At 37.9% G+C, this 284,646-nt stretch overlaps 23 protein-coding genes across 41 annotated transcripts in view; 10 read left to right on the forward strand and 13 right to left on the reverse strand.

Annotated features, from left to right (window-relative positions):
- Nucleotides 1-20,891: 20,891 nt before the first annotated feature.
- On the reverse strand, nt 20,892-24,884 carry LOC307174602 (growth arrest and DNA damage-inducible protein GADD45 gamma-like). 2 transcript variants are annotated; one of them, XM_079898555.1, is made up of 4 exons: nt 24,824-24,884; nt 21,939-22,097; nt 21,630-21,831; nt 20,892-21,526 (listed from the first exon to the last, which is right to left on the reverse strand). In XM_079898555.1, exons 2-4 carry the CDS (start codon nt 22,037-22,039, stop codon nt 21,413-21,415), a joined length of 417 nt encoding a protein of 138 aa, XP_079754681.1. In that variant the 5' UTR covers nt 22,040-22,097; nt 24,824-24,884; the 3' UTR covers nt 20,892-21,412. The 2 variants fall into 2 exon arrangements, with proteins under 2 accessions (XP_079754681.1, XP_079754682.1); XM_079898556.1 differs by lacking the exon at nt 24,824-24,884 and having other exon boundaries at nt 21,939-22,103.
- Nucleotides 24,885-24,919: 35 nt separating this feature from the next.
- LOC307174601 (growth arrest and DNA damage-inducible protein GADD45 gamma-like) lies at nt 24,920-26,195 on the forward strand. Its single transcript, XM_079898554.1, has 3 exons — nt 24,920-25,133; nt 25,243-25,450; nt 25,567-26,195. Exons 1-3 carry the CDS (start codon nt 24,991-24,993, stop codon nt 25,678-25,680), a joined length of 465 nt encoding a protein of 154 aa, XP_079754680.1. The 5' UTR covers nt 24,920-24,990; the 3' UTR covers nt 25,681-26,195.
- A 917-nt stretch (nt 26,196-27,112) lies between these two features.
- Nucleotides 27,113-31,492, reverse strand: nim1kb (NIM1 serine/threonine protein kinase). Its single transcript, XM_079898553.1, has 4 exons — nt 31,186-31,492; nt 30,510-30,803; nt 30,097-30,365; nt 27,113-29,431 (listed from the first exon to the last, which is right to left on the reverse strand). The coding sequence occupies exons 2-4, from the start codon at nt 30,784-30,786 to the stop codon at nt 28,676-28,678; spliced, it is 1,302 nt and encodes a 433-aa protein (XP_079754679.1). The 5' UTR covers nt 30,787-30,803; nt 31,186-31,492; the 3' UTR covers nt 27,113-28,675.
- Nucleotides 31,493-32,841: 1,349 nt separating this feature from the next.
- Nucleotides 32,842-35,259, reverse strand: ccdc152 (coiled-coil domain containing 152). Its single transcript, XM_079847872.1, has 8 exons — nt 34,999-35,259; nt 34,768-34,873; nt 34,439-34,507; nt 33,926-33,990; nt 33,734-33,836; nt 33,457-33,584; nt 33,245-33,340; nt 32,842-33,131 (listed from the first exon to the last, which is right to left on the reverse strand). Exons 1-8 carry the CDS (start codon nt 35,059-35,061, stop codon nt 33,006-33,008), a joined length of 756 nt encoding a protein of 251 aa, XP_079703998.1. The 5' UTR covers nt 35,062-35,259; the 3' UTR covers nt 32,842-33,005.
- Nucleotides 35,260-36,058: 799 nt separating this feature from the next.
- On the reverse strand, nt 36,059-48,853 carry ghrb (growth hormone receptor b). Its single transcript, XM_079846715.1, has 9 exons — nt 48,212-48,853; nt 46,761-46,851; nt 42,372-42,507; nt 41,997-42,172; nt 39,691-39,875; nt 39,284-39,425; nt 39,093-39,183; nt 37,938-38,007; nt 36,059-37,857 (listed from the first exon to the last, which is right to left on the reverse strand). The coding sequence occupies exons 2-9, from the start codon at nt 46,834-46,836 to the stop codon at nt 36,994-36,996; spliced, it is 1,740 nt and encodes a 579-aa protein (XP_079702841.1). The 5' UTR covers nt 46,837-46,851; nt 48,212-48,853; the 3' UTR covers nt 36,059-36,993.
- A 1,320-nt stretch (nt 48,854-50,173) lies between these two features.
- LOC307144809 (succinyl-CoA:3-ketoacid coenzyme A transferase 1, mitochondrial-like) lies at nt 50,174-57,384 on the forward strand. The gene is made up of 17 exons (XM_079847373.1): nt 50,174-50,437; nt 51,190-51,301; nt 51,521-51,611; nt 51,885-52,020; nt 52,405-52,554; nt 52,668-52,774; nt 52,953-53,013; nt 53,097-53,204; nt 53,316-53,430; nt 53,538-53,632; nt 53,717-53,765; nt 54,257-54,329; nt 54,489-54,564; nt 54,666-54,755; nt 54,850-54,930; nt 55,016-55,117; nt 56,513-57,384. Exons 1-17 carry the CDS (start codon nt 50,339-50,341, stop codon nt 56,546-56,548), a joined length of 1,581 nt encoding a protein of 526 aa, XP_079703499.1. The 5' UTR covers nt 50,174-50,338; the 3' UTR covers nt 56,549-57,384.
- Nucleotides 57,385-57,570: 186 nt separating this feature from the next.
- On the forward strand, nt 57,571-64,497 carry LOC307144808 (complement component C7-like). Its single transcript, XM_079847372.1, has 18 exons — nt 57,571-57,675; nt 58,058-58,107; nt 58,205-58,280; nt 58,365-58,506; nt 58,583-58,718; nt 59,463-59,601; nt 59,693-59,827; nt 59,921-60,164; nt 60,793-60,906; nt 61,026-61,192; nt 61,272-61,500; nt 62,230-62,401; nt 62,487-62,574; nt 62,698-62,830; nt 63,178-63,366; nt 63,441-63,534; nt 63,630-63,811; nt 63,932-64,497. The coding sequence occupies exons 1-18, from the start codon at nt 57,613-57,615 to the stop codon at nt 64,099-64,101; spliced, it is 2,523 nt and encodes an 840-aa protein (XP_079703498.1). The 5' UTR covers nt 57,571-57,612; the 3' UTR covers nt 64,102-64,497.
- Nucleotides 64,370-80,634, reverse strand: c6.2 (complement component 6, duplicate 2). 2 transcript variants are annotated; one of them, XM_079847369.1, is made up of 18 exons: nt 80,377-80,634; nt 79,703-79,884; nt 79,409-79,565; nt 69,942-70,086; nt 69,649-69,796; nt 69,366-69,498; nt 68,853-68,963; nt 68,495-68,735; nt 68,236-68,358; nt 67,979-68,145; nt 67,594-67,819; nt 67,167-67,335; nt 66,392-66,509; nt 66,156-66,288; nt 65,854-66,048; nt 65,632-65,719; nt 64,835-65,076; nt 64,370-64,740 (listed from the first exon to the last, which is right to left on the reverse strand). In XM_079847369.1, exons 2-18 carry the CDS (start codon nt 79,846-79,848, stop codon nt 64,559-64,561), a joined length of 2,724 nt encoding a protein of 907 aa, XP_079703495.1. In that variant the 5' UTR covers nt 79,849-79,884; nt 80,377-80,634; the 3' UTR covers nt 64,370-64,558. The 2 variants fall into 2 exon arrangements, with proteins under 2 accessions (XP_079703495.1, XP_079703496.1); XM_079847370.1 differs by having other exon boundaries at nt 79,703-79,877; nt 80,377-80,425.
- Nucleotides 80,635-81,678: 1,044 nt separating this feature from the next.
- On the reverse strand, nt 81,679-85,147 carry rgs7bpb (regulator of G protein signaling 7 binding protein b). Its single transcript, XM_079847911.1, has 6 exons — nt 84,813-85,147; nt 84,041-84,207; nt 83,804-83,934; nt 83,443-83,587; nt 82,591-82,661; nt 81,679-82,490 (listed from the first exon to the last, which is right to left on the reverse strand). Exons 1-6 carry the CDS (start codon nt 84,960-84,962, stop codon nt 82,399-82,401), a joined length of 756 nt encoding a protein of 251 aa, XP_079704037.1. The 5' UTR covers nt 84,963-85,147; the 3' UTR covers nt 81,679-82,398.
- Nucleotides 85,148-85,752: 605 nt separating this feature from the next.
- Nucleotides 85,753-90,221, reverse strand: rnf180b (ring finger protein 180b). The gene is made up of 7 exons (XM_079847255.1): nt 90,092-90,221; nt 89,554-89,652; nt 89,290-89,382; nt 88,547-89,185; nt 86,709-86,922; nt 86,496-86,621; nt 85,753-86,402 (listed from the first exon to the last, which is right to left on the reverse strand). Exons 1-7 carry the CDS (start codon nt 90,107-90,109, stop codon nt 86,209-86,211), a joined length of 1,383 nt encoding a protein of 460 aa, XP_079703381.1. The 5' UTR covers nt 90,110-90,221; the 3' UTR covers nt 85,753-86,208.
- A 2,131-nt stretch (nt 90,222-92,352) lies between these two features.
- Nucleotides 92,353-94,160, forward strand: htr1ab (5-hydroxytryptamine (serotonin) receptor 1A b). The gene has a single exon (XM_079847256.1). It carries the CDS (start codon nt 92,555-92,557, stop codon nt 93,794-93,796), a length of 1,242 nt encoding a protein of 413 aa, XP_079703382.1. The 5' UTR covers nt 92,353-92,554; the 3' UTR covers nt 93,797-94,160.
- Nucleotides 94,161-97,888: 3,728 nt separating this feature from the next.
- Nucleotides 97,889-99,569, reverse strand: LOC307174544 (uncharacterized protein). Of its 2 annotated transcripts, none has more exons than XM_079898423.1 (2): nt 99,507-99,569; nt 97,889-99,156 (listed from the first exon to the last, which is right to left on the reverse strand). In XM_079898423.1, the coding sequence occupies exon 2, from the start codon at nt 99,015-99,017 to the stop codon at nt 98,475-98,477; it is 543 nt and encodes a 180-aa protein (XP_079754549.1). In that variant the 5' UTR covers nt 99,018-99,156; nt 99,507-99,569; the 3' UTR covers nt 97,889-98,474. The 2 variants fall into 2 exon arrangements, with proteins under 2 accessions (XP_079754549.1, XP_079754550.1); XM_079898424.1 differs by having other exon boundaries at nt 97,889-99,162.
- A 17,290-nt stretch (nt 99,570-116,859) lies between these two features.
- ndr1 (nodal-related 1) lies at nt 116,860-119,453 on the forward strand. Its single transcript, XM_079898422.1, has 3 exons — nt 116,860-117,524; nt 118,244-118,992; nt 119,094-119,453. Exons 1-3 carry the CDS (start codon nt 117,248-117,250, stop codon nt 119,244-119,246), a joined length of 1,179 nt encoding a protein of 392 aa, XP_079754548.1. The 5' UTR covers nt 116,860-117,247; the 3' UTR covers nt 119,247-119,453.
- Nucleotides 119,454-119,554: 101 nt separating this feature from the next.
- eif4ebp1 (eukaryotic translation initiation factor 4E binding protein 1) lies at nt 119,555-123,301 on the reverse strand. 2 transcript variants are annotated; one of them, XM_079898425.1, is made up of 4 exons: nt 123,108-123,301; nt 122,801-122,997; nt 121,159-121,353; nt 119,555-120,273 (listed from the first exon to the last, which is right to left on the reverse strand). In XM_079898425.1, exons 2-4 carry the CDS (start codon nt 122,934-122,936, stop codon nt 120,242-120,244), a joined length of 363 nt encoding a protein of 120 aa, XP_079754551.1. In that variant the 5' UTR covers nt 122,937-122,997; nt 123,108-123,301; the 3' UTR covers nt 119,555-120,241. The 2 variants fall into 2 exon arrangements, with proteins under 2 accessions (XP_079754551.1, XP_079754552.1); XM_079898426.1 differs by having other exon boundaries at nt 123,196-123,277.
- A 1,301-nt stretch (nt 123,302-124,602) lies between these two features.
- ank1b (ankyrin 1, erythrocytic b) lies at nt 124,603-204,150 on the reverse strand. Of its 2 annotated transcripts, XM_079898551.1 has the most exons (45): nt 204,086-204,150; nt 201,741-201,845; nt 200,963-201,514; nt 170,416-170,517; nt 164,970-165,068; nt 163,893-163,991; nt 163,698-163,796; nt 163,436-163,621; nt 163,117-163,215; nt 162,924-163,022; nt 161,946-162,044; nt 161,644-161,841; nt 161,381-161,479; nt 160,666-160,764; nt 160,394-160,492; nt 160,112-160,309; nt 159,416-159,514; nt 159,210-159,308; nt 158,866-159,063; nt 158,597-158,695; nt 157,342-157,440; nt 157,136-157,234; nt 156,640-156,732; nt 156,386-156,458; nt 155,177-155,197; nt 153,903-154,026; nt 153,719-153,782; nt 148,303-148,415; nt 147,842-148,066; nt 146,372-146,526; nt 145,989-146,200; nt 145,460-145,664; nt 145,089-145,185; nt 144,406-144,634; nt 143,910-144,038; nt 140,407-140,526; nt 139,032-139,116; nt 137,990-138,064; nt 137,762-137,893; nt 136,486-136,644; nt 130,819-131,479; nt 129,351-129,636; nt 129,163-129,243; nt 127,836-127,927; nt 124,603-127,654 (listed from the first exon to the last, which is right to left on the reverse strand). In XM_079898551.1, exons 3-44 carry the CDS (start codon nt 201,086-201,088, stop codon nt 127,859-127,861), a joined length of 5,802 nt encoding a protein of 1,933 aa, XP_079754677.1. In that variant the 5' UTR covers nt 201,089-201,514; nt 201,741-201,845; nt 204,086-204,150; the 3' UTR covers nt 124,603-127,654; nt 127,836-127,858. The 2 variants fall into 2 exon arrangements, with proteins under 2 accessions (XP_079754677.1, XP_079754678.1); XM_079898552.1 differs by lacking the exon at nt 155,177-155,197.
- A 775-nt stretch (nt 204,151-204,925) lies between these two features.
- Nucleotides 204,926-206,640, reverse strand: LOC307144259 (uncharacterized protein). The gene is made up of 6 exons (XM_079846504.1): nt 206,534-206,640; nt 206,417-206,446; nt 205,824-206,078; nt 205,625-205,729; nt 205,375-205,436; nt 204,926-205,180 (listed from the first exon to the last, which is right to left on the reverse strand). Exons 1-6 carry the CDS (start codon nt 206,562-206,564, stop codon nt 205,064-205,066), a joined length of 600 nt encoding a protein of 199 aa, XP_079702630.1. The 5' UTR covers nt 206,565-206,640; the 3' UTR covers nt 204,926-205,063.
- A 935-nt stretch (nt 206,641-207,575) lies between these two features.
- ftsj1 (FtsJ RNA 2'-O-methyltransferase 1) lies at nt 207,576-212,249 on the reverse strand. Of its 11 annotated transcripts, none has more exons than XR_013818707.1 (12): nt 212,128-212,249; nt 211,678-211,818; nt 211,465-211,534; nt 211,266-211,365; nt 210,302-210,380; nt 209,924-209,976; nt 209,035-209,088; nt 208,831-208,933; nt 208,650-208,733; nt 208,404-208,507; nt 208,000-208,304; nt 207,576-207,831 (listed from the first exon to the last, which is right to left on the reverse strand). XR_013818707.1 is itself a non-coding variant. In XM_079846499.1 (12 exons), the coding sequence occupies exons 2-12, from the start codon at nt 211,796-211,798 to the stop codon at nt 207,645-207,647; spliced, it is 1,008 nt and encodes a 335-aa protein (XP_079702625.1). In that variant the 5' UTR covers nt 211,799-211,818; nt 212,145-212,232; the 3' UTR covers nt 207,576-207,644. The 11 variants fall into 11 exon arrangements, 5 of the variants coding, with proteins under 5 accessions (XP_079702625.1, XP_079702626.1, XP_079702627.1 ...); XR_013818708.1 differs by having other exon boundaries at nt 207,576-207,842; XR_013818709.1 differs by having other exon boundaries at nt 207,986-208,304.
- A 1,232-nt stretch (nt 212,250-213,481) lies between these two features.
- Nucleotides 213,482-239,001, forward strand: rictorb (RPTOR independent companion of MTOR, complex 2b). Of its 2 annotated transcripts, XM_079846593.1 has the most exons (39): nt 213,482-214,003; nt 214,130-214,177; nt 217,072-217,169; nt 218,651-218,715; nt 219,354-219,485; nt 219,901-219,964; nt 220,319-220,445; nt 220,539-220,708; nt 220,950-221,017; nt 221,127-221,194; nt 221,562-221,644; nt 222,092-222,179; nt 222,292-222,382; nt 222,504-222,570; nt 222,896-222,976; nt 223,069-223,169; nt 223,280-223,445; nt 223,520-223,621; nt 224,259-224,305; nt 224,393-224,528; nt 224,723-224,922; nt 225,040-225,166; nt 225,313-225,477; nt 225,807-225,883; nt 226,323-226,401; nt 226,561-226,670; nt 226,776-226,863; nt 226,953-227,045; nt 227,338-227,444; nt 228,172-228,437; nt 229,330-230,365; nt 230,818-230,889; nt 232,408-232,585; nt 232,876-232,960; nt 233,075-233,278; nt 233,514-233,666; nt 235,853-235,976; nt 236,211-236,349; nt 236,615-239,001. In XM_079846593.1, exons 1-39 carry the CDS (start codon nt 213,940-213,942, stop codon nt 236,687-236,689), a joined length of 5,244 nt encoding a protein of 1,747 aa, XP_079702719.1. In that variant the 5' UTR covers nt 213,482-213,939; the 3' UTR covers nt 236,690-239,001. The 2 variants fall into 2 exon arrangements, with proteins under 2 accessions (XP_079702719.1, XP_079702720.1); XM_079846594.1 differs by lacking the exon at nt 230,818-230,889.
- A 3,302-nt stretch (nt 239,002-242,303) lies between these two features.
- lifrb (LIF receptor subunit alpha b) lies at nt 242,304-249,827 on the forward strand. Its single transcript, XM_079846716.1, has 18 exons — nt 242,304-242,403; nt 243,423-243,446; nt 243,649-243,824; nt 243,909-244,059; nt 244,159-244,407; nt 245,080-245,212; nt 245,318-245,442; nt 245,532-245,677; nt 245,788-245,941; nt 246,282-246,343; nt 246,447-246,657; nt 246,750-246,944; nt 247,140-247,241; nt 247,484-247,657; nt 247,742-247,855; nt 247,956-248,049; nt 248,165-248,228; nt 248,850-249,827. The coding sequence occupies exons 3-18, from the start codon at nt 243,807-243,809 to the stop codon at nt 249,246-249,248; spliced, it is 2,391 nt and encodes a 796-aa protein (XP_079702842.1). The 5' UTR covers nt 242,304-242,403; nt 243,423-243,446; nt 243,649-243,806; the 3' UTR covers nt 249,249-249,827.
- A 380-nt stretch (nt 249,828-250,207) lies between these two features.
- ccdc61 (coiled-coil domain containing 61) lies at nt 250,208-257,195 on the forward strand. The gene is made up of 13 exons (XM_079848000.1): nt 250,208-250,429; nt 251,046-251,218; nt 251,303-251,385; nt 252,381-252,541; nt 252,621-252,773; nt 253,815-254,016; nt 254,132-254,214; nt 254,319-254,542; nt 254,635-254,713; nt 255,063-255,269; nt 255,971-256,004; nt 256,120-256,186; nt 256,277-257,195. Exons 2-13 carry the CDS (start codon nt 251,065-251,067, stop codon nt 256,369-256,371), a joined length of 1,542 nt encoding a protein of 513 aa, XP_079704126.1. The 5' UTR covers nt 250,208-250,429; nt 251,046-251,064; the 3' UTR covers nt 256,372-257,195.
- A 522-nt stretch (nt 257,196-257,717) lies between these two features.
- On the forward strand, nt 257,718-267,932 carry itpkca (inositol-trisphosphate 3-kinase Ca). The gene is made up of 7 exons (XM_079846967.1): nt 257,718-258,421; nt 261,404-261,503; nt 261,874-262,087; nt 265,511-265,715; nt 265,827-265,928; nt 266,445-266,516; nt 266,607-267,932. Exons 1-7 carry the CDS (start codon nt 258,062-258,064, stop codon nt 266,811-266,813), a joined length of 1,260 nt encoding a protein of 419 aa, XP_079703093.1. The 5' UTR covers nt 257,718-258,061; the 3' UTR covers nt 266,814-267,932.
- A 3,850-nt stretch (nt 267,933-271,782) lies between these two features.
- Nucleotides 271,783-279,100, forward strand: LOC307144287 (uncharacterized protein). Of its 2 annotated transcripts, none has more exons than XM_079846546.1 (11): nt 271,783-272,081; nt 272,153-272,253; nt 272,356-272,465; nt 273,135-273,430; nt 273,968-274,510; nt 275,867-276,029; nt 276,184-276,322; nt 276,454-276,594; nt 277,979-278,099; nt 278,219-278,300; nt 278,408-279,100. In XM_079846546.1, exons 1-11 carry the CDS (start codon nt 271,984-271,986, stop codon nt 278,552-278,554), a joined length of 1,941 nt encoding a protein of 646 aa, XP_079702672.1. In that variant the 5' UTR covers nt 271,783-271,983; the 3' UTR covers nt 278,555-279,100. The 2 variants fall into 2 exon arrangements, with proteins under 2 accessions (XP_079702672.1, XP_079702673.1); XM_079846547.1 differs by having other exon boundaries at nt 278,222-278,300.
- Nucleotides 279,101-280,772: 1,672 nt separating this feature from the next.
- meiosin (meiosis initiator) overlaps nt 280,773-284,646 on the reverse strand; it is a 4,940-nt gene continuing 1,066 nt past the window's right edge. For both annotated transcript variants that reach the window (XM_079898467.1, XM_079898466.1), the window contains exons 3-10: nt 284,461-284,556; nt 284,144-284,362; nt 283,951-284,050; nt 283,320-283,537; nt 282,566-282,648; nt 281,408-281,631; nt 281,234-281,323; nt 280,773-281,153 (exon numbers count right to left, since the gene is read on the reverse strand). In XM_079898467.1, coding sequence (XP_079754593.1) covers nt 281,009-281,153; nt 281,234-281,323; nt 281,408-281,631; nt 282,566-282,648; nt 283,320-283,537; nt 283,951-284,050; nt 284,144-284,362; nt 284,461-284,556 — 1,175 coding nt within the window. In that variant the 3' untranslated portion in view covers nt 280,773-281,008. The remainder of the gene's footprint in view (nt 281,154-281,233; nt 281,324-281,407; nt 281,632-282,565; nt 282,649-283,319; nt 283,538-283,950; nt 284,051-284,143; nt 284,363-284,460; nt 284,557-284,646) is intronic.

Below are 284,646 nucleotides of genomic sequence, written 5' to 3' on the forward strand. Positions count from 1 at the left end.
CACTTGCTCTATCGGAATCATTATTTTGCCCTTTTTCTGCGGCAGGATTTGTTTTTGATCTTCCCTCAAGTGTAATTATAGACTCTGCTTTAGCCTTGCCTTCTGTGATATCCAGACCAATAAAATTACTCTTCACTCAGTCCGTTTTTCATTCCACTGCCACTGTGCTGTTCTCTAAATTTAATCTTAGGTCTGGTGAAGTTGAGTTTCCCATGCCAACCACAATACAGTGGTCCCAGATAGAGCCACAGTTGCTTGATTATAGCATTGCCATTGACCTCAAGCATGTACAAAAACTGACAAAAATTGCTGCAAGTATTCCCGATGCGTCTGCTTGTTTTGATAAGATTTAGATGTTAAGCAGAATGACAGCAGTGCTCTAGAGGAACAACTCCAGAGATTCAGACTATAAGGCTCAGCAAGTATTTCTGAAGATGTCATTTCAGGCCCCATTTCCCACTAGATTTCATAGTTGGATGAGATACTTCTGATAGATGTACAAGATTTCATGCCAGACGTCTAATTTTAGCATAACGTCATTCGATTATTATTTTGGAACCATTGGCGGTCACTGAGAGTGTAATAGCATTAATATGTACTCTTAAATGGATTTTGCATTGGCCCCTAATATAATCTTGTATTCAGAGAGTAGGCCCTGCTTTGCTAGCGGTCTAATATTATCATATATATTGTTATTGCACAGCTCATTGAAATACTCTATTCTGATTGCACAGAAGTCTGATATTTCATAATATGCTGTCATCCATGGCAGTGCTGTCAGACCGTTCACCTGGGTTAAAGAAACTTGTGTACAAATGCTTGTTTAATACACATCTGGCGTCAGAGATCGATAATGAAAATGACCTCTGAGCATTTCAGTAATAATGGACTATTTTTTTCATTGAAGCTTTAAGATAATATACAGGTAAAATTATTTAATTTAAAATAAATCTATTGTGTCTGCGCGTATTTATTAGATGAGCTCCACATTGCTGTCGTTATCAACCTTTATTTTGCCCTAAGGACCTACTATCTGTAGATTATCTGTGTGCATTAGGTTTTATACCATGGTCTGTCTGAATACTTGATTCTGATTGGCTGGAAGGTGTGCGTTAAAACCGTTTAATGCACAGCAGGTATTTCCAAGTCAATTTAATCGCTCACACACACTACTTTATCTTAGAATGCTAAGTCTAATGAGCCGTAACTGACAAAAATAACCACCAATTTAACACTTTCAGTCAAATTTAGCATTGCAAACGTCAATAACAGCTTTAAGTTGTCAATGCTGGCAAATGACCATGGTATAAGCGGTATAATCCACGGCTAACCCCCGCTTTGCATCGGGTGGTTCTTTACCTCCACGTCGTGTATTAAAATCGTTTAATGCACAGCTAGCCATGGATTATCCCTTACATATTATTTATCTGTAGTTTATATTTTTTCTTACATTTTCTCACATGTAACCATTTCCCTATAGAAGCTCATTTCCGCCACATTAGAAAAAAAAATCATGCTTTGGTAAATCATATTTAGAACATGCTTACTCATATTTATGACATGAATTGTGAGATAAAAAGTCATAACTGTGGCTAAAAGTAAATTTTTACATCATATCAACTTTTTATCTCATAATCATGACTTAGTGTCTCATATATTCAACTGTTACAATTATTATTTTTTATCTCATAATTATGGCTTTGTGTCTCATTATTTTGACTTTTTTGGTTTACCAAAGCAATAAAAAAAATTCTAATGTGACAAAACTTCTGGAAGCCCATTTATTTTTCTTGTCATGAGCTCAATATTTCTTGTTATTGTTATAGAAATATTGTTTCTCTCCCACCATTGTTTGTTTAGAAATGTATTCAATATGAATAATTTATTCTTAGCTGAGCACAGAATCCTTTAAGAAAGCTGGCCTCCAAAATACTTTCACCGCCCTTATCATGTCCCTCTCGCAGGGGTCTGTAACCCGGCTTCCTACGGGGGGATTAGCCTAAAACATGTTTTGTGTGATGGCACCGAGCGGATCTGGCTGTGGGATTTCAATAAGGCACTATTTCACTCTCGGCCAGAGAGATAATGGCCCGTATGGAGATGGATCAAGTAACGCTTCCCTTTTGCCACAGCCGATCTGAAAAACTCCAGGTACAGAATGGAAAAGCGTGAAATAGAATAATAATACTGTCTGAAATGCACTTTGTTCGACACAGCTGCTGCCTCAAAGACCCATTTAGAGACTTATATTGTGCTTATAAACAGCCCAGCAGAAGCTAAAGAGGAGAATGAACGAAATGTGATATGTGAACGTCTGGTACACTCTAGGGTGCTGACTCCTCAGGATACATGTAGATGCAGATAGAACGAGTTTCTTTTTACCATATATTGTGAACAATGAAACTCCGAGCACAGTTAAGGGCTGTTATAGGAGTCATTGATGGGAGATTTTCACTGTGAATTGAAGGTTGTGTACATTCACAGTTGGTTGAGAGCTACTCTGAGAATGTATCTAAATTGGACCCCTGAGCACTGGAGCGTGAGGGTTTATGAGTGGCCCTTAAACATTGCAGTTAAGTGTGGACTGGCCTTCTAGTGGTTATTAACTGAATTCAGAAAAGGTTTGGGTTTCACAGTCCACTAGGTGATGCTTTTAAAGGTGACTTTCAGCATTTCAGCGACTGCTTGCACTTACTTTTTGTGCTTTAACTGTGACTGTTTTTTTGGGGGTGGGTGGGTGCCATGAATATGACAGGTAACATCCCGTTTCTGGTGTTCTGTCTTAACAAAAAATTATTTGCATGGCACTACTGCAAATAAACATTTCCCACTCTGACTTTCTGTATGTATGAGATCAGAATATTTCCCTTCTGTCTTTGATCTGCCTACCCTTTCCACAGTAAAAAAAGAGAAAAAAAAAAGGAAATGCTATCCACAAACTGGCTCTAAATGATGTCCACTTAGACACTAATGAAGCCCAGCTTTGTCTAAACATAGTAGAGGAGTACAAAGAAAGGACAGAAAACAGCGTTGGTGTGGAAGCAAAGGGAATAGTGTCTTTGTCTTCTGTTAGCATATCCTGTTAACAATAATACATTGTTTGCACATGAATCATTTCGGTTCATTTGGCACATCTGATGTTGTTCTTTGACAGAATCTTATCTATCTGAAGTTTTAACATGCCATTCCTTAGTCATAATGCTGTGCTCAGTTGCTTTGACATGTTACTGTTCAGCATGAGATTTTATCTATTTAATTGCACCACATTCTTTGAAAAATTTAGCATTGGGTATTTAATTAGTGAATGCATTGTTAGAACCCTGTATTACTGTGAGGTTTAAAGGGTTAAGGTATGCTTTTTATTTCGGACTCATATTTATATCTGACCTCATACGGACCTGAACAAGTAATATACAAAAGTTGCATCATGGAGGAATGTCTTCTTTTAATGCTGTAATAGTCTTTGTTGTGCCGAGGGACCGAAAATGCTGCCTGTTGTTTAGGAAAATTGTTCCAGAATTGTTTCAGGCGCTTGCGAGAATGAACTTGTTTTGTTTTCGCAAGCCTCTTATGACAAAAATACAAGATCTGCAGATGATAGTAATATAAAAATAAACACCATCTCTTTGGAAACCATAACATTTAGTCCATGTAGCTCATCTTTCATTAACATCTGCTGTTATGTCTACTAGTGCGGGAGATCAGAGGTCTGAATCAACTCGTTTTGACACAGCTATATATAATAGTGTTAGTTTATAAAAACAAAATCAGCCTACCCATAAATCCTATCAGCTCTCTTCTAAACACTGGTCAAGCTGCAGGATCATGCTTGATGCTAACCCGATCATGAGAAAAATGTGGCCATGCATACGTTTTTGCTAAGCATTTTGTTGCCCTGGGTACACATCTCCACCAGTTTCCAGTGAGTTTCACCAATAAAGATACATTATTTTCATCAGTACAGATGGCCAGAATCCTAATCCATAATTTTCAATTTCACCTTCAGAAACGATGACGGCATTTTCTGATTCATTTGAGCCACAAACTTGCAACAACATACAGTATATACAGTATGTATGTTATTTTGCAAACATATCATGCTCTACCCCGCAAAAAGTCCTAATTTTTCAGTTAAAACAATTGGTAAAAAGATTTACTTGACAAGCAACACTTAATTGGATATTAAGAATTGGATATTCTTTTTATAGAATGTATCTTGACACTATTTTTGGCAAATGTTAAGGTCCTTTACCACCAAAAGTGAAGTTAATATGTCTAGGCTAAAGGAAATGCAAATTGAAAATGCAAATGAAAATTTTTAGTTTGTTTCTGTGTGCCATGTCCTCTTCTGTCAGTCTTTAGTCCTGTCCCCGCCCCCCTCGTTACCTGCCTTTTTTCCTTCCCTTATTTAGGGTACGTTTACACGACAACGATATGCTTAAAACGGATACGTTTTTTCCTTTGAGTTTTCCATGTACAGACGAAACCATTGTCAAAACGATCCCCATTCACACGGATCCACGAAAACGACAAAAAACGCTGTATTCTGCTGCCAGGCCATTAGATGGCGATGAAACACTATAGATTCAACACGTAATACGCATGTGCATGTGCATGTGTTGTCGTGTAATGAACGGCCAAAACGCATAAAAAGTTTTTCGTTTTTATTTAAAAATGGTGTCGTGTAAACAGCCCCTGTTTTTTCTGTCCTGTGCTGGTTCATTGTGGTGGTTTTGGTTTTTACCCAGTTTAGGTGTGTTCCTGTCGGTCGGTTCTGCCGGTTCCAGCCCGGGTGATCCCTTTCTATTTGCCAGCACTGGACTGAGTTTTTTTCCGTACATGGTGGTTTATGTTCTGTTTTTTTTTTTTTTTATCCTAAATAATGAAAAGCTTCACTCTGCGTTCGAGTCCCTGCCATCTCTCTTCATCCGCACTTGACAGTAGCTAGTTACTTGTAATGCGTTACCCCAACATAGTGTTTGAAATTTTACTGTCTAATCTTGATTTGTTAATAGAAGTAAACATTGTCCAGGCTTTTATTGCCACTAGTAGTCATTTTACCTGGAAATATAATGCACTTCATGGTCTGCTAAACAAAAAAGTAATGTTTTTCCAATGAGGTATTTTCCCATATAGGTATTTTGTCCAGTGTGCACAAAATCAACCTACAATGTCTGTTTAACAAGGTAAGCTATACTCCTTTTTAAGTCTTATGTGCTTACCCTGGCATAGCCCTCATTTGTTTTGTTTTGTACCATAGCATAAAATAACGGTAGTCAACATTAAGTGTGTGTACACATTAAATAAAATGACCTAATAGATTAATAAGAAAATATCCAGAAAGAATAAAATAAACCCAGCAGAGAATATCACAGATTAGACCGAACCCCAGACAGCAGTACAGCTTGAGCTCTGGAAGTGTTTTTGGACAGAGCTTGACTGAAGGTATTATTGCCCTCATAACTGACTGACATGTAACAGAATCAGACCCTATCCAAACACATAGATGGATTTTAGACCTGGCCGCATACCATGTGGTCCTGCTGTTTAAACCCAATTCGAGGCATGTGGTTCTCAGTGCTGACCCGTGGAATGTGCACTCTGCATTTTCGCGCTCGTACACTTGGCAGGGAATGCGCTTCTCCTGTAGTAAGGTAGTAACGAGTGAAGCCGTCTGATTAGCCGGCTTTAGAAGCTGCCAAACACTGTCAGTTAGCTAAACACCCCACGTCTCTCCTGGATTAGGTCTTTTAATGCATGTACCTTGTACTGTCCCACTCACCCACACACGCCAGAATTCCAACTTTATTTATAGTGGAAGGTTTCTCAGATGTCATTCCTCGTTCCATAAATTATTTCACTCAGTCCATCAATTCTCCACCTCCAGTTCTGAGCCATACAAAGCCAAGGGAGGCCAAAAAAGAGGCCAAACCAATAAAAGCTGCCTGAAGGGAGAGCCTGCCTCACCTCATCTATTAGTGTACACAAATCCGTGTTGTTATTTCAGCCTTTGCAAAAGCCATATGTGCAGTGATGAGATTGACATTGTTTTTATTTCAGTAAATGCATCGCCCTTTCATTGCTCGCTTTTCTTACCAATTTAGGGAAAAGAAAAAGGAAGTAGCCTACGTAAAGAACGAGTTCAGACCTCAACATTTAAAGGTCCCATATTGTACACCTTTCTGAAGTTTAATTTTAGGTTTTGTTGTCCTTAAGAATACAAATTTGCGGTATAAGTACCAAAAACCATCTCAATATATTTTTACAGCTCCTTTCTCAGGAGCTCTGCCTGTCTACTTAATATTCATGAGCAGTTTTTCTGATTGGCCTGTTGTTTTCTGAGTGGCGCACGGCCAGGCCAAGCACAGCTACTACGTGCATGGTTTGGCATGACAGAAATAGCGCAAAGTGCGCTCCCTTAATAATCCCTAAAAAGCTTACATCTCAGTTCATTGCGATCTCACAAAGCTCCGTTATTATCAATGAAGCTGACTGCACAATAAATCTTTCAAAATGTCAACACTTCGTTTGTTATAATTTGAGGATTTGCCAGCATGCAGAATTCAGCACTGAACAAAAACTCAGTTTCGAGCGGTGAGTGGATTCTATCTTAAATAGAGCTGGTAAGTCCCGCCCCTTCCGCTAACCCCACTGGACCTCTAGGTTGAAAAATCGTCAATGCAAGTGAATGGGAGAAAATAATTAAGTTCTGGTCCCGTTTGAATTGTGCGAATGTGAACATATGTTGAATGTGAATTTTTAATATAGTTTTTCGAGTAAAGAATGCTACAATTTAGCGGGTAGAAGTTTGATACGGTTAGACTTTGTGTGAGAGCACTTTGTGGACTACAACTCTTCACTGCTTTCGACGCGTTTGAAACGTCACCACCACTCACTCACGGATCCCGCTAAACATGGCTGTGTCTTTGGTGCACTTCACCGCCTTATTTCAGGGAGAGGACAAAATCGTTGAGGTTGGCGAAAACCACGGGTAAGTCAACTTTATGGGGTGACGTCACATAGGCGACATGTAGTCTTTCTCGTTATGTCTTTTCCACAACTGCTAGCCGAAGAATCATACCATATACTGTCAAACTCGTAACATGAAAAATTATATTAAAAATTCACGGGAGTGCAGGTCTCCACATCCATCGATTGAACAGCATTTTCTCTACATGTTTCCGCGTAATTGTTGTTCGATCAGCAGCGATGTTGTCTGGGGTTGGGCAAAAGGAGTGAGGGATGGTGGGCAGTGCTCGGGGTGGGACTGAAGGCGGTGACTGAGTAGTTCTGACATCACATTTTTACGGAAGTCACAACGGCTCGTGAAAAGGCACAACTACTTTATGCAGGCTGTGTGCATTTGTCTCTGGATTGACTGTTTTGAAACTTATATGGTAGTTACATAGCCCCTAGACCTCTGCTATCATGAAAAAATCCAGGAAATTTCATTTGCAACATGACATCATGACTTTGCGTAAACATACACATCATGACTTTGCGTAAACATACACGCCACTTTCAAGTCAAGTGGCGTGTTATAATACGCATTTTGAGCTTTCCGCGTGTATGTCCACGCGCGTGTATGTGTACGCCGTTAAACGTCCGAGCGATTCCGCGTGCATGTGTACGCCGTTAAATGTCCGAGCGAAACGGAGGAAAATGTATATCTACATCTGGGGAGCAATATTTTTTTTCCTAGGATGGTAGGGGAACACTCATAAATGGTATTAACCCGAGTGATGGGTAGGTAGGGACGCGGTTGGGTAGGTCATATATATTTATATACAGTAATGTAACGTAAATCAACGGCGTTGATAAACACGCTGAAAAGCGATTATGCGTGTTGATAACACGCCAAAAATGGAAATACGAATTGGCGTGTCATACATAGGCCTACGCCATTTCATGAGATCAGTCTGTCATTTTTGACAATATGGGACCCTTAAGTCAAAATGCTTCTGTCCAAAATGGACATACATGTCCTGACTGCGGTAATAGGGGCTTTTGTACCGGGTATGAACTCCAGTTATAGGAACTAGCCACCAAGGCTTTTCCCCAAGAACAAAAGAACTGAAGTGATGTAGACTGGCAGACAGCGACGTCATTTAAGACGGCATTCAACAACTGATGGATGGAGGATGCGGTGATCGGTTGAGAAGTGCCTAGACTTCGGCGTCGGTCCATCTATCGCTGTTTTTCATGTTCATTGAGTTAGTTTGTACTTTTAAAGAATGGCAGGTGCCGGTGTTTCGTATGACATGCTTTTAGCAAATCAGCGTACACTTACGTCAATTCCTATTGTCACTTATTAGACGGCTCTCTGGAATATTTTATTCTAGTGGGTAAATTCGGTATTCAGCAATCAGACAATTTCTTGAGTGCAACACTTTCGCGCGGGTTCTGGATGTAAAAATCCCATGCATTTTTTTCCATAGAGAAATTGAATTTTAATGATAACAGCAGATTTCCTGGTTTAAAAAACTAGGTTACACTTTGTTTTAAGGTTTCCGTGTTACGGTGTAATTATACATTTAAGTACTGAGTAATAATAAATTATTACTGAGTAAAAGTTTACTTACTATAGGGTGTGATTAGGGTTAGTTGCATGTAATTATGCACAATTTATAGTTAATACTATAGTAACTTCATGTAACCAAAAATATACACATTCTGCAGAAAAATCTCCACTATTCAGAAAAATGAAATAAGCAAATTGCACCAAAAGAAGCCCACTCTTATGAAGGACTTATTAAGGATAGTGTTAACATGATTCTGATATAATAGAACTGCAGTCTGTGTAAAGTTACAGTATACACTCAAATCTCTTAACTCAAGTTACGACATGTAAACCAGGAAGAAACATCATTTGTATTTGCAGATCATTGTAAAGAACTTCTTATGAAGAACTTAAGGGTGTGTGTGTGTGTGTGTGTGTGTGCTCTTGTTTATGTGATTTGTGAGGACACAAATTTGTATAATGACATATTACACTGGTATTACAACTTGAACGTGATTTATGAGTCCTCATATTTCAAATGGCTTTAAAAACATACTAAGCAGTGTTTTATTAAACATGTAAAAATGCAGAATGTTTCCTGTGATGGGTAGGTTTAGGGATAGGGGCAGTGTAAGGGGATAGAATATACAGTTTGTCCAGTATAAAAAACATTACGTCTATGGAATGTCCTCACAAATCACATAAACAAAGCTAGTGTGTTTGTGCATATTTTGCAATAAACATAAAATGTTTCTTTATACTCAATTAAGTTTTTTATTTTGCTTGTCATTTGCAATGCTTCATGCGATTATTGTTCTTTCCCTGTCTTTTGTCGATTTTTGAATACTTTTGAACAAACTTAAAACTCTTCACTAAAGACTTTTTAAAAATCCCTACATTATCATTGTACATTATCATACATTATCCCTGTCATGTATAATTGTATCTCTGTACAGCTTTTCCATGTAATTTCACCTTTTGTATCATTAGCCTGTCAAAAAAATATCTAATTGCTTCACATTCTCTATTTTACAGATGTTCGCATGTACTTAATTTGAGCTGTAATAAATTTCACACTCAAACTTTATTGCCTAAAAGGGTCTCCAAAGAATTATGATGTAATTTAAGACTAAAAACTCTTATTTGGGATTTTATTACAGCCGTCCTGCATGTGCGTGTGAACGTGTGTAATTTATGATGCCCATGGTTTAAAAACATTCCTCACTGTAAATGAACGGCTCCATTTCAGCATGGTAATAATGGACCATCAGCATATCATTTATCGGAATATGAAATATGCAACAAGTTTGCATTTGTTTTGTTTCCATTTATCACCGACGACAAATTGTGGCACAGCTCTTGAATATATTAACAAAGCAAAAATGTTAGGAATAATGGAAATGCGTTTTTAATGCTTGACTCCTCAGGCAAACTGAGTGTTGAGTGCACACTGATGAATTAGGAGAAACAAGATGATAAAACAGAATTGTTACAATTCAGCTGGCAGTAGAATCGGTTTGATATGCAAGTTTGATAGAGAATCATTTTACCAAGCACATAAAAACAAATGAGGCTATTAAGTTTCTCTCTATTAGTTTCCTCCAATGCTGAATTTTAAAGCTACATAAAATATTTGAAGATTGTACAACAGGTCAAAGCGGTTTCTCTCTCTCTCTCTCTCTCTCTCTCTCTCTCTCTGCACTTCAAACGTCTCTTCTAAAACCCTCTTGTGAAAATCAAATTAACATTCATCAAAGTTTTCCTTGCAGTTCAGAACCATTGACTCTTAAATGTCTCTAATCAAGCTTCTAACCGCTGCCGTTTTGGCTGCCTCATTAGACAACCTGACCTCTGTGATGTCAGACGCTCGCTTCAGGACAGAAAGAACTCATCAGGGTTTATTTATTTCATCATTTAGGAAGTGGATGCTTTCCCAGCCCTCTCTTTGCATAATTTGCTGGTAACATTATTAGCTCACATTATGTGCATAATCATTCTCTGGCCATGAAACAATGGCCGTGACGTTCAAAGAGGTTTGCTCGTGGGCTAATTTGTTTGATTATGTGTAACATGGACTTGTATGGATGTAGATCACGGGATTTTATGATTTCAGATCAAATTTATCATTTAAACAACAGCAGTCTCAGGTGTTTTGTCACAGATGGCGATGCAAGTGGTGACATGCTTTGCTAAAGGCAAGTACTCTGTGTTACAGTTACAATTGACTTGGGGCATAACGTTGATTACCACATACATTCATTTCAGCTTGTTCCTCCTTTAAAAAAATAAGAAATCTGGGCAACAGTGATACTCGTGGTTTTAAACATGACATGATTTTAGTGTGAATCCGTTTTTACAATTTTATTGCCGCATGACCACAAAACATGTATATTATTTTAGCTGTTATAATTGTTTATATAAAATTATAAGCGCCACATTTCTGCTTTAAATCCTCCAAATATAGGCCCTATTCACTTACGCAGCACGGGACTTTTAGAAAATAGAAAACATTTAGTTTTGTTTTTTGGTCTTTTTTTATTGTGGTAATCAACTTTATGCCGCAAATGCTGTTGAGTTTAACTAGTATTGAAGCTGGAATGTTCCTTTAAGGCTTTACTTATTTAAGACTGCTTTTGTTATATTTGAGAAAAATAACCTTCAGTGATGCAACAGAGGCCCAATGTCTCATTGATGTAGGTGGTACTTTCAGCCTTAAGCTTTTGTTCAAAAGTAAATGTCATGAGACAAGACAACATGCAGAGGGAAACTGTATTTTTAATAACATGCTAAGATGAAAGCAAAAATCAATTCAGTGCAAGAAATGCATGAAACAAAATATTTACTCATGCAACATGCATGAAATACCAAGACCTTAATTTATGATGTCACACAAATCTGGACACGCATCATTGTTTCCTTCTGATCCACTGCCCTGCAAACATAGTTTTACCGCTAAATTTGATTTTTATATAGACTACGTCATCCAGAAATGAAAGATGATCATTTTCACCAGGCTGCAGTGGTACGATAGCTGTGGTCCATGTGTACTCCCACACTGAACTTCAATACCGCACGCCGCAAGAATTCATTTGATCTCCTGCTCCTCGGAGGGAGTCTGATCACGGCTGTCTGTGCTGGTAAGGGATTTTGGGTTGGATCAGGGCCAGTCCTGAGGGGATTCTTGAGTTAGTTGGTTAAAAAGAAGCAACCGTCGTTAACAAAAATCTTAGCAAATCAACTGCTTTTTCCCTCCACCACTGTACTGTTGAAACCACAAATCACAGATGCAAGAGCTAAGGTCCCGTTTATATCTTCTGCATGCTCTCCAAAGGACTGAACGTTCAGTTTTGATAGCTGTTGTCAAGACTGTTGAAATCACCATGAAATCTAAATGAACTGGTCTTACTTTTTTGCGGAATATTGCATTATTTATTATAGGCTAAATGATTTTGCACATCTTTTTTTTCAATTCATGTGTCATGATTTCATGCGTCAACGACATGATGATGTGTTTGCTGGCGCGAGGGCGGGACAACCTGTCACTAACATGAGATGACATCAATAGCAAACCACAATGATTTAATCAATTCCTGTAGGACAAAATCAAGTACCGCCCTACATTTTTTTCTTGTTCGAAAAGCCGTTTCACTAGGGCTGTGTCTGAAATCACCCATGGCATACCAAAACCTTAGTAGACTTTATCAAGTGCACTCATTCAATCCCAAAATGCATTGCAATAAGGAGTGCACAGCTGATGTACACTCAACGGCTAGAGAATACCCATAGCCTAAATGGTGCATTCACACAGGACGTCAACGCTTGACGGAGGGCGTGTCTGTCATAGTGACAACAGCCAATCACATTACATTCTGAAATTACATGAGCACAGTGTCTGCGCTAGGGTATTTGCATAAGGCGATCTGATTGGCTGACTCCTGCGTTGGCGCTTGAAATTTAAAAAAAAAACCTTTTGCCGCAAGCTACGCCAGTGACGCGCCACAATGGAACCATAGACTGTAAAAAAAATATGGACGTAGTGTCCGTGACGTCACCCGTAGGTTTCTGAAGACCGTTTTTGAAGCCTAAAGTGGGCGTAGCCGACCGTCGCCATCTTGGCAGCGCTTCTCTCCCGAATTTTTTTATTTTTACAGTCAGACAATGAGCTGAGGTAACGTGACGGCTAACAGACAGCAGACAAACGGCTAATGATGACTTATGACCACAGCAGCGGGAATCCACCTGTCACTCAAAAGTGGACACACCCTTAATTATGCAGAAATTTAAGGCTTAATATAATTTAAAACGGATGAGTTATTAAAAAAATCACCCCCCTCACAGTTGTCATGAAGGGCAAAATTAGCTGTATAGACCAAAGCCACTTTTTGCTCCAGGCTGTAAACATGTTTTTTTTCTGCTGTAAAATTGGGCATTTCAACATGGGGGAGATGAAGATTTGACTCACTTTTGCAGCCAGCCTCAAGCGGCCAGTTGATGAATTGCCGTTTAATTCACTTCCGTGTTGGTTTCAAGAGAGAGACAGGGAGGTTGCCGCTTGAATGGACCCCACTATTTAGTTTGCTGACGCATGATGTCACCCATTCAAAGTAGGCTAAATTAGAAGCATTAACACCAACGCCCCATGTGAATGCACCGTAATGCACTGTGAGAGTCGTGCCGAATGAGTTCCCGCATCTCACCAGAAGATGGTGCCCGGAGCAGAATCATCCATCCATTTTCCAAACCGCTGGTCCAATGTGGGTACAGTGCAATTTCATACAGGTATAAATTCCTTTTTAATTGATTATTAAATTGTTTAATTAAGGTTTATTCATGCTAGTTTCCATGACAGAGTTTAAGATAATCTTTTCATTACTACTGAAGCTGCTAGTTTGCAAAGTTTCAAGTGATTATTATATGGCAAGCACAAACTAAAAGTGGCAGCCCTTCCGGCACAATCAGTGTCCGAATTCACTCAATCGTTTTCATTCATTCCTTCAAGTGAATTATGAGTAATGTAGGGAATAGTGAATGTGTTTGTAGATCTTATTCACAGCAGCGCCATCTTTAATTTTTAATGGGAATGAAAGCGAGGCTGTGAGGGATACATGCATCTCTTCAGTGAGTTGTAGCCTACTGTTATTTAATGTGTTTTTGGATTGTTCGAAACACTGCAGAAATTACAGGCAACATGAGCTGTGTAAAATTATAAGTGATCTTGCAGCTTTTTACAGCGAGTGCCATTGAAAACATGTCAAGTCTATTTCTATCCCTCTCAGCCTCGCTTTCATAGCCGTCATGGCGCTGCTCTGAATAAGGTCTATAGGAGGCGATTTAGGATGTCACACTATCGCAACTTCCGTGTCATGTCGACTTAATAAAAGCAGATTTTTTTTTTTTTTTTAGGGATCAGATTAACTCTGTGGCATTAGCGTGAGAGATTTTATATCAAAGTATTAATAAAAAAAATAAAGACACAACAGGGTAGGCAACCGCTATGATCTCTATATTCACGCATGTTTCTAATATGGCAGTCATATAACAAGGGAACTGTGGTTAGCTGCAATGTGTTTTTAATATATATATATTTATATATATTGGCCTTTATTAAAGCATGTAGTTAAGTTTGACTACCATGCAATCATTCAGGCTAGCTCGACCACACAGCCTGTTTTGACCATAAGATAACCACGAGGTACTGCATTGACTTCATCTGTACGTGGCCTAAGGAACCACTAGGTGGAGACATCAACACATGCTGTAGACTGTCAACATCAAAACATCGAAAGCAAGAAATAAAAAATAAATTAATATTATTATTATTGTTGTTGTTGTTGTTGTTGTTGTATGAAACTCTAATAAAAGGGGTCCAAAGGAAAATTGTGATACATTGCATTGTTATTTAGATTTTAGAAATTTCGGCTACTAAACAATCAAATCTGATTATTAAAAGACCCATGTATACATTTTATATCTGGTATGTATATACGCAGTACAGAAAACCTTGAAGGAAACTTTGTGTGACAGTTGCTGATGTATACTGTATTAACAGACCTGTATTTTACAAAAGTAGCACAAGAGGGCGCCGTAATACATTAATTAGTTGTATTTCGAAGCACACCAGATCAGACGTGTTTCTTTAGAAAAGCTTAATATTAAGCAGATTAATTATTTGGGGCCTCTTGGAACTTTTTATTTATTATTTATTTAGATCCTTCTCACGTGCACTCTCCAAAACAAAGCAAACTGCTTGCATAATAAATGTACTGCAGACATTTCAGAATTTTTTTAAATGCTGCATGCCGTCATAAAGAAGTCTTTTAAAGCTTAACAGCTTCCACCCTTAAGAACATCAAAACTAACGTATTCACATTTGCACCCATTTTTATATTGCACATGACTTGCATTGAAGGGAAATAAACTCATATATGCCCCAAAGCTAAATATGAAGACTCTTGTTTGCTGAATTCTTAGTGGTTGTTTAAGCTGTGATAAAAGGCACCGGTGATTTCCAGACAAAAGACGAGGATCCTCTGCCCATATGGCTGCCCTGTGGGACTCTTTTGTGGAGTGATGGATATACTCACGTTAAAGGCTGTCATCTTTAAAAGTTTTTTTTTCAGCAGGTCAGACCACCGCACCTTCCCCCTTCCCTCCCCGCCTCCCTTTACTGCCACGAGATGGTCGTATCTCCAAAGTGTGCCTTTCGTTCTGAACACAAATCCTCAATGCCCCTTGTCCTCTACATACCCCCACCGGTTCCAGACTTTGTATTTATGAAAAGGGAGCATCTCAAATGTCCTGTGCAGGCGCAGCAGCTGCCACCGCGACCACGCCATTCTTTCAGAAGTTCAACAAAGGGAGGGGAGTGTTTTCTCCCCTTTTTCCTTTTGACGGGGCTCTGTGCACTTTTGTGTTTTAACACCACCCCTGACCCCCCCATACACTTTGGGTCTTTGAGTTTAGGAGCAGGAGAGGAGGCTGCAGCTTTTGTCTGCTCATGGACTGGGGGAGCCGCTCTGCAGCTACTCCTTTCAACCATCTGATACGGGTCCTCTGCAACCCTCGGGGCCCAAGCTGAGCCCGACAACAGAGCCACGGCACAGCTGGCCAATACAGACAAACCCCCTAGCATGCACGAAAAGACCACAACCAATCCGGCCTAGTCCAGCAACATTAAGAGAGACTGCAAAGGCTGGTAAGCCTCCAGCAATCTTCAAGAGCCATAACAATGTCTGGCTGATAGAGCTGCATTTTGTCAACAGTTGCCAGCATAGAACAGCTCTGCACACCCTTGATCTGGTGCTGATATGAGGCTGACACTTCTGTAATGAGACAATAGAGTGCGTACACATACACACATGCTTTCTTAGCAGTGCAAGTGTAGACGGAGACAGAAGTACACAATTTGAAATTAGAGATCAATACCTGGTAAAGGGACAGTTTCACCTAATAATGAAAATTCTGTGATCATTTAATTACCCTCATGACGTTTCACAGTCTCATGCAGAATACAAAAAAAAATTAAAGCTGCAAGCAGCATTTATCAGGGTTCGAGCAAGGCCTTTAAGCACAAAAGCAAAAGTTATAAACTTTTATTTAGCAAGCATGTAACCACTGACATTAAGTGGAAAAGACCATGTTCTAGCATGATTTACCATGATTTACCCTGTTCTAGCATAGTTTACCATGATTTTATCTTAGTTTATCTTGATTTACCATGTTCTAGCATTATTTACCAATCTGATCTCACGGGAAAACGTACAAATTCTACGAGGTGGCTAATTCGTACGAATTCATACGACCTCACTCGTACGAATTAGTATGATTTTTGCAAAATCGTACATATTTTACGAATTGCCCAAATCGTATGAATTCATACGAATGACCTACCCCTGACCCCGCCCCTAAACCTACCCATCACGTGGGTTTAGACAAATCGTACAAATTCGTACGAGTGAGGTCGTACGAATTAGCCAACTTTTTATCATTCGTACGAATTCGTACGAATTGGTCGTGAGATAGTGTTGGATTTACAATGATATTCCACATTCTAACAAAATGAAAAGGAAGGATGTTTTAGCTGTGCTTGCTTATACAATGAAAGTCATTGGAATTCAAAACCACATTGAACCGCACTGACATTCATTGTATGGACAAAACCAATATTTTTCAAATGATTGTAATATTGTAACGTAATACAGGTTTGGAACGACGTGGATAAATGATCACTGAACTGTCATTTTTTTCATTTGAGTAAACTAAACCTTTAACTGTAGCAATGTAGATTGATGCTTTAAACATTTCAATAAAAGGTTTATTTCACTAACTCCACTGTTTCTCAAATACTTGACCTTTTCTGCAAATAGCATATTACTTCTAATTATACTTTTGATGAACAGCCTCGATCACTCCTTGAACTTTGTCAACAAGATGCAGTGCAATATTTGCAATTCATACTTGGTGCAAACAGTATCTACCACTATTTACACTCAGTCTAATAATATCTACCTTTTTACACTTAAGGTCTGGGCACATTTACTGTTGTTCGGCAAATTTTCACGGGCGAAATCTAGTCATTTCAAGAGGAATCCATGCAATCGAATTTATATGATTTCGCTTATGTTTAATTTGGTCACTTAAATTCGCTATGTTGACCAACAGAAAGCTGCTTAGTTTGAAAGTAAGTTCTGTGTGAGCTGGGCTTCATTCATCTCTACACTATAGATAATGGAACTTTTTTGCCCACAAATTTTCACTAATGTGTCAGCGTCTTTAGTGTAAATAGCCATTCGGGCCCATCATAATTTGTTTTCAAATACTAAACTTTGATATTTGCATCATTTTTTCGCCAAGCTAAGACTTTTAAGTTGTCTGCTAAAACAAAATGAGCTTTATCGAGACTAAAGCTCCATGTTGAATGTTTGAGCAGGTGATGTGGAGGCCCTGGCGCTCGTGCAGGACTGTCAGCATTAGGCAGGAGGGCTGACCCTCTGACCCTGTTCATAAAGACAGCTGGCTCACATAATGAGTGATTACCATACACTGCAGACTGGAGCCTCTCTTACCACACACTATAATCTGCAGGCCTGCTTTACAACACACGACCAGAATGAATTTGCCAGAATGAACTGAAAACAATCTAGCCTATATTGTTGTTGAATTCTACTACTTCTTAAATTTTGAAAAATCTCATTTTATAATACTCAAAAGAGCATGCATGATACATTATTGGAGCACAATTCTGTTTAATTCAATAGTACTTGGTTTGTTTGTAATTTGTGAAATTACTAGCAAATTCTAAGTGAAAGTGTGTACTAGAAGTGCACTGTAGTGTTTACAAACATACAAAAAAAAAAAGTGCTTTTTGTTGGCATCACAATTCAAACATTCCTTCGTTGCTTGTTCCCTCATCGTTTTGTAACACCCGAGGGCTGGTTCTTGATAAGGTGTTTGTTGGGACAACAGAAATACCAATGGCGGTATCCTCGGCAACAGGAGAGCCCTTCCCAATTCACCCTTCACCACCATCTGCTGCTGTTCCTGGGGTGTCTCCACTTCGGGAGGAGGGGGTGAGGGCTGGCTGAAAAGGCTACTCGTAGCCATGTGATAGGACCACTGGGATAATGTAATATTATAATAAGGCAGTTAAAGTCCACTCGTCCACACAGACAGCATGCTCTTGTATCAATCAGTGTCTGGACGTGACAGCAGACCTCAACTCCTGGACATGTGTAGGCCCTCCCTCAGTCCTCGAAAGTGGCCCACCAGTAGAACACGCCCCTGTTGGGGGTCTTTGTGAGGGCCACTCAGTAGTGGGGGCCGAGTGGCAGATATCCCAGGGGGGAATGGTTGTATAGGGACAGGCTTGTGCCAGGCACAGGGCGGCCCTGTCCCGCTTCCTCTCCTCCCACTGCTAGGCACCTTCACTCCAGCTCATTATGCACAAGAGCAGATGGAGCCCGTTTTAGTGGCCTATAGTCTCTGGGTAGGTTTTAGGTTTTAGGGCTTGGCTTTATTTGTATTCTGCAGGCGCAGGCTGTCTGAGAGAGCACAATGGAGCTCGCCTGCATGCTGACGTATTGTTCTGCTGGGGATTATTTGATTGCTTCTTTATGCTTTTGGTAGTTTAAAACAACAAAGAGCGAGTCACAGGGGTAATGCAAGTTCAGCTGTTTCTGGACATAGCAACAAAGTTCTTTTTAAAATATTAAAAACGAATGAGATGAGTAGTTTAGTGAAAGAGTTGCTTGTAAGTTTTGTTTTATCTTACATAACTTCTGCAATCATGCACAGTATTTTAATGTGTAGAATAAGAGTAGATGTCTTTAAATACGTTTTAATAGTCATGCTATGCTCCATTTAAAACTATTTCAAACAGTTTTTTGCAAAAATTTCACATTATTATTATTATTATACATGCTGCAGCTTTTATTGCTTTACGTTAATTGAGATACTCCGTGGAATAATTTATTTTTGCTTTTAAACATTTGTCACAACGCAGGACCATTTTAAAGGTAAAAAGTTAAAATGGGAAAATATTTATAAGAATGGGAAAAAAATAAAGTTATAGGATATTTTCATTTACTTTTATATTTTAAAAAAAAATATATATATATATATATATATATATATATATATATATATATAATTTTTTCAAAGTCTGTGGACACTAAAAATAAATACTGAATTGTTTCCTTCTGTTTCAAAACATAATCAAAAGTTTGAGATTGTATGGGGGAAGTGTGGGAGGGTGACCAGATGGCACTTTCTAAACCAATCAGATGCTGTTGTTAGGAAGGTTCTGTCATCTAGGAGCCAAGCAGAGGAAATCACACTTCACAAATATAAACAGGAAGTTCAGTCAGTATTAGAGGTTTTATTGAACTGATGCTGATGCTATTTTTGTCATTAATCAGATCCATTTCATTAGAGGCTAGTCACAAAAATAGTCTAGATGTAGTTAGTCATTAATCTTCACCAAACATTCTTGATCTATCGCAATTGTGGAAAAGATTACATTTCTGTTGAAATTTTAACATTTTCTGTATCACAATGTGACTATTGTGTAATATACAATAAAATGGTAGGCTATGTATAATCAATTATATTTAATAATCTTGTAAATAGACAACACACTTTAAACCCATACTGAATGTAAAAAAAATAGTAGGATATGTGTAGCTTCAAAGCAATGAAAAACCTTTCTCAACACTTGTAAAGTTTTAATCAAATGCAGTCTTCAATGAGTGACTAGTTGCAAGTAGCCAACTCATATTTGCATAAAATTTTGTTCTTTTTACTTCGTAATCTAAACTGAATTGAAAAACTAAACTTTTTCTCTACAGGTCTAACGCAGAGAAATCTGCTGTTTACTCTTGTTGCAATTTTTCTTTCTTGCAGACTTTTACAACAAACATCAACGGCAGATAGAACTAACAAACACTTGCATGTCTCATGTTTTGGCCATCCATAAGAAGTCTGGGAGAGAGAGAGAGAGATGAAGTGGTCATTTTCAGTTAAGTCATGTAGCAGTGTTATTATTTAGGTATGTCCAACATTGGCCAGTAATCTGCTAAATAAACTAAATGTTGTTGTTGTTGTTGTTGTTGTTTTTTCTTTATTGCATGCATTCATATTTCTAAAATCTGAATGTTTTAGTGATGAGTTAATTAGGATTATACAATTATGTCTTTATTGGTGAGATAAGGTTTGTCCCCTATTGGTTGAGCCTCATGATTTTGGCCAGTGCTTCTGCTGAGCAAATTTCTAATAAAATAAGTATAGAAAAAAACTTTAATTTTAAGATCTAAATGTGATTGGTTTAGGTCATAACTTTATAGGAGATGTCAATTTCACTCATCATGAACTTGCATACCAATCAGTCTGATTTAGAGGTAAATGTACAGGCCTATATGAATAGAAAGTAACAATTTGCCATGCCTTTGTAGGAAGATGGCTCTGTCAAGTTTTAGTATGGAACTCATCTCACAAAAATTGAGAACAGTGAATACACATAATGCATTCAGTTTACAGCATCTAATGTTTGTGTTGATATGACAGAAATCTAATATTCAGGTTACCCAGGAATTCAGGTAAAAATGAGGGATAAAAGTCATTGTTTCCTGCTGATAAGTCAGTAGTAATATACAAACACAAATAAGCTGCTGCACAAACAAGATGAATTCAAACTATCTTTTATTTTTATACATTTTTTTGTCCCATACAAAGTATCTAAAGTGAAATCTTTAGGCAAATTTAATCACGTTCACAAAATGTTTCATTTTCCTTTGTCTACACAAATTAACAGCATATTTAAATATTTCGTTCTTCATTTTTTAAATCAAATGGTTCTAAAGTTAAACCTTTAGAAATGTTTTAAGTTATTTTTTTTCCCTTTTATGTCATATTAATATTTCTAAAGTGAAACCTTTAGAGAATAAGACGATTCTGGAAAGTGGAAAGCACATTGCCGACAATAAGGCACGTTATATTGTGCAGCAATTTCATTTTTAAAAACGTCCGAGATGTTAAAGTCCATTTTTAAAAACGTTGCTTCGACGCACCGCCGCGTCCCCTGCGTGTCCAACGCTTGCGATATTTGCTCTGTGCAACAGAGGCAAAACTCGCTTCTCCTTTCTCTCCAAACCTCATCCGCACAAAGAATGAGGGCCATTGTGTCGCTCTCGTGGCATACCTGACCTCATTCACATAAAGAATGAGGATCATCTTGGCATGGACGGGACGAGGAACGACGTAACCGCGAGGGCCACTCGGGCCTGCCTCGCGCTGCCTGGACGGTTCAGCCTCCTCAGGAGCATCCAGGGATGTGGAAACATCATCATCCTTGCTTCAAAGGATGAGCAGAGTATTCCTCAAGGTTTACAGCATCTCAACAGAGAAGAGTGGTCCAGATCAACGCTCGGGGAGAGTGATCTCAGGAACCCACTCGTTATAACTGCGACTTTCTTCACAGAACAGGTGAAGCTTCTCCAGAGCTGGATCCTCCCATGAGTCCTCAGCTGGGTTCTGTTAAAACAGAGAGGAAGAGTTTTAAAAACCACGTCTTGGGACAAATAATTAGCTTGATATTGCACTTAAATGTTACTTTTGAACATATTCTTAATCTCACCGTTATAAGGACACAATGAGCGTCCTCGAGTTGACCTTTGGCACCGACAAGAGCGTTGAGACGTTTCAGGTCGTTTACTCTGACGATGCTGATGTCGTTGTCAAAGCAAAACGCTTGGATCAGAGTGAAGTGAATCTGGAGAGCGACGTCACACTCAAAGTCATCAGTGGCCAAAAGGCAGAAAGACACACTATCAGGGTCCCTGTGAACACAAAAATGGGGTTGAAATGAGTTAATCCGCACAGTAGCATAATACGGATAAATATACAAGACATGGGTTATAGCATGGAAGAGTTCCTCCAAACTTACTCGTTCATTATTTTTGCGCACTCGTAGACGCCAACAGTGAGGCGACCCTCCGCCTTGGCAGACAGCAGGGCTTCGGACAGAGATTTTCCTTCTTTAACCATCTTGGTTTGGATTGAGGTATGCAGTAGCTGCTTGAAGTACAGTCAGTAGTGGGTCGAGCTGAGCGAGATAAGTTGGGAGTGAGTTTCCACCTGACACGCGACCCGTACTTATAGTGGATAGTGGCACGCGTTTTCACCGCGCGTTCTGATTGGCTGTTCAGAACAATAAAGAAACGGACACATCCAAGGCGCGTGCCTTTAGACATGCGTGACATCTATAGAACTGTAAGAAAGGATCAAACTCTGATCCTTTCACTTTTGTCCTTAATTAAACAGATCAACTTTTCAACTCAAAAGACATGGCATTCAACAAGCTGAAAAGTAATGCACGCATGGGGTGTTGATATGAGTGGCTAAAAAGTTCTGCGGTGTGACATAGGCTATGCTATTATTCCATCAAACAATTATTTTTAACAGCTTTTTGCTGTTGATATAATTATCATTCTGGAATATTTTAGAGTTTAAAATTAACTAGTGAATGCAAAAAGAGCTAATTAGTGGGAAAAACTTGACCAATTTCAGAACGATAAACTCCCTTTAGGCTACTACATGCGTGTAAAACACAACCTAGCCTGAAATTAACGTTAAACGTTAAACGAAACAATTAAAAAGTGAATTAATCAACATGTTGGCATATTTATTCCATCAGTTATAACATGAAAGTTATAAATGTGAAATATGTTAACTTATTACTAATTGGTGATTTTATCAGACTTTTGCTGCTGATTGGACATGTTGAAAGTTATTTAATACCTAGGCTATTTGGTGATCGCCTTCACATACGCGTGGCTAATTTGCATAGCCTGACTTACGGCGCGTGGCATCTGGACGTGCTTCTCTTTTGCTATGGAAACACTCCCCATCTGCTGATGGGGGAAGATAACGGATCAGCTGAGCAAAGTTCAGCTGTATTAGACTTATAGCCTATTTATGCCTGCAGACACAAACACTTTTTATGGTGCCTTTAAATAATAAACGTGATATAAATATTCTTAACTGCATTTAAAACAATTGGCTTGTTGACTGTGTAAGCTATAGCTTTGCGTGTTTGGAATTTTTATTAAAATCGTCTTGAACGCATTTGAACAAACTTTTGCCTGACTTTTATTATTTTAATGACCGCTAAATCATAGCCTATATAGAAAATGAAATGGCTTAGCAACAGATGACTGTGCTTATCTGACTGCAGCTGCAGGAGGGACTAAGTAAAAGCAATTGTTCGATTAGTCTGCTTTGCGCTCGAGCAGGTTTGTCTTGGAACACCTGTCACTCTCGCGCAGTAAGGGGGGTAGGAACGGGATGCCCGGACTGCAGATGTGATACTAGAACAATGCATCCGTTGCAAGTCTGAAACGAGTTATTTTCTTTTTACTTATTTGCTTTGTATATAAAGAACAAGCCTCTATGGGACGTAGTGTATTTTTGCAAGTGTTTAAAAAGATTTTTTAAGTTATCATTTATATTGTTTGCATGTATGAAACTCAACTTGTAAAATATCAGGAAAACATTACACTCCGTTCTGGGTTTTTTCTGCTAGCTTCACTATAACGAAAAGTTCAACTGAATTTGTTCATGCTCCATTTTGAAGTAGACACAAAAAACTTGCACACAATAGTCATATGTGCTGCTGTGATGCGAGGGGCCAGTGGGGGCATCCTAAATGAGGCCTCTCCATCTGCTCCTGTTCTGCAGGGTAACAATAGGCCTGCATCAGTCATCGTCAACCTGTTATCTTGAGCCTCTCAAATAACCAAAAAAAATTCGTTCGCTCCATATACGTTTGCATTCAGTAATGATCTGCGATTCTGAGGTTTTTCTTGACATTGGCATGATGCAGTATGTATCAGGATGTTTTTCTTTCTCTCTCTCTCTCTAATGATTTCTATGCAGCTTTAAAACCACCTGTGAACAAAATGATTAAAATGTCAGTGCATATAAAACGAGTGGTTTATTCACACATCATTAAATGCTTTAAAGCTGCGAAAATTTCTGCAAATGGAGAACAAGAATATAAACATTGCTGAATTTTCAGGGTGGCCTACATTTGGAAAGCTGCCTGTTATCACGTGGTCTGTGGTCGTAGCAGGCCAGATTGGGCAGCGGGGCGTCATGGCACGCGCATCCTATTTGCATTTGTAAAGGCGTCTAATAATAGAAGTTTCTGAACTAACAATAGGGCCGTTTCTGTGTGTCCACAGATGGCCACACACTCCACCTGTCTTTTGCGCTGAGGGAGGGGGATGCATGCGATCCCTTATCCACATTTGCCAACTTTCACCAATAAATTCTCAGCTAAAATATAGCCTACTAAAGTTCATAATATTCAAAAAAAATGTTGTATTAGTGTAATTTGATCCTCTGTAATATATCACTTTACTAAAACACATTGCTAAATACCTGATATATCATAGCTTATTTAATTATATAGAAGCTCTTAAAGAGAAAATGTATCCCAAGTATAACAAAGTTATTTGAATCTTTTGAAGAGAGTGAGGTGAGATATTACTTTTTTGTTCGTGTAAACAGTTGGTCCGGAGATAATAGAACACATTTTAATACATCTAAGACACTAAAACGCACAAAACCAAGCAAAATTAATAGGCCAAAATATGATTGATAATAAAACATAATACTGCTTTAACGCATTAGCCTAATGCATTTGATTTAATAAGATGCTAAAGTAGTCGAAATAATTAGTTGAAGTCTGCAGCAAGCCTCAAAAAGTGACATTATAGCTTTCATCAATCTGCCACGAGCCGGAGTGTGACAATAACATTAGCATACCAATGCACCATTCAGGCGAACCAATCAGAAGACGCTTCTTTCATAGCCACCACGAGCCGAAGAGTATAAAGGCAGCGAGCACACTCCGTTAGAGCACCAATCCTTTCGGATTACATCTAACTTCAGTTCTGCTGTCTGCTCCTTGTGGAATTACAACCAGCATCATCATGACTTTTGAAGAAGTGCTCATCCAGAAAACCAGCGAGAGAGCTCAGTGCACTGGACAAGCACTGGAAGAGGTTTTGCTTTCTGCCAAAGCGAACGATTACCTTACCATTGGCGTTTACGAATCTGCCAAAATTATGAATGTGTGAGTATGCTGTTCATTTTCTTCTTTCATGCTTCCTTTTTTAATAAAGCACTTCGACTGATTTAGTAGTACACGTGATGTTAATAATTTGCCTTTTCTTGTATTTCAGTGACCCGGACAGCGTGTCTTTCTGCGTCCTGGCAATGGATGAGGATTTTGAGTGTGACATCGCTCTCCAAATCCATTTCACTCTCATCCAAGCCTTCTGTTTTGACAACGACATCAGCATCGTCAGAGTGAATGACATGCAGCGTCTTGCTGAGATTGTTGGTGACAAGCCTGAACAATTTGAGGATGCTCACTGTGTGCTCATCACGGTATGTAGCCTATAGAAGTAAATATTTTACTCTCTTTGGCAAAAGCAGAAACTATATGTGTGTATTCGCAACGTTTTGGTGTCATGCTAAATTGCATTTTATTATCATCACAACAGAACCCAGCTGAGGACTCATGGGAGGATCCAGCTCTGGAGAAGCTTCACCTGTTCTGTGAAGAAAGTCGCAGTTATAACGAGTGGGTTCCTGAGATCACTCTCCCCGAGCGTTGATCTGGAACTTTGCTCTTCTCTGTTGAGATGCTGTAAACCTTGAGGAATACTCTGCTCATCCTTTGAAGCAAGGATGATGATGTTTCCACATCCCTGGATGCTCCTGAGGAGGCTGAACCGTCCAGGCAGCGCGAGGCAGGCCCGAGTGGCCCTCGCGGTTACGTCGTTCCTCGTCCCGTCCATGCCAAGATGATCCTCATTCTTTATGTGAATGAGGTCAGGTATGCCACGAGAGCGACACAATGGCCCTCATTCTTTGTGCGGATGAGGTTTGGAGAGAAAGGAGAAGCGAGTTTTGCCTCTGTTGCACAGAGCAAATATCGCAAGCGTTGGACACGCAGGGGACGCGGCGGTGCGTCGAAGCAACGTTTTTAAAAATGGACTTTAACATCTCGGACGTTTTTAAAAATGAAATTGCTGCACAATATAACGTGCCTTATTGTCGGCAATGTGCTTTCCACTTTCCAGAATTGTCTTATTCTCTAAAGGTTTCACTTTAGAAATATTAATGTGACAAAAAAAGAAGAAAAAAATAACTTAAAAATCCATAAAGGTTTATAAATATTTGATATAAAAGTGAAGACAAATATTTAAATATGCTGTTTCAAACTTTGCATTGTAGAAATAAATGAGTGCAAACAATAAATATGTTCAAATGAATAATTGTGTCATGTGTTCTCTTCCGCAAATGACTGCATTCTTAACACACTCAAACACCATTTAATATGTCCTAGATTAATATTTCGTAAATAAAAACGAGGCTGTGCGTTCAGTCCGTTCAGAAGTTGGACTGTAGTAGGCCTATATTAGGCCTACTAGTCTTGTTCAGCTGAGATGGTATTGAAAAACACATCAATTTCCTAGTGACAAAATACTCAGGCTGTGTTAATATGTGTTAAAATAATATATAGGCCTACATGAACCTCACTGCACGCGTATCCTTCAGGCTCATTTTTATTCGCGAAAAACAATGGCTTCTATAGTGAAAAAATGTCCGTTCACAAAGTTTTCTTTCTGAAGTAACTCTGGATTGGGGGCAGCATTTAGCGTCAGCTGCCATCTGCAGCCGCTGGTGATCTGCATGTGTAAAGCTACAGCACAATAGTAGCGCGCTGTCCCGTTAAATTGGGGGCCCCAGCACAAGGAACTCATTGTTACCTCGGCAGATGTCTGAGGCACGACGCTACTCCATCTGCCAAGCAGCGCAGATGGGAGGTGAAGGCGGTGTCGCGGGGTGAGTGTTGGGCTGCCAATCCTATGGCTCCCTGTCAGTTGCTGTATTGTTTACAAACCGCCCATGGCTTCTGCACGGATTGCTGGCTGCGGCTCTCAGCGCTGAAAGAGAGGCTTCAATGAAAGCACAGAGGAGCTGTAAACTGATTATGCAGGGCTATTTAGTGAAAGTTTGTACACAAAAATGGAGAAAAGCAGTAAGGGCTGACAGACGTTTTCATACATTTTTATTTGCAAAAATAGAAAACAGCTGGCTGACAAGACTGAAACATAACATAGGCCTATTTAAGCCTCTGATATAAACAGATTTCCTATGCTAATTGCAGAAAGCAAATGATTTTAAAAGCACTGTGATTGTGAACGTTTAACAATAAAGATATTCATTTTCTCATTGATTTGGTCTATTAAATATTTTGTGCTAAACGCCATGATAACTGAAAAACAGTAATTACACAACTCCCACAGTTTTAGGCTGAGGATTTTTCACCCAAGAATTAAAATTCTTTTATTTATTCACCCTCATGTAGTTCCACATTTGTATAACTTTCTTTATTCTGTGAAACAAGATATTTTGATAAATGTTACAGAGTTATTTTGTCCATACAATGAATGTCAATTGGCTCGGTATTGTTTTGGACCCAATTGACTTTCATTGTACTATGGATGAAAAAAACAAAAAAAAACACACAAAAAAACCCTATCCATTTAAAGGTGCAGTAAGCAATTTCTCATAAAGGCTGTTGATATTTGAGATCACCAAAAACAAACACGCCCCTACTCAAAAGGATCACACCCCAATCTTGATGCCTCCGTCCCCACATTCACATATAAGCTACTCTGTAAATAGTTATCAGTTTACTTAACTTAAAAAAGTGAGGAAACCTGTTGTCTTGAACATATTAGGTAAATAAACGTCATGCATAATTGAAACAATTAAGTTGTGTGGAATTGTCAATGTCACTTAACTAAAAAATGTTCAATTACACATGAAGTTTATTACTTTATAATAATCATTTTAAGGCAATGACGGGTTTCCTCGCTTTTTTTTAAGTCAACTGATCTCTTTTTGCAGTGTAACGACTATGGCGAAACCTGCTGTGCCTGCCGCCCAAGGGTATGATGTCATCAATAAGTTAAAGCAATTTGTATTACTAAGATAATTCAGGTTGAATGTCTCATTGTTATTTAGCTCCACTACTCCTTCGATAATGAATATTTTACAAATGTGACAAGATTAAGGGGTTATAGCAATCACTAAAAAGGGAACCAAAAGAAAAAACATATATTAGGAGTATGTTATGTCACTTTTCGGACTCACTTTGAGAGCCGATGCTTTAAACGGGCAGTGGAGGAGGTTTAGACATTCCTAGTCTCGTGTAGCCAGACCTGACTGACGGAGGAAGGTCTGGACTCCATTGCAGCTTTCATTGGCCAAGGACTGCCCAAGAGGCCGTCTGACTGATATGTAATGCAACCAATCACAGTTCGTTTTGTTACGTGCCATGTTTAGGTAACGCTAAATGTACCCAGCATTTAGTTGATCCTGGTAAGCGCTCATTGTCACAGTTGTAAACACAGCGGCTTTCTTCTTCCATGAGGGGGTTTGGCATCACGACGGCTTTGTTTCCAGGCGGACCGTTAAAGAACGTGACACACACACACTCTCCCGGACATCCTGTAGAATTCAAGCAATTAGATGACGACTTCAAAACTCCTGAGGTGTTTCCAGTGTGCCATATGCATTATATTGCTTACTGCACCTTTAAGAAAGAACGCACAGTTTTGAGGAGTGCCGTAGATTCCTGTAGGCACGAAGACTGTCTCTTTTAGGATCTTTGACGACTCCACTGATTGTAGGCACAAACTCGGCTCCCCTGTTTCTCTTAACTCTGTGCAAGAGTATGCGGTAAACCCCTGTAATGGGACTGCGAATGTGCTTTCCTTGGGTATTAAGAATATGTTCCTGAGTGACTCCCAGTTTCTCCAGGATACCTTTTACCTCCTCCTGGTCTCTGTCTAACTCCCCCGGATCAGCCTCGACCAGATGAATGGGGTTGAGCTGGTATAAGGGAGGAATAGGGCGGAAGAGTTCCACTGGCAACAGCCACTCGCAGCCCAACATCTGGTCCAGTGCGCATCGCTCTAATGGTTCTGGCTTCAGTATCCCCCGGATCAGCCGCTGACATGGAGCAGATACCCAGGTTGGCAGGACATAGGCCCCGTCCAGCACACTTTGGCGCAACTTGGCCACATTGTCAGCACGGAATGGCAAGGTGCCAGTCACCATGAAAAAGAGGAGGACGCCCATTGCCCACACATCCACAGGTGGCCCGATGTAAGACTCGTCTTTGAAGAGCTCCGGAGCTGCATACGGAGGAGAGCCGCAAAAGGTGTCTAGGGCTTGGTTGTGGTTCTTGACCCTCTTGCTGAAGCCAAAGTCAGCCACTTTAATGCAGGAGTTAGTTGTATAGAGAACATTTTCAGCCTTCAGATCTCGATGGATGATGTTGTTCTCGTGCTGAAATGAACACACGTGCAAATATATAAATTCAAGAAATTCAACATTCTCACGCAGTGATTAAAATGATTTGGTTCGATGACATACTGTACACAAAGAAATGGAAAAAATCATTAAAAAAAATCTAGTTTCAAAAACATTTTAGAAATGTAGTCTTTGTATTCATGTTAGTTTTCTATTATTTTGTATGTATATTTTGTATTTGTATATGATTACTTTTTAAAGAAAAAAAAAACTTTAATGCCATATTTTAAACATATTTTTGAAGGTTATATATATATATATATACACACACATATAATTAATTATTCATAAATGTCAATTCAATATTTGAAAAATCTAAATATTAACAAACAGGTTTTTTATTGTTTTTTTTAGACATAATAATAAAAGATCATGCTAAACTACTTAAGACTACTTTTTCAGAATTGAGTTTGTTTCCTTATGATTGTTTTGACATTAAAATAACTCAAATAATTTTAATGCAAAAATGTTAGACATGCTGTTCATGGATGAGGTGTACTTAAATCATTTTGTGTATGAACTGCATTTTAATCTGGACAAAAATGAGCATCATTGACCCATTTAACAGTTTTACTATACTTATTATGACTTACTATTGATGTGTTTTCTAAAATCTAGAGTACAATGTATTTGAGTCTAACCATGTATTTGACAGCTGACAGGACTTGGGCGAATACAATCTTGCTTTCTCGGTCAGGGAGTTTTCCTCCAGAGATGATTCTGGTGTGGAGTTCTCCTCCTCCAGCCAACTCAAGAACCAGGTACAACCGACTTGGCGTCTCCAGTACCTCATAGAGCTGCAATAAGTTGGGGTGATACAAGCTCTCCATGTTGGAGATCTCTCTGGACAGCATCCTCTGGGTCTGCAGATCGAGCCTCATCTTATCCATGATCTTAATGGCAACCTTGTCTAAGGAAATGCGTGCAGAGTCAAATCTGAATGACGTCATTACACATTAATCCTGTTACTTTCTTAATTCTGACCTACTACACCCTAGATTCAAAAAGTCGAAGTGTTTGTTTACAACCACTTTGATAATGAAAAATCTCATACCTTTGGTGAGGGCGTGGATGGCCAATTTGACCTTCGAAAAGTTCCCACAGCCGATCTGACCATGGACTTTGTAGAAGCCCACCCTTCTGCCCACCGTCAGCTCCTTTATGGTGTTTTCGTCTTTGCACATTTCCAGCTTTAATTTTTCCAGGGGTGTCAGGCGTTTGGAAGGGTCTTCCTCTTCCTCCTTCTCTGACCCACATTCTGAGCTGTCCGTCAGAGTGTAAAGATTGTGCCGATGCACCTGTGGCGACACCTGAATTGTGCTTGCAGGCATTTTGCAGCTGCTTAAGGCTAAAAAAACCCAGGAACCAACAGTAAACAAGAAGCAAATTAGTTACAGCGCACAATATTTGCTTGCATGCATGATGCATAAAAACATCTAATCTTCTTGTTCTGCAGTAAGAAAAAAACATATAAGCAGAACAGCAGTGAATTCTGTGAAATTGTTCTTTAACAAACAGAATCAAAATGTATAGCTGGCATGAACATATAACTGCAGCAATCACATAAATAGACTTACTTCACCTTGTTAATAATTTTATATTGTCTATTTAAACACTATATGCATTGAATACACTTCAACAACATTTTAAAAGTTAACAAGCATTTTGACAAGCTTTGTTGACTAAATTAGAACACTACACATTAGAAAATGTAAAATCATGTATCTTACCGTTGTGCTCTCGCAGTAGACTAATGCACGGCTGCTTTTCTTTTTTATAGGATCAGAAGTCAAAGAATATCTCCACATGTTTATATTTTAAGATCTGATCTAAATAAGTCAGAGTAATACTTCTTTTGCAGGGTAAAAAAATAGTCACATTAAGTTATTGTTAATTTCAAGTAAGACCAACATGTAGATGTTCACTTTAACTGCCCTGTTCTGTAACTGCATGAATAAAAATCACTGATGTGGTTTCCCGTCAATAGTCTTCCTGTCTCCAGGGAAGTCTTCAGCTCTCTCTGTCCATCACGTTGTCAAAGTGAAACAGAACATCCTGGTATCATGTTTCCTAATCTGCCAGCTTTATTTAGAGCTACCTTAATCCTCTCTGCTGTCTGAGACGATGCCTGTGATAAACAAAAGGCAAGAGCCACTGCGAAAGGAGGGTGAATAACTGGCAAACACTTGCATCGCTGATTCTTTTGAAGCACTCATGGGATATATTGTCATGTTTGTGCTGGTGGGATACACATAGAGGAGGTCAGGAGATCCTAGATGTGATCGTCAGTGATCTTAATGAGCCTGATCTTTGACTGTACCGACGTTATGTAACAGCATTACTAATGAGATTACTGCAGGCCCTCCTTGACACATCAAGGGCTTTGGCCTATACTATGATTATTACTAGTCCGCCAGCCTCTCAATGTGAATGATGAGGCTTCACATTCTCATTCTGGAGAGCACGTGTGCCGCTCGTGATGGGAAGAAAGCATCTGCGGGCTGATATGTGTTGTGTTTTCTTCGGTGTATAATATCTGTGCATATTATAATATTATTTTTATAATTTTTGGAAAAAAAATGTTAATTGAAATAAAACAATAGATTAAAGAACTAAACAAAAATGTAAAAATGTACTGAAATAAGTTGAAGTAATATAAGTTTCTGTAATGAAACTCTCGATGGCGCAGGCTGATTGCTTCCTGCTGTATCAGTGGCCAATGAGATCGCTGCTCAACCTTGCTTCTGCTCAGCATTGGCTATAGCAGTGTGGCGTGCTTCAGAAACCCTACACCATCCCCAGCTCCACCTGTATAGATCTGCTATGGGTAAATCATGTATGCCATATTGTGCAGCTGCTCACAGCAGCGTGTCGTGTATGTATTGGCAGTAGCAACTTAGTCCCGTACTTGCTCCACAGTATGACAATGACAAAACTAAAAATTAATTACTAAAAATTATTTAAAATTGCTACTATTAACTACAATTCCACTGATTATGTTGCATGTAATAATGTCTGCATTATTTTCAATGCATTAGATTTAAATGTCCGTCACAGTTGAGCTGCTGAGTGATTTAAACTGTACTTAAAAAGTCATTTATTTCAACAGTCTGATTCTTTGAATGAACCAGCATTTTCCTGGTATTTGACATCACAAGCCACTTCCTTTGTAATGTACAAAGTCTGTGTGCCTGAGGAAGTCACTTAATTGCCAACGTCTCTATTGATGAGATTACAAGCTTTATCTGGAACATGGCCGTTGTGTTTACAGGTGTGCGGGCAACATGCAAGAGCCCTCAGGCCGTAATCTCCCTGAAGTCCGTGTCACCTGCCACTGCACCCCTTTTGAATGACCTCTCACATAACAGTCTTCACAGCTATATGTTCATAAATGCTCATTTATTAAATTAAGAACATAACACAGGAAGTAAATGAAAAAGATTTAGCATATATTCCAGGGGAAATGCATTTTCAAATTAATACAACTGTCAAACACAAACAGGTGGATGAAGTTGGCCCTCACGTTACAATGGACAGATCAGAACAGGTCTCAGTTTTTCCTCCTCTTCAGGCGAGGGTCCATCAATCCGTAAAGGCTCTGCTGTTCCAGCTCTCTCACCCTCTGACGCAGAACCTCGATCTCTTTGTTTTTCTCATCCTGAATGAACTGGAGCTTCTGAAGTCACAAAAACAACGATACAAAAAAGAGGTCGAAATAAAGGTGTAATCATAAACCTTGCTTTCCACAATGCTTTGAGGTGTTTTGACGGACGCTGCAGTATGACTCACTCTTTTAAAGATGTTCTGTGGATGAGGAGCAGAGGCTTGTGTCTGTGGATGACTCTTTGCAGACATGCTCTGGGCCCTTGCAAGCTTAGCACCAAACTGCAAATGGATTAAACATTTTAACAGCCATAAAACTAAAACAAACATTAAATAGTGTATTAAAACTATTAAAGTTGAAATTATTCACAAAATTAGGTTACTGAATTAAATTCTACCTCCATTTGAAGTTTAATGGTTTGGCTTTGCTTTTCTTTCTCCTTCTCCCTCATCTGCCTTCTCATCTCCTCCAAAGCGCATTCATTTCTCTCATGAGCCACTTTCAGGTCAGTTTCTTTAGCATCCACTTAGAAAACAAGATATAAATGTTTCCTTTTTGAATGTATAATCTTGCAATTTTTTTTAACTGTATCTATACTGGACAGTAGCTACACTAGCTGTCTCATCTGTTTTATTGGATGGTAGATAAAAAAAAGTGTTGTGATTTACACTCACATTTCCTTTGTGCTTCTTTTTCACGGTCTTCCAACTCCCTCTGGTGTTGATCTTGCAGTGCTTTCATTTCAGCGGCCAGTCTTTGAAGCCGAGTCTTGCTTTCCTACAACCACACAGGGGGAGAATCAAGCTCAAACAACAAACACAATTTTATGCTTATGCCAGCAGTAATTGAATACAGCCCTGTCTTACCTCTATTTGAGCTTCATTTTCTTTCTTCATCTGAAGAGCTTCATTTTTCAGCCTTTCATTTTCAACTAGAAAGTGTTGTGATCATTCATGCACATTTTAATTTGGATTGGATTACACTGAAATGTAGTGTGTTATATTAAAGGGACAGTTCACCCCAAAATTAAAATTTAGTCATCATTTAGGCTACTCACCCTTAAGTTGTTCCAAATGAGTTTCTTTCTTCTGCTGAACACAAAAGAAGATATTTTGAACAATATGGGTCACCAAACAGTTAATGGACCCCCTTGACTTCCGTAGTATGGGGAAAAAATACTATAGAAGTCAATGGGGCCCACAAATGTTTGGTTACTGACATTTTTCAAATTATCTTCTTTTGTGTTCAGCAGAGTAAAGAAATACAGGTTTGAAAAACTTGAGGGTGAGTAAATGATGACAGAATTTTCAATTTCAATTTTTCAAATTCAATTTTCAAGAGAACAGTAGCTAGCCTACGAGTTAAGATTATTTCTCTACCTCTGAGGTCGCACTGTTGTTGTAAGGTGTGTTGTAGACCTTTGACAGTTTCCAAAAGTCCATCTCTCTCTGTAGAAGATAGTAAACCATGTCAAAGAAGGTGTCATACTGCATTAATTAACGGGATAACTTTACCTAGAAAGAGTACAAATTACTATATTGCAATTCAAGTATGGGGATAGAAATGTAAACCCTAAAATTCACATAACATTTTAAACAACTGAACAACTTCAAAATTTCTACAATTACACCGCCAGATGGCAGCAAAGATCAATTTTTCCCGATTCTTCGGCGAATGCCTTATTTTATATCCATATTTATTGTCTTACCTTCAGTTAAATGTTTCTCCTTGTTTTGTGCGAGTTTTAGAAATCTGCTAGTCTCGTCCAGTTGTATTTCAAGAGTACTATTTTCACCTTTCATCTCCGTAATTTTCTTAATCACAAAATACTTAACGTTAGGTAATTTTACCTCAGAACATTAGCGCATTCAGAGCTTTTATAACAACGTTCTTCACAAAGGTTATTTTTATATCTGAAATATACATTTAGAGATCTTACATTCTCCAGCTGGATGAAATCTTTCACAAGTTTAGTCAAGTCGACGGCAGTAAGCTTTTTCATCTTGGCCAGCGTTTAACAAGGCAGCAACAATGATAAATATTTGACGCTTTGTCGTCACTTTGAGTACAAATTATAGTAAATGGTGTATGGTAAACGACTTTCTCAACGTATATTACGGGTATGTTTCCAGGATAAACACATGGAAAGAAGCATGTGTGAAATGCAGTAATGCCTTCGAATTATTAACCACATGATCTCAGGGAGTAGTATACAGAAAAGTCTTAAAGGGATAGTTCACCCAAAAATGAAATTAGCCCATGATTTACTCACCCTGAAGCCATCCTAGGTGTATATGACATTCTTCTTTCAGATGAATACAATCAGAGTTATATTAAAAAATGTCCTGGCTCTTTCAAGCTTTATAATGGGAGTGAATGGGTGTATGTCTTTGGAAGTCCATCAAAGCACATCCATTCATGATTAACGAGTTTGTTTGCCCATAAAATCTTTAAGATATAGATATGATAAAGATAACTTATTTGGCTTGCTGTCCACTGAAGAGGGGCTCGAGGACAGCAAGACAGTGGACTGGGGAGGTGGAGGGATACTGGAACAGCTGATGCTAGAGAGAGGTAAGCGGCTGCTTATATACTCAGGCTGTTGATTGAAAGATTAGATGGGCTCACTCCTCCCTAACTTAAGTTTAGGAACTTCATTTAAAGTGCTCCACGGGTTAATAAAGGCCTTCTGAAGCGAAGCGATGCGTTTGTGTAAGAAAAATATCCATATTTAAAACTTTAGCGACTAAAATAACTAGCTTCAGGCAGACGGCCTACTCAAGTCGACTTACGTCAAAAGAGTAAACCCTTGAACTTGACGCACAACGTAATGACGAACGCGGTTGCCCAGCCCTGTTTGTTTGAACCACGAGAGGCGTCAAACCTTACACTACTCCAACATACATCGTCAAGTGTTACTCTTTTGGCGTAAGTCGACTTGCGTAGGCTGGGAGTATAACGGGAGTTGTAGGTCACAGAGTACAAAGCCAGTATTTCTTAGTTCATTGCTGTCATTTTATTTCAAGATACCGCTTGTATTACAAAGTTAAAAACATCCCTTTTGAAATGATGAACAATACTGAACCAAGGCCCAAATAGCATTGAGTAGACAACCATGCTAACAAAAAACACATCTTAAAGGGGTCATCGGATGCCCATTTTTCACAAGTTGGTATGATTCTTTAGGGTCTTCATGTAAAGTTTGTAACATACTTTGGTAAAAATTCCTCAATGGTTGTGCAAAACAACACCCTTTTTACCTCCTCAAAAACAGCTGTGTTCACAACGACCGTTTCGGTGCATGTCTCTTTAAATGATAATGAGCAACTGCTCACCCCTCTGTCACACAAGACAGTACTGCCTTGGTGGACAGTATACAAATATGCTAATACGGGACAGTCCGTCAGCGGTCGTGGGCGGAGCACTTTTTTTTTTTTTTTTTTTTTTTTTTTAGCAAAGTTGGCTTGTCATGAAACAAAATTGATCATATATACATTATTGTGGCACTGAGGACAAAAGCCTGTAACAGTTCACATAAACATAAGAATCCCTCTTGATATAAATGTGTCACATTGTTTTTTAACACTGATAAGTTTAGCAACATTTAAGTAGGCACATAGTGGTGGTTAGTTCTCTGAAAACAAACTATAAACATGCACAAAATAATACAGCAATATAACTGTTATACAACTGCATGTATACTTCTGCTCTATGTCTGCTCAAAATAACCTCTGAAGCTGTTAACCCTCCAAATTAGGAGAATAAAGAAAAGACTCCAGGCCTTATACAGCCCACTATTAGCTTGCCAAAAGATTTGTTTCATGACATACAGTACATTCCACTGGAGAAGGCTTGGATCATGGATCCACGTCTTGTTCGATGTTGGCTAACCATGTCAGACGCCACATGCACACAGAGCAAACGTACTCCACTTTTAGTTAGGTGTAATGTTGTCGAGTAGGTCAGGAGTCAAGTATCCTTCAGGAGTGGGCAAATTCTTCACCTCTGCCTTCTGTGGGGCGGTTGGTGTATTTGGTTTAAGGAAGAGACTGTTTTTCCAATCCACCCCATCTACCATAGTGTACTCTGGACTGGTGGGCTTTGCAAGGGTGGGAAATGCAGTGGATAGAGAGGACGTGTTCGTCTCAGTGCTCAGGTTTTGAATGTCACTGAATGCACTGTGTTGTTCTTGACTCTGTGATTGGTCTGTAATCGGTGGGTTTGGTTTATCGAGGTGGGCGCTGATTGCACTGGCAACAAGCTCGGAGGTGTAGCCTCTTTCGTCAGGGATCACCACCAACTGTTGGATTTCTTTTCTCTTATTGTTGTCTTTATTCTTCTGAGTTTCATTATGACAGGTGTTCATCCTTTCTTGCTCTTCCAGAGAAAGCACAGCTTCACCACGCTGGGTGACGTCACTCACTTGTGAGTAAAGACTGTTAGACCAGGTTGTGTCTTGTGGACAGACGGCTGCAGGTTGCGGTGGCCCAGAGTGTGTACACGACAACGGGTGGAAACCGTCGTGGCAACTGGTTGAAGGGTGATGAAGATCCGTTTGATCGTGATCTGACAGGTCCGGATCACAGCAGCTAGCCCGTCCCGAGTCATCATCCCTGAAACTACTGGACATTTGAGGCGAGTCAGAAACCGGAGAGTCGATAAGGAGCTCTTCTTCCCTCTCGTGTGGTTCGTCGATGTCCACCTCTATGAACTCTACCCAAGGATCATTGCTGTACAGTTCTGGCCGCAAGCCCGGGTGGGTGCTTAAGATTGATGTGAATTCACTCAGCTGACCTTTCTGTGGAGAAATGAACCAAACAGAAAAGCTTTAATGTGTAGCCCCTAAACGTTCTACAAAATGAATGTGAAGTCACATACCTGTAAAAGCACAGGGTCAATCCCTTTGATCTTTGGTCCGGGGACTGGCGGCAGGAAAATCACCATTAGCCTACAACAGAAATCAGGCAACACTTAAGATAAAGCTTTGCTTTGAGTAGCCAAATGGTTTGAATATTGAATGGCCAACTATGCAGTTTTCTATACTGTATATTCCATAAAAATAATCAGAAAGGATGCATAAACTGATCAAAAGTGACAATAAAGACTTTTACATTGGTAGAAAAGATTTCTATTTCAATGAAATGCTGTTCTTTTGAACTTTATATTCATCAAAAAATCCTTTAAAAAATGATCAAGGTTTCCACAAAAATATTAAGCAGCACAACATTTCATCATTGGTAATAAGAAATATTTATTGAGCAGCAATTTAGCATTTTAGAATGATTTCTGAAGGATCATGTGACACTGAAGACTGGAGTAATGATGCTGAAAATTTAGCTTTGCCATCACAAGAATAAATTACATTTTAAAATATATTAAAATAGAAAACAGTTATTTTAAATTGTAATAATATTTAAAAAAATATGTTTTACTGCTTTTTTGATCAAGTAAATGCAGCCTTAGCGGCCATTAACACAGAACGCGTTTTTGTTTGGGGGGAAAAACGCAAGGTCTCGAGATGCGTTTTTTAAAAGTTGGATTTGTTTTAACTTAAGCGCCACGTTTTTAGAATGCAGTGTCATGCGCAAGGCGCTACAAAAGAAGTGACTGTCGTACACCTCTGTCTAGCGCGTGTTTACATTGAAAAATAATGGAAAAGTAGCGCAGTGGAATGGAAAAACGTATTCTATGTGAACATAAGAGTGAGCATAAGAGATTTGTTTGAAAAACATCCAAGCTTTTGAACAGTAGTGAGAATATTAATATATTTTGAGAGAAAAACACATTCCTACCAGTTATAAATGAGAATCTGTCTTGCCTGACTTTGAATTTGCCTATTCAGTTGTAATCTATTTTGTGTTTTAGTTGTAATGCAATAAAAGAATAAACTAATAAATGCAGTAAAACATTAAAAGGCAATGCAGGAAAATGAAAGGACAGAGAAAACTAATAAGTGTTTAGATAGGAATGCCACAGTAAATCAGTCACTGTCAGATTTCTTTTACACTGTTATATAACAGAGCATGTACTCACTTATGTTGACGTGAAACTATAATCAGCATCAAGATAATTGCGACACCAACAGCAGAGAAGACAAGCACAGCTGTAATAGGAATTCTTGATTCTGAAAATAAAAGAAGACATTCAAAACATCACTGAAAAAAAAAGTCCTTCCTTCCTTCCTTCCTTTCAAAACCTACAAACCGGTAGATCTTTAAACTGACCTTTGTTAGAAATGAGTATGAATATGGAGTCACTGAAGACACCAAAATTGTAGCCTCTCATTTGTGACCTGACTCTGACTTCATATTCAGTGTTGCTGCAGAGACCATAGATATACGCCTGTGTGTCTTTGTCATTGTCCAGCTGTAGAGAGACAAAGAAAGCTAAGACACATCATAACACTCCAACCTTGAAGCCTTGAAGATATTGTGTTCCAAACATGGTCTAATTATGTCTGCAAAATCCAGGTCATAGTCTTCACCATGGTGAATCAAATGTAAATGCAAATTACTTTTAATAAAGCTTCAGAGGAACTCCTCAAGAAACACATTTGACTTCAAGTCTGTTTCTCATTAGGAGCAGATTAGAATCTGGATTTGATGATTGCACAGCGTTGCGTGAGACTCACTGAGATCCACTGGTCTGAACCCTTTTTTCTGTACTGTGTCTCGTATAGCAGCAACATCCATCCTGTCTTCACGTTCTCTGCAGCAGACGGAGGAGGATCCCAGCTCACAATCACATCACAGATTAAGCTAGTTGTGCTCATACTCAAAAGAGTCCAGTTTAGTCCTACAGGCGGATCTGGAAACACTGAGAAAATAATGAACAACTAAGAATGAATGGAACATGTTTGCAAGTATTTTGCCCTTTAATGCAATGAAAATGGGGGTTTAGTTATCTACAATGAGGAAAATAAGACTGGTGGGAATGTTTAGTTAAAAGAGCTCTCTTAAGAATGTATTATTGAAAATATATTTTGGACAATATAAATATATCTGCTAACACTTTAGTTTAGGGTCCAGTTCTCACTATTAACTAGTTGCTTATTAGCATGCATTTTACTAGGATATTGGCTGTTTATTAGTACTCATAAAGCACATATTAATGCCTTATTATGCATGACCATTTTCTACATCCCTTAATCCTAACCAATACCTACCTTAGGAACTACAAATAAGCCAGGCAAAAGTCAGAGTTAATAGTTAGTTAATAGTGAGAATTGGACCCTAATCTGAAGTGTGTCCATATATTTATATATAAAATGTATATATAAAAAATGAACAAATAAGTAACTAAAACTTATTGAAAATACATTTATAAAAACCTATATGTATGTATAAATATACGGTATCTCACGAAAGTGAGTACACCCCTCACATTTCAGCAAACATTTGAGTATATCTTCTCAAGGGACAATACTATAGAAAAGAAACACTAATATTTTAGTGTAGTCAATGTGCTGCTTGTATAGCAGTATATATTTACTGTATATATATTTTTTGTCTGCTTGACAGGACCATACAAATCTGTGTATCTTTTATTAGAGCAGTTAAAATTTGTGCTTTGAGTACAGTTCTCTCATACTGACCACTGGATGTTCAACATGGCACCTCATGGCAAAAAACTCTCGAAAGATTTGAGAATTAGAATTGTTGCTCTCCACAAAGATGGCCTAAGCTATAAGAAGATTTGTAACACCCTGAAACTGAGTTACAGTGCAGGCCAGGGTCATACAGAGGTTTTCCAAGACAGGTTCCACTCGGAACAGGCCTCGCAAGGATCAATCAAAGAAGCGGAGTCCTCATGCTGTGCGTCAGGTGCAGAAGCTGGCTTCAAAAAACAGACGCATGAGTCCTGCCAGCATTGCTTCAGAGGTTGCAGAAGCGGAAGGTCAGCTTGTCAGTGCTCAGACCATACGCCGCACAGTGCAACAAGTCGATTTGCATGGCCGTCGTCCCAGAAGGAAGCCTCTTCTGAAGCTGGCTCACAAGAAAGCCCGCAAACAGTTTGCTGAAAGCAACCTGTCCAAGAACATGAATTACTGGAACCATGTCCTGTGGTCTGATGAGACTAAGATAAACTTGTTTGGCTCAGATGGTGTCCAGCATGTGTGGCGATGCCCTGGTGAGGAGTACCAAGAAAATTGTGTCTCACCTACAGTCAACCATGGTGGTGATAGCTCCATGGTCTGGGGAGCTGCGCTTCATTGAGGGAAATATGTATTTCAACATGAACTGTGACATTCTGAAGCAGAACATGATGCCCTCCTTTCAGAAACTGGGCCGAACGGCATGATAACGACCCCAAACACACAGCCAAGATGATAACTGCCTTGCTGAGGAAGCTGAAGGTGATGGAGTGGCCAAGTATTTCTCCAGACCTGAACCCTATTGAGCACCTGTGGGGCGTCCTCAAGCGGAAGGTGGAGAAGCACCATGTGTCTAACATCCAGCAGCTCCATGATGTCATTATGAAGGAGTGGAAGAGGATCCCAGCAACAACCTGTGCAACTCTGGCGAATTCCATGCCCAGGCGGATTAAGGCAGTGCTAGATAACAATGGTGCTCGCACAAAATATTGACACTTTGGACACAGTTTTGACATGTTCACTTAGGGTGAACTCACTTTTGTTGCCAGTTATTTTAACAATAATGGCTGTATGTTGAGTTATTTTCAGAGGACAGTAAATCTATACTCCTATACAAGTAGCACATTGACTACTCTAAAATATATCCAAGTTTCATTTCTCTAGTATTGTCCCTTGAGAAGATATACTCAAATGTTTGCTGAAATATGAGGGGTGTACTTTTGTGAGATGTAAATATATGTGAAAAAATTCAGCAAATATTGTTTCCACAAGGGATTGTTTCCTTGAAAGCATGCCAAGACAGAAAAGACAAAGAGTGTATTTGTGTTTGCCACATGGCTTACCAATGTCCTCCACGTTGAAAGATATTTCATCATAAACAACATCAAGAGAGCGTGAACGCAGCTGGATCGCGTAAGGGTACCATATAACAGTATTCCTGGAATCAAAGTAGCATTCATTCCTCGAGGAGCTGTAACTTGGACATTCACTCCACTTTCTCTCACTTTTCTTAGAATCCCTGCAGACATGTGGGAAATCGGGGATCATTATTAGAAGAACAGTAATTTGTCTATCAACTGACTGCTATGTAACTTGCATTAGTTCTCTTTTACTTGTAGGTGCAAGAGAGTTATGTTACCAAATAATACCAATTATCATGCAGTTTTTTATATATTAATATGCATTTTATTCTAAGGTGTACTATGATTACTAATTACTTTTCTAAGATGTAGAAAAGTCTCAGATCCTCAAGTTCTTTGCCGTTCTGTAAGGATGCAGTCTCCCAATGACAATGGAAAGTCATCAGCTCTCGAGAAAAGCATCCAGTCAGATGAGGCAAAGTTGAAGTTTGACCTGCAAAGAGAGGAAAAAAATACTTAAACCCTTGCTGGTATTGAACATAGTTGCCTTAAGGCAACAAGAAGTCTAATGGACCAGAAAAAAATAACAGGAATGTCAAGTTTTTAATTAGTCTTAATTATGACATGTTTTACTGCATCAGCTTCCTATACAGAAAAATAATTATTTCAAAAGATATATAAACATGGCATCAATAATGAAGTTCTATATTCTAATCAATGCTTCTTTTTTGCAATTCATAAATTATAAGGAAAAAGGTTATTTTTTATGCGAAAGTTTAAAAATGCGTGCTATCAAGCACAGCTGTGAGTGATCAAATGTTTTCCTGCTAAAATAACATTCTGAAAAAGGGAAAATAATCTGTGAAGGTCCTTCAGTTTAAACCAGTTTTGGACTAACAGGATGTAACATAAATCCCAGTTGGGCTATAACTGTCAGCTGTGTTTTCCTGGAAATGTGTGCTGGCATGTTTCACATGTAGAAGAATATGAGTGGCAGAGCAGCAGTTATTGCCTGCAAGTTCTTTGAAAGGCTCTCCCCGACCTGGGGTGCGTTTCCCGTACAACTATATAGCTCGCTGCTTAACTACCATAGTACGATGCATTAGAGAAATCAACTAGCTAGTCACGACTGTTTCCCGAAACCGTATGTCGCAAAGTATCGTTCAACCACGTTGGTTTATGACGTCTCGCACGTGGTGGACTAATAACTTATTTTAATTAATCTGTTTGAGATCGAATTAACGCTAGATTTTGTCATATAAGTTACAGACATGGCATCTGAAGACCATTTCTAATTTTTCTCAGTTATTTTGCTTTATTACCAGACTCAATATTTGGCTCGTTCTTACATAGTAGAGCACGTTCGCACATGCGCAGTCTTCAAAAACGGTGCTTTAAATCTCTTGACAAACTAAAAGACGTAAATTACATTGGTATGTATTCTAAATAAATAACACAGGTTGTACTGAATGTCAGCTTGCTTATTTTGCTAAAGATAATGATTTATTCAGTCTACATCTCATGTAAACTAGAAACTATGCTTCTAACCACAGCTCGAGAGCTGTCGTTCCAACCACACAAGTTTGCGATGCTGTTTGCGAACGTTCGTTGGAACGATGGTTTCGGGAAACACCAAATCGTTGAACTGTGCCGATAACGACGGAACTTGCGACCATAGTTGGCTAACGATGCTTTCGGGGAACGCACCCCTGCTCAGCTGACAACATTTAGACAGCAATTCTGATAACACTTTAATTGACAATTTGAAGTAACAGCTAAATTTAAACATGGTTCCCAATGGTACGATTCATCTCAAAGTAGTGTGTAATGGAAGAATGACTGAGGATTTATGTCTAGGCCACAACATATTGTCTGGTTATTTACACTCCCAGTGCTTTTTCAGTCAATTCATTTACATTACATTTAATCATTTAGCAGACGCTTTTATCCAAAATATTATTCCTCATCATCTCTTATTATGTTGTTTTTCCCCCAGGAAAAACAGAGGAATTATTATTAAGAGCCATCATGCTAGCTTGGTTTGTGAACTGGACTTATTTGAGTTTGTCTGTTTAGGGAAGGGGTGGGCGATGTGACCAAAATCTTATTTCACGACAACAATATACATCACAATATAGTTATTTTTTATCATTATATTATATTATTTTTTTTATTATTAAAAAATATTAATTAAACTAATTAAGTTGTCAGGTACGATAGGTTTGTTTAACATGTAGCTAGAAATAGTACAGAAACTGAATAATCAAATGTAAAAATAAATGCTGCATAGTCTTCACTGTATGAATTAAATATAAATGTATTCTTATTAAAGCTGCAAAAGTTATTCAGTCCAGAGAATTATGTTTTTATTTCCTTTGTTTGCTAAACATGAATGAGACAGGGAGCAGCAGGTTTATTAAGTTGCTGTCACTTTATGACCGAATGCACGAATTCAATATACTGATACACACATCCGGTTTACACCCGACTGTTTACTTTCACTTGACATAACAACTGTGTTTACATGAATACTCCACGCGATGAGCATTTTGACATAATAGAGTGTGTATTCGACCATTCAAGCACAATAAGACATGAGAGAGAACTGAAATCGCGATCACATGCTGAGCTTTCAGTCTACTCGAGCACCGCACTTAGTAACTCTTTTTAACATCAAGCAAGTCCCGCTCTGTATTGTCTCATTCATGCTGTCACGATCCCTGCCTGTGTTTCCTGTGTTTGTTGTCATGGACTTTTATTTTGCAGTTCTATGCTTCCATTGTTGCTTTGTTTACCTCATGTTTGGAATCTCCTGTTTCGCCTGGATTTACTTTTGTTGTTTTGTTCTATTAAAATACTCATTGCATTTGGGTCATACTCTCGTTCCTCTGAAACTGCCATCGTAACAGAACACCAGACCACTAATGGGTCTCCGACAAGGAGAACGCAGCATTGAGGGCTATCAACTAATGAACTATTAATAATATAGCAAAATCTCTAACGATAGACATTTTATACCATCGCCACAATATATATTGTCATACCGTCAAAGCAAAATTACTTGCTTGATGCAAAAGATTTGCAACCATGTAGTCTCATGTTTGTGAGTTTGATTCAGGATTGCATCTTGTAATAATAACACTCTCAAAAAAAATTCAAATTACCATTTTTTCCTTGTGCAATAAATTAGCCTTGCAGCTTACTGTATATGCATTTTTTTAATTGAAATTCTTTGTAAACTAATTCTCTGCCTGATAAAGGATAAGAATTAATCAGAGCTGTCATTTCAGTAGAATATGTTCCCATAGAAACTAATGTATAACACAAATAGCACCTGCAGAGTGATGTTGTTAAGCTAACCATCTATTTCATATAGCAACATGCACTCCCTCCCACTTACCGCAGCCACTTTCACTCAGAAAACATTATATTTGATAGAAATAATAATGGGCAGACCTGTTCAAAGCACAGTACACTGTTTCAAAGCGAAAGCATTAAAGGAGAACTCCGGTCAATTTTAACATTGAGCTCATTTTTTTGTAAATTTGGAGTGCTGTCAGTACAGAGAACAACGACAAAAATCGGTGTTGCCTACACAGTGTTATCCTCTTTTTAAAATTTGCACCCTGTTAACTTAAATGGGGCAAGTTTTAAACCTGCTTTTAGCCTCTTAACATCCTTGATGTGTCATTACAAGTGCCCAGCCATGTGAGTGATTCCTTCAGAGTGAACACGGTGAATCTGACTGCAGTAGATGTGAAAGATATGAATAAAAATGAAGTTAATTCAGCCAGCGCACATACCTGTATTTATTTCCTGTTTTCGGTCGAAGTCCACAGTAGTCGATTGTCGAGTTTGCGCCGTTAGTTAGTTACCTATGATCACGCGCGTGAACTCGACAAACAACTACTGTGGACTTCGACCGAAAACAGGAAATAAATACAGGTATGTGCGCTGGCTGAATTAACATTTTTATTCATATCTTTCACATCTACTGCAGTCAGATTCACCGTGTTCACTCTGAAGGAATCACTCACATGACTGGGCACTTGTAATGACACATCAAGGATGTTAAGAGGCTAAAAGCAGGTTTAAAACTTGCCCCATTTAAGTCAACAGGGTGCAAATTTTAAAAAGAGGATAACACGGTGTAGGCAACACCGATTTTTGTCGTTGTTCTCTGTACTGACAGCACTCAATTTACAAAAAAATTAGCTCAATGTTAAAATTGACCGGAGTTCTCCTTTAAATGGGCTTGTGAAGAACAGAAGTGTGGCGGTAACAGCTGAAAGAAAACTGTGCAGTTCATTAATTTCATCTTAAGAGCCATGGAAAAATCCTGATTCCGGCTCAGAGTGGGTTCATTTTCTTAACTAAAGATACAGTTTCTCTGCAGCCAGCATTTGGAGTCCTGAAAATATGTTAAGGATTTGTTTTATTTCATATGTAAAATCCAATCAGTATGCAGAGGTCCTATTGAGTATTTGCAGAAAGCCAAACAGCTACCTCAGTGTTTCACAATCGTGCCCAACTAATAGGGTGGAGCAATGGGTGGGTTGCTAAAGAAAACATCCTGTTTTCTTGTTGTTCGGCTACACTGTTGAACAACAGGCTCTTTGAGGAAAAAAAGTTCCTGAAAGTGGCAATTATTTGTGTTGTTTTCTCTGAATGTTCCAAATTCAAACCCATCGAGCAAGACATGTCACAACGGGCTAGTCTAAAAGACTGTATCTAAAAACTGCTAACCTTGTATTGTAGGAGGCACACTTTGTGTTGCCAGAGCACCGGTGAACAAGATACAGATGAGAAGGGTGGTCTCCATGGTATAGTATAGTCCCTGTGAAAACCAAAATAAAGTCAAATATGAAATCTGTTAACAGCCTACATTGAGTAATGGAAGCTAGTACCATCCTAATTCTTCATTTTTCATCTTTACTTCAATTCAAACGCAGTTAGGTCCATTTATTAATTTATTTCATTGCGGAATTCAATCAGTTCATGACACTGACAGGATTACGAAATCACATTAACAGTCCTCTGCCATCCATTTTAAACCAAAGGCTCTAGCTAGCGGTTGTGAAATATATCCTCACGGCAACATGGCTTCGCTCCAATCTGCTTCTGGAAAACATCTTCTCAGAAATCCATGTATTGACTCTGCACTCAGCCGCATGTGGATCTCAGCCCTTCTCTTTGAGATTAAAATGGCCTTCACACTCAGTCCAGCAGTACAGAGATAACAAACTCTCACTTAGGGTGAAGGGCTTGGTCCTTGATAAAATAGGTACAGCCTGTTCTACAATGCCAAAGTGCATAATTGGGAAGTTGATAACAGAAGTGCTGTATGTTTGATATGGAGCTTCCTGAAAAAAGTCTGAGATAGTCTCTGCGCACTTTTCTTATTTAACATGACAATACCACAAGTGACTATTTATCAAAACAATGAACTACTGACATTGTAAAAAAGTAGTACAGAAATCTGTAGCCCTACTTGAGCATGTTCACGGCATTTAACACAAGAGTGTGTGAGGGGAGAGTGTAATTAGCCCTGAGCGAGAAATATGTGAATTAATGGTTTGTGTTTTACTCGCACAAATAAAGTGAATATACGTAACTCACTCCAGCAAGGAGTGAGTTTTTAAAAATCAAAGCTTCAGCAAGGAAATTGACATCACTGACGCTCCGCTCTACTCAAGTGTTCCAGTCCGGCTTTTAGTTTGCCAGTTGCTTTGGAGACACAAAAAGCTTGAGTTTTTGGCTCCTTTTGGAACTATTTTCTTAGTTTGAGATGAAATATTCAAATTACTGGCCAAAAAATACAGAAATACTATTCATGGAACTGTATAAAAGAAATATCACACTTGCAGTAATGCTAAAGACATAACTGATGCCATGCTGATATTTATTTTTACTCCAGTATATGCTTTATTAAAAACGTATTGTATACACTTTCATCCTCATCTGGACATAATATGACGTGCTATGACGTAAACCTAATCCGTATTAGTCCCCATATACACGTAAACATGATAAACATAGCCTAAACAAGTGCAGAAATACAGATAATGCAGTTAAAAACAACTTTACATGATACATTTTGCCTTAAAAAGTTACATTTCATTAAATTAATCTTCCACATCAGCATCCACAATGATAAAGAATGAATCCCACGTTTTTTCTCATTACATTGAACTCACCTTTTCCTAGAGTGCGATACAAATTTGTATCGTGAACTTCTATGAAAGTATTCCTCGGGGAAACTTGACTTCTTCGTATGACAGCTTGGTTAAATCAATCAATTTTTTTTAGAAAGGCATCATAAATTCGCCCAGTCTTCTCTTCTGCCGCTTTGCCTAACGCGTGTCCTGTGGTTCTGACAGACTGGACCTAGACTGCAACACTCTCTGGTCATCTGGCTCCAGCATCCGTAACGTACTCTAGTTTTTCGAAGAAAAGCGCCAGTTTTATTTGAAGCAGCCTGCGGGAGCTTGTAAAGTAAACCCTTATACACCAAGGCACTTAATCTGTTTACTGTCTGCATGTAGATTTTCGCATGCGAAAATGTACACGGGACTCCGCCCTAACAAGCGTCACACTGTTTTGAGTGTTTTCCCACAACTGCTGTAAAATGCCACGCGCGTTATTTATTTATCACTGTGTTGATTGTTATAAACGCTCGCTATTATAAGAATACATCGGAATAGCCTACATCAATCGAGCATTGTGGTCAGATATTAATTTCCTGAGCTTCCCTCTAAAGCTGCAAACATTGACAATCATTTTCAGAATGCTGTCTGTGTAATTAGGTTTTCACATAGGCATAGCCTACATATTCATCCCATAATGGCTATTAGTGGCAGGTTTTGTGGTGTTGTGCTCTCCATAGGCGCTTACACATGATAAACAATGCAGGGTTGAATGGGTACACGTGACTGGACTGGGACACGTGTTTAAGGGGTCTTGCAGGATTACCGTGTAACTTTAGACTTTACCAGAACAAACGCGTGTAGAAGAAAAGTTTGTGTGGCAAAGTGGAAGATTTAAAAGTTAGGCGTTCTGTCAAGGGCTTTAGTTGGCACACTTGTTCTGACAACAAAAAGCTAATGCTTATTTATTTATTTATTTATTTATTTATTTATTTATTCATCACAACATAATAATTAGGAAACACCAAACAAGTCACATTTTATAAAATGGCATCGTATAAAACGTGACTTAACTTATGAAAAATACTCTTTCAGTTAAAAACTACATTTATCATAATTGACCCTCAATTGTTTATCCAACAGCTTTTACAAAAAAATATATTTTCTTTACAGTATTGGAATTTTAAATTTGGAAGAAAAAATGTAATTCAACAGAAAATATTGTAATTTATATTTTATTGTATTTTATTGTTTGAAACCAACATACACATACAAGTGAGGTTTATGTAACATTCATATTTAGCCTATAGAAGCAAAGAAAACATATAAAAGGGTATTATAAATCTCATTCTGGCTTATCTCGAGTTTACCAAAACACACAAACCCATTCGTCATGTCTGTTGTTGAAAGTGTGGTTTCCTGGAGACATTCAAGCTCACTATTATTTATAAATCACAAAACAGGGTAATTTTAACAATCATTAACTGTATACATTTAAAGGAAAGTCTCTTGATCTGTAAACATTGAAGGAAATTCTCTTGTAAATCTCAGAATGACAGACACACAGCATATAGCTGATCAGCACTGAGGTAACCAACTCTGCAGTGTCCAGTGTCAGAACTGTTCCTGTGTGTTGTTATTGTGGTTGTCTGGACATTTCTCAACAGCTGTCAAACTTCTTAAAAGGGAATGACCTTTAACCCTGGTCTTCAGTGGTTTTGCATGGTGTGTAAATGTGATTAAGTGTGCTCTTATAGCACGTAGCTTCCTCCATGAGTAGTGGGGAACATAGGGAGACCTCATGTTGGGTATTGACAACATGGATACAGCCCAATGAAGAGGTTTAAATGTCTTTATTTTGGATGTGGATTTCATAAAGAATTAATAAGTTAATGGAAACAGCGGTTTATGATTTTGTCATTTATAATAGTTTCAGTTGGTGTATAGAAGCCAGCAACAGGGGTAGGGGTGGTGGTGGTGGTGGTGGGGTGTGGTGGGGTGGGGTGGGGGGGGTCATTGATCTACATTGACACAGTACAAAAGTACACTTTAAATAGTCCCTAAACCCCCTGAAAACCTTCCCTTTGCCCTATTTTAAAACTGTGCAGGATCGATCCAGGTCCTGTAGTAGACAGTGATTACTTTCCTGTAAAAAGTTTAAGTTAAGTTGTTCTGAAAATGTCATTTCAGAGATTCCTATCTAGGTCAGATTCTCTTCTCAGAGGAAGACTAATATCATTAAGAGCTCAGGGATGTATTTATATTCATCATGGTAAGGTAAGTAACAGAGGTTGAATTGCTGAGAACACTAATATTTGAAGAAAAGTAAATATTTGTTCAAATAATCATATAAATGCATGTTTCAGACATTCGTTTTAATAGATATTCTTTGATGTTTATTTATGTATTTATTGTAATGTTTTAAAGGACATATGGCAATCCCTGAATAATCTTTTTGTCTAAAGAGTTAAGCATATTTTTTCCCCTCTATAATCAGTTTGAGATATTGATGCAAATCAAACATCCAAACAATTCACTTTGTAAAGTTATATATTTTGCATATACGGAGGAACAGATTCAAATAAAGTTTAAAATAAACTAATTCTGCTGTATTGATTTACTGTTTGAACAGCATATTGATTTGATGTTTGCACAATATCAGCATGTCCATATGTCCATGTTGCGCTGTCAGGTTGTTTGTGACGCATGAAGCTTGGCACACTGCACATTTCATCTTGCCTAAATAAAATCACAAAATGTGTTGATGAGTAATATAGCCTAATTAACTTTTAATGCTACATTGTTATTTACTGTTAACTTCACTTCAAAGAGCTAAAGTTTTGCCTGATTCAAACAACCATTACAGTATATGAGCATCAACAGAGGTTCAAAGCAACAGCACACTCAGTGTTTTATAATTTTAGTAGCATTTTGCAAAAATACTTTCATTAATGAAGAGAATAAAATGCATTTTCACTTTAATTGTGCCTAAAAGTGTGCCGTGCTCTCCCTGTCATATTACCCCACAGGAATTCAACATCTCACGTTTCTCAACCTCTCAGTCATGGAGTGCATGTTTTTATTCGGACCCCACAGAGATCGTCAGAGACATTCCTCATGGCTCCACGCTTCTTGTCGGAGGTAAAAGGAGGAACTTAATGCCACATCCATACATGTACCCACTGCATGTGGCCTCTATACATGTATTTCTGCACAAGGATGCAGTCCTACTGTATCTGATAAGTTGTTTGTACGGCTAAGTGGTATTTCCTATACTGATATCCTTTGTTGTAGATAGAACATAATGCGTCCCCAAGCGTTATCATTGTTTGTGTTTAATTTCCCCCTTTTCTGTCCCAGGCTTTGGCTTGTGTGGGATCCCGGAGAATTTAATCAGCGGCCTGTTGAAAACAGGAGTAAAAGGCATCACGGCCGTAAGCAACAATGCCGGGTGAGAGAGATTTCTAATTAAAATGTCAGCAAAGGGACATGTTTGTTTCCAGAGAATTCCCTAACGTGACCGAACTCACTGGGATGTTTACAAGGGGTTCCTGTCATGTACTCTTAAACACAAGAAAGACTGGGAAATAATCTGATTGGATCAAGGGACAGGAAAGAGGGAAAAAGGGAAGTGGGCCCTCAGGAATCAAGGCTTTAAGCAACACCAGTGTATACTGTGATTTCATGTGTGACTAAATAACTAAGTGATTGTTTCTGATGATAGGGTGGATAACTTTGGCCTGGGCTTGCTTCTGAAAACCAAACAGATAAATCGCATGATATCTTCATACGTTGGGGAAAACGCAGAGTTTGAGAGACAATATCTATCAGGCGAGCTGGAATTAGAGCTTACCCCTCAGGTACCCCTTCTTTTTCAAAATGTGCTTTGCTTTAAATTCAACATCAAACCAAAATCAACCCTATACTTGGTTACTATACGCTACTGGTCTTATTGTAAGCAATTCATCAGTGTATGTTATTCCAGCAAAGAACAATTTCAATTTGTAATCTTGATTAGGCTAAATGTCAAGCAATAGCCAAATAGCTATTTAGGCACTGCTTTAGCAAACATGCTAACACCCTCGTGTGTGTGACACCCAGAATCCAAACAGTCTTCAAAATCCAACTTTTTTTCCCTTACTGAATATCCTTTTTTACTTAACGTTAGATAATATATCAAGGAAGTAAAATAGGTTGCAAATCACAATTAATTCATTGACCTTTGACCATTGATTCTATCCCAGGGCACACTAGCAGAGAGGATACGGGCTGGTGGTGCAGGTATCCCAGCGTTTTTTACTCCCACAGGCTACGGCACTCTCATCCAGGAGGGCGGCTCACCCATAAAATATAACAAAGATGGCAGCGTTGCCATTGCAAGCGAAAGCAGAGAGGTGTGGTGATGCATATCTCTTGTCAAAAATTGTCCCAATTTTGTTTTTTGTTTTTCACCTTCAGAAAAAAATACTTGTGCATCAAGTTCTTGTTCTTTGATTGTTTGGTCCAGGTTCGAGAGTTTAATGGCAGACATTATGTCATGGAAAAAGCCATCACTGGTGACTTCGCTTTGATAAAGGCCTGGAAATGTGACAAAGCAGGAAATCTTATTTTCAGGTTAAGATATTCCTGCATTATAATGATTTAATTCATGACGTTTTATTCCTAAAATACGTACCCTAGATTGTCCACTAGGTGTCAGACTTCATCTGTGTAAGCGGAACCTCTTTGTTTGTAGAATAATTGTATTCATATTATTACTAAACTTTGTTCCACAAGATAATTTTTTATACAGGAAAACAACCCGTAATTTCAACCAGCCTATGTGTAAAGCAGCCAAAGTGACCATAGTGGAGGTTTGTTTGTGATTATAATCTTTGTGGCTGGAATATAGTGTGTGAGGTCCTGTGTGCTGAAAATGTCTTACTTTGGTTCACAGGTTGAGGAGATTGTTGATATTGGAAGTTTTGGGGCAGAAGAGATTCACATCCCCGGCATCTATGTAGACCGGGTAGTGAAAGGAGCCAGCTATGAAAAACGAATTGAGGCGAGAAAGACAGATGAACATCACTGTTTATTTCATTCTATTGTTCATTTTAGTACACATTTACCTTTACAAGATTGTGTAAGTCATGTTCAGGACTTCTTTTACTTATAGAAAAGGATGGTTCAGTCTAGTAAGGAAGAGAAACCTAAAATCAAACAGGACTCAGATATAACCCGGGAGAGAATCATCCGGCGAGCTGCACTGGAGTTTCAGGACGGAATGTATGGTATCCTTCAGTAGCTTGACCACAGATATCACTGCCAACATGATAGATAACAAAAGTTACAATTGTTAACAGTCCTATTCCCAAATATACCTTGACATCCTTCCCAGCAAATCTTGGCATTGGAATACCTATGTTGGCCAGCAATTACATAAGTCCTGAAACCATTGTCCACTTGCAGAGTGAGAATGGAATTTTGGGACTGGTGAGTTTTTGTTATTTAATAACCTGAGTAATTTCCCAGCTATTTTTTCACTTCCAATCCACTGTTTTATTTTTGTCCATTTAGGGTCCCTATCCAACAGAGAGTGAAGTGGATCCTGATTTAATCAATGCTGGTGCAGTGACCTCTCTTATTTTTACTTAATCATAGTCTGTTAAATCAAATGACAACACTTAATTGTCACTACACCATATAAACAAGTGTAACAGTGAGTGAAAATCTTGGGTGCATATAATATAATATAATATAATATAATATAATATAATATAATATAATATAATATAATATAATATATCTGACGTAAAACCTGTGACAAAAAGATATGCGGATGGTCCGTTGTGTTAACCTGTAACAGGAGCAGCCGAAAGTATGTGCGTGTGTGAGAGATTAAAACATAACTTATAACTAAATATCAGACATAAAACCTGTGGCAAATAAATATGCGGATGTGCCACTGTGGCAGCCAGTTATATGAGCAGCCGAAAGTGTGTGTTTGAGAGAGATTGTATTATAATGTAATTAAATAAAATATAATGTAATATCAAAATTAAGTCCTTCTTTACCACTCTGATCATTGCCTGTGTGTGTGTGTGTGTGTGTGTTCAGGTAAGGAGACAGTAACAGTTTATCCAGGAGCTGCCTACTTCTCTAGCGATGAATCCTTTGCCATGATCAGAGGGTGAGTGTCTGACTGCATCAGTCATCTATGATTAAACTAAACTGCACTTGAAATGAGCAGGATTTCTAGGGTGTCGCAATTAAGAATTTGATTATTTTTATGTTGTTCCCCACATTTCTCTTTCACTTTAACTTCACCTTTTGTACCCTTTTCTTTTAGTGGTCACATTGATCTGACCATGCTGGGAGCAATGCAGGTTTCCAAGTATGGAGATCTGGCCAACTGGATGATTCCAGTATGATTTCCATGCTATATTTTATTGTATCATTCATTACTGATAAACATGACGTATGTTTTTACTTGCTTGGTTTGACATGTACCATGTGTTTCTCTCAGGGTAAAATGGTGAAGGGCATGGGTGGAGCGATGGACCTGGTGTCTAGTGATGCCACAAAAGTAGTGGTCACTATGGAACATTCTGCCAAGGTACAATACCCTGAATCCTTACTCTCTCATTTACAGTCATTACGCTTTAACATTTATTGTCACTCTTTGTAATATTCTTACCTTCAATTTAAAGGGTGGGAAACATAAAATCCTAGACAAGTGCACACTTCCTCTGACTGGAAAACAGTGTGTTGACCGTATAATCACTGAAAAGGTCAGTAAAGTAGAGACAGAATAGTCTTTTAACATATCTTGCATCCTTTGAAGGACAGTGTGATATGTGTTGTCACTTGTTTTAGGCAGTGTTTGATGTAGATAAGAGCAAGGGTTTAACTCTCATTGAGATTTGGGAAGGACTGACACCAGATGACATCAGAGCATGCACTGGGACAGAGTTTGAGGTAAGACTGACAGACAAACACCAATGCATTGACTGAACTGACGGAGTGTAACTGGGGATGTGTTAGTCATAATTGTTGAATTACTTCAGTAATGGCTGTCGTCAAAAATTATATGCAATTAAAAATGATTCATCCAGGCAAACAAGATTATGTGCTGTTGAAACATTGTGCTTTGTAACCCTCTTGGTCTCTTTGTAAAAACTGGTGTATTTTTAAATGTGTCTGCAACTATCTTGTTCGTGAAAAAGACATTTTGCACAAGTTTAGAAATCAACTAGTCTTGACTGACAGGATTAGATTAACATGATCCTCCCACACTTTCATTTAGATTTAGTATTTGGGGGGAAAGATTTAAAGGGATACTTCAGGATTTAGCATTAAGCTTTGTATTAGTAGAAAACCTGTAGTATTTTCGAATTACCGTGCTTTCCACCCTCATATCCCCCTTAGATGAGAGATTTATGTATTTTTTGTCTGGAAAAAAATCCTACGATGACGCAAAAATCATCATTTTGCGTCATCGGAGGATTTTTTGGCCAGAGACTAAAGACTACAGCCAGTAGGAGGAGCTGTCCTGCATGTTTTCAACCCGCCCATAGGAGGCGGGATCTCACTCACAGAATGTACACACAGTCAGCCGTCTTTCTTTGGAAGCTAAGCTAGCAGGCTCTTGTTCTGTGGAGAAAGATGAGTAGTAGGAGAAAGCTGAGTAGTAGGGGCTACCATCCTCTTTTTCCCGGACATGTCCGGCCGTCAAGATCGACGAAAATGTCCGGGATTTGGCTTTTGCTTTCTGCTGTCGCCATTCATTGTTTACATGCACAGCTTTTGTTTCAATCTAACTGAATTCATTCCGATTGGTGAATCTGAATGTAGTGTTTACATGAACGCTAAACAAGTGATCGGTTTGATGTGCGTTTTAACATTGCTAAGAAAATTCCCGCTCCTCCGTGAGAGATACGAGACCGGTGCGTAGTCATCACGCCACCGGCCTCGCGATGTTCTCCCGCGGCCCTCAGCCTCGTCCTGCTCGCCACAGTAAACATAATGAATGGCGACTGTAGAATGCAAAAGCCGAATCCCGGACATTTTGGGCGATCTCGAAATCCAGGGCAAACTCGTCACGGAGACTCACTAGCAGCCTAGCCTTGTTGTTTTCAACTGCGCTCTCTTACCGGTAGGCGTGGCCTTCTAGGGCAGCGAAGCAAGTGCATTCTGGGAGTTGTTGTCTTTCATCCACATGAGCCAAAAATACATTTTCTGGCTTTTCTCAGTCTAGAAAGCTCCAAATTCAAAAATAATTTCACATTTCTTCTACATAAATGACCTATTTTAAATACATATTCATCTTTCCAGAGGTGAAGTATCCCTTTAAGTCATTTTGGTATTTTTCAGGTGTCTCAACACTTAAAACCAATGCAGCAGATATGAGGTAATACCGAGGATTTATAGTGACGACGTCCTTCTGCCAGTATGCTGAGACACGACAAGAGCGAGAGAGAGGACTCCCTTCATTTCAATAGCTTTTTTTTTGGATGTGGAATAAATACAGATTTCAGTGTTAAATTTATGCATGTCTCTCCTTACAATGTTAATTAAGACTAGACTTGCTGTTAAAAATATAGAATACTAGAACACAGTAACTGTCCAAGAGTTTAAACATCATCTTTTAAGGTACGATTTAAGACAATGCCAAACTATGTGTCTGAAATTACATTGTCATGGAATCAATGGAATCCGAATAGATATAACATTGCATATTTTAGTATTAATATTGTTAAATTTTATTATGCACTGAAACTTATTTTAATTGTATTTTAATGTTTGTGGGTGGTAACACTAAATATCTCTAAATGTCAGTTTTAGCTAATCAGCACTAAATAATGAAGCTGTGCCACTGCCACTTTATACTGAATCATTTATTCTTGCCACAATTTGAAATAAATAATGTTGGCGTAACGTTTGTTTTAAAAATTTGTCAGCACTCATTTTATTACTTTAAGATGTAACTCAATATACTGTAAACAGGCATCCTGTTGACATTCTGTAAAAAGACCAAATTAATGAACAAAGCTGAGACATAGCAGACCACTGAGTAGATCTCAGCTCAGTGGAAGTTTTCGACCCTAGTGTCACTCTCTGATTGGTCATCGACCTGAACAACAAAGATTGCACAACTATCTGAAGACAGAGGTCTGTGTGTTCCGCAGTGTTTGGAACAGAACACTATTTCACCACCCTCCTCACAATGCTAAACGAACCCCATCCATTTTTTTCAAAATTAAAGACACAAAGACAACATGCACACACTGTTTACTGAAATTTGCAGATTTAAAGACTAGATTGTGAAATTGTGACATTAATCCCAGAGAGGGCACATAGACTGGCAAAGTGAGGGAAAACGAGCCAGCACTGAATGTCCGGCATGCTGAGTCATGCTGGGAATTCCTGACCAGGGCAGGATGATGTCATAATCCCTGTAAGAGCCCCTGTATATGAGCAGGGTCCATTTCTGTATCTGCCACAGCACCACCATCTGTCTAGTCTACAGCATTAAGGTAAGGAGTTGTTCATACAAAAAAAAAAAAAAAAGTATGGCGATGAATCGCAGATGTAAAGAATAGTAATTATGGTACTGTAATCATACCTGGATTATGTTTGTCCAATGTTATTATTGTTTACTAAAGCTAGTAAAAAGTAAAACTAAAACAATTTTTGGTAAGTATAAAATAAAGTAAATATCAGATGAAAAACTTAAAAAATAAATTATAAATATATCAGATGAAAAACTTTTAAAAGAATTAACTAAAATATAAGAATGTTGCAACTAACTAAAATAAAGAAAAATAAAATAAAAACTAATGGAAATTACAAAAAGAAAACTGAAAAATCTAAAAAATAAAAGCTATTTCAAAATATTAATAACACTGATGTTTTCAGATGTGCCCAGCTGTTTTATTAGTTCTGGTCACGTTTCTGCCTTATATTTGGTGAGTGCTGCATGACTACTATATTTTACGCAGTTGCTAAGAAGTAATGCTGGACATTTTGCATCTCTTAACTCGCCATTCGCGTTTGTTATGAAAGGTGTGAGCAGCCGGTAAACTGCAGGTGGGGACCGTATGGGGACTGGTCAGAGTGTGACGGCTGTACCAAGACACAGGTAACAGATCTTTAAAGCAGCTTTAAAAAATATTGCTACTGGCCACAACTGAATGACTTACCTCCTAATGGTGTTTTCTCTCAGGTTCGATTGCGTCATGTAGAGACATTCCCTCAGTTTGGAGGCAGCACTTGTACAGGCGATGCCATACAGAAACAATCCTGTTTTCCAAAGAAAACCTGCCCCCTTCAGACAGGGTGCGGAAACAGGTTTCGCTGCACATCTGGTAAGTCACGTCTGACTGTGGTATTGAATTTAAATGTCCAGGCAGTTTACAGTTTTCATTGTTGGTTTATTTATAGGCCAGTGCATCAACCCATCTCTGGTGTGCAATGGGGATCATGACTGTGAAGATGGTTTAGATGAGCAGCGCTGTACTGGCACTATAGTGTGTGATGAGCAAAAGCCTCCGCCCAACTCTGACCTCACAGGAAGAGGGTAAAATACACCTTTTACATTTAGCATAATGGTGCTTCTCGAACGAAATGCTGCATCCTAGTGAGGCCGTGTCCTTTCTTCCTAGCCTAATCCTATAGTCCAGGAGCTTTATAGGCTAGTCCTCCTGTGCATTAAACGGTCTAGTAAGTGCATGTTTCCGCCCCCGCGGTCATTACTCGAAAGTACAATTAACATTGAAATATGAAAAATAGAGTACTTTAGATTAAAAACCTTGATGTTAGCCTTTCTGTTTATGCAGTACATGTAATGACAACCATCTGTGGTCTCCCAGTGGTTTACATTACACACAGTTAAACATAATATAGTAGGCTAATTAATTTACAACAAAAACAATAATGCCTTTAATAATTTTTGGGAGATAAATGTAATTCTTGCATTACATAGTGAGATTGGTCAAGCTCAGTGCTGATTTATTTTCTGCTCATTCTTTTTGTGTGTGTGTGTGAATTGGAATGTGTGCAAATGATTGTGAGTAATTGGTGGATGCAAAGGATATACTTGATGCATCCTTCAAAACAGGCCAAATGAAAGACACGAAATGAAGGCTGCTTTCAGAGGATCCTATAAATTGAGACGTCCTTTGACAGAGCTTGATGACGTGGCTGCCGAGATATGCAGCCTTACTAGGATGCAGCCTTCCGATTGAGAAGCACCCCTAGTAAAATTATAATATTAGTGGAATAATGCAATACAGCAAACTAATATTTGCTTCGCATCCAATAGGTTTGATGTGTTGACGGGTGAGCTGAGAGCCAGTGTCATTAACACTCGTAGCTTTGGTGGGCAGTGCAGGAAAGTCTTCAGTGGAGACCATAGAGATTTCTACAGACTTCCGCAAAGTCTACTCAGATATAGTTTTCAAGTAAAATTTTAATTGTTTGCCACTGTCTAATGTTATAATGATATATAAACTGTTATAATATAAACTAACAGTTCCTATCATTTCCTTTCAGGTCAGGGTAGAAAATGATTTCAGTGATGAGTACTATGACAGTTCCTGGTCCTACATGAGGCATGAAGAGGAAAGAAAGAGCATTAGAGGAGGTCACGATCATAAAACCTTTCATAACAAACTTAAACAAGACAAGGTAACGATAGATTCAGTACATCATGTAAAAAAGGTGTCTGCTAAAAATATTTGATTATATTATATTTTAAATGCTATTATTTTTGTCTCACAGACCTATCACCTGCTGATAATAAGAAATGAGGTAGAGGTGGCTCAGTTCCAGAACAATGCTCCTGAGTACCTCCCTCTTTCTGAAGACTTCTGGAAGGATCTGTTGGCCCTGCCCAGCACATATGACCCATCAGCCTATCAATTCTTTATACAGCGTTATGGTACCCACTACATGGAAGAGGGCTCTCTGGGTGGCCAGTATCGGGCCCTGCTGGAGCTGGATGCAGATTATATGATGCAGATGAGTATGTTAATTTCCCCTTTTCTCTGTTAATATTTAATCGTGATATTTTATAAGGGCATATAAACTATATGGGCAGGGGTTAAATTGTGCCAGAATGATATTTAACAGTCTACACTGTCTTTTTGCTGTGCAATGTTTAATGACTTTTATGAAGTAAACATAAGAATAAAACTTTTATATTGTTAGTAATATTTCAAGATCCCATTTTCTACATCGTCGTCATGTTAAAATCATGTTAAAATGTATCAAAGGATACAACAGGCTTTTGAGGAATGTTTATTTGTACATTTCTGTCATCATTGTGCATTGCATGATATGTTTGCCCCCCCAACTCTCTCTCACACACACACACACACACACACACCCTAACCCTACCTAACCCTAACCCTAGTCTTACTAATATCATCTTACTAACATATTATTGGTAGATAAAGAGTGACAACTGATATTTATATGCCGTACATGTAATTAGTCTTCTATACTGTTGCTAAACCATTGTCAGAAGGTTTAATAAATGATTCCATTTAAAAAATCTGGCTTTATAGGGTTATGGTTATGCCCCTTATATATGGGGCATTTGTGTATGTTGCATTGTTTCATTTAGTTTAATATTTTTTTTTTTAACGCAGGTAAAACAGACATTGATTTCCACCAGTGTATTACACGTGTGAAGCGACGTCTCTTCTATAAAAAGAAAACAACCAAGTGTGTGAAACTGATGAATACAATTGAGAGTTTCAATGGTTAGTCTAAATGACTGGTTCTTTGACCAGGTCTTTGTCACTAAATGCATATTTAAGTATCAGGTTTGATTCTTATGACCTGATAGACTTTGCTGTACACCCTTTTAAATGTTTTACAGAGAACAAAAATCATAAGATGCCAGTAAAAACAGACATTATTGGAGGACATACCGCTTATATCGCTGGCCTTAGTCTCTTAGACTTGGAAAACCCTGACAGTAACAAACAGATGTATTCCAAATGGGCTGGATCAGTGAAGGAGTTCCCTAAAGTAATAAAACAGAAGGTATGTCAGAATTAAGACATCAGAAGCATTATGTGCAGAAACAGAGATGTACATTTACAGCATGGTGTCCTATTCCTAGTTGAGGCCACAGTATGAACTGGTCAAAGAGGTGCCATGTGCCGGGCTGAAGAAACTCCACCTAAGGAGGGCACTGGAGGCCTATCTGGAGAAGCAGAGCCCCTGTCACTGCAGTCCGTGTCAGAACAACGGTATGGCTGTGCTCTCTGAAGGTCTGTGCACCTGTGTTTGCAGGCCAGGCACCAGTGGTAACGCCTGCCAGAACGGCCATGTCCTTGGAGAACAACCAGGTAGGAATTTGTTCATTTATTACAAATAAACATTCAAATGTGTATCGTTGTAATACGAAAGATCAGTCAGTAATGCAGCGGGCAAAAAATTCTTTGAAAACTCTGAAAATATTAAGATTCAAACTTGAAGTTCAAGTCAAAGCGAGTCAAATGTTAATTCAGAAACCACACTGATTGATCCAGGTCAGTGAAGTATTCAGGTGTGTTCGACTTGCTGCGCACACCAAACGGTCTACCACGTTAAAAAATACAGCGAGAGTGATTCAAAAGCATATGGAGTGTGTTTTTGATTCACTATCAAAAACCAGCTCATAAAAGTAATTTGTTAGGGTATCTTGTCGTGTACACAATATAATTATTCACAACCTTGGAAGCTAGGGAGCTGATTAAGATGCACACACTGCTCACTCACATTGTATGTTTTTGGTTCACTAAAAAGAACCAGCCCATGAGAATCATTCCTTTACCTGTATCAGACTACGCCAGTCATGCTGTGTGTTTTTTTATTCACTACAAGAACCAGACCAAAAGTCATTCTTTAATATATCAGACTACACTGTTTGTATGTTCACTAAAAAGAACTGGTTCATAAGAGTCATTCAGCGAGAGAATGCATTTTCTGCACAATTTTAAATGAGTAAAAATGTTAAAGTCGGCGCACCTTAAAGTTAATTTGTAACAAGCTTGTTCATCTTGTCTCAAATATGTCGAACTGATCATGCTTTATAGGAGTGATTGAAGGAGGCTGGAGCTGTTGGTCTGCCTGGAGTAGCTGCTCTCAAGGTCAGAAGTCAAGGACTCGTTCATGTAATAATCCTGCTCCGAGAAACCGAGGCAGGAATTGCATAGGAGAGACCATAGAGCGCAAAAGCTGTGAAGAGCCTGATTTTGAACATCTCAAGTGAGAATGAGAGTTTGTGGACTTATCCCTTTTTTCATTTATATTTTGTGCACACCTAGACTCATAGGATTTTTTCATACTCTAGAATGATGGAGCCCCAATGCTTTGATCCCTCATTGACACCAGTTAAGACATGTAAAACTCCACCGCCTTTGGTAAATGGATTTGTTTTGGTAAGTATCTCCCTAATCAGGGGAAATCGTTGGGCGTGGGAATACGCACATTAATGAAAACTCTTTCAATACACAAAACTTGCACCAGGCATGTATTTTAAATCAAATCCATTGTGTATTCAGGACCCAAAAGACATCTATCCAGTGGGCAGAAAGATTGAGTACACCTGTGCAGATGGACATGATCACATTGGTGATCCAATTGCTGAATGTACAGAGAACCTGACCTGGAGGAAGTCACCCATGGAGTGCAAAAGTAATTCATTAAACTATACATAAAAGAAAATGTGCAAAATTATAATAATTATAAAGTGTACTGGTTGCCATAACATTGCAATGTTGTTGTTAAGGTCCCAGAGAGCAACATAGTGTCGGCCCAGATCCGGCCCACATCTGGTTTGTGTTGATTCCACGTGTACCAGGTGTGGGCCGGATCTGGGCCAACACTATGTTGCTGTCTGTGGTGGTGCTTGGAGATTACTAGCTATCTAAATAGCTTGAGTTTCCTCGTTTAATATGCGTCTGGGTTATTTTTTCATCTGTTTTAGCATTAAAATAGAGGATTACAATAAAGTATTTTTCTTATCATTGTGTATTCACCAGAAACAGCATGTGATCCTCCAGCTGTTCTGAGTAATGTCATTGCCACACCCTCAAAACAAGCTTATCTGATCGGGGAGAGTGTGACCCTGTCATGCCCAAGTGGGATGCAGAAAGAAGGCGAAGCAGAAATCATGTGCCGTCTTGGCCTCAGCTGGCATCCAGCACCTGAGACTGTCCGATGCAACCCGGGTATGCCGTAAGTTCCTATTAAACACCAATCAGTACTTGGTTTCAATTACTGCTTACATTATTTTTCTGAATAGTGGAAGCAGTGCCCACCCAACCAAGCCTACTCTGCAAACCATGGGAAAAACAGGCAAAGGATCAGTGTGTTTGCAAAATGCCATATGAATGCAAGTAAGTTAATTAGTTATGGTATTAAATACAGAAAGTAATAATGAAAATACAAAGCACCCTTCATTAATGTCAAATCTCTGTGTGACGTTGACCAGGGCGTCACTCCACATTTGTGCCTCTGTTCGTCCCGGCCGGGTGAACAGAATGAGTATCTGCCAGCTTGGGGCCTTGCAGTGTCTGGGGCAAACGTTTTCTTTAAAACAGGATAGTGCATGCAGTTGGCCAGAAACCAACTTCACATCCTGTCAGGACTGCCATCAGTGGGAGACGTGTGACGGTAGGCTCTTTATAAAACTTTAAAACCTTTTTAAACATGGGTCAATGACATGAGACATGAGATATATTCCAGGTCTGTGTAAATGTAAATGTAAAACTGTATGTGTAAATGTATCCCCAGGTTTTAAATGTGAATGCATAGATCCTGAGGACTGCTCAGATGACTCCGCCCACCTGTGTGTGTCTCTAAAGGGAGGGACTCCTGAGAAGATTTCAGAGTGTGAGGCGGGAGCTTGGAGATGCCAAGGGAAAGAGATCACAGTACTCAGCATTGGAGACTGTCAGGCATAAACAACTTTTTTTTTTTCAATTGTTTTTTCCCACTGTATGATGTTTTTTACTGTAATGTGTAATATATAAAAGTCATGTTTTCAGTTTGCAAATAAATATTGTAAATAAGTGGTCTTAAATTGTGGGCAATGTGACAAACAGAGCAAAGCCACAGTGACAGGTTTTCAGTGTAATCAGCATACAAATGGCATGCTGAGATGGAAGAAAGTATTTTAATGTTTGAAAAATATATACACTTCAGATGAAAGAGCATTTAAATACGAACATCTGAATGCGTGATATACCATTTTATTGTGCGGTTCCACATCAATATACAGATTGCTCTAATGCACAACATATTACTGCATAGCATGCTGTGAGTGACTATAAAACATCAATGCGTTTTCTGTACAAATCAATAATGGGTGCAAATCTGTGAGCATTTCAACTGTGAACATTTCTACAGATTTGTGCACAATTAAGAACTTGCACAAGGACCTTCATACAGAAGTTCAAACTCAATCTTGCTGCACTTCATGGCAGCCATGAAGCACAGATTCATGCTCCGTGTGCTTTGCGTTCTCACAATTTTCAGGCAGTACATTTGCTTCCCATCCTTTGAACAATCTCTGGGGATTTTGCACTCACATGTAGTTGACACTAAGAAGAAAAAGCATTGAAAAAGTGTTATTTCAAGAAAATGCTTTGCTGCTGAAAGGATATATAACATAAGGGTTCGTAATAAAATCAGCACCTGAGCAGGTCTCCCACTCGTAACAGGTGTCTGAACCGCAGGGCTCCTGCACTGAGCTCCGCTCGGATACACTGGCCCTGAATTTGGCCCAGTCCAGACTGCCTGCGTCATTTTTGCACGGTCCATTATTCATAAAGTATAATCTGTCTCCATGACAACGGTCAGCATGAAAAGCACAGAAGGACATCATAATGGCACTCTCCTTGTCTGCGTCGAAAATGCACAAGTCTGCTCTATAATTTCTGCAGGATACACAAATACATGGTACTTAATGGTCAAATTTCCCAACAGGCCGCAGCATTAATATATACAAATAATTATTGTTCATCCTCAAAACTTGTGCATTTGTCCTCTGGAGTGGTAAACTCTTAAGCCACCGAAATTACCCGGAACAATTTGTCCCAGGAACTTATTTCGACTTTAGTTCCCAGTAGGAACTTTTAACTGTCTGGAACTCTCCCTCAAGTCGGAGGAAGAGCAACAACCCTGAATTCATAATCCAATATGCTCAGCGCATCTACTGTACTGAAATAGTTGTAATATATTGTTTATTAACATTTCTGTTTGCCTATGTCTCAAAAAACTCAGTGGTGCATGTAGTACTATCCAACCTCTATTCGTGGGCATGATACTCCGGCATTATCTGTGCAAAAAACCCCCGCTTTTTTATGTTTTTATGTCCATCTTAGATTTCCTGGGATGAAATGCAGGCAACTCGGGTGTGACGTCATTCCCAACTTTGACATCCCTCCTCTGGGTTCACTGAAACACCGTCACAAATAGGGACACGTTCATACCTGCATCTCTCTTTGGACATGCAGATGCATTTAGTCCCATCATGCATCTCTCCAAGTTTACAGCTGCTGTCTGGTACAAAGGGTTTATCTGTGGAAAAATATGTTTAACCAAGGAGCTAAAGTTGTTAACATAAATGAATGTCACTTTATACTCAAAGTAAGCGGCTAGATTTGTGAATCGTATTAATTATTGCAAAAAGCATATTTGTTCTGTGAAAGTACCAATCTTGCAGTGTATGTCCTGTGGAATGCTTGGCTCCCAGACAAGACTCTTCCCACACGAGTAAGACTGACGCCCTGAAGGACTCATGCCACTTTCTGAGCAGGCCAGCATGATGTCACTTCCTACTTTATACTCCATTTTGTCAGGGTATATCTTCATGCCATCAGGCACTGTGGGTTTGAAGCAAACGTTTTCTGGAATGATAGGAGAACATATGGAGTGAAAACTGTAAGGGTCAAAATCAGCTTTCAGATCATAAATTGTTTTGTTTTGATATGATATCAACATTTCTATGGCTTACTAATGCACTGTCCTTTGGGTTTCTCCCAAGTGCCATCCTGCAAACAATGAATGAGCTGGTATCCGTCCAGCTCAAAACCAGTGAAGCAAACAAACTCCTCGTGATCTCCATAATCGTATTGACGTTTGTTGATCTGGAATTAGAAGGAAAGAGTTGGACGTTATTGGAAGGAAGCAGGAATAAACAGCAACAGGAGAAGATGTGATGTAAAAGTTTCAGCTCTTGTGTCCCCTCACTCTCAGGTGGCTGTTGGCAGGTGGACGGGGTTTTGGACAGCCAGAAGCTCCAGGGGGCAGCTGGCTCTCACGGGACCCTTCAGTCACAAAGTCATCATCATTAATGCACACATTTTGCCTGTGAAAAACAGACAAACAAGAATGTCTCACGTGTCATATTAATTAACCATGCATATTGAAAATGTATTCATGCATAAATTGTTTCATCAGTAAGTTAAAAAGCATTCAAATTCATACATGAGAATGGCTGGACACCATATTGATATTACATTCTTGTTTTTAGATTGTTTGTTTTTAAGCACCGAGATAAATGTCATCTAATTTCGTTGTACCCTGTACAATGAGAATAAAGAATTCTATTCTCTATTCTATTCTGATAAAAAAAAAAATTATAATTAAACAAAACCTGTCTATGCATAAGCACAGCTGGCAAATGAGAAGTTTGAAACATGATCACATGTAGTCTTGGTCTATATAAAAACTGCACATTTTACTCTTTGATCTTGCTATGCAATAAGCGTTTGCTCTCAGGTGAGAGTGTGTGCAAGAGAGCGCAAATGAGAAGAGGTGAGAGTGAGAGAGAGAGGTGAGATTGTATGCAAATTGTTAGATGTAGGCGCACGCTCCTTAATTTAAAACAATACAAACATTAAGGTAAGAACAAATTTATTTGCATAAGCACAATAATATGAGAACTTGTATGAGCATGCCAATGACCGCATTCTGACCCCACAGATACCTCTTCTGTAGTCTACAGATAAGAAAGGGCACTTACTCCTGGAAAATAGAGATGGTACACTCCTCCACCTGCTTCTCAAGTCCTTGGCAGGGTGTGCCGCCCCGCTGGGGTGCAGGGTTGTTACAGGTCCGCGAACGATGCTTCTTCAAGGTGGCATCACAAGTACTCCAAGAGCTCCAGCAGCTCCAGCGCCCATCAACTTTGTCTGTGGGATGTAGACAGAATTTTATTACTGGCACGTTATTATTATTGTCATTTTTATATATATATATATATATATAAATAATACTATGAATAATTAGGAATTATATTATATATAATTACTATATAATTATAATTTTATTTTATTTATATTATATATTAATATTATATTTTGTATATTCTTAGAAATATCTGTATGTCTATATACATTTATTTTTTTCTCCATTAGTGCATACATATATTTATAGGAATGCATGTGAACCTGCAGTGTAGTCTGGAGCTCGTTTCTCGCAGTTTGGTCCATAGGTCCCGGTCTGGCAAATACAAATGCACTCTGTTCCAGAAAGAGCTGGCCGGGCATTGTTGGGGCAGGGGGCACATTTACAGGAGTCAAATTCAGTCTGGTACTCCATCAGCGCCCTATGGAGATGCCGTCTCTTTGTCACAGCACAAGGGAAGCCCCGCACCAAATTCACATAAGGCAAAAGCTAGATAAAATATTGACAAATATACATTAATCTGGTGTTCCTGTTTTCAGTTAATTTGCATTTCTTTTGAATACCTTTTTTTTTCTATACCCCAGAATATTTGACAGGTTAATATATGACCATTTTCAAATGACATAAAAGTTTGTTTCTCCTCCTAACCTCAAAATCTATAACAGTTGGATTGTCTATTGTAGATTTGATCCAGTTCTGGTATGTAGAGCTGTCTGGCGATACACCCCTCTTCTCCCAGGCCAGGGCTGCTGTGAATTCAGCTCTACCTCCTTGCACAGATGTGATACACTTCTCTGATGCTTTTACAATCGACCCTGAAATGGACAACAGAATTTCAAATTAAGTTTATATAAAATGAAACATAAGCCTTTAGTCATTTAATAGCACATTTGTGTATGTATTACCTTCATATTCGGTTTTTAATGTATTTTTCCCACAGGTGGAGCTATGCGAGATTCTATTATAGAATATAGCAATGATGGTGGAATCCTGACTAATGCAACTGTTCATTTCTACTTCTGTCAATCCTGGGAATTGTAAGGAGACACCACTGATCAGAGAGCACATTTGCAATGTATTTCATAAATGAGAGATAAAGTTACGTGAGCTCCACATGACCAAGGTCTCTAATGTTCTTACAATCAGATGATAATGTCTGCTTACCGTAGGTTTTCAGTTCTTCTCGATCATATTGGAAAAGGAGATCATACTTTCCCCCTAATGTCCCAGAGCTGAAATAATGTGTCCCAAACAGCTGGAAGATCTGTCTATAAAGGGCATAGTTGTATTCCAGTGGTAGACTGTTTAGAAACTGAAGGAAAGGGTCTGATAAGTAGAGGTCAGAGGATTTCATTTTGAATGTTGATGTGGCAACAACCTGATGCACCCTGAAAAACTCAGAGTCCTGCATAAAAAGAACAAAAACAGATCTTTGTGAACAACGTGTTCAAATTAGATATAAAGACACATTTGTGTACTGTTAGGGATAGAAAAAATGAAATAAGAGTTTGAAATCCCTTACCTTTTGTTGAGATGTTTTCACTGCCTCTTTAATAAAAAGATGTGATTCTTTGGCCAAGTTGACTTTTTGGGGTTTGACTTCTTTCACTTGAAAATCTTCAAGATTTTCTAGCTGGGATGAAATCAAATAATATTAAAATGTCAAAATATAATCTTTGATCCATTTCATGTGTTTTGTGTGATTGGAAGATAAAACAATAAATTGCACCTCATATTATGAGTAATTTGATATTTTAGTGATACACCAATGTTGAAATTCTGGCCAATACTGATAAGTCAATAATTATTGTTTTGCCCAATAATGGAAGAATATATATATATATATATATACACACACTTCTGAACACACACACACACACACACATACACACACACATATATATATACATGTATGATGCCAGTGTATTGTGCATCTGTTCTTTGGATGTTATTTGGATATATATATTTTTTTATTATTCCATCTAGCAAGTAAAGTATTATAAGCACAAACAGACAGAAATTAGATTTTTCCCACCTTGATTTCATATCTCTCAATGTTAGCAGGGATTCGGTAGTAGTTCCTCTTCAGTTTTTCTAGAGTGCATTCACCCCCCATGAATGAGTTGTCCAGAACAGCGCCTCTCATCTGCTCTGCCGCAGCATCAAATCTAATTTAAAAAATAACCTTTATCAGTTTTAAGAAAAGCTCAAGCTCAGATTTAGTTAGCTGACAACATGATAACATCTCTAGAAGCTTACCATGTCCATGAAGTTGTTTTGCAATCTCAGAAAGCAAATGATCTTTATCTGTAACTCACCCATAACCAATCAGGTCTGCTCCAGGAATGAAAGCAAATCTCCGTTCACTTGCACACACTTTTTTGGTTTGCGCACAGTCTCTCTCGTCAGAGTTGTCCCCACAGTCGTTCTGATTGTTGCACTGCAGAGCAGCATTTATACATCTTCCTTTGAAGGCAATAAAGCAAGTTGGTGATCATGCACTTGCTTTCTAGAGCAAGCATTTAAAAACTGTACATATTTGCTAGATTATAAAATTAATAGACCATGTATCATTAAATCTAATATGATGTGTTGTTGTGAAGATATCTACCACTGTCACAGGTGAACTTCTCTTTACAGTTGACAGGCTCAATCCTACATTCCTTGGAGGGATGACAGGGTCTTTCCTCTGTAAGCGATGGACTACACTCTTCCCCCCCAAACTGAGCCGGCCTCAAAACAGACCTGATTCTGAACTAAACCACACACAATATACACACACTTACTACAGCAGTATGTTTGAGCAATATCACACTAGCAAGAATGTTGTTGTTCTCGGCTGTAGAATAGTCCCAGCCATGCTGATATTTGGAAAAACTACATTTTGTGCATGTGATATTGCTTTTATTTAGTTAATATTCAGTAACACACATTTTAGATATATTATTGCCATTTAATTTCGAACATTTAATCAAACCCATTTTTAACAAATCAATTGAATGAGTGAGAGAGTCAATGACTCGCTCAAAAAAAATTGCAGCAACACGTTAGAACATTAGGATAACCTTAGAATAACGTTCTGGGAACAATAGAATAATATTAGAATAACGACAGGGGAACGTTCTGGGAATATTAGAATTATGTTAGAATAACGTTGGGGAACATTCTGGGATTGTTAGAATTATGTTAGAATAACGTTGGGGAACATTCTGGGATTGTTAGAATAACGTTAGAATACCCTTAGCCTACAATAACGTTAGAGCAATGTTAGGGTAACGTTATACAAACCAAAAATTAACGTCCTATTTCTGATAAGAAAATTTTCCATGGCTAACGAAAAAAAACATTAAAAAAGAATGTTCTGGGAACCAAAAACTAACGTTCTGGGAACCAAAAATTGTACGCTGTTTTGATTACGAGAAGAAGATATGAATTACCACCAATATTCCATAAAAATTAAAAATTGTCCATTATGATTTCATTGTGACTTCTAATACTATGATAATAGGTAAGGCCACACCACAACTATAATGATAATGGCACAGATGAACGAAATCGTTTGAATGATTTTCTGAACAATTTATTGGTGTGTATAAATGCATAGATAGTCTTTCTGGAATGCAAAAACAAGGACAATCAGTGAAAAGTAGAGCTTAGATTCTCTGCCCGAGCCCGAGCCCTTTATCGGGCCCTTGATAAAGCACGTCACGTGTCATGCGCAGGCAGCGTCTCGTCCACTCGCACTCGCAGTCTCGCACGCGTGATACATCACTCCTGCTGTGCGTGCTGTACTATTCTGTAGCTTAAGTGCTTGAAGAAGCAAAGAAAAAAATTAAAACAGGAGAATTAACTTTGAGCAAGTTTGGAGTAAAATCGGAGGTATGGAAACATTTTAAACTAGTCGTGGGGAGTGACAACATATGTGTTGGCTTTGTCTCGTGCATTAAATGCGGCACGCTGCTCGCCTATGACAGCAAAAAAACGGGGACTTCGACGATTAACAGACACATGAAGCAGTCTTGCCATGACAGAAATTATGATAGTAGTCAGCCTCAGCCCTCGATGTCCTCTTTTGTTACTTTTCCGACCCATTCAATTATTTCTGAATAAACAAACAATGCAGTTTACATGTGTAGCGGGTGATATCAAGGCAGTAAAGTATGAATCAAGGGGGTGTGGTTAGCCAAGTATAAATATCAGGGGTAGGAACGAAAAAGAGTAGGTGCGTTTGTTTCTGGCCGGCGGAAATAAATCAACACTCGTGGTGTTCGTATGCGAGAGGTTCGCATGTGAATTTGTTTGGATCTTGGAGACAGGTATGAGCTGATTTAAAGTATTAATTTGTCTTAACATGGGGTGATTGTTTTAATACGAATAATAAAGGTATTTTAATGTTTGTATTTTCAGCTCTACGGAGCCCATTTGTTGCTCTTGTTGTATTTGATTTTTTTTGGTTTCGTTTGTTTGTTTGTTTTGGGTATATTGTCTAGTCCGCCCAGGCGCTTGAGCTGGTAATCGGGCCCAAAAGAAATGGGAAAGGCCCTTGGGGCGGACTAGTTTTCTTTTCCTTTTTTTGTTGTTTGTATATTGTTTGTTCCCCCACTATTTATTATTGCAGCATGAGGATGCTACTGGTCTAGTGTTTGAACAGAGGAGCTATTTTTGCATGTATTTTATTTTGAGTTAACTGAGTGATTCACAAGTTTTTGTTTAATGAATTTAACTTATGGGTTTGTTTTGATTCTTTGATTTCCTTTTGCTTTGTGGTGTAAAGGCTCCTTCTGTTCAGGTAGTTTGTGATGAAAGCATCCTCGTGTGTGAGATATATCTTTGTGTAAGCCAAAAATAAATCTTGGGTATTTTTCTATATAATGAACCTGAGTCGTGCTTTGTTTACTTTAGGGTGGGGTCCTGTAACATTCTGGCGTAGTCGGAGTTTTTTTCTCCCAAGATAATTGGTGGCAAAGCATTATAATTGTAAGTGGGGGAATATTTTTTTTCTTTTACTTTTTTTGGAGTGTCAACAAGAGCAACATTGGGCTGTTGTGCTTATACAGCAGACAAGTTCCAGGGTCATGTCGTTGGAAGGAGCTGTAGGAGGCACCATGGATCCTGAACAACATGCACAAGGATTTTATTCACCAACTGCTCCATCTGGGCCTTCAAGCAGTAGTGTGGATAGTGTGGGTCCAGCTGCAATTGAACTGGAGAGAGGGAGACAAGTGGTGTTTATTCAACAAACTGAGAAGGTACCCAAGTTTTCAGGAAATTTGGATAGATCTGATTCTCTTACCATAGAAGAATGGATTGAATTGGTGGAGACCCATATTCAAACAAAACCAACTGAGAAAGAAAAAGCTCTGTGGGTATATAATCATTTAGAGGGTACTGCTCGAATAGAGATAAAATATCTCCCAAGGGTGGAAAAAGAATGTGTGGATGATATATTCAGAGTGTTAAGAGAAATTTATGGGTGTTTACATTCTCATATTTCATTGCAGCGTCGTTTTTTTAATCGTAAACAACAAGAGGGAGAGTCTCTTTTGGATTACTCCCATGCATTGATGACTTTAATGGATCAAATTGTGAAGTCAAATGAATTGGCTCATGTTAAATCTCAAAGAGATCTCCGTGATCAGTTTTGTGATGGGGTTAGAGATCAAAACTTGGGTGTGAGATTAAGAGACCAAGTGCGTGCACATCCTAACTGGACAATTCGTGATGTACGTAGGGAAGCTGTCCAGTGGATGGCTCAATGTGAAGGACAGTCTTTTAAACAAAAACAAAATGACCCCTTGTACTTTTCTAATGAGGCCCAAGTTAGGGTGTTTAGCGAGCCCAAAAGTGCAAATCAGGGTGAATATTCAGAGCTTAGAGCTCTTATTGAGGCACAACAGAGTCAGTTGGACTCACTAATGAAGGCACTGAGCCCCTTAAAAATTGGAGCAAATGTTTCTACTACTTTCTCTACTCCTAGAGGTAGAAGAAAGGCTGAAAGTGATTTAAGATGTTTTCGCTGTGATCAGTTGGGGCATATTGCACGCTATTGTTTAGCCCCCCCACAGCCTAGACCTGCACAGATAGAAAAAGAGAATGTAACTCAGTCGGAAAACTAGAACCCGCCAGTGTACAGAGCCACACACTGGTAGGGGTATCATTAGGCTCTGATGTACATACCACATCCACACTTGTGAGTAATTGTCCAGTGATGGAAGTTAAGTTTGGGGATGTAGTGATTTCTTCATTATTGGATACAGGTTCAATGGTTACCACCATAACTGAGAGTTGTTATAATAAACACTTTGCTCACCTTGAGAATGTCCCACTTCATGATTGTTCATGGTTAGATCTTAGAGCGGGAAATGGCTTAAAATTGCCTTATTTGGGCTATTTAGAGTTGGACATCACGGTTCTTGGAAATTGCATGCCATCTATGGGTATTCTTGTAGTGAAAGATCCCAGAGACCCTCAAATGCAGTCTAAAAAATTGAAAACCCCTGCTGTGTTAGGCATGAATATCATTAAAGGGTTTTATCAAGAGTTATTTCAACAGCATGGTGCCAGTCTTTTTGACATCCCTTCTGTGCAGGATTATGCCCCAGGATGGAGGCAAGCCCTGAGGCATTGCCAAGTTGAGGAAGCTATATTGAATTCATTGGAGACCCATAAGGTAAAAGTGCGGAGTGGGTCTTCAGTGTGTGTTGCTGCAGGTGCTTTAACATTTGTTCCAGTTACGTGTCCTAAGGTTCCCTCACAAGAACAAATTCAATTTTTAGTTGAATCACTAGACTTTGATGAGGGTGTCTTGCCAGAAGGGCTGTTGGTATCTACGGCTTTTATTTCATCTGAGAGGGGAATTGCTTATGTACCTGTAACCAATGTCAGTTATTCTGATGTTTGGTTGACCCCACGTAGGGTTATAGCAACTGTTTCTGTGGCTAATGTGGTGGCTGAGCAGGATCCACAAGCTAAGTTCTCTGAGAAGGTTGATGGTAATGAATCCATGGCTTATGTTACCTCTCAGCAAGTTGAGCACTTGGAGGAAGAGTGGATGGATTTTCCATCTTTTGATGGTTTAGATGAGACGGAGCAACTGAAAGCTAAAGCTTTATTAATTAAATATCGTTCCTTGTTTGCTAAGACTGATATGGATGTTGGGTGTACTAATCTGATAACTCACGAAATTCCTCTTTTAGATGAAACTCCAGTTCGCCAGCCCTATCGCCGGATTCACCCTTCACAATATGAGGCGGTGAGAGCTCACATTAAACAACTGTTAGATAGCCAAATAATAAGGGAAAGTAGTAGCCCCTATTCATCTCCAATTGTACTAGTACAGAAGAAGGATGGAGGTCTTCGAATGTGCGTAGATTATCGGCAGTTAAATGTAAAAACCAGGAAAGATGCTTTTCCGTTGCCGAGGATTGAAGAGTCATTGGACGGTCTTACTGGTGCAAAATGGTTTTCGACACTGGACTTAGCCAGTGGTTATAGTCAGGTCGAGGTTGCTGAAAAAGATAGGGCTAAGACAGCTTTTTGCACCCCATTTGGATTATTTGAATTCAATAGGATGCCATTTGGGTTGTGCAATGCTCCTAGTACTTTTCAGCGCCTCATGGAGCGTATGTTTGGTGACTGCCGGTATCAATCAGTTTTGTTATACTTGGACGATTTAATTGTGTTTTCTTCCTCTGTTCAACAGCATTTGGAGAGGTTGGAGGAGGTGTTCTTGCGTCTTCAGAAACAGAGTTTGAAGGTTAAATTGTCCAAGTGTCATTTTTTTCAGACTAGGGTTAGGTACCTTGGTCATGTGGTTTCAGCGGAAGGAGTTACTACAGACCCAGATAAGGTGGCAGCAGTACGGGATTGGAAAACTCCAAGTAATTTGGTAGAACTGCGATCTTTCCTTGGTTTTGCCAGTTACTATCGTAGGTTTGTCGCAGGTTTTGCAAAGATGGCAGCACCATTGCATCGAGTGGTGGCCCAGTTAAGTGTAACAGGAAAAAGAGGTAAGACTCCAAGGAAGCCACTTGGCTTACATTGGAATATAGAGTGTGATGATTCTTTCCATCAGTTGAAACAAGCTCTGATATCTGCTCCAGTTCTGGCTTATGCCGATTTTCAGAAGCCGTTTGTTTTAGAAATAGATGCTAGCCATTCGGGTCTTGGAGCTGTATTGTCACAGGAGCATGATGGCAAGTTACGACCAGTTGCTTTTGCTAGTAGGGGGCTTAGACCATCTGAAAAAAACATGCAGAACTATAGCTCCATGAAGCTAGAGTTCCTTGCCCTTAAGTGGGCAGTCTCCGAAAAATTCAGGGAGTACTTGCTGGGTACATCTTGCACAGTATATACTGACAATAATCCATTGCGATATCTGGATACTGCCAAACTTGGTGCGGTAGAGCAGAGATGGGCTGCTCAGTTAGCTGCATTTAATTTGACTTTGCAGTATCGTCCAGGGTCTCGAAATGGGAACGCAGATGCATTATCTCGTCAGTATATGGAGCCGAAGTTGTCTGAAGTTCATAGTGGAGGGAATACCGTGGAGAGAATACCTTGGTGTGTTCAGTCTGAGATCGTTACTCTTCCAGGTTGTTCAGGGGAAGATCTTGCTTTGCTGCAGAAGCAGGATCCAGTTATTGGACCTTTTTTGGTTCATTGGATGGAAGATAGATTTCCGGGTCCAAAGGAGCGAGCTACATTTGGGCCAGGTACTAAGGAGCTTGTTCGACAGTGGGAGCGGCTTAAGGAGAAAGATTCAGTGCTGTATCGGTGCATTTATGCTCCAGACGGAGGTAAGGAGGTCTTTCAGCTGGTTCTGCCTCAGTGTTTGCAGCAGAATGTGCTTTCCAGTCTTCATGATAACCATGGACATCAAGGCGTGGAACGCACTTTACAGTTGGTGCGATCGCGCTGTTATTGGCCTTGTATGGCGAAAGACATCGAGAAATGGTGTCATGAGTGTGGAAGGTGCATTCTTGCTAAGGCTGTGCAACCTAAAGTTAGGCCCTTCATGGGGAGTATTCAGGCCAGTCGTCCACACGAGGTAGTGGCAATAGATTTTACCGTTTTGGAGCCAGCATCGGATGGCAGGGAAAATATATTGGTATTAACAGATGTTTTCTCCAAATATACTCAGGCTATTCCCACAAAGGACCAGCGAGCTAGTACCGTGGCTGATGTGTTGGTGAAGCATTGGTTTAATTTGTTTGGCCCCCCTAGTAGGATACATTCAGATCAGGGCAGAAGTTTTGAAAGTACTCTGATACAGCAGCTCTGTAAGGTTTATAATGTTCAAAAAAGCCGTACAACACCATATCATCCACAGGGCAACGGTCAGTGTGAACGGTTTAACCGTACACTGCATGATCTGTTGCGTACTTTACCCCCTGACCAGAAGAGGCGTTGGCCACGGTACCTCTCCCAGTTAGTTTATGCCTATAATACTACAGTTCATCAGTCAACTGGTAGGTCTCCATACTATCTGATGTTTGGTCGAGAGCCTCGGCTACCTATTGATTTTGTATTGGGTGCTGAGGCAGAAGAGGTAGGAGAATGTTCGGTGGAAGAATGGGTGAAAGAGCACCAGGAGCTATTGGAAGGGGCCTATGATCATGTGAGGCGGCGGCTGGAGTCTAGGAGGCAGCTAAGAGATCAAAGTTATGAGTCCAAAGTAACAGATACGGGTATTGGAGAAGGTGCTCTTGTTTATACACGTAATCATGCAGTGAGGGGTCGTAACAAGATTCAGGACATGTGGGACTCTATTTTGTATAGGGTTGTGCGACAGCCTAAAGAATGGGGGGCTCCTTACTCGATTATTCCAGTAGATCAAGATGGCCCAATGAGACAGGTATATAGAACTGAGCTTAGAAGTGTGCCAATGGCCACAGTTGGAGTTGATGAGATTCCTAGGGTTGGTATGCAGAAACAAGGGAAAGTTGCAACAGATGACGATGGGGTAGAATTTTATCCTTTGGGGATGGTGCAATTTGAGTCTCCTGAAGATGTTGGCCCTCCCTCTGAACAGTTGGGCCCTCCCTTTGAACATTTAGGGTCGTCAGTAGTGGAGGATCAAGGTCACGTGATTGAAATGGACAGGGGCCCTCAGTTAATAGAGGGAGGTCCTCGGAGATCCTCTAGAAGGACAGCAGGTCAACATTCTAATCCCTATCATTTGCCAAGATCGGTAGTGGAAGAAGAAGATTGAATTGTAGTCTGTTTTTTTACATCGTCGGGTCGTCGATGCATTTTGAGGGGGTGGAATGTAGCGGGTGATATCAAGGCAGTAAAGTATGAATCAAGGGGGTGTGGTTAGCCAAGTATAAATATCAGGGGTAGGAACGAAAAAGAGTAGGTGCGTTTGTTTCTGGCCGGCGGAAATAAATCAACACTCGTGGTGTTCGTATGCGAGAGGTTCGCATGTGAATTTGTTTGGATCTTGGAGACAGGTATGAGCTGATTTAAAGTATTAATTTGTCTTAACATGGGGTGATTGTTTTAATACGAATAATAAAGGTATTTTAATGTTTGTATTTTCAGCTCTACGGAGCCCATTTGTTGCTCTTGTTGTATTTGATTTTTTTTGGTTTCGTTTGTTTGTTTGTTTTGGGTATATTGTCTAGTCCGCCCAGGCGCTTGAGCTGGTAATCGGGCCCAAAAGAAATGGGAAAGGCCCTTGGGGCGGACTAGTTTTCTTTTCCTTTTTTTGTTGTTTGTATATTGTTTGTTCCCCCACTATTTATTATTGCAGCATGAGGATGCTACTGGTCTAGTGTTTGAACAGAGGAGCTATTTTTGCATGTATTTTATTTTGAGTTAACTGAGTGATTCACAAGTTTTTGTTTAATGAATTTAACTTATGGGTTTGTTTTGATTCTTTGATTTCCTTTTGCTTTGTGGTGTAAAGGCTCCTTCTGTTCAGGTAGTTTGTGATGAAAGCATCCTCGTGTGTGAGATATATCTTTGTGTAAGCCAAAAATAAATCTTGGGTATTTTTCTATATAATGAACCTGAGTCGTGCTTTGTTTACTTTAGGGTGGGGTCCTGTAACACATGCTTCTTCCTTGTCGCATTATTCATTGAGATAATTAATAAATGCACGCACACTTATGAACGTGATAAATGTTACAGATAGCATATGTTTTACTATGCACAAACAAATGCCTTTCAACTTACATGTGCAAAATTCAGAATTAAATGAATGTGCTACAATTTGTTCAAAAAGAAAGTCTAGCCTACGTGTTTTAGCCATTGAATAAGCACATTTAGTTTCAAGTTTGTTAAGTTTGTTTTGAAGAAAGCTTTTCTTTAAAGTGAATTTCGTTTAGTATAAATTGTATTTTAATTTTAATACATTTTTCATCAACCAATTGCCTAGATTTAATACATAAAAAGCAATTTAGCAGACAAATAATCATGACATGGAGTCGCCGGCGCGCCGCGGTCACTTACACCATTTGAAACTCGCGCTGTCACCGAATTTACAAATGCACATCTTGCTTGTTGCAGTTGCTCACACACATATTATGCTGAAATAACAATATGTTGAAGTAACATTATTAATAATAATTAATCTTTAAGAATATTTGATTGAATGCTGAATGTTGTGCTTGTTCAATTTAATCAAATTAAAACTTTAATTGTGATAATTAAAATAATTGAATATTTAATATTGAGTGGCCAATTTTTGCTCATTTATTAATAGTATTTTTATAATAATATATATAACTGCGCAGCTCCCCCCTGTAGCCTAAATGATCTAGCACGTTAAAAAAAATTATTATTCTGGCGCCGCCCCTGGTTATAACGGCCCACATATTAAAAATGGTCGGGTTTAAATCGGGCTCGGGCTCATAATTACAGTGAACGTGTCGGGCCGGGCCGGGCTCGGACACAACGGGCTCGGGCTCGGGCTCGGGTAGGGTCGGGCTTGATTTGTTGGGCCCGATCTAAGCTCTAGTGAAAAGTCCCAATGCTGTTGTGCTGCTGCTGCATTACATTTGCTAGACCAGTCAGATTCAAGGACCCTAACTTTTGCTTAAATATCCAAATAGCTGTGTGTGTTTTACTTACAGATTTTTTGGCACATGGTGAGCACTCTGACCAGGGTCCAAACTCAGTCAGCTGGCAATGTATAGGACAGGCCTCAACATTACACGCTCTAGTCTCATGTATCTGACACAGCTGGAAACAATTGTTTTTGGTCCAGTGCTCATCATAGCGCACAGCCCTGCAACAACAAATGCACAGTCCACATATTACCATAATAAACTTTAATAAACTTTATCAGAAATATCATGTTAGGTTCAACCTTCCAAAAGAAGCAAGAAAAAAAGAAAGAAAGAAAAAGTAATCATTTTAGATTACCTTGTACGTGCTTGGGTTCCAGAGTCACAGGTTTTGGTGCAAAAGGACCATGAACTCCATGGGTAGTGGTCACAGAAACATCCTGTAATGGTGGTAAATGAAGCCAGGCTGCAGAGTAGGACAAGGGGAATGGAAGTACGATCCATAAAGAAGAAGGCCTGTCGGAACTTTATAGCTTAAGCCTTAAGGTAAGGGAGAAGGCTAGTAGGTTATACCACCAATGACATTACACATGCACAACTGATTTGTTTATTTCCATAATGATTTTTCATTTGCACAGATGAACACAAATGAGGTATTCTGAAAGAACGTTATCTTTAGTTTATGTAAGCAGATCAGAGGGTTTGAAGTGGAATACTATATATGGACCATATATATTGAGTAAAAGTGCTCAAAAATAGTGATAAAAGTGGTTTATAATGGTTTATGATTTAAACAACCAAACAGACAATGAAAAGCCATTATGTCTTTCTTTTTTTTTTAATACTGAATTAATATAAAACTTTCAATATTAAATATATATCATGGTGCCAAACCTAAACCTAATCTGACAAATTTGGATATTAAAAACTGATTTAAAATAAATCCAATAATAAAATCAAGACCTCGCCACAGACAGTTTCTTGAGAAGTTGAAGAAACCTAATAGTACCTGAGCTTGTGGGTAATACTCACATCAATTTCAGACTCCTCCAAAAAGCATGTAAGCACACTATCACGTCTAATTTTATTCTCTGTGTCTGTTCGCAATATGAGTAAACATCAATATCAGCAAAACAGTGGCACAATCCGCTGCACTGGAAAAGTTACTCTTGTGACCTGGTTGAATTTTCTTTCAGCGTTCTCTCCCAACGCTCTTCAGAACTTGTCCATCCCCCTTTGCTTCCAGTAAACCCTTGCAGCTGCAAGTTTTCACTTTGACACTTGGCTTCTGCTTTAGACCATGGGAATGTGGACAGAGAGTACAACATGTTATTACAGGAGAGTTATTGCCTTTCTCCATGCCAAAATAGAGGTTGCTTTTGTACTTTATCTTATTTTTTCATAATTTATAATAAGCATAACTTTTTTAACCATCATTTAGGTCTCTAAGAATTTCTTAAAGACCTGTGGTGAAAATCAAGTTTTTAATGTTGTCTATGTGGGGTTTTTAATATGTTTTAAGACACACCATTTGCTACTGATTCTCTTTTAAACTGCGTGAACCAAAGACAGTCTCAAAAACGCGGTTTGAAATCGCTGGTGTTTCTGACGTCACAAACTACCTTGTAACCAATCACGTCAACGTGCCAGCCAGGCTTTAGCATATCATTAACAGCGAACTAGCAGGGGAGTCTCGAGAGATTCCAGGTTATCCTGGTATTTTGGGGTACCCTGGAACTGGGGTCTCCCAGTTTTTGTTGATATGAAAAATAGTGTAAATATAGCAATATAGTGGGTGTATGATGTATATTACGATGTTATGATGAACTATGCCTTTCTCCACTGACGTTCTGAGTTGTTCAAAGCGTTTCTGATGATTGTTAGAGGCCGGGCAGCTTCCTGACTGAGATGGCGAACGGGAACATGGTTTGTGTAACATTAGCAACACATTATTAGCTGTTAGTTTGAAAACATAGTCAAGCAAAAGGCTATCATATTAATTAACGTTATGTGTCTGCTGTTGTAATAGCGATACCATTGTGCAGCAGTGTTTACCTTAGTAAGCTGGCTGAGTGAATCTGTGAGCTGGCGTGAGTGGAGGCGGGTCTAATTAGCATTTTCATTGATCCGCATTTACTAAATTAAGCAAGGATGTAGTTACATTCAAGCTATTTTAAAGCATGGGGGAAAAAAACGTTTAAATATGCCATTTTGGTGATCAAACATGAGTTTTAAGGAATACAATTATTGACTACAAGGGGACTTTAAAAGGTTTCATTTTAAAGCCAAAAAACTGGATGTGAATTACTGAAGGCTACAATAAAACAAACAATTACAGTAAAAAAAACTTTATTATCATTATAAAATGATGTATAGCTTATAAGAGCTGTAACTATGAATACTTTATACACCTGACATAAAGAGAAAAAATCATAATGCAAATTCTCATAAAACTGGGATATGCATTCACACAAACCTGATGTCTTTAATTGATAAATGAAAAATAAATCATTAAAATCATTTATAATAAATACAATGTTTTATTTACAATTATATGTATTATGTACATTGTGATTTTTTACTGTGTTATATTTGTTTCAAGCTTAGAATGAAATAGCAATGGCTTTAGTGCAGAGCATTCTTGTGCCCTTACAATGACTGATATAATTTTTTACAACATTATCCCTTTATGGAAGACTAAATTAAAAGCATTGCACAGTGGCTAAATTTATATAAAATAAGAAAAAGCAAGTAGATGAAAAACACCAATCCTATACTTCTTTCACTTACTTTTTTTATACAATCATATGGTTTCACAACACATGACAAAGAATGAACCTTTCGGTAACTAAAAATTGACAATTGATTTTGCTTATGAACTCAACAGGCAGGGTTTTGAGTCAAGGGAATTCTGTCCTCCAACAAGTGATTAAGTAGTTTTGACACTGTCCAGGGACAAGTTACATCAGCGAAACAGTTCCAGAGACACGAAGGAGACGAGTGAAGCACTAATTGACCAATGATCAGAAAAGAAGACTTGAGAGTATTGAAGGTTTAGCCAGACACAAGGCAACAAAGCCCGGAGAATCGCCTCTTCCTCTGCCTCACCAGTGGATAAGGAGTCAGATTTAGCAGACTGCTGTCATCTACACGCAGGAAAATAAATACATAAATACATTTCTAGCTATTTGAGATTAGAGGGTATAAAGAATCCATTACAGTACTAGAATAAATCTGTTGGCTCACCTTGATTTTTCAGCGGCAAAGGCATTGTCTCCCTGAGTTTGCTTAGAAGGTTTCTCATTTCTCGCATATCACTGGAAGAAATTTCACAACACAGGACATTAACTATCACAGTCAAATGGATATTTAGTACAGTATTTAAAGACCTCTTTTTCGCTTTAACCCCATTTTACACCAATAATACCACAAATTGGTTGACAAGCATTTTATATACACTACTATTTAAAAGTTTGGGGTCACAAATTTATTCTTGTGATGGCAAAGCTGAATATGCTGACTTGGTGCTGCAAAAGAAACATTTCTTCTTACTATCAATATTGAAAACAATATGCTGCTTAATATTTTGGTGAAACCTGTTTCATTATTACATTATTAATGCCTGTAAAACTTTTTTTTCCATTTAATGCATCCTCAATGAATAAAAGTAAAAAAAAAAAAAAAATCTTACTGACCCTAAACCTTTGAACAGTGTATGTACTGTATATATATAAATATATATATATATATATATATATATATGTGCTACACATTTTAAGTGATTTTTTAAATATTGTTATTTCACCTTAAATTAATAAATCAGTAGTTTTAAATTGGATCATTATTCTTTTTCTTATTTGAGTACATATTGGGATTATAGCTCATTCCCTTCATAGGTTTACAGTCTTGCACCTTTGTCTTTTTCTCAGATTTTCAAATACTTTTTGCTTAAAATCAAAGTTTGTCATGTGATTCATATCCGATCTGGTTGGTTTGCTTCATTGCTTACAACTCCTTACTGAAAAATTGTTTGAAATCCCAATGGAGAAAATGAATAGGAAAAATGATTTCATTCTGTCATTCCCAAGTTTTTCCTACCTCTCTATGTTCTCAATGTCTGTGCACACGACCCAAGATTCCTGTGGAAAATCTACAGGTGATGATGAACGATCTTCCAGCATCGGCACATCAGAGCTTTCGTCTACCCTGTAGTCCATATTTGCTTCAGGACACACATCATTTCCTAAAGTGAGTGAAACAAAACAGCGCAAGATAGTTATACTTTGTTTTGCTAATAGAAAAAACAGATGAATTGTCAAAGAAGCTGTTCTATGTATTTATTGTGCCATCCCCGCCATCTTCAGACTGTATTTCGTCATGCAGTATATTAGCTTTATGTACTCATGTCTGCTAATGTAAAGAATCTGCTGTCCTCTGCTGGCTGTCATTGACACAACACCTTTCCTATGGAGCTGCAGAACACCCAACAGACACATAGACTTGAGCATCTCTGTAATGTACATCTCCAGGCAGCACTGAAGCTGGATGAACAACCTGCATATTTCTGGGTGGATTTCACCATCCTCTGGCCTAAGACAAGCATAGAGTGAAAAACAGAATCCATATCAGCTGAGCTTCATGACATCCTACAGCCACATCTTCAAAACTACATAGCTATTCTAACATAAATGCTTACCCATAGATTGCAACGAGGTTTTGATAGGCAGCCTGGGCTACGGCGCATCCTTTAATTCGAGTCCTGTGCATCTGTGCCCTTAAAGAAGGACAGTCGACTGTATTCTCCCCTATGGAGATGACCTGCTCACGATGGAGGGCCACAAGAGTGTTGAACTCCTGAACGGTCTAAAAATGGAGACAAATCCTTCTCAGTCTATTTTTAGAAAGTGAATATGTATATTCCTTCTGGAAAACTCTGATTAAGCAGCCGGCTGTGTTTTGGAACATAGCTGGTTTGGTTGGTAGACCATCTTGGACCATTTTAAGATGTCAACCTGGCATTTGAAACATGGTAGCTGGTTGATCATTTTTGACTAGAAAGAATCCAAAGCACAGCTAGCAGCTTAAACTGGATTTACCAGCAGGGTATAAACACGAGTTTAGCTGCATTATCTATATGCCACATAGCAACACATGGGATTGTGAGGATGTGAATTCTAAATAATGGTGCAATATGAAAACACAAACGGCGAGTGATAAACATTATAAAACCAATCATCTTATAATCAATTCACAGAGACCCAATAATTATTCATGTTTCAATACATTACATCCGTACAGGCTTTAGTAAATATAGTATGGGCTACATACTGTAATTATTCGTAGCCTACTGGTAAATAGCCTGTTAAATTGCATATAATTGACAATAATTTTAATGTGTAGACACAAATAAAGCCTATCCAAAAATAGCACCCGCAAAAGTGACAGCGGTTGTTCTACCGTACGCTCACCGTTCTACAGTCATCCATCGCCCGCTGAGCTCTCCGCGAGCTCTCAGTGCTCTCCCGGCGCTCCGGATCCCTCATCGAAGACTTGCCGATTTGAAAAATGTTGGTTGCGGATCTGGGGCGGTTCTTTCGCCCGTTCGGTGCAGAACACATGCATACGCATCCACGAATAAAAGCACCTCACTGAGAAAATGTGTTTAATCAGCCTGTCCTCGATTCAAGGGTGAGGTCGATCCTTGAATGAGGGTTGTTGTTTCTCTGCCGTCGATGATTAGAGTGATGTGACAAAGGCGAGCGAGCGTCCGCGACGCTTCCTCTGCATCTCCGCACCAACAGGCGAGTCACCTTCACCTCTGTGGAGGGCCGACAGCGGCTTAACTCCACACAGCTGCGGGCTTCGATGAGGGAAAGGAGATATTCACGATTTTATTTGTAAGCGCCGTCTCAAACATACGGAATCTTTGCTTATTTATATTCATTGTTGTCAAAAGAACGACTGTCCATCAAAAAACTATCTGAAACGTTCTGGGGACGTTAGTATTTGGTTAAAAAACTAGACGGATATTAGAAAACGTTATGTAGGTAAATTCTTATGTCGTTGCAAAAAACATCTTGAAATGTTAATAATAATTAATAATAATTAAATTAATGGAATTATTAATTAATGGACAGAAAACACTCTACCTGTTGTAACACAAAAACTTCCCTGTAACTTTCTGGAAACGGAGTTTATGGTAAAGAAAAAAAAAGAATGAATGTTTCTACAATGTTATGAGTTGGTTCCAAAATGGGGAAAAGCATGTTGTTCTCCCTTAGGAATGAAGAGAAACAAAAAAATACATTCCCAAACTTTGCTTTGAGATACAGGAATGTGCTGTCATTCTAAACCATTGCCAAATTAAATTATAATCTCATTCCCATAGATTGAATTGACACAACAACTAATGTTCTCAAACCTTTTACTGTGTAAAAGAAGCAATTAAATATATTGTACAACATTTTTTTAGTGGAAGAAACCTGGGTTCTCGCTTTAGACAAGCAACTAAATGGCTCTAACTAATAGCAACATAAATAAAGGTAACTTATAAAACTGTACAAAGAGACTAAGCATTATGCCCTCCCTGAATTATTGCTTTTTTTGTTTTCTAATGCATTATAATACTGTTTACAGGTCAAGTAGGCAGATGATATTAGGCAACAGCTAAACGTGATATCTATGAATTGCACAAACCCTGAAAGACCTAAGCTATAAATAAGCACACAGTAAGAAAAACACCTTAATCATTTTTCATCAATTTTGTAGCTACATTGAAATAAAAGTATGAGGCACTTGATGAGATGTCCACTGTCAACATTCATTTGTCCAGCAACAGCAAAGTGAGATCTAATCCTCCATTCATTAGATGAGGAGGAAGTAGCAGAGGCCACATAAGATGATGAACGCCATCAACCAGTGCAGAGAGTAGATAGAGATGATCACAAAGTCAATGTCAAACGGCCAACCCCACATGTCTCCCAGATCCAACGCATCCAGGCCAAATGCTCTGTGGGGAAACTGCCAGCGACTGGCAGGGCCTCCGTGTCTCGGAAACCCTGAAATAACAAAGACAAAGGAAATAAGTGGCAACTGTCATTTAAAATCCTTGGGTCTTGAAGAGATGCTTATGCAAATGACATATAACCAACCCCAAAAGATGCGAAAACGCTTTGGACAGTTGGGCAGGGGCCATTTCGAATAATTGATTTTCTGAAAGGTCTCATGTCTTGAGCGATATACTTTTGGGAAGCACGACTTTGTAGTTTGATTAAGCTCTGAAACAAACAAACAAAAAGTATTAGGTGGTTAGATAAAGTTTAGATGCACTGAGAGAGAAAATGGACTTTATCTGTTCCACGCACCTTCCTGAAAGAGAACATGGGATATAAGGGTCCTACAGAGGGGACACGGGGTATTGCTTGGCCGATTCTTGGCCAGAGTTCTCAAACAGGGCTCACAGAACACATGACTGCAAGGATGGCACTTGTAGGGGCTGTAATATACGTCTAAACACACGGCACATGTGTATCCCTCTCTCTCTTCATCATCGCTGCCTGTTAGGTCCCACTTTATAGCCTGATAGGTAGAAGTAACACAAGAAGACACAAATGAAACATCACTGAAGAACAGATGAATTATGTTTATAATAAAAAAACAGACATTCAATTCATTCTCTGTGTAAAAGATGTGACCCACCGGTTATCAAAAGAAGAAAAATTCTCCAATAAAATGACACCTGCTGCAAGAGCCATGTGCAGCTGTGAATGGCTTATTAAGATCCTCAGGATTCTTGCAGCAGCCTATTATGTGGATTTATGCCCGTCTTGATCCACGGATGTATTATTGACATTTTGCCAGAACTCGTCAGTACAACACAGCTCCTCGTTCAATAGCCCACATTCATTTCTTGCTTATCTGACACTTATCATACATTAAACAAACTAGAGCTGTGTACAATTCAGAATAAAGGAAGCAAACAGGATGCATACTTGTGATTCAAATGTTACAAGAACAAAAAAAAATTAAGTGGATTAAAGGACTGCTCACACCAAGGACCATAACTATGAGATGTTACTGTAGCTCATACAGTAGAGCATGGTGCTAGCAATGCCAAGGTCATGGGTTTGATTTCCAAGGAATGCATGAACTGATGAAATGTATACATTAAATGCAATGTTTGCACTTTGGATAAACACATCTGACAAATGCATAAATGCAAATAGAACTATAAAGTTTTAATGAGAATGAGAATAGGGAAGTCCACAACACATTATAATGATAACGTCACAGTTAACTATAATTGGAATCACTTTCAGGACGTTTTTCCAATTGGAATCCACCTGACTGAAAGATCTCGAGAGTTTAAAAAAGCAGACAACATAACTGCAGCATTAGCTTATAATAAACAGAACATTATTGGGCATTGGTGTGGATGCTAATGTAGTTATAATTAAAGTTATTTTACATTTATCGTTCTTGGTGTAAATGGGCCTTTAAAATGGAACAAAACGTATACCATCTGTGTCATTTTTAATAACACATTTTCAGTTAATTACCCATAAAATTGTGGTTTATATATGTTATGTTTAGTTCTGTATGCTAAAAATGTCTTCTTTCAAAAAAGAATAATAGTTATGTCTGTTTTCAGAGAAACATGCCTAATCATTTGAGAAGAAATGTATATCAGGGAACAAATAAATTAATTATTTATGTTTTGTCACAAAACTTGTTTTGGACAATGAAATATTTGTATGACTATAATGTCTGTGTAGAGAGAATGGTGTCGTCTTAGCGGCCTCTAATTTAATAACAAATGATCTGTGCGACGGAAGCAAATCAATCAAAACTAACTTTAGCTGGAAAATAACTTTATTAAAGAACCGCTATAAAGCCAAAACAATCTCTGTTACCTTAAATTATACGCTTATCTCTGTAAAGCTGCTTTGAAACAATCTACATTGTTAAAAGCGCTATATAAATGAAGATGACTTGACTTGACTATATATTGAATTTCTTTGAATGCAATAAAATAATTTCAATACAACACCTGTCGGGGGAGCCATATTGATTTAAATGAATTTAATAAAGCCAATTCTTAAACTCTGAATATTGCCCAGCCTTGCTAGATAGTTATTAAATTCACAAATAGGAACAAAGCAAGTCAGACTTTGGCACTCGCCATGACTTTAAAACATCTCACCAGATCTTTTGCCTCCTGCTGTCTCTGAATCCAGCGTTCCTTCTTCCTCTGCTTCCTTCTTAGGCTTTTCAGGCGGTTTTTTTCTCTCTTGTTAAGCTTTGTCTCTACATTGGGTAAGATGTTTCTGAATGGCTCTTCCATCAGTCTGACGCCCTCTGGATCATCTGCTCTGTCCAGAGAAGTTCTACTCTGGGAAGCAGAACCCATATGCTGTTCCTCTAAACTCTCCCGATAATCATACAGCTGTAGTGACAATTCAGGAGGTAAAGGAACATCTGTGCCTCTCTCAACATTCTCAAGAATTTGTGGCTCTTCACTTGACCCAACCTCAAGTTGAGTTTCAGCAGAGCCTACATGAGATACAGGACAGGAGAAGCTGAGGGTTGAGGAAGGAGAGGGAGCTAAGCTCATTGTCTGAGGGAGAGACTCCACCTCAATGTTCCTCCTTCTAGTATGTTCTCTAGTCCTTCCTGGTCTTGTTAAAAGAACTAGAGGTTTTAGATCCTGATCAACACGACTTTTACTGAGATGCACAGTTGTTTCATGTCCACAGGTGCATTTGGAACAATTTACAAAATTAAAGCCTCCTAAGCGAGCTCCACAGTACTGGCAGTTTAATTTCCCGACAGTCCAATTGACCTGTGAGAAGGGTACATTTTATCAGAATAGATCATTCCTTTTCCAGGTGATTGTCAATAGTCCAAATTGCATAAGTTAAAAACAAATACATGCAAATTCTCTACCTGACCAACACTTGACAAAATCCAATCTGGCAAAGATTCAACATTTAAATGCCACACATTGCATGTGGCTGCAGCCTCTCTTGATGTTACCACCTGTAACAACAATAAATATCACTTATATTTAACTATATATAAATGTCACTTCAAAAAAATGTAATCAATGATTTTTACATAAATGAAGATCTTTAACCATTCCCAAATTGAGATATTTTACATGTACCTCCTTTAAAAAAAATAGATAGTTTTAGATCATAATTTACCCACCTTGAGGAGACTGGTTGAGTCTATTAGACATCTACGGCACTTTCTGCAGCGAAGGTTTGTTGGATCTTCTAGTGTCCTTGACTTATCCTGTTCTTCATACTGTTTGAAATGTGCAGTGGAAAAAAAAAATGTTTATACCTCTACAAATCCTTAGATGAGGACCGCACACAACACAATACATGCATAAAGAGTTGATTGTTGTAATGTAATATCCTTGGTTGTCATCACTGTATGGCTTTATAATATGCCTTTTTCTACATATTAGAAAACTTTTGCTTGACCATAAAACAGGCAAATACAATCTCGTTGCCAGAAACAACACCAAAATTCGTACAACATAAATAATATGTGCTGCATTTAGTAATTAACCTCACACTTAATTTTACGTCCAGTTTGTACAGACGTAAACAGTGTAGTTTTCTCAATAAACAGTGATAGTTCCTGTCCTAGCCGGTGTTTTGTAGTCATTATTGTGCAAATACTTTCTGTTTGACTAATTTAAACATTTGGTTCACGTACGTACAAAAACATGACATACCACGAAAGACGTAGCCATTTTCTTCGACGGAATTTCTGAAGAGTTCCTCAAGATGTTTGGCTAAAAGGCTAAAAACAACAGACTGGCTCTGTACTGCTCGGAGTACAGCTGCCTTCACTACGGAAGCCGCAGAGGGACAAAACCGTCTCGGATAAAGACACGGGCCTGTTATTGTACGTTCATACTTTTTACAGTCTATGGTTCATACACAATATAATTAAATGAGTTCTCATTCATAAAGTCATTCGCTTATTTATTAAATCATTCAAGATCTCCAAACCTAGACCAAATTCACAGTACCGGTCAAAAGTTTGGAAACATTACTATTTTTAATGTTTTTGAAAAAAAGTCTCTTATGCTCATCAAACCTGCATTTATTTGATCAAAAATATAGGGGGAAAAAAAACCCGTAATATTGTGAGGTTATTACAATTTAAAATAATGATTTTCTATTTTAAAATACTAAGGCGAGACACCCCAGGTGAATATGGTAAAGAAAATAACTGATAAATATCACCATACTTTACCAGTTGATTAATAATTGCATTAATAATTGCAAACATTTTTTGTATTACAAGTTTTCTGAAACGTTGTTTAGAAATGCAAATATCTAATTAAATATGCACTAATTTGCATAAATGTATAGAGCAAAAAAATCTGATCATTTGAAGTCAGGTTAAAAAAATCATTTTGGATATCTCTATTTATCACTCCACAAATCAGAAAATACTGTCAACAGCCAAAAATAAATACATTTTCACCATTTTTTTATAATAAAATGTATAAAATCAGGAAAATGATACCCCTCTGAAAAAACGTTCAGATTATAGATATGAATAAAACTGTAAAGTTTGGTGTAAGTGTTATTGAAGTGGAGATTTCTGGCTCAATGTAGGAGGAAAAACTCATTTGAGAAAACAGCCTTTAAAGACATATACTGTAATTGAAGACACAAATAGATAAAGTGCTCTAAAAGATACAAGTGTATTTTGGATGTTTTCTGTCCACTAGTCTAAAAACACTTAAAGAAAAGCCCAAAATCTCAAAATTGACAGATGCATGAAAAAAACACTGTTTTTGCCTGTATGTCTCACCTTAAATATAATTTATTTCTGTGATGCAAAGCTGAATCATCATTACTCCAGTTTTCAGTGTCACATAATCCTTGATACAGTTATTATAATAACAGTTGTGCTGCTTAATATTTTTGGGAAACTGTGATACTTTTTTTAAGGATTCATTGATGAATGAAAAGTTAAAAAGAACATTTATTCAAAGTTGAAATCTTTTCTAACAATATAAATATTTAGGATACTATCACTTAATGTCTTTAATACTTTTTATTCATCAAAGAATCCGGAAAAAAAGTAGGCCTATCACAGGTTCTAAAAAAAAAAAAAGTAGGCTAAAGCAGCACTAACTGTTTCCAACATTGATAAAAAATCAGCATATCAGAATGATTTCTGAAAGATCATGTGACACTGAAGACTGGAGTGATGACTCTGAAAATTCAGCATTACCATCACATAAATAAAACATATTTTAAAGTATATTCAAATAGAAAACAGTTTTAAGTTATGATCATTTTTCACAATATTACTGTTTTTTATGTATTTTTATTAAATAAATGCAGGCTTGATGAGCATAAGAGTCAAGACTTCTTTCAAAAACATTAATAATAGTAGGTTGTTTCCAAACTTTTGACCGGTAGGCTAATGCTATATGCACAAATAATGCAGAGGAAACTTGTTTAAACAACATAGAAAATGAGATCGAAAGTGTTTTGAACTATTTTAAAGACGTGTTAAACACAATCTAAAGTTTGGTGGTATGCTATCTGATGTGTAAATAGCCTACATAGGATAATAAAGTGATTAATAACGACAGCAACCTGTTCCTGGAACCATTAGCGCGTGGGGATAGGCTAATTACTCTATACATGAGGGATGGAGGAATGAGAGATGTTTGGGCCAAAATGTTCAGTTTTCTCAGCAGCAGACGAGCTACAGCAGATGGCAGCAGCAGCAATACAATTTTCAGCTCTGCGGGTGTCGAAAACACAAGCTACAGAAGAAAAAAGTTCTACTTTAATCCTTTAAAGTTTTAGGGAAACGAACAGCGTTCTGACAAGTTTTGTCAAGTCATCACCTGTTGGAATATTACTCGCTTCAGTAGTTTTTTTTTTTACAAATCAGGTAGGCCTATGATGAGGATGGTTTGATCTCACTGGAAGAAATTCTGGAAAAGTGCATGTTGTTGCGATGTGGAGAGAGCCCACCCGACACGGTCTGCGTAGGTAACTGACGCGTCTGTGGACCACTGCTGCTGATATAAATGGAGCCGCGTCGTCACAAGTCGTCAGTAATAATGTTGATGGTTGGCATCGCCTTCAAGTGTACGAGCTCCTCTGAATGGAGTAGTGCTGTCTTCTGAAGCTTTTGCGAGTTTTATGCTCTACACGACATGGAAGAATACAACGCCACGTCCTTATCATTTCAGAACGACAGTGGTTTCGATCACCAAATCGACAATGTGACTTTACCTGTGAAGGTTCCTCTGAGTTATCAGATCTCCGCGTCTTTGCTGATCGGCGCGCTCATTCTATGTTCCATATTTGGAAACGCGTGTGTCGTGGCGGCTATTGCTTTGGAAAGATCCCTGCAAAATGTTGCAAACTACCTGATCGGATCACTTGCCGTGACGGATCTCATGGTGTCGGTGCTTGTGTTGCCCATGGCGGCTCTTTATCAAGTTTTAGACAAGTGGACACTTGGACAGGTAACTTGTGATATTTTTATTTCTTTAGACATTTTATGTTGCACATCTTCCATTCTGCACCTGTGCGCTATAGCTTTGGATAGATACTGGGCGATCACCGACCCTATAGACTACATGAAGAAAAGGACATTAAAGCGTGCAGCCCTTTTAATAACCGTTACCTGGTTTGTCGGCTTTTCGATTTCAATTCCACCCATGCTGATCATGAAATCTCAGCCCAAGAGTAAAGCAGAAGACATGGCCAATCCTGAAGCTTGCATGATCAGCCACGACCCGTGGTACACTATTTATTCCACCTTTTGCGCATTTTACATCCCTCTGATTCTCATGCTGGTCTTGTATGGACGCATATTCAAAGCGGCAAGATTTCGCATTCGCAAAACCGTTCGAAAACCTGAGAAAAAGAGGGTGAAATGTTTGACTGTGTCGCCTGCGCTTTTTAAGCGAACGAACGGAGAGTTGGGCAAAAACTGGAAAAGCGCAGTCGAACCCAAGCCCGCCGCGTGCGTAAACGGCGCGATTAAGCACGCGGAGGACGGCGATTCTCTGGAGATCATCGAGGTTCACAGCAATTCCAAAAACAACTTGCCGTTGCCCAACACGCCAAACTCTGTCCCTCTGCTTGAGAACAAACACGAGAAGAACACCGAGGCGAAGAGGAAGCTCGCCATGGCGCGCGAGCGCAAGACAGTGAAGACTCTGGGCATTATAATGGGCACTTTCATTCTGTGTTGGCTCCCATTCTTCATTAAAGCGCTCGTGATGCCTTTTTGTCCATCTTGTCATATGCCTTTGTGGCTCAAAGATGTTATTGATTGGCTCGGGTATTCCAACTCCCTTTTGAATCCCATAATTTACGCTTATTTTAATAAAGACTTTCAGAGCGCGTTCAAGAAAATCATTAAATGCCATTTTTGCAGACCATAAACAGACTGCATTTTCAGTTGTAACTGTCAGAAACACGCGTTTAACCAGTATTGATTGCTCAGAAAAAGAATGGTGTATTTTAACAGCCCTGAAAACTTTCTTTTTAGTACGAGCTTAAATATAAATTATTTACTCTGATTGATTTTATATATCATATGCTATAATTATGATATCAGGTTACATAATGTGTACTGAAAATGTTTATTTCATGTCCATGATGTGAAAATAAAAAAGTCCTACGTGGTTTTGTCCTTGTTTTTTGAATGTAAATAATAGCATAGACCAAAAATCATAAATATTGGCTTCTTGTTTGTGAATGAGATCACATGATAATACATGACATTGTGCAATGCTCAAAATAATTGAATTGAATAAAAAAAAGGAATATTATATTCTAACAATGCCTGACAAATTAAATCAGGAATAGAACAAATAAAACAAACAAAACCTTGCTTTTAACATTTGACTTGAAGATATTAACGTGTTCATTTCTTGGATGGAGAGAAGTGCATATCTGTATATAAAAGAATAAACCTGTTTTTTTCCATTGTGTCTGTCTGCCACATGACAGCATTTATTATTTCACAGATCAAGGATTTCAACAAGCTAACTGCAGGAGGTGTCTCATGCTGACACTTACTCAAAGTGCATTATCTGTATTTGCTACATAAACATGAATGGTTTCTCTCTCTCTAGAGACAGGTATATAGTTATTGATGTGTCACTCTCAGTCCATCATTTAAATGCGTCTTTTTACTTTTCCTCTTTGCCAGGCACTTTAAAACCCATTAATCTTGACTTGCGCCTTCATCACCTGTGGAACAGAGTGTAAACCTTGAGTGGAACAATGGATACAAAGGAGCAATAGAGAGGCCAAAAGATCCTCTTAACAATTCCCTTCATAAAAGAATGTTTTCACAACAAGATGCTCCACCGCACATATCTCTTTTTACTTCTATGATGACAGAAATCTCAAGGCTTTTACACGATCAGGAATGTGCCAGTGAAATTTGTGCCAATGAATTATATTATCAGGTCTCCAGCAGGCGCTTTTTATGTCAACTAATTCATTCTTGTGGAAACAAAATTGTCAGTTTGTTCCATAAGTGCTGTAAATATGAAAAAAGGTGCAACTTTTTTTAAACTTATACTTAAAATCATTTGTTTCTCATTAAAGCAGCCAATCTACCGGATCATTTGTTTTATTTATTTTTTTGGAGGATTGCAGTAGAATCGTAGTCTCAAAAGTTGCTAACAACCCTGCCATCCAGTTTGAATCACTAAAAGCCACTCAACAGAGCAGACACAGGGGTGCTGGTCACCATAGCGACACTCAGATGTCTCAAACTCTGGTTCTGAGGTGCAATTATCTGATCAAAGGCCTAGGACAATAGACAGAGCCCACGTGCACACCCACAGCTGGCATGATTTAGCGACCTGAGGATCCACAGCTATTTATTACCAATGAGAAACCTCCAGAACCCTGCAGAGAAACATTGCTGATCACTCAACAAACACTGTTGAGGTCCGTGATTGTCTATTTTGAGTTAGAGCTCTGGCAGAACAGCTTGAGAGCTTAACTATAGCAAATATATAGTAAAAACGGTTTGAAATTGGATTACAAATAAACTTTTTTAGCCATTACTGGGTCTGTCGAGCTCTGCAAGTGATAAAAAAAAGTCTTTAGGAAATCAGTTTTTCCACAATGCTATTCCAAATCATGTCAACCCATTCATTAGTTTTGTGTGAGGAAAAGGCCAAAGTTGAAGTCCGTATCCAATGAATGTTGATGGTAGCAATACTGTTGAGCCAAGGTATATAAAAGTATAATAAATATGGTGGGCTCAAGATTAAGCACATGCTTGTATCTTAATAATTTGGTATATTGACATCATGCAGTCAAATTAAATGTCAGGAACTAGGAACTATAAATGGAGAAAAACGTATTGTGTTTATCGTGCAATTTATTCGCCAAAATGAGTTTTTACGTGCATATGATATGCATGGGTAGGTTTAGTAGTGGTAGGGTACGTGCATATTATACGCATGGGTAGGATTAGTCGTGTGTGGGGTGCGTGTGTATAACACGCAATAAAGTGCGTATCAAATGCACGCGAAAACTGCGTATCATATGCACGTAAAAACTCATTTTCGCGTATAAATTGCACGATAAACACAATGCGTGCAATAGAGACGTATTTTCATGAGATCAGGCTGAGAAAATTCATAAACAGGCTTTCAGTGAGATCCGTAAATTCATAATATTTCTCAATCTTTCAACCAAGAATAATCAGAGGCAGATGCAACGTCAAAAGAAGAGATTCTGGAAAGTCCAATGTAATCCAGCCGGCTGAACACTTGATTCTCAAGTGGCCGTTCTTCACAGTGGGCAAGATACAAACAAACTTCCTTTTTGGGTGGTTTGCACAATAACACTTGTAAAAAAATAAAAAAAAATAAAACAATATAAAAAAACCCAAAACAATATTTCTGTGGTTCACAAGTAGCTTGAGTGTGTGTCAATGAAAGCTTTCCCAAAGGTGGCAGGTGCTAGTATTCAACTTAAAGGACATGTGAAAGCTAATATTTCCAAACCACTTCATTCAAAATCAGCACAGAAGAACAAGTGCCCACTATATGGAAAAGAAAACACTAGCAGTTTTTTTTGACTAGCAGTATTCCACAAAATTGTGATTCATTGTTCTTTGTCATTTTAGTTTTGGGCTTTTTGCCATTTTTAATGAAAGAGACGGTTGAGAGAAGACAGGAAATGAAGGCGAGGGAAAGTGGGACGACACTAGAATCAAAGTCACGTTTTTGCATCTGGAGCATTTACTACATGGCTATGGCTCTGATAATGCACTATATTTTCACTACTACAAAATATATTGTTCATTTCATTCTCTTGTCTCCTGTTATCAATGTGGCATGTTCTACAGGACAAACATGCAGCCTGGCGTAAAAGACACTCACATCAAAGACACACACGCAGTCAGGCGCATCAAATATTTGCAAGGTACTGGTTCTTGCTTGTTTCCTAAATAGAAGAATTACTTCACAATTCAAAGTCACAATTCAGAACAACATTAATTTGACAGACTCCTTAATGTGATATCATCCATAAAAAATTCTCAGTTTTGAAAAATATTAGCTTTATTTCAGCAAACATCCAAACTATAGGGATATATTATATATATCTCAATGTATATATAAAATCAAAAAGACAGCTTTATTTCATCATATACACAGGCAGACCTACAGCGATTAAACTGGGAGAATAAAGCTCATACATCTGACCACAAAGTGCTTTGAGCATCAATAGTAGCCGAATACAATGTTTTTGTTACAATCATTGATTTGAATACATCAAATGTTATGGAAAATGTGATTTAGACAAGTTATATTAAAGTTCTGAGTAAAATATAAAATCCATGGCAAGTTTTCAGTTCATTAAAAAGGTTGTGAACTTTTGCTCCACAATTATCATATTCCTCATGCAGCTATTTGAAAATGCTAAATTATACATTATCAGAAAGGGAAGTGGTATAGAGTTATCAATTATTCAGAGACACTCTGTGGCCTTAGAATGTATGTACATGAATGAGATATGCATTCTAGATAGAAACAAAGGTTCTGTAATTCACACAACTGCCACTCAGAGGCAAGTATTCACTCAGTCCACAGTTTTACACTATATACAAATAATTATGTATAGGCCTAATATAAAATGTAAAAAATAAAATTCAATTTATATACATATATTTATTTTCAAAATGTATACACTACCATCAAAAGTATGGGGTAAGTAGTTTTTTTTAATAGAAATTAATAATTTTATTCAGTAATGAAGGATGCATTAAATTGATCAAAAGTGACAGTAAAGACATTTCTATTAAAAAAAAGCTGTTCTTTTGATATTTTACCATGATACCCCCCCCCCCCCCCCCCCCACCATTTGATGAATAGAAATATGAAAAGGAATATCATGGTTTCCAGATAAATATTAAGCAGCTGTTTTTAATTCAGCAAATTTGAATGATTTCATATCATGTGACACTGAAGACTGGAGTAATAATGCTGAAACATCTTCTTATATATATATATAATAATAAATAAAACATCTATTTTAAATTATAATAATATCACAGTTTACAGTATTTATGATCAAATAAATGCAGCATTTGTGAGGCAATTGGTGAGCAGCAGAGACATTTTACCAACCCCTAACTTTTGAATAGTAGTATATATTTATTTATATTTACTTTATAATTTGTTTTTATAATACATCATTATTTTCATACTTATTTATTTGACATTTACTTAGACAGTGAGAGAGAAGGAACTCTGAAATCCGAAGAGGACAGAGAGAAACAAAGCAATGGAAAGTCTCCTCAGGAAATCCCACCCTTTAAAGGAAATTACAAAGGCAGATTCAGGAAAAAGACAAACAGGCTTTGTTTGTTTCAAAACAAACCTATTTTCCTGTTACATTTCCTAACGTAGGATTTGAAAGCATTTAAATGCATTAAAACATTTAAATAATGATACAAAAAATGATTCAAAAAATTGCCCAATGTAAATTCAAACAAAAATGTACTTAGAAACTGGGTGATTGTCTGAACAGCCCAAAAATAAGCACACAAAGTGAAAACAGCTGTGCTTGTACTTGAAAGCATTGTCAAAGAGCAGAGTGTTCAAACAGGATCACCTGTGTCTGACTCACACTGGAGAGTCTGGAGGGTCGCAGGACTCCGATCCGCGAGTACACCTCTGCATCCGAGCCGGCTCCACATGATGGGTGAGGGCTGGGTGGGGTGGTGTGGATGATGGGGGGAGGCACGTACAACACTGGCGGTGGAGGTGGAGGAGTGAGGTGGAGAACAGGTGGAGGTGGGGAGGGAAGAGAGGGGGTCACTACAGGCAGACTGGGCTCTTTTAGATCATACTGAGCCATGTGGTAGAAACCGAAGTATTCCAGAGCGTTCCCGGCCTGAGCGACGCGGAGCCTGTGGCGCAGCAGGAGCACCCAATACAATAATGCCAAGATCAAAAGTCCAGCCAAGACCACCCACAGCACAGCCAAACCGAGCTCAAAGTCCCAGCAAACACGGGGCAGAGTCGAGTTCCCACAGACCACGCCGGATTGATTCACAGAAGATGGCTTCCTGAGAGGGACATCAGCCAAAACAGTCGGGTTTCTGTCGGTACTTTCAGTGGGCATAGCTCCCGTCACTCCAGACACATACGTTTCTCAACCACACCTTTGAGAAGTGTCTGGGCAGTGGCGAATGCAGTCGACCGCTGCTGAACATCTGTTCTGGAGAACTCCCAGGAATTGGATCAGGGCTTGGCGGCGACTCCTGGTGCTCAATTAAAACAGCAAAGGAACAGAATGAACCTTGGTGTGACTGACTGAAATATATACGTGGTTAACCTGCTGAGATCAGTCTAGAGAGCTGGCCATCCTGTGGAGATCTCAGGTCTAATATAGAATTTAATCAAAGGCTTCAATGAGTCTTGCACACTTGAGAGCTGATGAGGCTGAGCCAATATTGAAACCATTTGTGAGGCAGTTGAGCTGTTACTGTTATATCTACAGACTTTGCAACACAGTGTAATCATTCAGTCTTCTGACGTTTGCATAACTTATAACACTGTGGAAATTAAATATTTGTGCAGAAATGAAAGTTTAAATGGATTAAAAACTTACTTTTTTACAGCATTCCATAGAAGTATTCCTGACAAGTTTAATGACTGAGAGTTGCGCTCTGAAAATGCTAGAGAGAGCATGTGTCATGGAAGGAAATTCAAAGAGAGTTCAGGAAAACATTCCACGTAGGCCTGACTGGGGATTGGCTGGATTCATTATCTCTATGGTTACAGGAAACAGGCAAAGGATGTTGGTCTGTATAGCAGAGGAATTCTCATGTGAGAGGAAAGACTTATAAAAAAAAAATCAAAAAACCTTGCTCTTGCCCGAGCCATTGTAAAATCGAGTCACATATACATGTAAAACACATTAAAGGTTGTTGACAGCTTTACAGTGCTGTTTTGTGACTTCAACTCAAGTATAATTTTAAAGTCGAATAAAAACAATGAGGTTCAAATGTGTCAGATCTAAAAGTTAAAGGGGTCATGAAATTAAGAAATTAAAAATCTTTTGATTTGACATATAACATGTAAAAAAAAATCTATTTCAAATAAATGTTGTTTTGAACTTAGACTATTAAATGGTTAGTTAGTCTTTCGGGTTTGGGTCGACATGAGGGTGATGACAAGTTTTTCATTTTTGTGTGAACTAACCCTTTAAAGCAGCACAACTGCTTTCAGCATTGATAATAATGAGAAATGTTTCTTCTCATGCAACAAATCAGCATATTAGAATGATTTCTGAAGGATCATGTGACACGTGAATGATGCTGAAAATCCAGCTTTCAGGAATGAATTACATTGAAAAAAACAGAAAACAGCTATTTTAAATTGTAATAATATTTCACAACATTACTGTTTTTACTGTATTTTTGATTGAATAAATGAAGGTGAGCATAAGAGACTTTTTTCTCAAAGCATTTCCTTTCAACTCACAGGCAAATGTATTATTCAAGAAATCATAAATGAAAAAATCCTATTAAAAAAATAGATTAATCAATGATATTTTAATTATCCCTTGCCCGCTTTTCTTTTCATGTGCGGATGAAAAGTCTTGTGAGAGACATCTCTGATGAAAATCAATATTTGTTTGTGTACAGAAATTTGAAGGCACAGACCATACAGAAAATCAAAGTTAATCAAAGGACTCTTATGCAATTCAGCTATTGAAAAATGCACAGTTCGACTGAGGATGTGGTGCAGCTCTAAAGGCTTTGTGTATTAGGAAGCACTGTGCTGATGGCATTGGCTCCGCTGTGGTCTCAGCCACCTGCAGTCCTCCTCAGGCACAGCACTGCGAGACAGATTAAAGCCAGTTTACAATCACTCATGTGTGTTCCCCAATGGACAGGTGGGTTAGCGTGAACCCAACAATAATACAAAAGAAAGCTCTCAGAGGCCACTGCGGGTTACCAGAGTTAGGTGCTGCAGGACTCAGTAAGTGCATGTCAGTCTCACACCGAGATGTCTCAGCAGAGTCTAAAAACTTGCAATTGGGAGAAATAAAGTCCATTCGGAGATATGAAAGAGATTTTTTATCCATTAGCAGAACTGGCTTCCTTCCACAGATAAATCTGTTTTATTTCAATACATCTATGACAGTGTGCTCAATCTAATCTTGTCTCTTCACATTATATAACCTGAAAATTTTCATTTAGCCACAAGAGGTATTTAGGGGACAAAAACAGGTCCTTGTGTGAAACCATTTAGATGTTGCCCAGAAGAATAATTGTCTTTTCCTGCTATGAAAGTGAAACAAGATTGAGTTGTTTGTCTAAATGGCTGTGGAGAAGATGCCTGGTAGCTCTTGACACAGAATCCAATCTTTCAGATAAATAAAGCTTGTAATAGACAAACAAAAAGAGGAACATTTAATGGTCACTTGTGTTTCACAGCTTGTAAGTTGAAAATAAATAAACCTGTAAATAAACAAAGTTTTAGAATTTGAAAACAGTTAAAACAAAGAAACATTATGAAATAAAAAATATTTCTAGGTCAGTAATAAGCAAATTTGTCACAATGACCATGAACATTTCATACATTCAGGTGATCCTAACTCAAATACTATTATTACTTTATACATCAAATCAGTGTTTGTCATATAAACAATCAATCGGTTAATAGACTGATGTAATTCTAATATAGATTTTGAAACGGACATAACAGTGAGGGAATTCAGTTGTGCGTTGATTCACTCATTGTGAGGTTGAATGAACGTTGCTAATTTGTGAATATTTTCGACTGACATAAAAAGGAACCTGTTCACAAGAGTCATTTTGTGCGAATTGGACATCGTGACTCGTGCTGTTTATTGATGCCTGCAGATAACACTGGTACATGGTCTAACGAGATCGCACAACTTTTCAACTGGATTTTAAATTATCGCACATTTAATTGTTTGATATGGAGCCCTGAAAAGTGGAACATACTAAGACAATAAAATAGACATACGTGAAATAATAAAGGTTCTTTATTGGCATTTGATGGTTCAATGAAGAAGCTTTAACATCCATGGAACAGTTCAATTGCACAAAAGCTTCTTTATAGTGGACAACTGTTCTTCAGATTATTAAAAAAGTTATTCACACTAAGAAAAACATAGCTCTTTAAAAAAAAAAAAAAAAGTTCACTGAAAGGTTCTTTAAGAACCAAAAATGGTTCATCTATGGCATCGCTGTGAAACCCCCCTTTTGGAACCTTTATTTTTAAAAGTGTAAAATGTTATACTGGAAATTTAATTGGACTTGTAATCAGAAAAATGCTTAAATAGAAGCGTTTTCACTTGTGGTATCAGACCTTTGGACCCCAGTGTATCTTATAGTGAAGCATGTGATGCATGAACATTGAAGATATAGGGATGTTGTGAATGTCGTGATTGGTGCTTGAGCTGATGGCTGCTATAGGCTCTCTGCTCTGATTGACGCACATTATGACTCTTATCACAGACTGACGCTGTTTTCAAGCTCTCCGTCCTTCTTCAGAAAGTGAGGAACATTACAATGAGGAACCCTATGAGGAACATTACAATGTGTGTATCATCATTATGGTAGTGTAGGTTTACAAGTGAACTTTTCACACATCAGAGTTTTTAAGCGTTGTTGTTGTTGGACATCATGAATCCATTAGAATCACTGCAAGTGTGTGTGTAAAGAATAAAAAAAGTTTTGATCAGCAGTGGTGGTTGCAGTATTGAGATGTCACTTCACATTCAACTCCTCATGCATTTTTAATAGTTCAACTGAGCAAGACTGCATCCCATGGAGAAGATGGATATACTCAGAACAACATGCTGCTGTCAGGGTTGGAGTGCTATGAAGCAGCATATGTCCAGGGGCTCATGGGAGTTATCTGTCAGATCATCTTATCACACAGAGATGGACAGGACAAATGTCATCCAGATATCACCTAGACACAGGCTAACCCGTCGGCACAGGCTGTTTGAAAAAAAATGCCTGCCTTTTCCCACCAACTCAAACCACATGAACAATTCACAACCTTTACAATACAGAGTGGGAAAAGACTGGAAAACTTTGCAGAGATGCTGTATGCTCAAGTCAGCACACATTGTAAAAAAAAGAGGCGTTTGTAATACTTTACAAAGGCAACAGTTTGCATGACTTTTAGATTTAGATTAAATATTATGCATCATATGTTTTAGTAAATTTATTGACTGAGTTTAAGAATGCCATATTGCCTACTTAAAATCTATCTTTAACTTTTACATTTTTCACCCAGAACCTTTTTAATAGGAATTTTGGTTTAAATTAAACTAGAAAACATTATCTGTGGGACTTAAAAAGTTTTTACATCATGCTGTAAAACCATTTAGGCTTTATTTTGAAATTATTTTCAAGAGTATATGAAATGTTTCAATATTGGTGCTTCTCATCTCATCACAGATAGAAGTGTTTCTTGTTTTAAAGGCACAGTATGTAATTTTTGCCGCTAGAGGTCGCTTATTCAAAAAAGCGTAGCTTGATGACCCTGTGAGCGGGGAATCATGGGATTTGTCGTCTTTACCTCCACAGCTGGAAAGCAATCTGACAGGACTAGGCAGAAATCGTATTCATGGATGAGCTAATGCATTAAAGTTTTATTAACGTTACTGTGGTATGAAGCAGGGCGGGCCCGAGAGCCTGGGATATTTTTCTGTTGCGTTTTTTATTATGCTTAAATGTCGCATGTTGCCCGCTGATGCTCCTTTCATTTAGTTGTTTGTTTATTTTACTATTAAAGTTATTTTTAACGTCTTTCTTCCCTGAACTTGAGTGCACAGTCTTTGTATATCTAAAGTCTTTGGCCCTAATAATAATAATACTAAAAAAACATTATAATGCACCATTATAGGCTGACACACATACCTCAATCCAACACGGGTAAAATCAACTAAACTGATCAACTATCCTGACATCACAAGACTAAAATTGACAACAAAATCATCAATAAATGTAAACAAGTGGTCAAAGAATGCAACCGTACATTTTCATGCCCCAGTGCATCCTGGGAACAGTCTGAATGGGACTGAACCACAAAAACATGACTTCAATGTATGCCTTTTTAAATAATAATAATAAAAAAATCATTAATCCTGCTCACCTGCTGTGCTTGTTGTTCAACTTTACAATTTATACTGTAAATAAGTATACTGTAAATAAAAATAAAGAAAAAAAATGAAAGAAAAAAAACTTGTTCCTGAAAGTTGGAGGTGTTAGAACTTTTAAATAGTAAATAAGAAACAACAAACTACTATAATCAAGTAAATCTTTTTTCAGCATTATTTATTTGACTCATTTTTTACAGTCCACCAAATGTCATTTTACCAACACTGCAAAGAACCAACAGATGTGTTCTTCATTTCATGCAATTCATCGTACGTTCTTGAGGCCCCCGGACACGGACTTGTCAGTGAAGAATAAGAGAAAAGAGGCCGCTATGGGATTGAAGGGACTCTTGATGCTGAAGAGGGAAAGAGGGAAGTGCAATTTGAAATATTTGGTGGTAATCAGCTAGCTCTCTTTGATATGAAGATACCAGCATGTGGAGATTTTTTTTGACATGTCTACATAGCAGCCCACTGATGGGCACTTCAGAGAGCCCACGCCGTGAACTGCAGACGTGGATCTCACTCAGTCGCATGACCTCAGTGATTTGCCCTGGCGTTTAATGAAGCCCCTGGTCCAAAGAAAGCCGGTTCAATCGCCTCCACGCCCGCTCATAAATATTTATCTCATCAGTGACAAAAGGATTTGCTCACTATCATTATGTCCTTTGTAAGTCAAATAGAAGTGGTGTGTGTGTGTGTGTGAGAGAGAGAGAGAGAGAGAGAAAGAGAGAGAGAGGGAGAGAGAGATAAAAAGAGAGCAGTTCTCAACTTTTGTCATTTAAAAATTGAGCAGAGAAGCAATTTCTGACCCCCAAACAAATGGCATCAAAATGTATGCGTGAAATGTATTATTGCAATTACAACTTAGGTGCTGAGAATATTACAAAACTATATTCATCAATTACATATACAGTGGAGTCCAAAAATCTAAAACCACCAGTGAAAATTTGTCTATTTAGCATTTTCCTAATTTAATATATTTAGTCAATGTCACAAAAAAAATGTATACATCTATATATCTCTATCTGCAGTTGTAATCGAAATTATTCAACCCCCATTGCAAATCAGAACAGAATTTAAGCCCATGAACAAATCAAACAAAAGTAACTGAAATGGCTCAGCATAACAAATGTTTCCCCAAATTCAACTGAAAATGCAACTTTTAATGACTTCTGCAGTCTAAAAATGATTAAACTCCCTGAATAGAATCCCTCACAACAGCTCCAATCTGCAAAACAGGTGTTGTCTCAAGCACACCTGAAGCAATTAATCAAGGGCTTCATTAGTTGCACCAGTTGTGCTTGAGCTAGAACACATGAAATATCTGAACTGGCTAGGTTTATTGAGTGTCATATTTTACTGAATGTTAGAAATATGGCTAAGTCAAAAGAATGGACCAAAAAGTTAAGAGAAGATAACATCGCCCTTTACAAACAAGGAACTGGATACAATTTTGCCAATAAACCTGATTTGCAATGGGGGTTGAATAATTTTGATTGCAACTGTATCTCTCTCTCTCTCTCTCTCTCTCTCTATATATATATATACATACTGTTTATGTGCTGTCAAATTGATTAATAGCATCTAACTAACATAAAAGTGTGTTTATACACACACACACACACACACACACACACACACACACACACACACACACACACATATATATATACACATATATATATATATATATATATATATATATTTACATATGCATACATTTTTTCTATATATACAAAAAAAATTCCATACTTCCACTGGAAATCGACTCGCGTCCGGCCGTTACCGGAAGCCAGTGATTATAGTTTATAAAGATATAAATACCGGTATGATTATTTTTCTTACAAAAACACATTGCTTCACTTCAGATGGCCTTTATTAACGGACTGGAGACATATGGATATATTTTATGATGGATGGATGTGCTTTTTTGGGCAAAATCTAGGTACACAATTAGGTACCAATTGTTCAGTCTATGGTGTAAAAAGGTTGCATTAGTAATTTAAAAAAAAAAAAAAACACTTAACCCTCTGGGGTCTGGGCTGTTTTTGGGGCCCTTGAGATGTTCTGTCATGCCCTGACATTTGTGCTTTTTTCAGTTGCTTATAAACATATTAATGGCAAAGGTGTAAATTCACTCTATAAAGCACAAACAGGGCTACCATAATATGTGAGCAAAACATGGTCAGGTCAAAGTGTTTTGAATAATTTTTGGTCCCAAATTTTTTATAAATGTTACTGGTAGTCCTGGTAGTAATTTTGGTATCCTCACTTACACAAATTAATTATAGTGTTCTGCACCCACTAGTAAAAAAAATGCCCTTAGATGTGATGCACCAAACAAATCCACTGCATTTAAATCCTTCACACAAAGTCCAAAATCCATTGAATTTGCCTAACTTATTCACAGGTCAGTTCCTCTAACCACAGCTGAACATGTAATGGACGATAATCAGACATTAGAGTAAATGGCTTATTTTCGCAGAAGCTCATGGACACCATCTAAAATTCATTATGAGGTTTCAGAACTCATCAGAGGTATTTAATAAGAGCATTAATTAAACAGACATTAAATACTTAATAGGCATAGAATGCTGTGTGCAAGGCCACTTAATCCAGGCCTAAAAAGGAAAGCAATTTCCATATTCAGAACTTATGCCCCAAGGTCACGCTCTAAACCTATCCGGAGATGTCCTGTGGCAACTGTCACAGAGGCAAGAGTTCACACAATGAAATGTCATCCAGCAGTGATAAAAGAGAGGATACCTTTAAAATGAGACACATGGGCTGCATCTACAAACACATATTTTTAAGAAAAGAGCATACTTTAGAAGATAAAAAGGGCAAAATAGTCCATTAAATTATATTTATAATGCACTTTTGTTGGAGATAATAAGAATATTTGACCTGTTAAAACGCATGTGCCAATTACTCATACCAAAACGCTCACACCAATTATAGCTCATAGCTCAACAGATTCACGAGAATACAAATTTTGTTAATCGGCATGACAGCTTGACATTTAGCCTGCCCAACACACACAACCCCACGCCCCGCTTTAGCACAAACACTGTAATGATTAGCAAGTGGAAAACAATTCTGAAATTATTTCACAGCCTAAAGAAACTTAATGGAGCCGAGCCACATATGGATAGGCCAATCTGTCTAAGCGTATTTGACAATGAAAGTTCACAAATGTGATGTTTGGCATGCTTGCACGTTGTGATCAGCAATTATATGTCAAGGTGAAAGACTTGCAATACTAAAATCCTTCTTCCCATTAAGCAAATGACAATTCTTCTTGATTGGCGGCTTATTATGCACCTAATTTGCAACTCTCCTAATTGGCTGCCCAAAGAAACGCCATGAAAAATGTAAATGGAATGACTAACAGGGTAACTGCTCATCACCAAATCACTTTCAAGATAATTAGAACACTTCTATCAGCCTGTTCATTGGCCCTGAAGAAAGTGTAGCTAAATTTGATATCCACTCACAGAAGAGATGATCCAGTCCAACACACATTTCACTTACGCTGAACTCTTCTTCTATTAAAAATGATAAAAAAATAAATAAAATGAAAACTATAAACAGAACAATATAGATTGGCATTTAAAAGAAAATAATGTTGTAATCATTTTGAAATAGTTATTATAACATGGATGATTCCGACTCTAAATTCTGAGCCGTGTTCAAAGCAGTAAAATGCAGATACATTCACACCTGTGACCATATTCATTAATGCACCAAGTTGATGCTTAGCAACCATAAACTCCCACAGTTAGGATAATGATTAGGCTATACTTGGCAGTAAAATGATGTATTTATCATTGAGTTCTCAGCTCCTAACTTCAATCTGTAAGTAAATCTAGAAGGCTAATTTCCCTCAGAAATGTCCAATGGTTTTTATTTTATTTACTTTCATGTTTTGTTCTACAGCATAAATGATCAAATGTGAATTTTAAAGCAGTTTGTTTTAAATGCAAGTTTTTTGCTGTAGTCTTCATGTACTTGTTAGCAACAGCTGCAAAAATCATGATTTGACTGTGATCATTTATATTGTAGAACAAAATGTTAAAGTATTTTCAAGTAATGTTCAGTTATAAATCTAAACATATTCTATAACGCCATTAGAAATTCTAAAATTCTATTTTTTGCCCCCAATTATAGGGCTACAAAGTGAACAGTTCTATTAATAATAAATATAAATGTTTACCTCTGTGGTAAAATAGCTGAATAGACAGCATCACATGCTTATTGCTTTATAGAAATGAACAAAATTAGAAATAATTTAGAATGTTTTAGAGTCTATCAACTATCAAGGGTATTTATGTTTAGTATTATTAGTATTATATTTATAACACAAACAGCTGTCAAAATATTGTATTCACTTTTCCTGCACATGCATTATGCTCTTTTGATATTGGTGCCTGAAAGGTTCAGAGAGAAACAGAGGCGAGCCATTAAACAAAATAAGGGCCCAAAACACATTTCTGAGAGAAGTAGCCCTGCCTCTAACAAAACCAATTCATCGTGACACATTGAAAGATGAAATGAAAGTAGTTCAGTAAAAGAAGTTCATACATCACGAGAGGATTTTGTCAGATTTGTTTACCAAACCATACTTTCAATATCACTTAAAGTCAAGCTTGAGTAACCTAATTCTTGAAATGTTTTGATATACTCACAATATAAAGAGCTATTGTGTTGGTGTTTGTACCAGCAAACCCCAACAAACTGTTAAAGTCACTGGGATAAATATACTCACAAACCATGTAATTGTTGTTTTGCTCTGGGGAATGGGACTATATTTAAGGTGCAACAGTCAGTGGGCTTGCAGAGAATTTGAGTGATCAGGGGACCATAAACTAGCTCACACAGCTACGCTGAGATTGACCAGCACCATCAATGTCTTGCCAGATCAAGCGTAAACCCAGAAAACCCCATGAGGTTGAAAGAAGACAGGATTCAGTTGCTGTCTTTTGACTCGAGCCTAAGTCAAAAGACAGCAAGTTTGTTGTGTTGACCAGATATATTGCACTGAAACAGCTTAAACACGTTAGTAAAACCCATTTGATATACAAACATTCATTTTCTTGAGAATTTCTGTTTTTAGTTAAAGGTAGGGTATGCAATTAGTTTTATAAACACTTATTGTTATACTGGTTAAAACTCTCTTCACACCCTGATAGCATTCATTAATAGAAGTGCATGGTCTAAATATTAAAACATGTAGCCTATATATATCTTATGTGGAAGTCTGGGACCAAAAAATGTTTTGTCCAATCATTGCATTCAGTCCGATGTCCTACCTGTCTGTCAACATATGTATTTCCCATAGACTGTACAAAAATAGGTATTTCCATTCCTCCTCGCACCCTACTCGCGCAGACATCACACCTCATCAGCGTATTTAAACGTTTTGAAGAGCGCGTTTTTGAAAACTATACTGTTATTGTCTCTGTGTAAACTACAAAAACGCTAATTTGTGAAAACGGTGATGCCAGCATACTTTGTGCTCAGTAGGCGCATAGTGCTTCATTACAAAGTGACATCGCCAACTACTGGCCTGGCGTGCATAATACAGCGTTTTTAATCATTTTTGCAGGTCTGTGTGAATGAGGATCGTTTTGACTGTCGTCTGTATGCCAAAATCGCAAATCATTTTTTTTCCATTTTTAGTATATCGTTGTCGTGTACCCTTAAGGCCTCATTATACTTCTGCGTCGGACCTACGCCGGAGCCTATACGCCGTAGGCAACGTGTTGGTTTTTTATTTATACTTCTGCCCTCGTTGTCCGCGTTGACACACCTAGGGAGCATGTGAAACCCCGAGGGAGGGGTTCTGGCAGACCAATCACAGCGCTTGCGTCCGCGTAGAATTGACACGTTGTTACATTTTTGGAGAGGTGCACGTCAGGGTACGCCGTAGGGTACGCGCGCTACACACAGCCTACGACGTAGCTACGGCGGCAGTTCGACGCTGAAGTATAAATAGGCCTTTAGTCACTCCTGGTTGGTTCTCATTTGCATTTTTCCTGTGTTTATTACTATTTATTCCCCAGCAATCTCGTGTAAGTTTAGTTTATTTAAATGAAGACTATGTGTTGTCTTTATAGGTGTGTTGACTACCACACCGTAACACGTGTTCCTTCAGAAATCATTGTAATATCCTTATTGGTGCTCAAGAAACATTTCTTATCATTATGTTAAAAACAATCGCTCTGCTTAATGTTTTTTTTTGTGGAAACCATGGATATTTTTTCAGGATTCTTTGATGAATAGAAAGTTCAAAAGAACCGTATTTATTTGAAATAGGAGTCTCTTGTTACATTTAGGGATGCACCGAAATTACGGCTGCCGAAAAAGGCATTTTTGGTTTTTGGCCGAAGGAGAACGCTCCACTCATGTACAACTCACGCTCATCAGTAAACCAAAATCTGCTCAGATAATGTGCTGACATAAAATTTCTCTGTAGACTTGTTTCTGTTTGCAATAGCCCTATACTTAGAGCCCTACACTATACTAACATACTATACAGCATACTATTTCACTATATGTTGAAATTGCATTTGCTCTATGCCTGTATGCAAGCTACATATCTATAGCATATACAGACCTATCTATAAAACAAATCAGCTCCATAGCCAATTCCAAGCGATTAAGAGCAGACGTGGGCAACGTAAGCAATGACGTACATCCGAGTGAAAGTTATGACATGACAGATAACAGAGATCATTTTCTCAGTGACAGACGTGGCGCACACAGCTGTTATTAGGGAGGTATGAGATGACTGCAATCAAACCGAGAGAAGATCTGTCATTTCCAACAGCTGAGGATGCTCTTACCTTGCCCCTCGGCTGATTGATGTCATCACAGACGATGATAATGAATGCCAACTAAATAACTTCAGACAAGCTCTGAAAATTCACATTATCCATTACCATCGGCCGCAGCAATGTGATTTGTGTATCGGAAGAAAACAGATAGGAATATGAAAATGCAATTTTTCTATTGCCTTTACTGACAAGACACTTTTCTCAATTGCAATATGTAATCACGTAGTCATAAGGACCTTTTTAAAGTAAAACATTTTCAAATGACCTAGTATTAAAATAAGTTAAAATTCTCAGAAAAAAAGCATAATTTTTCCTGCGAGAAAAAAAAAAATTGCTGGTGTATTACAACAAAGTCACATTGTATTTCTTTTTTGATTATTTCTCAATTGCTGTTCCACAGTCTCCTCCACAACTTATAGGAGTAAAATAGACAGAGGACACCGTTGGGAAACAATACACCAAACTACAGATTGTTAAAAAAATCTTAAATGAAGATTTCTGTGTCATTTCTCAGCAGGCTTTTCAAACATGTTGTATTTTCAGCGTTTGACGTAAGCATTGCCCCATAACTTGAGGACAAGAGGCTTTGTTGGATTTAACTCTAAATTTAAGACTGTCACCGCCAATCAGAACAAAATTTGTTGACAAGCAGAAATGGATACAGCTCTGTAGCATGATAAACCAGACTGACAGTTTATCCAAGAAAGCCTAATTCATCTCTCCTAAGCCTCGTCCGCTCAAAGGAGTGTTTATTTCTTTATTTATTCCCACATTCAACAGTAGAAATATTTGTATCCAAAGCTGCGGTGTGGTGGTGCAAAATAAGAGATAAGGCACTGTGCTGATGTATCACCCACTTCTGTGGCACACACACATCGCAAACACACTTCAACCTTCAGAAAGTAAACCCTGTTATCTGTCGAACATTCATGCCGCTTTTGAGTACAGAAAAGTAACCCCAATTTACGCACTGGGCCTAAAGATATTTGTCTGGATGTGACATAAGGGTTCTTGAAATCTTTGATTTAAAACATCATAGGAAGGTTGGTAGGATAAGAGTTCCAATTTGTGGAGATGTACACCTTTTAAATGAAAGGAAATGCCTTTGATCTTAAAAATAAGCCAAACACTTTCATCTACGGGATGTAACTTTTGTTTACACGCGTCACCAATTTCTGTAACTCAAAGCTAAATGTTACGAAATTACCAATCAGCTTTAGATTGCGGGATCTTTTGAGAAAGCTGACAATTCTAGAACAGGGGTTTTCAAACCTTTTAATGCCACCGGTCCCCATTTAGGACGAGCCCTTTTGCAAGGGACCCCCTTCCTAAAATATAAAGATAGATATACATTTTCATCTATATTTTCATCATACATACTGGCCAAATGTTTGGGGTCAGTTTGTTTTTTTAAATACTTTAATACTTTTAATCCACTAAGATGCATTAAATAAATCAAAAGTAACAGTAAAGGCTTTTACACAGTAACAAAACAATTCTATTTCAAATAAAATTCTGTTCTTTTGAACTTTCTATTCATCAAAAAAACAATTTATCACTGTTTTCGCAAAAATATGAAGCATGTTTTCAATGATAATACTACGAAATGTTTCTTGAGAAGCAAATCGGCATATTAGAATGATTTCTGAAGGATCGTGTGACACTGAAGACTGAAGTAATGGTGCTGAAAATTCAGCTTTGACGTCAAATAGAAAACCAATATTTTAAATTGTAAAAATATTTGACAATATTACTGTTTTTACTGTATCAGCCTTGGTGAGCATAATAGATGTCTTTTAAAAAAAGCATTAAAATATTCTACTGCCCGCACAAATTTAAACAGTAAAAAAAAAAAAAAAAGAGAGAAAAGATTATAAACGGGCTTAAAATAATATCTGTAAAATATTTACTTTGTATTAAGTTGGCATTAAATCTTTCTTTGCCCTCCACGGGAGTACCGTTAGATGTATAAACCTGAGGAGAGAAAACTAACAAAACTATGGCTGTCAATGTTATAAATATTTATAATTAATACATTATTGGCAATGACAATGACCATGACCATTTTAGTAATTTATATTTTGACATTATATTTAGAACATTTCCACTGGCATCCCCTCATTTGAAAACCTCCACAGAAGGTTTTTCAACAGAATTTATTTCTGATCCTCACAACCATGGCTATTTTTCCAAAAACAGTGTAACAGCCAAATTCTGACATTTACATCTATGATACTCCTTTTGAGCCTCTGAATCAAGGGACAGCACTGAAATGCAGCAGCAGAATTTAGAAGTGAGCATTTTGGCCAAATTTATCAAATAAACTCAAATAAATAAACAAATACTCATTATCCTGTCCCGGAGGCGAATGCTCTATTTCTGTCAATTCCAGCTGCCCTGAAAATCTTGATGTTTACCGTGGCAGATTCAGAGTGGCACATGGCTGGCTGTACACTGTAAAAAAAATCCCGTAGTTTTTACGGAAAAAAACTGGCAGCTGGGGTTACCAGAACAATTCCGTAAAATATACAACAAAACAGTAATTGCTTTTACCGAATAACATGTACATTTTACAGTTTAAACCAGCATATAACACACTGGAGTTCTGTTATATTTACTGGTTTAAACTGTAAAATGTACGTGTTATTCTGAACAACATGTCAATTTTACAGTATAATCCAGTAAATATAACAGTAAATTTCAGTAATATGATATAATGTTAATTTACCGTCCTATTGAAGTATTAATATCTGTTTTGTACACTGATAACCACCAATCACAGCAGTGATGAGAGTCACATGATCAATCAAAGCTCAACACAAGCAGTTCTTCCACAAGAAAGTTAATACTAATATATATAGAAGCTGCACAGTGTCATTCACACAAACATTAAACACCATCATGGTAACACATGAAATTTTAAAAATGCAATAAACATTAATTTAACAACATTAAATGTAACATAAACCCCTAATGTACATAACTGATTAGAAAAAACGAAGAAAACTATGAAGAAACAAACATAGTTATTTCAACAAAAATACATCAAATGTGAAGTGTCACAGGGAATTGTGGGAATGTCAATTTACGGTTTTTCACTGTAAATTATACAATGAGTTGTTTTTCACTTTCAAAAACTGTAAATTTAACGGTATGTTACAGTAAAATTACATTAAATGTACCGTTAGATCTATCACAGTTATTTACCGTATATAGTACGGAAACTTTCTGTTAACCAATTAACAGTTTTTCACTGTAGCATTTTTACAGTCTTTTACCGTTAAAATTACGATCATTTTTTACAGTGTAATAGAGAGAAAAGGATAAGATTCCTGACCATAATAGTGCACACTGAAGAAAAGATTTTACTCAGCTTTCCAATAAAAGCATTGATAAAGGATCATCTATGGCCCACACCAACATTAAAGATGCATGAAAGTGGATTCCGGCATGAAAGTGGATAAATGAGCTATCATTTAGCTAATAATAATAAAAGAAAACTTAAATATTTATTGTGCTTTCTCAGCAAGAGTTAAAGGTACGGTACATGGATCCATGTAACATCATTTTGGATTCTGAACCTAAAGCCATATTGACCTGTCCATGGTTAAAATGAAATCAATGTGTCCGTATTGGAGCACATTGTGGTGTGGGATTCAAGCCCCTAACAACAATGATCTTTGTCAGCATACAGTCCTGCCTCCAATGCTGCTAGGACAAAAAGGAAAAAAAAAAACGTACTTTCAGAGCTATTTCATTGCCTTCGTGTCCCTGCAATTTCTGCTATCAGACTGATAGCTGAAAAAAAGCCATTCCTAGCGAACAATGTCAGGACTGAGGTTTAATGAGAGACGCTGATTCATCTATGGATTCCTGGCAGTGCAACCAAATTAAAAAGAGATAGCTTTGAAGGTGCTTAAAGACTATCTGTTTATCTCCTATACTGAGATATGTGTAGACGCATGACATCCAGCCAGCTTTGAAAGTGTCAGGTCTGGCTAGAATTAGTAAATAATAATAATAAAGACTCATATTATCTGCTCTTTGATAATGAGGTGTTTATTAAACCACAACAATATTGTTTGCAGCAAAGCATAAGTTACACCAACCATCACCATGCTGTTTTTGTGATGCATATCTATTTATCATGGTATATGCATTCAAAGGTGTGCAGTCAGTCTGTTGACAGAGTGATCTCTCCAGCTGCTGTAAAGACAGAGACAGCATCTGCCTGAATCTTAATCAAATAGCACCATCTCACTGGATTTAAGTTGGTATCAAAGGCTTATTTCAAATGCAGGTGCTTCGCTGGACAGAGGGTAATTATCCCCATTATTCAAATGACACAAAGGCAGGCCCTTTCATATTTCATGGCCTTTTTGTTTTTTGTTGTCATCCCTAACGCAAGTGTGCACTTTTCTTCCAGCGCCACACAAAGGGCTTGATTCTGTTTTCTTTCTCGATGCTCCCTTTTTTCCCCTACCGGAGAGTCCTGAGGTCTCTGTTTTGCAAACCGATTCACAGCAATCAGGGTCTCTGGCGATTAATTAGGCTGTCTGCCCAAAGCAAGGCATGTCTGTCACAACAGGTCAGCATCACTTAGTTCTACCATATCATACCACACGTACACAAGCAATCAATAGCAAACACACTCTGATCTTGATATATGGCAAAAATGAGCAATAGACCACTAAATAGCTATCTTAGACAGACAGACAGACAGACAGACAGACAGATAGACAGATAGGCTAGATAGATAGATAGATAGATAGATAGATAGATAGATAGATAGATGGCAGAAAAGAGCGATAGTCAGCTAGAAAGCTAGACAGATATGGATGGATGGATGGATTCTCTTAAAAATGCATGGCAGAAAAGGAGCAATAGACAGCTAGAAAGCTATAGACAGACAGACGAGTATATTAAGACACATGAATATACACAAAAAATTAACCGAGATTGCACAAAATTTATAATGCTATGGACAAAGAGTTTATAAGATATGACACTTATTAGCATCAAATGCCTGAGTAGGCTATGTGGGAGAAAGGCTCAGAGCCAATTTCTGTCTTGCTTATCAGTGTTACTATGTGTGAGATTGCCACTGACATTCACAGCTGGTCTGCTTCAATTCTGTGACCAGAAATAATGTGTGTGTGTGTGTGTGTGTGTGTGTGTGTGCGCGCGCGCGGGCGCGCGAGCGCGCCGTCGTATGAATATCACCTGAGCACTCAGAATCCGCACACAGCTTGTCAACACATCACACGGGCAGTGTCAGTATAAATAAGTGACGCAAAGATTAACAGTCGATATTTTAGTTGCCTACAGAGAGAATCGTTGAGCTTTATCGCTTTGTTAACGATTTGGCAAATCATTTTCGAAAGTCAAGGAAGGTAGCAAAAGGTGAAAGTTTGAAGGCAGCGCCCCCTGTTGTGAAAGATGCTTCAATACATGTGGAAAGAAAGAAAGAAAGAAAGAAAGAAAGAAAGAAAGAAAGAAACTGTCTATGGGGTTCTATTGGTGCTTCTCAAATCTATGCATAAAAATCGGACCTTACCAAACCATGGCTGGAAATATTCGGTTCAGAATCAGATTAAGTTGCTTCTTTTCGATCGGGAGGTAAAGCATTTAACATTTTATTGGTCATATGGTATGTATGGCTACCATAAAAATACAAATTTTATATAAAGCTTTAGGTTATATAAAAAGATAGCCTAGGCTATAAAAGATTGTATTTTGGCCACACTGCTAGCTGGAGTCGGTAACAAACATCTGCAAGAATGCTGTGTTATAACATGCTGTAGGTAAAGTCAAGCAGCCAATAGATGCGGTAACATGAATATAAAAAATGTTATAATGTGGAGATTTCCAATGACACGCTGCCTAGGCTACTATTTCTTCTGATAGCCTATGGAAATACATAGAAACGACATTACTTCCTCTATTTTCATTCAAACTAAGAAATAGTCCAGCATTCGGGGTGTTTTTCTCCTTTTAATCAAAGGGACATTGATGAACAAATGTAGTCCACTAATATTATTGTTTAAGTACACTTTCAAAAGGACCTTCAATACACAGCGCTCGAGGACAAGAATTAATGTTTTCACACCCTTTGACGCACAAAAGACTGCTGGTTTCGATACACGACGACCCAGGGACATGTATCCCTTTATGGATCACAAGGACACTTCAAAGACCCAAAGGACCTCACAGACCATCAAAAGACTTCAAGTTTCTATAAGTGAATTAAGATGGCCTGGCAGCACTCATTACACTCACTTTCCAGGGGACGGTGTAGGAGCAGGATCTCAGAGACAGTTGGCTATTCCTTTGCGTGGTGGATCTTAACCAGTATTTGACATGAGGTGGTTTATCTGCGGGGTCCTGAGCGCAGTTCTCGCGCTGGTGAACTCCACGGTGTCCTTTCCTGGATTTCACGATGCGTTGAGGAATAGGATGCGAGCACCTGGGAAGAGCGGCGGAGGTCAGGCGGCGGGTCAGAGCCGACACACCAGCAGGTATCCGCTCTACATGATGCACCTCTACCGGACCTTTCTGACCGGAGACGACAAACAAACCAGCCACGAAAACCCAACTCTTTACGAGTCCGATTCGGTCTTGAGTCTCTTCGCCAAAAGTGAGTAGGTCTATTATACATTTTTTTAAATCTTTAAATTAATTTTAAACACATTATTTGTACATTATACAACGTTTTACAATAGTATGCCGATATTTTTCCTAATTTTTGGATGTTTCCGATGATAATATATAGGCCTATAGCCTACATATAATAAATTGAAAAAATTATTTTCTATAAACAAAGATGAAATATAGCGACAGGGATTTTATTGCACGATCAATCGCTGCATTCGGCGGTCAAACGAAAATGTTTCCTACAGAACAAGTGTTCTAGGCTAGCCTACCAGTAAAAAAAATAAAATATTAATTAAAGTTTAAAATGATATGCACATTTATTTCGTAAGTAGCCGTGTATGCGGCAATAAAGTCGGCCGCCGGTCATTATCGCAAAACAAATCTCTTCAGGTTGATACAAGACCCCCGGGGAAAATAATTTGATAGTAGTAGTTTAGCTGGTTCTAAGCTATTAGCCAAGTCACGTATTATGTTTATTAGTTAGCGTGTGTATTAGCTGCAAGACGTCTGTTTCAAAGTGGCTTGGGCATGCAATACACATCTCAACAATAAGAACATTCTACTTTATTAATTGCTTGTCCCGAATATACCCATGTGTGAAAACATCCTTTAAGATAATTAAGCACCACACTTATCCTTTCTAGACTGTTTAACTAACTGTCCCTTGACCGGTAACTAATTTCTTGTCCAAATATTTTTCAGGTTGCCATCAGGTTGGTGACAAATTAGCTGTGACATTTGACATGTCCTCCATATCAACAAGCGATGACGTCCAGCGGTCTGAACTTCGCATTCGCCTTCCAGAATTCATCTCTGAGATTGCGGTGGATATCTATCATGAATCCAAACGAGAGTGCGACCGAAGCCCCTGTGACGAAGTACGCCTGCACCTGGGCAGCGTAAAAGCCAACCCAAGTGACCCAACCTCCCATTCCTCCTGGAGGATCTTCAACATCACAGTGCTGCTCAAGTACTGGTTGCACCAGGGTGAGAGCGTTTCCTCGGAGGAACCCGTCCAGATGTCTTCAAGTGCTGAGAAAGAGAGGCATGAGAGTTTCCAGCATCTTACAGCCAACAGGGTCATGATGGTGGTTTACTCCAAGCAGAACCAGGCAAAGACGTCCACCCTCATCCAGACTGCGGAGCACTCCAAGTATGTCGCTCTGGACCGGGCCGGTGGTGGAAGTGAACCTGTGCCTCGGCGTCACAGGAGGAACCACAGGACTGACGACAGAGTGCGAGACGCAGCAGCTAGCATGATTCCAGGTGTTTCGCAAGAAGGGGAGAAGAAACCTCTCTGCAAGAAGGTAGATATGTGGGTGGACTTCGATCAGATAGGCTGGAGCGACTGGATCGTTTATCCAAAGCGCTACAATGCCTTTCGATGTGAGGGTAACTGCCCTACACCTGTTGATGAGACCTTTACTCCAACCAACCACGCCTACATGCAGGTAAGAATCTTTTTAAATCTTTGATATAGTTGTGATTATTACTTTAAAATGTTTTCTGTTTGCTAGACCGACTCTAATGTTTGTTGTCTTGTCATTTGCAGAGTCTTTTGAAGCTGCACCACTCAGACCGCGTCCCATGCTTGTCCTGCGTACCCACCCGTCTGGCTCCTCTCTCCATGCTCTACTACGAGAACGGCAAGATGGTCATGAGACACCATGAAGGGATGGTTGTAGGAGAATGTGGCTGCCACTGAGTCTCCAAACCCCAAATGAACTTAACACTAGCACTTTGGATATGCTCCTCAAACCAGGAAAAACATATTTAAGCACGAATTAATCTAAATTGTTTTCATTTGTACAGTATTTTCACTTGAAATAATTGAGGTACCCTGCACTGAGGCACCTGGATTACTTGATACTATTTTTGAAAGCCTTATGTGTGCACCTAATTTGTAAATAGTAGAGTATGTAAATTACCAAATGTAATAAAATGTTTTCATAATGGTTATGCATTGTCTTATGAGTTTGAAAATCATCAGCAGCAAATAAATAAGCCAAACACTTGTAAATTCTCTGGTGTTTATTGATTTTTTTTTTATGCTTAAATGTCTCTTCAGTTATATCAGGGAAGTTAAGAGAACTTCACAGCAAAAAAAAAGGCATTTTACATTCTGTTGAATGACACTTTAGGTGAGAATACTCTTCAGGTTAAACAAAAATTAGATTTTACCATTACAAAAAGTATCAATGCCAGATGGAAAGTGGTCAAATTCAGGTATTATGGTATGCTAAATTTATAGGAGTTGGCATCTGGATTTTCCTCCACATGACTCTTGTTGAGACAACCACCAAAAATAGGTGTCGCTCCACCTACTGATCATTCTGCAAAACTACACAAACAAATCTGTATCAAATAAACAATGACACATGGTGGCCTGTTGGATGTCCCCCATGTCTTGTATAGCGCTTGGGATGCACTATCTGACATCTGAGATAGTGGCTCTTTCAGGCACAACAGTGTTAGCTGATGTTGAGAATCTAAAGTAATGGCTTTGTGCGCATCTTGAGCGACAGCATCCGTACAGAAAAGGAAAATATCTTTTGGACAGTAGATAAATGAAAAAAAGAAAGAAAGACAGATGACATGGAAGGAGAAGTCTTCTGTGCATTTATCCTCTCAGGGAACAGTTGTCATCACAGTAATATTCATTACAGTCGTCGCCTCCGTGTGGCAGGTCCTCTATTGTAGTTAGATATCCATTTCAAACTGGGCATCCTCCCCTTGAAATCACAGAACAAAATTAATATTTATTGAACATACGTAATCCTATGAAGCCTACTGTATCATATTTGATAGACAATTTCACAAGTCCTCTAAATTATCAACAATCTACTACATGATTTCTTTCGTCTGATAGTTTATACTTTAGAAAGCAAAATGACTTTTAGTACAATAATAAAACTTTTGCTGTGAAATCTTTAATGATTTTTATGAAGTAAACAAGAATAACTTTTATATTGTTCGCAATATTTCAAAATGAACACTTACTGGACTAAAGAAACTTTTTTTTTTATTATAAAAGTCATGTTAAAATGAGAGTGAGATACATTAGGCTTTTGAGGAATGTTTAACTTAATTTCTGTATTATCATTGTATAGCTTGGTAAGGCATTGTATGTTTTAACCCATAAAAAAAATACAAACTACAGCTTTGATCATAAAGCCAAGCATTTAAATATAATTTTACAAAATCATATTATTGGAAGATATTTTTATACACTTTATGTAATCAGTCTGCTATACTATTATAAAGAGCGCATTGATTTACATTACAAGCTATCAGAATTTCATCTCACTTTTATAGCATACAAACATCAGCAAATGCACAAAATAGCATTTTGCTCACTTTGGGCTTCTGAGCGAAATTTGAATATGAGCTCCACATTTTCATTTATCACACTATACGAGCCATAAAAGCCTGATGCATCAATTACGAAACTCAAAAAGCAAGTACGCAAAACATTTTTTTTTTTAAATGTCTAAAGGTTCAATAAAATGCTTCATTTCAAATAATTTGTTTTTTTTCTTCAGATTATTATTTAATATGTCAGTCTTTACAGGGTTAATAGCTTTTAGCTTCAGAGCACGTCTGAAAGTTGCTTTTACCTGCGCTCTTGTCCGCTAGGGGGCTGATGTTGTTGTTATTGACCGTCTGTTTAGGATGGGCCTTGTCATTTTTAATGGTGACCGAAGGAGGACTGGTCACCCCCGGAATGTCAGGGAGGCAGCAGGGCGGTGTGCGGGCCAACGGGGAGCTGCGACAGTCCAGCAGGAACTTTCGATCATAGATGATCCGGGTGCCTATATATAATTTAGTAATCAAATAAAATACAGCTGAGGTTAAGCTATGTTAAGGAAACGATGGTCCTATATCAAGATCGGCTCTATAACAAGAGCAGAGTTGACCGACAACCCTGTGAAAACATGGAGGCCAGCCAGGTGCGTTTGGGCTGTGCCATGTTAATGTTGCGAGCAGCATTCAATCCCAGCATGTGTAAACATGTCCCTATGACGGTGCATTTTACAACATTCAACAGTTGCATCATTAAAGGGTTGAGCTTTGCAAAGCGTCAATGTTTGACAAACTGCTTTCTCACATTTTATCCTAATCAGAATACTGTTAAGAGAAAAGCACAAGCCAACAGGCTGAAATGGAGCAGTGAGAACACACTATCAGCTCTACTCATATCAGCCCTGTTGAACCTACTTTGAACCTTCACAACATCCTTGAACTACATTCACTCAGTGAGGTAATGCTAATGAGTGCATTACAGCAGCACCCGTAAACATAACACATAGGTTTATGCATAGAAATCAAGCTTGTACACCAATGAAAACACAAGTGATAAAAATGACACACTATTTAACCAATAAAAAGTCACATGACAAAAATTCCCCAGGGCAATATAACACACCTAACTTGTCCCACGATATATATTGGGTGTTACATCATGGCTGAAATGATGATCTGGACTAACAAACAGCTATTGATACACTGTTTACAATAACAAGAACAGTTGCCCTTATGAGCTAGAAAAGCAGAAGTGTGGTGTACACTGGGAAACCAACAAAGTCACATGATTCGGGTGCTGTCACATCCTCTTTTGTGGACTGTTTACAATCTCGGTCAACTAAAAAAAAACATATAGACATTATAGTATATGCATTTAAATTTTCAGTTTTTTACAATTGTTCAAGAGCCTTAAAAACCATGTCAGCATATCCAAAATCCACTTGAAGGTCGTTCAAGGCCATGATGTTTACTCATAAATGAAACGGTTTAATTTTACACAATTTCAAATAGGGAGGTTATTTTATTACGGTCTCTTTCAACAATTTATAGTTATTTAAATTAATATTTAAAATCAACTAACCCCTGTTTCTACGTTCATAATTTTATATTTAAACATTTTAATAACAATATTTCTGCAATTGTAATGTCTGAGCAGACCTGCAGAACATTGTTTCAATGCAAGATGCAGTCGTGTCAATAAAACAATGTTTTTCTTATCGTGACGATAACATTCCTGCATTTATTACCTGTTCACGGCTACAGTTTAAAGGCAAACAATACAAGACAAACAGGCTGAAGCATTTTGAGCACGCGCACCGCAGTCTGTCAAGCACAAAGACAATGCGAGCGGTGCGCGAGCTCTGAGATGCATCGCTATGTCGCGATCAAAACAAAAACAATGCCTGCACTGCGACAGCTGCGAACGCTTCCAAACTGCAAGTTCGTGACATTTACCTCCAGGAGTCGTGCTAAAAAGGGTCCCTCCGGGAGTTGTAGAGTAATCATGAGGCATATGGGCCGCATCGTTGATTATGACTCGTCTGGTGGTCGGAATTGCCTGACTGGTGGTCTTCTGACTGCTCATGGACATTTTCAACACTATAGCAACCACAAACTCAGCCAGCTGCCTTTATCAAATAGTGTCTTTGCACCTTAAAGTAAAAGAATAAAACAATTAAGTTAGAACAAATTTTACTGGGATTTTTATATATATATATGTTAGCAGCAGTTTAACGTCAAGTTACTTTCTCTAATTATTTACCTTGTCCGTTTGTGGCAAACTTGACTACATACAAAAATAAATACTACTAAATATTTGAGCCTGTATTACACTTCATTCACACACTCACACTCGCAAACTAGCTAAATGCTAGGCTTCTCCGCGACCACGTTTTCTCTCTCACTCCCTCATGCACACAACACCACGCACTCAACAAAACATGAGCAGGAAAGGGCTATTTAAAACGGAGAATTGATGCAACGGCGCCCCCGCTGGTGTGCGTTAGTATTGCAAGAGAGCGATGGGAAATGTAGTTTTTCCGATGTTTACAGGGGTTGTTTCCGTTACACCGAAAAAACTATTTGTCAATTGTTGTTTTTTAAATTGCAACATTTCCACTGAAATCAATCAGATTCATAGATTATCACTAGAATGCGACTGATTGTCTAGACATTCGCTAGACATTTGATTGATTTTATCTTTATCAAAAAAGGCTATCCTGGTTCTTTATTTTAAGAAGACAATATCAGAAAAACAAATTGGGGTAACGTTACCCGCAGACTTTTTGTCATCATTTACTCACTCTCATGTTGTTCCAAACCTATTAGACATTTTGATGTTGGTAACCAGACAGGGCATCCATTGACTTCCATTGTTTTGTTTTGTTTTTCCTACTATGGAATGGTTACCGCCAACTGTTTGACTACAAACATTCTTCAAAATATATTCTTTTGTGTTTAACAGAACAAAGAAACTCATGCAGGTTTGGAACAATATGAGGGTGTGTAAATGTTGACAATTTTTTCATTTTGGAGTGAACGTTATCCGTTTAAATTCATGTGCACCAAATTTAAAGCCATAATGTCTTAATTATCTTAAAGGGTATAAGAAAAGTCTTAATTATCATTTCAAGAGGTCTTAAATTTGGGGACAGAAAAAAAGGATTCGCGATATGGCTTAAAGCGATGATTAAACATCAAAAGGTAATGATTAAACTGAGAGCACGACTACAGGCTCACGGTTTCAGAGCAATTCACAATGAATACCGCACATTATGCCAAGCGATTGCTTTGATCTACCCTAATTAATTTAGTCAATGGCTACTTAAAATGTTTTAAAGGCTGAAATGAGGTTTAGTAGTTTATGGAACTTTTTGTTTTTGTCAGAACTTATTTAAATGATAGTTTTTTACAGTCATTTTATGGTTAGTGTGTGATCGACATTGTCCTATACCTCGTTCATATGGTAGGCTAGTAGTTTTATTAGTGCAGGTTTTAAATTTGATTTTAAAAACCCTGCAGATACCCTGAGCTACTGCATTCATATTCAGTATGTGTTATGTGTATTTAGTATTTTGTCAACAATAAGATTTTCTGTGTGACTGTGGTAACAATTCAGTAGATGGAGCTGAAAATAGGTTTAAACCCATCCTTTACATGTTCTATTCATTCATCCTTTGAAGTTAAAACTACATTTATGAATACATGACAATAATATTTGGCAAATTCTCTTACACACGCACACAGTGTCACAATATGTCACATCTTTCTTTATTAACTTTTGTAAATGATCTGAGCTGGTGTGCAGGATAAATGGTCTATACATTTCTTCATATTAGAATGATTCTGAATAAAAGGCTTGTGTACATATTCAATGTTCGTATTTCCTCTCTCCGTTACAATAATAATAATAAAAAATAAAAAAAGGGAAATGAAAACATGTTTAAATAGCAACAAAGCCTCTACATTCCCCATGACATGGGTATGTTCGTATTACTGGATTCTAACTAATTTACTTAAAGTACAGCCATAACAACTCTAATAAGGGTGCATAGCATTCTAATTAAATATAGTTTGTCATATATTTATACATATATTCTTTATTAAAAACATCTTTTTCTGTGCATGTGCGCAGTTGCATTCCTTAGTACAGAGTAATATGATATTGCGTTTATAATGTCATTAATCCATTCTAAAGGAGTATAGGTGAAGTCTAGATTTTTGCAACAGTTAAACATTGTACATAAACTCTTTTTTTTAATACATAATGATTGCAATGTCAAATCGTTTTGTTCCTTAAACCAAAAATAAATGAATGAAACATTCTCCTCCTTTACCCCCTTTGTTTTCAGGAATTTTGTCTCGATCAACAATTACAGCAGCGACAAGATATTGAACATGTAGGCCATCTATGTCCTTCATCACTTCCCAACACCCATGATTGAGTGGACATAGGATTTACCGTTAAGTATGTATTAACTAGAATCATGGAAGAGAAATCATCCGTCAACACAAACCTGAGTGAACTGTAGAAAACAATATACAGTGAGGCAGAACTCATAAGTGTTTTAATGCGTTGGTGAGAAGGGAAGTGTGCAGTCTCACAAAGCACACTCATTTCATTGACTGAACAAAAACACTAGGATCTGATTAAACACTTTTCTTAAATATGAAAGTACAATCATTGTCATTCGTCCAATTGTCCATGCATTCCATAAATATTTGTTTGTAGTTTGGAGGATAAGTTCATTCACTCACTCACTCACTCACTCATTGACATCCATCGAATTAAACTACACGAGTCAGTATATCACGGTGTGCTCGTGACTATGTAAGCTACTGTGCTGTGATTAAATGCTGAGCACCATACCTGATTTCATTATGCTTGCCAGCCGTTCAAAAAAACCTTGTCCATTAAAGTGAAACAGCTACCGTTCAGTGAACTCGAGTTGGCATGTAGATCACGTAATTGCATACGGTGTGAGATACTCATGCATGCTGTTATATCTCTTGAATCGTATACGTCTTACAAATGCTACTAAAATGTCGGGTTAATAGAGTATACACTGAACACACAGGCGCTCGTAGACCGAAAAACACACGCACGCACACCGACAACAACGCAGTATTCCAACTGTTGCAGCACGTTTGATATTATTGCTTTGGTAGACTATACTTCAAGAGTTTTTGTGTATGTTTGGGCTCTTTCATAGTAAAATAAAAAAGAATAACGGTGAAAATGCACATGCGAATGACGTTAATAGGGAACCGGTAACATGAAGTTGCAGTTTAAGCTTCCCGTTGTTGCCATAAAACCTTGTTGGTATGTGTTGTGAGACATCAGAAGCCAAAAAGTGAGACAGACAGTTGTGAGTTCACAGTTCAGGGGTCAATTTTAAGGTGGACTTTCACAGTGCTGTCTGTATATTTATCGGTCTATTATTAACTGTACATCTAAATGAAAAAAAAAGAAAAGAAGAAAAAAAAAAAACGAAGAAATCCAAGAGCATCATCAAAGTTTAAAACGCTTCCTTGTCACATAACTCAATCTGAAATCCCAAACATTACAAAGGCAGTTACTCAGAGATAGTCCCCAAGCCCCACACGTCACAGCTACAATCGATTATTTTATTTTTTCTTCACCAGCACAGCTTGATTAATAATATAAAATCAATAAAAATGTCCGGGCCGAGTGCAGGCCCAAGAGAACAGCATGAAAAGCGGTGTTAGCCTGCATGCAATGCTACATTAGTCTCTGGAAATGGTCTGACATGACGGTTTTAGTTGAGCAGCTGCGCTACATATGAGGGTGAATGGATGGTCGGTAGGTCGGAGGTTAAGGTTGTGAACTGTCAGACAGAGAAAGCACGTGCCCTCCATAGGTTGCCATTTGGGTGTTCGGATTTGAAAGGAGGGGGCCTATGAATTCAAAACAAGAGATATAAAAGTAAAAGGTGGCTGACAGTTCAAAGGAACACGGATACGCTTAACAAAGTGGGGAAAAACGCACGCGGACGCTCACGAGCAGGAGAGCACAGTGGCTTGTTGTCATTCCCATGGCAAACACCAAATGAGTTCTGACCGATCCGGAAATAAAAGCTCAGTACCAAGCCAGAAGCGAGTACACATGCGTTAGATACCGACACACACGCACACACCGACGCACATTCACATAGCATTAGAGTGCATATATCACATTGAAGAACAGGATAAAGGGCCTGTGGGAAATGACGTGACGGGCTTAGCATCCACTATGCTGCTGTGTAATGACAATCTGTTTGACAAAATAAAGACCTGTTGCTTTTTTTCTTTTTTTTTTTGGGGCTGTTGTGTTCCCAAGACCCCTTGTTTCAAGAGTCTCTCATTTTCAAGATCAAAGGTCCAAAGGTTTCCCCCTTCCCACTGCCAGTCCTGGAACGGCCCTTTACCTTGTACCCCTTCAGTTTTTTAGATAATGACAGCTCATAGGTCATGCACCAGCAGTCAGTCATGCGTTTACAGTTGACAGGAAGCACTTTTTGTTGCTTTTTTTGGTGGTTTTCTTCATGTTTTTGTATAAAAAGTTCATGCCCTATGCTAGTTGTATGTTTTTATCTTCTTCTGTTAAAAATGTTACAAAACTACAGGTAGAGAACGCCTCGTCCTTGTTTTCCAGTGACACTCCGTGGTTGCTTGACTGTAGGACTTGGGTGCGATGTGTTGTTCTTTCGCTGCGTGTTTTTTTTTTTTTTTTTTTTTCATCGCTCCATGTATCGTTCTGTCTCCCAGTCGTGCGTAGGTGAAGGATGGTTTGGCAGTGGATGTTCGACCCTGGAAGAGCAATCCTTCATGAACAAATAGCTCCTTCAAAGAGACATTGTCTGAAGCAAAGTCACTCTAGCTAAAACATAAAACTGATGGCTGTATCGTTCAAGTTTAGAAAAGCTAGCTCGCCCCATGGGTTTTAAGTTGTTCCTTATGTAATGCACCAATCATTTTTCCTGTCCCGTACCTTCAGGACAGTTTGTGTTTATTTCAGTGCTTTAATCTCCGCAGACTGGAGCGCTTCACAGTCTGGACATCCCTCTTCACATCCACACCCAACTGGAGAAAAGAGAGAAAAAAAGATGACCAAATCGAATTTGAACAAATTTCATGACCTGAGATATCCTCACAAATAAACTGTTTCTTATTTTCCATGGCATGTCTCATTGTTTTGAGGACTAGTGCATCTTTGAGCCTACATTCAGTACAAGTAAAATACTTGTGTTCTGTTAAAATCAGATACTCTCTAAGACTTACTCGAGTCGTATTGTAACTTTTAACAGAGACATTTTTGCTGTAAGGTATCTCTACTTTTACTCAAGTATGGTTTTCTGGTACTCTTTACACCTTTGTTAAAATATTTGTAGAAAATCTTAATAAAGGCTAAACATACACCTACTGGCGTAACAATGTAACCTTACACAAGGGGCAACTAAACAAAACATTGAATGAATCTGATCTTTTTGGTGAATGGGTTCAAAAGAAGACACCACTACAGGACAGCCAACAGCCAATAAAAATATAGACATACTGTAAGAAATGTCTCATAAAATAACCTAAAAATGTACATTGTGTGCTATCAAAATTTACCGTAAATTTTGTAAATAAATATAGATCCATCATTCTTCATCATAAGTGTAAGTAGTGTAGTGTAAGTGAAAGTAGACATTTATAATGTTATAAAAAAAATTATATTTCAAATAATGCTGTTTTTTAAACTTTATATTCATCAAAGAATCCTGGTAAAATTTACCAGTTTCCACCAAAAATATTAAGCAGCACGACATTAATGTTTTCAACATTGATAGTAACAACAAGAAATGTTTCTTGAGCAGCAAATCAGCATATTAGAATGATTTCTGACAGATCATGTGACTCTGAAGACTGAAGCTTTGCCAACACAGGAATAAATTACACTTGAAAATAAATTCAAATTCTATTAATAGATCAGTTATTTTAAATTGTTATAATATTCCACAATAGTATTGATTTTTCTGTGTTTTTGATTAAATAAATGCAGCCTTATTTCAAAAACATTACAAAATATAACAGTCCCAAACTTTTGAAAGGTAGTGTATATAGAATAAGTGTAGTTTAACAAAAACAAATAGACAAAAAAAAAGGAACAAGTTAAACAATTATTAAAATAATATTTATGAAATATTAGAAAACAGAAGCGACATTACCCATCAAAATTGATGAGGATAATCTCAAAAAGGTAAAATATAATCAGCCAGATCAATCAATATATTGGTTCAATACATTATAAACTTGAAAGAAAACTGAGGACCCACCTTGGTCACGACATTCCCATGCTCATCAGTGAACTGCTCTTCGTGTAGATGATCACTGGTGAGATCTATCGGATCATCCTTCTGCAAGGAGGGAATAATAGTTCAAATATCATTATTGACTAATTGAAGTCAAGACTGTGTCCAACAACATGCTCTTTGCTCAGACTGGACAGGCCCAGGGGACACACCTGTGCCTTCCGCCTGTCCTGGTCCCATGCCCGTAAATCCCCCTCCTGACGGGAGAAGCCCAGCCCTTTATCAAAGGGCTGAGTGCCCAGCAGACGCCCCCGCAGGACCTCCGAATGGCCTGTATCACATACCGGTGTAAGCAGGGCCTCCTGTGCTACACGGGACTGATTGTGGTCCTGGGACGATGACATCATGGCCTCCATGGTCGGCCTGGCTTTGGGTTGAGACCAGCTTTGGAGGGGGTCTTTCTCCTGCGAGTAAGGCTGGAAGGCGCCGCCCCCGAGCCTGCGGAGGAGGGATGGATAAAGATGGAGTAAATGCTATCTGTCTAAAGGGCCATTCACACCAAGAACTATAATGATATCTATAACGGAATAGCTGAATGAAATCCAATGCTTGTTTCTAACTAATTTTGGGGTGCTGATCCCAAAACAGTGCCTGCTTTGCTCTAGCACCTCACACCTTCTCACAAAATATAAATTGCATTTCGTGGCATGTTTGCTTTCAACAATCATTCCTTGTATTATTCCTTAATCACCAGAAAACTGCCAGAAAGACACGGTTCTCAACTTCTCTATCTTTCTCTGAGGCAAGTAAGAACTATTTGTTCAATTCTCAGCCGATTTTCACACGTATGACATTATTTAATGCCTAATCATGATTTCAAGGTTCAAATTATGGCCAGTGATAGAAGAAAATGCAAACATGACCCTGAGGTTTTCTGCTACATCTGTGGGTGTTTTACCACAACCAAACAGCAACAGAAAAAATACAGATTTTGTGAAATAAATTGTGTTTATGAAAAGTTCCTTGACATTAACTGGAGTATTTACTAAAATGTTTGTCCACTCCTTTGAAGACTGTAAGTTAAATTAAACATTTAAAGAAACTTTTGACGTTAAGTGTAGGACAAAGCTCATGGAGATGAAGAATACCTAGAAATAACATTTAATAACCAAACTCTCATGGGAAACACCAAACACTCACGCTTACATTGACAATAACAGACAAAGACTGAAGGAGAACACAAGGTATAAATACACAGGGACTAACAAGATAACTAATGAGGTGATTGACAATGCACAGGTGATAGACATGACTAATTAGAACAATCATGGAACACTAGGTCACAGGACTGAACCAAAAACACAATGAAGGGGGAAAACACAGATCATACATGTAACACATGGCTGATATCGTGTAATTCTATGAGAATAAGGAAGTCCACATCACAACTATAACGATAATGACATTGTTGGAATCACTTTCAGAAGGATTTTTTTTGGATGGATCCTGCTGATCAAAGATAAAAACACTGACAGCCAATCAGAATCCACCTGAGTTTAAAGAGCTTGAGCATTTAAAGCGTTGTTGTGTGTTTTTGTGGATGTCAACACAGTTAGCGTTCTTGGTGTGAACAGACCTTAATGCTTGTGGAGTAACATGGGATACTAAAGTAATCCATACCTGTCCCCGTTGTGTTCTAGCGCTCGGGTCAGTCCAGTTCTCTCGCATAACTGAGCGTAGAGCTGTTGCCCTGTAAGAACAGAAAACTTTTCCTCTGAACTTGCCCCTTTTCCACCCTTTCCTCCTCCTCTAGTTACACCCATCACACTGCCGCCCACCGCCGCCGCCGCCAACTCTGTCCTCTTGCCCTCCGACCTCTGACCTCCAGCCTGCCCATTGTAGTTTGCCTTTGGGACGGCGCCGCTAGCCCATGCCTTTTCCGCACTTGCGGACACTGCCTCGTGCTGTATGTTGTCTTCCTCAAGCTCCTCTTCCTCCTCCTCCTCTTCCAGCTCCATGATGGAGCCGCTGGCCCCGCTGGCTCCGCTGCTGGGCCTCCCCAAACTACTGCAGGGCAGGCTCAACGTGTTGGCCTCGGAGTCGTCTGCGCGGCTGCTGCCATCCAGGGATGAGTCCTCCACGGTCACCAGGGACGGACTGACCCCCGCCGGCCACACCTGTACATCCGACATCTCCATCATGGTGTCCTCCTCAGTGGTGGCGATGGGCGCGCACTCCAGGCTCGACACCTCCTGCCAGTAGGGCTCCGTGCCGAGCGGGGAGGGAAGGCTGTACTGCATAGAAGCGGGGGAGAGCAGCTCCTCCTGCACCAGCCCGTAACCTGAGGGATGGCCAGACAAGAAAGGCAACGCTAACACCACACAGACACAGTGGGGGTACGTGGGGAGTCCTGACCCTCTCAGAAAGGTCATGCAGAACACAGTGCTCGGAGTGCACTCAAAGTCTGTAAATATACGTGAACGGATGTGCTTAAATGCAGGGAGTTGTGATTTTAGCATTAGCATTATAACAAGGCCACAGAAAGGTCATCCTGCAGGGCATTCTTGTTCACTCACAACAAGCAATCCACTTTCAAAGTAACCTTTAAAAGAATATTCTGGGGTTTTCAACCTGGGGGCATTTGAAAAATGACACTTTAAATGAAGGCTTTAGCATGGTTCATCCTCGTATTATATACTGCCCTGTTTTTCCTAAGTAGACTTTTCGGACTATAAAGGTAAGAATAAAACTGTCGTTTCTTCACTTCAATTCACCTGTTTACCATCACCATTTGACATTGTTCCCCTCAAACGCTGAAACAATGCGCTGTTGCCGTGATTGACCAACGCAGGCGAATATGACGCACACAATTGGGTGTATGTTGCCGTAACATTCTAACTTCACATCGTTTCATACTACTCCAGAGCAGGGTTTAATAACCACAGTTAAAAAGCGGTGCTAACCCCAGGGTTAAAAGCAGGGTTCAGAACGCTAGGGTCTGGGTCTTGGTTCAAGCCATCAGTTGTTGACTGGATGGAGCTTGCGGTCGATTGTAAGAAAGGGGTGGGGCTTATGCTGATGAAATGATTGGAGAAGATTAGGTTATGACATGTTAATTAAACATTACATGGTCAAAATAAATTAAAATTAATAATCAAAGCCAAAGCCGTGTGGGCAAGTGCTCTGACATATGGTGCGGTTGCACTTCGGCGACCCGAGTTTGATTCCAGACTCAAGGTTCTTTCCTGGTCCAATTCCTCTCTCTCCTCTCCCATGATTTCCTGTCTCTCCTCCTAATGTCCTATCTAAATAAAGGTTAAAAGCCCCCACAAAATATAACTTAAAAAAAAAAAAAAATTGCATGGATAAGACAGATAATATAATATAAGATAATAACATGAATTTACAAAATATATAGGGTTAATTTTTATTTCATGCCAACTTTAATGTTTTATTCATACGCTACAGCAATAAAACATTTAAAAAATGTTCATTTAAAGTAAACTGAAATGTTCCCAAAACATTTGCAAACAATGAGGGACATTTAAAATATATCAATTTGTTGAAAACCCAGAATATTCCTTTAATATACCTTCCCCCTCCCACATACACACTAATACGCTCGGATTCAGGATTGACTCATGTCAGATCTTTCTTTTTCAAATATGAAAGTTGTGTACATGACCAGCTTAATGAGTATGCAACAATGGCTTTTCTCTTTTATGTATGGTCATGTAATGTAGGATATACATTCCTGGTAGTGTTCAAATGAACATGGAATTGCAATATATATATATATATATATATATATATATATATATATATGATTTGCATTTGCATGATGTGTGCAATAGTATGCATGATTAATAAGAACACACAAGAGTATTAAAGAGGCATTCTGCATCTTCAGGGTTATTGCAGGTTTTATGAAGGTAAATTTAAGACCTTTTAAGACCAATTAAGGAAAATCAATATGTTCTCTAAATGTAAATGTCTAGGAAGCACACCATGAGTTGTATTAGCAACACTTCAAAGTTTGAAAATACAATTTCCAACATATTTTCATACCCATTGACAGATACTTGTTCTTGTTCAATGTCTCTGGTTTAAGCTAAATTAAAAATTACATGACTGCGTACTTCAATCTTTTTTTAGCTTCACAATGTAAGCATGTAAACAAAGTATGCAGATACGTAAAAAAAATATATGATGATATGACGTGATAGATAACTGATTCCTCGTCAAGTGTTTTCTTGTAGCATTAAGCTATTATTAATTGTATTAATTTATCAAAGAACTGGCATCATATGAACAAATGTTGTAGCTGTATATGTAGGTAAATGGATGCAAGGATGGTTTCATTATTGGATGGATGATGTTTCACTGTTGTAAGGAAATGATAATGAAAAGAAGAAATGAAGAAATATTGAAGAAGAGAATGAGGATGATTTATAGTGATGACTTAGTGGAGACCTTCACTGTGCCCCCAGTAATGAGAAAACACACACGTGAGTCAGACACACACAGTGCACACCGTGAGACACAATTAATCTACTGTCACTCAAATACAAAAAAGCAACACAACATGTGGCAAATGTGTAAAAGCTTGATCGTTATGTACAAAAGCAACATTTGAAGACATACACCTAAACACACACACACACACACACACACACACACACACACACAGGTACGCGTGCAAATAAATGTAAACACACTCAAACACACATCACATTACAGCACAACACAAAATTATGGTTCTGAAACATCTTGATTTCAAACACAACATCACTCTGAGTGATCTGATTATCTTATATGGCCTGACAGGCAGGTTAGATATTTCCTAAACACACACACACACACACACACACACACGCGCACACGCTTAGGACTGCATTCACATCTTTATATTTTAATAATATTTTGCATATTTCGCAAATGTTGTTTCTATTGTTTGATTGTTCTATGCAACCATTTTAGCCAGATCTCTCTTGGAAAAGAGATTCTAATCTAAAGTGATTAACCAGGTAAAATAAAGGTTATACAAGTGAAATGTTATACATGATCAATTCAGTTTTTAGCCACTAGGAGGCCCTAATGGCTACACAATTTCCTTTTTTTGTGAATACAGTCCATGACATCAGCAACATCACAGAGCCCTGCAGTTGAAAATGGTGTCACACAATCATTGCGTGACACACACACACACACACACTGGAAAAACACCAACAACAGCAATATATCAGTTAACACATAACATTCCAAAAATGCTTCTGCAACATGATATGGTCACAGATCCATTTTCCAGAGCATTATGTAAACTGTTGACAACAGAACTGCAGGGCCTAAAACAACAACATCAATATATTCACCAAAGATGAGAAGAAGAGTTACTGAAGTTACTGAAATTCAGGAGTTCAAGCGCAACTCAGTGAAAATATACACAGGAAGAAACCCACACGCTGAAAGCATGCCATGCATTCACAAGTCTGTTAAAGAGCAACATAAACAAAGGCCTTGTTTTACTTGAAGGCCCCACAAATACATTTTTCCCCAGAAAAGACAAAAGAGAGCACGTCAAGCAGCATGCGCATGCATACAGACACATCACAGGTCCCACACAAAAATAGGAATTAGAAAACGAAACAAAACAAAAAGTAGAATGACAGGAAAAGAGGAGGCCCAGAGGAGGTCATTATGAGGTCGGAGGTCGAAGAGGAGAGCTGTGAGGAGGAAGAGTAGGGCGGCTGGGCTGCAGATGACATGTTTGGAGAAAGAGAGGAGGAGGAAAAGAGAGAAGGAGAGGTGCAGACACAAGTATGGAGGCCTGTTGTCTTCTCTTTAAGTAATCATCATACGAGCCTACATACTCCTATCTGTGCCTCACTGGTATATTTGAAAAAAACACACCCCAAAACACATTCGATTTGTTTTCTGGAGCATAACTGCTACAATATCACTCTCGCTATTTACTTGCACTACTGCTCCATCCTATGTCATATTTGCATGCTTTTAAATATAAATATTTGGGCCTGGTTTCACAGACAGGGTTTAGGTTAAGCCATGATTAGGTCTTAGTTTAATTAGGATATTTAGGTTGCTTTTACAAACATGCCTTAGAAAAAACATTTCTGGTGTGCATCTTGAGACATTGACACTGACATGTTTTAAGATTAGTTAAGATAAGTTAAAACAGCTCAAACGTGCAGTTTAGTCTGGGACTAGGCTTGAGTCTTGTCTGTGAAACCAGGGAATGATTTGTTTTCCCAATATAATGTTTGCCCAATGTCATTTTTCTATATAAAATACAATTTTATTGGAATTTACACAGTATTTTCCAACTGAATTTCACCATTATTATACTGTGCGTATTACAATCGCATAGGACCTTTTTGTAAGTTTGGACGAGAAAATATGAGAAAGAAATATATACAGTATATAAATGTTATGGTAATGGGAACATTTTTAATAAAGGATATAAACTGTAACATACTGAGGAAAGCATGCGAAGGCGAGGATCTAAATGCCGGATTTTTAATAAAGTAACCCATAAACAGATAAAACATAACTCAAGGAACAAAACCACGAGGATCACAGAAACAAAATGAACCATTACATGTACAACAACTGACAAAGTAACAAATGAAACACAAGGGATATAAATACACAGGGGCAAACAACTTAACTAGATAATGAGGAAACAAGATACAGCTGGGGAGACTAATCAACATAAACTACAAAGGACTACAAAACATGGCACAGACCAGGAAATAACAAAAGTCCACACAAGACAGGAATCATGACACACACACACACACACACACACACACACACACACACACACACACACACACACACACACACACACACACACACACACACACACACACACACACACACACACTCCAATGTTCCCATTATCATAATTACTTTGAATTATTTATATTGCTATACAAATTTGTATTTGCATTTGTTATATATACCTGTTGCACTGAAGCAAATCTCATATTTGTCAAGTAATGCCGTCACGTGATAACATTTTTTCCCTACCGAGAGGTTTGTTTTGTAATAATGAATGGAAAAGGCTGAAAATGGAGGCATTGCCATGGCATGCCTGATTAATCAGTGGAAAAAAACAGAGATAAATAGAAAAAAATTCTCATTAAATCCTGTCTCGTACCCAAATTTCATGCTCTAGATTTTGGGAGACTAGAGCTAGTATGCAATTAGTGGCCAACCCATGCAGCTTCAAACATCTAAGCCTTGGTTTACATGGAGTCTAATGTCAGTTCATTGATGAACGCACAGAGGATTAGAAGATCAGTGCAAGCTGCAGTCTGTTCTTACCATTGATGACACTAGGGGAAAGAAGAGTGGAGTCCCGATCAGCCAGCCTGCAGGCTCCTTCCTCCACCGCCTCGGGAAGACCCTGTGGAGCCTGAGCCTCCAGAGACTTCACAATATCTGCCCGGTCAATGTTCTTCAACGCTCCATAAAGGTTCTCCACTGAACATATGATGATGGAGGAAGTGTTATAGTAGCATGCAGAGACAAGGAAACTGTCATAAAGAGTAAAATTAGTTTCTGAAAATGAAATAATTCTATGTACGTTATAGTTTTGTGCTTTTAATTTCATTTTCAAATGAACATTTCAGTTTAGTTTTAGTTCATTTCAGCAGTACTTTTCATGGTTGCAGTTCAATTTTCTGTTTCTGGCTATGAAAACTTTTTTTATGGCAATAGTGTTTGCTTAGTTTATAATCATAATACTGAAGTATCCACCTTATTTTTAACGTAAGCACGGGTGTGGGCATATGTAACTTAAAAGGCTTCCGGTCTCATCCGCTTCGTTATTTTAACTGAATAAAAACCGTCCATTATGACACGCTGTAAGTAGCGCAAATAGTTTTACCGTTTACTGCACTCATCTGGTTACTTCCCTATAGCGGCTAATGAATCGGAAGTCTCGCACGTTCACACAAAGTAGCTTACAGACATGTTGCAAAATAACCCTAGTGAAAAAACCCTACACCAAAATGTATTTAAAATACATTTATTTCATACTAAGTATACTACAAATTCATTAACATATTTACTGACATATCGCTTGAGACTATATATTATAATTAAACTTTATTTGGAGTACTTCTTTTAATGCACAATGCACATCTCTTAATATTAAACCTAAAATGTGTTTTAATATAACTATTAGTAAGGATAGTATGATCTCTGTATAATATCATTCTTTAAATGCAAGACATTTAAAGTGTACCTAAAGTATATTTGCAATAGTTCAATTTTAGCACAATCAAATATACTTAAGTATATATTTAGTTGGACCACTATTTCTTGATATCTAAAGTGCATTAAGTACAAAATTATTTGTTCCAATTTAGCAGACTTTAAGCATGCCAATTTAGTATACTAACAGTACAATTGCAGGATATTTATGTTACATTTATGTTACATAAGTACATAAATACATGTACATGTACAAAGTACATGTAAATGTATTTGTAGCATAAAATAAATGTATTTCAATTACATTTTAGTATATTAATTTTTCACTAGGGAAAGTGGATAAAGCCACAAAGTGGTAGAGTGTTTTATTACGGATCCTCACTCTTGGCTTTCTTGCCCTCTCGGCTAACCCACAGGTTGAGCAGAGCCAAACTCTGGTCCAGGAGAGAGTTGGGATTCTCCACTCTCATCCGGTTAATGTCATCCACACTGAACTGTAGTTCCCTCCCAAGTTCTACAACGAAAGCAGACGGAAGCAATTATAGAATGTGAGTTGAGAGGAAAAAGACTGAGAGGTAATGAAAAGAGATACGAGAGGCAAAGCTCTTACCGGTCCAGCTCAGTCCCAGCTGTTCTGCTATTACTGTGATCTTTAGCTCGGTTCTCTCCATGACATTTACAGTGGCTGAATCAAAGACAAAATATACCAGAGTTTTCACAGACGGTCCAATGATGAAACACTTTAAAAACATACCCAGCTTACAACTTTACGCTATTGGATATATTTCACTGTGGCTGATCCTGACAAACCCAGGAGACTTAATATAATAAACACTATAGATCACATTAACAATATAACCATATCCTTGAGTTAGTTGATATATGGTCTTATCTGTCATATATAAATATATACATCTATATATTTATATATATATATATATGAATAATGAACATGTTCAGTAAAGATCTTGTCAATTAAGACATGAAAAACAGGAATGTAATGAAAACGGCCTCTTCTTGATAGATTTTATTGAGGACTATATATGAAATCAATGTAATGACATTAAAGCCACTATACTGTATGGTAAAACATCCTGTAAAAATGGCCAGATCCAGTGAAATGACTAAGATTAGTTATAACTGATGACTGAAACTATAACGTTGATTGATACTTACCAAGAACTGGTACATACTACATACATTAGTTGGCTTCATCTGCTTCGAGAACAATGAAGATGTGATGCGTTTCGGACGGCAAAGCCGCCTTGAACCTCCCTCTATAATCACTCCTCCACCTTCTACATGTCTAAACAGGCAGCTTTTACCAAGTCCTTCCACTTTAAAGCTCATTCTCAAAGCTAAAGTTTGCCATGCTATGAGTATTTACTCTGGAATCAAACCAGCACCATGCGTTTCATTACTGCTCATTCGCTCAGTAAATGTAAGGGCCACCCGTTTCTCTGAATTGTTTGTGTTAGATGTGGCCCCAGTGAGTGCAATCCCAGCATCACCCTCATAAAAGAGGGCAGTGCTCAGCATCCAATGCCCAGTCACAGCCATGCATGAGAGATTGGGCAGGTATAGAAGCAAGGATATGGGTACAGCATTCAGAAGCCCCCCTCCTCCACAGCTAAGGGGACGTTATGTCTTACCCAGGCTGGACTCGTTCAGGGCGCTGTACCTCTCCCTCAGGGCGAGAGGGGTCAACGTTCTCCGCCGCTCATCGCTACCCACCACCTAAGAGAAATAAATGAATTATGTACAGTGCTTTGTCTTTCATACAGTGTTTTTTGGAGCATGTAGCCCTATACACATCAAGGCAAAGTACTCATGTCTAAAAATAACTTGAAGGTGTTGGAAGAGAATCTGAAGACAATATTACATCTGAAACACCAACTGCATCAACTCCTTTTATTTCCCTTTTTTCATTTTTCAAACTTTTTATATTCACATTTGACGAGCATTTGATATGAGAATAGGATGAAATCAAGATGAATTGTGCAATACACTATATACTTTTTTAATGTCTTTCTTTTTTTTCATCTTATCTTTGGTCTGAGTTTTTTCCTGCATTTTTTCTGAAATATAGTGTGGTCACAGAAACACATTGAGGACAGTGGGAATGAGAATAAGCCAAGCTCAAACCTTCATCACCCATCAAAGTATTAGGAGCAAATGCGCTGACTGCTGTGGCACGGCCCCAACTTCTCATGCAATTTTAATCAATTTAAGTAGATTTTTATCAGTTTAACTGGAATGACAACTATTTATGTAGCCTGAACAATATATGTACGTTTAAGAAATATCTTGAGATATCTCTAGATATATCCTAAATGCCATGTTCCCAAAAAAAGAACGACAATTTATTTAATCATGTATTTTAATTGAACCTTAGGGTTAAATGGTCTAGACAACAATGGACTAGAGTAACTCCATTATGAGCTGGTGATTAGTTACTTATAACAAATACATTTGAATGTCATTTCAGTTTGGAAGGTCAAAAAAAAAAAAAACTTTTTAGACAGGATTAGTTAATAAATTTTTTAATTACAAAAATGCTTTTATTTTAAACAAAATTGACAGATTTTTAAATTAAATGTATTTATAAATAACATATATTTAGAATAATATATGTATTTATTTATATGGTTTACATTTTATTTATTTATTTATTATTTCTGATCTTATTTTAATCTTGTTTTAATGTTGGATGTGATTCCAGCAGGTAGTCTATGAACCATCAACTGCTATTTACCAAGAAAGTAGATTTTAAATTCACACTGAATAGCTCAAGAACAGCAATCACAGACATTCGTATGCACATGGAATTAGATTTCTCAGAGGCCACCCAAGTTAGTCCAAAAATCAGTAGGTAATTTGCTTTTTTTTTTTTTTTTCTTGAGGTTGAGTGACAAAACACAGCTGTGATCAATTTGTTTCTGTGAAACACAAAACCGTCTCGTTAGAACAGAGTTCATGAGAGGTTAAGGTGTAAGTGATCAGAGAGGAAATGAACAGCGACAGCACCTTGACACAGGGAGGCATGGTGATGTTGAGGTTGCACAGCACGTGTTGCGTGTCCTCGTACTTGGTGGACTTGCGCAAGAAGGACAGGAACCCGGTGGCTTCCTTATTGCCGTCTCTCACCTGATGAGCCAGGGGAAATGGAGAGGGAGGGAGAAACAGATGGAGAGAGGAGAACAGGATGAAAGAGAGGGGGGAAAATGGGTGAGGCGAGGGTCATATAAGAACAAAAGAGAGGGGGAAGATGAATTAAGGGAGAGAAAGAGGAGAGAGAGATAGAGAAAGAGAGAGATTAAAGGGTGTTAGAAAGAGCAGCTGCCCGGCTGTGACTCATACAGGTTGACGGGAGGTGGGGAAGGGGATGGAGGCAGTCCATAGGCAGGCGAGAGACAGAGAGAGATTTACCTTTACTTTTACCTGGCCGTCTGTGAGATCAGACAGTAAGTGAGTGACCGTGAGAGAGAGAGAGAGAGACAGTGAGACAGACATACAGACAGGCAGGCAGGCAGGCTAGAAGGTGAAAGAGTTAAGGGCATGCTCACGTGACTAATACAACAGTTACGAGGTGAACCACTACGCCACAAAATACAACACAGAGCAGCTCGTCTGTGGCTGACCAATCACAGAAAGAGGTGCAGAGTGTAAGCCACAATGACAGACACCAAAATGAAGGGAGGGAAACAATGAAGAGAGAAAGACAGCACTGGGAAAAAATAGAGACACTGAAGACAAGGGCTGCACGATTTAGACCAAAAATATTGACAAATGTTGCGACTGTGATTCCAGCTGCGATATGATAAAGATGTAACATCTCATATGGCTTACTTAAAGAACCTAATAGCATAACATTACATGGAAACAGCAGCTCTCAAAAACTGGGCAAACAATGCCCTTTGGTTCAAAATCCAGTCGTTTTATCCACGCTCTTAGCGAAAAAAAAAAAAAGTGTTACTATTTAAGGGTGTTCACTCTTGAGTCCTCTTAAAAAGAAAGTGATCCAAAAGTGAACTGAGTTTAAAAAAGTACCCAGTTCTGTTTGTATTCACACTGGAAGTGGACTTGAAAGAGGACACGCATATCTTTATATCTTTTGTCCAGTCTTTTGACCACTTTATCTCTTTTGTCAACTTTCCACTCACACATTTAAAAAACTAAACAAAAAAACACCAATTCAACATTAGTAATAATAAAAATACTATTACTAATAATTTAATATTATAATACTAGTTATTAATATTACATATAATATTAATATAACAATTTATTATAAAATAGTACAATTGGACATAAATAATAATACTTAGAATGTTATTTATTAATATTATCTATTATCTATAAAATAGTATAATAACTTGACATAATAAATTATAAATAATAATAATAATTTGATATTAGAATATCATTTACTAATATTACTAACATTTATCTAGAATATTAATGTCACATCCGCCAGCTGGAGTGCCCATGATCGCCACCAGAGGGCACTCCTTCAGTCTCTTGTGCAATCTCATCATGAACTCCATTTCCCAGTATCCATTGCCTGTTCTCATTATGTGAATTGGTGTTGAATTATGTGTGATTACATTCAGCTGTGTGTCATTATCTGGTTAGCTTTGCCTATACAGTAAAAGCCCAGTGTTTTCAGTCAATCGCTGCAAAGTCTTGTATTTGTGTTACACTGCCATTCTGAGCGATATACTGGTTTTCCGTAACTTGATTTTTGATTCTCTGTTCCCTGTTGTTCTAGATTACCCTGTTTGCCTGTGTTTCTTGGACCTTGTTTTATGTTTGAATTGTTTGACCCTTGGCCTGTTATATGGATTACGATTCTGTGCCCGGTTGCATAAAGCACCTTAAGTTTTTCCCTTAAGTGTGATACTTAAGGGGCGATTTCCCCTTACCTAAGAGAATAACTTAAGGGTGTTGCATATAATCTCTTAAACGGTTCTCTTAGGTAAGGGAAACATTTAAGTGTTTCACGACAGCGATCCTGGATTCACGTTATAAAAGTCTGTTGTTGCCATAGATACGCAAAACACTAACACGCCGCGTCGCGTCTAGGACAACTGTATCACATACCGGACGCGCACTTTCTCAGTGTATGGCCAGCAATATTGTTATGTTTAAGGACATTATGGAATTAAGATAATGTCTGTACGTTATGTTATGTTATGACTGTACTGTACAATTAAATATAATCGTTGCTATAAGTCTGCAGTCTGAACACTTTACCTCAGAGCGTCCGTTAACTGAATGAATTGAGAATGTCACCTGAAAATCCGATACACACTAATTGTAGCCTACATTTATTGAATGGTAGCCGATTTATGCACATGTATCATATCATATCATATGTAAAACATATCCCACTACTGAAAACTCCCAGTTGCAAAAAAACGCAGTGCTATATGCAGTTGTAACACCGCAGGTAAAGAGTGGTTGCGATGTGTGACATGGTCAAGGTCGCTCTCTAGTTTGTTAGCGATGTAGGCTATTGCGCAAATATTGCGCGTCGATCAAATCGGTATTCTTGCAACAATTTTTCATCGCTAAAATGGTCCAAAGGGTTCTCCCTATCTCTAAAAATTCTTCTAGGCACATAATGATCTTCAGCTGGTTCCATAAATTCAGCCATGTCGTCTTATTTTTGTCCGCGTTACTCTTAAGGTTACGATTTCCAAACCTTAACTTATACTTAGGGAAATGACCGTTAAGGGGTTTTATGCAACACTTAACGCTTTTTAAGGGATTATTTAAGTGAAAAAACAGCATTTAAGGGAAATTCTAAGTGTTTATGACGTTTCACTTAAAGAAACCCTTAAGTAAGAATTAAGGGTTTTTTTCTGCAACACCCTTAGGTTTAAGGGAAACATAAGGGCGAACTTAAGGGAAAATTACACTTAAGGTGCTTTATGCAACCGGGCACTGGACTGTCCCAATAACACTGCATTTGGATCTCCAACCCTAGTCTCGGAGCAGTTTGCAACAATTAAAATAATAATATATTATAAAATAGCTATAAAAGCATCTGTAATATTCCTGTTATAATTTCTAGCCTTGACCCAGTGTCACATTATTAGATTTTAGAACTTAGATTAAATTAGAACTTCTATAGTGACAAAATGTATGAAATTGCATTCTTGTAAAACATTTAGTTAACAAGAAGCACTTTACGCTCACAATGGACGCTATACAGAAAGTGCAGTGCAAGCTTTAATTGAACGCTCTGGGGTCACACTAGGCCATTTTAATGTGAATACATGTGCAGCCCTACTGAAGACATTAGGGAGTACATAAAATTGACAAGATGATCAGACAACACACACACACACAAACACACACACACATACACACAAGATGACACTCAATGACACAAATATGTGTAGGTTGACTGAAAAAATTATATTTTTAAAACAAGGGAAGTCGACATGAACTTATCAGCCTATATTTCCTAAGACACTCTCACGGATAGACAGAAATAGATAGGGAAAGACAGATGTACAGACCTTTACAGAGACAGGTAGCCGGTTGTCTCTAAAGGCCTGGAAACTGAAGCTACGAGGCTGCTGGGTTGCTTTCCTCACGGGCACCAGGTTTCCAGAACATTCTAAGTGCAGCGGCATCCCCTCCATCACCTGTGGGAGGAAAAGGAAGGAGAAACACAAGGAGAGCAGTGATTCAGAATGAGTCAGAGACTTAGCGCTAATGTAGCGAGTCGACGTCATTGTGTACAGTAGACAGCTGCATCATAAACTTAAAAAAAATGAGTTAAAAATGAGATCTAAACTGCATTGTAAAAACAGAATCCTAGAAATTAAAACTTTAAGAACAATTCAAATGAGGCAAGACACATCATGCATTGCAAAATGCACATTCAGAAAAGACACTGGTGTTAAAAACAATGCTAAAAGAAAATTGATCCTATTTTTCTGATTTTTTTTTTTTTGTGTGTACATCAGAAAAATATATATGACATATACATATGCTTTTATGTCAGCTAACCTCAATGTCCCTGCTGCGGGCCACCTCGGAGAAGTTCTCGTGCAACTCAAGGGTTTTGTCTATTTTGTCATCAGTCATGCAGTAACAGCGCAGGCGGCCCTCTCTGGCATCGTTCATCTTAGCAAATACAACAAATTTGGCCATGTATGGAACTGACATCAGCTCACGGTACAGCAGGTTGGCGAAGGTCACGGCCTCTGCCGTTCGTGGACAGTCCGCCAGCCAGAACCTGCAGCGAAACAGAGGACAGACACATGTACAATAGAGGGGGAAAAAAAGGGTCACAAGAGACAATGTTTACTTGTAAATGTGTATAAATATAAATGGCGGTATGTAATAAATATAAATGTAATGGCGGCTGGAATTCACCAAGAATGAATTGTTTTCAGAGATGGTAAAAGCACAATGTTAATTGTGCAAGGAAAATAGTGCTGAGGTTTTTGAATAAAGCACAATTTATAATGAGCCTAATTTACAGTAAAATGAGGTATTTTAGCAATGAAAAGAATGGCAAGGACTTTGTATTATTTATTTTAACACATTTAGTGACTGCTTAAAACAGATTATAGGTGTTAAATAAATAAGATGCATCTTTTTGTGCTGAAATACAACGCACAATGTAGTGCAACCGTTCAGTAAATTCGCTCCTAGATGCTTTATCCTTGAATGTTTTTGTGTCTCACCTTGCAGACACATTGGTAGTGAAGTTGGCACAGTTGTGGGAATACATGAGCTTGGTAGTGCCAGTGATGTCTTCCCACTGAGCGGGAGCGGTGCCACCTGCAGAAGGTTTACATTTTTTTATAAAATCCTTTTTTTTTTTCAACCAACACCATCTGGAATGAACTTGCTGAGTCTATCTTTATCCCAGTGTCCCTCTCCAGGCAGGACACCAGTCTGTTTCAGCCTTTTCCAAGCAGCCTGGCAGGACAGCTACATCAAATCTGGCCGAGGCTGGAAAAGACTGGCGTTCAAGACCATCTTCCTTTCTCCAAAACACAAATATCAATTTCAGACAATGTTTTCTTTGAAATAGATCAGAACCGGACTGTACCAATAACACTGCAGAGGAGGCGGAGGCTAGTAGTGTCTCCTTCGCCGGCATCACGTGCACTCTCCCTCCAAGATGGAGGTAAAGGGATACGCAGCCCAATTGGTCGATGGAATTTGCGCCGACGAGGCTCCACTGTCACAACAGGACTGAATGTGGCCTGATTTCCTAATTGCCGAGTCAGCAGCTCATCAGGGATTGGCTGGGCCTGGGTAGAGACAAGAGAAGAAGAAAAAGACACAAAGATTCATAAATCAGTTATTCCTTAGGTCATTTTCAGTCATTCTCCTCTGAATTTATGCATTATTATTATGCTTATTTTTTAACAATGTGTACAGCATTTTAGATAAAGGTTTTCCCCTACAATACATAATTGTCAACTTCATTATCAAAGGTTAAAAAAAATTAAGTTGCACTCATAATCAAGTCAAGTTTGAATGGCCAAGCCACTTCTGAATCTAATCATATATTTTGTATAAAATGTGTGATTATATTGCTTCACTGTCATTCTCTCTACATTCTGAAAACTCACCTGTAAGCCAAGTCGGACCCTCTTAGTGACCGCCGTGTCGGGGAAAATGGCCTGGACCTGGGGCACCAGCTTACTCATCAGCTGACCTCCCTCTGGGCCAATAAGATCGCTCTCCTGTTGGACACGTGACACCACAGCAAAGTAAAGAGGGAAGTCTGTGGAGATTATGCGCCGGATTCTTTTCTTCTCCAGCTCCTCCTGACTTTCCAGATCTGATGAAGGCACCCAGAGAAAACAAGGTCATAAGGTCAGTCTTACAGAAATAATTGTGGGGGAAATGTAAAGTGATATGTAATTTCTCCTGCTACATAACTGAAAGAGACAATAAAACTCTTTTCTCTTTGGGTTTATGGAAATTCCTCTTAGTGAAACATAAGACCTACCTTCATCCATTCCATTGAGGATGGTCTCCAGAACATCATCGCCATAGCGATTCCGATGCTCTTTCCATACGGAGCCATTCTCACTTCGCAGAACCACTAGTTCCCGATCACCTCGGCTCAAGGAAGCAAAATGAGGGATCTCCACTATCACTGGCCTGAAGGGAATGATGGGAAACATAATACAAAGGCATTAGTTGAAAATTTCTTTATTTGACAACAAGACTCTGAGTGAATACAATAAGAATGATTCATTCAGAATGAAGAATGAACTTTCTCCATTCTGTCTTTCTCAGGCTATATCTACATGAGTCCAGATACATTTGAAAATGGGGTTTTAGTTTTAAAACGCTCTCTGCACACAAAAGTTGTTCATCCACACTGAAACATCAGAAACTACTTAAATCATCTTAATGCACGTGTAAAATGTGTTAAAAGCTTATTGAGATGATACGAGACATAATAAAGTTGCGTTATTCTACTAGCATGATTGTATTAGCAAAATATCCCACCACTTACTGGTGCATCCAGGTCACACTCAAAATCTCTGCCATCAAAGTTGCCCTCAAGTTTTGCCATAGGACAGCAATTGCAAGTAAATTTTTATGTCATTTTGTTTTAGGAATGTAATATGAAGATTGTAATGTAATGATTGTATTGTAATGATATCACAACTAGAATCGCAAGCAATTGCCATCCTTATTGCACATTCACACTAGCCTGGGAAAACCCAGACAACCTCCGGCAAATTTAGATTTGCTCTGCAAGTAGTCTGGCAAAGAGCTCATTCAAGCCCATTTCCATGGCCTCGAAATCGCGGCACCAATCAGAAACGTTGAGGCGGGCTTTACAAGATGACGATTGCTCTGATTGGTTTTAGGTCTAACCTATCCAATTGCGCCCAGAGGCATTTGAGCGACGTCCACTCCGTTGGTGAAGCGCACCAACTTTTAAATAAATTATTATATTCAAATTGCAAACACATGAGGACAGTCTCCATGAAAGACCCACTGGCAGATGAACAATGCTACTACATTTCTCTCCGAAACGGTAGGAAATTAAATTAGATTTAATAGAGGATTTTAACTGTGACACGATGATTGACAGGGCAGTTTACGTGACAGGATGCACGCGACAGATCCGTCCGATAAAGATGACGAAGTAGTATGTCCCAAAGCTTGCCTACTTTTTTGCTACACATTCAAAAGTAAATACATTTTCTTCACAAAAAGAGTACATACTTTTATGGCGTAGTGTAACTTTGGGACACCGCTTATGGCTTTACCAGATGCCGATCGCTCTGATTGGTTTTAGGAGTTTTAGGTCTATCCAATTACGCCCAGAGGCATTTGAGCGACGTCCGTTGGTGATGCCCCTTTGGAAATGAGTTATTAAAGGAGCTTTGCCAGACCATAACTCAGTTACTACTGAGAATGGTCTGGTTTTAACCAGGCTACATGCACACACACTTACCCTAGAAACTGCATACTGGAAGGCCCTAGAGAGATAATACGAGATGCCAGTCCCTCTCCCTCCACTAGAGGAGGTGGGGTGGTGAGTTTCTGCGGTTTGACCAGACGGCAGGTGATGCGTGTTGGGGCAGCGCAGGTGCGTGGCGGGATGATCACACGCAGACCATTATGCCTGCTCCCCCGCATGGACCCGCCTCTCGCATCCACCATGAAGCTGACCAGAAACCTGTCAAACAACCAGCCGGTGAGCAAATCAGGCACACTGAATTTATCCGGAAGCCCAGTACAAATCTAAAACCTCTTCAAAAGAGCCTACTCCTAGACACAAGATGACAGTGAAGACAGGTATAAAAATAAGCATTTATGACCAACAGATAAATACGGAGAAAAAAGCGGTGAGAAGTGTCCATAACGTCCGTTTACTGGATTTGTTTAGGCTGAATGTGAATTATGTGCACTGACCCAGTGTGGATGGGGCTGGCCACTGGGCTAACGTTGTCTGAGGTCTCTGTGGCTGGACTACTGGGGATTAGAGAGTCCTCGTCATACTCCTTTGGCAAAGGGACAGGTGTGTGCTGCAGACACACAGGAGTAGCACAGACCACACAGACACAAAGACACACACAAACAGAGGTACAATGACAGCTTTATGAGCGTAAAAGAGAGAAAAGGTCATCTCTGCTCGGTTCACCAGGTCATAGCAGCTGGTCAAGCTGTTTAGAAATAAGGTTAATTAACTCTAGCTTCTTCCAGCTTAGCCAAGCTGGTTTACCAGTCCTAACCAGCTTTAAAAAAAGTGAACTGTATATATCTATAACTGAAGCAGCCAACTGTATTGGATCTGACAGCAGCTGCATCACAAACCATAAGTAAATGATTTCATGAAGCTTTGTCTGTAAATGACGGTTTTATACGGATAATGTTTTCAAAGCACTTACACGCGTGCAATTTCCTATGCAATGACGTTAGCCAATCATAACAGTGATCATTTACTAACAAGCCTTAAAGGAGCAGCCCTTTAAAACAGATATTTTTTTTTTTTTTTTTGTAAACAGGGTAAGAATAAAGGTTGAAAATAACAAATAATAAAAAAAAAATATATATATAAATGTTTCTAGTTATGCAAAGCTCTAAAATATTGAATTAGGTCTTAAAAAAAAAAAAAAAAAAAAAATCCTTATCCTTAATTTTTATCCAGTAAACCCTGAATCAATGAATAAAAAAGTCATGTAAATTCATTGGTTAAAAGACTAGGAACCCTGCATAACATTCAGTACTTAAAACTGAATTTTAATTTACAGAAACAAGAAGTGCCAATAGATTAAAATAAGTTTTGAAAAACACATTGAGGGCAAAGGGGGCCTTCAAATATTGTTGTGGACTATATAGTCTAGTAGCCAACTAGGTGAACCCGGAAATGTTGAGTACACCAAAGTTTTTTTGTAGAAATGTGAAGTATGGGTCCCCAGCATACAGAAACTGCCGGATGCTAATTCGCATATGTTGAGCAATTTGCATAATTAGCATAATTAGCATTATTAGCTTAATCGTCCATTTTTAGCAGATATTTTACACTGTATGGCCAATTTCTACAATATGTGAGTGGTTTTAGAGGTTTTAGAGGATGCTGATTTCATTTTTGGCATTTTCAGATTTCAAAGAGCTAATTTTATTACATATTTTGATTTATTTAGGCAAATTCTGATTACTTTCAGTTATAATTTTAGGTTATTTTTATGGTATACAAAATAACTTACATTTCAGAATCTTGAGTGCTCTTGTGAATATTGATGCATTGTTTAGGGTGTGGTGAGGCTGAATCCCCTCTTGACACTTTTGAAGATTCAAAATTGCTTTTTGGACAAACAATGAATCTTTGTTAGGCTGAATGTTATACATTTCTGGAGGGAAAAGCAATGCGGGTATTTGACATAACTTGGATCCTGCAACTGTACGATACATATTAATGGGGTAGCTCTTTAAGACACCCAATGAGATGACATCACCTAAGCCCATCACCATGTGTGATCAACAAACTATGTACAAATATACACTATATACATGCCATTCAAGACAGGCCACGCAAGTCGCTAGGGCAACTCCCGAATGGCAGAAGGGCTGTCCAGGTTGGTCCACAAGTCGCAAGATCCAACGGGGACCCAGTTAAAACTCCGCCAGATGCAAGAGTTAAAACTGAGTCTGGCCAACCCGGGTCAGTCCGCCACACCAAAGGCTAACCAAGAGGGCCTCACCTCCGCACCACACAAAGCACACACTGGCTACCACCTTCAGGCAAACTGCTATGCCTCACAATTAATTAACAAAAGGCAGCCTCATCATCTCATCATCATCATCATCGAGCAATGGTCTAAAGACACTTATATTCTTCATTTTAGACACACCTTCATTACTGTGACGATCTTGCACAACATTGTAGGCTGACCAGTCCAGGGGAAGAGGAGTAGAATGGAAGCATCATCCCTCCTCTGTGCTCTAGAAGCCCTCTCTCGGATGCTCTCTTGGACAGTAGCTGTTCTTGGCACTTCTTTCAGAGCGGGTGGAGTCAGCTTCTTAGGGCCTGTATAATGTTCAATGGCAAGACTGCTGTTAGCTACCGGACAGAATTTCTCAGCTTGGAGCTTTGTCAGATGGGGAACTTTTAGTGACGTAATCCCACCGTCTGGAGTCGCCACTCCAGGGAACAGGATCCCTGCAGGATTTTGCACAAACTGAGTGGCCATGGCATGTCTTGTGCGGCAACCATTGGGTGTGAAGTCTACAAGATCAAAGTTATCACCCCAACTGTGAATAGGGCCAATGCACCTCTTCAGTCCATACCCACAGGTACTTACACTGAAAAAAATTATTCATTGAACTTAATCAATTTTAGTTCAACTTAATGCATTTGTTTAAATGTAGGTAAAATAAATTGAATGCAACCACTTACGATAAAAAAAAAAAGATTAAATTGAACGAATCATTTATTTCAGTGTATCTGCATCATCTGAGGCGTATTTGGCAGCTGATTTCCGGAATCCGGAGGACCTCATCATATGTTACAACAAGACCATGCTCATTTAGGTTCCGAACCAGTTCTGAACTACCATGCTTATGATGCAGTTTTACAGCTAGCCCCAAAGTTGTGTAATTCCAGCTTTTACGGATGTGCTGCTGGATGCATTGAGCAAGTGTGAGTGCTGGTTTGGTCACCGTTTCTACCCTGGACACAAGACTGGAGACAAGTCTTAGGAGAGTTGGACTTGTATATTGAATGACCCTTTCAAGCCTAAAGCTGCCAAAGTCGTATTCACGAGGCAATGGAATATTCTGGACCTCTCCCCGCACTTTTCTGACAAACTTGTCGACATCATCATCGTCATCATTGAAGAGGCCAGTTTGTCCTACTAATTTGAGTTATTTAGCAATGTACAGCCTAAAGCCAACAATCGTCTGACATCCTTCAACTCTCAGTACAATAACGGCATCACCATAATAATCACACAGGTGTGCTAGCATTTGTTTCCGGCACAAACTCCCAGAATTAGCTACAAAAACATCATGTAATTTGGAGACAGTCCAAGTCACTGACTTGTTTGCACTCATGTGGTCTATGACCGAAGCTAGGCAGCTGTCAATTGGTTTACTAGCAGTTGCATTAGAGTCAATAGGTACCTTCCTGAAAGCATTGTAACACTTGGAGTGATACTGAGCATCAGCTGCAGGTAGGTCCATGATGCCATTCACCCGTAGCTTCACAACTTCTGCCCAATTATCCTGCCGTTCATTAGCCTGGAAAGCCAGACCTACATCAAGATGTTAGGTCTGGCAACTCACCACTGGCACGACTCAATCCGAGGGGCGGGATAAATGGTTGTCTTTCAAATTCCCTCTTCATGCAATAGGATAGCGCTACAACCAACCAGAGCGTTTGCCCACCAGCGGAGCTAGTTGATAGATTAAACTTTTGCTGTATCTGGTCGGCAAAACTACAAACACATCTTCCTTTTTTAAGAATGACTTAAGTGCCGTTCTTTGTTCTTTTCTCAAAGAAAAGCTTAACTCCAAGTCCTCCAGAGTCGCGGCCAAAGCCGTTTGGAAAGACCGCTGTTCGCCAGCAGCAGCCGCCATTCTTTGTTTTCCATGTAGCAGGGAATTCACGCAGAACCATCACAACTCTGCCGTCATTGTTAAGCCCGCCCACCGACTCTATACATGATTTGATTGGCCTGACTAGAGTTTGTTTTTTCCAGCTCGAAAGTCAACGGAGAGTTGCTAGACTACACTGGCTGCAAAATAAATTTTGCTGCCGCTAGGGTGCATCTAGATTTCTAGGCTAGCCGTTCATCACATTTAGACAAAATCACATCTTTCAAGGGTGGAAGGCCTGGCCTATCTAAAGTCTGAAATTTTTTAACTGGATTCCACCTGTTAGGATTTTTAGAGTCTTTTTCTTCACAAATAAGACCACAGAACAAGCACTGTTTTGAATACTCAAAGGCAGAGAGTTGTGAACGAATGATTCGCTTTCCTAGCTGACTCTGACATGAGTCTGACTTGCATTTGCTCACGTTTCTAGAGCTAGTAGTATATGAGCTGTAGCAAGATTTGTGACATAGCACAGAAGCTGATGAAGCACCATCAGTAGCAATAATGGTTGACAAAGTCTCATGTATGGCTGTGTCTCCGAGCTCTTAATTAGCATAGTAGCGATTCCTTTGGACCCAGATATTTTAAAGTTGCCAACTTTTCCACTGCATGGAGCAAACAGACACTTCTTTCCCGACATTTCGTCCTGATCAAACCATCTCTCTTTGTTTTGAAAGTACTTAACCCTAGAGTTGAATAGTTAAATAATCCCCCACAACAACTTGAGAAAGCAGCAATAACACTGAATATCGACTGTTTTTAATCCTTTCCTTATCAAACCACAAGAAGTCTGAATTTAAAAAAAAGAAGAATCCGAAATTTTTAAATAATGGTAACTAATTTTAGAACACCAGATTCACCCACAAAATGGATCTGACTAGAAATTCACAATGTTTCGAACAATACTGTCACTATAACTCTGTCCACCTTTTATCTTAATGTGAAAACATAAGTAATATCAACATTAAAATGTCAACATTAAATCCCTTGACTGAATTTTTACGAATATTAAGGTGATATAAGAAAAATTTCGACTTTAAAACTAGACTATGCTCCCTTGCTTTACAACATACTTATTACAACTACACCAGCTAGCTACAACAGCTTATTTGCATAAAAACATAACTGGACCTCAAGAAATGTAAACAAATTTAGGTTAGCAACATTCACATCAAAGAGCAAGAGCTCTTGTGATTCTGAAATGTGAGATTATTGTGTTTACCATGAAAATAACCTAAAATTTTGGCCGAAATTAATAAAAAATGTCTAAATTTATCCAAATTTGTTATAGAATTACCATTTTGAATTCTGAAAGTGCCAGAAATGAAATCAGCATCCTCTAAAACCTCTAAAACCACTCACATATTGTAGAAATTGCCCATACAGTGCAAATTATGTGGTCAAAATGGATGATTAAGCTAATAATGCTAATTATGCTAATTATGCAAATTGCTCAACATATGTAAATTAGCATCCGGCAGTTTCTGTATGCTGGGGACCCATACTTCACATTTCTGCAATAAAACTTTGGTGTACTCAACATTTCCGGGTTCACAATGGGGCTCTATGGGCTGGCTACTAGACTAATAGGGGGCCGTGGAGTCAAAAAGTTTGAGAACTGCTGGCTTAGACTATCAAATGAAAATCTTTGACCATTTAGATAACACCGGACCTGGATTTTTCAGCAAGGAACATTTCTTATTTCAGCACATGAAGCAGAAAAGTACAATACCTGGTCCAACATGACAGTTTCAGGTGACACACATGGAATTCTGGGAATTGCGGGCGAGTAAGGTCTGGAGAGAATGAAGGAAATAGTTGTAATCTGACTACTTTATTTTAAAGTAAAAAAATGTATTCTGTTCTAGCATCTTAGCCAAAGGACAAAATCGTTGCATTGTGCTCTTGTGACCTACGTCGTGCCCATCCCGCTCTCAAAATCTCTCAGGGTTTTCTTGGGGGACAGAAAATCATCATCCTGGTCTTTTAGGTCATCCAGCTTCAAATAGCGAGCCCCATCCATCCCGAGAAGTTCATCACCTACATACAGCACAAAATATGTCACAGACACTGATGTAGGAGGTTTGCAGGAAAAAGGATGATTAAGAGAAAGGAAGGAACGCTCAGAAGTCATTTCAGCATTCACAATCCATCATTCCCGGTCGAGCACAAACAAGAACCTTCACTCATTCACCAAGTCCAAGCAATGAAGTCATACACACAGAGAGCCAATGGAAAACATGAAGAAATCAAGAAATTCTGTAAGATTTCATGGTATTGGTTTCTGAAGTGGGCATGCCCGGTAGTGCAGAGAAGATCACACTTAATCTGCATGGGAGAGGTTGTTTGATGTTATTGTAGGGGCTTAATCACAGGTGTTCAGAGACACGTAAAACATACACTGTCATTTTGGAGCCCTCTGCTGAGTCAAATAATCATCATCAATTAGTAAAATTATTCACTCCCAGTGTGAATCCCTTAGTGTTTGGATAAAGAGAACCTCATCTATGGGTGTTTCTTTAACTATGGGCGCTACGGGTCCCAGCAGTTGATTTTTATCAACATTTCAAAGTTTTTTCATGTCTTCATTATTTATTTTTGATAGTTTCCCAATACCTTTTATCAAAAAATTTAAATTATGTATATATATATATGTATATATATATACACACAAAATATAAACATTTTAATAATTATTTAATAAAATAATAATACAATATTAATATGAGACCGGTCTCTCAAAATATGAAAATCTATTAAAAAATTTGTATAAAAAAACAACTAAATACACAAATAAACACGTTAAATAATATAAATTAATCTAATCTATAATATAATAAAATAATGTGATGGAAACTAACAAAAAGTCTGTTTATTTATTGCACAAAGCCAAAAATACCCATAGTTGAAGAAACACCCTGGCACAAACAGTGTATAAGTAATTTCAGATGCAGTCCTGTTAATGATGAATCCACAAACACGTTACTGTCAGTAAAGGAAAAGAAACATCATGACCACACGATAATGAGGGGCCAACGCCGTAGTAAGACAAAGCGACATGTTAAAAATAGAGAGCAGTTAGAGACACTTGAGGGTCAGAGACAAGATGATAGTGCTTGAAATGGAGGCACATGTTTCATGAACCACTGAGAACCGGACAACCAAGCCAGAAAGTGGGAGACGCTCCTACCTAATGTTAGCTGAGCAACTCCTACAGCAGGAAGGAAGAAGGAACATTTCAGGCTGGCGATGCTACCGTAGTAGATTTACAGTAGGTTTAGAATATCATGAAATACTTGCTTTTGCTTTTTCATTCCATTAAAGTCCTAAATAAATGGAAATTTATCAATCATCTTTCAGAAGAAACAAACACATAATGATAAGAGCCAATGAAGCTTAAGGGGATAGATCCATGAAAAATGGAAGTTCTGTCATCTTTTAATCATTCTTTCCCAACTTTATTTCTTTCGTATCCTTAAAACACATAAAGAAATGTTCAGGAGAATGTCCAAGCTGTTCTTTTTCTTACACTGAAATTGGATAGAGACCAATGGCTGTCAAGCATCAGACATTAAAGCACCATAAAAGTGGTCCATTCGAATCAGAGCATGTGAGCAGAGCAGTAATATTTAAACAGTAAACAGAGAAGAACAACAAAAAAAACAGTAAACTTTCTGAAGATTCCGCTCCGCTCGCTCACTCAACCCAGAATGCTCTTTGTGATATGCTGGTTCGAGAATATGGTCTAAGGTTATAGAGTTCAAATATTGTTTTATATCAGTTGCGAACCTTATACATAGCCTAAATGCACAGTAAATATCAGTTAATAACGAAGAAGGATCTTTATTGTTTTTTTCTTATGGATAAAAAGAAGTTTGAAATACCTTTGCAGCCTTAACAAACAGTCCACACTGATGAGAGCGCCGTTTAAACAAATATGTAAATATGTGTTTTTTAAAGGTTTTAATTTTAGTTTAAGTTCATAATAATAACCCTGGTCACCATTCCCTTTCATTGTATGGAAAAGAGCAGCTTTCAGGATCCTGCTAAATAACTGCTTAATAAGTCATACGGGCCTCGAAAGACATGGGGTGTGCAAATGATGACATTTAATTTAATTTACACAACTGATCCTACATGTGTAAATCACATTGTGCAGTCAAGTAAGTAGTCTTTGAGTGTGATATCATCTCTAATCTCTAGTTCACTTCAGACTGTAACTTTTGGGATATGACCCAGCAACCCATCTGCCAACTGGCTCATGTTTTTAATTGAGAGTCTAGCACCAACCTCATGATACTGAGACCTTGTCACAGCAGCTGAGAATCAGTGTTTTAATGTGGTATTTACTGCAGTATGATCCTTCAGGCTACATTCAATATGTGCCACACGTACGCACCTTCATCTTCCGACACATCTAGTATTTCATCCACCGTCTCTGGGAAACTCATGCGATGCTTCTCAGTGGTGATCTGAGGGATAGAGAGGGAATATATGAACAAGTCAAGATGGCAAATGTTGCACAATTCACAGAAGACGACCAGATTAATAAGAGACGAAAGATGACGTAATAAAAGCCACAAATCAAGCTATGAAGATTGAAATCTTATACTGAGATAAGATAAAGTTCATGAGAATGCAAACGACTCTCACCACAGATACAGATTCCTCTGTCACCAGTTTGAGCACATCAATGACAGAGATGTAGCCTAGCCGCTTAGCGATACCCAGGGGTGACGTCCCATTCTGTCACAGATAACACAGTCAGATCACCAAATCTCACATCTGTATCTGATAATATTCTATCTGTCTGATGTGGTGGGAAAGGAATATATATATATATATATATATATATATATATATATATATATATATATACGTTATGCAATGTAAATAATCATTATAGAAAATATTAAATAAACAATATATAATATAATACTAAATATAGGGCCACTGTATTCTAGCCATGCTGCTTTATTCAGCAGGATAATTCCTAAATAACAGCTTATGTTTACTGCAGAGGACTGGCAGCATGACAGCAGAAATTACCCACACCAAATGCTCTTCATCAGACATTTAAGCAGTGAATAATATTTTTTGGTGAGAAGAACTGTCATATTTCAAGTATGCGGGAAGGGGGTCTGCTCACAGTGGTGATCTCATTAGGTAGTGCTCCATGTTTCAACAGCAGGGTGACGATGTCTGTATGACCCTGCTGGGCTGCTTGATGTAAAGGAGTGTATCCCAACTGGAAAAGAAAGATGAGGGAGAATGAGAGTGCAAAGGTACATATTAACAGTGAAAAGTGTACAAAAAGAGGCCTGTGTACAGTATATCCAAATGTGTAGCACTTACCCTGGTCTTGCTGTTAACGTGTGCTTGCAGCTGGAGTAAGAACTTCACCATCTTTATGTTCCCATAGTGGCACGCCACATGTAAGGGTGTGTAGCCCATCTGAGAGAGGGATAGAGATTAAAAACGGTGAGAAAGAAAAGAAAAAGCAAGTGAACAGCTAAATGGGTAGGTTCCAGTGCACATAGACGATCAATGCCAGCTAACATTACAACGCTTCAGACCCTTAGATTCAGAGCCAGAATGATTTAATGGGGTGAAGAATGGATTATGAAAAGGTTAAAGTCACTCACTGTGAATTTCAGCACATATCACAAGATCCCTTTAGTAGCTGTGTTTGCTAAACAAGCATTATTATTACTATTGCTGATATGGTTAGGGGTTTCATTTTTTTAGACAAACCACAAATATTAACGCTACATATACAAATGACTCCTAAAGCCAAGCAGCTTACATTGAACCCTACCCTTGAGGCTGCATAGTCGGTGTATGAATGAGTGAGTGAATGGGTGAATGTGAGGCTATGTAAAGCGCTTTGGTGGCCATAGGTCTATGAAAGCGCTATATAAATGCAGTCCATTTACCATTTACCATTGAAGGAGGAATCTGAGCCATATTTAGGTATCAGAATATCAAAAAGACTTGAGGGTGGGCTTATCTGACCTGCTCTGGTAACAAAACTCTCTGAGCATCTTAGCAACTATATAGCAACATTAAAAAAACTCAGTAAAAAAAAAACTCCTTAGTGACTGCATAACAACACCTTAGTGACTGCAATACAACACCTTAGTGACTACATAACAACACCTTAGTGACTGCAATACAACACCTTAGTGACTGCATAACAGAAAATCAGGACACTTTAGTAACCGCACAGCAACACCCTAAAACTCTCATAACACTTCTGCAATTGCATATTAACAACCTTTAAAAAACAATCAGAAAACCTTGGCAACTGCTTAACCATGTCAAAAACACTCAGAACACCTTAGCAAATCTATAGAAGCAGCCCTAAAACATCTTAGCCTCCACATAGCATGGCCCTAAAAACTACCCAAATCATAGCATAGGGGTGACAAGATTTGTACTGGCCAAACCCACTCATATTTTCTTCAGATAATGTGAAGATTTGGTTCTGTTTGTCGATTTAGCACTAGCATAGACTACATTACACAGGGCTTTGGGGTCTAAATTCTAGGACATTCTACAGATGGCACTACTGTGTGTGTGTGTGTGTGTGTGCATTGAAGTGTCTTACCCTTGAGGCTGCATAGACTGAAGCACCCTGCTTCACCAGCATGTCTGCAATGCCCACATGCCCTTCCTGAGCAACCAGGTGCAGAGGTGTCAGTCCATTCTGTACACACACACACGCACAAAGGATGTCAGAGAGAAATTAAATGCATTTTTTACCATTCCTCTCGTTTCATTCTTCCAACACGTCTCAATCTTTTATAGCTTTCTATTTATTTTCTCTCAATAAATTAAACCAAATACCTATTAATCAAAGCTTAAACACTGTATCACCTTGTTGCCCAGGTTCACATTGGCCTGCTTGGAAATGAGAAGAGCCACCATGTCAGGTTGCCCCTCCTGTGACGCCAGGTGAAGCGGGGTGATGCCCTGTAGTGACTCTGAGTTGGCATTAGCTCCATACTGCAGCAGACTGCTCGCCACTTCTAGTTGGTTCTGTTTAGCTGCAATATGCAGGGCCGTGTAGCCGTTCTGTCAAACGGAGGAAAAGTAAAAGTGACCGTTTGTTTCTTAAACTGCTTTTAAAATACTGAAATAGACTGCTACCCATAACGTCACAGCTCAGAATAGTCACCCGCCAAGATCTTCTAAGAGTAAGGTGTATATGTGTATCTTACTCTCGCCGTGCTGTGTGGAGAGCCGCCCTTGCTGACCAGCAGCTTGACAACATCAAGGTTGTTGTGATGGACGGCCACGTGCAGAGGGGTCAAGCCATTCTGAGAGGGGAGAGAGGAAGCACATGGCCTCAGTCAGCTACCGCTGACTGTCATCTGATATTAGAAGACGAGTACTGAGATGTCAGATGTTCGTCTTGATGAATTACCTTTCCGGCTGCATTGGGATTGGCCCCTCTTTCCAAAAGCAGCTCCGCCACATCCACTTTCCCATATTTACATGCTACATGAAGAGGGGTAAATCCTTTCTGTAAGAAAACGCAGATAAACATACTGAGAATGCAGGTGCAGATGTGCATATTTTATTGTCATAAATTATCCTTTGTTAGGCTCCACCCAGTGTTACTGTTGCTACCATATTTTTGAATAATTTCTATAAAACACACAAGACTTCAACGGACACCAAGAGTTTCTAATGTATGATTGGTCGGTAGCATTTTAAAGTCGCCGTGAAATCAAAATGAACAATTATTTTTTGCATTATTTTGCTAACAATTTTTCCGTCCACATCATTATTTTATTTTATTTTAATTCACGTGCCCTCGGAATCTTTAATCAAAATAACTTCCCCTCACTCTTGCAACGAAATCTCACCTCTTCTCTAATAACTTTAGAGGGCGGGACAACCTGTCACTCACATGAGACTACATCAATAGCAAACCATAACGATCCAGCAATCCAATCAATACATAAAATGAAGTCCCGCCCTACATTTTACATGTCTTGTTTGAGAAGCTGTTTCACACAGATATACATCACAATAGGGAAGAAAAGACTATTGCAACTTCCGTTTCATGCCGACTTTAAGGCGGGGTTTAGCAAAGGGTTAATTGAGAGGAGAGAACCTTGGTCATTTTGGTTTGTTGGGCATTCCCGTCGAGCAGGATGCGTGTGGTTTGGGCGTGTCCCTCGCGGGCAGCGATGTGCAAAGGGGTGTGGCCTGCCGTGGTGGCCGAGTCTGGATTGGCCTTATGTTCCAAGAGCAGCTTCACCAACTCCTTATGTCCCATTCGAGCAGCACAGTGCAAGGGGGTTTGATCATCCTGTGAAAGGAAAGAGGGAGATAGAGGCAACGTGAGATTTTTTAAAACAAAAAGAAGATAAAACAGCTTGTATGATTGGCATACCTTCGCTTTGGCATCCACCTGTGCATTGTTCTGTAACAGGAACTGAGCCACCTCACAGTGCCCCGCTCTGGCAGCCATGTGCAAAGGGGTCTCCACTTTCTACAATGGCACATTTTAATACAGTCACAAACACTTAGTTCTGAAAAGAAAACTGTGTTTACTGCCACTATTGCTGCTAAAGACATTAGCCAGTTTGTAAAGCAGAATAGCCGTGCCTTGGGGATTCGATTTCTCAGTATATCTGAGGTACTAAACAAATACACCGTTCTTACCACATTAGAAGCGTTGGGTGAAGCTCCTCTCTGAAGAAGACTCTTCACTATGTTGAGATGCCCCATGAATGCAGCCACATGAAGTGGGGTCAGACCCGACTAAGAGACAAGAACATGCATTTTGCAAAGACTTTAAATGTGTTTAAGGGTTCTGTCATTCAATTGAAAGTTTTTTTTTAAATTTAAAATAACTGTTTCTTATTTTACTATATTTCAAAATGTAATTTATTCCTGTGATGGCAAAGCAAAATTTTCAGTAGCCATTGCTCCAGTCTTCAGTGTCACATGATCCTTCAGAAATCATTCTAATATGCTGATTTTGTGCTCAAGAAACATTTTTATTTATTTAAATGTTGAAAACAGCTGCTCAATATTTCAGGATTCTTTGATAAACAGAGAGCTTATAAACAGCATTTATTTGAAATACAAATGTTTTGTAACATTATTAATGTTTTAACTGCCACTTTTCAATTTAATATGCCCTTGCTGAATACAGTTCTATTAATTTCTAAATTCTAAAATGTACATTTACCCCAAACTTTTGAACTTTAGTGTATAATGTTAATATACTCTTGTCCCACAGTGATCGTGGATCGTGAATATTGCTCATTCCTTCATAGTCTTTCTATTTTCTACAAGGGTCAAGATAAAGGAGTAGATGGTGCAAAGCGAATAGAGGTTATCCATCAAAGTGACAGCCGGAGAGTAATCTGACCTCAGTCACGGCCTCCAGAGATGCTGAGTGCTTCAGCAGAAGGTCCATGGACCGCATGTGGTTCTTCTTGCAGGCAATGTGCAATGGAGTGAATCCATTCTAAAAAGATACACCAAAAAAATCAACTAATATATTCACAGTGTACAGCTGTACACTTTTAAAGTCCCCCTGCGGTGAAAATCAAGTTTTGAATGTTTTTTATGTCTATGAGGTGCTTTTAATGTGAAAAAGCAGAAAGAAGAGAAAAAGACAGATGCACTTACCAGCGCGCGTGCATTAGCTTTTGCCCCCTTGTCCAACAGCACCTTGACCATGCGGTGGTGCCCACAGTGTGCTGCAACATGCAGCGGGGTCAGGTGGTCGAGGGTGATGTCATCGATCTCTGCGTTGTATTGCAGCAGCTGCCTCACGCAGTCCATGTGATCGCCCTGCGCTGCCATGTGGATGGGAGATAGACCATTCTGCAAGGGGGAACACATTATTATCAACTGATCAGCATGATTACACCATCAATAAAGCTACGTATGATACAGTATGGCGCATCTTAGTAATATAGTTTGGCCACCTTGGTCTTGGCCTGAATGGGAGCGCCCTGGTCTAGCAGAATCTCCACCACACGTACATGACCGTTCCTGGCTGCACAATGCAGTGGCGTCAGCTCATCCTGCAGATAACGCAAAGAATAAGCATTTCTGGAAATTTACCAGCCATGTTTTAATGTATCCTACATGGGCTGCATTTTCTGTCCTTATTCATGATAAAAATTAAAGTATACCATTAAAAAAGCAAGTTGTCACAAAGAGAAAATACCTGTTTTTCCCATGAGGAAGTAAACTAGGTCATTCTCCATGAGCTAGAATTAAATAAGTCGGATTCAGCAGTCTCAGCAGTGTGATTCTTCATCTCAGCCAGTAAATAATGTCACTGTGAGATGTGATTACGGCTGGATATAGGAGGATCGACTAGTCAGTTAGTCATCAAACCAACCGACTAGTCTATTTAGATTATACCAAATCTAACTGTGCAATGTTTAATCCATCTCATTTTGTTTTTTTGTAAAGAAAGAAATCCAGGTCTATATTCTGACCTGTTAAGCACTGCTGCATTTTATGAATAAAAGGTATATCCTTTATTATTATTATTATTACAAACACATATTGAGACGCTCTGTTTTATTCTTGCCTCTCTCTCTCTCTCTCTCTCTCTCTCTCTATATATATAGTATTAAAACTATTTTTATATTTGAATTAGCTTTTATTTTTGTTTCATTTAAATCTTTTCTATATCTCAAAAATCTATATCTTTTTCTATTAAATCTCGTCAATAAATTTCTATTTATATATTCATTAATATTTATTAATTTCTATTTAACTTTCACTTTTAGCTTTTTGTAATTTTAGTACTTCAACTTCAACTTAAGCTTCATTTCAATTAATGAAAATGACATTAAAATATTTTAAGTTTTAGTTAACAATAACAACACTGCAAACTGCAGACTATACGATTATGAAAATATTTTGCACATCCCCGATGGATACTGTACCTTTGTCTTGGCATCTATCTGAGCTCCTCTGTCCAACAGAAGTCGCACCATAATCACATTCCCCCTCCTGGAAGCTATATGTATTGGTGTAATGCCATTCTTCAAGAGAAAATGTGTAAAAATTCAAATTCAAATTAAAATAAAATTATTTTATGTAGCAGGAACCGGCATTTAACGTGAGAGTTGAACTGACCTTCGGCGTGAAGTTCACATTGGCTCCTCTGTTTAACAAAAGCTGTGCGACACTTAGATTCTCATAATGGGCTGCGATGTGGAGGGGAGTAAAGCCGGTCTACGGGAAAAGAGTGTAACATTTCATTGATTCAGTATATGTATAAAACAGTAACACCTACGCTGACAGATTTTTAAACAAACTCAGTACTGTTTATCTTGTCACATAGTCATCTCTGCAATTACAAGCCAAGAGCGGCTGCACTGAGCTCAGTGAGTCATGATGCGTAATCCCGCTCGTGGTGAGATAAAACCTTTCAGATGTGTACAAACACACATACTTTGCTGAGGACGTCTGGGTTTGGGTCGTTCTGCAGCAGTACGGCAGCAGTGCGCGTGTCGTCGTTGCGTGCCGCGATGTGCAGGGCCGGCAGACGCACTTTGCCCTTGGTGCCGTAGTTTATAAGGAGGGCCACCACGTTCTCGTGACCCTGCTGAAGAGCTACCGCCAAAGGAGTAAAGCCATCCTGGGGGATGAAATCGAAAGTTGTAGGTTCATTTGGGTTTTATTTCTGCTGAGTTTGATTTCAAAGTGTCGCTCACCTCGGTTGGAAGACTCTGATTGGCTCCATGTTCAAGTAGATATTTCACCACTTCCAAGTGGTTCTCCTGTGCTGCCATGTACAGGGGACTGAAGCCTTTCTGCAAAACACAAAATAACAACAAAGAACAAATAAATGAGCTTTTCATCAACACAATTCTATGTTTGTTGATTCATGTCTTGAGGCTCAGACCAACCTGAGACTGGGCATTGACGTTGGCACCATAATTTATCAGTTCTGCAACCACTTTCTCTTGACCGGCCAGAGCAGCAATATGAAGGGCGGTATTCCCTTTCTGCAAAAATAATAGTCATGTAAATATAATAAAGAGAAAGACTTTTCAGACAAATAAAAAATATATATATTTTGCTTATATTTTTGCCCATGTTGCACGTTATTGTTTTTATCTTAAAATTTATTTATTTTAATGCTGTCTTTTTTCATCTAAAATGTCTTATATAGAATTTTGACCTGTGAAGCACTTTTACCCACATTTTATGTGAAAGGTGCTATAGAAATAAACTGCATTATGATTTATTATAAATATTTATTTAATAAAAGTATTATTATTTGCTACTTGCTATTGTTAGTCGGTTAGTCAGTGGGAGGGACTTTCTCATTCTCCAGAATATTTTATTGAACAAAACAAATATGAAAGAAAGTTGAGACATCAATATTTTTGAAACTGCTACAGAAACTACAGAAACTGCTCATTTTAAATGCACAAATTTGTAAAATGCTACAAATAAGTACTTGTCTTTATTAAATATACAATATGATAAATGTCAATGTTCAATAAGTAGTTATTTATTAAAAGAAATATTCAGAATAAATATTTATTCCACCAGGTAAGAGTTCATTAGCCTTAATTGTAGGCTAATGACTGTTTTTTAATGACTTACTGTAGCAACTCAGCCAATCAGAATGTACAGTAAGGTGCGTCCCAATTTGCATACTTAATTTGCACTATTCTATAACATTTTGTAGTATAAATAATGTAAGTAGTGTGTTGACACTGAAAATTAGAAAAGTACACTTTACATACCCGGATGATGCACTTAATTAACCAAAAAAAAAAAAAAAACGAAGTGTGGAAAATTGGACACTTCATGCACTCAAACTGTCACAGCTTTAATTACATAACAAAGGGGGAGGGGCTATCAGACTGAAAGAATATAAATATAAAATTGATACACTGCACGGGGTTGAGTACATAGTGGACAGTGTGTCATTTGCCAGAGGAAGCCTGACTGACTGAAGAAAGTAGATTTACCTTTGTGTTAGTCTCCAGGTCAATGCCATTGTGCAGCAGCTCCAGCACCATCTTAACATGACCTTCTTTGGAGGCCAAATGCAACCCGTTAAGCCCATTCTGTGAATACAAGAGAAAACATTAGGTGCTGAAAAAGTCAGTCTAAAAAAAACAACAACAAAAAAAAAACCACCCTGACACATCTCAAGTCTATCTCTTTATCTCTCCCCGTCTACCTGTCAAATTACTCACTGAGAGGAGGGCAGCCTAAAAATAACACAGTGAAGCACTGACTGAGAAATCTACAGATCTGTGAAGCTAAACAGGGCTTGGAAATAGAACGGTGGAGGAAACCGACAAAAAGGCCGGGCGAGGTAAAGGCTGATCGGAGAACAGCAAATGGTACAGTGTGTGCTTTTGAAGGGACGCTAGGTGTGTAGCCAGATTTGGCCATAGGGGGGCTCTGCTCTGCTAGTCTGACTGGAATCCCCTTCATACTGCAGTGTCACTCATCTCTAATGAGCTCCTACTGCAGCTGCACAGTGCATGCGCAGAGGAGAGGAAGACAGAATGGAGAAGGAGGGGTGCTTGCAGACGGTGGGGAGGAGCGCTGATGAAAACTGCCACACGTGCCCACTTGGCATTAATATTCTCTAGACGTGCTTCATGATGTTTTAGGGAATATCACAGTGTTTGTGTGACCTCAACAGTATTGTTATACGTGCATAGATCGGCAACACTGGATCTTTCATTTTTCTACATATAAATTACATTTTAAAATGTATTAAAATAGAAAAGAGTTATTTTTTACATTATAATAGTAGTTCACAATATTTCTGTTTTATAAATGTCAAATAAATGCAGTCTTGGTGGGAATAAGAGACGAGATCTCAAACTCTCTTACTGATCTCAAACTTTAGAACATTACAACTTAAATTTATGCATTTGGTAGACACTTTTATTCCACAAGATTAGTGCACAAGAATAGATGTCAAGATTGTAAGTGAATAATGGCTTAATTTTCACTGTTTTTTTTTATTTTTTACAAACTATTGTATAAGAAAATGTATTGTGCTTCAGTTCTTGAACGTCCTATCTGGCTATGTAGCTAGAATTCAAATGGCTTTTCAAAAATAAATAAAATAAAAGAATGAAATGAAAATAAAATAAAATAAAATAAAATAAAATACATAAAACTTTGGTCCATATGGACAATTTTTTCTGATTCTTAGATTATTTTTGGCTATATAATCATTAGATGTTAATAGATAAAATGGTTAATAACATTAAGGCTATTTACAGCCGTTAGTTTATCACCTATAAAATAAAGACAAATTACACTATGACAAGATCATCAATTGACAATACTCAATCTCTTTAAGCTGAGGTGGAAATTAATCACACGCTCTGAGCTTTAAAGGGGTCATGAACTGGATTGTTTTATTATTTTATAATGTTTCCTGTGGTGCCCTTATAATGTTAGTATGATTTTTACATCAAAAATTGTCATAATTTATAAATAAAAACCATTTTTCCAAGCCTGATTTCAGCTTCAGATTTGAACGCTCAGTTTTAAGGGGCGTGTCTGCTGTGAGACTGCAGTCCAAACGCCCACTGCTGTGATTGGCTGACATGCTTGCATATGAAATAGCAGCCCGTTCTCATCCCAAGTCGTCATATACTGACGCTTTCAAAATTTCTTCAATATCTGACGCACAAAGCACCCTTTAGCGTCCATATGAGACGCATAACCCTACCACAGACCTAAACCTACCCATAACCGAAGCGTCTCATATGGACGCTAAAGGGTGCTTTGTGCGTCGGATATTGAAGAATGTTTGAAAGTGACGATTTGGGGATGAGAATGCGTTGGAAATAGCTAGTATTACGACTCTCTCGAAAACTTTTACTACGTTTTTACTATTACAGCTATCGAGATTAACAAATCCTGAAAAGTATCGTTTAAAGCATTATATTTAAATTTATTCCATCACATGAAAGGTTGCAGCATGATGAGCACTGAGCAGATGACAGACAGTCTGTTGATCGCGTGAATAAAGATCTTATCATTGCAAAGCAATTTTTGCACTCTCACAAATGCTTACTCCAAATCACAATGTAAACACGATGTGAATACACAGTAAGAGCTTCGTTGTGTAGTGTAACAGTGTCATTATTTCATCACGAGTTTAGTAAGTGTCCAGATAAGCTCTCGCGGCTCGCGCTGTGCTGTTTGATTGACAGCTTGGGCGAAAGGGATCGTTCTTTGATCGCTTTCTGTATATAATTTAATAACAGTTTAAAGAAGATTATTTTCATAATACTACGAGAAATTATGTGAAGTTGATCGTTTAGTCACTGATGCATAAACAGTAGCCTATTGAACGATTTTAAGAGAAATATCTGAACTTGAATAATTACACCGAAATCACTGATCGCAGATCAGGCATTAGAATACACATGGTTACTTGCATGTTGCTGACAGATCCGTGTCGGGAAATTGTGATTGATTGATTTAATAAAGTTTAACCATGCTGGAATCCGAAGGAAGCTTATGCAGACTGTCTTCTTCCACAAACAGGCACAATATTTAGTAAACAGCATGTTTATTGCTTGGAAGTAGCTTGATCCGGTTTAGCAATTATCATGTCGTCCTATATTTAGCATGTTTGGGCGAATCGGTGGGCGGGGCTAAACAGGCCGTGTTGAAGTAGGCGTTGATCTTCTTTTGTGGAGGCGGTGTTTTATCCTCTTTGACGTCATAGTTCCCCACTTTGAAAAACGAGTCGTTTGCTGAGCCTGATGTCTATAAAAGCTTTTATTGGACTAACAAGGAAGTTTTCAGTTCTGAAACTTACAGGATATTATTATAGTATGATGATCTCTTATATGTCAAAAGCTCAAGGAAATTTTGATTTCTCAGTTCATCACCCCTTTAAAATACGGTTTCGCTGATTTTCAGAATTTTCTCAAGTCCCAAAGCATTAGCCGCCTCACTGTCAAAAACAGTCTAAGCTCCTCACAGAATGTGTTGCGACAGGATAGAGACATTCACGCTCTGATATCAGCATCACAAACGGGAAGTGTACTTCAGTTTATCCAAACACGTAACTATAAAATTCTCCAAGACGCATTGAAATTTAGTCTAGGTTGCATATTGTAGGCCGTGACAGGTTCCCGAAGGAATCCTGTCGGTGAATGATGTTATAAGGTGGTGTAGTAGTCAACGTGTGTGTGTGTGTGTGCGAGAGAGAAAGAGAGAGAGAGAGAGTTCAGGATGCAGGCATACAGAGTGGGCGTTCGTTTTCAGAGCTTTTCAATGCGGGAAGCCAGCCAACTACTCAGGTCCATTCACTAACCCGTCTCTGAGAACCAAACATAGCTCTTCTGCAAATATCACAATATGCTATTTAAAGCAGGTAAGCAAGTGTTATGATGCAAGTGCTTGCAAAAGCATGACCGGTGAGGGGGTTAGAGGAGGAAGACATGCTGGCATGATTAATTATGGCAATTTACTGATTAGGGCATTGAACACAGTTCTGCATTGACACTGTAAACACAGCTGTACTGTCCGACCACAGGAGCATTGGGGGGTTAATACAGACTCCAAAACACAAACTGGCACAAGCAAACACAAACACGCACACACAGATGTGGATCCTAATCTACAATATGATGAATTTATAGCTCTAAATAGCCATTTCTGAATTTAGCCAGTACTATTAATGGGCTTCAAAGTTACTTTGGGCTTTCAAGGCGTGGATGTGAGACTGCTGTTGTCATGCAGTTGCTAAACTGCTCTTATATATTTCAAGCATGTTGCTATGGAGTTGCTAGGGTGTTTTGTGTGGTTGTTAGGTGGTTTTTACTCCAAAATAAATCTAAAGGATTCTTTTAAGTGTTTTATAGATCACAGAATTGAAAATTTAAAAATTTTCTTAACAAATTCCATGATTGGAAATACCATTCATATCTGTAATAATAGTAACACTTTACAATAAGGTCTCATTTGTTATGAGACCCACTGTATTGAAAATCTTTTAAAAAGTCTTTTGAAAGGCTATGTGGTGTTTTTAATATGCTTTAAGACAAACCTTGTGAAAATGTATCAGTCAACACCATTGCTGAATATTTTCTTCTTAAAACTGCAGTGAACCAAAGACAGTCTCAAAAACGCGTTTTGAAACCGCTCCTTATTTCTACGTCACAAACTTGTGACCAATCCCGTAAATGTGTGGGCGGGGCTTTTCCTATCATTATTTCTAATGCAGATTTTTAGAAGGCAGCTGTCTGACTCTGAGATGGCGAACGGGAACATGATTTGTGTAACATTAGCAACACATTATTAGCTGATTGATAACGTAGTCAAGCCAAAGGCTAATCATATCAATTACCTTTATGTGTCAACTTTTATTCAAATTTTGAATGAATTATATATAGCATAGAAAGTGTGCAAAGAGCACACCCTTTACAATCACTAAAAGCTGTCACTCATCTTAGTTTGCAATCTCACTAAAAGTTCCATTATAATCAATAAAGTTGTCTATGCACAATGAATATCTTACAACAATGTGTCTACCCTTTGTTAATGACAGTATTTGCGAGCGTGCAGAACTCAGCGTGAACAAAAACTCTGGCGTTTTGACTAGTGAGTGGATTCTGACTAATTTAAACACCTCTGATTGGCCACTACGTTCAAGAGATCAACAAACATGTCAGTGAATTGGATACATTGCTCACCGCTGCAAAACTATATTGTAAATATAAACATTTGACGCTCTCCAGAACACAAATATGCACCGGAGTGTTTACCAAATCTGTTTTATGATACTATTACAGTATAAACTGAGGGTGCTTAGAGGGCAATTTGAGGGTGTTTAGCATCCATACTAGAACTGGGCCTGATAATTCACTCTTTTTCTTCTTCTTCTGAATCACTTTCTGGTTCAAACATATATGGCTGATTTAAACCAATATTTCCACTTGCCATTGTGTAGTGTATACTACAGTTGAACAAGTGGATTGGGAAACTGGTGTGAGTGAGTTGAGGAGTGGATTAATTTGCATATTCATGGACCTACATATGCTAAATGTAGCAAGGGTGTAGAGTTGCATTCAAACTATTTTAAGGCATGAAGAAATTATTTTCACAGGGAAAAAAAAACATTTAAATATGTCATTGTGATTATCAAAGATGAGTTTAAAAGATAAAATGATTGACTGCAGGGGGGCTTTAACATTAGTTATCATGAACAATGAACAATACTTCTACTGCATTTGTAAACATGCACTGTAAACTAACATGAACATTTTTATTAACTAATGTTACCAAATGATACCTTAATTGTACAGTGTTACCAATCATTTTAAACATTTAAACCCTAAGGGTAATACTTACACATACTGTACACATACACTCACGCACATGCTTGAAAGCTTGATATTGCAGGATGGATTTTTCTCTCACCTGATTGGCTATGTTGATGTCTATTCCATTTTTGATATGGTCCAGAGCTTTTTCCAGATTACCTGAGCGTGCAGCACGGAGAAAACTAGTTGTTGTATCCGCCTGAGGGAGAGAGAGGAGATAAGAGAGAGAAGAAAGGAAAAATAAATGCAATTCTGAATAGGAAAAGGGATTGTTAAATTGTTATAACAATTATTTTGCACAAGGGTTCTGGATATTTAGCACTTAATAAAACATCAGTGATACAGTCTGACGTACAGCACTAATTAGAGATTCATTCTGAGTTGTGTTGAGTATCTGGTTTCAACTGGCTCAAGGGCCACATAACAGCGACCCAACAGGAACGGAATTAGTTTTTTAAATCATCAAATTTTCCAAAGTTATCAAGTGTGATGTTATATTCAGGGATGGTTTTGCTCCTAAAGACATATCAGAAGCTTATTTTGTAGAAACAAAGTAAGCAATTTGTTTTTTCCTTGGCAAAGTGTGCTGTGAGCAATCAAAACATTTCAACATCTCGACCATCCCATCATAGTAACATTAAATCAACAGCCATATCACCCAGTAGCCCAAGACTGCTTGCCCACTGAAGCTAAGCAGGACTGAGCCTGGTCAGTATCTGGATGGGATACCTCCTGGGAAAACCAATTTACTGCTGGAAGAGGTGTTAGTGAGGCCAGCATGGGTCTCACCCTGTGGTCTGTATGGGTCCAAACGCCCCAGATAGAGGGTATGCTTTGACGTCACTTTCCCGCTGGAACACGTCCCCTTGCCAGACTAAGTGGCAAAAGAGCCTGCTGCGTTACTGGATTTGATAGGGGAAACTGCGAAAACGCAAGTAAAACAAACGATTATCAGTTTAAACTAAAGGTTGGACTCTATAAAGTGTTCCTTACAACTCACCAAAGATCCAATGATCCATGGATATTGACATGCAACCAGGAATCATGTTTCCTGACATTTATATGTGCCTGATTTCGACGCATAAAGCAAATTTGCCTATGAACGCTTTATATAAAAACAATATATATAGGTCTAAATCCGGGTGCTCACTTATATCAATGTTATATATATCATCATATCGTCCAGCCCTAAAATTTGTATAGTTTTTTGTCAGTGTTTATTTAAAAACATCCAATTATGCAAAATATATGATGGTAAATATGTAATTGATGAATTGTCAATACAATATATAACAATACAATATATAGGATATGATTTTACCCCTAAATTCAGCATATTGACACTGACAATGCTAACTGCAAATCCACCTTTCTCTGCCTGGAGTCCAGTTGTTTCTATGAATTGCAGCGATTCATTTGCTTCTCTGTTCTGTAGCTTTCGGCAGTCTGTAAAAATATACCTCATATTTCTTGCCAAATCTAGTTGTAGAATCAATCGCAAAGCTCTTTCCCATTTTAGATGTGTTTGTGTGTTTTTCAAGGCATTCACGCTGAAAACAAATGCTGACGCTCAGTCTTTTTGCCACTCGGTGGGCGTAACTGCAGTCACTCCGGCTGATGGTGACGTCATGCACATACCCTCTATAGTGATGGGGACACTATACTGTCAAAGAGCACCGTCCTTCGGATGAGACGTTAAACCGAGGTCTTGACTCTCTGTGGTCATTAAAAATCCCAGGATGTCCTTCGCAAATAGAGTAGGGGTGTAACCCCGGCATCCTGGGCAAAATTGCCCATTGGCCTCTGTCCATCATCGTGGCCTCCTAATAATCCCTATACTGATTGGCTTCATCACTCCGTCTCCTCTCCACCAATAAGCTGGTGTGTGGTGGGCGTTCTGGTGCAATTTGGCTTCCGTCGCATCATCTAGGTGGATGCTGCACATTGGTGGTGGTTTTGGAGATTCCCCCGTTCTATGTAAAATGTTTTGAGTGCCGAGAAAAGCACTATATAAATGTAACAAATTATTATTATTATTATTATTTTTAAATCAACCAGGGCAGAACTAACCAAGAACAAATGTGAAAACAGCCATAATTTTTGTAATTCCATTTGGTGATGCTAGTGGCCCAGAAATCAGCTTTAAATATCACTAAATAATAATAATAAATTATTTTTAAAAAGTGTCTGTCTGTCTATGGCTGTACTTTTCTCAGTGGAATAGCTGACAGCCTTCATACCTGTATCCAACCCTTCCTTTCGTCTTTCTCTCTCCCTCCTGTAGTGTTGCTAACGGGTCCAGAACAGACAGCTTTTCAGATTCCCATCTGCACTGCAATATTTCAAGAACATGACTTTATCCTGCTGCTCTATATAAAAATCCATGAGTGATATTTTGTGGTTTTCCATGCGATGACTAATGCAATTTGCTCTGATGTGGTCACAGTTTTATTGAGTCCTTGAATTGATTTGTCAGATACTCTGCAGTCTAGATACTGTAGATCGTCTCTGCTCTGTTATTTAGTAGGGATGATTGACAGGCCAGTCCCCCCTCCCATCCCAATCAAATTGTGGATGGAATACTGAGTCACTGAGGTGGAAGACGTCATTTTAAAGTCTTCACGTGACAGCATAGCAAAAACGTATCCGTCAACATGACTGTGCAGTAATAGTGTGAGTGTGCTCCATCATATCTTACTGAAAACAATTGCTGAATCACTTCAGAATCTAATTTCATTTTGGGACAAAAATGTATTTCCTTCTTCTTGAAAAGCCATTCTTTAGCGATCATTATCCACAATCAGCCTGCAGAATGTGATTCGCATATTCTTTAACCCATCCATACTGATACTCATATGGATGTTTTCTTCGGTTTCACACAAATACAAACAAACAGGTTTTTTGGTTCATATTTTTCAACAGCATTCGGTTAACATATTTGAGCTGGAAACTGTCTGTATGGCCTTTCTGATCCTGTAGCAATTCCCAGAGCACTTGCTCACACATTAGCCGCTTTTTCACCGTCGGGACAAACCGGTCTTATTGCTTAACCTTTCCATTCTGTGCCGATCTGGCCCAGCCAATACTGATATGGTTTCATTTTCCACTGTGGGGCTGATAACAGAGCTCTTTGAAATGTAATACAAATGCGTCAGTCGTTGCCTTGGTAAAGCAAGAGTTTACATACAATATGAGATGTAAATAGTGACTGGGCTAAAGAGAAATTGGCAGCTATAACAAATATAACTGGAACCGTTCCTAACCGTTCTTAGAACTTAGACGTTGGAAAAGCAGCTATTGTTTTATGGTATAGAGTTGATTCTTATTCACCTTACTTATTTGATAGTTCTTGAACAACTTTGAGATGTGTTTTGGGTCATTTTCTTCCTGAAAAATGAATATTCACTTCAAACATAATTTTGATGGATTGACTTGTCTTTAAGGTATATTGAAAAGGACATGCTGGTTGATCTTGTCATTGACTTGGCACCAAATTGTCATTAGCATGAAACTGGCACCCATGATCATGACACAGCCTTCTTCAAGCTTGACAATGTGAATATATTTTTATAGTTTTATATTTAGAATATATTTTAGTACCTGGTAAACGAGTTAACAAAGCAATTACTTAGAGAATGGCCAGTGTTTATATGTGATACACACACACACACACACACACACACACACACACACACACACTCCCGTTCAAAAGTCTGGGGGCAGTGCGATTTTTTAAAAATGTTTTTGAATGTCTCTTATGCTCACCAAGGCTGCATTTATTTGAAATACAGTAGAAACAGCAATATTGTGAACTATTATTAAAATTACTATTTTATTTTAAAATGCAATTCATTCATGTGATGGAAAAGCAATTACTCCAGTCTTCAGTGTCACATTATCTAATATGCTGATTTGATGCTCAAGAGACATTTCTTTTTATTATTAATGTTAAACAGTTGTGTTGCAAAAAAATAATAATTTGGAAACCGCGATCAATTCTTTTTTTCATTATTATTTGATGAATGGAAAGTTCAAAAGAACAGTATTTATATGACATAGAAATCTTTTGAATGTTTTAAATGTCTTTAATTTAACTTTTGATCAATTTAATGCATCCTTGCTGAATAAAAGTATTAATTTCTTTAAAAAAAATCTTTCTGACCACAAAGTTTTCAATGGTAATGTATATACACAAACACACATTAATTTGATATTATATTACATTTAATATTTTTATAACAAAATCTTTGTCCTTAAAAAATTAAGGCAGCAATTAAACTTAAGGTTTCAATTTTAGCGGGTTGATTTTTTTTTTTTTTTTTTTTACACAGTTGCCACAGCTTGGTGAATTTACATAATATGTTTGAATAAAAATGTATATATCAGTTTGCATGCTTTCATGTATTTGTGTAATGGCTCATTGTTATTGACAAGTCTACATTAGTCCACATTATCCCACTGTAATCTCTATAGTACATCTGTTGATAGCGTAAGTGACATTCTGACAGATATCAGCAATCAGAAGAAACAGCAGGAGGGCAATCTCTGTGCAAGCTTTTACCGCAAAAACCATCTGATACACAAAACACACAAAAAAAAAACACACACCTAAAGAAACAATCAACCACTTAATCACACCCACAGAATCTCATGTTAGCAATATGAATAGTCATACACAAAACACAATAAGAGCCATTTAGAATAAGAGAAGGTAAAGAGACACTACAGGAACACCAGCGGAGCTAACTAAAGTTATTAGCCACGTCACGACATTCAAACACAGGAACTTCCACCAGCAACACAACCACAAGAGAACCACAGACAGAAACGTTAAAGAAGCCACACCAACACACAAAATCTTCCAGAAAGAGGGAAGTGTTGAGAGGCAGTACTAAGATATTTACTCTTCCATCAAAGTGCCATTTTCCACCTTGAGTCTCCGACGAACCCTCTCCACTCAAACTACTGTCCTGATGCATAAGCCAGCGCTGAACCACATGAGCCTAGAAGACACCAACACCACAAAGACAGAGCATGTTAATACACAGACACACACATGGACACATATGGGCAGGTGAAAACACTGAAACTGTGGAAGCAATGGTAACACAAATAGATCATGAAGCGGTGCTCCATTAAGCGAGTAATGTTAAAGGGATAGTTTGGCCAAAAAGGATATTTAACCCATGATTTACTCACCCTCAAGCCGTTCGAGATGCATATGTCAATCTTTTTTCAGACGAACACATTTTCAGTTATTTTAGAAAATGTCTTAGATCTTTCAGTGGTTATAATGTGAAGTTATGGGGTCCACCTCCTTCAAGTCCCAAAATGTGCATGCATCCTTCACAAAAGTAATCCATCCGGCTCCAGGGGGATAAACTAAGGCCTTCTGAGGGTAATCCGTGCGGTTTTGTCGTAAAAAACGCGCGTTCACGGGAGATGGATGCCGGCGTATGACGTAGGACGTAGCGTTTGATTTAGCTATACTTCGTTCTACGTCATGACGCTTCCTACGCTACGTCCTACGTCATACACCGGCATCCATCTCCCGTGAACGCGCGTCGACCGTTGCCGGAAGCAAGATATTTTCATTTATAAAGTTTTAAATATGTATATTTTTACGACAAAACCGCACGGATTACCCTCAGAAGGCCTTCGTTTATCCCCCCGGAGCCGGATGGATTACTTTTGTGAAGGATGCATGCACATTTTGGGACTTGAAGGAGGTGGACCCCATATCTTCACATTATAACCACTGAAAGATCTAAGACATTTTCTAAAATAACTGAAAATGTGTTCGTCTGAAAAATGATTGACATATGCATCTCGAACGGCTTGAGGGTGAGTAAATCATGGGTTAAATATCATTTTTGGCCGAATTATCCCTTTAAACTTCAAGTATGACTATCAGCATCTGAAAATGTTTATATTTTTCTTAAATGCTTTCAGTCTTTTTGAATGCAACACAAAACTGTGCTATAACAAGAAACTGGCTATTGACCTTTGCAAAGGCCCAGGGATAAAAGAGGGAGAATTACACAACAACGTCACATTTTCGTTTCAGTCTTGAGAGGATGAATGCAGAAACCCAGTCGCATTAAAGGGATTCCAGCTCTTGGCGCACTCCAAGACTGGTTGCTTAGCAATTGCTAGGAGAACGATGACATCATTTTCAACATTCTCAAAAGCATACGACTACGAGTGTGACAACTACTGATGCAGGGACCACGTTGACTCTGAGCATATGAAGGCACAAAGAGCAAGACAAATTATGTGACCTAAATAACAAAATTCAATAACAAATATCCAGTAAAAAACAAATATATGATGCCTGGGTGGTTATTCCAATGCAGTAAACTATATTATATATATATATCAATATCAATATACCAATCATTTCAATAGGAATCCATGAGAATGGGAATTTTGCAAAAGATTTCGCCATGCAGATTTCACAACAGGTGGTTCAAGTTGGTCAGGTGGATTCATCGAGTTCACCAACATAAAGCTGCTTGGTCTGAAAGTGACTTCTGCATGAGGAATACTTTATACATCGCTTCAATATTACCAAATAGACTAATGGTCGTTTGAAGGTGTTTACCACCCAGAGCTAACTTTTCCGTTAAGTACGCTTTGGTTAGCTGTTTCGAACTCCTGAAACAAACACCAAATGAACTTGTGAGATTTCCTTATTCACTAATGACAAAGCAATTAAGCGCTAGGCCTAGCTAAAGCCTCAGAGGACAAAATCCAGACGACTCTATTGTGAAGGAGAGGCGAGCAAAACCCAGACACACACACACAGAATTGAGTTCCTCTTGGCAACTGTCAGTGTAACGTCACATTTCCCATCTATGTGAAGTACAAGATCAGTTAATTAATTAATTTTGCATAATCCCTCATGTATCACGAGGGCAGATTCAGATTAACATGCAGTTCGGAAAGTTAAGTGATGACATCATCTGCCAGTGTAATTATGAGGGATATATAACCAATGAATAGAAAAGGGTCACGGTCACATTCTACAACCTGTCTGGCTTCTCACATACACACCTTTACATTCTCACACACTCGCTAAAAATAGTGACAAAGACGTCATTTGGAGCTCGACACCAGTGGGCTGAGAATGATGAATCGCAGTAAAGAACCCTCCAGGGTTTGCTTTGAGACCCACTTCTACAGAAAGAGAAACCTACATAGTGGTGCTAGGGTAGCCATTTATAACACACACTCAACACATGCAACTGTGACTTTTACGCACAGTTGCACACTTAAATAAACACACAAAATGTTAGATCTCAATACCTTTGGTTTGATCGAATGGTCAGGCAGTGCCAGTGTAGCAGCCACTTTATACACGCAACGTCAGGAAGCAGAAATATAAAGCCTAGTAAAACAATCCTAGAAGGTCACAGCGTTCTGCAGATCTATAAATAAAGATCTATAATTACTGCACACTATTATTATCGGCTAGCATGACTATGACAATGCTAAAATCCATAACAGGCCAAGTAGAGCAGATTCTAAATAAATAGTTGGAATTACAGTTTTATAATTTTACAGTTTTTAACGCTGTTCATCTCTTAAAGGGGCAGTTCACCCAAAAATTAAAATGATGTTATCATTTACTCACTTTCACTCCTCTGTGGGTGGGAAAAGGTGAAAAATAAACTAGAATAAACTATTTAAAAAACTATATACCTGTAACTATAAAAACTATATAAAAAATAGATTACTAAAATATAATATTTTAAATATTAATTAACGGTATCAAAAATTAAAAAGGTGAATTGAGATTGTGTATTGTAAATTAAAAAGATGAATTTTTGAAGACTATTCTGATTGCTTTTTTCAATATAATGGAAGTGAATTGGGGCCCTCAAGCTCAAAAAAAAAAAAAAAAAAAGTCTTCTGACAGTTTTGCGTGGTGAACAAACTGAATTTTAAGTTGTTATTAGTTGTTTCAAAGTTTAAAAGTCTGTACCATAGATAGTTTTTGCTATGGAATCAAGAAATATTATTTATTTTGGTATAGACTACTGAAATTTTGGTATTGTGGCAATAATACTTACTTTACATAACAGACTGTACACATTAACAGGGGCATGTTGCCTGTTTATCACAAAACAGCTTTTGGAAAACATGGCCGTGTTTCTTGTTCTTCATTCACAACAATCTCCCTGAAAACACTTGCAGCCAAACAGATCCAGTCGTGACCTAGAGAATGCAAAATCAATAAACAGACCAAAGGCTACGCTTAAGTGGGAGTTGATCAAATATTGATAGACACTCAGTGTTCATAATTGTGTGTATTCTTGTTTCGTGTGCTTGTATTATTTCTTGGAACTCATACTCTTGTGTAGCCTCAGCATCTTGTATAAATTACTCCATCAAGAGCCGCTTTCATGTCTCTAAAACAAGACAATCATTTGTGGATTCATTCTTGAATTATTTAAGAATCACAATGATTCTTAAATGAAACAATTCAGCCATTGAAATCAAGACTGGTATTTCTCATACTCTCATTTAGGATGTAAGAAAATTAAACCCTTTAGGAGCTAATGATAACCTGCATCAGTATAAGCAACTTCCTGTTTCCTTTTACCCTGCTAAAATGGAACCACTGAAATATTGATGTGTATGTCAGGCTGCTGTGTCTGCAATCCATTAAAAACAAAACAGACTTTCTCTTAGATTTATCCCCAGACATAAATTACTAAAACACAGAGATACAGACAAAAACCAACACAAAGAAACTTGGACACAGATCTCAGTTCCAGGTAATGACTACACTATTGCTCACACTGAAAGATGATCTGGATGTCCATTTCTAAATTTGGTGAAAGCAATCGCACATCCAAATGTCAGAAAGTTGACAGTCAGACCACAATGATAAATTATTTTAATACAGGGTCAGTTATTCATGTTTTCATTTTAAAATCACCAATTTGTTCAGTTTAGTAAATTAATAGTTGCTTATTGCTTTTTATTTATTAAAAAAAAGTGGCAACAGCAATATGATACCAATATTTAATAAATGATTACATTTATAACAATAATATTGTTGGTATCATTATTACCATTAATATTAATAATGACCATAATAACAATGTATATATATATAATAGCAATATGATAAGAAATCAATGTTCAATAAATGTTTATAATAATAACAATACTGCACTTATTGAACATTGGTGTCTTATATTTTTGCTGCAACTATATATATATATATATTACTTTAGTAAACATAGGAAATATTGGGGACTTCGTTAAAATAATGAATGACTGTTTTCAAATATTGCACAATAATGTAATAACCATTAGCTTGTTGATATTTGGATGTGTTTAATAATAATAGGCTTTTATGGATGACAACCAATTCCAGTCAGAATTGAGAGTTGTAAGTATCTGTTTAGTAACACAATAATAAAAAACACCAATTGTATTCAGATCCCATCCCTCCATTCAACAGATCACTCCTTTTTATTTCTATCATCCTCTACTCTCAGTGCACTCCCTCTTCTGTCAAGCATCTCCATTTCATTCTCTCTTTCCCTCTGTCCTCTTACAGGAGCTGCAGATCTTCTCAGTCACAACACATTGCAGCGCCCAGCGCTTCTTCTTCAATATTCATGAGGACTGCAGAAGGCCTGACTGCAAAGCACGCTGGGTAGAGCCCCTCAGAGTCTCCTAATTACATCACCGTTATTGTGCTGACGTCCACCTCTGTTTTATTCCAGATTATTAGTTCTGGCTATGAACGTACATCTCATCACTCACGCGAAATCCTTATGCACATAATCACACTATTAATGCCTAATTTCCCATGCAGCATTCTCATTATAATCTTGTCATCTCTTTGTGTGTGTGTGTTTTGCTTCTCATGCACATTGACGCAGGAGAGAAAATGAGTGATTAAAAGAGAATGAGGGAGAAAGGAAAATAGGGAGCTAAAACTAGACTGAGTGAGAACAAGAGAAGGAGAGATGTAGAGTCTAAGTGTCAGCGAATCGCATGTAAGACACATGGCCAGTGACTCCGCCTCCTTCCCCCGGGGCCAATCCCTCTCCACAGGACCAGGAAGGCAGCGACACACACACCTGCACAAACTAAAGCAGACAATAAAAGCATACTAGACAATAGTATGCAGAATGGATGGAGATTATAGGGGTGATGCTTAGAGACCAGACTCCGGTTTATAGATGAACTACTATACAAATGGGTGACATTTCCAATATTAAAGATGAAAGAAAGAACCCTCATGACCAAAAGTTTGGGATCAGCAAGATTTGTTTTGAAAGAAATTCACACTTTTATTCAGCAACGATGCATTAAATTGATCAAAAGTGACATTAAAGGCATTTATAATGTAACAGAAGGATAAATATCTTTTATACTTTCTATTCATCAAAGAATCCTGAAAATAAAATGTATCACAGTTTTCCACAAAAACATTAAGCAGCACAACCATTTTCATCGCTGATAATAAGAAATGTTTCTTTAGCACCAAATCAGCAAATTAGAATGTTTTCTGAAGGGTCATATGACACTGAAGACTGAAGTAATTACTGTACCATCACAGGAAAAAATGACATTTCAAAATAAATTAAAATTGAAAATAGTTATTCTAAATTGTAATAACATTTTACAATATCACTGTTTTTAGTTTACTTTGTTTTTGATCAAATAAGTGAGCATAAGAAACATTTAAAAATCTTACCAACCTCAAACTTTTGAACTGTTCTACTGTGTTCACCAAACAGCTTTCACAAAAATGTGATATTGTACTTTTAGTCACAAATCAGTTATTTGAAACCAACAAAGCCACTGCTAGAGCAAACACACAATTTGTGTAATTGTAGTTTTGGCTCAAAACCTTATTCACTCGACACAGATCTTGTGTCAACATCCCCAAGTGAACACTCAACCTGCTCTCCCCAATATGTAAAACTCTATGCGATAAATATGTTGATAAATATCTAAATAAACATAAATCCTGTTAAATAACTCTCTCAGGACTGCTGCACTTGTCTACATAGCACAAAAGACACAACATGGCTCAAGGTAGTCCTGAAAAACACTTTCAGAATAAATGATTCATGAAAATTCATCTAAATTATTTTAAACCAAAAATTCAGTTTTTTAGATCAGTAGACCTTTGTACCACATCCTGTTCAGAGCACAAATAGGCTCAGTTGCAAACAGTTTCTCCATTTCAAAGCATGAAGTATTTGCCTTTTTTGTCACTCTCTTTGGAGCTCCTTTATGCCCTGAAAGGCCATTTCACCACAGAGAGTCTCTGAGTGGCACGAATTCATGAAAATAAAAACATCCAGAGGACATATGAGCCGTTCTAAGAGTCTAATGGCAGCAACATCTCAAGGCAATGTCAATTTTATCTTTCTTTTGTGCAAGTCATTTCTGCGGCCTTGTTTGACGTTTATGGTGAGGGGAAAGGATGAGTGTGTGAACGTATGGGTTGGGATGTGCCTCACACTGGCACATAAATAAGGGACGAACGAGTGAAGCATCTCATCACAAAAATCCACCATATTGTCATGTATGACATTGTTTTACAATTTTACTGGCTTCTGTTTTCTTTTACAGGTGACTATTTATGATCCCCTATATTGAATACTGGGACATTCAGTCCCATCAAAAACTAGACAACATAGGCCCACTTGAATAATGGCATAAAAAGATCAATCTTCTTAGAAAAAAAAAAAAAAAAGTTATTTGTGTCTTGTTTCATTAAATATTATATTTATTTGATAAAACATTTATTGAAAATGACTAATTTGTTTTTAAAATAAATTAAAATAATTAAAATAATATATATTTAAAAAATCATATAAAAATTATATTTATGATAAATCAATAAAATACCTCACTAAATTTAGTCAAATTTATGCTTAAAAGTAGAAGATTTAAATATTACATGCAAAGTTAAAGGTACAGTAGGTAGGGTAGGAGATCTAAGGGTAGGAGACCGGGGAAAATGGCCATGAAAAAAATTTTTTTACTAGCATAACAAGTGCTCTTCGGGGAAACAAAATTGCTATAAAAGTATATGATTGCTTTAAATGATGCTTAACACATATTGAATGTCTTGATGTTGTTTCCCTGCAAGTACATAAACCTGCAACCACACCAGCTATATCTAGTTACCAGATATAGCTGCTACATTACCTAAGAAATATGATACATTTTAAATACTAATATGTTTCAATGCATAGGGCGTTGCAAGGAATATTAGTTAAACCGGCAAGAATGTGCTGAAATTGCAGAATCCACTTCTAGTATGAGTCATAATATGTGTTGCAGAGATGAGGAAAAATTGTGGACACTGTCCTGTTCTGTCTTGACATTGAATGACTGACTCCCAAATGTGCCCTGTCATGAATCAGGACTGTAGGAGCTATTAAACTGTCACACACGTAACAAATGCACTACCACACACACACACACACACGTTGGGTTTTTGGGTTTTATGGGGACAAGGATTTTGGATATTGTCATCTTTGTGGGGGCATTTTGTCTGCATAACGTAGGGTATAACTGAACCACCCACCCACCCACACACACACACACACACACACACACACACACACACAAACAAACACAACTAGAAAGCACAAATGTTCCAGTTAATTGTTTCAGATAAACTATCACAGCAACCATAAATGCAACCATTGCATTATTATCAAGAGCAGAGGCTCTCACACAACACAAGCACACATACAGAAATGTGCTTGCATCATTCCTAGTCCCTCTGTCAGCATGCAGAGTGAGTGTATGACATATGTCTCACACGGCATGACTGTTTTCCCAACAGAATGTAGAAATGTAGACTTTACACTCACACATACCCACACATACAAAGAGAAGCGAGTTTGTACTGGATCATTTAACTCCGCTACAAAGACGCCACGCCACCTACACACACTACAGAGATCAGAAGTGTGTGAAGACCTGCTAAAAAGACTAGCATAATCCAAACCAGAATTTTGAATGGTGTATATGAATTTCTTTGAAATTCAATTTATTGTAATTCTACATTCTAACATTTAAACTGCAATACTGCATCCTGTTGGCTACAATTCAAATTCAATGCAAATTCAGGAGTCAAATTGGAATTCTGTATGGTTCACAAGCCTGTAACCAGCACAATGACATTCAAAACAAAACATTTAGTGGGTCAACTGTCAAGTGTGAAAAACACAAAATATCCTTGTTGGTCTAGGCTGGTCTATGCTAGTTAGAGCTGGTATTGTGCTTACCATGCTGGTGACCTATAAACCAGTATCCCATGCTAGTCCCAGCATACAACACATACCTAATGCAGGTGAGCAGCAATGATGGATTTTATTTGGGATTTTCAAGTCTGTCCACGTATTTTTATTGCATGGTCCTCTCAGCCTCTGCTTGGAGAATGATAGCCTTGTTAGAGCCTTCAGAAATGAGCTAGCAGCACTAGATGAAGGTGCAGCTCGGCCTGATGGATGGAGACAGGGTGTGCGTGTGTGGCTTATTTATACTTTCCTTGTATTTTAACGCTACACACTTCACTTTTAGATTAAATAACACAACTGCCCATGCCCAGAAGTCAAAAATTAAGAGCAGTGATCTGACTCAGTTTGATTCACAAGCCATGATGCAGTTGTCAAGTGTTCGGCACGGTACTATGTGAGAGATGAAAGGACAGGATTAGTGGAGAAACACAGGATCGCTCACTGTCTGTATATGAGGTAATGCCAGCGGGTCACCACTAAAACCTCAGTGGGATTCGGATGCTGCTTGCAGGGGATCGTGTCACTCCAGTCAGAGGTCACAGTCACACAGAGCAACACAGGTCACACAAATGCCACATTCACACTCTGAATCAGGCTTGTGCATGACATAAATGACATATTTTAAGAGTTTACACATCAAAAACTATGGCTCAGATGCATAACAGCATTGAGAATTTGTTCATTTTCAGTGAATCAGTTCGTTAAGAAACCAAAATTAGCAACAGATCATAAATGTCTTTGATGAATGAAGAGATATAAAAATAATTAAGTAACCTTGCAGACGTGCAGAGTATATTTTAGTGTAAATATTATATGTTGTGTTATTTAACATTTAAAAAAAATTGGGTTTTAAATTCAAGTTTTAGGATTTTGACCATTTTAAAACAAAATAAACATTATAGTATAATATTTAACTTTTTAAAGGTCATTAATCATTTAGCAAATATGTGACATTGATCATGTGACCACTTGTACAAAAGGTCAAAATTTCTTCCACTGAAACTCAAGATGCTCTTTGGAATGGATCGTCTCAAATTGTGCTGGAGAACATCATCATAAGGTGTTACACAAGAGTAAATTTTAATTTTAAGTAAAAATGCTAATCATATACATGGACCTTTTTTCACCAAGCTGCTTGGCAATTTCCCCGTAGCCCTTTCCAGCCTTGTGGAGGTGTACAATTTTGTCTCTAGTGTCTTTGGACAGCTCTTTGGTCTTGGCCATGTTAGTAGTTGGATTCTTACTGATTGTATGGGGTGGACAGGTGTCTTTATGCAGCTAACGACCTCAAACAGGTGCATCTAATTTAGGATAATAAATGGAGTGGAGGTGGACATTTTAAAGGCAGACTAACAGGTCTTTGAGGGTCAGAATTCTAGCTGATAGACAGGTGTTCAAAAATTATTTGCAGCTGTATCATACAAATAAATAGTTAAAAAATCATACATTGTGATTTCTGGATTTTTTTTTTAGATTATGTCTCTCACAGTGGACATGCACCTACGATGACAATTTCAGACCCCTCCATGATTTCCAAGTGGGAGAACTTCCAAAATAGCAGGGTGTTCAAATACTTATTTTCCTCACTGTAATTTGTGATGAGTTTTTGTGAAGCATTTAAAAAAAAAAATTCATTTCACTTCTGGATGCCACTATATGAGTAGTTAACAAGCCATGTTACATTAGCTGACATGGTCATAATCTGACCCAGACACACTATCAGCGCCATATAAACATCCTCTGCAATATCTCACTCCTTCAGGCCCTAGCGCTGGAATGAGTCACCCCCTCTGGTTACTCTATTTTCCTTCATTACACTCTTCTCGTGAGGAGCCTTCCCCCCAGGCTACCATGGTCAAGGGCTAAATTAGATAAAAGCATAAGTTTAATATGGAAGAAAATTTGAGGGAATTAGTGGCTCGCTGAAGGCAGGGAGCTCAATGAAAAGGCCATCGGATCCGCGAAGAAGCTCTGGTTGAGTCAGAGCACGAGAGGAATGCTGAGTGAGACCTGAGCCAGATACACAATCATTATCCTACAACAGGACTCACAACAACTGCCAAACACCCCAGGCCTACTGTGCCAGCAACATTCGTGCATGGGAATGAGAGCTCTGACAGATAAGAGTTTAGTGAGACACTAAGCTGAAATGATCCACTAAGGAATGGATCCACATGAAAACCACATAGATGTCATGAATGCTGGAAAGCAAGTGTACAGTGACTCCCTCAAGCTAAAAAGAACACATTTGCTGATCACAAGCATATGTTGTGTTTTAGATGGTGCTGGTTTCCCCCTCCAAGTTGCTTAAACAGCAAGACTTCCTTGCTGTTTAACCAGAATCACAATTAACTTTACCAGCTAATGTGTGCTGGTGAACCCTATGGTTATATCAGTCCACCAGCTAAACCAGCACTAGCCACCAAACAAGCCTAGAAGTTCATAATGATCTGCACTGGTGCTTTTTAAGGAGAGTTTAGTCTTAATTTACAGAACATTCAAAATACATCATGTGTTTGAAAAATAAAAAGGTTACCTGTTAATTATCAGACCTAATGGAGGCCTGTTTCCACCTCAACACAAAAAAATAAACCAGATAATTGTGAGATAAAGTTTATACTGCGATATATATGATAAATAAAGATCAAATTGTAAGATATAAAATCACAAAAATGAAGTTGCAATTGTAAGATATTAAGTATCAAATGTGAAATATAAAGCCAAATTTGATGAGAAATAAAGTGGAAAGTGTGATATATAAAGTATCAATAGTGAGATATAAAGTTATAATTATGGAAAAAGAAAATGTGAGACATAAATTTGCAATTGTGAGATATAAAGTCAAAATTATGAGGGATAAAATATAAACTGTAATTATATATATATATATATATATAAGCAACAATTCTGAAATGTAAATGTAATGTCACAATTCCAGAAAAATATAAAAGTCGTAATAATATAAGATATAAAGTCGCAATTATAAGACATAAAGATGTAATTATAAGACAAAATCACAATTAGGAAAAAAATAACTATCTCTCAAAATAGTTTTAACATGTTATTGAATATGGCAATGTTTATGTATTTGGTCTTGGCGGACTAGATCTGCTATGCTGCTGCTGTTGAGCATGGACTTGCCACTGCTAATACACAGGGATATAAATCCCGTAGCAGATCTAGGCAGGTGGAGCTGGGGAAGCTGGAGGGTTTCAGAGGAACCCTGATGTTGGACTAGCAGCAAACACTGAACCAGAATATTTCAATGTTGAGCAAGCAATCTAACTGGCTACAGGATCAGCAGAGGCCAATCAGCTTGTGCAATGAGGTAATAGAGTGATTGCTTGTAGATTCTGAAACTCTCAGAAAGGTTATTTTTGTGCCCACAGAAAAATAACTCTTTCTTACAGGGTACAGTACTACTGTAGTACTGTAGTGCAGCATGTAGCTGTGATTGCATTGTTAAAGGGACTTTGTTTTGCAAGCAGTGAACGTGAATGTGCTTAAAAGTTTTATTTAACTAAATCATGAACACATAACTGCATGAAAGCGAAACAGAATGAAGCTATGGAAACATAAGAGTCAGCCACCTGAAAAAAACCTCCCCATCAGTTTCTTAATTTAAAGCACCTTGGCAACAGGGCTTGACATTAACTTTTTTGCTCATCAGCCACTGTGGCTAGTGGTTTTCCAAAGTTACTAGCCACTCAGCAATTGCACTGGCTACTATTTCGACATCGATACCATGGGGGAAAACTTTATTTTATTTTGACATTATTTTGTGTGTATTTGACTGTTTAAGCGCAATAAGCAGTGTAAAAGAACTCGATTTAGTACTGAGAGGTGGCTTCATGTGCGCACACTTTGGGTGCGAGTACGAAATCTGCTGGAATGAGTAAAATTATGTGCAATATACGTAATCCCACAATGAAATTCAAGCCCTGAAACACCAACAATATTCATCTGGGGCAAATGAAAGGAGTGAGTGAGGGGAGGCAGGTTTGAGTGTAAACTCGCTGTCGGAGAGATGAGAGATTAAGAAAGCGTAGCTGGTATCGTGTATCTATTCTGCGGAAAAAGAGTATTGGAAGTGTTTCAGATATTTCAGTATCGATATGTATCGAAAATCAATTTTTTTGACAACACCACATTGCACTTAGTTTATTATTTCAGATGCCTTTTTAAAGGACTACAACTGAATAATATACATTTTACATAAAATTTAAGTAGGAATAACTGCGTTACACGCCACTACTGAAATCCACCTGCATTTGGCGGATGTTAATCTTATCTTATACTAAACCTCTGTTTAGTTAGTTAAATGAACAATACTTGCAATGCCTTAGCCGTTAAACTAGCATCCGGATCCAGTCTTGGATAAAAAGTCTTGATGGCTTTTCTCTCTCCCAGGTGGAAAGTTGCAACATGGCTTGTTGGGGAGGTCCTGCGGTCGGACCGGATGTCTCCTGTCTTTTCCACACAAACAGCAACAAGAAGCGAGGAGGTAGAGGCACTTCTGTGAAGATTGCACCTCTCAAGTTTGGCTTTGCCAATGAAAAGGGTGTAATTTCAAGTGGGAGAAGTTCTTTTGTTTGGAAGCTGGCTCATTTGCATGATCAAAGTGAGCTTGCAAATTTTTGTGCCATTAAACTCTGATTAGTGTACGAGTCTCATTGAAGTTATAAAGACGTGGTATAGCCCAATTTTTGTGATACTAAGAAAGGATAATTTTATATCAATCACGAAGCATGCATAAAAAAGTATACAATACAAAAGACAATATACAAAACAGTAACAATACACACAACGTCCTGGGAATATACCTGATCATTCATAGAAAGGTTTGTCTGTGAATTAATGGAAAGAAGTCCTTTTTATGGGGGTCTTTCATTAAAAAAATTCACAAAAATCTAACCTTTCATTGAAGTAAAATAATTAAAAGGGGAGGGGAAATCACATTATGAAAATAAATGTTTTTCTCCAAAACATGTTTCAAATGTCACAATTATTGGCAGTGCCAATTTGGCACCCCTCGAATTTAAAATATATCTGAAGTACAGTATATTCCCATTAATATTTAAAAAAATTTAAGGGTGACTAGGAACATGAAATTCGTCCAGCCATGACTTCTTGTTTTGAAGGAGTATAAATAGGAGTATAAACACAAAGGCCAAATTCCCTTAATCATTAATCACAATGAATAAAACCAAAGAATATAGTTCTGATGTGCAACTAAAGATTGTTGAGCTACACAAAATAGAAAGTGGCTGTAAGAAAATAGCTAAAGCATTGAAAATTTCCATTTCCACCATCAGGGCAATAATTAAGAAGTTCCAATCAACTAAAGATGTTACGAATCTGCCTGGAAGAGGACATGTGTCTATATCGTCCTAATGCACGGTAAGGAGGAGAGTTTCAGGATCACAGATGGAGAATTGCAGAGATTAGTTAAGTCTTGGGGGTCAGAAAGCCTCATTTTTTTTTCAAACAACCCCTACATCACCACATGTTGTTTGGGAGGGTTTCAAGATAAATCATCCTCGCTCATCCAAATACAAACTCCAGCATATTCAGTTGTCAGACACGACTGGAACTTCAAACAGGACTGGGTTCTATGGTCAGATGAAACTAAAAAAAGAGCTTTTTGCTCTCAATACTCAATGAGTGTTGTCTCGAGTCGCTCTCTTGCAGATATACCCAATGACTTTGCAGATAATTGTTTAAAATGCAATTCATCATCGTGCAAAAATTCAAGCCGCTTTCATTTTCTTCTCAACTTCATTTGTTGACTCCACGAGCCAAATTCCGGGACCCGCGCTGTTTTTTGACCGGCCACTCCCACCCGCCGCAAAGGTAAAACTGCTTGCTCGCAAGATTTTCGTGAAATACAGTATGTAGCCACAATGATGAAAAAAATAAGGAAATTATGAGATATAAATTTGCAATTGTGAGATATAAAGTTGCAATTATGTGAAATAAAATCACAATTAACTCTTTTTTTATAAGGGCGGAAATGCACTTCCATACAGACCAGACGCCCTGCTAGAAAAACACAAACCAGCTAATCCAAATCCAGACAAAGAAACCAATGAAAAGGCATCACGACAGTAAACTTCTAGTTCCTAAGTCGATTTTTAGATTCTGGATATTGCCTTATTCATTTCATGCACTACGTGTGTTTCCTGCCTCACCCGAGAAAGGGTAGTGAGGAGGTTTCTGAAGTATTGGAACACCTGAGGGTAGTGTTTGTCACTTTAACCTTCCTGTTTTTCCTCAAGGGCCCACTGTACCCTCTGTACTCCCCTCACTGCCAAAAACAGCTGAGTCAGAGATGCGAAGATGGATTGTGTAAGCATGTGCGTGCATCCATGTGTGCATAAAAGTGTGTTTGGGTGTGTGTGTGTGTGTGTGTGTTTTTGCCTTGACACCATAAGAAATACTACAGGGGCAGTCTGGTGCTGGTGCAATTGCCTGCAGCTCTGCACTGCATCCTTGTGCATGAAGCTCTCGGCCAGATGACACCAATGCTGGGGCAAATGAGACGGCCCATAAAGTAAGAGCTCTGTAAGTCACACTGCACAATACTGTCAACTGGGAGCATCAATAATCTCTAATAGATGCAATGTCAGGAGATTGATGGGAGGGTGGAAGGCCAGTGGGAGGGAGGGAACAAGAGAGCCAAAGGAACATGCAGATGCACCCAGAAGGTCATTCAGAGGAAGATCTACCAACCCTGACAACAGGAATTGAACAAAAAAATGCTTAACAACACTGATATATCAGGTTATGTTTCTGATGTTCATTATGTAACTGCAAGTTTCTTTAAGGTAAGAAATAATTGACAGATCATTGGATTTTCACAACAACAACATTCAAGCTTTGATTTGAAGCTAAAAGCATCTGAAAATATGAGAAAGAGATTATGTAGGTCTACATCTTTTATACTGTAAGTTGTAAAAAACTCATCAAACTCCCACTCTCATGAATCATTGTGAAAGACATAATTGAATAAATATTATGGTACAATATAAATGTAATATATGATATATTTGATTTTTTTGCAAAAGTCAATTATATACACTACCGTTCAAAAGTATGAAGTCGGTAAGACGCTCACCAATGCTGCATTTATTTGATCAACAATACAGTAAAAGTTGTATAATATTATTATTATAATTTAAAGGTGCTGTATGTAGTTTTCAGCGACCTCTAGCGGTGATGTTTCAGATTGCAACCAATAAATTTACAAGCGCGTGCTCGAATTTATGAGTGAGCACTGTGGGTACCTTCAGACTGAGACGCAACACACCGGAGAAAGCATCACACAACATGCTGGAAATTCAGGTAAACTCTCACTGCAACGTTACAATAATAGGCTACTTTTATCAGCTTGACGTTGAACTAATGCTCCATGCTCGTACCATGATAAGTATGGAACCCTAGCAACCGTGCCGAATTTTGCCACTGCAAGCACCACTTCACATTTTCTTCAGGAAATGTACATTCTAGGTTTGTAGATAAGGTTTGTCCATGATTCAAATGCCCTGCCGATGTTGAGCCGTGTTTTTTCACCCGAAGTTCATGCGATTCACGTCTGGCCTTACGAGCTTCAGCAGAATTTAATTTTTTTAGTTTTTTTTAGTTTTTTATCAATATGTGGAGTTTGTGTTGGTGTCTGTGTTGTGCTGGGATCAGGTCGTTTCTTAGTGTTATCAGACATGTCATAAGTTGCATAAGTCATAAGTCCATGTCATAAATCGCAGTGTCATTGCTGTTGAGTGCAAAGTCAGTAGACGAGGCGAGAGGCTCGGGAGCGCGCGTGCAGGTCACGTCACTGGATTTCACGGTAAATCCGACCCGGCACCTTCACATAAAAATAAGAATACTTGCTTTCCGAGGTAATAGCAAAACCCGCAAAGTGGATCATTTTAATGTGTGATTACAACCCCTTCACACACAGGCAATAAAAAAAGGATTCATTTTAGTAGAAAAGTTACATACAGCACCTTTAAAATAACTGTATATTTACTTATTTATATATATATATAATTACTGACGATTGCATTTTTCCCAATGCTCACAAAGTGGGAGTTTGCTACTGAGTTCTTGGTGCAGTTCTTGTTTTCATGTTAATCCAAGATTATGGTAGTTTCCCAATAGGAATTCTGAAATTAAACTTTTAACATAAGTTTAAAAAAAAAAAATGAAGAAAGAAGATGAAACTAGTGGCTTTTATAGAAGCATATATCATTGCTTGCTTAACAACCTCAGAGCTCACGTTAGGTATGTCTGAAAGAGTTATGGTTAAAAATCCATTATGAAGAAAACAAATGGGATTTTTACTTTCAGAACCCGCTGGCTACACTCTTATGTAGTTACGCTATATTTTAAATCACAACTTCCCTCTTACAATCTCATTCTCTAGCAATGCGTTTCTCTCTCTTTCTGTCTGTCTCCCATAAAAAATAAAAAACATGAGACATGAAATTGTCTCTCAATGCTTTACTAAGATCTCTCTCTTTTAGTGTTTTTGGTTGCTAAACTTCAGCATGGGGTGCTGGTTTTTCAACACTGATTAGATTAATAGGCAAGACTTACATGGTCAACCAACTTCACCAGTAGTGTGACTAGCACTGTCATTCAAGTTTTGCTGGAGGACATCACAGTTATATCAAACCATCACTAACCAGCTTAAACCAGTCTGGATCAGCATGGGATTCATACTTATCGAAACTGGTCAGCAGCGATGATATGCACATTACTGCACTAACCATTTTTACATTTCAAATGGCAAACTCCTTGTTGGACCTGGAACAACAACAATGATCAACCAATCAGATTTATTGAGAGATATATGAGGATTAAGGATGAGGATTATAGTGAGATTTACCTGACAGAAATGCTCATCCTACTTTAATATGGCTGATATTGAAGGAATTCACAGTACATTTAATCACACAGTAAAACATACAAAAAGAGGAGTCAATATCCAACAAAGACCTCATAACATCACACCACAAGCGAACACATGCAGAACAGACACAGATAAGACATCATTACAGGCAGTGAAGGTGAATTCATCATCAGAACCCAAGACACACATGACGCTGCCCTCCATCTCTCCCATAAGACTTGCTTATTGCTTGTAATCAACTACTACTGTCAGGTTGTGCTCTTGTTATTATATTTGCGGCCTATAAACACACAGGCATATCGGAAACACAACAGCATAACAGCAACAGCACTGGCAATATTACAGATCTTTTCTCTCTCTCCCTCCACGCTCCACTGAGGCACTGGACTGGAAAAGCCAAACCATGCTCATATAAATACTTCATCGCTGATTCAATTTTAAACCGAGGATGGGAAGAAAGGAAAAAAGATTGCTATTTGAACTTCACTTTCCCTCCATTAGTGATTACCTTCTTCCTCTTTTTTTTACTCTGCATCTCCCTCTCTCATATGTACACACTCATGCACGAATGCTGCCTTTGGTAATGGAGTTACACAAACACTCATACATACACATCAGATATCGACATACACACACACACACACACGAGACATTTCCAGTCTTTGATAATGGAACAGAGAGAGGACGGAGGGAATTTAAGCCATTGTATCTATTCATCAAGTATGACAACTATGTATTTACAATGGATTTAAGTTTTAGTTGTATACTACACCTATTTAGTATTCAAACTTCACATATTTGCAGTTAACTATGAATGCAAGAAAAGCCTAAACGCTGTGTGACTGTGTATAAATTGCACACTTTAATAAGGTTCAAGCTGAAGTATGTACATTCATGTTAAAATACTTTTAACATACTTTAAGTATAGATACACTACCATTCAAAAATTTGAGGTCGGTAAGATTTTTAGAATGTTTTTGAATTAATTATCTTATCAAGGCTGCATTTACTTGAACCAAAACTACAGTAAAAAAAAAAAAAAACAGTGATATTGTGAAATATTATTAGAATTTAAAAGAGCTGTTTTCTATATTAACATTTTTAATGTTTATTAGAAAAGCATTCAAATATAATGTTTTGTGTTAATTATTCAGGGTTATTTGATGAATAGAACATTCAAAAGAAAATCATTTATTTGAAAAATTATATATTTTACAAAAAAGAAACTGACTGACCCTATACTTGTACTCAAATGGAAGTGTAACTGTAAATTGTATGAAAGAAAAGTTGTATAAATCTGTTGTATAAGTCAATGTACTAAGTCATGCACTGTATATGAACTTAGAATGCATACTACTTTTGAGTTAACATGGATACTACAAGTTTTAAAAGGATTTAGCTGAATACTACGATAACGTAGTCATACTACATAGCTTATGTTTGATAATGAATACAAGAAATACAAGGTGGTTGCGTATAAACGCTTTGAAAATGTTAAAGAAGTATTACAGTTGTTACAGATACAGAGAGTTACTGAAACAATAACAATATTAACTTGTGAAATGTCAATTATGCGAATTATTCGGGTAAACTATTAAAGAAAGTTCTGCTTTTACTGAAATTAATTTTCATTTATTACCTCATAAAATGATTGCTGGGACTACTGAGGGCTGAGAACATGTGAATTACTCTTAACATTAATCTTTAAATATTGCATCAATATTAAATTGCATCAAAGAATACAAGTTTGCAGCATTTGAATGACAGAATGATCCAATAAGCGATAACATGCATTGCGCAAAGTGCAAGAAGGAAATCGCATCTGGGGAGACTCTGAGCATGATAAATAGGTTAGGAGCAGAGTAACGGAGCAGCTTGAGTTGTTTCATCTTCAAGCGCAAGACAGACGAGAATTGCCCCACCCACATCTGTCGATAACACTGCTACAAAGCCGAGATGCTGAGTATGCATGCATGCAAGCAGGTAGCACATGTAGGGAACACATCTCATGCTGTCTTCTTCTCCGTTGTCCCTGCAAGGACATTATTGGTAAGCTATTTCATCCATTTTGTCCATAAGGGACAATATGTGAGGAGCATTTTATAGCATAATATAGACCAGCGGCCATTACATATATCCAGAACCTGTGTCAATTTAATCAGGGTTGTGTAATCATAGCTTATGGGCTGCTAGCCTTTAATGTGTGAGACAAAGCACTTCGAGTCTAATGGATGCTGCTCTGACATGTGCAAGGAATGTCAATATTTCTGCGCATTATGACTGGAACTGGGACCAGCAAGCTCAGGGACATATCACTCAAGAATTAAGAGCATGCATGCAATAGAAAAAAAAGCAAGGAAGAAGTTTGAACTAAAGGAGATTTCATGCAGTGAAGTGAATATAAAATCACTGAGGAAATATAATTGGTTCTTGTGTTTAACAGTTGAAATGGTGGCCATGTAATTCATATTAGTGTGTCTACTACTTGATGCTGGGATCAGAAAAAATGTCAAACACAGATATATAGAAACAATCCTTCTGAACTGTCAAAGGTTTAAAAAAGAAAACTTACTCATGCATCTCATCAAACTGAATCTGCAATGTCTATGTAAGAGACAGTGGTTCAAAAAAAGGAAACAAGCTGCTCCTTGTACTATACTGTGAGTGCCAGCATGATGTAGTATCAAATAGAGGTTGAACGATATATTGAAAGCCAATAAATATGTTCATGCAACCGAGAGAAACGTATAAACAAATCAGGAACACATCTGATTTCATTTGAAAAATACAATTTATCCTCACTTTAATACATATTTAGTTATTTTGACTAGGTAATCATAATGTTCTCTAAAAGAGAGCAAGAAAAGCTATATATACACATACAATTCAACGCTATCGGTCCTAGTCAGGTTCAGTTCTACGGGGGTGCTAAGCACCCTCAAATGACAGCAAGAGCACCCTCAGTTGATACTATAATAATATCATATTGGCAAAACAGATTTGTCAAAAGTGCATATTTGTGTTTGCGCTCTGAAGAGCCTCAAAGGTTTCTATTTACAAACTGTTTTTGCAGTGTTGAGCAATGTAGCCAATCACAGACATGTCTGTTGATCTTTGGAACGCAATGGCCAATCAGAAATGTTTAAGGTTACCCAGAATCCACTAACCGCTAAAAACGCTGGAGTTTTTGTTCAGTGCTGATTCTGAGTTCTGCACGCTCGCGAATCCTCTCATTATAACAAATGAAGTGTAGACACGTTGTACATAAATAACAGATTTATTGTGCAGTATTCATCGATTGTAATGGAATTTCAACTTTGTGAAATTAATTGTAAAATGAATGGCTTGAAAATAATCTTGTAAATCTGTGAATGGCTACTCTTGTTATGGTGGTGCTTCTGGTATATATTTTTTATCTATTGCATAACAGGACCTGTTAAATGTCACCTGTTTCACACAAGTTCAAATTTTGTTGTGTTTTTGATACATCTATTTTTATTTGTTCTTTGGAGTGTTACTTTTTGTTTCAGTTTGGATATCTTTTATTAACTTTAATTATTAATTTAGTTCATATATTTTATTTAAAAGTACAATGCATTTTTATGGTTAAGTCAATACTATTTATTTTTGTAATAAAGTTCAGCACTATTTTCTTTGAGTGTTATGTTGATTCAGTATCGGTTTTTAAAAACTATTGGTTAATTTAAAGGAAGTGGATGGCCCAAAGAATACAGAGAGGTACCCCCTTCCCTCATAAATAATTGTATATCTTGCTTCATACTTACGAATGTAGTAAAAGGAGACAGGTATGAACATATTACACCAATCTTTAACAACTGGAAATGTTCAAATATCAAAGGCGAAACATGTTCCTTCATCTAATTATACAAAGCAGTGTAAGATTAACATAACAAACCATTGCTGAATCACAACACTTCTCACTATTATATCCCTGTGCATCTAAGCATACAAAGAATGAAAAATGGCATTTTCTTTCACTTGAGTCAAATTTTAATTGTTAAATACTACATTTAGCCTACTTCCATAAAACCTGCAAAGCCAAGAAATTAACTGCAGTCCCTACAAGAATTAATATACAGTACATTCAATCAAAAACTAGATGCAAATGATGCTGACAAAATCTGAGCTTTTAGGTCAATCATTTTATCAAACTTTGTGCATTTACATTCATGGGAGACACTGTTATTGTAAGTTTGAGACAAAAACCTAGTCTCAAAGTTCATTATTCAATGAGCAAAAATGAATAAAAACAATCTAGCAGTCCTAATTATCGAACAGTTTAGCACTTTAGATGGAGAAAATGTGAAATACAGCCATTTTAAGTCAGGACAAAAATGATTCAGCTTTAGCTTTAATATTTAATTTTTTAGGAGATCTATTTCAAAGTAATTATGCCTGCAGCCAAAAAATAATAATAACTGAGAAGCTTCAAGGACAAATAACTATTTGAGTGCCTTGACTGTACCAAATCATTTGAGAATACAAACGAAAAATGTTTCTATAGAGCATCATAGGTCTTTTTAAAAACTGAATTTCCAGTGTATTATAACTTTTAAAGGGTTGTGAAACACTACAATGTGTTTTCATCAATGTTAACAGTGCACATTACTGATATCTTGATGAAAGAGAATGATAATAAATTTTATATTTCTGGGTCTGAAATCATGGAACAGAGACATGTTTGTGACGTATTATTTGTCAAAGAAATCATTCTGATATTTTTGTGTAAAATGTTCTTAACATTAACATTCTAATAATGCTAAAGCGAAAATGTAGCAAGGACAAAGAAATTTGACTTTTGAAGTCCAAATCAATTGGATTACTCGGTCCTGACTTCTAAAAAAGACCCGTCCGGTAATATTCAATTACACACAGGTATATGGGTGTTAGTCATGGTATTCTATTTTTTTTGTCTAGGTAGGCATCCTGAGACATTTAAGTCTTTATCAGCAATAGAGATATTAAAGATAAGCAGTGCGGCTTTAATGGTAAACGTGGTCATATCATATTACGTCCACAGAAGGTACTTAATTATAATGCACTTGGGCTAACCCTGATCTCTGACATTATGCTGCTATATTTCACCTGTCTCTCCCAGTCTGCTGTCTCTAGTGGTGTAAACATGGCATTACAAAAGCATCTCCCCATATATCACAACTGAACCTTCCAGAATCCTGGGCAACGCATCCCTTCAAGTTGGCAGGATCACGGACAGATTGGTAGGGACTCAGGCATGGAATAAATATAGCCTGTGACTGAAGGTACCTACTGATACTTGAGACTTCACCTTCTCCTGCCTTTTCCTATTAGGTAACAAGACAAAATGCATGCTCTCTGTTGTATGGGAATCTGGGCCAGGCCGTGTGTAAGACATATGAATGTGATACATAAGATCTTATACACAAAGCAAGATCAGCTAAGAGACATAAATGCACTGCTATGTTGTTAACAGCAGCTCTCTACTTTAGATACCATCTTTTATAAGTAAAAAGGATACAAAGGAGCAATGCAGCTACTAAATTATCCACTATAGACCATTAAGAGTCAAAGAACCAATATTAGGTGTTTGATCCATCTGTTTCTGCCTTTATCAAATGATATGTTAAGAGTAGCATACTACTGTACTACTGTTACTTTTCTGCAATATGCATACTGTGTACAGAAAACAAAATGTATGCATGGTATACCAACATGAGTCATGACCTATGCTAAAATGTGTAGTATACAGACACTGAGCTAGATACTAGGCTATATTGCGCAATGCACTTAACTTGACCTTATAGTACACTTCCAGTGTGATGAATGAACAGCAAGTTAAAATTAAAATGTAACATAAAATCTAAATATAAGGATAAATGGACGCCTCTCGCCAAAATATAGCGTGTGTTTAATGTTGCAGTGATCGCTGATATTCCATTTGAGACACAGCCAGTTTATCTGTGTATCACACTGTGGGCGCTTGACAACATTTTTCTCTGGACCTCCACCTCAGGGAGGTGTAAAAATCACAACACAACTGTTTGTCCACCAACAGCTGAAATCTCACAAGGCCACGAGCCGTCCAAAACACTTTTAGGCCTCAGCGAAACTGACACGTTTTCAGGAGCATAATGACACCAAATAGAGCAGGGGTCTGCAATCCTTGTGACACGATTCATGAAGTGCCATTTTTAATAGCAATCACTGCGCCACATTGACTTCTAGAGGGTGAACAAGCAAACCAATCTACTTTGTAAATGCATGTTATACATTTTATTGTGAATAAATTCATCTTGCATGTATACGTTTTTTTTTTTTCTTCTTCTTACATAATCTCATAATGTTTAATCAAAATCTCTTAACTCAAACTTCCAGTGAAAACGACAAACTTCTCTGTGGTGATATGCTGTATCCATTTAGTTCACTTAAAGGGACAGTTCACCCAAAAATGAAAATTCTGTCATCATTTACTCACCTTCAATTGTTCCAAACCTGTATGAGTTTCTTTCTTCTGCTGAACACAAAAGAAGATATTTTGAAGAATGTCAGTAACCAAACAGTTCATGGTCCCATGACTATGGAAGTCAATGGGGTCCAGCAACTGTTTGGTTACCCATATTCTTCAAAATATTCTTTTGTGTTCAGCAGAAGAAATAAATTCATACATTTGGAACAACTTGAGGGTGAGTAAATGATGATAGAATTTTCATTTTTGGGTGAACTGTCCCTTTAAACCCCACCCTTCCACAATCAACAGCAAGCTAACATAAATCTTTAAAATCTAAAATCTAATCAACAACCGATCCCAGGACCCAAAGTCCAAAGTCCCTGCCCAGTATTAATTTTTTTTTTTTTTTAAATAATCCATTACACTCAGATGTTTATCTCAATATGGAAGAAAAGATCGGTCGCTACTTCAGCTAAATCGCAAAATTGTTAGAAGATATCGCAATTTGAATAGCAAGACAGAGTATAATTCTATTCTTAAAACTTGACTCACATCTTGTAATGTTTTATTTAGTTCCTCTATTATTTTAATAATAGAATTCTGAACATTTCTAAAATAAACAGCTAAAATTCTAATCATATAATATTCCTCTCTCTGTTTTTATGTGTGCCAATTGTTTACCCTTCTGCATGCCAATAGTTGCACACATATGCATTGGTTTATGCCAGCAAGCTGCACAATTTTCAGTAAAGCTCATACAAACATTTGCATCACGCTTTAGCTTTACTGTAAAGTCACACGATATTAGGCCCTAGCAAACAAATATTAACATCTGCATTTTGAGTTTTTGATTTATCACCCCTACAAAACACAATTATGTCTAAATACATGATAATGAAAGAAGTTCAAGACTTGTATAAGAATAAATACTCAAGAGTGAGTTCTAAACTGCTTATTAAACACAACGCTATTTCAATCAAATCAAATAAGCAACAGTATCATCAAATACGTCCCGACTTTAATTTCCCAGACCCCTTGTAATCTCAAGAGGTCACTGACAGCCTTGACAAATGCTTCATCAGACGTCCCACTGAAGATTAAACAGCCAACCTCAAGGACAGCCCTCAGAGTGATCTTTAGACTCCGGTATCTTTTTTTCCCCCGGTCTCAGTGTCACTGCTCGCGCCTCAGCATCTCGGTTCTGTTAATTGGCGCTACGCTGACATTCTACCACCGCCGGCCACATATCTCTGCCCGATCGCGTAGTTACGCGAGCACGCTGATAAATGCTAAGCTGACAGGTTTTATGAGCCTTGGTGAGCAGACGGGAGTGGAGTCATCACCCCGGTCTCTGCTGATCTTCGGTCACGTGTACCCCTGCTCTCGTGTAAACCCAAAATCTGCATGCATGCGACCATACATCATCGCATGCACATTTGTGGAAGGTAAGGTAAGTAAGTTGGCAGCCAGAGGGCTCAAAGCAGCAGAGCTCCCATAATGCACTTCAGCTCCCTCATAAAAACTGTAATGAGAATGGGCGGCACAGGCAGGTGCAGACATTACGCTCACGTTCTGCCAAAGTTCACGCTTACGGCATCGATATGTGCATTCACTAGGTGGTGTAATACGCTGATGACAGATGGAGGGAACGCGGTAAACAATGGAGCGGCATCTGAATAAATAAAGCAATCAGGTCTGCTTTGATGCAGCATCATTTCAAAAACGACATTCTAAATCGATCAAACAGGATGTTCCCTGAGGACCGAGGGGCTACTTAACCAATCATCTCAGTCATGACCCCCCCCCCCCCCCCCCCTCGTCCACCCCACCAGACGAGCATCTTCCTTAAACATAATCTGTGAACGACCAGTTCTAGCTGACTGGTTAACACAATGAGTCAGTGATATGTGTGAAGGTGTGAGCGTATTCCCTTCACTAGGGAAAAAAGAGGAAGGAGCAAGCAGGATAGGGTTTTTTTTTTTACCTTGCGTCTGCGGTCTCTCGATCGGTTCCTCTTCTTGTTCTTCTCCTCCTCCTTCTCTCGCAGCTCTTGGGCTGCGAGCTCCTGTAGGTCCTTGTTCTTGCGGAGCTGCTTAGCGGCTTGCGCCATGGTGCCGCTGCAACAAGCGGTGCTACGCCTGTGAAGGAGGCTGTCCCTGCGGCGGCCAGTGCGGGAGAGGCGGTGGCGCTGTGCGCGCCTGCGAGGAGTAAGCGCCCTACACGGCTCTGGGCGGCCAGTTCCCTTAGCAGCACGCCACAAAAGAGATGATGCTGCTGCTTGCCTGACTGCTTGCTCCTCATCCAAGCCAGATCCTTCCCATCCCCCCTCCCTTCTTCTCTCTCTCTATCTCTCTCTCTCGCGCCACACACCAGTCAGTCACGCAGTCCAAGGCTCAACAGTGTAGGGATACTGCAGCAGCTCGATTTTTCTCCCTCCGTTTCTCTTTCTCACTCACAGTCTCCCATTTTTCTCAGCCATGATACTGCCAACTGTTTACCGCACGTCTGTTGGTATTGTTGTCTTCTTTGTGCAGATCTGCAGTATGTAGAGGGGAAAAAAATCAGTGCACAAGTTTACATATTCATTATTTCTTTCCACACAGACTGAAAGGAGAAACCCATCTTTGTTTGATCATTGACTGTATTTGCCTCTCGCACCACCTACTACAGCATTAAGTTAGATGCATTTTCTGGTTCTAGTCGAAGGCAGGTTCCCCTCTGATTGCTAAGAATGAAAATGGTTTTGAGCTATAACAGCTTACCTTATAAAAACTGCATGTATGGTCTCTCTCTCTCATCAGACTGTGGTTTTCCATGAGAATGGGTTCGTGCATTGTTGTTTATGCAGTAACTCACTCCATTTACATCTGCATAGTATGGGAGAAAGACAATGTGAGGGTGTGTAAATGACAAAGAGAGAGAGAGAGGCTGAACAGTCACTTGTTTATTGCACTGAGGTACATACCAGTCGCTTTATGTCAGGGAATACCTTATGGAATAATCTGGATGCCTCCTAGAGCTCACATGTTGTTCTTCTCTTGTATATTGTAATTCATACAATAATGACAAATTATATGTTACTAACATGATATGTTGCATGTTACTAGTGAACAAGTGGGATACAGTGTGCTATTTATTGTGTGCTATTTATTTCTGTTTATGTTACAATACTGTGCAAAATGTGGGATTGCGGTATAACAGTTACATAAAAAGGAGCCAGTGCATTACAATTCAGAGCCCATCTGAAGTGAAATGCAGGCGCAAGCGTTCGCCTTTGAGAATGATGGCTGAGTCATGTGACCTCAGACGGATCAGTCATATTTATTTATGCTTGTCATGACACAAGGCTGTACATTATCCTTCATCTGCTTGATTTCCATTCCTCTAATCAATATGATCCACTGACTTCCTTCGGGAAGGGGGACAATTTTGTGATTACAGTGACAGTCTTATTAATTGTTTGCATTACATATATATGATAAAAAAAATACCATATGTGACCCTGGACCACAAAACCAGTCATAAGTCGCACAGGTATAATTGTGGCAATAGCCAACAAAACAGTGTATGGGTCAAAATTATAGATTTTTCTTTTATGCCAAAAATCATTAGGATATTAAGTAAATATTATGATCCATGAAGATATTTTGTAAATGTAGGCTACTACCTTAAATATATCAAAAATGTATTTTTGTGAGTGGATGCAGCAAAATCGCCAACAGAAATGGACAACTTTAAAGGCGATTTTCTGAATATTTAGATTTTTTGCACCCTCAGTATCTCGGCCAAATATTGTCCTATCCTGACAAACAATACATCAAAGCTGAATCTTATTTAATCAGCTTTCAGATGATGTATAAATCTCAATTTAAAGAAATTTACCCATAAGACTGGTTTTGTGGTCATTGGAAATCTGGTAATTAGGTTAATTGTAGATGATTAAGACACACTTTTGAGTTGAAATAACATACAAATCAACATATTAATCCTAAATAGATAGTATAATAGAATATTTTGCCAGGTTTGGTGCTTTAAAAAGCATAATTTGGTCTTCATTTAAAAGGAACCAATCAGTGTTGTCCTGGATTCGGAATGATTAGTGACATGGCATTTACAGCTCAGATAATTGGCTCATAAACAACTACAACCAGAAATATGTGCATTAGCAAAGTTGGCAGATTTTAAAGCGCCGCTCGCACTGATGAATTGGAAAGCAAACCGATAGCTTTCTTAAGGGTTTATACACCTCATGGGTTTCTGTTGCGCTGGACAATATAGAAGTTGTATTTTGACTTATACAGACACCTAAAGGTGAGAATGTCATTTCTCACAAAAGCAAAAGTTTTCAGTTATCAACTACACTATAGAGTTATTCTATTTGCAATCATCTGTAATTAGGTTTATTCCATAAAGCAGGGCCACTGTCCTGCAGAGTTCAGCTCCAACCCCAACTAAACACACCTGAACCAACTCAAGGTCTTACTAAGCATTCTAGAAACTTCCAGGCAGGTGTGTTGATGCAAGCTGGAGCTAAACAATGCAGGACAGTGGCCCTTCAGGAGCGAGTTTGGACCATAGACTGTAAAAAATAGGTTTGGACACACCTGCATTAAAGCGAGTATACCTAACATGGCTGCCCCCATGAGGCCACATGCTGCATGTAAAATAAATATTATTTTCGAGGCCACTGATATGATTGGTATCTTCATACGAGTGATCACCAAACTATTAATTTATTTACGTGTAAAACTTAAAAATACTGCGTGCACATTTAAGCATAATAGGACTTAGTTCAAAGTTTGAAAAGTGCAGCGTGATCTTTGTAACGTCTACTAACCGCTCTTTTCTGCACAATCTGGATGCTCATGTTCAGGCTCAAGTCAATTCACAATTAGACATATACTGTACTACTACAGAGTCTACGTAAGGATTTAAAATATAAACCTATTCAACGGTCAATTAAGGTGTGATAATGTACAAAGAAACTCGCAAAAATGTATCTCTAATACACTCATTTCACATTTTGGCGTTTAACAATGAATAACAGGCCTACCGGACTACAAACTTGGCCTATTTTATATAATTTAGTTTTAATAGTAATACTCACAAAACGCATTCACCACCGCAAAGCCTACTGTTTTTTCCACATTTAGTACTTTGCATTTCGTCAGTGAAGCTCAATCATGGTTTGCTAACGGCAGATCTCGCCATCTAGTGGACTCTCGGCAACACTGCACGGTTTCAGTTACCACAACTAGAGTCATACAATCGATCGACGAGGACATGATGAGAAAATTTCCACACACGCTTGTAACACACATTTTAATTGTTTAGGCTTAAATGAACTGATAGAGCATCAACATAATGTGTGTGTATGTGCATGCGTGTCTGTTTTTTTTTTTACATTTACATGTGAAATAAATTAAGTGAAATATGGCTGTTTTCCTGAAAGGCATATAGCCTATATTTAAATGATATGAACTGGTTTCACAGACAGGGTTTAGATTAAGCCAGGATTAGGGTTTAGTTCAATTAGGGCATTCAAGTAGCTTTTATAAACGTGCCTTAGAAAAAAAAAAAAAAAAAAAACATTACTGGTGCATCTTGAGACAAAACAATAGGACTAACTAACATGTGCTATTTTTGAGTGGGTGAAAGCAAGTTGCTTTCAGTTAAAACAGCTCAAACATGCATTTTAGTCTGGGACTAGGCTTAAGCCTTGTCTGTGAAACCGGGGTATAAGTACTATATTTTTTGTATCCTATGTTAACCTATCCTATAACCTACAGTATGATTTTTGCGGGGATTCAATCTAGTTTAAAATGGTAAGAGTTTCAAGTAAAACACGTTCCCTGCTGGAAAGAGTGGAGTTGTAGCAAACATTTCAAGTCCACTGCTAATTCTTTCACTTGATTTGTATTAAACATTCGGAATGAACATTTTCTTTCATGCAAGTTTATTTAACATCTTACATCTAAAATCATGTTGTGGGAAATTTGGTCAAAACCCGACATGCTGTTTTTTAATGTCCTCTTTGGTGATTTAAATCCACAAAAAAGCTTTTTCATCCAGTGTTGAAGGTTATTCAGTGTATGACCACTGTGGCGTAGTCAGTTCCCGATTCATACTTCACTGCAGGAGCAAGCTTTTCACCAGCACCTGAATGATTCACTGTGGCATACAATAGCTCATCCTCTACTATCTGTGAAAAAAAAGTTGTTGTTGAAATACAGCATCACAAATTTGTATTTTTACAAAATTATGGCCATAAAAGCTCTTTTTTGACAGATTTGACATGAAGACATGAAATCATTCAAAGTAAAAGTATATTTTTATGACTTCCTGCAGTGTTTTAATGCATCTTTCAAAAATAATACAATGAAATGAATTACATACCTCTGTTTTCTTTGCCTGCACTTCATCAGTACCAGAATTTGCACTTTGGTTTTGTCTATACCCTAAAAAAAGAAAAAGAAAAACTTTACTGAAGACACTGGGCAGTAATAAAATGGTATTTTGATTGGCCCACCGTCTGTTGTTGGCTATATAAAACACCTATGCATCTAAAATATTTGGTGTAAAGTCATTTTTAGATAGCCTACATAACCAGAAGTAAACATAGAACATGATGTTTGTGGTTTCTTACCTTGTTTTTTGGTCATGTAGAGAATACATATGAATATGATGATGAAGATGAGCAAAGAGAGCAGAATCAGTGTCCCCAGAACCAGACAAACAAAGCGAAAAAGAGCTAAAGATGGAAACAAAAGGAAAGGCAGTTTAAGTTGTTTAAAATGTTCCCTGTGTCCACAAAGACTTTTTAAAAGTGTTTAAATGCAATTTACATAGCGTCCACACTGTAATGGCGACATTTTGGCTCATTTTGTCTTCAGGTTTGCTTTTACAGTGGATGATGATTTTCGCTTTTCCCTGTAACAGTTCTTCTCCACTGACAGTGAGCTCACAGCAACGCTCAGAGGAATTTCGATGGCCAATGTTTCTTGATTCAGTGTAGAAAAAGCACTGTGGTATAGCCTGGTCCAAGTCACAGCATGTCAGATCAGTCCAGCCACTGATCACTCCAAAGACTACAGAGATATCTGTGGTTGAATGATAAATATTACAAATATGAAAACATACATATAAGTGACCATATTATTACTTTGGCATGCAGGGAGAATCATATTAAAAATATTTCAGTGCCATACTTCACTATACATTTCACAGTGTGACCCTGTTATGTAATTTCAAAAGGATTAGGGAAAGTAGGTTTTCAATTGCTTTAAACAAGCATTCTAATTTTGCTACAGTCTGTTTCTGTAAAAGTTGATGCAATTTGAACCATCCTTGCATAATAAATGCATAATTTCAATATGGAAACCATCATTTTAATTAAGTAAAAATTATATAATTAATGAACACAAGATTTGCCACATACCTGCATTTGATAATTTGGCAGTAAGACTCACTGAAAAATAAGCAGATGATAGTTAAGAGTGAGGCAGCACAGATGTCAATCAGACAAATACTCAGTGTACAATTAACATGTATTTACAGAATATACACAGGTTTAACAGCTGGATCATAATTTCATGTGTTCAAGCTGATTCAGCTCCGCCCGTTAAGACTATCAGGTCTTCATATAATATCTAGCATGTCAATGTCATCATTTAAGGAAAATGAATCATGCAGACGAACAGGATGCACGATTGCTAATTTTGCGTACAGCTTCACTTCCCACCCAAAATGTGAAGGTTCTCTGCATGACTGATTTCCCCTTGCCTATCATCTATGACCATCTAGCAATTCCACTTTGACTTTTTAGTTACATATTTTAACTAAATATGACAACATTAAAGCATAATTTAGAACAGACCTCAGCAGGCTCAAGCAGAATGCAGGTAAATAGACAAATGGTTATGCTATACGGAGACAGTGACATACAATACAGACATATTACTTCATGGACCATTGAGCAAGTGAATAAAAAGGAAACAGATGGTAGATCTTCTCACTTGCAGGCTTGGGAAGTTATTTATTTATTTTTTACTTTTCAAAAACTTAAAAAAAGGTGACATTAGTCAATCTGAGACTTTAAAAAAGGCTATTTTAAATGATCTGAAACTGCTTTCAGAGCCAAAACAACCTTAAAAATAGAATAAATTGATTTAAACTTAATTTGAAACGCTGTATCTACAAATAAAAACAACAAACTGCATTATGGTAGATTTAGTTGTGGTTTATTAAAGTGTAGAACTGCAGTTAAAAGTTCAAATTCAATCAGGTAGTTTCTGTGACTCGTACACAGAAACATTCACAAGGGAGAATCTTTGTGGATTTTGAGAGTAATTAAAGTCAATTATGTCAATTAAAACAATTAAATACATAAAAGGTAAATTACATGATAATAAAAAGTGTAAAAAAAAATGTCTTGCAAAAAAAAAATCTTGCCACTGGGACAGTACCCTGAATAGGTACCCTTAAGGTACTACTATGGGCCTTTTTTTGGTGTAAATAAAGTACAAAGATGTATTGGAGCCCCGCACATGACATGCAGGGGGAAAAATATGTATATCATGGCACGAATTAACAAATCATTTCCACAACTTACTGTATGTCAGCACATTTTACTAATGCGTTGCCTCGTTTTAAGTAAATCGTGAGCATTACAAAATAATTAATTCCCTCGTTTTACTAAACCGTGAGCATGATATAATACTTCTTTCCCTTGTTTTACTAAATCGTAGCCACGTTGTAATAATTTGTTTTAGTTCAATCAAATATTCCAGTGACAAGCTTTTTTTTTTGCACATTTTACTGTACATTTTACAGCAGGGTTTCTCAAACTCGGTCCTGGAGGGCCACTGTCCTGCACAGTTTAGCTCCAACCCTGATCAAACACACCTGGCTGTGAGTTTCTAGTGATCCTGAAGACATTGATTAGCTTGCTCAGGTGTGTTTGATCAGGGTTGGAGCTAAACTGTGCAGGACAGTGGCCCTCCAGGACTGAGTTTGAGAAACCCTGTTTTACAGTGTTAAAACTCTGAAAAAATAAATGTTGGTCAATCATGATAAAACAATAAAAAGATTTAAACAGAAGCTGCACAAATCAATAATGTCCGTTAGTCTGAGGTTCCTGATGTGGCCGAGTTCGTGTCCAGACTTGTGCTGAGATGTAAAGCAGACAGGGCATCATCAAGCGGGCCAGAGGGCGAGTCCTCTTTGGCTAACAGGTTATTCTTGCGGAGCTGACAGGCTTGCTGGTAGGGAGGCCGAATCGGAGGTTGGGTGGGCGGTAAATACTGATACTCTTTACTAGAATCAAGCTGTTTGAGAATAAAGCAAAACATGCATATCAGCAGACTACTCCTAAGTAATATAATTCATGGTCATAAATTTGTGATTTGAAAGCAGCTGATCAGCACCTGAAGTGGATAAGTTCTGTCTGAATCAAAGGCACTAAGATCTCCACAAGCAAGGAAAGGAACTATTATTCGGTTTGGTCCCTCTAACTGGTTAAAGTCGACATCTGGATGGAAAAAAATTGCATTTAAATTGTGAGGAGGAAGACATGGGCAAATACATAGATATTTACAAGATGAAATGAGCACAAATGCCAAGTATAGGTGAGCACAAGATACTGCGAAGGCACTAGTATTGGAGCAAGTTACCATAAGAGTGATCCAGTAAAGGGTTGGACATGTTGGGCACATAACCCTCAGGTGGAGAGTAATTCTGACACACCACAAACGCCTCTGAAGGGCGAAAACACAAAACAACACGGGTTCGTGTCTGAAAAGGTATAATATTGCCAAAACAGTTTTACATTCCCTCATGAAATTCTACTCTCACCTATGCTAGAGTTGCGGCTGCTGCGTGGTTTGGCACAGGTTACAGAGCTGAAGAAGATCTTGAGCTGGGAGTACAGAAGGGTCACATCTTTTCCCCTGAAGATCTATGTAGAAACAAGACATTGAAATAAAACATTTTATGGATATCATAATCTTGCACTGACAACGTAAATATAAATGAATGCATGACAATAAGACAGCTTACTTTTGCAACAAAGTTGCCACCTGGTTTGAGAACATGTGTGGTGATATTGAGAGCCTGTGAAAACAGAAAACATTACACGAGGTCCAGCAAGATCAGTCTAGGAGTCACATAGTAAATAAAAAATAAAAAATAAAACATAAAATTATATTTACTATTAGTGTTTGCATGTTACCAAAATGTCAGTAGTCATTTCCAATACCTGTAAAACTTCACAGATTTCTGTACCAATTTCAGTAGCTTACCATAGCAAAAACTAGAACTATTTAACTATTTTAAAACTATTTAACTGGATTTATTTATCTATTCGAAAATAAGATAAAGAGTTAGATGCTATTATTATTAATGCTATTAATAAGTAAATAATACATTAAAATATTAGCTTAATTTTTTTTCTTATTGGCCATTGTGTTCACACACTCAGCAATGCTCAAAACTTAAAAAAAACAAATTGTAAATATAAACTGTTGATGCTCTTAACAGAGTGAAGTACTGACACTTGACTATATAAACAATTTACTACGTAAAAAGTAATAATAAGAAAATAATGGTAACACTTTACAGTAAGGATCCATTTGTTATCATTAGTTAACATGAACAATAAAAAAATAGTTTTTTAGTTAACTGTTAATTTCAACATTTATTAATAAATTATATCTATATAAAAAGTTGGATCTGATAAATATTATTTAATGGACCTGAACTAACATGGACAATGAATAGTTGCATTTATATTAACCAATATTAAACAAGATGAATAATTACTGTAACAATTTGTATTGCTCATTGTTAGTTATTGTGAGTTAATTAATTAATTAATGTTAACTAATTGTCCTTATTGAAAAGTGTTACCAAAATAATAACAATAAATGCAAAGTATAGCAATACATACCGCCAACAAGAGCTGTGCCTGAATGTACTCATCTACATCATGAAGTCCAGTAACTATAAAGAGAAACAGATGAAAAACCTTCAATTTAAGACTTAGCTAAATCAAAAATAGTCTAGAACAGCTGGAGAGGGACATCATCCCCCGGTTTCACAGACAGACTAAAACGCATGTTTGAGCTGTTTTAAATTAAATCAGCTTGCATTGGCATCTGCCATTGTTTTGTATCAAGATGCACACCTTTAATGTTTTTATTCTAAGGCACATTTATAAAAGATACTTAAATAGCGTAATTGAACTAAGGCCTAAGCCAGACTTAATCTAAGCCCTGTTTGTGAAACCAGGCCTACATGTTCAATACAATAAAAGTTTATTTCTCACCATCAGGGGCGCCATCACACACAACCAAGTCTGCAGACTGTCCTTCAAAATGTCGAATAATCTCCTGTGCTGTAGAAATCTATGGCACAATTATATGGAAATTATATAATTGGTATTGTGGAATATCTACTGTCCTTGACTCAAAAAACAAAAACAAAAAAACTACTCAAAGCAATACAAATATTCACAGATTAAAAAGATTTAAAAATGTAGAGATGAATGCAATAATTACACATTATAGAATAAAATGCTATAATGACTTGCTTAAAAAAAGCCAATGGTAAAAATAATATGGACCCTTTTCACAGACTGTGAAGTTTTTTTTATATATATATTTAAAAATTTCCAAAGTTTAATGTACATTTATAACACATGCTTTGTTAACCTTTTACAATGCTTTGTATGCCCTTTTACAAAGTCTTGATGCTTGAATTTTCAAAAACATCTTATTTTTTTCATATATTTGACATTGTTGCAGCACCTCTCTTCCCAGTCTGTCAGTAAAGCTCAGTTTAGCTCCTCCTGTCTCTTTGAAACCCCTCCTTTCGAAAAGCGCAATGAGCTCTGATTGGTCGGCTGGATCAGTGAGTTGTGATTGGTCAACCATTTCAGCACGTTTTGGAAATGGCACGCCCCTTGCCATAACAGCGAGCTTCAACTCACTACTAATGCAATTCAATGAGGAATATTGTGACGGATTGCGTGTCTGAGAAGAAAATATTTTTTCTTACTCTTTTGGAAAGTCATAGAAACACTGTTGTGGATTTTCTCTTTTGCTATTCGTGCAAATGGAACGCAAATTATATTTGTTGTAGCTTCCATTTTACACTATAAAAGTTTACCCAACTATGACAACTTCCGCTTCTGAGAACCCCAGAAATGTGAAAAGGGTCCATTGCTTGCCCATACCAAGACCAGAATGCTGTTATTATTGAATTGAAGTTTAACTGTCCTGCTACTGCACCTTGGTGATGTCTCCTTGAATTTGTGTGACACCTGGCAAAGGGGCCATGGCTTGCAGATCAACTGCCACAATCTTGACCTCTTCACTCTTGTCTTTTCCACTGAACCAGGACAGAAAAGAGTATAAGTGGCAACTAAATTAACAAAAATTCACTGAATAGTATATCTATGTGCATTTTGTGCATTTGCACTGAACTGACCGGAGTTTGCGGCTCAGGACTTGACTCCAGCTCCCAGGTGCGGCACACAGGTCCACAGCACGACTTACACCTGCAGGCAGGACATACACAGTCATTAGAATATAAAAGCCTGCTTTGATGTTGTATATGTAGGCAATTCACAAGCTTTTGAGACGTAGTCTATGACTCGTCATCCACTATCCAGTGCAGGCTGAAGCCAAATGAAGATCTTGCCTTTAAAAAGGTTGAACTCCTCATCCAGTTGCAGGAGTTTGAAGGCACTTCTCGCTCTCCAGCCCTCCTCCTTCGCCAGCCTGTAGTATATATCTCGCTTGTCTTTAGAGGAACGCCCCATTTTACCTTCACTCACTTATTCTGTAGACAAATAAATAATGATACAATTTTACTAAACCAGCCAAGTTAAATAATGAATATCTGTCTATAAAAACATGTACTTGCTATCTCACACTAGAACAGATACTTTGAATACAACTGCGAACACATTCTTATTATTTTTCTATTTACCACTTTAATTTAAATTAAAATGGCATAACTCATTCTGTTCTTCGTCAACAGCATATTTATAACGTTAGTTGGTAACGAATATTAACGCTAACGGTTATACGCAAAACCATAATGTCCATGAACGACATATCATGAAAGTGTAATAAACTGTAATTTTACATAACTGTAATACCTACATAAGATTACAACTGAATGAGCGAAATTGATGTTTTTGACGCAACGTGACACTACTTCTTCTTCTTCTTCTTCTCGCGTTGTTGCAGTAAACAGGAGACAACACCAACACCTACTGGAGATGAGGTACTATTACACATGATGGTTATGGTATCATCGTGGTACTTGTAGTTTGTTTTTGGACATTAAACATTTAAACACAAATTACAAGCATTACGATTAGAATTATAACCATATAGTATTTGACAGATGGGTTTTGAACTTTCCATGGTAATCACAATTTCTACCAAAATACCTAGTTGATATAGCCTTCATAACTTGGTCAACGCTCACTCAGCACTGAACAAAGGAAAGAACATCTGAGAAAATTACAGTTTAACAGTCACAATACCTTATGAATATTGTGACCAATTGTCAATGGACAAACAAATTAAAAACTGTATAGATAAACAACTTTCTTTTTAAATTATTTTATTTTACAAAATACTGCAGTACTCACATGTTTCAGAGTAAACATCAACATTTAATTGCAAATTCTAAACATTATACAATTATGCATATAATAATAAAATAACAATAAAAAATAGAAAAACAACTACAAAAACAAATAGGCCTAAATAAAAAGTGCCAGTATATAGAATATAAAAATCTGAATAAATCAGGTACAGTGTAAAAATAACAAATAAATACTTTTTATCTCACAATCTTTTAAAGCCTTTTTTTTTATTGAAAGAGTTTCTAATCTGTCTGTAGACAGAGCCTAATTTAGTCAACAAAACCATTAAGCTAATTTTTTACGTAAAAAATATACAACGTAAACTTACAGTTAGCTTATGAATGTAAAATTTTGTCAATTAAAATAAATAAATTCAATAAATAAATAAATAAATAAAAGCACTTTTCATAGTGAAACCAAAAATACAGCGATTGAGAGGTAGGCCTATTGAATTTTTGTATTTCACACCAAAATATAACTGAATAAGTGCAATGCCAACATAAATGGAATCTTCCCCTAAGTATTATAGTTTATATTAATACTTTTTAAAATAAACTTTCTGTAAAGATTTGCTGCATAAAATATGAGTTTAATATTCAACATTACATTGTATGATATGCGGTAATAACCAGACTTCTTCCACTTTTCCACTTAATAAAGAGTTCAAATAAGATATAACGTGGATTAGTAACATTTTCTCTTTGAGAAAAACATACTTTACAAGCAAAAGATTCAAAAACATCAACTCGGATTCATATCACAGAGACACAGACACAGCCATAGATATGTAAACGTAGATTTCCCATTCTAGTCGACAACTCCAGACACGTCGGCGCGCCCGCCATCTTGGAAAGGTCTGCGTGTCGTCGTCACTCACAGTAGAATCAATAATGATGACACAAGCGCAGCTCCTGGTTGTGAAACCGCCGAGATTTAAATTCATGAAGAAATCTACCCTTCTCACAGGAGAGATTGAGAATAGCATTTCACAGTTGAGATTAAGAATGTGTTGTTTTGTGATTTGTATATGTAATAACTCAATATTACACAGGTTTTTATACTAGGGTAACTGTGTCGCTGATGCCTTTGTCTTGTTGTATTGTGTCAGTTTAGCAAAATCATCTGCTTAAGTCTATTGCAGATATAGATATTCATTCATGCGTCCAACTACTCTTGCAAACGCTCAGTCAACTCGCACTCGAGTGTTTACGGACTTGAGGCATCTATGTATGTATCTATGGACGCAACAGTCTGCTCAGGTCCGGGTCTCGCGATATTTCTCGAGGTTTCCGGTGTTGTGAATGTGTCTGGAAAAGATGGCGGTCAGCATCCGAGGCCGTCCTATCCGAAGTATACGGATGCGAGGTGAGATTAAGCAGACTCTGCTCGGCCGCTTGACAGATGCTTCAGGATAATATGATGCAGTCTTCTTCAGCTACACTTGCCCCAAGCGTCCTTTTCTCAGTGTCTTATTTTGTCTTACATAAACAGGTCGGAATGACAGTGGGGAGGAAAATGTACCGCTCGATCTCACAAGAGGTAAGTCAGATGAACCTTGTGAACTCCCCACCTAGACAGCATTTCTGGGCATCATTGGTTTGTTTGGAATGTCAGCCTCCCGCGTCCCAAACCCGCCTATGATGCCCAAAAATGCTTGCGGCACTAGGTTTTGAGACACAGCCTTAAACTAAGACAACAGCATCACACACATGATATCGAATGCATGCTCTTTTATATTGGTATAAAATATATAAATACAGAGAAAATCAGAAGGTGTTAGAGGTTTCTAATGTTTTTATTATTATATAAAGAATGCATGATATGTGAATATCACACATGTCTTATTTATGTCCAACATTGCAGGGCTGTAGGGTCCAAAGACTGTAGAGAGCAAAACACAGTGCTGCAGAAAGCATGCAAAACTCACTTTTAGATTGTTCATTATTTTTTTAAATAAATAATACGTAAGCTGACGTCAGATATATTGCAATAATTCTATCAATGGGAATGCTTCTAAATAATTTATTACTCTCTAAGTTAATGTTAAAATCAGCATGTATTAATGCATTATTAAAATCAAAAGTTGTATCTATTAACATCATTTAATGGACTTGAGATAACATGCGAAACAAGGAACAGTTCTATTTTTATTAATTAATATAAAAAAAAAGATTAAATGAATATTCTAACAAATGGATTGCTGTTAGTTAATGCGTAACTATTGTTAACTAAATGGATCTTGTTGTAAACTCTTACCTTTTAATGTATTCATTCTGGTGAAGTTATTCAGAAATAATTCAGAAACAATTCAGATCTTGATAGATAAGGTTGCTTCTGGTTTCTCACTTTACAGCTCAACAGACAAATCAAAATCTTGCCACAGCTTGATGTACATAGGCTATTGTTTTTTATTAATTTCTTGTGCACGTAATATCTTAGTTTTTATTTAATAATAAGATTATTATGGGTCTGTTTTATACAGTATGCCTCTTTCAAAGCACCATTGTTTGGGTTAAATTTTGAATGGACAAAATGTATATATATGTTGTGAAGAGTATTACGAAATATACCAAACTAACTTTGGTATTGCTTGGTATTTGAGTGTTTCTGTGGGGGAAAGTAGCTCATTAGCTGTTGCTGCTCATGATTGTGTGCTGTCTTTGCTGATAGGTTTACCCTGAGGCTGTTTTTCCCAAATGACCTCTGTGTGGAAGGCCTTTTCTGGATGAAGCCCCGCTTCCGGGGATAAGTTGTTATTGCTATGCTGGCTAGATTTTTTTTTTTTTGGAACTTGCCCCAAAAAAGGTTGCATCAGTTTCTGAGCTGAATCGAACCGTATTAATCCAGTAATCGTATTCCAGCAACACTGCACTGTCTGTTGGTTTCCATCATGAATTCCCATTGACATTCACTACAGTTGACAAGTTTGGTGTCGATTATTTTGTTGGTTTTGAAAGTAGTCTCTTATGCTCTCTTCAGGGCTGCATTTATTTGATCAAATTTACAGTAAAAACATTAAAATATATTTATTTTTTTGTCAGCAGCCTTTACTACATTGTCAGTGCTGCTTAATATTTCTTCAGGGTTCTTTGATGAATATAAAGTCCTCAATTCAAAACAGAGTTAATTTATTTGAAATGGAAATCTTTTTGTAACTTATAAATGTCTTTACTGTCACTTTTGATCAGTTGAATGCCTCCTTGCTGAATTAGAAGGTGGTGTACCTGTATTTAGACCAGACCTGTTTTTGGTCTCTGGTTGGCGATTTTGTTTTGTTTCGGTACAGATGACTGAACAGATATCCTGTGTGACTGCTGGGGGAAATAAGTCGTAAAAACAAAAATGCTGTGTTATTAGTGCCTTTGAGTGTCTGTATTTTATGTAAGATGGTTTTACACAAAATAAAAGAATTTAAAAAAATTTAGATTTATTATACTACTTAACTATAAGTTTCTTATATAAGTTCTATAGTTGACTGTTCCCTGCTGATGGAATGATCTGCCTAACTCAACCAGAGCTGCTGAGTCCTTGGCCATTTTCAAGAAACGTCTGAAGACGCAGTACATGTTCTTTTTTTATGAAATTTTTTTTATAAATAGATATAGAATAGATGAGAAAGTGTTAGTATTAATTTGGCTACAATTGATCCATTAATACTAACACTTTCTCTTCTATTCTATATCTATTTATAAAAAAATAAATAAAAAGTACATACTGCGTTAGATTAAACTGAGAAGGGTCTTAGCACTTGCATATTGTTGTCCTACTGTTAGTTTAACTGCTTCTATTGTTCTCATTTGTAAGTCGCTTTGGATAAAAGCATCTGCTAAATGAATAAATGTAATGTAAATGTAAACTAATATGAGAGAAAATCAACCACTAGGGAAAAGACTACTTTCCTGTTTGTTTTTTTTGTTGTTTTTTTTGTTTTTTTGGGGCATAGTTTAGAGTTTGGTGGAAAAATAAATATTATGAGTGAGTCTGAAATATTTGAATTCTCACAGACTTACTCTGAATTGGTCAGTCTTCTTTTTAGATATTCCTGAGACAAATTTATCAAAACCTGTTATTATATTAGCTACATAGTTTGTTCTATCCACCCTAGAACTGCAGTTTGGTGGACATTTCACTGGATCTTGATCTGCATGTTACAAGACCTTAAAAAACTAAGCAGAGGGTGTTATTTATGAGAAGCTGTTCATTTGTGAGATGTTTGTATTGTAACTTGCTTGTCTGGTTATTGTTTGAATCGTATATGCTTTTGTGTGCTTTCTCTAATGTTACTATACTGTGTTTGATTCATTCCCAAAAACACCAATAGTGGAAATGGTGTGGATTACTTTGATCTTGCTGTTCCAGGCAGAGCGTAATGTCTCTGTTCCCATCTCTGTCTTCCTGATGAACTCACAGCTCTTGTCATCTTTTTCTTCTAGACCCTTCTGAGAACATGCGAGAGATCCTCCAGAATGTGGCCAAACAGCAGGGAGTCTCGAATATGCGCAAACTTGGCCACCTGAACAACTTCATCAAGGTTTGTCATCTCAAAAGTGGATCAGTAATTCAGTGGAACAGGGAATGCTGGGATAAATGTCGTTAAAGTCACAATGAATTCAAAATGAAATCAGAATTTTTTGCAGTGTTTATTGGATATGATTTATTCATATTCTCTTCATGACAAATGCCTCTACTGAGGGTGGGACTAAATATCTTCCACAAATGACTGCAAACTGGCATTCAGATCTGCCTCCATTTAGTTAGCAATTTCCTACGTTCCAATAAATTCCCGAAGGATGAAATTCAGTCCCGTTTTCTCATTGCTGAAGCCTTTTCACAATAGGGAAGAGAAGACTACCGCAACTGCCTAAATCCCAACTTATCAGACAGTTTCCTCACTCTGATACTGCAGGACATGCATTGTAGGGCGATGGAAACTACATATGACGGGTTTTAAGGTTTAGTTCACTATAATTAAAGGGATAGTTCACTCAAAATGAAAATTCTGTCTCATTTAGTCGTTCCTAACATGTATGACTTTCTTCTTTAGAACATAAAGAAGATATTTTGAAGAATGCTGGTTACTCAAAAGTTTCAAATTAACTAGTCGGTTTTTGGAAAACTAGTTGAAAATCTATCCCCTTATGCATAGCAGCCTCTCCAATCTGGTACATCTGTTTAGTATTACAACACAGGAGTCCTGCATGTGAATACTTACCGGTGTTTGGTGAAATGGAGTAAACAGAGTACTTTATGGCTTCCGCCAGTCGAGGCCTGAGGGCTTTTCTGCCCCACACTTACAGCATCTGGCCTAAAATAAAAGAATCTGAGCAATTAACCAAATCTCAGATGCTCTCAAAGCCTCATATTACTGCAGTGCTGTATCTGGATCAGTTTTGCATTTGAACATAAACAGGGGAAGGGCAACAGCACAAACATGATCTTTTCCTGATCTTTCAAGTTGCGATATTCTGCACAGAACCAGTACAAGACTGAAGGTGTGAGGTGCTTGCCAGTCTAATAATGGGCTTAAGAAGAGACCCACTTTTGATGGTTCTGTGGCATAACTATTACTATTACATGTCATGTGGTTTTTCCATCCCATGACTGTAGAATTTGTTATTTAGTTTCTAATTGAACTGTCACAGGCGGCAAACACTGTTTTTTCTCTTCACATATTTGGTAACCTTTACAGGAAATCTCTGTTCATACTGATTCAGCTCATGAATTATCAGCTCATTGGTAGCATTGGTCATAATTCATCAAGCGATCATGAGCTCCTCCAGTCTGACAGGTTTTATCACGACAACAATGCTATCAGTTGTATAAATCACCTGCGGATGAAAAAAAAAAAACCATACCCTCCAACTGTTTGAGCATAAGCTTGTTTTTGCTCTGTGTGAAAAACCCTGCAGTGTTCCAACAATTATTTGCATATTTGAGTACAAGTAGAGTCATCAATGTCTCTATTTGTTGCCAAGCAAAATAAATAAGTGCTTGTTTGTGTCTCCAATACAGCTGCTCTGCAGTGTCGGGCACTCCGAGGAAAAGTTTGGTTTTACCTTTGAAGAAATTATCATATGGTGAGTCATAGAGGATCGAAGGTGTGGTATGTTACAAAAGATTTCTAAATAAATGCTGTTCTTTTGTGCATCACAGTTTCCACAAAAATATTTTGCAGCACAACTGTTTTTTTTAACATTGATAATAATAAATGTTTCTTGAGCAGCCATTTAGCATCATGTAACACTGAAGACTGGAGTAATGGCTGTTGAAAATTCAACTTTACCATTACAGGAATAAATTACACCTAAAAATATATTCAAATGGAAAAGAGTTATTTTAATTGGATGGAATCATATTTCAGAATATTACTGTTTAAACGAATAAATGCAGGCTTGATGAGCATGAGACCTCTTTCAAAAAAAATTTTTTTTTTTTTTAAAGGGGACTCCCCCACCATCCCCGTGTGTCCTGGCAGCGCATAAAATCAACCATATTTATTCAGAGGATGCTAGATTTGTTTTTGTAATGTTTAATTTAAATGAAATGACTTTTTCCTCCTCTGTAATAACACATGTGAGTCACCACGTCTGCCTCAGCAGAATATTAAATATATAAAACATTATTTCTCAGTGAATGATATGTTTTACTCTGAAATATGTGACATTACTCCAGTTTCAATGCAGCCTCAATGTGGTCTCTTCTGTTTGTTTGACAGCCTCAGGTTGGCTCTGCTCAATGAGGCTAAGGAGGTGCGGGCAGCTGGCTTGCGTTCTCTCCGCTACCTCATCAGAGACAGTAATATCCTTCAGAAAGTACTGCGTCTCCAGGTGGATTACTTGATTGCCAGGTCTGTATGGCGTGTTTTTATAACACTGTGCGCAGGCCGGTCATTTGAGCGGTTTAGTTCAAGTCTGAGCTAGGGATTGTGGGATAAGGGCTGTTTCCATCAAAAACAAGACTTGATGCTAATGTATGGTGAATTGTGGATCATCTCTTGTTAGTTTCTCATTCTTTGTGTGTGTGAGAGCGAGGAGTTCATGTGAAGAGCTAGTCACATCCGGTTAAGGTCATTTTGAAGCGTTGTGTGCTGTTTCCTCTGTATCCCACTGTAGGTGTATTACTGAGCCTTTAGGTTCGGCTCTCGCTCTGTCCTGTCTGAACATCCAGCATGTTAGATCTTCAGTAGGAAAAGGATGTGATTAGGGTTTGAGGTGCATTTTACTGTTGACTGGTTAGTGTAACGTTGACCTTTTAACCTGCAGGTGCATTGACATCCAGCAGAGTAACGAGGTGGAACGCACACAAGCTCTCAGATTGGTGAGAAAGGTGAGATCTGAACACTAAATGTCATCAGGAATGTTAAGTTGCGTTCATTCCATTATGGAAAAATTTCCATAATTTCTTTTCTTTTCTTTTCTTTTCTTTTCTTTTCTTTTCTTTTCTTTTCTTTTCTTTTCTTTTTTTATACTGATTTGATATTTGATTTGCAATCTGAATTTGAATTGAACCTAGTATTTGAATCAAAACCTTCTGAATCAGAATTGTTGCATTATGTTCCACTCAAACAAAAATTATCCAAATTTTGTTCTCACAATGTACGCTCGCCCATTTGTTTAACGCCATTCAGTGTGTTGTTTTCGTCATTGATGGAAGTATCTGTGTTTTACAACGATTTTCCAGATGATCACTGTGAACGCCCTGCTCTTCCCAAGCTCAGTCGCAAACTCTCTCATTGCCGTGGGCAATGATGGACCGCAGGAGCGGGACCGTATGGTTCGGGCCTGCATCGCCATTATCTGTGAACTTGGTGGGTTCACACACTGTTTAGAGAACACTCTGTAATGTATCAATCTGTGAACGCAGATGTTGACCTCATGCATGTCCATGTTTGTGCGTGCAGCACTGGAGAACCCTGAGATTGTGGCCAAAAGGGGCGGTCTCAGCACCATCCTGAAGAATGTAATCGACTGTCAGCTCAGTCGAATCAATGAGGCTCTGATCACCACCATCTTGCACCTGCTCAATCACCCACATACACGGCAATACGTTCGCTCTGATGTGGAGCTAGAGGTATCCAACTGTCTTCAACAATCAACCCATCAGAAACATTATTTTATTTTTTATATAATTGTTTTAATTACTATTCATTTATTACTAATAATTAAATGTTATTATTACTGTTATATTTTCTTATTCCTTTAGTCTGGTTGATTTGTCTTTATCTTTACGGATAATATGATTATATGTATGTTCTAAATTATGTAAAACCATTTAAAAGTTGTTCAGTAAAGCTTTATTTACTTTTTTTCAGCAAATCCTGGCACCTTACACAGACTTTCACTACAGACACAATCCAGACACGGCAGAGAGTCAACTAAAGTGAGTGCGCTGTTTTAAGGTCTTCCTTAAAGAAGAATTTCCCATTGGAGAGGCAAGCATGCAACTTGTATTGGCTGCATGTATAGATGTGTGGTATTTCTCTCTACAGAGAAGACAGGGAGGCTCGATTTCTGGCCAGTAAGATGTCAATTGTTGCTTCGCTTCGCTCTTGGTCAGGTAAACATATCTCAATATCTTTTATAGAATATGTCAAACATACAATTAGTTATTGCCAGGGCCCCATTTTTCACATTGTCTATGCTGCCGTTAGTTTAATTAAGAACTATTGAAAATAAATGAATGCACTTCTCATGGGCCCAGTTTTCAATCAGTACTTTATTAAGGTTATTTGTGCAACAATGCATATCTTAGAATGATGCATCAAAAAAAGATTACCAAAGAAGCAAGCTTATGAGTGCATGAATATTGTAATACATCGTGCATCTTTTAAATGGAATTTCCTCATGAGTGCACCTCATTGCAGTAGGAGTTTGTTTATTGCTGCTTAGACTGAACCTGTTGTTTTGTCCCACTGCACCTCCAGGCATCATTAATCTCTGCAAGTCAGGCAACTCTGGAATCCAGTCTCTCATTGGTCTGCTGTGTATACCAAATATGGAAGTGAGGGTATGACAAAGGATATAATTATAAAGCTTGCAGTACACATTTACGGTTGCAGTACTTGCAGTACACAAACAAACAGCCATTTCCTTTTATTTAAAAGCTACAACACTAAATATGGTGCATAATATGTGTTTTTAATATATAAGTGCAAGTAAAGAACACTGTTGGTAGAAATTTTCCACACATTTTGCTGAAACTTGATAGTTACACAAAGGCTTATTTAGTGTTCTGAGAATTGAATGCATAAAAAATTATGAGATTAAAAAATAAGATTATAAGATGTATCACAATTAAATATTTTGATGCCCTATATTATAATATAATTATGATAATCAAATTACTGGTATTTATTATAACAAAAATAATAATAATAAGCCCTATATGTTATACAATGATATGTACACATTTACCTAAGACTCATTATGAGGTACTTTATCACTCTCTTCTCAGCGAGGTCTGCTGGAAGTGATGTATGATATATTCAGACTCCCTGTTCCCGTGGTGACACAAGATTTTCTAGAAGCTCTTCTCAGTGTGGGTGAGTGCTACTGCTGGCTGCTCGCACTGATTAACATATTCATTTCCAGACATCAACCACATCTGAAGTCAACTCACATTGACAGAAACAATCTCCTGTGTCCCCTCTTCAGACCCCAGTAGGTTTCAGGACAGCTGGAGACTGTCAGATGGCTTTGTAGCATCAGAAGCAAAAATAATACTTCCACATAGGGCACGCTCCAGGTAAGAGCATTTGCTGGGCTTAACTAACCCTGAAACTGAGCTAACTAATGAAGCCTCATAGCTTTGTATGCATGCAACTTCAAAGTCTTGACACGTGTTTGTGTTCTTTGTGTCCACCCAGACCTGATTTGATGGATAACTATCTTGCCTTGCTACTTTCTGCTTTCATCCACTGTGGACTTCTAGAGGTAATATAGCATTTGAAAAGGCACCATCTTTGTGAACGTTCTTGAAGAAAAGAGGCTTTTAAAGCAGTAGTCCATTTTATCAGTCATTATTTATTCACCCTAATGTCTTAACTTAATTTCTGACATGTAACACAAAAGGAGATATTTTGAACAATGTTCATGCTGCTCTTTTCCATGCAATACAAGCATATATTAACAATACAAGCATATATAACCAGAGACTGTCAAGCTCCAAAAAGGACTAAACAAAAAACCATGAAAGTAGTCCATGTTGCACTTGTTGCAAGGCTTCTGAAGTCATAATGTTTTTTTTCTTTTCTTCCAGGGCCTGGTTGAAGTGATCACTAGCAGTGATGATAGCATTTCAGTGCGTGCAACCATCCTCTTAGGAGAACTCCTGCATATGGTATTACTGAAATGAATGAAAGTAACACCAAATACAGCTTAATCTTGTACTATACCTCAAATGACCTTGAGTGATCTTCATTTTATTTTCAGGCAAACACCATTCTCCCTCACTCTCATAGTCACCACCTGCACTGCCTGCCCACACTTATGAACATGGCTGCTTCTTTTGACATTCCTCAGGAGAAAAGACTGTGAGTTAGCTGTCTTGTCCTTCATAGCCGACAGCACAAATAGTACAGTGTCAGAGTTACGTGATTATTATTTCTGTGGTTTGATGGGGTTGTTTTTGGTTGTTTCTTAGGCGGGCCAGTGCTGCGATCAATTACTTGAAGCGCTTTCATGAGAAGAAGAAACGAGGGCCCAAACCCAATAGTCTTTACTTGGACCAAATTATTCGCAAATCACTAGCTGCTCATTGCGGTCGGGACCAGCACCTCAGGCCCCAGAGAGACATTTTTGTCATTAAGGTATGTGCTAGTGACAGCATTTCTTGGAAATTTTTAGCTTGGGGTGTGATCTGCATATTTGTTGTGTTCTTTAGGACACGGAGGAGGCCTTGATGATGAACCTCAGAGACAGTCAGATACTTAATCATAAACAGAATTTGGACTGGAATTGGGTCCTGATCAGTACCATACTCAAGGTATGAGATTTTGGATTAAATTGTTTTTTTAACCATTTAAGCCATTTTCTTCCTCTTGTTGATTAAATTGGTGGGGCATATTAAAGGTCTCATCCTCTATTTTTTTAAAATATTATATTTTTTATTTTATTTTTATATTATACATATTATGATTAGATCATAGCCATGAACCACAATTTGTGATTTTTAAATGTTTATGATCATTCAAAAGTTTGGGGTTGATAAGATTTTGTAAAATGTTCTTGAAAGAAGTCTCCCAGGCTGCAGTTATTTCTATCAAAAATACAGTAATATTGTAAAACATTATTACAATTTAAAATAACCGTTTTCTATTTTAATATATTTTAAAATGTAATTTATTCCTCTGATGGCAAAGATGAATTTCAGCAGTCATTACTCCAGTGTCACATGGTTCTTCAGAAATCATTCTAAAATGCTGATTTGTGCCCAATGAACTTTTTTTTAATGAATATAAAGCACAACATTTATTCGAAAAATAATTTTCAAACCTTTGAGTGGTAGTATATTATATTTTGTCAACTTTGTCAACAAGGCAAAAAGCATCACACGTTTTCTTAATGAAATGTAAAAATGCAGTGTGGTATCTCTTCTAATTTGTTTCTAATCATTGCTGCAGTGGCCAAATGTCAACCTTCGAAACAACAAAGATGAGCAGATGCACAAGTAAGTTTGGTTTACTAATCTTAGAAATCTTCTTAATACTTTTTCGTCCACCATTCATTGCTGTAAATCCTACATTTTCTTACTCAGGTTTGTGCGAAGGCTGCTGTTCTTCTACAAGCCTACCAGCAAGCTGTATGCTGGCCTGGAGCTGGACCACAGCAAGGCCAGGCAATTAACAGTGGTGGGCTGTCAGTTCATCGAGTTCCTGCTGGAGTCAGATGAAGTGAGAAAAAAAAAGTTATCAAAGAATTGAGCCTATTATCACCCATTATTTACTCACTATCAAGTTGTTCTAAACCTATATAACTTTCTTCCTTCTAATTTCTCCTTTTGTGTTTCACAGAAGAAAGAATGATATGATGATAGATGACAGAATTTTGAGCTTAGCGTTCATTTTCCACATTGGTGTTTTCTCAGGATGGGCAGGGGTATCTTGAGGACCTGGTGAAGGACATTGTGCAGTGGCTGTCCTCATCCTCTGGGCTGAAACCAGATCGTAGTCTGCAGAGCAACGGCCTCCTCACCACCGTCAGCCAGCACTACTTCCTCTTCCTCGGCACCCTCTCAGCCCACCCGCAGGGTGTTAAGATGCTTGAGAAGTGCAGTGTCTTCCAATGGTTAGCCTAGGACTTATCAGAAACGATTTATAGCAAACTAGGGATATACAATATATAGGTATCTGCCAATATTACCCTTTTTGAAATAAAATTCTTCTTTCTTTGTTGTTTTGACAGCCTGTTGAACTTGTGCTCCCTGAAGAACCAGGACCATCTTCTGAAGCTGATCATTTCCACACTGGACTACAGCCGGGATGGTTTAGCTCGAGTCATCCTCTCAAAGATCCTCACTGCTGCCACTGACGTAAGAAACAGACCTACTACTCTTTGACCCTTTGAGTGTGTTTGTCTTAGTGCCATACATTTCAACCCAGCTTTGCTTAGCAAAGTATGCTGGTAAAAGCATTCCCCTATGGGTCAGTAATATAATTCTTCAACGTTTTGGCACAGAACTGCAGGCTGTACGCCACCAAGCATCTGCGGGTGTTACTCCGAGCTAACGTAGAGTTCTTCAGCAACTGGGGTATTGAACTGCTGGTGACTCAGCTACATGACCGCAACAAGGCCATCTCGGTGGAGGCTTTGGACATACTGGATGAGGCCTGCGAGGATAAGGTGAAGTCAATTAACCCATAAGGGAGGATGTTACATTTACATTGAGGAGTTCAACTCGGCAGAAAGTTGTGTTTAGCTGAGGCTGATCTTGGTAAAATGATCAAACGTGGATTGTTGGAGACACTTGTGTGATTTGATTGTGCTGTGCCAGTGTAGCTTTGCTCCATAAATCTGTCATGAAGATCTGTAAACAACCAGCATATACAACAAGTTCTGTGCCAGAATATCAATGATGGACAGTTATATCATGGCTTGTGAATACATGACTATTTTCAAGACTGCTGTTTTCTTATGATCATGTCACGACATTTATGATCATGTCATCTTAGGCAAACCTACATGCTCTGATTCAGATGAAGCCAGCACTAACTCACCTGGGAGACAAAGGTGTGCTGTTGCTGCTACGGTAAAGCTCAGAATATTCCCTGTATAACTACACTATATAACCCAGAGGTCTGACTTTAAATGTGCACTACATATTTGTTCTACATAAAAGATGTACACCTAAATTAGTAGCATTTGTCAGAAAAGTATGTAAAATGATGGGCACTCAGATGAAGACTCAAGTCTTTGTGTCGCATGATTCTTCAAATCGTCAGTGTCTTCAGTAATAATCAGTATCTCAAATATAGCATCTTTGACCAAACACAAAGAGATTGTAAAGAAATTCCTAAAAATAGCATTGGTCAGTGCATTATTTATTGTATTGTTCCACTTTAATCTTTTGAAGCACATTGTGTCTAAATATTTATGTTTAATTGGCTTACAGTAATATTGAAAAGGGTCTATTTTGCATAAGAAACTAACTGCTTCTTTTCATCTGATGATGTGGCATCCATTTCCAGGTTCTTGTCCATTCCAAAAGGGTTCTCCTATCTAAATGAGAGGGGATATGTCACTAAACAGCTGGAAAAGTGGCAAAAGGTACTGTATCTTTACTATTGTTCTGCAAAAAAATATAAAAAAATTCTACATGTTATTTATGATTTGTCCATAGATTTATAGTGTACTTGAATTAGAATAAAGTATTCAAACTCAAGCTTACTTTAACCATTCTGTCAAATTAATTTTGTTCCCCTGAAGGAATACAACCTCAAGTATGTGGACCTCATAGAGGAACAGCTAAATGAAGCACTCACTACTTACCGTAAACCAGTGGATGGGGATAACTACGTGCGACGGAGCAACCAAAGGTTTTCCTAGCAACTTTATCCTTTTCAATTTATCAGTAGTTCATATCATGATTTAAAAGGATGTCATCCATAACTTCGTCAGCCTCTAAAATATTTTTCTTACAGGTTACAAAGACCAAATGTTTTTCTTCCTGTGCATTTGTATGGGCAACTTGTACATGATAAGACAGGCTGTCATTTGCTGGAAGCTCAGGTATGTGGGTTTTTTAAAATGATTTATTCCAGGCTCTGATGGTGACTGACACATTTCTTCATATAATGCCTTTTCTCTCTCTCCGACAGAATGTAGTTTCAGATCTGAGCTACACAGTGCGCTGCCCAGCTCTGGACAAATGGGAGGGGATCAAACAGCTTAAAGCTGCTCTTTGGGCCCTGGTGAGCTGCTGTGTGTGTATGTGTTGTCCTGGTAAACCCTACACAACGTAGGGACCAAATGTAAAAAATAAGTGTATAAAATGTATAATGTACAAAAATCATTACGTCTATGGAAAGTCCCCATAAAGCATAGAAACCCAACGTGTGTGTGTGAGTGAGAGAGAGGTTTTGGTATTTGCCTTGTGAGAATAAGACATGTTGAAGCTTGTTTTCACTACTGTCTTTGTTGTAATAATGTTCAGTGGCATTAGTAATATTATTTAAAGTCTAAACTCACTCTGTTTACTTCCAGGGAAACATTGGCACGTCTAACTGGGGACTGAACCTCTTACAGGAAGAGAATGTGATTCCAGATATCGTCGCTCTTGCCCATGACTGTGAGGTTCTGTCTATTAGGGGGTATGTATTCTTAATTACTGGATATGTCTGGCTGCATATTGCCAATAATGTCAAAATTAAGAAATGGCATTAAAGTCAGATGCACAATTTTGGATTTAGGTGGGGTGTGCATCTGATCTGAAATTGCAGTGTCTTCCAAAAAAGCTCAAAACAAATGGCATTCAGTTTAGCTCCAAGTTCAGAAAATGTATGAAGCTTTCGTTTTGTGACTATTTGGGTCTGTAATCAATTGCTTGGGAAAAACAAAACAAGTGGAGGAAAAGATGTCTGACATTATAATGAAAACATATTAAATAGCCAATGATTCTTTTTTAGAAAGTGTTATATTGTAGTGGAAATTATGCATTTTTCATTGTATGTGTGGTTCCTGTTATCAGAAGTGAAATATACAAAATTAGACACTGGAATTGCAACATTCACTTGTTGCTCGCTTGTGATTATGCAATAAAGTGAAGCTATTGCACAGCTTACCCATCTGGGTGAGTAGACATGAGGTAACCGAAAGTTAACAGTGGACCCTTCCAGATACTTCCATAGTTTCAAAATTACTTTCTTAGAAACCATCACAAGAGGTGTTTTTTTTTGTGGGGGAGGGGTGACTTTGTCATTGTCATTCTTCCTCCCCTACTATTTGTCAATCTTGCATTCTGTTGTTCTTACACACACGCTAGTCTTTTTGTTTCTTTTTTGCCTTACTCACAATCTTTGCCTCTTTTTTTTCTCTCAGGACGTGTCTTTATGTTCTGGGACTCATTTCTAAAACTAAGCAGGGCTGTGAGCTGCTCAAACTGCATGGTTGGGATGCAGTCAGGCACAATCGCAGACAACTTTGGCCTGTGGTGCCGGATGAGGTGGAGCAGCACCAGAACCTACAGCAGCAGCAACAACAACAGCAACCCCTCATTCACCTCTCTTCAGCGCCCAGCACCCTTAGCCTAAACTCTGAGTCCACCAGTTCTAGACACAACAGCGAGAGTGACTCCACTCAGCCTAGTGAGTGCTGCTCCCATCCACTCATCCATGACTAATAATCTTTAGTGCAACACTGTGGTTTAACCACATTTCAGATGGGCTCCATATCTGCTTATTTCAAGCATGTTTATCTCATATTTATCATTAGTGTTATCTTAGAATCCACCTTGATTATGTTGTCGGAAAGGTTTCTTTAGACATGATTTCGTTTTTAGATTTTTATTCACTGAGTTTATTTCAACTATATTGATAGATTAAGTTAGTTTAATGTAGCAAAACAGTATTGCACATAACACACATGGTGCTTTCCTAGCACCACTAATGCTTTGTAATCATTTGTGCCACAAAATTGCTTCTTCTTTCCTGTTCTTGCCTTAAGAGCAAAGTTGTGTCATTTCTTACACATGCATGATTTAATTTTAGTCTGCTTTTCGCTGAATTTGATTGGAAACCTGGTACAGATTGACTGCTCGTGATGTGATTTTTATTTATTTTTTATAAATTATTTTTTGAATGTTGGAGTAATTTTACTTCAAATTGTTAGAAATATCTTTAAAGACATTCCCAGACTTGTAGGCGTCAACAAATTAGAACTCTTCTCAATTGCACTTTCTTATCTTAATATGCCAGATTGAGCTATAAAAGCTATCTTTTTCTACTTAATGGAATGGTTTTATACACAGAGGTGCTCCAAATACATCTTAGTAAGGCTTAGAAAGCCACAAATCATTATCTACCCTCTACCCTCTAGACTGGGTTTAGATGACTAAGCTCAGTCAGTAATTCTGACTCACATAGAAACTGGTAAAGGGGAGAAACCACACACTGTATTTGTGCACACTGTGAAAATGTATTCAGTGGTTCCTTTTAAAAACATCTGAAAATAAAATTGCCTAAATTACATACTTTTCAGGCATGTACATCCTGGATGATGATAAGTTGGAAAGCTCTGAGCTTTCAGAGGACCAGCCACTGTACTTCAGGCCCAAACTCCTAAAGGACCGCAGCCCCTTCACCATATTGGCCTCCAGCCGACTTGTCCGAAACCGCTTCCTCATTTCCCTCTCCGGAAAGAAAGTCCGCAGTACCAGTGACCCCAAAGGCACTGGAAGCAGCAGTAAACTCCATGGCGAGACCACGCTAGGAGGCCTCAGGAGGATACGCACAGTCACAGAGCCCTCTATATTCTCTCCAGGTCAGGGAGATGTTTTCAGTCCTGTATTTACCGACGGACATCTGCCGAAAAGCCCAAGCATTAGTCTGGAGACCTCTTTTGTGGGCAGCAAAACTTCGGACACTCAGGGCAGTACATCTAGTATTGGGGAGCCGGAGGTACGTCAGAACAGAACTGCAGAACGGAGCTCAGGGGTTGGAGATGCCAACCGAGAGCAGACCAGTCGGGAAAGGCTGGCCGGTGATGGCTCAACCTCTGGGGGCGGGTCTCAGTTTAAAAGCCGTAGCCAGAGTTTTAACACGGACACGACCACCAGCGGCATCAGCTCCATGAGTTCCAGCCCATCCCGAGAGACTGTGGGTGGCGTGGACTCTTCCACCATTGACACGGACTGCGTTAGCCTCAATACGGTCATTAGCACTCAAACTATCAAAACACTTAACTCTCTCACGCCCCAGTCCAACCACCTGCCCCTATCCAAATCAAACTCAGTACTGCTGATGCCCCCGGGTTCTTCTCATACTTTACCCCGCAGGGCTCAGTCTCTTAAATCGCCCTCTGTCACGACCATCTCAAGCCTGACTGACTGTAGCTTCATGTACACCAGCCCTCGGGATGCACTAGGCTACGCTACCCTCAAACGATTGCAGCAACAGCGCATCCATCCCTCCCTTTCTCATAGCGAGGCGCTCTCCTCGCCTGCCAAAGACGTGCTCTTCACTGATGCCATCACCATGAAAACTGGCAGCCTGGACTCCAGACTCACACCACGCAGGTAAAGCAGATGGACCCTGAGATGTTGCCAAACTTTTCCCCTTTTCTGTCATTACGTCACCTTTCTTTTACTGTTTCTTTCGCTTACAGTTTTAGACTTTACACCACTTATGTCACACAACATTCACAGAATTCATCCACAGACGTTATCGTCCTGCTCCAAAGTTTCTAGGTGTGATCAGAGAAATCATTAGCAGAAGTCATTTTTTTAGACTTCTTTTATATTGTTCCTTTTTGTGATGCGGCTGTGAAGGATATCAGCCTGATAGGATCATAATGTTATCAATTCTAGAAATATCTGTGTTAATCAGACAAAAAATGAGCACTAGAATTCCCCATTAATGTTGTTGTGTTACCATCCATGTAATTGGGAAACGGCACCCCCAAAAGCCCATTTAAAATCACTGCTCCCCTCTGGAAATAATGTGATCTGTTTCTGATGGTCCCTCTCAGGTTTACTAAAAAGCGCTTCAGATGTCTGGGCCAAGGTTCGAGCAAGCCCCATCGCAGATCACTGCTTCCACGGTGCGTGGACCATCCCCAGCGCTAACGTTCCTCTTTTTCTGTTTGAGCGTCCACTTTTAAGCCTGGTTTATACTCTCCGCACGACACAAATTATGTCATCGTTGAGTTTGCCAAAGTTGGTTTTGACTTCGCTAGAACCCATTTCGCGTCACGTTGTGCATGCCATTTTTTGTAACTTGAGCGAACAGTGCACGTAGCACGTATTCAGCAATGAACAATTTCAAGCCAACATTTGCTGGAAAAATGTGGAAAGAACTTATAACATCACATGCTATTTATACATTACTAAAGCAGTATATATGGAAGTATGTAAGCATTTCAAAGAATATTGTAGATGCATTTACATGAATTCCCTACACTACTTTAAATTTTGTACATTTTATTTATTATTTAGTGATGTGTTAAATATACCATAGACATATTTGTACTATTGGATGCTGATTCCAATAATAACCAAAACCTTTTTATGTTTTTATTATTCAGTCCCATTATTATGTCCCATTAGAACATTAAAATTGGTATTGCAAGAAAAAAAAAACGTATATAAATTGCAAAACTGCTATATGTTCCTTAACATGTTTTTAGAGATTTTATGCAAAAATGATGTTACTTAAAGGAAGCTTATATATTTTATATCTTTAAAATAAAAAATATGAAATGATATAGGTTTCAACATTCCTTCTAAAACGATCTTTAAATCTTTCCAAGAAATGTTTTACAAAGACAAAACCTAGATTAAAGTTTGACCATATGATCTGACGTTGTTCAGCCAAACTTCTACTACTACGCTACTTTTTTTGATGGTTTAGAGGATTTTTTCTCCAATATGCTCCCTGTCGTTTCAGTGACCGTGTTGACTATAAACCCCTCTGAAGTGCGCATGCAGTCAGTGGACGATTGCGGTGCGGTGCAAGGCAAAAGTATAAACAAGGCTTTACAATACAAAAACCTAGCCTTTTTGGCTTCTTTTTCATAGTACTTTGCCCCCTTTTTTCCATTTCACATTAGCACTCCCACAGCCCATACCTTAACCCGATTCTCTTCAACCATGACTCCTCAGTCCTTGAAATGACCTTCCCACAGTAGGACAAATTAAACTCTCTTCATTCCCCATTGATTGAGACTTTCTAACCAATGTCTCCATTGTTGCAGAATTCCCTCAAGTAGTTTGCTGATGTGAACCGACTAATTGGTCAGACCGATTCCCACACTAGCCGCATTCCCGCATTTGTTCCAAGAAGCATGTAGAAGTTTTTGACCTACAGTACTTGCATGATGCAGCTAATGACAAACAGCTGCTCACTTTCTGAAATGTGAATACACTTCACCAACCTGTTCCCACAAAACCTACCTGTTCCCACAAATCTACCAATCATCTGCTAGCAAGACTGCGTTATTGCAGAATCAGTACAAGTAGTTTCCGAAATGTCCAAACCTCCTTTCTTACCGTTCTCTCTGCCAATGTTGCGCTTCTTTCAAACGCCTCTCTCTAATTTCTTCCCCTCTGTATGAGTACAGGTTTCTCAAGGCTCTGAGTTTTGCATCCCTGGATAAAGAGGATCTTCTGAGCCCTATCAGTCAGACCTCCCTGCAGCGCTCCTCCTCAGTGCGCTCCATGGTGTCCAGTGCCACATATGGCAACTCCGATGACTACATTGGCCTTGCTCTGCCAATGGACATCAACAGCATGTTCCAGGTCACTAACTACTCTATGATCCTGTTTACACCTGGTACTAAAATCAATCTCTGGTTATCCGATCCCAGTTTTTTCTACTGGGGAAAATTGCTGTTTACACATGCCTTTTAAATATGTCTTGGTCGAACTGTCTCAAAGTGAAGTTCAAGCGTATAGCCATGTGCATACTTTGACCACGTGCAAAAGGTGTCCACTTGGAACAGGATCATCCGAGAAGGATGTTACTATACAAAAATGCTTTTTAAACTTGTATCTGAAATTTGCTTTCCTTGTTTTTGGTTGCTACCTAGATTAAAGACATACCATACTTCCAGAAGAGGACGAGTCCACCATCAGAGGACCGATCAGCAAAGTTCTTCTTGGGAGATGCAGATGGTAAAGACAAGAATGGTTATGTTGTTTAATCAGCTCCTTATTAGTCTGTATACTAGTCCCATAGCATTAGTGCTTCACTATTCTTTCAGCTACTTAATGCTGTTGTTTTCTCAGGTTCCAACGAAGGATCCAGGCACTCTGTTCTGCGGTCTCAGCTTAGTATCACAGAGCTGATTGCAGTGAGCCGTGCGGACCAGCATCAGCTGCTGGGTGCAGAGGAGACTGGCCTGCAGGAGCACAATGAGGAGAACTGCCTTTACTGTGCAGGGCTATGTGTGCTTGGCTGCAATTCAAACACTCCCGCACAAAGCCGCACAGGTAAGCTGCAGGTTTTGTTATGTTCCTGTAGTTTATCCAAATGAATATAGGAAATAGGCACTCTCATTTTGGTACCTCACTAACCACATATAAGTGTGTATACGGGTGACCAGACGTGGTTTTACGTGACAAGTCCCATTATTCATTGTAATCATGGTCGTCTGGTTACCATATATTAGTAAATTTTATTTATATGGTTTCCTCATGTTCTTATACACCCTCAACCCCGTTTTAGACTATCCCGATGCTCCATTCACGGAATGGTGCAACCAGTCCATACACAACCTGGAAGTCATGCCTCAGTCGAAGTTCTCAGGAGTGTCTGGCTGCAGCGACGCTGTCTCTCAGGGCTCTGGTGGAAGCACACGCAGCACAGAGCTTGTACTTGGTGAGAAATTCTTGCAAGAGTCAGATGAGAAATTCTTTCTTAAAGGGGTCATGGACTGGATTATTTTAATATTTTATAATGTTTCCTGGGGTGCCCTTATAATGTTAGTATGATTTTTAACATCAAAAATGGTCATATTTTATAAATAAAAGGCATTTTTCCAAGCTTGATTTTAGCCTCTGATTTGAACGCTCTGTTTTAAGGGGCGTGTCTGCTGTGAGACTTCAGTGTGAACACCCACTGCTGTGATTGGCTGACATGTTTGCATGTGAAATAGCTAGTATTACATGTGGAACTCTCTCTAAAACTTTTACTACGTTTTTACTATTACAGCTATCGAGATTAAGGAATCGTGAAAAGTATTGATCATAATGATCTATTCCCATTACATGAAAGGTTGCAGTGATGAGCATTGAGCAGATGACAGACAGTCTGTTGATCGCGCATGAAAAGATCTTATCATTCGGCACTCTCACGAATGCTTTCACCAGAGGTATAAAGTCCAGGGGTCAGAAAGTAAAAGTTCTGCCATATATTTATTCCACCCATGAACTCAGCCAGTTGATTTCACTAATTAGTTCTATCTCCTGGCTGAAAAACGGTGCTAATTAGCAAATCCAGGTGATTGGAACAATAGCTACTGAGGATGACTTTTACTTTCTGAACCTGGACTTTACACCTCTGGCTTTCACCAAATAACAATCCAAACACTATGTAAATACAGTAAGAGCTTCGTTGTACTGTAGATTGTAACCGCGTCATGATTTTGTGATGATTGATTTCAACGAGTTTTGGCAAGTGTCCAGATAAACTCGTGCTGTTTGATTGACAGCTTGGGCAATTGGAAAAGGGAGCGTTCTTTGATTGCTTTCTTTATATAATTTAATCACAGTTTATGATCAGTTTACTTGATCCTAAGAGAAACGACGTGAAGTTGATTGTTTAGTCACTGGCTTAATTTACTGATGCATAAACAGTATTGAACGATATTTTGAGCGATAATCTATCTGAACTTGAATAATTACATCAGAAATCACTGATCAGACATTAGAATAAACATGACTACTTACATGTTGCTGGCATATTCAGATCGTAAAAGTCTGTTTGCAAAGCCTGCGCCGAAATTTACCAAATAATCCACAGTGAAATACACGAATACAAACAAATAATGCACTGCTGAGACATTCACATTGTTGGGAAAAACCCCACTATCCTAGCATTAGGATAGTTTGGAAGTTAATGGTATTGATCCTGTATCGATCTTTTCTCGTTCTCATGTCACTAGCCGCGTTTCCATTACCCTTCAAATTGCGCAAATTGAAATTGCAAATACGCCCAATGGAAACACGTCAATTTTGCAAAAAAGTTTTTACACTCGCATGAGGTGGTTTTTCAGGCAAATCAAAAAAGAAATATTTCGCAAAACTGCAGGTCACCTGACGTAGATGACGTGGTGTGTTTGGACAGAATACGAGACAGTTCTTTATTAAATTGATAAAAGACAAAAGAATTACAGGAATAATGGATTCTAAACCTCAAAAAAATGCCACAATCAAGACCTCGAAGCAGATATGAGGGAGAAACACCCAGAAACACCTCATATGTGCCGCTCACAAGTATAATAAGGGTCGTTCCTTACCATTAATGCTTTGAAAACACACATACATTTCCTTCGATTAATAATAATGGCTAGTGCAGTGGCTGGGATTAGTACATAAACCTACCAACGTCCGTTGCCATGGTTTTTGGAATGATTTTACTTATCGCGAAAGGAAAAAATTAAGTTTTAGTCGCATAACATTGGTTTATGGAAACGGCGTCATTTCGAAATAGTTTTTTGTCGACATTTAGAAAAAATCGCAAAAGTTTTGCGCAAATCTGTAATGGAAACGCGCCTACTGTTCACTAACGCTCCAGTGGGCGGGGCCAAAGCTGCCCTGTGACGTCACAAGTCTCCACTTTTTAGATCCTGTCGTTTGCTGGCCTTGGTTTCAATAAAAGCAGTTTTTGGAATAACAAGAAAGTTTTGAGTTTTGAAACTTACAGGGTATTTTTATAGTATAACGAACTCTTAACTGTCAAAGGATCAAGGAACATTTGAATTCTCAGTCTATGACCCCTTTAAGCGTTTTATATTGGACATGTTGAGTTTATTTTTTTGTCTGTGCATGCTGTATTTCTACCAGGGGTGAAAAACATTCCAGAGGACGCTCCAGCCTGCCGTGTTCTTTTGAGGAAGGAGGTGCTTCGGCTTGTCATCAACCTGAGCTCTTCAGTGGGGACTAAAGGGAATGAAACTGGACTCCTCACGTAAGGAGACAATTCATCCACAAGGATTTCAGTTTAACAAATGCTTTCCTTATTAATTTCCCAATAAAGGTTGCTGTAACTGTTTGGCTGAACATTATTTGATTTGATTATTTTCATGAGGCAATGTGAAGTTCAATCTTTCTTGGGGAAAATGGAGAGAAAAGTACAGCTTAGTAGAGATAGGATTTTTTTTTCTTCTCTGTTCTCTGTCAAATGAACTTGTTTACCTTGCAGAATCAAGGAAAAGTTTCCATATGCGTTTGATGACATCTGCCTGTATTCTGAAGTTTCTTACTTGCTGGGTCATTGCATGTTCAGACTGGCTTCGCGACGCTTCATTCAGGAACTCTTCCAAGATGTTCAATTCATTCCGGTAATAATGGAACTTTTATCTCAATAGCCCATAAAAACCAAACAGGATTGTTTTTCTGGACTGGTTTTAACAATCTAGATTGCACAAGTAAGGTGGAACTTAGATATTCTTTCTGTAATAATGATATTTTATTAGTGATTTTCATTACAAATTGTCTTTCAATCAAAGCTGAAGTGTTTAATTTCTCTGCCAGTAGTGTAAACGGAATTGCTTTTTTTTCAGCACTATTTTTACTAAGCATTAATGTAACATTTTTTATTTGTAGATGTACGAGGAGGCCGAGAGCATTCTGGCAATGCCCAAGAAGTCTACCACAGTAGATCTTCCATCAGAGCCGTGATCCTCTAGCCGTTTTTCAGCCAATTCTCTTCCCCAAGCAGGAAGCCGTCAATCCATTTCCTTGGCCAGACCATGCGCTTCAGATTAATACGCAATAACAGATTAGGGCTATGGGACAGACATGGGTGGATTGAGAGAGTCGCCCGGGATGTTTCCACAGAGAGAAAAGGCGGTACGTTAAGAGAACAAACTCTTTTTATCTGAACAAATACACTACACAGATGCTCTGTAGACATCTATATTGGATGTTGTAACCAAAAAAATCCTTGTGACTGACAGTTATATTGAACGGAAAGTGAAACTGAGTCAATGCAAATTGTATTTCAAACACAAGCGAGCAAAATCATTCAAGACTCTTTTGGAAGTTTATTAACTTCCCTCAATTCCATTCAGTAAATATTGTCCTTTTTTAAGGGCCAATGCGTCTGATTGCACGTACAAAACATTTTTTCCCTGAGCGGATCCCTCAACACTACAACATTCCGGCAGTTTTTCTTTGGAATCCTCTGTTATTAATTCTGGTTGTTTAAAGAATATGAAGAAGTGGCTTTTGCACCTACGATGGGCAAACACTCTGCTTTAGTCTTGGTGTGATTTGCTATGTAAGACAATCATCAAGTAATAATAATGAGCAACTGCCAGTGTACCCTTTTGTACCTGACTCATGAAAGAGTCATTTGTGCTTATTTGAATCAATTCTTAGAACATAGCAATCCCTGAGTAAATGTATGTAACATGTATTTGATGGTGTTGTTACACAATAATGCAGTAGTAGTGACTGTATTGTATTATTGTGTAACTTTGTTAACTGACCTCTGTAACGTCATCCAAAAAAATTGAAATTTTAAACCAGTAAGATATTTATTTATTTATTTACTTATTTATTGTTTGGTCCAAGCTGTTTCTCGGTCCTTTTCACGTCATTTTAGCGCATTAGCCAGGAAAAAACTCTCTGTATATTAATTATGTCTGACAGTCAATGTAAATGTAGACAATGGGCTCAAAAGAGGAAGTTAAAGTGCATTTCACCACTGCTATTTTGAAATTTTACTTTTCTCTATTTCCAAGTTATTAGTGATTAGAAGTAACTTTCTGCAGAGAATTAATGAAACTAAGACTCGCCAAACATACAAAATTTGTTATGAAATATTACTTTTGTACTTGATTCTCTCATTGGGATTGCTATTAACGCTTTTTAACCTGAATGATGTCAGGATATTTTAAACAGGTTAAACATATAAGAAAAAACATTTGACGTTCTGCTCAAATTCAACTGGTCGGCACCCATAAAATACTATGCTTTATTATCATCAATATTTATAACAGCAATTCTTAGTTTTGTGCATTGCCTTTTTGGTTTAATGAGGTAACAAAATGTCTTTAGGGTTTGGATGCATCTAGTTAAATATTGCATAAAAAACATGACCAAAAATGGTTAGATCCCCATTTGTAAGTATAAATTTGAGGTTCATATTTAAATTATTTTTATGCAATGTGCCTGTTAATTCTATATGAACAATTAGGACGATCAATTCACTCTCTTGGCTGGGCCTTTTTTATTTTATTTAGGCAGCTTTAATTATTTTGCCTTAATTGTATTAGCTTTAACCCTATTATAATTAATGAATTTGCCCTTTTTCTTTTTATATTTATTATAGAAACTAATAAATCTGCCTTTTTCTGCCTTGGATTTTGAATTGAGCATCAGGTTTCAACATCCATTATTTTTTGTATTGTGAAAACTAATGAGTCTGATATGGCCAACAATACTAGTAATTGTTACAGCATTTCCTTTTAGGCTTCTGGAGAAAACTTTTAAGTGCATGAGCAATCTAATCCTATCTGCAGTATAATGGAGAGAAATAAAAGAAATATGAGAGCTGCTGAGAGCATTGAGTGGTACGTGATGCTGTTTAAGCTAAATAATAGGTTTTATATAGCTGGACATTAGACAATAATTAAGTCACTGATTAAAAAATGCTTTTTGAACAAAAAACATCTGGAATTTGCCCCTAATATATTCTGAACTGTTCTCAGAAAATCATTAGTATCAGAATGTGTGGTAAAAATATCCAGATTCTTTGTGGGTCTTTTACCACTGTTAAATTGTGTTTTGTTATTTTCTTGCTGCTTTTTTTCACCATGTGACCGGAAGCCAGTGTTAAATTGTTTTTAATACAAATTTTGAATTGGTAATGTACTGGTGTTTATAAAACCTTTGAAATAATAACAAAAGCGCCAGTTATTGCAAAGATGATAATTGTATTTGTGGAACAAGTTTTTCAAGTATTTTAAAGGGGTTGTTTTGTCCATCACTATTAATGCTAAACGTGTAAAGGAAATGCATATATTTGTTCATTGTACAACTAAAACTAATTGCACCTTTCAGTGATTTTTTTCTTTTTCTTTTTCTTTTCTTTTCTTTTTTAAGTGCACTCATGAATTTGCAGAGCACTGTATGAAATTTAAGCACCATTTTAATAATGCAATTGCAGAGACTGATGCAAGAAGTGTTATTTATATTTTTTCCTGAAGGGAAAAACATCTAAAACTGTTGTACATATTTACAATATTTCTGTAATTATGAGCTATAATTTAATGTGTTTTGGGGGGCATTAGCTATTGGCCTTGAAAATCTAATGGAAGGGATGCATCGTGATAAAATAAACCTCGATTTTCTTGACTACGTGTTTCATTCATGTTGCTTTGTGTTCCTCTGAGGTTTTTATCATCACATCAGTAAGCTTTTTTTTTTTAGGCTATACACATTTGTGCAGAATTCCAAAGAAAAGTTTCTGCTGCTTTCCATAGAACAGCCCGTCATTGTATCTCTCTTGGCCGTTTTTTTTTTTTTATCTACTATCATCTACGAATGTATTCTCTTTTAACCCCTATGTAAATCCATGCTTACAATGTAATTCACATTACTACAGTACTCTATCTTTTGTCTGGTGGTGATACTCTCATTGGAAGTAGGCCTACTGTACGCAGGAAAATATCGATTTTGGAGTCTAAAATCTTCGGGATGGAACTAGGGAATCGTTTTAACGTGCATTAAGGGTTAATGAACTTGTTATTCTTGATTCCTTCAAATGACGCTTACAACTTCCAGCACTAGCCTACTGAGAGAGATCCTCCCACGTTATGTTCTCACTCTTCTGCTCGTGTGTGAACTACGAGTGAACTTTATTGCTCTCTATAACTCGGCTTTAAGTTTTCCAATTTTGCTTTCGGATGAAAAAAATATAAGGAAAACCGAAGCTGATTCTTCTGCCTACAGTGAGGTAAGGTGAGTGTTTATTTTCGTTATTTATATTTCGTAACTGCTCATGAAGAGGCTTACTGTTCTCAGTAACCATAATCAACGCTCCTATAATTACGAGTTATTAATTATATTAATTATAAGTTTGTCATGTTAACTAGTTGAATGTGTTTTATGGCGTAGGCTACTTGATGATTATTAGTGAAACTGTTCAGACGAAGAGATGAGATGTGCGCACGCGCAGTTTGTCTTTGCCTCACTCATTCGATTAACGTTAGTTCTTTTTTTGTTTTTGTTTGATGTATAATTCTTCAGCCCGTTGTATCTTTACCATATTCAGCTCTTTCAAATATTCCTAAAATAAATTATTAGTAATAATTAATGACACATGGTCCTGACCTAACTTCCAAGTCGAGTCATGAGTCAACTGATTTAACAACTCTTACCAGAGTGCAAAAAATATGTTTAGATATTTTGCTTTAAGATATGGTGTCTAAAATCCTCCAAATGAGAAAGCAAAAATTTAAATAAAGTTATACAATACAATTGATCGAAAAACTTTTTTTAAAAAAATTTGTTTTAATTTTATTTTTTTATCAACATATGAAATTATCTTTCATTTTCGTGTGCATTAATTTAATCCGAATGGGTGACATTTGCTTGTTGTATCTCTTCAGAATTAAACGTTATTTTTTTAAAATCTTTTTTTCAACACTGAATCTAATACTACACATACTTAACTATTCAAAATGTGTATTTGTCAATCTCAGGCAAACTTTATTTAATTTTTTACAAGGTTTCTAAGCAGAAGATGGACGCATGTTTTCTCAGTCCTGTTACCGAAACGCATGTGCCATTTAAAAAGCATGTTTAAAAGCATGTCAATTAATTCCTTTGTTTTCCCCACAAGAAAGTGTTCATTTTAAAGAAATTGTTGGTTATGTTCAAATAATTGATATTTGTGACACCAAAAAAAATCACTATATATTTAGGCAAGGTGTATTTTAATATAAAAAAACAAAGCCATTTTTTCATTTTTAAAGACCAAAGCCTCAAGTTTATCACTTTTTAAAATAACTTAATTTCTTAAACAATTGTATAAATGATGGACCAAACAAAGCTGATAAAACAGTGGTTTAACTTTATTTAAATTTTTTTTTAAATAAATAGTAACAGGAATGAACATTGGGTAACAGGAATAAGTGTCCATATTTGCATGTGTGTGTATGAGAGAGAGTACATGACTGTGTGTGCATAAGATTTATGTGCTGAGTGATGTATGTGCTAGTAGTACTTCACAGCGAAGGAGGTGGAAAGAGAAAGAAGGAGAGAGAGAAGAAGAGAGAGGGAGAGAGAAAGAGTGAAGTTAAAGCAAATGTTGCGGGTGTCTCTCACTCCTTCCCTTGCAGGATGCCATGGGTGGGTGTTTCTGGCACCTGCATGGGTTCTCTCCATCTTCTACAAAATATAAGAAAGACAAAGACAAAACATTTAAGTCACTTCGTGGTGGACTGGCTCCCTGGAAGTATGGCATTCACGTCATAAAACTAATGCTAATGTCTACAATATAAGTTATTGCAACCTTGAAAACTCATAATTCAGGTGAATAGTATCAACTTATATTTACAGTATTAAATCAACAAAACAGAGGACTCACTCCTGTTATTTTTTTAAGCTAAAAGTTATCAAATACATAGCATGAGGACACTGAGCAAATTCTAGTGACTTACCAAAAGTTAATATTTTTAAAATACACAAATAATTTAGATAACATGACAGGATGTTGAGATTGACCTTCTCAGTCATAGTTACAATTTCATCAAATACACAGAAATTAAAATGAGAGGACTTACTTTTGGCCTTCCCATTGCCTTCAGAAGGTGATCCAGATGATGTAAGTTCCTGTTGAAAATGTGTCTTGTGCAATGTTCCAAGTTTTTCAGAGGGGGGAATGTGTTAGGGTAACAGGACTGAGTAAAAATCCGGGGACACGACTAAAATGTGTATTTTTTTCTAAAATATTAGATTAAAAAAAAAAAAAAAACTTTTTGAAAAAAGAAAAGAAAAATGGGATATAAAGTCACACAACAATGCAAAAATATATATATATATTTCTGATGGATTTTAATAATTATATTTCATGGTAAAGTTTAGAGATAGAGAGTTTGGGCATGCAACAAATGCTGTTTTTTTAGTGTTCTTGGTAGTTTTTATGAATGTTTTTAATTATACATTTTAAAGCTACACTGTGTAGGATTTTCTCCCATCTAGCGGTGAAATTGTTTATGGCTATCTGAATATTACTTTCTAGCCCCTCCCATTCCAAGGGCGTTTTAACTCCTATGGTGGCCGTATTATTTCAAATCTGCCGGCAGTCGCGAGTAACCTCCCCCTCGCATTCGTCACGGTGCCACTGAGTGTAAAAACGCGAAAGGCGAAGCTTGAATTTCCAGGTATGTCCCTCTTTGGCTAATGTATTTTCAAGATGGAGGCGCAACATGGCTGCCGCCATTCGAGCGACTCGCTCGTATGTATTCTAAATGGCAGATTCTACGCTTACGAGAATACTTGATTATTTGGTAGAAGTAATTACACATTAATGAGCACATATCATTTTGAAAGAACAAAGTGTTTTTTGCTAAGAATCAACTTCAACACAGTGTAGCTTTAAATTCGCAGTTAGCTTAATGTGCGGGACACTTTGCTTAATAATAAAATGTATTTTAGAGTTCATTTTCATGCATTTTTATACATGTAATGTCCTGGGGACAGAAATGTCATCCATTCGGTGGAATAGCGTTCATGTTAAGTTTCAACTCTAAAGCACTTGAAATGAACATGTTTCTGGAGTCTCTTGAGCATAGATTTGTCAATCATATTAAAAAGTTGAACTCATGGTTAAGGTAAACATGCTAGGATTTGATGTAATGGACATACATTTGTTCCTGTTCAGTCACCATCTGTGGTGTGTTTACCGTTTACTAATTTTCATAGCTGCAGGCAGATCATATCTGATGATAGTCTCATTCAAGGCATCTATAGCTTTCCAGTAATAATGCACTAATAATCAGTATTGCTTCTCTTAATGGCCTGATAAATTAGATGTTTGAATAGATTACTTATTCATTGCTTATCCATTTCTGGTCATATAAGGAAAACATTTTTTGGGTTATAAAAATGCTATTTGTACCCACAAATGATTTGGAGGGTTAAAGTCCAAATAACAAAACTAATTTGAAAAACTGCACTCTGCAATCTACTGCACATACTCATGGGAATGCAGGTTTGAGTCATGTTATGATGACTCCATTTTCTGTCTCTCTCCACTTTACCATCTCCCGTAAATGTCCTTTAATTTAAAACCCATTAGGGAAGACAGTTTGTTTATTTTTGTTTCGTTTTTTTAATACCTTTTAAGAAGATGTTATTCAGCCATGGTTAATTGATTAGAGCCATTTTGTTTCCTTAGCAGATCTGATTGCTAGTGGAGACACTGGTGAGTTCGATTATGTCAGTCTGGCTTTTGTGTGCTTTGCTTTCTTCTCTGATTTGCCAAACGGAACAGGATGGTGAGTCTTAAATGCATTCAACTACTATCACTAAACTCTTAATAACACAATACCCTTTTATTTCAAATGTTATCTGAGACCCTTAATAGAAGAATTCAAATAAATGATGTTCAAATTGTGTATCAACAGGGCATACACTTTCTATAAATGAGGTGAAGGTGTATGCAGAAACAGACACCGCTGATAATGGTGCATGGGTGTTGAATGTTGAATGGAGAGATGAGTTTGCTGAAAATAATGAATCCAGGGAAGTCAGCTATGAGGTGCAGGTTTTTTATACTGAAAAGATGCATCCTGTTCACAATGTAAGTTGATCTTTTGAGATTCTTTGCTGGAGCAATGGAAGATATGTCTAAGGCTATGTTTTCAATGAGAAATAACTGTTTTAGGAAACCGTACATGTGGCGCCATACAATACAACCCATCGTCACTGGAAATGGACCTCACCTATACCATTGCAGTGCACTTCCCATTCGGTCAAACTTAGGCGTCGAGATCAGGATCACACTGGTGAATGGACACCATTATACACGTACAAAGGTTTGTAGCCACAGGTTGTTCTCATTCTGTATGCAAAAGAGAATAACAGCTGAACAACGCACTGAATTTAACTGAACTGTTTTGCCTTTAAAATAACAGGACAAGATCTTAATTCCACAAAAGTAATTGTCTATCCTCGTGAACATGTTTTCATGGTTGGGAGTAACATCACATTTTGTTGCATCGTCCAGACCGTTCCATTGCCCGGTTCTAAATTTGAAATCGGCATCAGCAACAGGACGTACATCACAAAACCAGTTCACTTTCTCACACCTTCGGGAAACACTTATAACATAGTTTGTGATGATAAAGGAGGCGAATATAAAGGCTCTTCAGTATTTATTGGCTGTAAGTGTAAACATCCTACTCAATATGAATTGTTTCATTTAAATGCTACCCATCATTTTTTAATTTTTAAAGAGAGTTTGGAAGCTAGACTTTGTTTTCCATTAGGTGAGGATTAGTCAGAGCTTCTTTGGATATTTTTTTGCCCACATATGGGATTATGGCCACAATCTGGCCACATGTGGGATATTCCCACCATTTTCGACAAATAAGCGAAAAAAGTGTTTTTTGGAAAAATGAAAAAGTATTACTGTTAAACTTGCATTCATAACATTATGAACACAGTTATTTCATTATATATTGCTTAGACCAGATCATTAGTTACAGTAAACATAAACTAACACTCATATAAGGCTGAATTTTATTTGATCAGAAAATACAGTAAAAACAGAAATATTGAGAAATATTATTACGATTTAAAATTTACGTTTTTTTTTTTCCTTTTATTCCAGTGATGGCAAAAGAACAGCATTTATATTTGAAATATAATTTTTTTTATGCTTAAAATGTTTTTACTGTCACCTTTAATCAATATTTTGTTCAATTAAAGTCTTCATTTCTTTAAAAAATAAACAAAAATTTCTGGCCCCAAACTTTTGAAATGTATATACCAAATTTATTTGGCTTTTAAGTTGAGTCCTGGCCTTAAATGTTTCATTTCACTGGCTTCTGTAGATCCTCCAGATGACCAGAATCTCGCGTGTATGACACGGGATCTCAGCTCTGTAGAATGTCACTGGAATCGTGGTCGAGAAACCTTGCTGGACGGTAATAAAAAGACAATCTACTCACTTAATGGAAATGGAAGGTAACCACACAGCCAACAATATATCATCCAGTGCAAATCATGGTTACTCTTATCGTACGATTTGAACTGAGTCTTCACTGATTCTAAGTGTTTTGTATTTGTCAGAGTTTGTGATTTCGATAAATGTGTCCTGCCTGCGGTGCCAAACCAGGTGACAAACTGGACTCTGATTGCCAAAAATCCCCTTGGCGTGAAGACTCTCACGGATACAGCTGACATCACACATCGGGGTAAAACAGATTATTTATTTGAAAACTGATGAATCTCGTCGAACACTGCGTTTATTTGTGAATTTAATCTTCTGTTTCTTCTTGCACAGTATGGTTGAGAGCACCCAGTCAAGTATCCCATGCTGCTTATGCAAGAAATGTCACTCTTCAGTGGAGTTGGGACGTGAAAAATTATACTTTATTACCGATGATTTGTCAAGTGAATTTGTCAATGCTCAACGGAAGCAGTTACAATGTTGGTGTCTTCAGTTATTATCTTGCATTACAAATTGATAACTGTACTGTTTCAGCTCTCTGCTAAACTTGCAAGGCCTTGCATTCTCACAAATGTCTACATATTTTCAGAAAACCTTCAACGGACTGGGACTTTCATCAATTGTCCTTGTCGATCTGCAGCCCTTTGCTAATTACACAGTTCAAGTGAGATGTGGGTCTGATGAACACTTCTACAAATGGGGTGACTGGAGTGAAATGACTAAGTTCTCCACTAAAGAGGACAGTAAGTATATAGAAAACCTAACCTATTAGAAAATATAGTCATTAATTTATATATATAGATGATTTTGTTTTTATAATTTTGTGAGTGATATTGCTTTTGTACTTCAGTATGCAAGAAGTTCATATTGAGTAACTTACAGTGTGGACACAACTTACATTTTACTTAGTCATTTTTTTTTTCCGCCAACGTAAATAGTTCTTTATGAAGCCACAGCCTGAGCATCACGCAGTTAAATTTCTGGATGAATTAGTGTTTTTGAACTAGTCGGGTGAGTTGATGAGTCAATGACTGCCACTCGGCCAATTAAATTTAGGGAATCACACTAATAATCTCTCTTCAGTTCCAGAAGCAGTAGATGTTTGGATTCAGAATTTCAAACAAAATGCATATGTTCTGTGGAAGGTAAGTGCAGTTTATAGGATTTGGCTCTGTTGTCTTTAGCTTTAGCTCTGCATTTTGTGGCTACAATCAAACAAATAAAAATGATCTTTTTCATATTTTAAAGCCTCTAACTCAACAACAAAGTCATGGGATAATTACGCAATATAACCTTACCAGAGGTGAAAGGAGTGAAATCATTGACTTAACACCAAAAACGGGCCTGTGCTACAAAATCACCCCTGGGAATGAAAGCAGTGATCAAAAAATCACAGTCTCAGCAAAAAACTCCGCTGGTCTTTCTCCTCCTTCTACGATCATCGTCCCCGGTTTTCCTGGTGAGCATTCAAAGTATATTCAAAAGGCTTTTGAAATGGGTTGAAAAGGCTGTGTTTAAATTAATGAAGTTTTTAACATATACTCTTCACAGACAATGAAGTCGATATAAGCCGAATCAATAATCGTAATGGTGGCTTTGAAATGGCTTGGGACAGATACTTTAATTCCACTTGTGGCTATGTTGTTGAATGGTTTCCAACCTACAATGAGGCACAATGTGCTGTAGAATGGCAGAAGATCTCAGAATGTGACCATGCCGCCCGTTGCACCTGGACACAACAGGATGGTCAGTTGGGAACATAAAGAGGAGTCATTTGTCTCACTCCTGATCTGTTGTTGTTTTGATACAGAATTTGTGCACATTTGTAATTGTTCATCAATGATAAAGAGCTGTAACCTGTAGCTATGTTCAGAAAAACAGCTAAAATTAGATTTGTTGGTGTTGGTGAACAAATTATTTCAGTCATTCTATCTTTCGCAGGTATTTTTGATCCTGGAGTGAAATATACTGTCTCGGTCTATGCCTGCATTGATGATAAACCAATGCTTCTGCAGAGGAGTGAGGGATATGCTATAGAGCAACGTAAGCATTCTGTATTTCATAACTTGTGATGGATTGATTGCTCTTAAAAATAAAGGTTCCAAAAGGGGGGTTTTCTTCAAGGTACCATTGATAATAAATAAGAGTGTAGTTTCAAGATGCAGGAAATGTTATTTAGGTCTGTGCAACCTAAATGTTTATTGTAGGTTTGCTGACATTTGTTTCATGTTTACCTCACATTATAATATAACTCTCTTATTGTCTTTTCTGATATCTGTTCTCAGGACCATCGGGGACAGTTCAGAATTTGAGCGGTAAACGGGATGGCAGAAACCTTGAACTTTCCTGGGACGAAGTGCCCATACAACAGCAAAACGGCTTCATAACGGGTTACGTGGTCATAACGTTTCATTATGATTCCAAAACCCCTATTATCACATCAGTGGGACAGACAGAGGGTGGGTTCACTCCCTAATAAGCATTCACTTTGTGCCGTCCCGATTGTACATAACAAATGAACATACTTTGTTTTCCCATTTTAGGGACTAAAATTAATTTAACCTTAGATCCAGGCTCCTACATCTTCAATGTTAGTGCCTTAACATCTGGAGGAGCAGGTCGTAACGCTACACTCACAATGGACATCGAAGACGACAGTATGGCTAAAGACATTTAATTACATACAATTGAAAGCATTGATGATTGAACTGTTTTATTATGTTTAGCATTGTGTGCAATGTGACAAATTCTTCATAGTTGAGCGGAAGATTGTGGCCACTGTTGTGGGTTGCAGTGCAACTGCTCTTGTCTTCAGTATCATCACAGTCCTTTGCTACAGGAAGAGAAAATGGTATGGAAGATTCTCCAGCATTACGTCACACATGTTTTTCAAAAACCCAGTATTTTCTATAGATTGTTTTATTTTTCAGCTGCAATTTAAAATGTCACTCTTAAAAATCCTTCAGGTTAAAGCAATTATTGTATCCAGATATTCCTGAACCAAAACTTGCAGGGAAATGGAATTCAAAGGTGAGCCATCAGTGCTGATTATAATTTATAATTTTCCTGACAGATTTTCCCCCCCTTAATTATTATTATGATCTGCATGTAGCATTATGTGTGTCACAAGCCAAAAATGGGTTGCAGGTGTGTTCTCATCGTGTCTGGGACAAGTGGATATACACTTTGTATCCCAATAAAATCCTATAATAAACTGCAACAAACGATATACTTTTGCATAGTCATCATAGCAAAATAAATATGCTTAACGTCTTGTTGTTGTTGACATCAAAGGTTGTGTGCAAATTAACCTGTCACTTGGTATAACATAAAAATTAGGGAGATTCCAACATGAACAGGTTGCACGACATGACCTTGACCTTATGCTCAACAACTATCCAAGTTCAAACAAAATTATGACCCAGACAATATTCAATATGGGCTCACTTGCAATACAAACACTTTTTTGTGGTACATTATTGGCTTAATAAATAGGCTAAATAATAATAAAAAATTGGAATGTCATTTTTGTCTACTTTTATATGAAAAGCAGTTTCGCTACTGTGTTGCTTGGCCACTTGATCCTTATCTGTGGCACACCAGCTAAAAATCATTGGCCTTAGACTTTTAACAAATGTTTGCTATTTGCAGGGCTTTTACTGTCCCCAGATGACTGAGGGGTATATGAAGTGTGAGATCCAAGAAGTCCACAATTCAGAGCGTGCTGCGACAGCAGAAAGTCTGCATGGCCTTGACCTCATCCGCTCCAACTCCACAGTGTTTCCTGCACAACATTCCTACCAGAATATGTATAAATCTCCAGTTCTCTATCCTCCTCTATGGCCCTGTGCTGAGAAAATGACCTCAATTGTTGAAAACCCTTCCTATAATATGTCCTTTCTAGAACCAGTCGATGTTGCCCAGATATCTGAGCTTACTCTGGAAATGGAGGATAGTTACGTCCTAGCTCCTAACTGTGTTCAGAAAAATGTTGTTTTTAAAGACTCCTCAGGCTACAAGCCCCAATCAACACTGCCTACAAATGTATAGCTAGATAGACCTCAGTGTTTTGCTATAATGCACACTATGTATATCTGAATTATGTATATCCTAAGTAAATGCCAGTGAATTGATGTTATATATATTGTACATATACATGTATGTTGTTTTCTCAACACTGTCTCTTGTAAAACTAGTAGTGAAATGCATTTCTTTTATGTATGTGATGAAATAAAGCTGTGAACTTCTTTAGAACTGCCTGTAAATTTGCATTGTATTTCACTATAGTATTTATTTACTGTACTTATCTATATTACACTCTTTTAATGTATATGTGTGACCCCTGTGAATTTAACCCGTGACCTTGATGTTGCTAGAGTTATGCTCCAATAGAGTAATAGTTCCCTCTTGTGGACTGAAGACTATCAATTTAAATTTGCTTTTGCTTTTATTGGCATGACAAATTTTGGCAGTTTTTCCATCAAAATAACCCATAAATGAAAGTAATGCAACTTTACACAAATTGATCATAATAATAACAACATTATATAGTGTAGATGACAAATAAATAAAATAAAAATGTTAAAGAATGAAAAAAGAAGTATTGGGGAAATGTAATAAAGAATTAGGAAGAAGAACAATAGCAAAACTGTGGTTTACATTTTGTGTATTTATATTTATGACTGCAGATACTTGTGTTGTCCTTATTTGTGTCATTAATGTAAAAACCAAAAAGAATATGTCCACAAGATAAAGAAAAGGCTGAACAAAAGGACAATCCCAAAGCTCCACAAAAAGAACAGAATGGCAATGTTATTTATTTATTTATTTATTTTAAATGTTTGACCGTTTTTAATGTTTCAAGCTATGCATCTAAAATGTATTTCATGGGCGTTAAGAGTTATCCGAAGGCGTTGCCTAAATGAAACGTTTCCTTTTTGATTGACAAGCAGGACACCCAATAGAATATCAACTTTTATACAAGTTGACCAATGTAAACAGTTGTGGGCGGGAGTTTTAAATTCCCGGTCATTGAGCCGCTGTTTTCAGTTGTTCGAGCTCTCAGCTCTCTAACGAGTCAACGACCTGTTTTCTGAACATGCGCTAGCTAAATTAGCATAGAAAATATAATAATCTGCTTTCAGTTTTTTCCATTCATTTCATCGACGTTATAAATGTAGGTTTTTAATCGTATAGCTCGTCCCTGCTCAAAGCATTTCCACCAATAACGGGTATGTTGCTAATGTGCTAGTTGTGTGTGGACTTAGATTCATCTATCGTAACATGAACTTATGCACATTTGTCATCCTCTGTAGTCGCATATTTCTTCTGTAGCCGCCAAACCATGACGTATGATGTCTTTATTATTCCTGCGATTGATTTTATAGTGTTATTATTGTGCGACTAGCCCTACGTTGTTAGTCTTGTGGCAAATCTTTAGGGTTAGCAAGTCCTCCGTCATTTTCAACTGACATGCTGAGTTGTTTATTAGTTTGCAACTCATGTTGCAAATTAATTCATGGATAAATGAGATTACAACCTCTATTTATCTAAGATACAAAGAAATTAAGTGAAGTGTAAAGATATAAGGGTGTCATTCATTGAAATGTTTCATGACCTAAATCCTGCCTGTCATGGCAGTGATGAAGTTGACATTTGTAATGGACAGGTCGGGGTGTATTTAACATTAACAGCACTAATATGAAGAATAAAGACAATCTTAATGAAAACTGCAAGGTTATAATGAATGTTTTCGTATAATAAGACTATCTATCTATATATCTATCTGTAACTGTAAGCAAGAAATTCTGATCAGAGCATTATTATGAACTGCAATGATTCCTTTAGGCTGTGTCAGTGGCACGCAATGGAGGTTGGCAGTGGCACAGTTGTGCAGGACGAAATGAAATTTCGGGGGGCTGAATTTGCTGTCAAAGTCGAGTTGACGGAGCGGTTACTAATCGTAGAGATTTCAGATGTCGTTACAGCGGACCAGTGGAGAGGAGAGTTCGATCCTGCCTGTAAGTTAAGCTTTTAAAACTGGCATTCGCTGTTTGGTTGCTTGAAATTTTATATCATTATAATTTTTTTCTTTCTATAATTAGATATTGAGGATCTGACCCGGAAAACTGGGAATTTTAAACAGTTTCCAGTATTCTGTAGCATGCTCGAGTCTGCCGTCAACAAGGTGGGTCCATAAAAAAGCCATTAAAAAATAATAATATTTACTGTAATGGTGTTTTAATTCTTAATGCTTGTCATGACAGTAAATGCACTAGGGCTGCACAATTTGGGGACCCCCCTCTCATAAAAAAAAAAAAGAAAATCTTTAAAATGTTTTATTTTAGCTTCTGGTGTGCTGTGCTTGTTTGTAGGGCTGCACAATCTGGCCAAAATGTTTTATTATATATCAATATCAATAAAATAGTTGTAGTATTACTAAATAAAAATATTAAACAAAATACAAAACATTACTAATGTAATATTTCACTCTAAAGCAAAAAAGATAATATAATTTCATTTTACAGCTCAACCGTCTTAATTTCTTCATCTTCCATTTACACAGAACACGTTTTTGAGGTTAAAAACACGAGACGCATGTCAGTGGACCGAAGGGAAAAACAGCCGTAAGGTCTGGAGATGCGTTTATTAAAAGTTGAACTTTCAAGTTGAAGTTTAACTTGAGCGCCACGTTTTTGGAACGCTGCGTCATGCATGATGCACTGCAAAATGCTGGACACGTCTGTTTAGTGTGTGTTTACAATCGAAAAAAATGAAAAGTAGCACAATGGAATGGAAACCCATTCTGTGTGACCCATTAAGCTTTTATTTAAAAAAAAATGCAGTAAGCAAACAGTTGGTTCTCATTACAAGTTTGGGAAGATGGTTGGTGTATGTTCTGTTCCCAACTGTGTTATAAGCCACTCAAAAGTAGACCAGATGTAGAGATGGCTTGTTGAAAAAAACACCCGTTCATAAGGAGCTGGTTGTGTGAAACATGCTGCACAAATATTTATGTAATTAAATCTCTGCCTTTGCAATTTGATATCACATCATGCCACAGTTTCGGTTAGATTTCAATTAATGTGCCACCCCTACTATGCACTTATTGAATTATTGGCAACAGAAAACAATGGCTATGAAATGACAAATTATCTAATTTGCTTTAATTATCTTTTGCAGTCCAGTGAATCAGTGACCCTTGACCTCTTGACCTATTCCGACCTTGAGCTTTTGCGGAACAGAAAGGCAGGTGTAGTTGGCCGACCTCGTGCTCAGCCGCAGTCTCCTGCTCTCAGTGCAAAACGATACCTCATCCTCATCTACACTGTGGAGTTTGACAGGTCTGTGTAGTTTAATTACTCAGTCTACTTTGATCACTTGTAAAACAGAGCAGTTTTCAATTTATTTCTTTTTGTTTAGGATACACTATCCTCTTCCACTTCCATATCTTGGCAAACCGGATCCTGCAGAGCTTCAGAAAGAGATAAGAGCTCTGAGGGCCGAGCTGAAAACACTGGGACTGAGAGGAGACCACAAAGTATCAGACCAAGAAACACGCAGGCTCCGTGCAGAGTCAGTTATTTATTTATGCATTATGTAAATAAAAACCCTTGCGCACCTGGGTAGTTGTGGGCAGGTGCACAGGACAAAGTCAGCACAATATAAGATAAAATTCCTGTACACTGTTGTAGCTTGTAAATCTTTTAGTTAAAGACCTCAAAGTGGTAGTTCAGTCATGACAACTCTCGGAGTGGATACATTTCAACCAGCATTTATTGACATGGGGCATGAAATATACATAGGCTTGATTTTGGCGGACGAGATCTGCTACGCTGCTGCTGCTGCTGAGAAAATACAATACTTCGTTCAGCTTAGTTAAAAACAAACAAAGTAAAGGCTGATGCAAAAAATGGTAGAACCTCCATAGCAGATCTCTACAGGTGGTGCTGGGGAGGAGGAAGGATAACCGAAGCTTTCATAATCGTGCAGCGATTGCAGGTTAGGGTACGATATATATGGTTTTGTAAGTACTTATGATTGGCTGGCTGGTGCCACGGCGTTGGAAGAACCAATCAACGTTCAGTTAAGAGTTTCATGCCTGAACTATGTATTTCACCCAAAAATTAAAATTGTCATCATTTAATCACCCTCATGTCTTTTCAAAGCTGTAAAAAATATTTTAAAGAATGTTGGTAACCAAACCATTTTGGTTACCTTTGATTTCAGTTATATGGACAAAAACAAGTAAATCTTCTGTTTTCCACATAAGAAATAAAAGCATACATGTTTGAATTAACATGAGATTGAGTAGATGATTACAGAATTTATATATTTTTGCTTTTGAATGATTGTCACAAATAACAAAATATCTAAAAAATAAAAAACTACATTTTAAACTACATTTCAAAACTTTCAGTTCAGTAAAATACTGGAAAAACAAAAACAATAAAAAAAAATCTGCATAATTTAGCATTTTATATGTTTCAGTTAAACTAAAGTTTCTTAATTTAAAAAAGCATTTTAACATTTTACCCATTAAGTGTAAAAACTGAATGTTGTGCTTACAATTCTTTTTCTCTCATGTTTTATGTTGTTTTATGTATGTTTTATCAGGTTGGCTTTGGTGAGAGACGAAAAGGAGGCTTTGGCCAAGGCTTTGGATCGTCTACAGATGGCAGGGGCCGGCTCTACTCCAGGGGCTCGTGGGTTCAGAGAGGCAGTGCACAGTCTGGAGGAACAGCTGCTGAAGGAAAGGGCAAAAAGTCAACGGTCTGCAAGCAAGAGGAGTCAGGAACAACGCCTCCTACTGGAACAGGTGTGTCTAATGAGATTACTGTTGTTGTGTGCTAATGAGATAGACAAGCTGACTATATGAAACACTCATGCAAAGTCATTAGCATCCACATATTCTAATTCATTCTCGTTGGTAGTTGGAGGAACTCAGGGCTTCCGAACGGTCTCTTCGGATACGTGTTAAAAGTTTGACAACTGAGTTGGCCTTGTTACGACGTGGGTAAGCTTAAACAGTTGCCATCTGTGCCCTTTTTATTGCATATATTTTATTATTATTTTATTTTTTGGGGCACATTAATAGTCTCATTTTTCCTATTTTGACAGTCGGGCGACTCCAGTCATGTCTGGTCGAAGTGGGCTCAGGTGTGATGGGGAGATTCATCGGTCTTTATCCAGAGAGCGCAGTTTGACCCGTGTGGGGTTAAGAGCACGCTCAGGGTCGAGGGAGAGGATGGAGGACAGGGGTCGGAGGTCAGAGGAGAGAGTTAGGAGGGCAGACTCTTCAGGGGCTCGGAATTGTATCACAAGACCCTCACCATCTCCAACAGGTAAATGTGTAAAGATGGACACAATATCCTTATGGTCAAAGTCTAGAAACCAATGTAGAGGCCCTTATTAAGTCTTGTTTTTTTCATGACAGGGTCGCGGGGGTCTCGGTTTGACCCTACAGCCTACATCCAGGACCGACAACGGCGCCAAAAAGAGTCAGATCTGAAGAAGTAAGACCCTTTCACCTTTTCATTTTAAAGTTTTTACTATCTTTTCTGCTGTTTTGTGTTGTTTTATTTGTCTACAAGCATTGCCCTGTCTGTGAGCAGGAATATGGTTTACTTTAAAAGGTGTGAACCATAAACACTTTTTGTCCCTTGCATGAATCCATTTTCTCAAATTGTTGATCCTCAGTCATGAATCTGGCACATCAATGCAAGAAAAAAAGTCTGTAGAATTTCATCAGAATCAGATCGGACTGATAAGAGAATGAAAGCTATCTGATTGAATTTTTTTGTAAGCAACTGAACCCGTTACCTACCTTTAAAGATATACATGAGGAGATTTTGTTTCCTACAGTCAGAGGAAGATTAGAAGGGACATGTTGGCTTCACCGTCTCTGATGGAAAGAGGGCGTTCACGCTCCAGAGAACCCGTTCCTCAGCTGATGCGAGCGGGAAGTGCTGGCAGGGGAAGGAGTGTGTCTGTGGAGAGCAGGAGGAGTCGGTGTTCTTCTGATGGATCAGTAGCTGAGTTTGAAGAGCTTGCTAAGCCTCTAAATAGCAGGCAAGTCAATAAACAAAGCACGTTGCATGTTGGCCAGGTTAAATGTGACGTCAGCGATCAGTTCAAACAAGGTGCAAAGAGGCCTACACTTTTATTGCATTTTTTCCAGTTGGCCTATAATATTAGTCAAGATTTCTTGTATATTATCTTCAAAATATAATTTGAAGTGACAATGTTCTACACTCTCTCTGAACCTTAGAATATACTGTACATTTTAAGACTAAGTAATGGTCTTTTTTGTGAAAAAATCACATAAAATATTCAGCAAGGATGCATTAAATTGATTAAAAGTGACAGTAAAACTTGTACATTGTCACAATTTTTTTATTTCTAATAAATGCTGTTTTCTACTCAGAATCCTGCAAAATCACAGTTTCTACCAAAATATTAAGCAGCACTACTGTTTTCAACTGATAAAAAAAGAGAGAAATGTTTCTTGAGCTGCAAAACGGAATATTAGACTGATTTCTGAAGATCACGTGACACTGAAGACTGGAGGAATGAGGCTGCTGAATAAATAAAATAACAATTTAAAATGTAATAATATTTCACAATATTACTGTTTTTATGTATTTTTAATCAAATAAAGCGCAAGTTTCCTTTAAAAAAAATCATAATGTATGATCATGATGAATGTATAATGAATGTACTGTATCATGTGTAATGTTGTCTGATAATGTCTTTTTTTTCTTTTTTTGCAGAGGAAGGAAAGTAGGGTATAATGGTCCAGCAGTGGTGAGTAACAATGTGAAATGTTTGTGTAAGATTTTGTAAAGGTTAGGCATCAAATAAATCTAATTGCTGGTTTTTTTTTTTTTTGCATTGCATTGCATTGCATTGCTCTATCTAGTCCAGAGGAAGACACATAAACAAAAAACCAATGTGTAGCACCCCTGCACAAAGGATGAGAGCGGCAGGTACCACATCATTTCCCATTTCTTTTTCATGTATATGCATCTATAGCCAATAGTATATACATGTAAGCCATTTATATTTTTCCTACTCAGACACTTCTATTGACACGGGTGCCGACTTGTCAGAGATTGACGCTCGACTCCAAGCCCTGCAGGACTACATGCGGGACCTTGACACAGGACACTAACTAATCCCAGTGGATTCAGATGTCAATCTAGGCATTTTGCACAAAGACTGATACTGAAAACCTTGGACAATCATTTCTTTGAAACACTGTTTTTTAATCCCTGATGTAGCTTTTGGGCTTGACTCAAAATGCAGTTATACTGGCTTTGTCAAGGGGGTTCTTTAGAGTGACTGTTGCCATATCAGACTTGTCCAAAAGTATGACCTCAGGATATACTGTTTTTTAAAACACATTCCTGTGTACATTTTATGAATTAGTGTTTTTTATATGATTAGTGTTTATGTTTTTATGTCTGTTTTAGATACTTTCACATTTTGTTTTTGTGAGATTCTGACAAACAAAGCTTTTTATATATAAAATGATTTTGCAGTTTGTCTATTCTTGAGAGACACTCTGGAATTATATCTTACACATTAGAGCACAACAGAAAGCGATATCTATTTTATTTATATTAAATATACATTTATTAAGTTATTGTTCCCGTAACTAATGCATGGCATGGCGCTAGCAACACCAAGTTTGTAGGTTTGACTCCCAGGAAACACATATAGTGATAAAATGTGTCTTGAGGTACGTTGCTTTAGATAAGCATCTGCCAAATGCATAAATGTAAAGATGTACATGCAGCAGATATTTTGTCTTTTGGCCTCTAACATGTTTGCTTCAATTGTGGCCATTTCTCCCAAAGTCATATTTTTAATGTGATTCCATCAAAATCTTGCATGTAGAATAACAAAAACATTAAATTTGTCTTTAGATGTGATCATGAGGCCAGAATTTTTAAATCTTTCTTGATATAATAAAATGGCATGGTTGTCTACTCTACAGATTAACATCTGCTATGATGTAAAGTCGATTTAAGCAGGTATAAAAGCTGTCATGAATATAGGCACAGCTAAACTAGGGGCATTGTGCTTCAGTCTGACTCGAGTTAGTTCAGGAATCAAACTTGCATTCTCATAAATGCAGAAAGTAGAACTTGAGTGTACAGTAACTTATGTCAAGATCGTCATTGAATAACGGCATTTCGGTCTGTTCTTCTTCACACAGTTGATTTCCAGAACACTGGACAACTGATGAGTTTTGCGTCCCTTTTGAGGCTTGACATACTCAAACAAGTTGATTTGAGTGAACTGTCCCTTTAAGTACTTTATTCTACTGCAAACGTGTCTTCTTTAAAAACATACTGTTAAAATGTGCTAAATGCCTTTTAGTTTGACCAGAAACAAACTTTCATCCTGTACTGTGGACGTTACCTACCGCAGGTTAGGTGGCGCTGTAAATCTGATTTAATGTTTTTTTTTTTTTTGCTCTGTTGCTTTAAAGAAAAGAGGGCGGGGCAAAGCAGTGCAGTCTGTTATAACGACGATTTGAGCATGAGCAAATAATACTTTGACACTGTCGCTGAAATACGAATCAACGTTGTTTGTACGTTAATACTTGTGTGTTCTTTAAATCTTTCAGGTGATTATAATTCCTTTCCAGAGGCTAAAAGGATGTGATCACAGCCACTTAATGTAGATAGTGGTCCAATATTGCTTTTATTGTGCAGCTGCGCGACGCGTCACACGCATAAAAGGTGCGGCAGTGCCCGTCAGCGCGAGCCGGTTAACGTTACGCGTTGGGTTTGGCCCTAATCTGGATAAACCCATCAACAACCTCAATGATCTTGTAGATCAGAAGCAGCGTGATGACTAAAACGCCCGATACCCCGGCACCCTGCGCGGTTATGGGTGACGTCCACCACAGCCACCCAGAGGAGCCCATGGAGCAGCTCTCCAGACGCGCTCGTGTTGCTGTTCCTGAGCTGGTTGTAACCTGCGAGTGTGACCAGAGCCCCCGCGGACCCTGCTCAGGCTCACATCAGCCCGACGAGGAGTCCATCTGCTCGGACAGCGGGCTCAGCGGCTCTCCCGCCTCGTCCCTGGCGCTGAGAAAGCTGTCCAACTCTTCCTCCACCGGCCTCTCGCCAGCTTCGTCTTTTGAGGAATGCGAAGAGGATTTAATGGGTTACAGTGACTATAATCAGTCTTCAGGTGAACCGCTCACGGTAAGAATCCGTTTGAACTTTTTTCATTATATATTATATATGTATTAGTACTTATTTCTTTGATGGTCACTGGCCCTCACTGCTATCCCAATAACGTTACACAAAACATTCCATTGTTTGTTACTGACAAAACTGGCAGAGGTGTAAAGTATAGTACTTATCGTTAATTAAGTTACTATGCTTGAGTATTATTTTTACTTTAGAGTTCTGTTTTCTGCTTTACTCTTTACAAGGGGACAAAATACTTTTTACTTCACTACAATTTCATGTAAACTTTAAAGTACAAAGTACATTATGCCATCAGGACTTAAATGTTTCCTCACTGATTAAAAAAAAAAAAAAAAAAAAAAAAAAAAAAAAAATTCTTTATCCAACTGTGACTAACAAAACAATCAATCGTGTCCACATAAGTTTAACATCCTTTTATTTAAACAGCTTCTGGACTTTATTTGAGTGTAAATACTACTGATAGGGCAGTATTTATTTATTTTTTGTAGAATAATTTTTATTTTATATATTTTATTTTATTATTTTTTTTTTATATATTTAGCATTATTTTCCCTCTGTCAGTGAGGGAATAGTGATTTTTGACCGGTTTCTTTACAAAGTTTTTGCTTCAAAAATAAGAAAATCGTATCTGTCTTCTTGTCAAAAGTCAATTTAAAAAGCTAAGAAAGGTGTTTGCCTTTGTACAGTACTTGCAACTAGATACTATACTGTACTTCTCTGCTATCATGATACAACCGCAAACCATGGTAGTACCATGGTACTTTTTTAATTGTAAAATGTTTCCACAAAAAAACAAAAAAACAAAAACATTGTATTACTGTAAGTGATATTTTATTAAACTATAGTTGTCATGGTAACTTTTTAAGTGCAGACGCATTGAATGCCAAGTGTGTACATGGGTGTATGCTGCAGATCAAAATATGCAGTTGTTGAGTAATTATCATGATAACTCATTAACATTATGGGCTTCGGGTCATGAGATCATGGTTGTAAATGGAGGAAAAAGTTCCATGTGCATCACTTTTTTTTTTTTTTTTGGTAAATAAGGACACATGTTTCTTAAGAAGGTATTCGTGTGACGGTAAAGCAGCCACCATCATTATAATCACATGATGACAATAAATCATATGTAAACTAAATGATATGTCAAGTCAACAAAGATTATTCATCATTGCAACCATAAAGGTGTTTGAATATAATCTGCATTGTTCTGTTGTAGGAGCTGCACTGTCTCCAATCATTTTGATGATGATATTGAATGGGATTTGTTTTTATGGATCATGATGGGGGAAAAGTGGCCCATTTAGAAACTCACAATAGTGAGTCAATGCTCTATTGAAACTGAACTTATAAGGTCAACAAATGATGCACCTCCAGCTCTGTTTGGTGGGCCTCTCTTGCTTTGTTCTGGAGAACGTCATTCTCGTCTGACTGGTTTTCCACTAGCCACTAGTGAGTGAGTGTTTGAGCTTGGAGAGCAGAGAGAACTGTACAGGTTAATTGGCTTCATTCGGAAGGCTGATGCTTGGAGGATAGTTACACACGATAGAAAGATTTTCACATTGCCTACAGTCGTTACAGCGGCATCATTTCGAGTAGGATTGCACATAGGTTGTTGGCACATCAGCTCAAAGGGATCTTGTAGACCGTTTTCTGACAACATCAAAACGGCGGAGAGGAAGGAATCAACACACAAAGTCAGTCGGGAAGAGGTGAGGGTGAGCAGCAGAACTAAATGCTTAAGAGTCAATGATGTGACGCACACTTTGTGTCCAGATCTTTTATTTATTAAAAATACGTCAAAAATCATTTCACACACATGCACACTTGAATAATATGATGGGCATGCTTTAAAATTCATTTTATATTCATTCATATATTTTTGGTGATGATGTCAGAGTGATGCAACTGTCCTGGAATCATGATTAAAAAAACTCATTAAAATAATCAAATTATTGAAAAGTTAGCCATAATCCTTTATTTTTTTATTTCTAGTATTTTTTTTGTTAATTATTTTTTTTAATCAAAACTACTACACTGCTTATTAATATCTGAAAACAAATTGTCTGCCACATTAAAATTATGAGTGACCAACATGCAGGAAAAAGAAAAAAACATTAAGAAACTTATTGACACTTTTATGCAAAGGGATTTCAAACTGAGGTCGCAAGGGAGTGCTTAAAAAAAGAACAAAAAAGTGTACAAATAAATAACTTAAATATATATTAAAAATAAATAAAATGTATTCAAATAAATATATCATAAATAGTACATCTAACAGTATTATATAGAAAAAAATACATTATATTATCATTATACATTATACATATTTGGTCCATGGCATCTAAGAAATTAAAAACTTAAAATGTTTTGTTTTTTTTGACAAGCAATGTTACTTTAGGTTTTGAAATGTCATGTGCTGTGAATCCACAAAAACTTAATGGCATTTATAAAATATTAATTCATGATATTTAAAAAAAAAACTTTTTTAAATGTAATCACTGACATTCACTCACATGTATTCAAGTGTTAAAGTAAATATGCTATTCTTGTTGGCACTGTCCACACTGGCTCCTCCATTTTATCTGGCAGTATAACAAGTGCCGTCTGTAAATGTTTTATGAACATCCTTCTAAGATTAGCTATTTCTTAATCACAGCCTCTTGGTATTGCTTGATGACTTTGTTTAGTTCGAGATTGTCGTCAATGATTTGCCACATGGGGAAAAACTCGACCTATGGTTAATGGAGGAGATTGAGTTGCACGTTGGAGTCTGAGGTCGACTGAATGCACTCAGTGCCCCAGAGCGGCTCGCTATAAGAAAAAGAGAACAGAAGGCAAGACGAGAAAAGCCTCTACCGACAAATGACCCTTGTACAGAACCATTGCGTACTGCTCAGTCGAAGTCGTAGGGTGTTTATTGACATGTCAGTCTCATTTATGTTTGTTTCAATCATATCTCTTCATTCAAAGGCTGATCTGTGGAAGAAGTCAAAGAATATGGTGAACTGGTCTCCCAATCCAGTGGCGGTGAAAAAGCGTTCACCTTGGGTACAGGTGGTCGGCCATGCAGGTTTGCTTGTTCATCTGTTTATAAGTGTTTTTTGCCAATGTTATTGTGTGTGTGTGTGTGTATATATATATATATATATATATATAGCCATCTAGCCATCTAAATCAAGAGACTTTAGCCATCAAATTAAATAAATATATACATTGATGGCTAAAGTCTAAATTTAATTTAAGTGATTAATTTCTTGAAATTACATTTGGATCACCTGATAGCTTTTATATATAACTTTCATGTTTGAGCCTTGATTTTTATTATTGTTTTATGGTCATGTGAACTTGCATATACTGTAAAGCTAATGATTTTTTTTATTGCTGTGTTTGGTGATTTCCCTTTTTGTCTGACGTCTGCATGTTTTTGTTTGGTTCCCCAGGAAACTTTCAGATGGGCAGTGATGGAAGGCTGCTGAAGAAGTTCTGCGAGTGCGAGCAGCAGTGTTTTCTGAAGCTCATGAGCGACTCGCTGCAGCCCTTCGTTCCTGGATACTACGGCGTGACTCAGCGTGACGAGCAGGATTACAACCTCATGGACGACCTGCTTGCTGACTTTGACTCTCCCTGCATCATGGACTGCAAAATGGGAAGCCGGTGAGGATGTTGTGCTTTGTAGATTCAGCACTTATATAGTACTTTTTTTCTTGCAGAACTGGTAAATTTGGTGCAAACTGCAGCATATTCTAGAGAATAACCTTCTCTTAAACAGGAAGAGACAATCAGACCAGCATGCAGTGACCAACCAAATTTCTTTAAATGGATGATATATGGGTAGATGATGCCACAATAATGGACTGGCACACAAAAAAAAAAATTTTTCTTGGCTTTACGGATGACTACATGAAAACACCATTAGGAAATTAAGTGACGCACCGAAATTAAGTTTCTTTTTTTCTTTCTTTTTTTTATCGAAACTGAAATTAATGTTTTCATTTAGCCAAAAACTGAATCCGAAAATGAAGTTTGAGTAATTAAATGGATAATTTACCCAAAAATGATTACTCACCTAATGTAGTTCCAAACCTTTCTTTCATCTCTGGAACACAAATGAAGATCTTTGTAATGAAATCTGAGAGCTTTCTGTCCCTCCATAGACAGCTACACAACTACCACTTTGACGCTTCAAAAAGTTCATAAAGAGATTGTAAAACTAATCCATATGAATGGAGCGGTTTAGTCAATTTTCTAACAAGACATGATTAATTAAATATGATGAAAATTTAGAATTTTAATCCTTTATTTACATATAAACCTTGATCAGCGAACATAAACAGAAGCTCAACCGAACCTCTTGCTGAAGCTCAAACGTGCTGCGTATCACACGAGAATGAATCTCATTGGTTCTTGCTGAAGCTCAAACGGGCTGCGTAACACGAGAATGAATCTCATTGGTTCTTGCAGAAGCTCAAACGTGCTGCATAACACACGAGAATGAATCTCATTGGTTCTTGCAGAAGCTCAAACGTGCTGCGTATCACACGAGAATGAATCTCATTGGTTCTTGCAGAAGCTCAAACGTGCTGCATAACACACGAGAATGAATCTCATTGGTTCTTGCAGAAGCTCAAACGTGCTGCATAACACACGAGAATGAATCTCATTGGTTCTTGCAGAAGCTCAAACGTGCTGCATAACACACGAGAATGAATCTCATTGGTTCTTGCGGAAGCTCAAACGTGCTGCGTAACACACGAGAATGAATCTCATTGGTTCTTGCGGAAGCTCAAACGTGCTGCATAACACACGAGAATGAATCTCATTGGTTCTTGCGGAAGCTCAAACGTGCTGCATAACACACGAGAATGAATCTCATTGGTTCTTGCGGAAGCTCAAACGTGCTGCGTAACACACGAGAATGAATCTCATTGGTTCTTGCAGAAGCTCAAACGTGCTGCGTAACACACGAGAATGAATCTCATTGGTTCTTGCGGAAGCTCAAACGTGCTGCGTAACACACGAGAATGAATCTCATTGGTTCTTGCGGAAGCTCAAACGTGCTGCGTATCACACGAGAATGAATCTCATTGGTTCTTGCAGAAGCTCAAACGTGCTGCATAACACACGAGAATGAATCTCATTGGTTCTTGCGGAAGCTCAAACGTGCTGCGTAACACACGAGAATGAATCTCATTGGTTCTTGCGGAAGCTCAAACGTGCTGCGTATCACACGAGAATGAATCTCATTGGTTCTTGCAGAAGCTCAAACGTGCTGCGTAACACACGAGAATGAATCTCATTGGTTCTTGCAGAAGCTCAAACGTGCTGCGAAACACAAGAATGAACCTCATTGGTTCTCACACGTCAAGCGAACATGTTTGAGCTTCCTTTTACCATAACTGATGTGTGAGTTGATGAATGTTTATATGTGAATAAAAGCCTAAATTCAATCCGTTCATCATTTAAATCGATCGTGTCTCTTCAGAAAATTTGGACTAAACCACTCAATTCATATGGATTAGTTTTACGATCTCTTTATGAACTTTTTGAAGTGTCAAAGTGGTAGTTGACTATCAATGGAGGGACAGAAATCTCTTAGATTTAAAAAAAAAAAATCTTAATTTGTGTTCCAAAATCTTACAGGTTTGGAGCGACATGAGGGTAAGTAAATGATGACAGAATTTTAATTTTTGGGTGAACGAACCCTTTAAACACTTTATTCTCCATGCGGTCATGTTCATCATTTTTGGTCACTGTGAAGTGCGTCCACACTGCTGACATGTTTAGCTTATCCACATTGTGTTCATGAAATAAATACTGACACAGTCAAAATGCATCATCGGAAAAGCACTAATTAAACGTCACTATTCCGGAAAATTATGTTGGCTCTCCAAAACGGTTTTGTCCAAAATCGGAAATGCATGTTTTCTGCTGTTTCTGCTAAAGATCACTAGAAATTAAGATTTTTAAAAAAACTTAAATTAGTAACAAGTACCAATTATTAAACAAATAGAAAACAAAGTGGGATCTACAGTTTTGCTTTTGGGTATCTAGTTACACAACTCTCAATATTTTTCAATATGATATGATATGATGCCACAGACCCCAGCAAAATCTGGCAATTTCAACAATAAAGCTTCCTCATAAGCATGATTTATTGGTGTCAGTTACTGGCTAATATTAGAGATTTGTTAACTTATCAGTATTTGTTGATTATTGTATACTCAATTGTTCATGCTCTTTTCCTATAAAGGCTCTTTTCCTATAAATTGTTCATGCTCTTTTTCTATAAAGTCTGCATGAACTGAAAATTTACACTATCCGTTTTTCAAATGCATGTTAGATGTAACTCCTAACTGTACCTTCTAGTGAAAATAAGACTTCTCCAATCATTTAGTCCTCTTAAACCTGCCTTTTCAAGCTCACGTTCATCTGCTCCACTTTTGAGTGCCACGGCCACATCGCAAAATCTAATCGACAACTCATGGATGGAACCAAATCCCCACTCTCTGATAATCTGTTACACTCAGATGTACATAATTACACTGTTAAATGAAATCTTTAACAAACAATAATATTGTTTTATATTATGTTGTGATGTCTAAATACAAAGGAATTAGTATTGGATATTTATAAGGGGCCGTGTATTGTTTATCAGCCACAACATGAGAATAATTAGCAGCTTATCGATATCAGACAGAATTGTATCAGTGTATCTCCACTCATCTCAAGTGCTTTTAACATCAACCCTGGTATCTTTTTAAACACTATTTCCTGGCAAACTGATCAATTTGTGCACCTGACTCTGTATTTGTTTTACTGTCAGGATTTTTCACAAGTGCTTCCCACTTACACTGACTATTATATAGGGACTTGTTCATGGGTGTGCCAGCTGAAGCCAAGACTACAACACAGTAGACAGTGGTGTCCAAACAATAAAGGAGGAAATATGATCACTGGTGGTCAGCATCTCTGAGAACTGGCATAATCCTGTTAGGCCAGTTCTCAAATACAAATGACAGTGTTTCCATACTAAATAATTATTCCTGTGCTGATGTTGACTGGTATACACGCTTTTAGGACTTACCTGGAGGAAGAGTTGGAGAAGGCCCGGGAGTGTCCTCAGCCTCGCAAAGACATGTATGAAAAAATGATAGCAGTGGACCCGAACGCCCCCACTGCGGATGAGCGGGCCAGGCAAGCAGTACTCAAAACCAGATACATGCAGTGGAGAGAAACCCTCAGCTCAACGGCTACGCTGGGCTTTCGCATAGAGGGCATCAAGGTAGATGTGATTCAGGACCCCTCTGAATTTATGTTTGGAAATGCTTAGTTTTTTCTTGTGATGGCTTAGTTTTGTTTTGGTCTTCAGTATATTGTCTTGATCTGTCTTCAGAAATCGGATGGCACTTGTAACACTAACTTCAAGAGAACAAAGTACAAAGATGAGGTGATCCAAACGCTGGAGGACTTTGTGGACAACAACATGCTAATTTTGGTATGAATTTGTCAATTTGTGTGCGATTATATCAAATATTTACAATATATATTCAACATTATGTATCAATTCATCATTATCTGTCAATAATGTATCTTTAATGTTTCTTTCTCATTTTCTGATTTTTACATTTGCAATCTAATGATCACTTAAAGTTAATTTATTAGAACACTAATATTTTAATAAAATTGTTAAATGTATTCTTTTCATACTGTACGCATGTACACTATTTATAAACACATATATCAGTATATTAATTTGAAATGTATTGAATAAAATGCACAGATTTTTGTCATGTTAACACTATTTTGGTAAAAATATAAGCAGGTAAATGTTAATTATTGTAGTATTTTATTGTATTTTACTTCTTGCTTTTAAACATTTCAAATCTAGTTTTTATTAATAATTGCTGTATGGTTAAAATAATGGTTCCTCTGTCTGTGCGTCTTTTAACCATTAATCCATTTGAAAAAACTATTATGAAACAAGTTCATTGTTAGGCTCTTCTGTTCACAGAGAAGCTACCTACAACGGTTGAAGGAATTACGAGGCGTGCTGGAAAAATCTGATTTCTTCAAAGCACATGAGGTGAGATGCATCTTCATTTGGTTCTTCTTCTACTCTGCTGATGTAAAATACAGGCTCTAATACTGACGGTCTTGCTGTGTTTGCCTGTAGGTGGTGGGCAGCTCCTTGTTATTTGTCCATGACCTCACTGGCAAGGCTGGAATCTGGATGATAGACTTTGGAAAGACTGTGCCCTTGCCGCCCCCTCTCACCCTGGACCATCGCAGCCCGTGGGTGGAGGGCAACAGAGAGGACGGGTACCTCTGGGGCCTGGACAATTTTATTGACATTCTGATCAACATACTTCCAGAGAAATGAAGGGCATTGTGGATCTTCAGAATTGTCATTTTCTGCACAGACAGTCTAATTCCACTCTGTTTTTCTACGTGGAGAATTGGTGAAGGTTGGAGAGAATGAAACGATGGAATGGACTGACTGGCCTCAACATTTAATACATGTCCTACTGATGAACATCTAAGCCTGTGAATTTACCTGCTGATGTTGTACGCCCCTCGCTATTTAGTCGTTTTCACTACTTTGGAACCGCTGTATGTATTTTGACACTGTAAATAGAGTTTATTTAAGCAGTTTGCCCTGACGGGTTGGGGAGTAAAAGATTAGCTTAGTTTTAGGAACATTAACCTTGCAGATGAAAATCATTACAGTAATGTTGTTTTCACAGGTGTGTGAAGATCCATAAAACAGGAGTGCTTTTGATTACTAATCAACCACCATAGTCAGTTGCCAGATATTTTCCCTTCGTTTTATTTTATATTTGTGACCAAATGGCTCTATTTTGGGTTGGGGATGAACTGAATTTAAGTGCACACTACTAACAGTCCGATAAACTGAAGCTAAATCGAATTGCAGAACAACAAAGACCTCTTAAGCATTGTTGCATAGCTCCCAAAGTAATGAAAACGTGGAAAAATTGTTTTGTATTTCTTTGTCTTGATCAAGCACCATTTTAATTCACATCAAGCACGGTGAGTTAAGCTAATGTTATGCCTCACATTCCTATGTTGTGTGTTATTTGCATGCACAAATGAGCTGCAAAAGGGGAATACAGTATGTCATTCTTTAAGCAGCTAAATTGCCCATGTTAATATATCAAATAGATGTTTGAGAAGCCAATTCGACTTGAGAATGGTGTCTGGGATATTTGAGCCAGTAATCCTTATGCACAAATTCACTGTTTGCACTGTTAATTTGATCTCTTGTTATTGAGATTTTGTACTGTATAATAAGTACATAACTTGTGGTCATTATGTTGGGAGCTTTGTTAACTTGGCTGTATCGGTTTTGCAGTTCTGTTTTCTGGGTTGCTGAAACTACAATTGCTAACTACAGAATCTTTTCTTTTTTTTTTTCATGCCAGGTAATTTTGTAAAAGTTTTTGAATGTCAGCACAATAAACATGAACATGATTTGATTGTTTGTTTTTTTCCTCATCTTTTAAAACCATACAAAAGCTTTGATCAGATGACTCGTATTGGTGCGCCTATGCACACACGCACACTCACACACACAATCATACATTTTAGTTCGAAATTTTTTTATGTTGTTTGTCTGGTTATTTTATCTATTAAAGTTTATTACCTTTTATAGATGTTTGACTCCACAGTGAAATGATCCAATGGACTCCCAGCCCTCCACAAATTGACAAGTTTATGCTTTGTTTTAGAGACTATTCCTATTCTAAGAATGTTAAGTGCCACCCTTTCAAATAGATGTTTACCTTGGCTGTTGTAGGTAGAGGACTTTTGGCAATCTTGGAGCAGAAACCATAGATGCAGGTGAATTACTCTTAACTAGAGATGCAGCACAGCTTTACCCTCATGCTTTCTGGGTCTGCAGCAGCAATTATGCAATCCATAGAGTGCATCCGGAAAGTATTCACAGCACTACACTTTTTCCACATTTTGTTATGTTACAGCCTTATTCCAAAATGGATTAAATTAGTTATTTTCCTCAAATTTCTACAAACAATACCCCATAATGAAAATGTGAAAGAAGTTTGTTTGAAATCTTTGCAATTTTTATTATTTTTTTTTAAATGAAAAAAAAAAAAAATCACATGAACTTTGCTAAAGCACCTTTGGCACCAGTTACAGCCTCAAGTCTTTTTGAGTATGATGCTACAAGTTTGGCACACCTATATTTGGGCAGTTTCTCCCATTCTTCTTTGCAGAACCTCTCAAGCTCCATCAGGTTGGATGGGGAGCGTCGATGCACAGCCATTTTCAGATCTCTCCAGAGATGTTCAATCGGGTTCAAGTCTGGGCACTGGCTGGGCCCACTCAAGGACATTCACATAGTTGTCCTGTAGCCACTCCTTTGTTATCTTGGCTCTGTGCTTAGGGTCATTGTCCCTTTGGAAGATGAACCGTCGCCACAGTCTGAGTTCCAGAGCGCTCTCTGGAGCAGGTTTTCCTCAAGGATGTTTCTGTACATTGCTGCGTTCATCTTTCCCTCGATCCTGACTAGTCTCCCAGTTCCTGCCTTTGAAAAACATCCCCACAGCATGATCCTGCCACCACCATGCCTCACTGTCGGGATGGTATTATTGACCAGGTAATGAGCAGTGCCTGGTTTCCTCCAGACATGATGCTTGCCATTCAGGCCAAAGACTTTCATCAGACCAGAGAATTTTGTTTCTCATGGTCTGAGAGTCCTTCATGTGCCTTTTACTGAGGATTGACTTCCTTCTGGCCACTCGACTATACAGGCCTGATTGGTGGAGTGCTGCAGAGATGGTTGTTCTTCTGGAAGGTTCTCCTCTCTCCACAGAGAAACGCTGGAGCTCTGTCAGAGTGACCATCGGATTCTTGGTCACCTCTCTGACTATGGCCCTTCTCCCACAATCACTCAGTTTGGCTGGGCGGCCAGCTCTAGGAATAGTCCTGGTGGTTCCAAACTTCTTCCATTTACGGATGGAGGCCACCCTTCCGCAGATATGTGCCTCGATACAATCCTGTCTCGGAGGTCTACAGACAATTCCTTGACTCGTGTCATGACAAAGGCTGTGAATACTTATGTACATGTGATTCTTTTTTTTCTGTTTTTTTATTTTTAATAAATTTGCAAAGATCTCAAACAAACTTCTTTCACGTTGTCATTATGGGGGTATTGTTTGTATAATTGAGGAAAATAATTAATTTAATCCATTTTGGAATAAGGCTGTCATATAACAAAATGTGGAAAAAAAGTGAAGCGTTGTGAATACTTTCCGGATGCACTGTACATGTACAGGCTACAAAGGTAACTACATGAGTTATTACGGTGAATGTGATTTCATCAAGTACAACATTCTCCTGGATCAACATTGCAACCAACCAATCAGATTTGATGGGCAAGTTTACAGTTTGTTAAGTTTACTCTCAAGCTTAGGCTTGTTTTCATAACTAAATTTAGTGGCCGTTCACAACAGCTTTTTCAACAAATTCTTTTTAAATCGCTTTGGCCGTTTATTTACACAACGGCGTTTTGGGGGCCTGAAAACGCAAGCTTTTGAAAACGATACCATTATCGTGCCTATATAAACATCAAAAATGCAAAGTTGTGAAACCGTTGACGTCATGTGCATACATATTACATGTTCAGTCTATGTTATGAACTGCTCTAAGACAAGAAGGTTGAGATCCAAATGCAACTTTGGACTCGCGGCGGCCATCACGGGACGAGACTCTGGAAAGACGGCGGCCATATTTGGCCAAGGATTCACGTGTTGGAGCCAATGTGGGTACTGCCCACACACTCAAAAATCACTGTGGCAAATATGATGAGTGCTGTCTTTTCCAGAAATGACTCAGGCTCAGCAGACATGACGTGAAGAAGCTCAGGCTTGGCAGGCATGACGTGAAGAGGCAGACCTGGGCATGCTGGTGACTGTGGTGGGCCAAGCTCCTTGGCCAATGGATCTTGGAGGGTGATGCCCCTCCCCAAAAAACACTTAGGGGACATGTCCTCCTCAACCTCCCCAACAGTGAAGGAGGAACCACACAAAAGCAGGGCATAATCCAAAAAGTCACTGAACGACCCTCGAGGAGCATTGTGGATTAACTTGTCCTGGAGCAGATGGTTAAGCCCATAACAGAAAAAGTAGATGAGAGCACAATCTGGCAGTTCAGAAACATTTGCAATGTCCAGGAAAATATGAATGTGCTCTTCGAGGGTGCGGTTACCTTGGCGCATGCGGACTAAATCAACTGCTGGATCCATATTGGCAAAGTCTTCTATTACGAGCTGCTCTGAGACAAAAAGGTTGAGATCCAAATGTAGCTTTTAATAATGGGGCAATCCAGACACAGAATCCAATGTACAGGCAACAGGTCAAAACACAGGTAGGCAGTACAAACAAACAAATCACAAGGTTGGGAAAAAGGCAAACGGGTAATTCCAAGGCAGAGAGTCCAAAAACCGAAATACATGGAACCAGCGAAATGCTCAGAAATGCAGCACAACAACATACAAGACTTCGCAGGGAATGAATGAGTGTACATGGTTTAAATAGGATGAGACTGACAAGGTAATGAGACACAGGTGGATGCAATCAGGGATGAGTCCGGGCAGTGAGTTATGGGAAATGTAGTTTGTGAGGGAATGACAATTAGTCTGATGTGGAGTGCCCTCTGGTGGCTCTCAAGGGCATTCCACCTGGTGACCGTAACACTATAACTACTTGCCACTGGCATGAATGTTTTTATTCATTTTCGTGGATCCATGTGAACTGGGGTCATTTTGACAACATTGTCGTCTGTACGCGAAAAACGCGAAGGAAAAACTTTTCAGTTTTTAGTATACATCGTTGTAGTGTAAATGTACCCTTAATACGCGTGTCTAAATTGGCAAAATCATGGGTGACTGTAACTACTAAATTTTGTTTTTAAAAAAATATGCAAATGTTCATGGCAATTGTATTATTGAATCATCTATTATTAATGTAAATAGGATAAAATGTTTATTAGAAAATAAAAAGACACTTAACAAATACAGTGGGCCTCAAAAGTCTAGTAGTGAAATACTGCTATTTAGATTTTTTTATTTTTTATTGTTGTATTTTGTAAATTGTACATTTTGTTTATTTAGATACATGTGTTCAGTAGGATTTATATATGCTGGAAGCCGCATACTGAATGTTAATCTTTTTTTCTTAATTTATTGCAGTGCACACAGCAGCATCATGTTGCCTGGAGCAAACAAGCACAGTGCTAACAACAGCCAACAGACCAGGCAACACAATCCCATCCTCTGTTCCATTCAGCTGCTGAAGAGCCCACACAGATCTTTCCCTGCTTTCTCCGCTAGCTCAGTTGAATTGGAGCGGTCTGTACCATCATTTGGCCCTCCCAATCTATAAAAACATTTCAGATGACTTCAGGAAGGGTGTCTTAAATGAAAAGTATTATGTTTGGACATCATCTTGGCTGCTGCATATATCTTGGTTTCATTTATAAGGATATTGAGGAAAAACTTGGAATCCAGGAAGATGGCTGCATTGTTCTGGGACTTGGATTGCGCTACAACTCCTCCACAGACACCACCTCTACACTTCAGTTCTGAGTTCAGGCATACCAGTCTTGTGAGGTGAGTAATCTTTTACCATATTTGATAATCATTACAATTTGACCTGGTGAAAATTACCTCATCTTTTTCAGTTCCTATGATCGTTCACCCATGCAAAACAGCTTAGATTGGCCTTCAAGTGAGCAAGTGGAGTTCACAAGATTAAACCGCTCCAGAACTAAAGACAATACAGGTCTGATAGCAGGTTCTGAGTGCTTTTATTGGTGATAAAATTAAGTCAGTATTTCATTTCACTTAGGGCAACTTGCCTCTGCAATTTCATCATATATTTCAGAAGGAGAATGGCATATGGTATCAGCCACTCGCTCATTGCTTGGTAGGGAAAGAGGCCAGAGGGATTGTCTGCAGGATCAGCAGAAAGCCACTTACAACAGCTTGCCAAGAGTGAGTTTGAAATCTATGTTTTATGTGATATGATGTTTTTTGTTATGTTATGTTGTTATATGTTATGTTATATTTAAAAAAAAAAAAAAAAACATATAACAAAAAACAATATAACAAATAACGTAACATATAACAAATGTTATGTTTTTTGTTATGTTTTTATGTGTTTTATGTTGTTTTTTAAATTATGTTATGTTTTATTTTATGTTATATATTATGTTTTTATTTTGTTATATTATGTTTTTTTGTTTTATGTTGTTTTTTGTTATATATGTTCTTTGTTTTATGTTATGTTTTTGTTTTATGTTATATGTACTTATGTTGTGTTATGTTATGTTTTTGTTATATGTTATGTTACGTTTTTGTTGTTACGTTTTTTGTTATGTGTTATGTTATGTGATGTTTTATGTTATATGTTATGTTTTTTGTTATGTTATGTCATATGTTTTGGAATGAAGTAAAAATTCCCATAAAATTAAAATGTTATAAAGTAAACAGGGCCTACTTAAAAAAATGTGTGAGTGAAATTACTTTATTACTGTTTACGATTACTTTTGAATCTTGACAATCAAAGGATACAGCACTTGAAAGATAAGTAACAAATCAGCTTATTTGGGCCATTTTCTTAATGACAATTTATCATTAACCAATATTTTTTTTGTTTCGTAGGCACATTTTCTCCAGCCAAATAGAGAATCAAGTGCTTTTTCACCCTATGCTAATGACTTCTGGTTGAATGGTAAAGATGCCAAGAACAATGCTGAGCCCCTCAGAAACAGTCGTAGGCAGCACCCGCTGACACAGCCGGGCTTCTACAGCCCAAAAATCCAACGATCAAAGCACTGGGAAGCTGCACAATCCACAAAAAAGTCTTTAAAAGGATCTTCTTCCACAAACAACTTGAAGGAGTTCTGTGCTCTCTCGTTGCCTCTTCCATGCTCCAAAACTTCTGTTCTCAAACCCAGGTGAGATCCATAAATCTTGTCAAAATAAATGATTATATAATGTCTTATACAATTCCTGATGCAAGGGCAAGATTAAACCAGTATGAATTCCTATGATGGCTCACAATGGGTTTTTAATCCAGGACACAACTATTGATTCAATACCGGTACTTGTAATATTCTTGCGCCTCCGAACCCCTCCTTCCCAGCTTCCACCCATGAGATCCCACGGGGGAGGGGTGGGACAGTCAGTAAAAAGTGGGACATTCCCACCACATTGTATAGAGTTGTTCCCTGACCCTAAATTCAGTCTACACCTTCCAGTCACCATCTGTCACTAGAGTTCTGAGTCTGATTTTCTGTATTGCTGTAAATGAACAATGTCACAGAGAAAAAAAGGACATTCGAAATAGAATGAAATCACTTTTACATTTTTAAAATGGCTCTGTCTTTATGCTTGCAGTCTTTTTGCAATGCATGCACCGCTTACCTCGTTCTTTGTTTTTATGTTTCTACAATGTGTGTGTGTCTGTGGTCTTTTTGTTTTATTTTTGCCAGCCCTTTGTTTTCCAAACCGCAAGAGGTTAAAACTTCCGTGGTGAAAAAGCCTCCTTTGATGAGAGCTGTGGTTTCTCAATCTTCACCAACCTCAAATCAACCCGGCAAAGAGCACTTCAGTCAACTCCAGCCAAGAGAGGACCATCTCATCAAGAACCAGGACTGCATTTTGTTCAATCTGCAGAAACCCAATATAAAACCTCCCAGAAATGACCAACTTGCGTGGAGGCAGAGCCAGAATTCATTCACTGAGGATACTTCTACCAAGAATTATTATTCTATTAACACACAACATCTCTTCCCTGGACGACAGTCTAGAGCAGACCAGTCAGCGACGTTTTGTCCAAAACTGGAAAAGGCAAGTCATGAGGGTGTTGACACTGGCATTAAACCATCTCAAGGTGACCCTGACCGGTCAAGTCAACTTCAAGCCAGCCAGACTCAACCTGACTGCAGCCCAAAACAAAAGAAGATACAGTACGAGTACGCACTGCATAGAGAAACCGGTGGTGTCAGAAACGATGACCACAACCATATAAAACGGTAAGCAGATATCTTTATGGGATATACTTAATATTTTTTAATGTACCATAATCATAACAATAGCTTATAGTATTGTATAGTAGTGTAGCTATTATTACGCTTTACAATAAGGTTTATTTTGTCAGCATATGTTATTACACAGCTCTCTGAAATACTTCATTTTAATTGGTCAGATATTTCCTAATATCCATGTCGTCTGTGACAACCAGAGGTGGACAGTAACGAATTACATTTACTTAAATTCACTTTTTGAGGATCTGTACTTTACTTGAGTATTATTTTATCTGGAAACGTATGACTTTAACTTCACTAAATTTGAAAGACAAATATCATACTTTTCACTCCAATACATTTCTACTAAGGTCCTCCAAAGTCGTTATATGTAACAGCTTTGAAAGTCAGTGGAGGATTACAAAAGGTAAGAAGACAGTTCCTCTGCACAGTGCTATGCCATGGCCATACTTAAAAAGTATGTTTCAGTTTTTTGAAAAGATTAAAGATTCATTTTGTTTAAAATGTCTGCTTTGCTTGCCTAAAACGAACCAAATCACAGTCTTCTAAGTATTTAAATCAGTTCATGTTAGTTGTACGCTAGCATGTAAGATGGAGCATCACTGACTATACAAAAATGCAACAATAATAAAACAATGCGTTGACAGCATCTGTGTGAGAGAGACATTATTAATTTTTTGCATTTTTGGAGCTCTCTGGTGTGCTGACTTCTCATCAAACATCCATGGAGGCCCCAATAAATATATGATGAAAATAAATCTAAAAATAAAAATAAAAATGTACAACATTAAACTGACATAATACTTTTATATGTATTTATTTGTGTGACAACAAAGTACCAGAGGTACATATCAGCTTTGTGAGGAGGGCCTTCAAATATTGTATTTTAGTCAAAAAGTTTGAGAATCACTGGTCGAGAGGCAAAATTTTTTAAAAGTTACACTTATTTTAACTTGAGTGCTGCTTTTTTTAGAACAATGTATCATGTGTGAGACTGCAAAATATGCAAACGCAATAGTCAAAGACGTCCACATAGCGCGTGTTTAGAAAAAAACTAAGAAAATGCAGTGTGGTGGAATGCAAAAACACATTCTGTGTGAATAGCCCCTTATTCCTCTTTTTTAGACGTTGTACGGATAATAAAATAATAAAATAATTTCAACTCAGATCAATATTTAATGTCCAAGGTGTGCATTATCTCTTAATTAATTAATGCTGTAAAAAAATGTATTGTACCTAATTCTTTGACTAATGATAAACCTTATTGTAAAGTGTTGCCCACAAAACAAAAAGAATCAGTAATTTGTGATTTTATTAGCAGTTGGCTTAACATATATTTCTCAGTCAGGTGGATGTGAACTCAAAGAATGTGTTTGGTAAGCCTCGAGTGATCGCGTCACTGCGAGCAGCATGTTCCCCGCGACCCGTTCGCAAGAGCACAGTGGTGGAGGACTTGAAAAAACTCATTGTGATGGATGACACAGAGGACGGCGCTCAGGGTCATTCAGTACGTGATGTATTCGGCTCACATTCAGTAGCATGACCCTAAACAACCTGACAGCCTATAGGACAATAATGTGGAAAAAGCAGGTATTGTTCTGCTGAGCATTGGCATGTGAGCAGTGTTGTAATGTTGCAATGTGTTTTCTGTCTCTTTCTAGTCATCACCTCAACAAAATGAGGCAGGGCTTTGCAGAAGTTTATGCGCCAGTCCGTCGCTATTCGGTCCTGCTCTGCGATCATACCCAGAGACTCCAACGCTCACACCTGTCCATTTCCACCTGCAAACACGTCAAACAGGCAAGATTAAAATAATATTTATTGTACTGTTGCGGTTTATCAATTGCTCTTCAACTAGTATTACCTTGTCTTGAAGAGATCTTTGGAGGATCTTTATGGTACAATAGCACTCACTGGTTGTTTTGTCCTAGAATGTGGGGAATTGCCTGAGCAGACTGAATCTGACTTTTGGGACAGAGACCAACATCCTGATCCTCAACTCATGCCCCTGCCAAGCACAGCCTATGATCTTGACTGGAACAGTCTAGTTCAAGCAGCCCATGAGTATGAGAGTAAGTATCAAAAATGAATATGTTGAGTTAAGATTGTTCAACATACAGTGGTCCCAAACGTTTTTGACACTTATAAATGTAAAAAAAAATTCCATTGCATTAGATATAAAATATCAAATCATTTGTCATGTGCAAACAAATAATGCTAAAGCTTTTCTCAGTATAATGAAGTGGATGTGTGAAGTAAGTTTCCTTCAAGTGATATTTATATTAATTTGTGATATTACTTCAGTACAACAGTTCAGTAAACAAAAAGTCAAATACGGAGTATTGTGACGTATATCCGCATGAAACGGCTTCTCGAACAAGAGAAAATAGGGCGAGACTTGATTTTATCCATCTGTAATTGATTAGATGGTTCCCAGACAGCAATATAGTATCGCCCAGATCCAGTCCACATCTGGTATGAGTGGAATCCACATGTACCAGATGCGGCCCGGATCTGGGCCGACACTGTTGCTGTCTGGGTTGGATCGTTGTGGTTTGCTAAAGAGTGCAACAGTGCCCGTTTCAGCGGAGCTGGTTCCCCAATTTTTTTTTTTTCATTCAGTTTTCCCATAAGGATTTTAAAATAGTCTTTGTTAAAGAGTCATAAGTTATGAACCAAGCCTATCAGCTACGAGGTGAATCACAACACTACAAACTTAGATTTGAAGCAAAAAAGTTTTTGAAAATCCGACAAAAAGACAAAGGTACAAGACTGTGTACTTGACGGTTTTAGTGCAAAAAAACTACAATCCCACGAAGCACTGTGAACAGCATAATCGAATTAAAAACGATGGAGAAATATAAAACTAATCATTTACAAGATTATTGCAAAATATCCATATATATATATATATACAAAATTTAAGTATTTTGAGCATTTCATGGGAGTGGGCGGAGCTAAAGAGCTATTTTGGAGCATGTTGCTTTTTTCCACTCTCTGGTTGGTGTAATTTTCTGCACAGTGTCATGGGTAATGTAGTTTTTCCACTAGGAATTCTGTTAATATAAGATGTAATAATGTGGGCTGACAGCTTCAGCAGAAGCAAATACAATGGATTAACAACCTCAACCTCAACAAAAAGGTTTGTAAGTTATCATTCAAAATCAATTTCCTTATGGAGAAAATTAATTTTGTTAGAATGAGTTTTTACTTCTGGAACCCGACTGTTGCTGTGATCTCATGTGAGTGACATTTTGTCCTGCGCCAGTGGAGAAGAGATAAAGATGCTTAAAGGTTACGAAGCCACATGAATTATTATTTTTATAATATATTATAATTATTTTAATTCCATGGTGACTCATAATTTTCATAATTTGTTTAATGCAATGACATACTATTATTAGTAGTAGTATTAGCATTAAAATGAATGACTCCATGTTTATGATATTTTTACAGCACAAAGGATGGCAAGCCTATTGTCAGAAATGAGTCCTGTATCAAGCAGGCCAGATACACCATCCAATGAAACCTACAAGATCCACCATTCCAGTGCTTATTGCAGTGGAGAAGATATGGAGTGAGTGGAGCATATTTTCTAATCTTAATTTTAAAACCAGTAAACAGCTATTGAGGGTAAGTTCTTTCTTTGAATAATACACTGCATGAGTATTAATGGACTTGCATGGTTATTTTTAGCAGTGACGTATTCATTGACTTCCCCGACCAACTCTCTCACCTGGAAGGGATGCTTAGGCGACTGAGTACCGACCTGCTGAAGGTGAGGCTTATTTAGCGGTTAATAAATGAGAAAGATGTGAAATATGTGCTCTCATAGAGGACAAACTGGTTCATTAGCACGATGTGTTCCTCTGTCCTCTGATTCAGGAGAAGAGAGACAAGGTGGGACTACTGGCAGAAGTGTTGAAGCTTCGTATTAGCAACCAGCATCTGAGAGAAGAGTCCTTCAGTGCAGTTGCACAATTACACAAAATCAGCAACATTTTAAACACACCACCTGAAGGGGAGGAGTAATTCAGGGTTGGAAGCAAAGACTACAAATCTGGATATAGGCAGACTTTTTTTTCTTATTGATTTGGGAGATAAAATCTGCAGAATGGATTTAAAATGCATTAAATGGAGCCACTGGTAACTCAGGGTTTCTGCAGGTTTCATGAATGTAAATTTGAAAATACAACTTCAGACAGATATCCATTACTTTTTTAATCATTTTACAAAAAAAGGTAGTTTGAATACCTGATTTCAACCAATATGGACATAGTATTTACTGTATCTTCTCATCACACTGCCAAAAAGTGGTGTTCTTCCTTAGTATATTTGTCTTGATTTCCAGTGCAATTGTCTAAAGATTCTTAAATCATGATGCATTAACTAGAGATAGAAAATGACGGAATATGAAGTCTTATTTTCTGTAAAATTGATCAAATGAAGTGAGTTTTGCTTAAAACAAGAACAAATATCTGCCAACGGGTTTAAAAAACACAACTTAATTCAAAGGGAAACTCATTGATAGATATTTGTTCTAAACACACAATTTCAATTAAATTTTTTCAAGACTTTTAAGACATTTTACATTTGCATCTCAAGTAAATGTATCAAAGATGTTTCAATATTTGTATTGGAAAACAGGACAAAAATGGAAGATATAATCATTTTTGCAATGCATGCAACATTTAATGCCATAACTTAACACTGTAAAAAATTATTGCTGTGATTATTTATCACAACTTAATATTCTAAGAAATGGTGTTATTCCAACTTAAAAAAGTATGTGTTCGTGCTTGACTTACAATGTTAAGTTTAGTTAACTTTAGTTTAGTTAAGTTGGATATAGTTATCTCAACAAATTTTAAGTTGTTATATCTAATTGCAGCAACATTTTTTACAGTGTGAATTTTTGGGCCCTATCATACACCCGGCGCAATGCAGCGCCAAGCAAGTGTCTTTTGCTAGTTTCAGTCCGACGCAGTTGTCATTTTCACGTCCTGCGCCACGTTGTTTAAATAGCAAATGCATTTGCGTCCATAGGCGTGCTGGTCTAAAAAAAGAGGTGTGTTCAGGCGCATTGTTGGCATGTTGCTATTTTGAGGCAACTGAGATAGACTGCGCCATTGACCAACAAAAACCTGGTCTTAAGTCAATGGTGGAATATTTATTTTGTAATTTAAAGACTATGTTAGTAATGTGCGCCTATGGGCGGGTGTACAACGTGCGTACACTCTGCTTATTACACACACAGGGTACAGCAGCAGCACACAAACATGCCAAATATTAAAAATAAAAGGATTACAACGTAAAAGATGAATATTGTGTACATAAAATATAGTGGAATCCCGCTTGTCCCATAGATGGTCTGCTTGCACGCTTTAATCTCGCGCACGAGCAGACCGTTTGCGCTCTGGAGACGCGTTCAGTCTTTATACGTAAATAGCGAATCCGCCATTGCGTGAACGCAACTGGCTTTTAAAGGGAATGGCAGATGAGACTCTGGTTGGTTTATTTCACGTTATGCCCAAAACACACCCATTACTCATTAAGAGAATAGATACAACCATTTTAGACCATGCGCTGCGCGCACCGACCATTTTTCCCGTCGTTAAGCTAGCAAAAGTGGATTTGGTCACGCCCTAAGTGCACTTGCGCCCTGCGCTTTAGACCGTGCGCTTAGATCCTTAAAATAGGGCCCAAAGTCTTTCTGCACTGATTTAAGGCCTTAATTTGTGTAAAGGCGAATGAAGCCCTGCAGCAATCCTGTAACTGAAAGCTTAAATAAATTAGCCAGAATATTTAATAAACACACACATTAAGGGGCAGAGGGTATGTAGAAATGAACATTGAATGACAATGTTCCAGTTCTTCTGACACAGGTTTCATGTGAGTTTGAAAGCCACAGAAAAGCCAAACAAACTGAACTCAGTCGAGGTTTAATAACAGCACAGTATGTACAAACCAGAACAGCTTTCATAAGGTTGATAACTCTCTTGGGAAACATTACAGATCCCCTAAGGCTTCTTAGAGAATAATTAGGTTATGGCTGTAAAAAAAGCTATAAAACAGTTTGATATAAAACATTATAATAAATATATAAATATATATATATATACAAAGATAGATACTTAACAATTGTCATGTATTATAAATAAGTAATAAAAGTCAGAATCAAACAATGTAAAGTCACAATGAAAAATGCTGAAAACAGCATATAAAAACACTGAAAATGTAAATATGCTCTGTGATGGTTAAAAACATTAGAACAATAAAAAATACACTTAACACAATAAATAATTTATTTTAAAATGCCTGAGATGTAATTGTGTTTAGTCACAACAGTGATTAACCTTAAAAAAAACTGTATCGAACTATAAAACGCAGTTGTTTAAAGACCAGTTTAAAGATCAGTTTGGCTTGCCTTTCTTAGACCGTTCAAGCATATGTTCAGTGCAGTGGGTAACTGAGGTGTGAAGACCTTCATTTGACAGCTTTATACACTTCTCTGTAGGCCAGTAACATGTGCAGTGGACTGGGCACAGAGCGTTCTGCCTTCATTTCTGTCTCGTGTTCTTGATCGCGCACATTGCGGTTCTGCTGCCGACTGAAGCTCCAGGCTTTCAGGCTAAAATGGATAGAGGTTTATATGAAATTGCAATGCAACAGATAAACCTGTATGAAGTTTGGAGAATTCAGCGAGCCTACCAGTACAAACGTCTCTCCCTCTTGGGCAAGATGTGCCAGAGATTGGCTAACTCTTTGGTGACTGTAGTGGATGGCATGCCAGGATAGGATCTGTTCCCCAATAATATCAACACTGTGTGTTATTAAAGGATTATATATTCAAATATATTTTGATTGGTCTAATAGTATACACACCTGATATATAATTTTCTGTTCATTCGGCAGAACATAATGAAGCCATTCACACATTTCTTCTTAGGGATTGGCTGCGTTGTACCACGTCCTGCTCTTGAAGTGCGCCTGCGTTTTCTTCCTCTTTTCAGAGGAATGAGTTGTTCAGGGGTCTCATCTTCAGAACTTTTGTTCCTTTCCTCAGTCTTCAAGGACAGATAGTTGCCATTTCCAGCACTCATGAAAGTCTGCCAGTTTGAAATACAGAGAAGATACCATGAATAGAGAGCTCACTGTAAAACAATATCTCATTTAACTAATATACAATGGGATCCAAAATTCCACTAGTAAAAATGCCTCTATTTTGCAGTTTTCTAATTACAATTGTGTCCAATTTTATCCTATTTTCAGCGTGAAGTTTTTGCAGCCTGAACAAAGACAAATGATCAGTGTCACAAAGTTGCTTATTTGTAGTGCAGAGTCTTTTATTAATCTATTCATTCTTTCATTTTATCATGCGTAACGTTTCTAGATTTTACACTTTTAAAAAATCCTGTTTTCTGTGTGAAACTGTTTAACCCCCAGACACCCAAGCTTGTTCACAATGTATTATTTAATTATTTATTTTTGTCAACATTAAACATGTCTTGAGGATACCAATAGTTAACAAACCATTGGAAAAAAATTGCAGAATTGCAATTTCAACACTATTTTTTGGATACAGTAAGTGAAAGTTCTGATCAACTTATTTGATGTATTTCAACCAGATACAGTCATTCAAATTTAAAATAAATTCACTATTTACACACAACTATATCAAACTTGTAACAAGCTCCAAAAATACCTGCATTTTTTGTACCCTTCTTTGAACAGGCTCCATTATATGAGAACAATATTAAAAAGTTTCACCCGTTATGCACATTGTTGCATTTTTGCTACACTTAGAATGGTCTCATATTAATGTACGTTCAAAATTTCAGGGTATGTTAGCCTTTTCGCTTCACTACACACTGTTATGTGTAGTTTTTATCCATATAAAGTTATGTATTATTTAATTGCATTACATACATGTTGCAAATCTGCTATATGCTGTGTCTCTGACCCCAGATTTTCATAGTGGTCTCAGACTTTTAGACCCCACTGTATATACAGGCAACAAAGGATCACAAAGTTTGGCCTTACTGAGTCATTTGCAAAACTGCCATGCAAACTGGGACTATTTAAGATGGTAGATTCTGGGGTGACCCACACGTCCTCGAATAATGCTGTTATGGTAAAAAAATATTGGTCAGTCAGCATTCCAGCAACACTGTCTTGTTTGTAATTTCACACTGTCAGTAATGTGCACATTTGGCTCTAAGTACGGTGGCCGAGAGAGCTCAACACGCAGCAACTGAAGAGAACACATGCAAATAGAAAAAACACCAGCAAATTAAGAAAACATCTTCATCAGTTTGACAACACATGTGCTGTAAATACTCACAACGCAACCAAATACAGAAACGCGCCGCAAATAGCACAGACCACAATGGAAATATTTCAAGGAGACCCTAACAAGTGAGGAACCTGGCTAGGACATGATTATTGCTCAATGTCTACTTGTCAGTGGTGTTGTCAATGACCTGAAAGGAGAGTTTTTTGTTTATTTTAACATCCTGATCGTATGTGCATTGTATTTGCAGCGCGTTTCTGTATTTAGTTGCATTGTGAGTATTTGCAGCACATGTGTTTTTTCTATTTGCATGTGTTTTCTTCAGTTGCAGTGCGTTGAGCTCCCTCGGCCACCGTATCTAAGCCTCCATTAAATTGTACAAAGTATATTATTCATAAAATAACTACTGCATCGATTTCATAAATAGTATACATGCTAGTCTATAATAGTATATATAATGTATATCTAATAATATGTGTGAAGGCCTGTATGGCTCATCTTTACTTTGTAGCACTTCTCGCCCTTCGGGATGGAGAGAACGGCTGAGACCTTGAGAAGGAGACGTGAGCAGAGAGGGGTTGAGGATCAGGCTGTCTGCTTCCCACAGGGGTGGCCGCAGAGGCAGTATTGGTGTTTTTGGCAGCGTGGGGCTGAAAGGAAAATGCATTTTCCAAGCAGCTGGAAAAGCTCCAAGCATGGGGTCTTTAAGAAGAATTCCTGATCTGAAGATTTAGTAAAACATAAAAACGGGTTACAAGCTTGCACACAGGTACATCTTAAATAGATAGTTCACCCAAAAATGTAATTTACTTGTATGAATTTCTTTCTTCTGCTGAACACAAAAGAAGATATTTTGAAGAATGTCGGTTACAGTTGATGCCTCGTTGACTTCCAAAGTATTTTTTCCCCATACTATGGAAGTCAAGGGGGTCCATTAACAATTTTAGTACCCATACTCTTCAAGATATCCTCTTTTGTGTTCAACAGAACAAAGAAATACATATTGGCTTGGAACAACTTGAGGGTAAGTTAAGAATTTTCAGAATTTTGACTGTTCATTTTTTGGTGATCTATCAATTTAAGATGTAATATCTCTGCTATTCACAAATATAAATTAAATATCCAATATACAAACCCTGATGGAGGTGTATCCAACAACTCTCTCCCTGAGCTTCCATCCTCACTTCCTGTTTGGTCTTCACAGATACTACAGGTACATTCAATCTCAGTGCTCCCTGATAACAAAAAATATCCCCAGGTATCATTTATGTTTAAGTATGTGGATTTAATTGATGTCTAACGACAAAAAGAACAAAAGATTTTTTCACCTGTATTGTAAGAGGAAGTTGTGGAGTTGGAGTCTATGGAGCTTTGTGATGGCTGGCAATCATCAACAGACCACGACTCTTTGTCCTCTGCAGATAGGACCTCTGATGAATCGCTTTGTCCGTCACACACCAGCTGGAGTTCTTGCTCCTCAACAGCATTTATGATAAATCTCTCAGAGTCTTTGCTCAGAGGGCCCCTCTTTTTGTCACTCAATTGTACTGTTTATACATTTAAACGTAGTGTAAGTGAAAATAAATACCATTTTGTATAATAAAATATACGATTTTTTTTTATTCTTTAAAAACATATACTTTACCTGTATAGTTGTTTATGCCACAGTAGGTGTACATTTTCTTGGCTTTTAGGAATTGTGGTGGTGTGCTCGATAATGGAGTGTCCTCGTTCTCTGACTCTGCAGACACACACAGGTCATAGACTTTAGTCAATATCGCATGCCCCCTTCCATATTTCAAAACAAATGCATAAAAATCCATGAATTGAG

This window comes from Squalius cephalus (genome assembly GCF_949319135.1).
Source record: "Squalius cephalus genome assembly, chromosome: 17".
NCBI classification, from domain to species: Eukaryota; Metazoa; Chordata; class Actinopteri; order Cypriniformes; family Leuciscidae; genus Squalius; species Squalius cephalus.

Bases quoted from the DNA above. Each gene is read 5' to 3' on its own strand.
- LOC307174602 (XM_079898555.1), bottom strand. From the start codon at position 22,039: ATGGTTAAAGAAGGAAAATCTCTGTCCGAAGCCCTGCTGTCTGCCAAG. The intron at 21,832-21,938 runs GTAAGTTTGGAG...TTGTGTTCACAG, and splicing joins TGCGCAAAAATAATGAACGA to GGACCCTGATAGTGTGTCTT. The intron at 21,527-21,629 runs GTGAGATTAAGA...CTGTTTTAACAG, and splicing joins CTCATTGTGTCCTTATAACG to AACCCAGCTGAGGACTCATG.
- LOC307174601 (XM_079898554.1), top strand. From the start codon at position 24,991: ATGACTTTTGAAGAAGTGCTCATCCAGAAAACCAGCGAGAGAGCTCAG. The intron at 25,134-25,242 runs GTGAGTATGCTG...CTTGTATTTCAG, and splicing joins TCTGCCAAAATTATGAATGT to TGACCCGGACAGCGTGTCTT. The intron at 25,451-25,566 runs GTATGTAGCCTA...TCATCACAACAG, and splicing joins CTCACTGTGTGCTCATCACG to AACCCAGCTGAGGACTCATG.
- nim1kb (XM_079898553.1), bottom strand. From the start codon at position 30,786: ATGCCTGCAAGCACAATTCAGGTGTCGCCACAGGTGCATCGGCACAAT. The intron at 30,366-30,509 runs GTATGAGATTTT...GCATTTCCTTAG, and splicing joins CATCCACGCCCTCACCAAAG to ACAAGGTTGCCATTAAGATC. The intron at 29,432-30,096 runs GTTAGACTCAAA...TGTTCATTTCAG, and splicing joins TGTCAGCTGTCAAATACATG to CACGAGAACAACATCATCCA.
- ccdc152 (XM_079847872.1), bottom strand. From the start codon at position 35,061: ATGAAAAAGCTTACTGCCGTCGACTTGACTAAACTTGTGAAAGATTTC. The intron at 34,508-34,767 runs GTAAGACAATAA...TATCTTCTACAG, and splicing joins GGAGAAACATTTAACTGAAG to AGAGAGATGGACTTTTGGAA. The intron at 33,341-33,456 runs GTAGAATTTAAT...ATCCATTTGCAG, and splicing joins CCATTAAACTTCAAATGGAG to TTTGGTGCTAAGCTTGCAAG.
- ghrb (XM_079846715.1), bottom strand. From the start codon at position 46,836: ATGGAGACCACCCTTCTCATCTGTATCTTGTTCACCGGTGCTCTGGCA. The intron at 39,426-39,690 runs GTGAGTCTCACG...GTCTCTCTACAG, and splicing joins GTTCAGACCAGTGGATCTCA to CTGGACAATGACAAAGACAC. The intron at 38,008-39,092 runs GTGAGTACATGC...TTTCTGTTGTAG, and splicing joins ATAGTTTCACGTCAACATAA to GCTAATGGTGATTTTCCTGC.
- LOC307144809 (XM_079847373.1), top strand. From the start codon at position 50,339: ATGTCATTTCAGAGATTCCTATCTAGGTCAGATTCTCTTCTCAGAGGA. The intron at 52,555-52,667 runs GTGTGGTGATGC...TGTTTGGTCCAG, and splicing joins TTGCAAGCGAAAGCAGAGAG to GTTCGAGAGTTTAATGGCAG. The intron at 54,330-54,488 runs GTGAGTGTCTGA...CTTTTCTTTTAG, and splicing joins TCCTTTGCCATGATCAGAGG to TGGTCACATTGATCTGACCA.
- LOC307144808 (XM_079847372.1), top strand. From the start codon at position 57,613: ATGAGCAGGGTCCATTTCTGTATCTGCCACAGCACCACCATCTGTCTA. The intron at 58,507-58,582 runs GTAAGTCACGTC...GTTTATTTATAG, and splicing joins CAGGTTTCGCTGCACATCTG to GCCAGTGCATCAACCCATCT. The intron at 62,402-62,486 runs GTGAGAATGAGA...TTCATACTCTAG, and splicing joins CCTGATTTTGAACATCTCAA to AATGATGGAGCCCCAATGCT.
- c6.2 (XM_079847369.1), bottom strand. From the start codon at position 79,848: ATGGATCGTACTTCCATTCCCCTTGTCCTACTCTGCAGCCTGGCTTCA. The intron at 69,797-69,941 runs GTAGATATCTTC...TTGCCTTCAAAG, and splicing joins GAAGTTCACCTGTGACAGTG to GAAGATGTATAAATGCTGCT. The intron at 67,820-67,978 runs GTTAGGAGGAGA...TATTTTATCTAG, and splicing joins CAACTGTTATAGATTTTGAG to CTTTTGCCTTATGTGAATTT.
- rgs7bpb (XM_079847911.1), bottom strand. From the start codon at position 84,962: ATGTGTTCTGCACCGAACGGGCGAAAGAACCGCCCCAGATCCGCAACC. The intron at 84,208-84,812 runs GTGAGCGTACGG...CTCCATTTTTAG, and splicing joins CGATGGATGACTGTAGAACG to ACCGTTCAGGAGTTCAACAC. The intron at 82,662-83,442 runs GTAGGAAAAACT...AATTTCTTCCAG, and splicing joins GACATTGAGAACATAGAGAG to TGATATGCGAGAAATGAGAA.
- rnf180b (XM_079847255.1), bottom strand. The intron at 89,186-89,289 runs GTAGAGAATTTG...CCCTTCTCACAG, and splicing joins TTTTGTCAAGTGTTGGTCAG to GTCAATTGGACTGTCGGGAA. The intron at 86,923-88,546 runs GTGAGATGTTTT...TCTACCTATCAG, and splicing joins AGCAGGAGGCAAAAGATCTG to GCTATAAAGTGGGACCTAAC.
- htr1ab (XM_079847256.1), top strand. From the start codon at position 92,555: ATGGAAGAATACAACGCCACGTCCTTATCATTTCAGAACGACAGTGGT.
- LOC307174544 (XM_079898423.1), bottom strand. From the start codon at position 99,017: ATGCCCACTGAAAGTACCGACAGAAACCCGACTGTTTTGGCTGATGTC.
- ndr1 (XM_079898422.1), top strand. From the start codon at position 117,248: ATGAGGTGGTTTATCTGCGGGGTCCTGAGCGCAGTTCTCGCGCTGGTG. The intron at 117,525-118,243 runs GTGAGTAGGTCT...AATATTTTTCAG, and splicing joins CTTGAGTCTCTTCGCCAAAA to GTTGCCATCAGGTTGGTGAC. The intron at 118,993-119,093 runs GTAAGAATCTTT...TGTCATTTGCAG, and splicing joins CCAACCACGCCTACATGCAG to AGTCTTTTGAAGCTGCACCA.
- eif4ebp1 (XM_079898425.1), bottom strand. From the start codon at position 122,936: ATGTCCATGAGCAGTCAGAAGACCACCAGTCAGGCAATTCCGACCACC. The intron at 121,354-122,800 runs GTAAATGTCACG...AATTATATATAG, and splicing joins TTTTAGCACGACTCCTGGAG to GCACCCGGATCATCTATGAT. The intron at 120,274-121,158 runs GTAAAAGCAACT...TGTGATTTCAAG, and splicing joins CCTAGCGGACAAGAGCGCAG to GGGAGGATGCCCAGTTTGAA.
- ank1b (XM_079898551.1), bottom strand. From the start codon at position 201,088: ATGGCGCAAGCCGCTAAGCAGCTCCGCAAGAACAAGGACCTACAGGAG. The intron at 153,783-153,902 runs GTAGGTCACAAG...CATTCTCTCCAG, and splicing joins GAGAGCGGGATGGGCACGAC to ACCTTACTCGCCCGCAATTC. The intron at 136,645-137,761 runs GTGAGGATCCGT...TCATATGTTCAG, and splicing joins AGAGGGCAAGAAAGCCAAGA to TGGAGAACCTTTATGGAGCG.
- LOC307144259 (XM_079846504.1), bottom strand. From the start codon at position 206,564: ATGATCCAGCTGTTAAACCTGTGTATATTCT. The intron at 206,447-206,533 runs GTAAATACATGT...CTTATTTTTCAG, and splicing joins GTTAAACCTGTGTATATTCT to TGAGTCTTACTGCCAAATTA. The intron at 205,437-205,624 runs GTAAGAAACCAC...TTCTTTTTTTAG, and splicing joins CTACATGACCAAAAAACAAG to GGTATAGACAAAACCAAAGT.
- ftsj1 (XM_079846499.1), bottom strand. From the start codon at position 211,798: ATGGGGCGTTCCTCTAAAGACAAGCGAGATATATACTACAGGCTGGCG. The intron at 211,535-211,677 runs GCAAGATCTTCA...TCCTGCCTGCAG, and splicing joins GGAGTTCAACCTTTTTAAAG to GTGTAAGTCGTGCTGTGGAC. The intron at 211,366-211,464 runs GTCAGTTCAGTG...GTCCTGGTTCAG, and splicing joins GTCCTGAGCCGCAAACTCCG to TGGAAAAGACAAGAGTGAAG.
- rictorb (XM_079846593.1), top strand. From the start codon at position 213,940: ATGTGTCTGGAAAAGATGGCGGTCAGCATCCGAGGCCGTCCTATCCGA. The intron at 217,170-218,650 runs GTTTGTCATCTC...TCTCCAATACAG, and splicing joins ACCTGAACAACTTCATCAAG to CTGCTCTGCAGTGTCGGGCA. The intron at 224,306-224,392 runs GTAAGTTTGGTT...TTTCTTACTCAG, and splicing joins AAAGATGAGCAGATGCACAA to GTTTGTGCGAAGGCTGCTGT.
- lifrb (XM_079846716.1), top strand. The intron at 245,213-245,317 runs GTAACCACACAG...TGTATTTGTCAG, and splicing joins TCACTTAATGGAAATGGAAG to AGTTTGTGATTTCGATAAAT. The intron at 248,229-248,849 runs GTGAGCCATCAG...TGCTATTTGCAG, and splicing joins CAGGGAAATGGAATTCAAAG to GGCTTTTACTGTCCCCAGAT.
- ccdc61 (XM_079848000.1), top strand. From the start codon at position 251,065: ATGGAGGTTGGCAGTGGCACAGTTGTGCAGGACGAAATGAAATTTCGG. The intron at 254,017-254,131 runs GTGTGTCTAATG...TCTCGTTGGTAG, and splicing joins AACGCCTCCTACTGGAACAG to TTGGAGGAACTCAGGGCTTC. The intron at 255,270-255,970 runs GCAAGTCAATAA...CTTTTTTTGCAG, and splicing joins GCTAAGCCTCTAAATAGCAG to AGGAAGGAAAGTAGGGTATA.
- itpkca (XM_079846967.1), top strand. From the start codon at position 258,062: ATGACTAAAACGCCCGATACCCCGGCACCCTGCGCGGTTATGGGTGAC. The intron at 258,422-261,403 runs GTAAGAATCCGT...CTTCATTCAAAG, and splicing joins CTTCAGGTGAACCGCTCACG to GCTGATCTGTGGAAGAAGTC. The intron at 265,716-265,826 runs GTAGATGTGATT...ATCTGTCTTCAG, and splicing joins TTCGCATAGAGGGCATCAAG to AAATCGGATGGCACTTGTAA.
- LOC307144287 (XM_079846546.1), top strand. From the start codon at position 271,984: ATGGCTGCATTGTTCTGGGACTTGGATTGCGCTACAACTCCTCCACAG. The intron at 276,030-276,183 runs GTACGTGATGTA...GTCTCTTTCTAG, and splicing joins ACGGCGCTCAGGGTCATTCA to TCATCACCTCAACAAAATGA. The intron at 278,100-278,218 runs GTGAGTGGAGCA...GGTTATTTTTAG, and splicing joins TGCAGTGGAGAAGATATGGA to CAGTGACGTATTCATTGACT.